Source organism: Cuculus canorus, chromosome 2, assembly GCF_017976375.1.
Source record: "Cuculus canorus isolate bCucCan1 chromosome 2, bCucCan1.pri, whole genome shotgun sequence".
In the NCBI taxonomy this organism is placed as follows: Eukaryota; Metazoa; Chordata; class Aves; order Cuculiformes; family Cuculidae; genus Cuculus; species Cuculus canorus.
Window position 1 is genome coordinate 48,257,848 of NC_071402.1, and position 255,861 is coordinate 48,513,708.

Here is a 255,861-nt window from a genome sequence, read left to right on the forward strand (position 1 = left end):
GAAACATTGCTGTTTTGAAGGAGTCTTGATAGTCCTGGATGTGTCCTAGTGCAAAATTTAAAAACTTCTGTTTTGCAAGGATTTAGATAAGTACTGCAAAAAAAGATCAAATCACTTTCCTCTTGAAATCAATGACAGTTTTGTCAAGAACTGAAAGGGAATCAGTGTTTTTTCCTTGTTCTCTTTCTTTTTATGCTAATTCTGTTTTAATAAAACCAGAGGAGGCAGTGTTAAATAAAATATTAAAATAAGAATAATTCTCTGCTTGTTTAGACAATCTGCAATGCAGGTGGAAATAGGAAGGTCATCTGCGTGCTCCCAAGCTTTCTGCAAAGTTTTTTCTGAACTTGCCCATATTCCAGCCATAAGTGATACATTTAAATTTGCTGTGAAGCAAGTTCTCGCTGCCAAAACAAATCAGGATCCAATCTGAGGCAGCAAAAGCTTTGCTAACATTCTTCTTGTAGCAAAATAATTATCTTAAATGAGTCCTATGGTTTACCTAGAATGCTATCCATCAGATTTTAAGGGTATAGTTTAACAAACATTTATTTTTATGATAGTCCTGGCTAAAGCAGCCCTCACAGCTTTGCAGTTGTGACCAATCCCCTTTCCTTCTTCTCCTACTTACTCCCCAAAGCACAAGTTTTGCTGTTTTACAAGACTGAATGGTTAACCTAATCAGAGATATAAGCATAGCGATTTTTGCCTTTTTTTCTTTTTAAATACACATCAGTTCTTGTCTCATCAATTTCTAGCAACTGCAAATTGCAGAAATTTCAGAAGATGTGCAGTCATCATATGAAAAACGTTTCCCTCAAAGATAACTGGAGTGGGACTAAAAGTAGCAATGCACCCAAATGCTATTCAATTCTTAGAGTTAGACTACTGTCCAACCCAGTAGCTTTGGTCTTCATTGTTATCTTTTCCCCTCATTAGAAAGATTTTTTTTTAACAGTAATGCTCAGTAGGAACCTCTGGTTTGCTTCATATGATTTTAGGGCAACATATGACTCCCAGAGAAGATAAAGATCACTTCTGACCTGTTTTAAACCACTCAGCAGTTGGTATAAATCAACAAGGCTTTTCCTCTGCCTCTGAGATGTGAGTGATAACTTTCTAACTCTGGCACTAGAACTTGTTTAGTGGTACGCTGTGCTGGCACCCAGAATAATACTGTGTAATAGAGATGTGTGGCATTTCTCAACTATTTCTGCTATACAAGGCAGAGGGAAGCACCAACATCATGAAACATCTGTGCTAGAGTTGATGATAGTATTAAATCATTCATTACATTTAACAATTTCATATTAAATCATTTAAATTCTAATTTTGGCATAGTGCATAGATTTCTTCCTCTAGAAATATGAGCTCAGTATGTAAATGTATTTGCCCTGTTTTTTAATAAATTCATGTCTGGGTTGAACATCCTTACATGTGAGAATGCAGCCCAACAGAGCAGGCCAACAGAGCAGGCTGGACAAACAAATGGTTAAATAGGGAAAGAAAATTATGAAGTCACAGAAAAATTATTTCACTGGAAATTTTCATTGACCACCTGCTTACACATCCGAGAATTGCCATGGAGACACTGGTGACCTCTATGTAACTAAGACTGTGTTATGATTTTCCTTTAAAACAGAACAAAAAATCTTTTTCCATGCAATTTAGTGATGATGTCCCAACATAATACAGTAAATCAACACAGGATAATCAAAATTTTCTTGTTTATTTTTAAAGGCTGCATAAACTTGCATATGAGACAGAAAAGCATATATGTGTCTAACTCCCTTACGGAAGTATAAAATATTCAACATGAGGGCATGATGTCTAGCTCACTAATGAAGAAAAATACCTCACTTTGCTGTCACAGACCATTTGCTAGAAGAAATTCTAACTGTAGCTGTTTTACATGATTGCACCTTTCATGAAAGAATTGTATACAACCTGCAAGTGCATAAACCCTTATTCTGTTTGGCTTCCATGCAGTCTCCTTCAGTCTGTAAATAACAAACACAACCATGAAGTGAAAGGGAATGGAGACTTTTCACTGCAGCTTTTATACCCACTTCCCTAAGCATATATGTGCTAAAAGACCAAGGGACTAAGATGCCCAAATTCCTTGGCATGTCCACGTTTGACAAATGTTAGGGCCCAGGGAAGCAATCCTCATCACCAGGAGTGTGGCTTTAAGTCATTCTTTGTGTATCTCTACCAGTATGAAGGGGTTTCTGCAGCATCAAAGGTCTATCTGTGGCTCCAACCTAAGTTGGTGAAGTAGATATAACACTACCAGTACAGTTCACAAGCACTGGATGTTTGTACTTGAAAGGACTGCAGCGCTCAGTGAAATTTTAAGAGAATAATGTCTTCCTCCTAAACTAGGTTACACTTCAAAGCTCGAGTGTACAGTGTCTTCTCCCTCTGCAGGGCCTCCTCAGAATCACAGGAATTAGTTGAGTGAATTAACCCTTTCAGAACTGGCTGAGAACATAGTGCAACACAAAAGGCATGACTGGTGACTGATCATGGTTAAGAATTGCTGCAGTTATTCCAGAAAGCTAAGGTAACTGTAAAAACAGAGGAAAAAAACCCATTTTATTCTTTAAGCTGAGGTTCTGGTAGCTTCCTTATGGACAGTAGGTCACAGACACCATAGGAGCAAATATTCAGACATACTTATCTCCAGCCAAGGGACATGTTTCAAACTAGTCCATCTTTGCACTTTTTACATACTTTATGGATTATCTCCCTACTTGTCAGAACCGTACGCATCCCACAGAGAGTCCAGTTTCAGGCTGAGCCCTGTTTTCTATGGAAGAGTAGGGGAAAGAGAGAAGGGATGTCAGAAAGGCAGGAGGACAAGGGGACCTTCGGTGAGATCTGACACAGTTAATTTGTGTGTGATTGCTCTTCAGGCCATGAGCTGAACAATGCTGGCTCATGGGGTTTGCCCTGACATCACCTCCTCAGTGAGAGGAGTGGCATAGTTCTGGATGTCTCTGCTTGCTGAGACAAATTCAGCTCTTACATGGGAGCATTTTTTTGCTTTTCTTCCAGCTAGGAAATCCTTATGAAGCTTCTGGGTTCCTTTTTGCTTTTAAATATCTCTGTCATGAGAGGCTCCTGTTGTGTGTGCTTGGAGATGCAGAAAAGCTACAGAGGGTTTTTTTTCACCTTCCATAAGGGAAAACATCTGTGAGCATACAATACAGCTGAGAAGATTGTTGTTTGAAAAGCATTGTTCTTTTGACGAATTTTCATCCCCATTTTCTGAAGCACAGAAAATTCTTCATTTTCACTTTGTCCACTATCATCAACAATGCCTCATGATGTTAATTAATACTGCAAGAGGCTAAACCTCAGGCTGACTGTCTCACATGTGGGAATTAGTTGTGTGGGTTTGCAGAGCAACATCTGCCTGTGAATAGATTTTAAAAAACAATAATTAAATTGTACAAAAGAGAACCTCTAAGCTTAATCTGTGGCTAAATGATTAATATTGCTTCATGTTTAAGATTTTTTTCCCAGCCTATTTTGTTTAATGATTTTCAGCTATGAATATTACATGTCCTTCTAAAGTTAATTATTTATGCTGATGAAACATGGCACTATCTGTACTCTTTTTGGATTCTAAATGGAAAGAAACACTTTTTCTAGACAGTTTCTTCTGAACAGCGATGGCTTATGAAAGCTTCCTTCATTAGAGGCAGGATATTCCTCAAGCTTAAGGAGGCTTGGAGTTCACTAAGAGAAACTGTGAGAGTAGAGTCTTCACCACTGGCCACCAGCTGTGCATGCCAGGCTGCCAGCTCTGGGCTTCAAAGAGCCTGGCCTCAGAAATCCTTTCCTTCCTGATTGGAAAAACCTTTCACATGAATGATTAATTAATCAGCAGGGTTTATATTTCAGAATTTTGGGTGCTTCAAGAGCCATTTGCATCTGCCCAAGAATTTAAACTGAGCTTGGAGTCTGGATTAAGCAGAACTTTGACATTTTGAGCTTTCATTTTAACAGCATGAAAGCAGTCATCAAATATTGAAATCCTCTCGGAGCTGGAATTATCTTTATCCACCCAGCTCTGATAATTACTGTTTATGGATCTTTTTGCGGCCAGATATCTCTCATTCCATGAGCTGATCTAGGCAAGAGCTTTGGCTAAAAAGTATCTGCAGATATTATCTCTGCTATTGTGTCACTTCAGCCGCAGAAATGTGTGGCTATCCTGTGCCATGAGTCTGTGAATTACCAAATCCCTAACACCACTTTTGGATGAGTCAGGTCTTCAGTATTTGACCTTCATAATAAATTGATAGCACTGGAATAGCTTGAATGGTGAGGAATCCAATGAAAAGTAAGCACCAGAGAAATTAAGCTTGTTTTACCCAGCATGACTACAAGGTATTGTGGTAAACCAATCCCACTTAAAAACTCAGTGTACCTTCACATTCTGGGAAGCAGAGCAAGGTATTACAAGCTTTACAAACTCCAGCTATTAGCTACACATGCAATGCGATTAATTTAAGGATGATTCTTCTCTGAGGACAACAAAGTACTATTAAAAGGAACAAAAGGAATGTAATTTTTCCTAAACTCAGCATGGGATGTAAAAATAACATTTGGTGTGATTTCTCTAAATCAGTATAGCTGGCGCATCAGCTGTGATTTCTGTCTCTTTAGTTAATTCTTTCTGGTGGTGAATTTTGGGGATACTCTTGACCAGCTGCAGAACCCAGGTGCTGCAAAACTTGCACTGCTGCTGCCGTTAGGCACAGGCAGCTGGAAGTAGACCTGGAATAGGAACCAGGGTCTCAAGCACTCCTTGCCCTCCAGACACAGATACACTGGAAATAGTTTAGCCATGGTGAGCCTCCATCCTAATGGCACCCCTAGAGACCTCTGCTCTTTCCCTGGCAGGGGCCTCGCTGCTGTGTTTGGCTCTCTGTCTCCTCGCTTTCCTCATCCCACCAACCTCTCATTGAGTGAAAAATAAGATTGGGCTGACGTCTGTTTCTGGGAAGTACTGAGTCTCAGCACTATGCCCATTGCTGCAGTGCAGGGGAGAGTTCAAACTGCCTGGGGAGGGTGAAGGTATTCACAGCCATATTTATGTGGCAACTGGATTTTCAGGTGTTTGCTCCTTAAACCACTCATTCAGCAATAGATGGTGAAAGTACAGCCTACTGGCAAGAGTATCTTGGATGTCCATTTAGGATATGGGCTGGTAAGACAGAAGAGAGAGAGAAAGAGGGAGACAGATTTCTTCGGTTGAGGGCCTGGCAGTCTACCTGTAGCCGTTTGCACACATACAGGCTTGGACTCCCTGAGAGTCAGCCAAAATTACTCCTGTAAAACAAACTCCAAAACCTATGCTATTCTACATGCATCAACTATCCATAAGGAAGTTTGCTGATGTTCTTGAAAATGCTGTGTGATTTTTATCCAGTACAAAAATTGTCATTATTAGATAATTAAAAGGAAAGTAACTACAACAACTCGTGACAGTGGATCATGCTCAAGTGAAATTTTCAAAAGCACCTAAAAGTATTTTTAAATAGAACTTTATAACCCCCTATATTTTAACAGGACTGCTCAGGCTGTGTGAAAGCCTGTGTCAACGCAAGCTGTACCATTGCCAGTACACCAAGCTAGGCCATCCTCAGCCAACCCTAGCAGCAGAAAGTGCCATGTAAACATATTGTCAGTTGGTTTTGTACATGTCCCCAAAATCCCTTTTGCTTTGAAATCTTCCTTTTCTCAGGATCGTCTAGGTTTAAAGAAAAAATACATTTTTTTATTCCAAACAATGACATCTCAAATAAAGTAACTTCCTGTAATTCTGATAGCAGCTACCATCCTTATTTCCATAGCTTTCATCATTCATCTCTTATCCGCTTTCTTTCTTCTTTGTCATTATTTGTCTTTGCCTTTATTCTTTCTGATCACTATTGTTATCCAATTTCCTTCCTTCTTTCATCTTTCCCTATCTCCCAATGCATTTGTGTCCTGTCATTTTATGATTTTGCTTTTACTCCCCATATAGCTTTCTATCAAATATAGAACTTTGTAACTGACTTTACCTTCATCCTCCTGCTTTTTTTTTACCTTTTCTTAGTCATGCTCTGGAGATCAGACAAAGGCCAGCGATGCAGGCAGTTACAGACTCTTCTCATACAAAATCCGCAGAGAACAATCAGGTCTGCTTCCCTGATGGATGGCAGAACAGCCTTTGGCTTCGTTTGCTATTCATATTAGGCTGAGGGCTCTGGGGGATAGCAAATATCTCTTGCTGTGTAGTGTGCAGTGCCTGGAAAATGGGGACTCTGATCCTAATTGGGGTAGATGCCTTTGGAGTAACAATAATAACATCAGGGATGGGGGTCTGGCTGCACCATCAGGCTTCAGCTCACTTGAGTGATACAGGAAGAGCTCAGAGGACTACCTCTGCTACATGGGCTAATTGAGCATTTATTTATTCATTTACTTAGACTGCTGAGGAAAAAAAAAGTGAAGGAAAAAAAAAAAGAAAAGGTGAGAAACTATCTATGACTCCAAAGAGTCTTTACCATACATTTAATTAGGTGTAAAGTAATGATCAGGAGTCAATGTTTCCACCCCCCCCCCCCCCACCCCCACCCCCCACCTAGTAAAAACAGAACCAAGGAAAAAGAAAATCTCTTCAGAAATCACTCTGTCCCAATCATCAGTTCGTCTAACTGCAGGGCTTCATGCTATGTAAGAAAGAAGGAGACAAAGGTGAACAACCAGATGTTTCATCAGTTTCCCCCCAAAAAATTCCATACCTGAGCTGTATCCGTCTTGCTCAATTGAACTTAATTTTTAGATCACTTGGCTACCTATGACATGCAGCCATTTCTGAGAGGAAGGATTGCTCCCATGCCTCCAATCCTACAAAACAAAATAAATCTTCTGAATATATGAGGGAATTCCCCTTTCTCCTTTTTCTCCTCCTCAAGAGGAGTGGTCTTCAAAGTTCAGAGATAAACTTTCAAACATACATAAAATTAATATTTAATATGCCTTATTTGGGATTTAATATAATTAAAAATGAGTCATCAGTTATAACTGCATGTCTAAAAATTTCTGTGATATTGAGTTCCTTGACTGATGTTCTTGAATACAGATGCATTTGTTTTAGTTGTCAAATACGGCCATACTGCATGATTTCTTATGTGGTTCCAAGAGAAAGAGATCATGTCCTTCTTTTGAGAAAAACTTGTCCTGACAGAGGTGTCAGGAACAATCTACTTCATTCAATTTAGGATTCAGTTCCTTGTCCCTGAAGCCATTTTCTCAGCAGAGACAGACAACTCCAAGATGTTTCTGGAGAAAATTGAGCTCACAGACCACGAGACTGGCAAGAGACCAGTCCTAGAGTACTCACGTTTGGGATGAAACCCCTTCACTTTATATGAACCATTCTTTGGGCTTAAATAGGTAATGTAATCAAGGCTTAGACCTAGAAGTTATCGCTGGAACGAAGGGTCCATGCTGGATTCCTCCAAACACATGGGACGAGAGGCTCCCACGAACTTGCAGTCACCAGTCATTCTTCTCTGTCATTTTCATTCTTGCTCTTGCTGCAACTTTATCTCTTTCCTCCATTGTCTCAAGGGAAGAGGGGTGTTTGATTTCAGACAGGTTGGGTTTCAGAGCTTCAGGTTGCTGAATTGTTCTGGATATTACACAGTCTGTAGAAATTCTCTCTTCCTGCCAGCAAACACTCTACGGTGTAATCTTCACTGATATATTTTCAAGAGTTATAGAAGAGTGGAAAGACCGTATAGATAACTATATATGCATATGTTTGTATGGGCATATAAATCCACCACCAAAATCCAGGTACTCATGTGAAGCCAGAGCTGAGCAGGCAAGCCCTCAAAACTTATAGTTTCATTCTGACCTAACATTTGTCTTGAAAAAATTTGTAAGAGTTTCAGGGTGCCAGTTTCAAGCACCCAAATTAACTGACTGAGTTAGCAAGGCAGTCTCCCTTCTGCAGTCAATGAAAATGCACTTCTTGAGAAGTCATCCCAACTTCTAACAGTGCTATTTGCAATAGCTCTGCAGATGAGAACTATCCTTATGTTACCTTCTCGGTGTTAAAAAGGACTTATGGAGATCAGCTGTACAGGCTTGTGCTGGAGTAGCACAGAGCAATTACCCCCAATAACAATGAGGAGCAGCCAAAGCAATACAAACAAGGGCTAAGCACAAGCATGCCGTGGCCCCAAGTGTCTCTGGGACAGAGCTGATGAGCTCTTGTCTTAGAAGAGGGCATGTTACAGGTACAGCACGTACAGTAAGGCTGTGAAGTGGAACAGATGCTTGCCTGTCATTTGACCTGGAGAACATGCTTCACTTTACAGTGCTTATTGTCAGTATTACAGTTTCCTCTACTAGCTTGGTAAATCTGCTTTTGCTCATACAGCACGCTTGCTAAAGTTGTTGTCCTGTAATGAATACCAATTTAAACTTCTTATGTAAACTTTTGTACTGCAAACATGTCCTACTGCATGGTTTTTTTGTGTGTCTGTGTGGAAAACATCTCTTTGCATTTGTGTTTGTGCAGCAGCAAGCGCCAAAATGTTCTCAGGCTGGAAGTAAGGTTCTTGGCCCCGCAATAATGGGAACAAAATTGACATTATTTGTTTTGTGGTAGTGCCTCTAGGCCTCAATCAAAAATGACACAAGACAACAGATGGATGCAAGTACACAGGGGAAACACGAGGCAAAACATTTATTCATTTAGTAAGCATCAGCCACAGTGCACCAGCTGCTTAGGTATTAAATATTTTGTAGGCAGCATTGTACAGATATAAAAATCATAATAACTGTTGTTATAACCCAGCATATACAAGAGAAAGATACATTTAATTTTTTTATACTGTTGTATCATGGGACTGGAAAGTGCGGTCATTAAAAACAAACACCTTTGTAAGTATGAGCATTCAGCCATTCTTCATTTGTAAGCATTGCATTATCCTAGACTGAGTCAAAGCTCATAGTTATGTTCTCATTTAAAAGCTGATACATGTCATATTAGAATTTTCTGACAAATGAATCCACAGTATGCAGCTAGTTATAGTGTGCGGTGTTGGCTAATTTTACATCTGTTCTGATAGTTAAACTGTTCTGAAAAGAAAACTCACCCCTCTCAAAAACACCCCAATGCATATTAAAGTGTCACTGGTATATGAAACACATAGAAGGGAAAAGTGGATGACAAGTTTCATTGCAGACATTAGAGCTATGTTTTAAAGATACACTCATGAAAATGTAGAGATCAGAACTATAGACTTCATGATTTCAAGAAATATTTTTATTAACTTTTGAAACCTGGCACAAATGGGAAGATATTACAGCACAAGCTTAAAGCTCAGTGGCTTGGCTGTTTTTCTGAATCCATGAAACCACTAGGAAATTTCCTATGAAATGTTGTTTTCAATTTGGAAAAATTTGCATTTTTTCAGGGCAGTGTTCCAAGATTGATTAAAGTTTGTTCAGGATGATTTTGTCAGACTTTTAATCTTATTTCTGCTACAGCTGAGGGGGGAGAATTAGGCTTGCCTAAGTTTCTTGTTTCCTTTGATATCACAGTTCTATGCTGCATGCTGTGGATGGCCCATCAGGTATGACTATCATGTATTATTCCCATTTACAGACATTGAGCAGAAAGATGTTTCTGTCTTTTTCACATTCCTTAGTATGGAAAGACAGGTAGATTTAATTTGGGGCAGATTAATTTAGGTCTAAAGTACATATGTTTTCCTAAGTGTTTTTGATGCCCAATTACTTCATTTGAAACTTAAAAGCTCCATTTACCTGCTCTCAAATTTTATAACTTTTTCATCTAAGGTAGTTTTTCTTGCCTTTTTTTGTTTGGTTTTATGAAACAAAGAATAATCATGGAAATTCTTTACTCTTACTTTTCAAGGACAATCTAATTTTTCAAGAAGCACATGAAACAACAAGGGAAAACATATGGAGAAAGCGGTTTGCTTATTTAGTACCCTGTATGCTTAGCCAACATACACAACATTTATTCCTAGTTCAAATTATTTATTTTGGTTTTTTTCTTAAGAAGGGGAAGAATGACAGCAATACGGTCTTGAGTCCATTGAATTGGTTCCATGTGTGTTAGATAGTCTGGGTCAGATTCCCAACTAATATAAGTAACTACCAGCTCTGGTGAAGGCATGCCAGATAAGGTAGCAGCCCTCTAATTTTTTCAAAGACTAGAGAAACATGGTGTGAGATTTGGAACACCTTATGTGCTTTTTTTTTTCCTGTCATCAATAAACAATAACTATCTTTCAGCTATTCATTATGTGTTTTGACAGCTGACAAAATCTATAAAGTACGGTACCCAGGTATATGGACTGTGTGATATATTGTTTTACCTTTTCTATGTAAAAATCAAATTGTATCTGTTGTTACATACACTTTAATATTCCCATTAGCTCTTTTTCCTTCTGCAAGTGGCTCTATTGCTAAGGCAAATGGAAGTAGTGAGAACGTTGGCTTGTTCCCAGTTGAAGGAATGTTTGTGTAGTGGGTATGCAGTTTAGAAACCATGTATAAGTACTTGAGTGTAAGCATGTACCATAATAAATCTTTTTTCTGGTAGATCTTTTTTAAACTTCTTGTTTTACAGCTGGATTTAATATGTATTTTAGAAAGGTTAAAATTTGGAATGTATGAAACCATCCCTTTTATAAGGGATATATCTTGTCTCCCTTCTGACTGAAATTAAACTAAATTACCTAACACACTAGAAGTGCCCTTCTTTGCAAAACTGTCCTCCTTAGCACTGGACATTGATATAGACATTGTATTTCCCACTAGTGCAAACAAAATTTCATCCTGTGTTTTTGGTGACCAGAGTAAATTACTTGAATTTTAGTCTAAAGGTTTAGGATGTCACAAAACTATGTCTTACAGAATTAGAAACTTGTACACCAAGAAGGGTGTACTGTTTCTCATAGTCTCATATCTTCTGCTCAAGGACTAAGAGCAACTTTGGAATACTGCAGATCTTCTGGGCTCTTGACAGCCTTAGGTGCCATGCTTTTAGGAGGTCATTGCGATGGTCAGATTTAGCTCTTAAAGACTTTTCCTGCCCATAGTGGACACTGTCCCTTCAATGAAGCCTACGTCTTCTTCAGTAACGTTATGCAGTTTAGTTTACCACAAGGGGTCAGTAAAAATCAGTGAGAAATATTCCCTGCTTCACCCCAGAAACCATGAAATGCTCACAGCCACAGTGCCATTCCCTATTAATTTCAGGAATTCAGTGAGGGAAAAACAGATGTGGTTGTTTTTCTTTATAACCAGACAGCTTTTACCACTAAAATATATGAGTGGTTTCCTAAAATTACATAAAAGTTTGCTCTTGATCAAAGTTAGTTTGGGTTCAAAGGCTTGTGTTCATTTATTTCTCCAGGATAAGTTCATCACATTTTGTCATTACATTTGTTAAAATGAGTGCTTCAAATGTGGCACAGATTTAAATTGAGGGGGAAGAATTTTTGTTCTTTCCAAAATAGTTTTCATAGAATAATGTTTCTTTTAAAACTAGTAGAATTTAATTAAAAGGAATTTTAAAATGAAACAAAATCATATATCCTACTAAGCTCTGTGCAACTAAGCAAGTAGTTGAGAACAGCTGCATATATTTTCTCTCCAAATGCTTATTCAACTCATTTCTATTTTACTCATGATTGCCCCATGAAGACTATTCATCACACTCACACTGTTCTCTCTGTATCACGTTCCTCTCATTCCAAAGGATACTGGGGAAAAGTGAAAAAAAAAAAAAAAGATCACTGGCTTGAAGTTTGATTCTTTATCACTTTTGTGACAAAGCAGTACGCCTAGGGAGCCTTCCAGGTATAAATTACAGCAAATTAAAGAACTGCATACACCGCTGCGGGACTTGGCATCTCATAACTTTACCAAATGCTATCTGACCACTTTCCTTTAAGCACGTAGTGAGTGGGTCAAGCTGATGTCCGTTAATCTTAGACTGCAGCATTACATTCGGTAGTGTTCATGAAGCCCTTGAAATTCCTCTTACTTTTTCTTGCCATAGCCATTCATCCTGAACAATTCAGATGTAATGCAAGGGAAATAATGCCAGGAAATAGAATGGGAAATATTCAGATTTTAATTTATTGAGATTGTTGCAGTGAAAGGGTCAAAATACTGTTAAAAACGTCCAGTGGTTGAAACTGTCAGGGAATTACAAATTTGCAGATCAAGTCATTTGCTGGAGGTATTATTGCACTTTGATTCATTTTTATGATTCAGACAGTGTTAAGTGGTAGAAAACAAAACTAGATGGATATTTTTGCCTCAAACAAATCAGAGTTTGGCCCATCCTGTTTATGTTTGAGAAAAAAGTTCCATTGGTATCACTGTACAATGCCCTCGCTGTGCTTTGTTCAGAGCTGGCATATAATTAATGTATGCTCAGTGGCATGCAGAAGGAGTATGCACAGTGAAAAAGGTTGATTTTTCATGTATATTGCAAAACCAAAGCAACATTACTCTTTTAGAACAGGCAGTGACATTCCCTAAGCCTCTCACAACTAATACGTACAGCTAGCAGAGGCTCTGAAACACCGTTTTTCTTTTGCAACACTCACAATTCATTATGACTATGAAATGCATACTCATCAAAAATTGTTAAAAGAACCTTGCTGCAGTTGTAAAGTTAAAAACCAGTAGATTGAGAGTTACTCAGACAACCTTAATTCTGCTTCCTTGCAAGTCTGCTCTGTGTATTCAATGTAGCAGGAAATCCTGCTGGAAAGGTAGCAGGAACTGGTCGCACTCTATGTTGGAGGTGGCACCCAGGGCATAGAGTGCAAGATCCTGCCACATACACTGCGAAATGTGTGTCACCTGATGGCAGATGAAAGTGGGATTATGGCACTGGGATGTTGGTGATATACTGCATTCAACTGAAAGCTCCAAGAAATTTCCTCCTTTCCTGTTCCCTAGAGAACCTGGAGAGTCTCTGCTACAGATGGTGAAAAAGCAAAAATGAAGCCAAGAGACGCAGAGTTACCTGAGTGAGACCAGTGCTCCTTGTCATCCAGGGAGAGGTACAAGCTGTGTCTTGGATTCTGGAGATGAGCAACTCAAGGTACAACTTCTCTAAGGCTCTTGGCATTCAGTGCATAGTGACAACTGCCACATCAGCACTAGTGTAAATCTGTAACTTTTATGTGTTTCTTTATTCTTCTGACATGCAGCCAAAACCTGAATAATAATAAAAAATGTTTAAAACTGTAATTTCTTTTTTTATTCTTTTTCTTTTTTAAGATGATATCCTGGCAAACCTAGAATTTTTTCAGGCACTATATCTCATTTCCTCCACCAGGCAGAGTGTCATTCTTACTTTGTCATGAAGGTCTGATGAAAGTCATAGGTTCAAAAAGGAGGAACATTTGTGACTGGAGGCTTAAAGGGAGATTGGACCCTGAATGCGCTACATGCTGTGAATAAACATTGCGAGTGATATTTCATCTGCTATGGACTAGTCAGCAAGGTGGAGATAAACTATTACTATCCCCATGCAGACTTGGAGAGCTGAGATACAGGTAATGACTAAATGACTTGCCTCAAGACACATCAGAGCTAGAAACTGAACTTCAATGTCCTGAATCTCCTTTCTGCCTCTTAAACGTCCTGTCTTTACGTACTTGCTCCTACAGTCATGATCCAAACTGACACATTGAGCCTGATAGATGAACCTTACTGAAGGTTGGACATCATGTCACTGTCCTCAGGAAGGAAGGTGGAAAGAGGCCCTCAGGAACAGGGCTCCAGCATGCCTGGGTGCTCAGAAAAGACCTCAGGTTGAAAGCTTCATAGGAGCTGTGAGGCGAGGAAAGAAGGGCAAGTTTATAGTCAGTAGGGAGAGAAAAGGAAACTCAGTTGATAAATACAAACTTAAGACATATTTAGAAGCTGGGTATGCAAGCTGAACTTTCCCTGGGGCTAATTGTTGTAATGGCATGTTAAATAAATCCTTTCCAAACTTGGCTGTACCACAGGAATGCTGTTTAAATAATGAAGTGCTTACGGACAAATTCTCAAAAGTATTAGGCAGAAACAAGCTTTTATTTAACTTGAATTGTAATATATGTATTTTTTTTTAATCTAGTTATTGTGACCATCACAAATCAGATCATTTTTTTTTCTGTTAATCTCAGGGCTGCCTACTCCTTTTCCTGTCCTGGGTAACTATGAATATAGTACATGCTTCTCTTCTTTGCTTTTTGTTCCACAACAGACAGTTCTTTGTCCTTTATTGAGAAGCTGGTAAGTTCTGGGCCTTCCCTTTTCCATTATGCAAGTGCTTGAGACAAGGCAAAGCTGCTGGAAAATGGAAGATATTTATGAACCAGTAGTTTCCATAGCCAAGTCTCTGGAAGAAGGGTACTTCTTCCTGATGAGTTAGAACAGCCTGTGCCCCAACTAAATCTGAATGATGGCAGTCCACACTGAGGAAAAGATAGGAATAAAAACAGAAGAGTAAAGGATATTTCTAAGATACAAAATGCTTAAATCTGAAAAGTTTCTCTCAGTCCGTGTATACAGAAATAGCTAGATACAGTCATCGTTTTCCTGATGTGCTTATCATAACAGACAAATGCCTCTGAAAAGGACTCCAAGGGCACAAAAGGCTGAATGTTTTCTACAGTTTTGACAGTTTCTCCACCCAGCAAGGCTCATACAACTATCATCCTTCTGTGGTATTTGGGGCTTTTCTTCTTCTTGTCCCATTAACTGGGATGAACAACTTCATAGGTGATCAACAGGCTTCTAATAAAATTCTAAAAACTTTGTAAAGGTTTCTCTTTTCAAGGAAATGAAAGGAATGATCAAGCTGATGAGTAACTGCCTAATCATCAGTTGCAAAACAATTCCAGAAAAAGGGGTTACTTTGTATCCGATTCATCGGTATTCCTTATCCCTTCTGTGATCATTTGGGCTTGTTTAAAGCAGTAGAATCACTATTTCAAACAGGTAGCACGAGTGCTTTGCAAGAGGTGAGGAAAAGGTCTTCTGAAATCCAACCTTACAACACTGAAGTTATCTCGCATTCCTTTTAGCATTCAGAGATGCCTTTTATTCAAGTAAATACAAGGTAAAGTTAGGAATGTACATGTCCACTATGTGAAAAGTTGCTTTATATGTTGGGTGGCTTTTCTCAGGAAACACACACAGCCTTTTATTTTATTCTTTTGATTAAATATTTCCTTTGAGTGTTTTCAGAAGACAGCAGAAATAAAGGTGTTGGTTGTTCTTTTTTCTATGCCTTAGAATAATGTGTTTACATATTAGGGAATCTATATTGTAGAAATCAATATCTTTTCATTTCATCTGGGGAAGAATAATATTAGACACTCATTGGTTCTTGGCATTCTTAACACTCTGTTTGCAAAGGGAAACAAAGAATTTTACAGCTGCTTCCAAGAGAGCATATTATTAGATCTTAATACTTAACTGCATTTCCTCACAAACATTGATTTGCTGTTGTTATTGTTGTCACTGCATCCAGGTGGTCATATAGTTTGAAAGAAATATGCAATTAGGTTGATATCACAAAATTGTACTCGGTATATTTGTGCCTGCCTACGTCTCGGACTCAAAAGGAAGTAATTTGATTTTTCTTCAGAAATGGAAAACTCAATTTCCTCTTATGAACTCCTCGACTGTTAACAACTACCAAGAGTGATAGGGAGAGAGGCTGCTTCTAACTGAGAGGCTTGCTGTGGGGTGGGAGGCTCTTCCAGTTCTTCAGCAGCTACTAACAGCATGGGAGGCATCCCTATTTATGGCAAGGACTTGAGCCTTTCTATGACTCCTCCACAGTGTGCAGGCTGTAGCCAGTGGATAATTGGTTGTAAAGGTACTCTGATCAGAATTCCTTTCCACACTGAAACTGTATATAAAGTATTGTTGAGAGCTTTCTTTCAAAACTGATTTTTCTGCCTTCATCTATTGCTCTAAACATACCCAGCCAGATCCATTGTGTATTTCATAAAGATATGAATACATGCACATTTTTGCTTCATTCCTATTCAGTTTTTCTTTCTGTTGGCCTTTATTCTGTGGCTGTTCTAATATCAGAATTACAAAGAACATGTTAAGTAAGAAAATATCCTACCTAGAACACATTAAGACAGCCTGATTTTCAGAACATCAGGCCCATAGTTTCCCAACATCAACCATATTTAGAAGTTTTGCTGTTTAAGCTCTTAAGCAACTAGTCACTCCATACATTTTTACACCTGTTGCAGCAAGGATGTGAATTTTAATTTTCCCTAGATATCACCGTGGATGTTAATTGCACAGTAGTAGGAATTCGATATCCTTTCTTCTGAAAGATTTGTTCTTACACATTAAAATTGATTGCAGTCAGCAGAAGCCTTGCCCAAGAAACAGTCATTTAACCAGGCTTTAGCTCTGTGTCTCTGAATGACAACAGTGTGCTCAGATGTATGGTTACTGCATCTTGTCTTTCATCTGCCAGTCCAGGGGATCTTCACTGACGTGGCAGCATGGTGGGAGCAGATTAGTGTTTGCAGAATTAAACTCTGAAAAAGCAGTTTATTTTGTTCTTACTGTGGGATTATGCCCCTGCTTACGGACACTTAACAGTCGATGAGCAGCGATGGGTTACACTGAACAGCTGTGTTGGTAATACCCTCAACAGCCCATCCTGGCCATGGTAAAGAGATAGTTCAGCTGCTCACAAGACATCTCCTGAATGGCTGCAGTTTGCCACCTGGTCTGCAAGAAAATGGGTTCCATTAAGACAGGCAGGCCACATGAGCTGACGTTATCGATGACCGGGCAGGCAGATGGGCAGGAAGCTCCATCACTCCTGCTTGTGGGTCTGGGCATGCACAACCATGCTTACAGCTAGCTGGAGTACGTCACGCTTCTTGGCAAGGCTTCAACTTACAGAGTTAACTTTACTCGAGAGAAAATTATGCCAGATTCTGGCCTTTGAAGATTTCGGTAAACTTCTTTTTCAGGGAAAAAAAGGTTGCCAACTGGGATTTTTTGTGAGTTGACTGCTTTTCAAAGATGTCTGTGCAAGGCACTTGGCTAAGGGCATTGCTGGGGGAAATCAATTATAATTTTCAAATACGTTAGACTTAAATAAACATTTAATTAAAATAAGACCAGCTCTTTCAGCCATTGCCTGTCTTCTCCTGTTTGCAGAGTTGGGGAGTTCTGGGGAATTCCTGATACTACACATTTTTTGACAGCATCAGCAAACTTTTCAAACTAACCTTCAGTGCTTCCTTTACTTTCTCTTCTCTTCTCTCCCTCCTAACTCCTCTTCTCAAACACATTAACCTACTTTTTAGGCTCTTAATTTTCTGGTTTTCTCCATTTCTTGCAATCTCCATTTTTTTTTCTTACCATTCCCTCCATGCTCATTACTCCCTGGTCCCTTTTCCTCGCTTTTTTTTCCCCTCTGCCTCTTTCCCCAGCCCAGATGAACCTCACCACAAACCAGGTTATTTCCACAACAGCCTCTGCCTAATGACTGAGAGGATTTTACTGAAACATCAGCTTTCGGCATCTGAGAATCAAGAGGGTATATGTGACATACCGTTTCATCCCCTCCCCAATTTGCATCATTCTTCTTCAAATGTCTGTCTGCCTTTTGTGGCACCAAAATGTGTAGCTGGTTGAGCAGCCCCAGACAGCTGCCAGGCAGCCCAAGAAGACCTACAGGGATGTGGGATCAGGGAGGTAGGGGAGGGTGTGACAGAACACCAGAGCCAAAGCTGTGGGAGAGGGATACCACCTGAGTGACATACAGCATACAAATATCCATTTCCACTAAGGTATCGTAACACTGTATTTATGGCATTATCAGCATTGTAACCACAACAGAACATGTAACATTGGATGCTGAGCATGAGTCTTTGCAGTTATCAAAAACAATAAATAGGTTTTTATCTTCAATAGAGTTTTCTTATCTTCAATAAAAGCAAAGGGAAAATATCGGCCACATAACGTTTTTCTTTCAGAAACATCCGATTGATACTAGTTTGCCCAGGGTTTAAAGTTCCTCCACCCTCCAATATAATTTGATTTCAAATTGTCCTGCTTTTTCTTTTCCTTTTTTTCCCCTCTCCCTCAAGGACTTCCAATGCTTGAGTGTGTTTGCTTAGTAGGACATGATTAAGGAGCATGATACTGCATTGAGATAAAGTAAATGTAAACAGTATTATCATCCTCATTCTGCAGAGGGGCAAAGAAGGTATTGTGCAGTATCTGGCAACACTGGCTGCTATTAGACATACATTAATGCAATAAATTGTGACTATTTTTTACATATCTTCAACAATACAAAAAACACAGCTTAGCAAACATAGGCAGCAAATAGACATGCTTACCAACTACAAATCACTAAACAAAGCATAGTATTAGCCATTTGTCTAGCTTTGTTAGAGTTATGGTATTATTTGCAAAATAAAAAATAACAATAATAATAAACCAGTAAAAAACTCCAATTCTATTTAAAAAGATGTGAGCAAATTCTTACATGCAAGTTTCTGTTCAGACTTACCTATCTTCTGCTCCATACTAAACATAAAACGTGATTTTTCTTTGCTATTTTAAAGCATGCAAAATATGCAAGATAACCCTGTAAGCTTTGCCTGTCAACCTTATCTTCAAGGGTTTTCTGACTTTTAAATGTCTGGTCTTATAAATCTAGTTTACCATTAATCTCAGCATTCTCTGTCCTTTTACTGTAATAAAGTTCTGGAGACCTTTTACTTTACATCTGCACATATGCTGTGAAGAGCGATCACTTTTTCAGTTGTCAATTCATTCTCAAAAGCGGAAGATGTTCTTAAATTTTTCTACTGTAGAGAAGTTACTCCAGGAAGATTAAGCAGACCGAGGATCCAGTGACAGTCTAAATGAATCTGGATCTGGTGAGGAGGTTTTTTTCAGTCACACCACGATAGTCAGCCAGCTTACAAATTCTGTTCCAGCTGTGAGCAGACTTTTCAGACTAGAGGCATTTCAAAAGTGAGGAAAATATTTAAATCCTACAGAAGATAAACAATTTCTAGACATCAAGAAAGAATGTAAAATCACATTCAAAGTAACAGATTCCTTTGCCAGTTAAAGTTCTTGAACAGAACTAGAAAGATGAGCCCAGGTGGAGATCACATTCAATGTCTTTTGTGTCATGGTTTTCATAACAGTGCAGTGCTCTGAATTTTTGAAAACAAATAATTTTTTGATTGGAGGTTTTGGCTGCAAGCACCTTTCTCTTGATTTTCTTACAGACACAAAGATTCTGTAAAAACTCCAATTGGATGATAAACTTTTAGCAGATATGCTTAGCTATGATAAAGAAAACCAAAACACAATAATGTTCATTAATCTTCTCCACATCATGAGACAACTACCAGTTTCTCCATAACTCTTGTCCCTCTGATTAGGATTGAATTCTGCTGTCTGTTAAAATAAGAAATGTAATGAAGTTTAAAACCTCATAAAGAAGAATGCATGGAATGTAACTCCTGTTTTTCAGTTTCAAAGGTAAATTGATCTGTAATCAGAGTGGGGATTTTAGTCACATTCACAGCTTTTCAATTGAATAAAAGCAATAATTTCAATTTTCTCTGCTTTCTAGACACCATTAAAATATAGAATCAGTGTTTTGTAAATGGAATAAAATTATTTATTATACCTATTGATGTACATATGCATTATCTTGAATTGCACTTACTGGTTATTTCATAGTAAAGACGAAAATAAATACTAGATGAATCAGTAAATACTTAATATACTGTATTACTTTTTCACTTATGTAAAATAATCCAATGGATGATATTTACCAAACTACACAAATCTGACACACTAAACAGGTCTGAAAGCATCTGTCCCGTCTCATCAAATCACTAAATAAATGATGCAATCATATAAAACTTCTCCTTCTAGTTAAAACTTTCATCTCTTAATAGCGATTTTATATGTCATGTCCATCATTTACGTGGGATAATTTCCATATAGGCCATGAAAAAAATCCCCCACATTTCTTCTGCATTTAGTAACAGAGGTCTTTATTTCACATTGTCTACTTCTTGCTACGAGGAACTCCTGTATGTGAGTAAAGAATAGCAACCTAACAGTATTTTTAAGACTCTAAATGTCTTCCCCAATTTAAGGCATTAATAGCCAGTGGGATTTGATGCATCTTAAAATATGAACAAAGACATGGAGCTCTGAGGAATTAGGCCTTGTAAGCCATGCATTTCTCTGACTTGTATATCTTCCAGTTTTGTTATTAAAGTTCAGAGAATATTATATCCATCTCTACGGACGTGTTTTGTTTAGCTTTTAAGTGTCTGCATTCATATTTCACATGCCGCACTTTTGAAAAATACTGCCTTCAGCAATCTGAGACCTGAAGCCTTCTTGCAGCCACAGCAGAGTAAGAGTTTACTTTGACTACTCCACAACTGCACTTCAGTCCTCGTCAGTCAGGAGATATCCCCCCCCCAGTATTTCTGTTGCGCCTTGCAAAGTTGTAAATGACACTACTACTTGTGAGATGAGGCTTTTAGATGGTGAACACTGTTCAAGAACTACAAAACTATCTTTATCTATTAATGGCTCCAATGGTTGCCAAGTTGCACTGACTTTGTACTAAATTCTGGCTGCTGGCAGCAAAGCATCTCAGCTGATGCTCATGTGACTCTAGGATTTTGTCCGTAAAAGAAAACGTAATATTTTTTAAGTTCTGTCTTAGGCATGTGCAGTGGCAGCAGATGTTCTTGGCAATTGTTAAATGAGCTCCAGATGGTAGCTTAGAAGTTTGACCTTAAACATTTTCTAACCTTCAGATGTAATTTTTAAATGAAGAGATGTGTAGATGCCTGGCTTGTTCAGTTTTTCTCCTGGATTTAGACTGAAGTTAAGATGATGAGGTTCATCAAGAAGATGGATGATGATATTATCTTGTCTTGAATTCATCGCAAGTGAAGTCTGAAGGAATCATCTGTTCACCATTATCTATAAAAAGATTTTAAGAGGAAAGAAATGGCCTGGTAATTTTGTTCTTTTTAGTCTTCATGCAAACTGAAAAAAAAACCACACAATTTTCTGTTTAAATCTTTTATTCATTGTCTGATAAAATTTCATCTATTTATGCAGATTGATTTCCACAATGCTGTTCAGAGCAAACCTTAACTTGATATGTTTATCCTAACAGAGAACTAAGCACTCAGCTTTCAGGTTTAAAGAACTCTTTTAATTTGCTTTCTCCTTCAAAAGGTAATGTACATATTTTTAGATTATTTACTACTCTTAGCAGAGTAATCACCAGAGAGTTTGCCAGAGACTGTAAGAAAGTTCCTCTCCACAGGAAGCTTTATCATTTAGAAAATAATATCAAAAGTCATTGAATTCTGCTGTCTTCTGGAATTGTTCTCTAGATGCAGAGTTAAAGAAGGTTAACTCATTGTTCATTTCCTCGTTAGAAAACAACCTGGTTTTGCAGCATAACTTCTGTATGCTACTGCCAGAATGGCTACTTGTAGTAAGTGGGTGATTTTGAAGGCAAGTTAGGTACGTGGTATGAAATCATTGCCTGATTTTAAATTAGTTGGATTTCCTCAGTTTCTTTCTTTTGCTCTAACACATCCACAATTCAACCATTTACACTGAAAATTATACTCTGAAGTCACACTCTTTCCAGCAGACAAGAGGCAGAAGTCCAACTCTTTCAGGGAGCAGGTGCAGGGCAGGAAGCCGGTTGCTTTGAGGCACAGGGCAAGGGCAGACTGGTGAACACACACCACAGCCGGGCTCTGCACACTCCACTTCCCTAATCATAGAAATTATGGTTATGGGAGCAGATGGCACCATGCCCATGTCTCACCTCAAGATGGTCTCAAAACACAGGGGAGGTGCATCCATGAAAGGGACTCCAGGTTATTTCTGTGTCCGGTAGTTTAGATTTAGTTGTGTTACTGAAAATATCAGGTAGAATCTAGACCTGTAGATATCCTACTGCTTCAACCACATTTAGTGCAGAACTGCTGCACACAAGAAAATGAACTTCAGAAGGAAGAAAATGAAGCCTAAAAAAGGTCTGCAAGTAGGGTTTGGGCCTTCATTTGTAAAACACTTCTAGGTTCTTTTTAATGAAAACATCTCTGGATATATTGACTTGGAAATATTTAAAGGCTGCCATTGATCATAGCTTTGATCTATAGATAATTCAAGAAAATAAGATCTAATAACATATCTTATTAAAGCTGATAAATGTAATCAGCAGCTTTCAGCCTGACTGAATATTGAATGTTCCTTTATATAGCAATAACTCAAAAGAGTAGGGAGCCATTGCCCAAGGTAAATAAAAATAAAACCGTGAAGCTGAAAAGGATTCCCTGAAGTTAATTGTAAAACAGTTGGGCTGTGGTATTGATTTATGCAAATATCTATGCCTGTACGTGCACCAGGCAGGCAGGAGAACTGATCGTTGAGGGGGTGACACTGGGAGCAAGCAGGAAGGTTCAGGGACAGCCCCAGGTGGCTGAACCAGGCATCTTGCTGCCCATCACCCGTGCACTATTGCTTTAGGGCAAAAAGGTGGCCCCACACAGCCCAGGTGGCACTTGAATGTGTAATCTGTGTCTTTCCCCCACACACTCATGCACATGGGCTGCAGCCAAATATTTCCAAAGTGCATAGATCAGAAAGCTACAATTAAAATTTTTGCTGTTATTATGCTTCATAAATTGCCTAGTTGTTAATGGGGAACTTTGTCCCATACATAAAGGAAAGGGTCCCTTATGCAAGTATATAACAAGCACCAGTACGACTTACAACTTTGAGGTTGTGGAGAGGAGGGAGCTGGCCTTTTCTCCCAAGTGACAGGGGACAGGACAAGGGGGAATGGCCTCAAGCTCCACCATTCAGGGGAGGTTCAGACTTGACATCAAGAAAAAATTTTTCACGGAAAGGGTCATTGGGCACTGGAACAGGCTGATCAGGGAGGTGGTTGAGTCACCTTCCCTGGAGGTGTTTAAGGGACGGGTGGACAAGGTGCTGAGTGCTATGGTTTAGGGAGTGTTAGGAATGGTTGGACTTGATGACCCAGTGGGTCCCTTCCAACCTAGTCATTCTGTGATTGTATGATTCTACCTATCCTTAACCTGTATTATTCATATTTCTGAGAGTGTAGATGGAAGATTTTCTTGACTTTGGTGCAATATATAGAAAGTGATTGAATTTTTGTTTGAAAATACTAACTTGTGTAATGAGTCTAATCACAGTTTATTGGAGACATACTTATTATTGGGTTTCAGCAAGCAAAACCAACAGCTCTTTTTTGCCTTTTCTCCTCCGAGACATCATAGGCCCATTCTAAGTAAGCACAATACAAGTTCAGGTCAAGTTCAGCCGGTGCAGAAGAGAGGAAAAGCAGTTTATTTCTTTTTCAAGTTGCTGTAGAATGGAATTTTTTTGTATCAATAGTCATGACAAATTCATTAAGTGTAATTTGAAACCAGGGTGGTACAAAATTGTCCAGAAGTCTGTTAAAATCAATGTAACTGTGGAGTGAGTAATTAGAATTCAATCAGCAGGGAAAGCTGCTGGTTCTTAAGACAGAGAAATCAATATATAGTCTGGCAGAAATCATAAATTGTAATGGCTACATTCAGAAGGTAACCTTTTTTATACTTCTAAGATTACCACTTAGTTACCTCTTTCACTTACACTCCCTCTATGGGTGTCCACCCAGTGCACAAGGAACTCTCTCTAGCTGCACTTGCAATTTTCCTTAATCATGGAGATTTGACTCATGTTAAGCTATTTTGATGTTCTGATCAACTTAGGAAAAAAGTCAATGTAAAACAAAGAGGGAGACAGAGACAACTTTCTTCATGCTAACAAAAACTTCACTCAGGCAGATCTCTTTAATACTTATACTAATCACTAAGCTCAATAAAAAGATTTAATCTGAAAAGGTCATCTCACAAAAATTTTTCATTTCTATTCAGGGATTTGGAGCCTGGTCTAGAATAAAGCTGCATAAGCTTCTATAATGGGCCTACAGGTGTGGAGATGGTAACTAAAATAGTTATCACCTCACAGTAGAAAGTTAGGTGTTTTAAGTAATTACATCTTAACTACGAAGTGTGCAACTTCCAAAGCTGTTAGTGTCCTTCTGAGATTTCAGGGAGAATGTGTTGAGAAGATGTTTGCATCAAAGCTTGATAGTGAAGCTTTGACACAAACTTTGACTCAAGCTTCTGCAATTTATTTTTATATTTTAATACATTCCCACTTACATTAAAAGCACAGAAAGACAATGTGAAATTATATGGAAATTTTACTACCTCTCTTAAGCTATCTCCATGAGTTCTCCGTGAGAACAGTTAAACATTGGAATAATCTCCCCAGGGAAGTCATAGATTCCTCTGCACTGGTCACTCTTAGACCTCAGCTTGACAGAGTTCTAGGCCATCTCGTTTAAACTATTATCACCTAAAAGGTGGGATCAGATGATCCCTGAGATTCCTACCAACCTGGCATTCTATGATTCTATGATCACATCAATGATGAGCATTAGTAAATTAAGGAGGCTTTCTGAGCAAGGCCCATGAGTTTCAGTTGCTGAAGTTCAGCTCTGGAGCACAAAAGAAAAGCAAGCAAACATACTTATGGAATAAAATAAGTAGGAAAGGGAAGAGAGAAGACAGTGACATGTAGTGTGTTGACCTAAAAAATGCTAAGTAATAGATTTTATTGCTGGGATCTGTAGGCGATCCTCAGTTCATCTGCACACAGTCTTGCTTACAAAAAGAAAATCCATTTCTCAATCCTGCAAGCTAAGCTTAGCAACTACTCCATCTGTTGAGTTATAGTAGCATGCAGAGGCTATACTCTGTCACTGGGTGTTATTTGTATCCAGGGCACAGTATAAGGTTGTAATTGCAAGCGATGACCTCCTTTTCTGCTGCCTGCATAGGGATTTGTATTAGAGATCTCCAGACTGAGACAACGTTTTGTAGCTGGGCACTGCCATCATTCATGTATTCCCTGGGGATAGGGAAAAAAAATCAGTGGGGGTTGCAAGTGGGTCCTTCATTTCAGTCCTGGGCTGGTCATGTCTTGCTTTCCTTTAGGCCAGAGTATAAAGCCTCACTTCTCTGCAACTCATCAGGCTCCTATCCAGGTCAACAGCGTGACTAGAGGTTGGTCTGTGCAATCACGGGAAGTTATTGCTGATCCTGGGATGCCCTGGTTTGGCATTAGGAGTAAACCATTTTAATAATCTAGTGTAAACCTCAGTTTTGTGCACATCTTCAGCTCCATCCTGCAGAGAAGCTCTTAAACTCTTTATGAGTCTCTGCCATTTAATATTATGCTAGATAGGCTTAGCTTGCAAAAAGGAAAGTACATTGGCACCAGGCTTTCTTTTTTATCACTGCTAAATATCAGGCTGACAAGACTGATAATCTTTCCTGATTACTTCCTTCACATTTTATTAGAACATGTTCCTGCATTCATTCTGATATTTAATTTCACTATTGATGGCTGCGTCCTAAAACATAAACAATTCTGTCTCGGTTTGAAAAAAAGGTTTACATGATATCCAATAACTGCCTTAAGTGACAGCAACCACCAGCACTAGCTCAATGTGTTCTCCAAGGTTACTGGACTCAAGAGCATTTTCAACTACTAATTGTTTTTCTGCATGCTTCTTTGTTTTTCCCTTGATCTGATAATTAATTTCATCATTCCTTCCTCAGGTTTTCATGTTCATACACTAATTTTCTTCCTCAAGCTCCTGAAATGTTTTTGTGTACCTTAACCTTCAGATAGAGTCACTGCCCTCCTGAGCACGCACCTGGTTTTTACGTTGGGCTAAAAAAGATAACTCTAGAGCTGCCTGACCAGCCTCAGAAGAGCCTCTGCAGATTTACCCAGGAATGGCTAAATATGGGGTTAGTTATTTACAGATAAAATACCTTTTCTGTTGCAGTTCCTCCAAGCCTGTAGCATTTGATTACTTTGTGTAGTGGAAAGCTCTAGGCTTTTTGCACCGGCTTCGGGGCTGGCCAGCACCTCATTGGAGAGAGCCCGAGGAGCTGCTCTTTTGCTTCTTCAGCAAGGGACTGATAACAGCTAAAGGGAATTTCTAAATAATCATAGCATCACTGGGTCTTACACTCCCCTGAGAAACAGTTTTGGAAGAAACAGATAAAGATCTAGACATGCTCATAGGGGAAGCAGCAAGGAATTGCAGTGGCTGTCAGACTCTCTGTAGAAATAATGTGACTCAGCCTCCACGAATATGGAGGAAGGCACTGTCTTGGGTGATGAGAGTGAGCCACAACCACCATTACCTTCGGGACTCTCAACCTAAAGTTTTTGGCAGCATTAGCATGAAAGTTACTCATGCTCATGCAGAAGAGCACAGACAAACCAGAACAGAATGCACTACCTGTGCCCGTTAGAAGCTGTAAGTTTGCAACAGGATCCCAGTCTCCCAGCACCATAAGCTGCGACTTCTTTGTGACCTGTGTTCCCCATACATTTTGCAATATCTGTGTGTAAATACTAGCAAATATCTACACTGAATTACGAGATAACTATATGCAGCAGAAATCAGAAATGTGCAATTTGTTGACATGCTCCGATCAAGAATTAATATAATCTCAAATGAAAAAGTAGGCATTCCTGGAATACAGGATATTTCATTATTTAGTTTAGAGGAAAATTTCATGTTACCAGTCTTTGTGGGCCTGTTGACTAGCAGAAAGCCACTCTGTTTGAATATTCAGCCTTCCCATACACCCAAAGCTACTATACATTCAAAGGATGGAGAACTCATTTTATCTGTACACTTCAAGATATTAAATTGCATGTAGTTGATCTTGCAGCTTTTCCTGTCAAATTATCTCATCTTTTGGGTGGTAATGGTGGCAGATCTGGCTTTCTAACACTAGGACAGGGGAAAAAAAGACCTTACTGAAGGAGAAAATGCGATCATATCATCGCAGAAATAATAAAGGTTGCTTAGAGGCAAGTGTAATACCTAAAAGGTCTTGTAACTCATTTATTGAATATGACCAGGTTTCATGCTGCCATCATCTTCTTAAAGAACTACACTCAGTCATCTTCGATGGCTTAGAAATAATGTAATCTTTGCAGGAAGCTGCTAGAGAATGCAGCATAATGGAGGCAGGTGCTGAATACAAGACATGTTTATGTCATAAGGTGAATTTCATACATTTTACTTGAAGTTGATCCACCAGCTGCAAGCCATGATCTGATGTAGCTAAATGAGAGGCCCCATTTTTGCTGGGAGGGTGGCAGAACAGAAATCATATATATAGCCTACAGCCACAGAATAGTATTACAGCACTATACATGTGCTTGTTGGGGACAAGGAGACCAGAGCAAACATTGCTAAATAATTCATTCTGACCTTCTATGGAGGATACCTTACCCTTATGTTAAAGAACATACTCTAAAAGCATGTTTGTAAACACTTGGAAAGAAAAGATAACCTGAAGACAAACTGTTGCCTATCTCATTTGCTACACATCATTTAATTGCTTTACCAAAACGCGTCTCCTCTCTCTTCCTCCTCCCTACAATGCAAATTGGCAGTTGGTGATATAAAACTGGTGATTCAGAGGGAATCTGAATTTTTCTATCTTGCTAGTCCCTGCCGGTGGTTTTGGTGCACTCCTCCATGAACTCTGTTGTTTCACAGCTGGCAGCTAGCAGCTGGTTAGTTACTCCACCTGGAAGAAAGGATGTGGCAGTAATTATCCGCAGGTCTTGGGGTAGGAGCCATCACAGGTGAAAACTCTGGTAGGAGCCATCACAGGTGAAAACTCAGGAATGCCTACTTTTTCATTTGAGATTATATTAATTCTTGATCGGAGCATGTCAACAAATTGCACATTTCTGATTTCACAGGTGAAAACTCTGGGATGGCCCAGGCTGCAGGCACAATAGGAGCAGAGTTTCATGTTGTGGAGTTCTAGACTTTTAAGTTAGCAATGAGAGAAAGTATTTGGTTCTGTGTGGTGTATGGAACTCTGACAGCAGGATTTCAATGGGAATTACTAATAGCTACCTAGCACGGGACTTTTTTTACAGCAAACAATCCTGAAAATCCTGACTATTTCAATTTATTTGCTTTTGAACACACAGCTTGACAGTTGGTGTTATTACACTGGCACAAGCAGCAGCTGGGTAGCTAACACCAATTTGATATCTGTGAAAGACAGTAAGGAAAATCAACAAAAAATTCTGCTCCTTTAATTCACTGCTGAAAGTTTCAATTAATTTCAGAAGCTCAGCTTTTTTTAGATGACCTGTGAATTTGAAAAAAAAAAGAACATATGGATATATTAATAATTAAAAAGCGTATACAACATCAGATATGTGCGATGTTAAACATGTGTTGACCTTAACATATCTGATCAAAAAATAGTTTTAAGACAGCTGTAGTTGGAAAATGTGGTCAATGACAATCCACAAATGTTAGGTTAATGATATGAACTGTGTACAGGGCCCACATTTCTTGCAGTTTCTTCTGTCTAACACTCAAATAAAAAAAAACTTCAATCTCTACTGACCAAGAACTTTGCAGTTTATGAACAACCCAACTGGTTTTTCTGTGCTTTAGTTCTACAAGTACTGTCAAACATTTGCCATGTCTGTAAAGCTTTCCTAAACAATATATTTTCTATGTAAGCATTTACCTTTAAAGAGGTAATTACGAAGTAGAGCATTTATTTGTAGAACAAACAAAAGAATAACATGCAGCTTTGTTTATCTTTAGCTGTTTTCCCATAGTAATAAGGATAATCCCAAAAATTACGAAACAAGAAAAACCTTCAAGCTTTTCCATTTCCAAAATGCTGTTAAATTCCCAAGCACACTTTTTAAAAAAAACAACAAAACACATTTAAATATAAGTATAAACAATCATCAATTTGTGAAGCCAAGATCAGGTGTGTACTAGGAAAGACACTTAAGGATATGCTACAGTTCCATCGGTTATTAGCAAGTCCTTAACTGAGCGCATATATGTTTTCTGATTAGCCATAAAATTATTTTAGATTCTCTCATGGATGGGGTGATAGGTCATATTCCCTTCACCAGATGTGGAATAACAGTCTCTAGCAACGAAAGCACTGCATGAGTAAATTTGAGGAAGTTCATAATTTCTCCTGAGTTACTTATCAAGTATTCTTAAATTTCTTTCCAAATATGGAGAGATAGAAAATTATGATGCCATCCTGAAAAAGTGAGTTCAGTAGTCACAAATCTAAAGAAAGTCCTTGCCATGAGAATGGGTCATTTAAAGCATCCTGAGAAAACCACCTTTGTTCAGCAGGTTACGGTGAGTCAGAGACAAAAAGAAGGTGGCATTTACTGAATTAATGAGTGAGCTAAATTCATTGCAGAATTCAAATTAGAAGAAAAGTATGTAAAGTATGATTACTTCCTACTAAGGAAACAATCTGCTCTGGGTCATGGTTTCCTTAGTATGAAGTAATGATTTACCATGTAACAAGCTATCACAAAGAAGATAGTGAGCTATTCTGTGTCCTTTAGGAAAAGAACAAGAAGAAAAGAGCATGAACTCAATGAGGGAAAGCGAGATTGGTTATGAGGAAAAGTTCCCTAAAAAGAAAGAAAATCCTGCCTGGGAAACCAAATTACAAGACAGAAAGTAAGCCAAATCCTGGTGAGCGTGGTTTATATACAGTTGAGCTGAGCTAAACTGAGCTAAGGGAAATCAGCAAGAAACCTGTGAGATGTGTTAGGATTTTCTGATCCTGGGGCTCCATCATGGCATTCACTTGTACTTGCTTCTACAGCATTTTGCAGCAGCAAAGCTTGAAGGCAGGAAAAACGTCTGTGGGTATGCAACAGGAGGGAAATCCTTTCAGCCAGAGAACTTTCTGACACCACTCCTGTTTCCAGAAAAGCTACAAGCCTAGTTTCCAGACTGATCTGAAACAGTTCTTCCAGATCTCCTCCTCTTTGAACAGTCCAACATTAAACATATATTTAGTCATCCAGGCTACTCTTTCTTTTAGTGTGTCAAGTTATGCACTTTAGTGTTTGGAAAGCTTGATTATGCTATTATGAAGACACAGAGTTTAATTTCCCATGCATGCTGCTGACTCTCAAATCCATCTCATCTCCAAGTCTTAATTAAGAGCTTTTAATATGTGAGGACGTACCCAGAACCAGGAGCAAACATAATTCCAAAGTGTGCCAGCTAAGAAGAAGGAAAAGAGAATGGGAAGCGCAGCTTTATCCACCCTGCTGTATCTTATGCAAAACAGCAGCACATGACAGTCAGCTCCATCAAATACTACCAACAGATCTAGCTATATTAGCATAGTAATTAGACTACAAGTTTATAGCTAAAAGAAGATGGCCCAACAGAGCAATCGCCACTGTCTCTGTGTAATATCTTCATCTAAAAATTCAGCAGTGAGAATATTTTCAGCAGAAAATAGGCAACAGTAGGTCCCTCTTGGTTATGGCCCTTCAAAGATTTTTTTATTTTATATGTAGTTGAATTTCTGGCTGAAGGGAAGTGTGTGATGAGCAATGAAATTGCTTCCAAATCTTAGGCTAGCCTAAGATGCATCCTACATCCAGTACAAAATATTTGACCTCATTTTCCTTAGACTGTTCCTGTAGTAACACCTTCCAAAAGTGGAAAAGCATAGGACAGTACTGACATTAGGTCACATGAGAATCACAGAATCCTTAGGTTGGAAAAGGCCTCTGAAATCATCAAGTCCAACCATACCTGTCTGCTACTAAATCATATCCCTAAGCACCTCATCTATCTGTCTTTTAAATATCTCCAGGAATGGTGACTCAACCACCTCCCTGGGCAGCCTGTTCCAGTGCCCAATAATCCTTTCAGTGAAGAACTTCTTCCTAATGCTCAATCTGAACCTCCCCTGGTGAAGCTTGAGGCCGTTCCCTCTCATCCTAACATCTATCACTTGGGCAAAGAGACCAACAACCACCTCTCTACAACCTCCTTTCAGGTAGTTGTAGACAATGACAAAGTCTTCCCTCAGCCTCCTCTTCTCCAGGCTAAACAACCCCCCGTTCCCTCAGCTGCTCCTCATAAGACTTGTTATCCAGCCCCTTCATTAGCTTCACCACCCTTCTCTGGACACACTCCAGGACCTCAATGTCTTTCTTTTAGTGAGACGCTCAAAACTGAACACAGTATTTGAGGTGCAGTCTCACCAATGCCAAGTACAGGGGCAGAATCACTTCCCTGCTCCTGATGGCCATGCTGTTTCTTGATAAAAGCCAAAATGCTACTGGCCTTCTTGGCCACCTGGTACACTGCTGGCTCACGTTCAGTCGTCTGTCAACCAACACCCTCAGGTCCTTCTCTAGGCAGCTTTCTAGCCACTCTTCCCCAGGCCTGTAGCGCTGCATGGGGTGGTTGTGTCCCAAGTGCAGGACTCTGCACTTGGCCTTGTTAAACCTCGTCCCATTGATCCAGCCTGTTCAGATCGCTTTTCAGACTCTCTACCTTCCAGCAGACTGACACTTCCTCCCAGCTTGGTGTCACCTGCAAACTTACTAAGAGTACATTCAATCCCCTCCTCCTGGTCATTGATAAAAGTATTGAACAGAATTGGACCCAGCACTGAGCCCTGTAGGACACCACTTGTGACTGGCCTCCAACTGGATGTAGGTCCATTTACCAGGATTCTTTAGGTCCAGCCATCCAGCCAGTTTTCTACACAGCAGAGGGTGCGCCTTCCCAGGCCAGTGGAAGTGTTTCTCAAGTAGAATACTGTGAGAAACAGTGTCAAAGGCTCTACTGAAGTCCAAGTTCACTACATCCACAGCCTCCTCATCATCCATTAAGCGGGTCACCTTGTCATAGAAGGTGATCAGGTTAGTTTGGCAGGACCTGCCTTCCATAAACCCATGGTGACTGGGCCTGATCAGCAGGTTATCTTGCATATGCTGCATGATAACACTCAAGATGTTCAAGACCTGTTCCATTATCTTCCCCAGCACCAAGTTCAGACTGACAATGAATTACTACACAACTACCTAACACTTTGGACTAATGCCCATACCAGATTTTTTTAAAAAATAACATATCTATTTCTCTGTCTCTTTTCTACTACATAGTGTCTGGTTGTCAGTCTCCCCAGTCTTTATTCTACTTTATACCCTCATTTGCCCTAGAATTTCTCACTCACAAACTTTTTTTTTTTTCCTGGCACATAAGAATATGATAATGTCATAATTCACTCAGTGTTTCGATCCAGGCTATCAGGATGAGTTCAAAATATGTCCATTGGTCCTAATAAGATATACAAACACTCAACATGCAGTACAATGTTGACAGTGGCTAGGAGAACACTATATTGTTTTATTTCATTCAATCCTCCTTTATCTGTGCTACAGGGCAGCTGCCAGACTGTCCTGTCACTGTATTTCTGCTTTTTATTCCAGGTATTTTAGGATGGAAGAGGAACCAGAACACTGGATTTATATATTTAAAGGTATGGTGTCTTGTTTCAACAGATTGTGAATCACTTTGGAGGCACACTCAGTTTCATGTATCAGTTCATTTCTCTGTTGATTTGTATAGACAGCTTGTCAACAGATGTTGAATCAGTGCAGAACTTTCTACTATCAAGATTGCTGTTAAGAGTACGAGAATTTAGTTAGTTTCACATTCAGGGGATGTGTAGAGACCAAAGCATAACATTCAGATTCCACTTCTCTGACTATTAGTAGTCATGTAAAAGACAGTAAAATTGCTCTAAGAGGGGTTTTGGTGAGTTTTTTTTTCATGCTGTGTAGTGTCTAGGAGCAGTCAGTCATAGATGAGAAATACAGAGTTCAAAATAAGGATAGAGATCACAGAATCACAGAATCACCAGGTTGGAAAGGACCCACTGGATCATCGAGTCCAACCATTCCTAACACTCCCTAAACCATGTCCCTCAGCACTTCATCCACCCGTCCCTTAAACACCTCCAGGGAAGGCGACTCGACCACCTCCCTGGGCAGCCTGTGCCAGTGCCCAATGACTCTTTCTGTGAAGAATTTTTTTCTGATATCCAACCTGAACCTCCCCTGGTGGAGCTTCAGGCCATTCCCTCTTGTCCTGTCCCCTGTCACTTGGGAGAAGAGGCCAGCTCCCTCCTCTCCACAACCTCCTTTTAGGTAGTTGTAGAGAGTAATAAGATCTGCTAATGTCCCTTCAGTCAAAACTGAAAGACAAGCATGAAGAGCATATCTTTCAAGATCTTCATTAATGCCTTTAAAGCATTTAAATCAAAGAGTTAAGAAATTAATGGTAAATTTTGTGTGAACACTGTAATATCAATAACTGAAACACCAAAGAAACTGTTTCCCAGTTAGGCACTGTAATACAATAGGCTGTTCTTTCCCAGGAGGTGCCATAATAAGTATTATTTTGCAGAAAAAAAGATAACATATTTCCTCTTCTCTAGAACTAGATGAGTTAGAAATTCTAAAGTTACATAGCTTCTACAAACACTAATCAAAAGGCCTGGAAAAACAGATCTCTTTTGGAATTTTCTTATGAAAGTGCTGAAGGCTTTCAGAGGAACTTTCTCCTTGCTCTATGAACCACATTTCAACAGAAAACCTTCTGATTCTAGTTAAGGACCTCATTCATTCATTTGTAGTCTGTGATTCTGTGGTAAGATATTCAAATCTCAATTGGAATGAGATGAGGCATTTTTGGTGAAAGTGTGACCTCCTGATTTTTAGATGAGCTACCCAGGAAAACAGCATAGGACAACTCGCATAGGGTGGGATCCTGTAGTTCATCCTCCAGCACATGACTGGGCCAGTCATGGGGCCAGGCTAGGTTGTTCAGAGCTTTATCCAGTCTTGCCTTGGAAACCTTCATGCACAGAACCTGCAAAACTGGATGTACTTCGATGTAAATGTGTCACACAACAGCATGAGAACATACATATACCCTGCTCACCTAGTGATAGGGCAGAGGGAGTAAAAGAAGGGGAGCTAATCTCAGCCTTCCTGTTCACACGTGTGACTGGAAGCCCTCCTCAGCCTTTTAAATACAGAATTGATTCATTTTTTCAGAAAATCAATGTTCAGGACATCCTGAGGCATTTTCCAGCCCTGCAGCACTTGACAGAGTAGTAGCTGCCATTTGAGGAACATTTTAGAATTAGAGTAAAACAACACACTAAACTTAAGGGAAAAAAAAAAATTGCAGTTTTCTTTTGGCTGTCTTTTGAGTCAGGAGCCCATTAGAATAAAATAGCTTCACAGTTAACTCCTTGAAGTGTTTAAGTGAAGGTGGGTTTGTTTATAGAGACTTCTTCGAAAGGAAACTTCGTAATAGCTGAAAAACAACAGACACTTAGAATTGCCTAGTATTTTTGAATGAGCATACAACTTGCTTAGAAAGGCTTTAATAATCACCCCAGCAAGCCAGTTACTGTGCAAATGAATGTTATACCAAGTTGTTAGCAGTTTTTTTAAAGAAAGAAGCAAATGCCCCATAGCAATACTTAGTAGAGGCAAATTTTAGCCTCCTAACTGAAAAAGGAGCATGTTGTAGATCTTGTATTTCTAGCTAATTAGCTGAAAATTAAAAATGCTCAAGAAAGCAACTACTTGCTGAATGGTTTATGCCCTACAGCAAAAGACACCTTCATAATGATAAAATGATTTTAATCACCAAAGGTTTGTCTAGTCGGTTCTATATTGATATACCACACACACCAATGAAATTGTGCCAGAGTGGCCACCCCAAAATTCACTTCAGTAAATAATAATAATGGCACTTGGAATTAATTTTCCTAATCTAAAAACCACTCTGAAGGTCTAATCCTTCCCCTTTAGAAGAGGATCAGGCCAAACAAGCACAGTTTTGCCACACCTGCTATTTGACTCGTGGTTTTTAAAGTTTAAAGGTAAGAATCCTAACTTTTGACTCCTTGCAATTTGTAGGTGTAGGTGGCCGAAAAATTGCTGAAAAATTTGAAAAATGTCGAGTAGAAGCCTGGGCTGCCTGGAAAGTTCAGTAAGAGCAAGGTGTTTCCCAACCACTCACAGCAATGGTGCACGTGGTTTCTGTCCCGCCTCTCACGGGGGAATATTCCAAGGACCCATGGGGGATTTAGGAGGCTTAAGCAGTGTGCACTGGCAATCCAAAGAGAAGCAGTTGTGAACGTGGGTAACTGTGACCTATCCTCCACACCAATCTTTCTTCTATGGCTGTTGCTACTAAACCAAGCTGAAAATCTACGCAGATTTTACAATAGTCTTATGGTTGTCTTACGGTAGAGTAAAGGTGTTTTTGTTTCAGTGAACTGCCCTGTGATTTTTGGCAGATTTCAGTTTCAATTCATGACCTGTTATCTTTCTTCTCCAACTGCACCGAATACTCTTGTTACTGCAAGGAGGCATCAGCACCCACCTGCTGCCTCATGGCTTTCAGAGGATGACTCTGCTACTTTAACCATTGTGCTGCTTGTCTACCAGAAGTCATAGGAAACTTGCAGAGACCTGCCAAGAATAAGGTTTCTGATGCAGGCATTGGCTCTGTACCAAGCCTGCTGACACAGACAGACTGCCGCCACCCTTTCCCAATTCATTTCTTTTTTGCTACATGTCAGGCTTTGGAAGGTGCTGATTACATTTACGTAGTTGATGAGCTTCCTAATCCAGTGTCTAATTTCACCTGCATGTTGAATTTTTAATTTTGTAAAGATTCTTAAATCCTAGCTGGAATATACCCTCTGCACTGGAAGAACCTGTGGTGGAACAAATATTATATAAGCTAAATGCATGTTTGTTTGGGTTTTTTTATATTAAGTTGTAAAACAAGACTTGGCTTTATCCCAAAGCAATTAATTTATTCATTTAACTGAAAAAAAAATCAAGACATCTGATCTTTTCAGCATTATATATAACTTTAATCAGTTGATGGGTACAGTCTGAGTAGATCAATCTGAAGAAATATGTTTGCAGTATGTACTTATTGAGTGAAATTAAATCTACAACACTCAGAAGGTTAATCTGTATATCCTTATTAGAAGCTTCACTGACCTTCAGTACAATCTTCTGAGTGTATTAACTCATGAAACTAAAATTCAGTAGGCATGCTGCTTTTCTATAAAATCTCAGTGGCCATCAAAGACTAAGAGATCTGTAATTTAAATATGAGGTTGCATTTCTTTTTATTAGAACATATGGTTTTGGTAGTATCACTTGCCTGCCAGGTTGTCTAAAAGGGGAAATGTAGTCAACTCTTGCAAAACTGCAAATGACTGTTAAACCTATTTCCCTCCCTCTTTCCTCCCCCTTTATTTCTACCAGGGAGCCAGACAAACTACAGGTGTGAGAGAGAGTCTTTACTTACCAGAACTTTAAAAGTGGGTGCATGGTTGGCTTTAAAGGAAAAATCTTTGTTCTCTGGGTCTGCTCTGAGCTGCTAGCCTCTATAATGAACTGTGACTAAGAAGATCCTTAAGTGAGATAAAAGAGAAAAAAATTATAGCACCACGGAGAGGCTATATGTACTCACACAATCCCAACTAAGCAGGAGCAGGATGGTTTAGCTCTTGGATTGAAAATCCGTATAGAACACCCCTGCATGCAGGTCTTGGCTTCCTATGGCTGCTAAAGATCCTGGAGCAGTTTTCAATGAACATGTGTGACTCCACAACATCTAAGCTCCAGTCAGGGTAATTGCGCTCTGCTAGGTTAGACTTCCCTGAAAATCAAAGCAGCACACAGCTCTCTACTATCTCCTCTGAAATGCTGTTTTGAGCTGTTTGGTGATGTTCAGCACTGGAGAAGTGATTCCTGCGTGTTGGCTTAACAGCGTGTGACATAATATTTGAGACCTCTCAGGGTAAAAGATGTAAAAAAGCAAAGTGTTACATTACTGCTGTTCTACGCGGGCTTACGCTGTGAGTGATGAGGCAGTGACTCAGGGAGCATTCCAAAAGCGAATGTTTGGGTAGAACACTTCTAGTGGGATATCTTCTAGTGGGATAGAAGTGGTTTGAGCACAGCATCTTAGCAAGAGCTAGAGCTAGTTCTTCGAGAACTTCCCTGAAGACATGTATAAGTGAAGCAAAGTGCCCACTAAAGAGAGAGAATGCCACTTATCTACGTGTGGCAGGCTTATTGTCATAATAAGCTTATAATCATAGAATAGTTTGGGTTGGAAGAGACCTTCAAGATCATCTCGTTGCAACCCCCCTGTGACGGGCAGGGACAGGTCCCACAATGCTTGCAAGGCACGCGTGCTAAGAAGCGTATTTTCCTCTGTCATCCCCTTTCCCGTGGAGGGCAATAAAGTTTTTTTTACGCTACCTGTTTCAGTAGCTAATTCCAGCTATGACTCGCCTCCACCTGGTAGCTTAGACCCGTCTGTTTGCTAGCAAAGGGAGAGCCCACCTCTGGTTATGGAAGAGCAAACAAAACCTGTTAGCAAAGCGCTTAATCTCCAGGGCGCTCCGCGGCAGGAACGGAGGCGATGACAGACACAGCGGCGGCGGGGCAGGCGGCGGGGAGAGCCTCCTATTTCTTGTATTTACCTGCCCCGGCGGGGGAACCCACCCTCCGGGCACCGAGGGAGGAGAAGGGGAGAGTCCCGTTGGCGGCGGCGGCCCCTCCCCAGCCCGCCCAGCTCCTAAAGTTTTGCGGTGAAAGTTTGTCTCTCGGCGGCGCCTCCCCGGAGCGGCGGGCAGGTGAGGGGCTGCCGCGGGGCTGGGTGGGTTTGCTGCGGGTTTTCCCCTCCGGTCCCGCAAGCAGCAGCTGTTAATGCCCGTCGCGACGCGGTGCCGCCCAGCCCCGGGGCGCGGGGAGCTTCCCGAGCGGCGGGAGGGAGTGCGGCCGCCCGCGGGAACCGCGCTGACCCGGGCGAGCGGCTGCGTTGCCCCCCTCTGGGTCTCCCCAGAGGGACCCTGACTGACCGCCGAGGGTCGCCTCCTGTCTGAGAAAGAGGGGGGATGCGGCTCGTTTTGGGATTCAGGGCTCCGGAGCGTCCCCCGAAAGCCGAAGGGGATGCTGAGCCCGCTCCGCCGAAGGACGAACTTTTCTGCTGACTCCTCACCCCTCGCATCCCTCCCTCGTCACACGACGGGAATCGAGCAGTCAGGGCACGTCTCCAAAATAAAAAAAAAAAAAAAAATGTCTAGCATTGCCTGTGCATTTTCAAGCAGTGGAGTGAATGATTGGGGCAGACTGCAAGTCTGTTTGGCATGCTGATAACACTTCGGTTCACTGCAGTCAATAAACAAGATCGTGTAATTTCACCCATTTAAGAAAGGGAAGATCTCGCTTTGACACTGCCCTTTTTCCTAATCTTCTCCGTCTTAAGAGGGGGAAGAAAGTCCACCTCCAGTTCTCCCAGGAGATTGAGAGCCGTCAAGTTGCTGTCTCGTGAGCTTTGTTGCAGTTTAACTTCCCCAAATCCAGGTGACTTCCATGGGGCTGCTCAGTGCTTCAGGCAGGTAAGAGCTAAGGATACCAAGCCTGTCTTTGCAGAAGTGCAGTAGGGTCCTCCAGTCCTGACTGGGAGCTATTATGAAGAATAATAATGCTTTTTCCTTTATTAAGTGAGACGTCCTGCTGCTGCAGAGTGAAACCCTTGGTATTGAATATTCTGGTAAACTGGTAAAGTTCCAAACCCATGATTTTCTGTGCAACTGGAGTATGTTCTCTGTTCTTTTTAAGCCAGCAAAACTTTTCATCAGACTGATGTGTTAACATGCATAATTATGGGTAAGACAACTCTGCTTTTATCTCTTGTTAACACAAGAATAGATTTTGTTTGTTTCTTTAGAAAGAATAATTATTAGAATTGCAGCTTTAAACTAACCTACAAGTGGCTGAGGGTTGCTGTGTGGATCAAACTAATACGCTCTGAAGTTCATTTTATGGATTTATGGATAAGGAGTAGGATAAGTACGTGGTTGTATTCGTGCACGTTCTTAGAAACAATGCAGGTGGTATGGACTGCTTTCAGTCACCTGGTACAATTCCTATGGAAGGATGTAATGACATCAGAAAGCAATATATACTTCATTAATAAAAATAAGTCTTGTCTTCTTTACATCAATTGCTTCACTAAAAGGAGATTTTTCTTTGAAAATATTGTGAAAGGATAATGAGGAAATAGTGACTGTAATAGATTAAAGTGACCAAATGAAATGCAAACGATGTTTTCTTTGACACGTTATTAGTTTTGTATAACATGTTGTATGCTATAAATTGCATTAATAACAAAACATTATAGCTTTAACAGTATTGTGGTCTGTTGTATTACAAGGGAGAGTGAAGAAGGAAAATGTTAAATGTGTGCAACTTGGCTGGGTGGGGAGTTACATTGTTTATGTTGATGCTTGGAATTGCCCCATTGCTCTTCACATTTTAAAATTTTAAGTTCTATTATTTTAAAGGGGCTTTATTGTTTCAGGATTTTCAGTGGGTGACGGAAGGAAGCTTTTTTTTGAAAAGAAATCCCTATGTATTTCATACAAAATATTTCATTATTTGTGTCTTACAGAACTCTGTAATAAAAATCTCTTGACTTGACTTGATTTGCAAAGTTGGTAGGTAGTAGTCTTCTGTTATTGCCAGTGATAAAAGTTGTTCAGGCGAGATGTTGTCTTCAGTTAACACTGCAACACAGTCTTCTTAGAAGCAGCTCTTCAGGTGAAGAAGTTGCTGAGGTGTCGGAGGGCCTGGGTGATGGGTATCGCCCCCTTTGGCACCAGGTGTTGAAACACTGCCTGTTACGGGGAAAGAGAAAATCTCATTGCTGTGCTGAGCATGTTACCCTGTACTCAGCCCCTCTAATGAGGCTTGCTGGATTGTTCACTATTCCTCACCCTGGTCCCCCTCAGCAGATTTCTGTGGCCAGGCAGGGCTGCATTATGGGAATTCAGTTTTAGATTTTGGGGTTTTTTTTCGTTTGTTTGAGGTTTAATTTGTTTTGTTTGTTTTTTTTTTTTAATTATTTTATTTTATTTCGACAAATTCAGTCAGCAGCATCTGGTTACATATTTAATCCAAATTTCTGTAAGGACTTTGATCTCACCAAACCACAATACTCAGTGTAGCTTGCTGAAGAGAGAAGATGGCAAATATTGTATATATGTTACTAGCAACCATTGGAATAAACTAGAACAAAGAGAAGTACTGCCTGATATGAGGAACTATGCAGGCATTGTTAAGGGTTGGAACTGTGCCTCATGCTAGTTTTTGTGAAGCCGGAAATTTGAGATGTGGACAGTGGAAATATGATCCTGGAGGATCAGCTACAGGTGAAGTAGGACACAGGGTAACAGATGAGAAGTAAGGGAAGAGGAGGAACGCTGGATTAAGGTATCTTTACCTCCTTCCACCAACTGAACTGAAAGTAGCCTGGGCCGGTGTCCAATAGGACATTCCTCAGTGCAAAACTTTCTTGCTGTCACACTCCAGTGGAGGCATCAGAAAATGTATTGCAGCTTGGGGTAAGGAAAGAAGGAGGGAAGTAAAAAAAAAATGTTTAGGGAGTTGCAGTAGCTTTCTGTGTCCTTTTTCTTATTTTGCTTTCATTAATTTAGTTGTGTTTAAGGAGATGCTGAGTGGGTTGGAATTTGTGGTAGCCCACAGTAATATGAATGCTTTGACCATTATAAAGAGCATCTGTTTTATTCATCAGTATTCTACTGGCTAACCACTCATCTTGATCATCAAGAGAAAAGGTGGAGGGGAATTAAAAAGAAAAGTTTCTAAGTAGTTTGAGGCAACATAATGTTTTTCTTTTATGTGTTTTTGACTTCGGAACTAAGTGGTGGTAAGGGTAATAGTGGTAAGGAAATCTTAAATCAGCTGAAATACTGTGAACGGATGCCATTGATTTTTGTGTGGTCTGGAATAGGAAGAAGCTGGGAATGGTACCTCAGTGCTGGAAGTGCCTCTCCTCAGCTGCAGGTGTATTTGCTTGCCAAGAAGAGAAAAGTGAATGATGTGCTGAAATGAGGAATTGTGCCAAAAGCAGGAGATGCACTTTTCTCTATTTTTGGGTGGCTATGCTATTTCAATTGCTTGTGTTTGCCCAGTACAGGAATGTGCCTCTTTGAACTGGACCCAAAATACGACAGGGAAAAATGCAAGGATTTTACATTTGTGGAATGTGGATTCCTGATACTTTTAAATTTGACAATGGAATTAAACAATTTGGCCTCAGAAATGACTGATTATAAACTTGTCAGGTTTCTAAATTTTTGCTGCAAAGAAGTCTGTGTTGTCATCTAAGGCGTGTAATGTTTTTGTCTGCCAGATTGTTTCTCCATGATGAATAAGAACAATATGTAGTAATCTCTCTCCAGTACTCAAAAAGACTTGAAATTTTTGAGCATGGGTCACTGTGTAATTTTTCTGTGAAGGTTTAAGTTGAAACAGATGGGACATTGAGGTCCATACTTCCAAAAGAGATGGTGGGGAGGTTGGGCTAAAGATGTAGTAGAGTTAAGCACAGTTGAGAGGGATGAAACAGTTTCTTAGGCTGCATTAGTTTTCCTGATAGCAAGCATCCTATCCAGCAGGATGGTCAAGCTATTGCTCAGTGGGACAATGCTGCCCAGGACTGGGAGCAAGGGAAGACTTACAGTTTAACTACAGATCCTGAACCTCTGGCTGGATACAGCTGATCTCCTTTGGAAAATACTTGGGTTTAAATTAATTGCTTGTTGGCTTTTCTTTCACAGCCAGAAGAGACCATTCATCTTGATTAAAGAATATTTGCAGGTATTTCCTCTTTGCTAGGACGCTGGAGTGTTATCTGCTACCTTTGCTTTTTAATACTGAAGGAGCAAATTTGTCAGTGTTGTATGGCCATTTTTCAAGTTCTACTAGAAGATTCATAGGCATAGACTTTTTTTAATGCTGCTATCATTTTTTTATATGTGGGTTACAAATCACTATGTTAAATAAATTAAACTACTTACTCAAGCTCAAAAGCCTTTAAAAGTCTTCTTAGGTAGCAGAATAGCTTCAGATTTTGTGTGGGTTCGATCTATTCAAAGTCTAACCTGTGCTAAAATAGGTAGTCTGATTTAAAACTGATGTTAGTCTTACTTAAAAACTAATCTTGAAACATAGCCAACACATAAACAAAGGGTACAGTTTCATATAAATTAAATCTAAATAAACTAATTGCAAGGAGCATGAAAACTCTTGATATAAAGATAACTTTGGTGACTTTGGAGTAAATCTGTAGGCTGTTTGTTAGATTAAAAAAATACCTCAACTTGAACTGCCGTTTCCTTTTAGGAGCTTCTGTCAACTCAAAACTGAAACTACCCTACTAGAGAAACATCTGTTTTCTTCTGCACAGATTAAATTACTTGGAAATGCTCCTCATTTGACTGTGGATCTGAAAGATGATGGTGCAGGCCTTGTTGATACTACTGTGTGCAACTGTGATGGTGTTTTGGCAAGGTCAGATGCATATCCTGTGCCACTGTGCATCATGGATGCATATGATGGCTGGTATTGCTAAAAGAAAAAAAAAAAAAACATTGGCACCGTTCCTTGGGTAAATCCTTTGTGGGCTGTAGTTTGATTAAACCAGTGTTTCCTCACTTCCTTTGGCAATAAGGTCCTCATTCCTTTTTTATGTCTCAGTTTTCAGTTGAATTAGGTGTGCAGGCATGTAAGACTATTCATGGTGGTGGCAGGGGCAGGGGATGGAGGGAGCAGCATTGCCAGCCTGCATGTCTCAGAAATGTTCCTGGAAATGTGATGCAAGATGCTGAAAGTAAAGTTTTGTCCACATGGCCCATGAAAGCATTTCTTGCCCACCTATGGATACTTCTTTTCAGAAAGAAGGCCTGAAAATACGAGGATTGTATGTGTAGTCAGAGATGGAAACAAGTGACAAAACCACAGAAGTGGTCTTATGTGGAAGCATGCAAGTCTTAACTCCATGTGTGTCTGGATTGCTTGCTTTTTGTTGTAAAAGAGAAAGTTATGAATCCTGAAGAGTTTTATCAAAAGAAAGATTTCTGCTTTCTAGTACCTGCAATTTAATTCCTTTCTTTGAAAGATACTCGTTCAGACCTTCATGCCTGTCTTATTTGACTTTTTTTTTTTTTTGTCTGATCCAGATGCAGTCGATGTCCTGTTACATGAACAACACAGCTTTTGTCTGGGAGAAAATAGAAGAGGTTTGTATTTGTTGGTCTTCAGAGTAATGGGTCTTGAAGCATTGCTTATGCTTGGAGTTGACCTGCAAACTGTATTTGCTGCATAACTGAAGTTAGGTGCAAAGACTGGGAGGAGACACCAGAGTAAACCTTTTAGGGTAGATAAGGAAGACTGCATGTCAGAGAATGCACAGGGCACTGTAGGAAAAAGTGCAAGTGGTAATACCTTATGAAGAGTTGGCTGGAAGGAGGTTCCACTACCCTTGCAAAGGCATTTCATACAACTTCCCAATTGTTTTCCTTGCTTTTGCCCAATTTTCACTGCTTCCTTCCGGTTCTGTGCATCATCACAATAGCTGCAAACAGGTACACCTACGTAACATATCGGAAATTCTGTCTCTGCAGAATGAAGGCAGAAAGAACTAGATGGAATAAAGCACCTACTCACCTTCATTTTGTGTTCCAGGTTCAAATGAGATACTTTCACCCTCACAAAAAGACTTCAGTCAGAACATTTACATTCTGTTAAAGTCTAGCTATCTGTCTTCTAAAGGACAATTACATATAAAACGATTAATATTTAAACTCTTGTTTACATTTTCTGCTTGCAAGTTTGTCTTTCACAGAGAACTTTATAATTTTAATGGCACAGAGTAGGAAAAGAATTCTGTAAAGACCTGAACACAGTTTTGTTGGTCTTGAAATCTGTCATCTCTTAGAAAATGTAGTTACTTTGTTCATTTAACAGCTATTTTTAATGGGAGTTCCTGCTAGTCTTATGTGTATGTATTTTTAGAAACTCAGCAATTATAGATGTAACAGTGCCTAGTTATTAGAAAATACAAACTTGTTGAACACAGAGTATTTGTACATTTCAGAATAACTGTTGAACATCTGCATTTTCTTTTGTTGTTTGGATGCTCGTGTACTTCTGCTCTCTTCTTTTAACAGATTTCTCTTTCAAATATTTTTCAGTAGGCTGTCTTCCTTTAAAAGCTTGAGTTATTCTTTGCATTCATTGTGGGAGTTTACCAAATGCTTCTATCAGATACTCATTTACAGAGTGTCTATTGTGTTGAATTTCAGCACTTTTCCCCTTCCTGTGCAGGCCAGTTTCAACAGCTGCTCTGCTTCTAGTAATATGCTTTCAAAGTGAATATATCTGATTCAGGTTAAGGAGTTGGGGTTTTTTTATGATCCTCAGTGTCTCCTTTGTTCTGTTGTTACAAACTCAATTTTATGGCCCTTTTGTGGCAGGTGTATCAGGAAAATTACTTCCTTCTTCTGGGCTCTCTGCTGCCCAAGAAGCTTTGGTAAAGCTTTACATTTTATCTCATTTCCATTTAAGTTAGTGGCAAGAACTGAGTTTTTGACTAGTCTTTCCCATGTTGTGAAATAGCTGGGTAGAAAGATGAACTGTTAATTCACTTTCTGCTGCATTATTGATATCATCTTATGATGACCTTCCCTAACCCTCCAAAACTCAGTTTGGATTCATGTTTGAGGGTGAACATCAGAATATGACTCCCAGAAGCATAGGTTGAACCAATGCTGAGGCACTGCAAGCAGAGTCATTGTGTTGCAGGGGTGACTGCAGACATTCTTCCTCGGGCACACAGGTTCTCGTGGCCCAGAAGCAGAGGCACTGGGCTGCAAATAGCAGGGGGCTGGTAGCACCAGGGCACAACCTGGCCAGTTGGGGTAGCCTTCAACTGCTGCTGTAGCTTCTCGGCTGTGATGGTTGGTGGGCAGTGGTATACTGGTATGACACCTCCCTCCATTACAGCAGAGCCACTGTGGAGGTGGAACGGTCTCTGCAGCCACATTGAGAAACAGTTGCACTTGAAACCCATGCAGGGGTAGAAAGGATATCAAGGTGGTGATCACAAATCTACACATTGAAAGTAATAGCTTTTAAGAGCTCCAGTTTGTATTTAGTATGCTGTTTACACAGTCTGTGGTGAAGAATAAAAAAGTGACACAAGAACTAGCTCTCTCTCTCTCTCTTTTTATTCCAGGTCACTGTTTCAGGGGAAGTTACTGAAGAAGATGCAGACACACTGAAAATTTCAGAAAAGTGAGCCATGTGCCCTTCTGAAAGCTGAAAAGTAGTCCTCTGATAGGGACATGAACCTCAGACAAGTCTTTGTGTCTGTACTGATGTTTGGAGTAGCTGGTCTACTCCTCTTCATGTATCTGCAAGCTTGGATTGAAGAACAACATACAGGTACAGTTAAGTTTTCTTTCTTTTTTTTTCTTAAGTCTAATTGCATCTATTACTTAAAAGATGATTGTGAAGTCCAAATACGTATGAATGGCTGGGGGGAGTTCCCCCATTTGGCAGTAAAATGGCATTGGAAACAGATTGTTTTGATTGCTACATTTCATATAAGCATTAAGAAATTTCTGGAGTCACATGAAAAGATGCCCCCAGCTACCTAATCATATTGTATCAGCTTCATTTGCAAAAGCAAGTGTTGCAAAAACATACTGTACATGTATGAAGCCAAGAAAGTCCAGCTGAGACATAATCCTGTATGCTGGTTTTCTGTGGGCTTTGTACATTTTATTTTGTCTAGTAAGGTCATTTTTAGAGAATTACTATGTCTTGTAGACAAAACTGGTTTTCTAAGCAACAGTGCTCATGTGGAATGATCCTACCCTTTTTGTTGTTGTTGTTTGAGACAGTTAGGTATCGGTCCTCAACATCTACTGGTTTGCTCTGCAGATCCACTTATGTTGTGCCATGTTACATGATGACATATCCTTAATTTTAGTTTTATACTGAGTTTGGTGTTTGGGCTTTCTGGGGTGGTTTGGTTGGTTGGTTTTTTAGGTTTCTTTTTCCCCATTAAGAATGCTGAATGTTCCCAACTTGCTAAGAAGTCCTCACTCATATATCCTCTTGTCTCTATTGCTCTGCTTGCATTTCCCCTGTAAGACTCTTACTTTATAGTATGCTGATACCATTGTGAAGAAATACGTCTGTAAGACCACATCAGTCTTCTGGCTTTATTGATTTGTACTTTTATTCCTTATGAGCTGCTAGACTCCAGTACGTTTTGAGAGCAGAGATGGTAGCGGTGAGGGGGGATCCAGTGCATTATTGCTGCATTTTTTTGACACTGACCTTGAGGTTTTCTTTCAACTGAGTGCAATGATCACGACATTAATTTCAGCTTGACAATGCTTCTGGGCTGCTCCAAGGTATTTACAAGCTTGTATTAACAAAACTGTTAAAAGAGGTAGTACAGTTTCCCTTTGGAAAGGTTCCTTTGTAATCAGCTGTTGACACAAGGGTGCTGGCAAAAACAGACCATGCTGCGAAGGGAGTCTTTGTTTAAAACTCCCACTGTTGTCAGTAATGTTAAGGGCAAATACTCTTGCTTTCAACGTAGTTCAGGAATGTAGATGATGACTGTAGATTATTGAATTATTTACTTGCTAGCATTCTCCACATTCCTTGCATCTTTTCTTGTGCTGTAATTAACCTTTCTTCCCTTGCAGTGTTCCTTGTTGCTATTTCTCATTGTGTTTCTTCCACTCTTTTCTTTTGTCTGTAAATATCTGCCACTAAAAAGAAACAGGAAAAACATAATAAAGGGAGAATTGGAACATACCATGTTCTTTCCAGCAACCAGATGCTTTCTTTGGGGTTTTCTCTTTGATGTATTGCCATGATTTTCTTCATTTTTTTTCAGGCAAGACTTCTGCTTGCACACATAAGTCATTTACATGTGAAAACATTTTCATATTAAAATGGAAACTATCAGAGAATAGTAGAATGGTTACTGAGCTTAAAGTGTGACTGCAGTTTTGACTGCCCTTTTGTCTCACTGGACTGCTGTTATGACAGCACTTCAGCAAGATTAAAAAAAAAAAAAAAGAATTTTGGCATTCTCTACAGTTGCTAGGTCATGCTCATCAGAAAGAGCATTACAAAAAATCATTCTTTGGTGTCTGCTCCTGCCACCTCTTGTTCTGATATAACATGTAGAGAGACATTCTCTTTTATCTCAAGCACCAGTATCTTCCCTCAATCTTCTGCAATTCAGTTCTCTAATGTTTCTGCTCCCCTGTATGCTGCTTAAGAGTCGATAGGAGATAAAGCATGTTTACATATTCCCGTTATGTGTTAGTTTAGTTATGGGTATTGTGCACTCTTCTGCTGTTTTTCATGTTGCTGTATGTTGTACACTGGCTTTTTTTGGAGATGCGCTGTACCTGGAGAATCTCAAATTGACAAGTATATTTACAAGAATTTTATGTGCTCCTTTGATCGTATCACTAGTCACACAGCTGTAACACAGCTAGTTTTAATCTGCAAGTAGCTAAGCATGTGATTTGATGTTCTATTAAGAAATGGAAAGTGCGCCTCATGCTTCTCAACTGCTGTGCTATGAGCCTGTAGAGACAAGTGTTTGTCCTAGGCAGAACTATTTTTATCTTCCACAGTACCCTGCTCAAGACCTACAATATTCATGTTTGCGTTTGGTTACTGAAGGGTGGAAAGTTGGCTGCATTTGAGTTTAGGAAAATATCTGTTTTGCACCAATGAGGTGCTCCTGCTTACCACCCCATTCCTCTGAATTTCTGACTTGGAGCCTTCATAAATCACAATCACTGGAAGAGATACTGTGTTTTAGTACTGTTGTTTGCAATGTTCATACTCCTAGCTTGGTGTGAACGATTCCAAATCAGATGTAGAATTAGTGAGGAACTGGAAAAGTATGGTAATATACAACTTCCTTATTAATGTTGTCCTACTGTATTAAAGTCAGACTGTTTGCTTTTACACTTGCCATCCTCATTGCCAGCTGTTCATAATTTTCCACACTAGAACTAATTCCACTTTTATTTCATAGTTTGACTTTTTTTTTTCGCTTTTTTCCACTTGCTCTTCACATCTCTGAGAGCTCAACTGTGACTTGATTCCCCCATTTGTCTTATTTTCCTCTAGACCTGATCTTCTCTAACCATGCTTTGTTCTGATTTACTTTTGCAAACTTCTCTCATCTCTCAAATTTCTGCAGCCCGGGTATACCTTCCCTAATCCTTCATCCTGTCCGTCTACTTCAGATGCACCAGCAGGCTCAGCAGCTGGATGCGTCTCTCAGCACAGCCATGTCTTCTGCTCCCTCCCACTGTGCTTGGACTCCAGGTTATTTTTCGTCATGTTCATTACCCCTATACCTTAAAAAAAAAAGAAAATCTTTCATTTAGAGATGTCTGAGAAACAGCTGCTAGCTACGTGGTAGTCCTCACTGATGGCTTTTCAGAGACATTGAGGGACTGCAAGAACAGGTGAGTTTCTTGCTTTGGCTCTGTGCATGGAGGTATAAAGACAGGATGATATATCCTCACCTAGATGCAGCAGAGCCCTTCTGTTGGATGGCTTCAGTTCACATCGGTGGAGTAATGAGGAACATGAGTGACTTGTCGAGAGCAGTCTGACGTGGCTGTCAACAAATACATACTTCATCTAGCTGAAAACTTCATTGACATCAACAGTGATAATGTAATATATATGGAGACTTTGAAGTGCTCCATATATAAATGTATTCACATATATATGAATTCATATATACATAAATGAAGCTTGATGTGAATTCAGCTAAATCCTACAGGTTTACGTGACAGATCTCCATACAGTCTTGTGTTCTTTAGTGAAAACAGCAAACATTTTCACACTGATTAAAAAGCAATTACTATTTATTACAAGCTTAGTAATTTTCAGCACTGTTAAATCTTACACAGGAAAAGCAAACTGATGGGTCTTCCGGAGTTTAAAATCATGAATCACCTGGATGAGGAGGATATGGGGTGCAAAGGACACTTGCATTTTAATCCTGCTATGTTGTGGATACGAATTCAAGTTTCAAATTAGAGATTCTAATTTTGGACTTTAAAGCTCTTTTGGGGGCAGGACAGACTGATAGGATTTAGTGTTTCTGATTACTGAAAAATAATGTGAGAATATCTTCGTGAATAGATCTGTATGCTGGGCTTGTTGTGTGAGCTTTTCGTTGTGTTTTGGGGTTGTTTTTTTTTCCCTCCTCCTAAAGCTTATGTAATACTTTTTTGGTGAGGCATTCTTAGTAAATTCATGATTATGATGGAGTACTGTAGGGTTTCATGGGGTGCATTAATACCACTAATTAACCTGCAGAAGACTGCACTGCCTCTGTCCTCGCACAGATTTCTGGTACAAAAGAAAGAGGATTTAATATGATCAGTTATTTTTCCTTGGTAATTCCTTCCCTATAACATAAGGTGAGTTTCCTTTCGTCCCCCCTTTTAAGTGTATGCAAACAGTAGGGAGATAACAATTGTCTTTGCACAAAAGAAATCCGTTCAGAAACAGGTAGAGGCTGATATTTTGTCAAACTATAATGATCTAAAAACACAAGTAAAAGCTAAATATGAGAAATGATACTTGTCAGAGTTAGGGTGAGATTCTGTAATCACTATCTTCAGCAGTTACAAAACCCAAAAACTTTAAGAAAAAGAAGTTAAAATTTCATATTGCAAAACATAACATTTAAGGCTCTATTTTTCTGTCTAGGTTCTTCCTAGGTCTGGATTTTTAGCAGTCCTCAATCTCACATCTCATTCACTTTGCTTTTATCATTCCATTAGCTATATTGTGTCTAATTTTAGATGTGATTATAATTTAGGTGGAATTAATAATCTTTTTTTTCTTAAAAGAAATCCCTGCCCATGTTGTTCTCTTGAAGGTATTGTGGAACATCATTTGTGAGTTGGTGGTGTCTCTTAGTCCTCCGGTATTTAGCTTCCATGTTCTGGTGGTGTGAAAGAAACTAAATGAGAGGAGTTTTTGAGGCTCCTCTCAGCTATATGTTGAATAACATGCTTGAGCAAAAGATGATGACATTGTGTTTATTATTGTGTATAAGCTTTTCACAGCCCTGTTAGAGAGAATATGTGATGTCACGTATACAAAATTCTAAGGGAAATCTTTGGTTTCTTATTAGAATTAAATTAGAGATTCTGGGATTTGTTTTTAGTGTCTATGTATATACATTCTTGTATGCATATATCTTTACTTCTAGTATCCTCTTTTTCCCTTCTTTGTGTGGAAACAGGGACTTCCAGTAGGAGAAATATTTTAGGCAGAAATGTATCTATCTTTTCATTGCAGTTGTATTTGTATATGTAGGTATCTGTTTATATGGGAGAATTCTTTTGATGTTCCATCTCAAGAGTCTTCGTTTCTGTTTCTATTTGCTTCTGTTTTACTAGTTTAGTGATACTGTAAACAGGTTGTTGCTATAAATTAGGGATAATTCTTGGTAATCTTGCAACTTCTGTGAAACATACATTTAAAGATCAGGAGGCTGAGGGCTTACAAGTAATGGGAGCCATTTCAGTGTACAAAGGATTAATGTCCAACAGATCAGGTATATGATTTAGCTGGAAGACACATGAGATATTATGTCTCAGAGCAAAAGGTTCAAGAATGTAAAAAAATGCCTTTAAGTTTTGTTTTTTTTTTTTTTAATATAGAAAAACTGGTTTTATTTTTGGTTGTTTTGTATTTTTAAAGGCAATTACTATGACAGAATGGAGACTGGCTAGATTTTCAAGTTTATCCCATACAGGAGTATTCAAAGAACTTTCTTTCCAGTCCCACTCATATCCACTGAAAGCATGTGTTTCCTTACCACATTGAGAGCCTCCAAACAACATCCAAGACTATCATTGACCTCTATTAAACCTCTGTGATACCTGCTAGCAAATAAAATTTGTCCCTCACAGCTTTGTTGTTTCAAGTGATTTTGTTTATATTGACCGTGCTGCTTTCTATCACACAGCCCTGGCAGAATTCCATGGTGTACAACTCTAGCAAAATGTGGCTGAGTAGGCACAGTTTTTGTCTCTTCACCTTCCAGATTCCTATGAACTACACTTAGTACCATCTGTCAGGACGATGACAGGAGTTATCAAAATATCTGAGAAATGATAAAATCTTCCTTTTGTTTTTGAGGCAACTAAGGATGCTAAGCAAAGAATATTCAAGACTTCACATCACCTATTTAATAATATTTCCCCTGTTTAAAGCTCTGTAATATTCTAAGCAAAAAAGTAGAGTGTGGTCAAAGCAAGCCCTTTCCAAACTAATATCACAGAAAGGGATACAGAGGCAGTTGACTTAAACTTACTTTTTCATTATTCAGGTTTTGGGTTTTTTTTGGCTTAGAAGCTCCTGAAATAGCAGGAGTGGAATATAGGGTAAGACTTTTTGAGGCAGCAGTTGTAAGTAGTTCAGTTCACGTGCACAAAACGTACTGTGAGCCAAGCAGGCAATAGGGAAAGGAGGAAACTGAAATAAAGTTGTAGGCTTTGCAAAATTGAGTTTCCTGGGAAATGGAGATAGTAAGGCAATGCTTGTCTCCTGGCAAAGATTTTCATTGCCCTGAAACATAATGGATGATGGCCTAATAGCCACAAAATTTGACATGCACCTCAGGGGATGGCTTTTGCGTGTCATGGACACTGGTTAATATCCAGAAAAGTAACTGAAGATCAGCAGCCTAAGGTTAAGAATAATCAGAATCAATATTAAATTTCACTGTGAGCAAATGCCAGGTGAAAGAAGAGAAGGTGTTAATTGATTTTATATTTCATGTGATTGGAATGGAGCAGGTCATTTCAGTACCAATTACAATCTAGCAGTGGAAGAACTTGCCCAGCTGTACGTACGTGTGTAAGGACATGCAAGAAGAACTTGTTAAAGATTTGTAATACTTTCTGCTACAGGTATATTATAATCTAGGCTTAATATAAGTATGCAGTTAGAAACAGCTGAAGTGAACTTGGGGTTCTTTAGAGTCATGCAGTTGTGCCCTAGGTATATGCATATGCCTCTTGCTAAGTTATTTGCAAGGGAACGGAGAGTTTGTGAATTTTTGGGTTTGATTATGATCACCTAGGGAGATGTGGTGCATGAGTTCTGTTAACTGGAAGTACTTGGTTGTGTCAGACAGAAACAGGAAAATATTGGTGCATGGTACTTCACCATTCATCCACAAAATATCTCTGTTAAGGAAAGAAAATACATCTAAATATAAGGAATGGAGTAAACATTGTGTAAACATTTCTCTCTGGCTTTTGATCATGCTTGATAATCTTGCTTAAACTTTTAAGAAGAGCAAAAAGACCCTGAGAAGAGAAAGAAAAACAACTGTTCTTGAATTATTCTTTTTGTAGCCAAAACCTCATATTTTTTTCTGTTGTTCAGAGATGCATGCCACAAGACGTTACTTTGATTTTGCATAACCCTACTGTGTTTTCAGAGAATGGTATAGCTAGGAGATAATATTATGTTTGAAAAGAAAAGTACATTCCTGCTCTGATGCGGCTGTTGATGGTTCCCAAACATGTGTCTGTGCAAGCCTTAATGCGAACAAGGGTTGTGCTTTCTTGTGTTAGGATGGGGGCCATGTATGTCCAGTGAAGAGACCCATTTGCTGTGATGTGCAAATGATGTTTTCCCTGTGTAGCAATGAGTCGTGGCACGATTTCCACCATTATCATTTGCACAGGAGGCCGTCTGCTGTGCTGCTCTTGGCAGTGTTTCAGTGGGGATGAAAACTGAGCGGTGTGTGTGCTATGCAAACTTCATGAGAGGGATGACTACGCCGCTGGAGGGAGCACAATATGGAGTCCATGCTCTTAAGTGACACAGTCAGTAGAGTGCCAAAAAGCTGTAATTGATGGGAATCGGTAGAGGAAAGGCCACCAGCTTTGTCCTTTATGAGACGGCTTTGGAGGTAGCAGCGGACTAAGAAAAGTTGTAGCGTTCTTGTTAAAAGGTGGCTGCTAGTCATGGAAGCTTTTGTTTTCTTCAAACATCATTGAGCCTTACTATTTTTCAAATTTATTCTTCCTGACTTTGGCCTCACAACAGTGGCAGTTGAAGGAGAGGCTTTAGTTATCAAAAGATTAGTAAAGCTGGGTAAATGGCATTTCACTTTTTGCTCCACTGATCTATGCAAAATTATTTCTTCATTCCTGGAAAAACATTTAGTGGCCAAATCATGCACTGGAATCAATGTTGCAATAGCATTGTGCTCAAAAAAAACATACTACCGTATATTCAAGTGTTACAATACACTTTAAAAGTGAAGCATGGCAAAATAAATGAAGATACACACATAGAGGAGTTTATTTTTGCTTTCCTTGGTTTCTTGCTCTTTCTTGCGATCATAAAAAGATTCATTACTGCACAGTATGCCTTGTCCACTACTGAGACCTAGTGGGTTACTATCTGTTGACACAGATGGTGACACTTGAATTGTGTATAAAATGCAGCCTGTTACTTTAAACGTTACATACATAATTCAATAAATGTTATTATTTTAAGATGATTCGGTAATTGCGATCAAGAATTATGGTACACTTTCCAGAAAGATCTGCAGCCCTATTCCTGATGTAGGGCCAAAGAATTGAGACTTTTCATGAACTTTGGCTTGATTTATAAGCTGTTTAGAAATACTCAAGCTGACTAGCTCCACGGAACAGTTATTAATAAAGGTGACAAATTTATTTTCCTTAGCAGTGGAAATTTCCATAGGCATATAAGATCCCCAAGGTGTCTAATCTTTTCTGCCTACTAGCAGTCCTCTAAGAGGTCATAGAATATGTAAAATCCTGGCACTTAGGAAGAAACAAATCTGTCATATTCTGTGATGGGAGGGAAGGAAACAGGGGAGGAAGGTTAGCAGAGGGATAAGAATTGGATCTGTTTTGCTCTTTTTTATTCTTTTGGTGTGGGAGTTGCTGAATTATTAATGCAATGATAAAGTCCATTTGATATGAATAGACTCCTAATCACTGAAGAAATTACTTGTAGGAGCAAAATCATTAGAGTGAGAGTTGGCTGACTGGCCCCTGATTAAATGATATCCAATGAAGCAACTAAATGTAAAACAAATGTATTTTTACAGGCACTATTTGATGATTTTTCTTCTTCCTCTGTTTGATCTTATATCATTACTGTTGCCGTCTTGGGACTGGTGACGGAAAGAAGGAAATGATAAACGTGTCTTCAAAAAAATTTGGGTTTGCCCCTGAATTTCAAATTAGTTTCATTGGACTTGGGGGGAGGGGACAACACAAAGTATATGTGAAATACAAAAGATGATATGGATATAATTATTGTACTGTTTGGATTTATTTTTTTTTAATTTACTTTATCCTCTTAGAGATGGCAAAATTAATTTCATCCTACTTGTTTTCTGTTACGATTTTTCACTTTAGTCTGTCTGTTTTGAAAATGAACAGGCAAATGAGACTGGGCCTATTACAGCTGAGGTAGTTGCAGTGAGGTATAAATATTTCATGATTTATTTAACCTTTGAGCAGAAATTCCTTTATAGCAGAATTAATTTGCAAATAGCTGAGGTGTGCTACCTCTTAAGTTATGATTGATGATGCAATGTAACAAAACTCTGTTGGCATCAGGTTTAGGATTGATGTATATATAAATATAACCTAGATAAAGCTTCCAGATGCTGTGACTGACAGGTGCATTCAAGGCATTTGAGGAAAGTGGAGTCAATCTTGCTGCTCCAGCTACCTATGTATATATGTGTGTGTATATATATATATATATATAGTGGGGCCGGCATTAATATGCTGTAAATAAAACACGACAGTTGGGAGTCAATATAAGCAAAGACTAGTTTGTAATGACCAATGCAACACTACAAATAAATAATCAACCTTCTTGAAAGCTAGAAATTAATCTTGATACTTTAAATGGGCTAATCCATGTGGACTAGTGTCCACTTAAGGCAGTTGTATTAATTACTCGGGGAATCATCTGTTCGTTTTGCAAATTTTTGCTGTCCTTTGATTTGTGCCTGAAGATCAGGTATTTCTTTGGGTCAGAGAACTACCGGAATGTCTAGTGCCAGAGCTGTTAGCACAGCACTTTTTTGGTTTCATCTCCCCTACAATGGCCAAAGATCCAAGAAAGGATCAAAAACATTGTTTAGCCTGCTCAAATATGTGTTTTTTAAAGTTAACAAATTCACTAACTAAAGTGCTTTGTTACTGCATACAACATGAGGTAAGACATGATAGAAAGAAAGATTAAAGAAATGGCAGAGAAAAATGAATGGTTTCTTGTTCCTTGATGACAGGAAAGGAGAGTAAACCAAATATTGCTTCTGACTTCTGTTACGAGAAACGTGTTAAACTTACTTTATACTATTACATATTTATTACACATGTTAATGTTTGTCATGATTGCGTATTAGTTTGGTCCAACTGTTTCTTGGCAGTTCCCATCACTAAAATACTTTTGACCTTTGTCTGTGCTGTTTCTCACAGTCATTAGTTAAATTCTTTATCATGAAATCAAATTCCAATGACACTGTTAAAAGAAGGCTATCGTCACACAGTTAGCCATCCTGAAGGGTAGGAAATGTAGAATTAATATTACAGGTGCATGTTGACTAACCTGGCCAAAGCTATGTTTTTGCCATGAGAAAACTGGAAAAACCTGAAATGTCAGAAGAACTCCGCTTCCCTCTGCTATTTCTTTTCCTGCCGTCCAATATCTGGAAGAAGTTAACGTGGCTGTAGTTTGTGAAGGCTTACAATGGTGAATGTGTAGGAGCATTACCAGTCTTTATGATGAGAAGTAAAAATATCTTCTTGTTAAGATCACCCTGTGCCACAGATATCTGTGCTTCAGAGAATGATGATGCTTCTACTGATCATACAAGTGATTAATAGAATTAACAAGGAAATTTTTTTGTGTGAGAAACACCGAAGTTTGACAAATCAAAAGTACTTGAGTGTCTGTTCCTGCAAAGTCCCTAGCCTTCTTTTTAAATATTCTTTCTAAATATTCTTTTTCTTTGGCATTTGTTTTTTAGCTCTGATGTGATGATACGCTTGTGCAACAAGTATTTGTGGCATAGAGGTAATGTTTCAGGTAGTTACATTGCTACAGACAGTTGCATTCTGTTCTTAAATAAACAGAAATAAAACCGAGTAAGTGAATGTTTGCATTTCATGTATTGCCAAATACTGTATCATCAAAAATCTTCACTTGAAACTACACCTGTCTAGGAATGTTTCCTGGCTGCTAATAAAACAAAATATTTGTTGTGAGGGAAGGAGCGTAATCTGATGTCTAAATATCTAATGGAAAGTAACAGTAAGCGTATGTATGTGGAGGCACTGCCTTTTAATGGTGCAGTGAGCTGGGAAAAGAGGAGTGGTGGAAGGGAGGGAAAGCAGAGCCTGAAAGGGGGGTAAAATAGGCTTGTCAGCGTGACATTCAGCCTTTGGGATAAAAAATGCCTGGAACTGACAAACTAGGTGGGTCCAAGAAAAGCAAAAAGCTCAAATCAGACTCCCAGGAGGTTTTTTTTTTCTGAGCAGGGCAGTTTAATCAAGTGGATCATAAATAGTATTTTAAATGAGAAATGCCTCTATAGGACATAATGACGTAGTCTTAAAATATTGGACTGCCATAAATACCAGTGAGGGTAGGCGTTCAGACTGCTATAAACCTGAAAGCTCTGAGTTTCAAACAGGAATGCTACTTGAGCTAAGCAGAGGGTAGTGTGGTAGTGAGGTGAACGCTGACACGTAAGACACATGAGGTCATATCTAGCTTCAAGTATCTCAAGCAAAGGCTTATGAAGCAAATTTTCTTTGGCAGAGAAGAAAAATTAAAGCAGGTCAGGTCCAAAGGTCTCTCAAGCTTAGGATATTGTCTCTACAACAGACCCTAGAGTAGACTATGTAAAAATAAAGCAGGTTTATAATAATTCAGAGAATTTTCTTTGACCTTTCTGGTTCATTGTTTAGAGGCTTCATGGACTGGAGATGTGTTCAGTAGACCTAGATTATCCCTTCTTCCATTAATTCAGCCAGTGTCATCTTGACTGATGCCTTTTCCCCAGGAATCATCTATTGAAGATTGTTCAGCTCAAGTGTGCTGGAGACCCCTATTAGCATTTTTTTACGTGATGGTGTTTAATTCTATGGGAATATTCACCAGAGTGATATAATTGAATCACTAAAACAGATTTTTCCACCTTCTGTCACAGTAAGAATGTGATTTACCAATCTTAAAACGAAAAAGTGACTAATGGGTGATTGGCTCAGTAGAACATCCAGGCTATTTTTTTACATTCTTGTACTTTTCTCTGTGTTTCTCTAGCAAGAACTGTAAGTCAAGAATGATTGATTATATCACTTCAGCTTTGTACCTGTTAAAGCACTGATAGTATCTTGGAGAATGTTGTTTTCCAATTATTTTTTAAAGGGGGGAGATATCTATTTGATTGTACTGAAGACTGTTCTGGGAGTGACTTCCCACGTGTAAATAAGCTGTCTTTCAAGGGGAGAAATTTTGATAAGAGCAGGTCAGAGATCTGATAGACATGAGAGGAGAGGGAGTTGAGTGTAAAGCACTTTTTTCCACAAGAGGAAGATTAGCATTTTTTAAAAATGAATAACAGGTAGAACTGTACTACTTTGCCAGTGAGGTTAGTAACATGATTGAAATAATGATTAGTTTTGATTAGATTGACATTTTTTTTCCATGCTGTGACAAAACGTGTGTCTCTTAGTGAGGAGAGAAATAAGTGAGGATTTCTGCGTTTTTTATGTAAAACATCGTGTTCTGAATGCCACATTGGCTTAATGTTGCTTGTATAGTGATCAGAAATGGAGCTGGCAGTCTGAGTTGGGCAAAACATTTGCTGGGTATGGATAGCAAATAGAGTAGTAGGATAGCTTGAGTTTTTTTATCACTATCCAGAATTAAATTTTAGTGTATCAATCAGCTGCAACACCTTTGGGACCAGAATAATGGTTAAACAGTGTTTGTGAAGCTATTGCCATCGCCCTTTTGTGTACTTGAAGGAATGGACCTGCTGCTATTTCATCTCAGAAGAGCTGTCTGTCATTAATGGGTGTAGGTATTCCAGTTCACTTCTTCAGCTGAGAGAAACCGAGCATCTGACAGCAGCTGTGGGTGTTCTAGCTATGAATCTGTTCTTTAAACTTTAGCAGACAAAAATTCAATTTTCTTGACTTGGCCAACACCTAATGAGGACGGTGACCGTAGTGTCAAATGGTCACTGTTGAATGAAATTTTCAGATATGAATGGAAAAAAAAGAAACTTTACAAAGTAATTTGAAGCAATTCAGCTAAAAACTAATAACCACAACTTTTTTGATGACCCCACCCTGCTGAAGCCTGGGTGGGTTAAAGAAAGCCTGTGAAAGAAATCATGCTTAACACTACGTAGACACAAGTAAGGACTTTAACTTTCATAAAACTTTCACTTATTTTCCTGACAAGAATTTACACTTTGAAAAAAATAACTTGGAAAATGAAATTGGAAAGATGTTTTTAGAATTTTCTAAGGACATGTTTTTTTGCATCCCAGAAGAACAGTTAAGTGACTTGGTTACAGTTATCTGAAAATCTTTTGAGAATTATTTCTGATGGAAAATGTCATTTTATCAAAGTAGAAACTAAACACAAATAAAAAACAGAGGCCTGCTCTTATTTATTTCAAAGGAACATGTAATAAAAAATAAAAATTACATTATTTAATCTCTGGGTGTGCTTTAAGGAACTGTTTTGTTCAAAGCAATATATGATGTGTAGCTTAAATTCAGTGTCCTATTAAAAATGGGAAAAAACAGAATGTCAGACTTTCCTTCAGAAGAGTAATTGAGGTTTTTACTAGCTGTAATGAAGGCCTCTTAAACTCATGCAGATATATTGGAGATTCATTATAGATTACTGTATTTGAATTTAAGAGTGAGAAGACAAATGATAATGTATCACTTAATTTATTTGACAAATGTACTTTGTTTAATTAGCTACAGTACTTCATAGACTATTAGCAAATGTTTTGCGGTCTGTCCTCTAAAGAATGATTTCTCATAAAGAGACCTTGCAACAGCAATCAATTAAGTTTTAATTTGAGATGAAGAGACCTCAGAATTCTGTGAGCAAAGTCTGTCTGTGCAACTTATTGAAGCATGAGTTGGAAAGTCTGGTATAGAGATCAGTTTTGTCCATCCTTCATTGAACTTAGAGGGGATTTATTTTAATTGTAGGTTACATTTCCTGATAGAAATAGTACTGTCTTTTGTTGGAACAGTTAGATAAAGGCTGCATGCCCCTTTAATTCAATTCCTGAAAGTAAGAAAAAAGCAACAGTCATAGATGAAATAATCTCCAAAGCAGAACTGATCAAACATTTTTAAGCTTTCAGAAAGTAATACAAGCCCTGTCACTCTAATTTTCAGTTATGCATTTGCTGTTTGGAGAAACTTTATGTTTGTAACAAAATATATCTTTCTTCAAGAGTAAATTTTCTTCAGTAAGAAGTCCTCAAGAAGTCTACTTTTAGTAACTGTCTAGTTGAGAGATGCAAGAATATATATTTTAAATCAGTGAATCTCTGCTGAAAAGTTCAAATGCTTTGTTTAGTTAAAAAAGTCTAGTTGCCACCTGAGCACATGACAGTTGTTCTGAGTACAACTTCCAACCTGAAAATTTCTGTTAAAACAGCCTGTCCTAGTTGGTACTATGCTGAAACAGTTGAATATTAAACATCATTTGACAAGATATAGAGCATTGTGCCTTCTATATGTGTAATGCAAATGGATAGGAGAAAGTGACATATGCACTTGCTTTTCATTGATATAGTGACAGGCAGTAGATGGGAGTGCAGGTTTATCTATGCTTCATACTTTTTTTGCCTGACAGTAGAAATGCCAGTATAAATTTGACTCCTCTCTTGCTTAAATTGTAAAGTGTCAGTCAGAAGTTGCAGTGGCTTATGGAAATGAGGGTAATGTCAGCTTACTTCAGTGTTATGCTTTTCATGCTTTAAGCAAATGAGACCACTTTCGTGGCTCACTTTTTGGTCTGAAAAGTTTGAGGTATTTTGGATTTGAGCAATAAAGCATTGTAACACATTTCCCACATGGTATTGAACACGACATGGCTGTTGCCACTGAGACACGTGAATGCTTTCAGCCCTTGATTGTAGAATCCCAAAATTAGCATCTTGGGATGCGCTTGACTTTAAATAGTCCTGCGGTGGGTGGCACTACACTCCCACCTTTGCTTGGGTATGTGCTGTTCCTATTACAGATCCTAAGCTAAAAAAAATTTAAATGGAGATTTTTTTTTTGTAATGTTTTAGCCTGGGGTGTTAGTAGATTATGGTTGTGGAGTCATTTGACCCCTAATTTACTTGCAGAAGATGAAGATTTTTCCATGCTCTGTTAAACCATGTGCATGTGAATAAGGGAGGAGTTTTGTATTCATCTCAGAGGACTCGCAGAAGTCTTTGTAAATTGTGTATGGAGATTCACCAATAAAGATGTAAAGAGATTTCAAATCATGATTTGCATCTTAAGCCTGGGCAAGTGAGTAACAAAATTTATAAGAGGGAGGCAAGATGTGTAGGAGGGTGTTCAGAAAAGAAATGTTGAGGGTCAGCAGGCAAATCTTCCTGATCGCTACAGTTGATGGAGAGAGGGATGCTTCCTTTTGCCCTCCAAGATAACTTCAGGCCTTAGTCTCTCCTGCAGTGTGGCATCAGTAAAGTTGGTGTCACATGCTGGTTTGGACTAAGATTGGGACAGAGAGTTGGTAGTATTTGTTGTTTGGAGCATGGGCAGAGTAAGAGGAACAGGAACATTTGTCTGGTTGAATCTGAAAATGAGTTGAAAGCAGGAAAGTACAGATGCAAGTGAGTTACTGATTTCAAGTTTCAAAATAACCATTTTTTGTGTGTGTGTGTGTGTGTGTTTTGTTAGTTGCACTTACAAGTCCAGTTTAATTATACTTTTCTGAACATCTCCTATGGAGCTGCTCTCTGGCCAAGGGCTTAAGAGAGAGTCTAGTAAGAGGCTGGTTTCCTCTGACTAAAATTCGCCTTGTGAATACCCTTTAGAGGTACTACAGTTTGTATTCTCTCTATATAAACATTGTAAAGAGGGTGTGCAAAGGAAATCTAGCCAAGAATAGAAAGGGGTTTCACGTTGCTAAGTTATATAAAGCTGTAAAGGTTTGCCAGGTTCTTCTGTGGTTATTCATCTTAGTTAACCCTTTGTATGTTGTATAGTTCAAGTTAATATTTTTAAGATCCTTTTGAAAGACTGGTTCAGGTGCTAATCCATGAAGTGCAGATGCTCTCCTGCGAATATAGGAGGGGAAAACTCATGATAAGTAGATCTGCAACATGAAATGCTGTGAGGAGGGTTATATAGTGTGCTGCATCTTCTTTCAGCCACTATACATTAAGGAAGGTTCTTTTTATGAAGGTTAGTGGCTTTCACTTGCCACGTGATACGCTTTCCTAGTAAAGAGCAAATTGAGAGATTTATGGCATCACACTGTTTTGCCTCTCTCTCCCATGGGAGGAAGGGTCATCTCTTAATGGAGGTCCTAGGTAGCATGGAAGATAAGGTATTCTGCCTGAACTTGACATAGTTTTCTTAAGAAACCTTCAACAATACAGAAAACTCTTATGCCCTGGTTCCCTCTCTACAAAGCAGAGTTGATGCCGAATCCTACTTTGCAAGTTTCCTCTGTTGTTTGGATCCCATACTAACAGGCAGATATCATCTTAGGTTCAAAGGAGGTTTTTATTTCACTTTCAATGTGCTTTGACACCAGACCCTTCCTTACAAAGGCAAGAGGACATTCCTCAAAGAAAGATCAAAATCTGTTTATTCAATTTCTTCTTTTTATTCCAAGTTTTATTCTGAAAATTTGTGTCGTTATGAATTAAATCCTGAGATAGGATTTTGCTGTTCCTCAAGATTTATGCTTTGCTTTCCTTGCTTACAAATTTCTTATAACCAATTCATTTATCTTATCAAAATGTATTATCTAGTCAAATAAAATGATTTCTTGTGAATAATAGTGGCCAATGTATACACGCTCAGTAGCTGGGGTTGCAAAGTCGACAGGTGCATAAAATGCTAATTGTGTAAATATTTCCTTATTTATCCTAGTTTAAGAACTGTCAGTAACTGGTATGTCACTATGAATATTTAGTTTACTGCATTTAGAAGCCAATTGTGTTCACAGTCTCAAATAATCTGGTTCTGTATGTTCTTGTATATTTGGCCAAAAAAAGCAAAATTTAAAACAAATGAACAAGCAAACAAACAAAGAAAAACACTTCAAAAAACAAAAGTGCATTGCTTGGTTAAAAATGTTAAATAATGTTAAATATTGATTTAAAATGTTAAATATTAAATAATACATATGAAATTAAAATGCAGTCTAGTAACTTCATTATTAGAATTCCAATAAGTATTATGTCAGTATCTGTATGGCAGTGGTGTCACTTGGTATTCATACAGTTAAAGACAAAAAGAAGGAGAAAACACAAATTACAGTTCACTAATCATTTAAACTAGAAACACATACGATGGTTACGGTCCTGTATTTCAGCATCTACTCCCTCCTTTCAAAGAAATGGTGATGGAATACGTTCCAGTGCTGCTTACATTAAAGGTATTGGTGTTGGTCATAGTGGTCTAGCCAAGAATTCTTTCATATGCCTGATCATATTCTTCTTTACGTGTCATAGATCTGTGTTGTACGTTTACATTTTTCTGGGGTAATGCTAATAGTTAACATTTTAGTGTAGATTAAGTCCTAACAGAGTCAAAATACTTCTGCATATAGTAACTAGTTCTAGTTCCCTTTTTGTTACCTCTCATTATCAAAAGCAAAATAGATATATTTTTATGCATTTTTTGAGCCTAATATAGAAAAATATATGTATTTGCTGTGATCTGGTAACTTGAATGAAGAGTTGCTCTAAAAGGGCAAAGAATAGAGCAAAGATGGTGGAAAATGCACCTTGCAGTGATAATGATGAATATTTATAGTGTTTAACACCTCGGCTGGACACGGTGCTTCTTGTTAACAAAGACAGACCTTTTCAAGACAAAGTTGTTAAATTTTCTGTGTAATATCCAAGCTATCACTCATAATTCTTGGAGTATTATTTTAATCTGAGTTTACAGATTCACTGCTTCTTTTTGTTTTCCAATTTTTCTTTCAATCCCACAGGCAGAATGTTCTTTTCTTATAATTTTAATTCTAAAAGCTATATGTAATAAGGTATATTAAAGTTGGTGAAGAAAAATATTCAGAACCAATTGGCACCAATAAATAGAGTAAGTTGCTTAAGTGCCTTAACTTCCTTTACTTTTCATATCTGCACTCAAGGGTTTTGAATTAGCTCCTCCTTTTACTTAAATGTTATAATATTTTATTGCTAGGGTGTTCTTTTGTACCTAAAACGCTTTAAATGATTACAATATAAGCTAAAGTGAAAAACAAGTCTAGTTATGCCATTAACCAGACTGGGGGAAAACCTATGATTTCTTACTGCTGGTAAAAAATATAAAGCATGGCTATTTGTATGTATTTGTATGGGGCTATTTGTACTGCTTTTCAAAGTACTGTCATCATGAAGACCTTGTGTGTTGCAACAGACAGTTTTGTTGAAGAGGACAACTAATTCTGTCCTTAAATTAAAAATAAATAGTATTTGATCTCTGAAGCTGGTTTCATTGCTTTGGATACTACTTCTGCATCCGGTTAGCTTGGTGATGTAAGGAGGAAGCCGTTGAAACTTTTGATTTCTTGCTAGCTGAAATTATGAATTTTAATACCCGCTATCCATGGGCACTGAAGTTCCAAGAAATCTGTACCTAGAGACCACTACCAGGTTACTCCTTAAGTTACAGAGGATGGAATGATACTAAGGAGTTATATATATATACAGATCTTAATTAGAAGTAGAATGGGTTTTTTCTTTGTGTGTTTTTCTACCTTTTTTGAATACCAGCCATTTGATGTCTGGCTTGAGGTCTCTGAGTGATGTTCAGCTGATTTGCTATTTTGAAGATCTCTATGGTCCTTGCAGGTGAACAGCAGTACAGAAGAGCATTAGGAGCTAGCAAATGTCTCTATCACATATGGACAAAGTGGAGATGTCATTCCTACAATGCCAGCTTTTGCATTTTAAGGGAAACCTCAGTAGTTCAGCATTTTCTGCAGGTTATCCCTGTACTTCCCATTTTGTAAAGAAATATGGTGAAACACAGACAAGGTCACTAAATTGAATAATATGTCAAAAGTATTGTTCATATTGAGTCCATAGTGGGAAATAGAAGGGAAAGTAACTGTCCTAATTCAGAAAATGGACAAATAGCTAGAGCATTTAATTCTCGGTGAGAGAAGAATTCTGTTAGCTGTTTGAAACATAAGAAAGTAAAAAAATAAAAAGAAAACCTCTGGGCTGTATTTTTCTCTTGCATTTGCTACCAGGATGTTTTTATATACATACATTGTTATTTTAGACACCACTTTTGTCCCTTTAACCTGTGCTTGCAGTAGGATCTTGGGGTACTGGTGGAAGGAAGGGTCTTTTTCAAAGGAGGTGAGATATGGTTAACTTTTTCTCCTTTTCCAATTTTTTTTTTACTTTCCTTTCCAGATCAGCATGGGTTTAGCATAAAATGTTTGTGTTTTGTTTTCTCTGCTCTGGTGCTTCCATAATTTAAAGCTCTTCAATGATTCATTTTATTTTTACTATTCTGTATACAAATGGGTATAGTTCATTATCTTGTCAAGCTTACTGAAAGAAAGTGTTTGCTATTTATCGGGAGTTAGATAGCTTCAGCCATGCTTTTAACTTTTTATAAAAAAAAAACAACTTATGAAGTACTGCAAGTGATAAAGTTAGAGTCTGGCAGACGGAAGTATGCTTTGTTGCTTTTGGCTCATAATTACAGGATCTATATGTGTGGAGCAGGAGGAATGAATGTAACTAGACACATTGAGTATTAAAAGACTGAACTGGTAGTTTGGTGGTTGGTTGGCTGACATAACAGAGTACACTTTGCTCATATAATGAAGTGTGAAGTATTTTTGTGACTCCTTATAAAACCAAAGAGCAAAAAAATGGGGACAGAATTATTCACAGATGCTTTGTCATATTATACTGCATTCTTCGTGGTTTACTGAGCTTCTCTCCAACTTCATAGGACCGCAAGTGTGAAGTTATATAGGAACAAAGCAATTAAAGTGCTATTCTTACTCATTTTATGTCTCCAAACATAAGTAGTCTATAAATTCAATATTTTGGCATCTTAAAAGTATATAATTTAGGTAAAACATATTAGTAGAGATTCAAGCTTTCCGTGACATTTGAGATCGAAATAATTTTTAAAAATGATCCCTTTTAAAAAAAGAAACCTGAGAGGTAAAATACCATAAAGTTCATGTTTTTCTATACATGGAATGTAAAGTTGTTAAATTGCCAAATTCCGCACTGGATGTTGAAACCTCAGAATACAAATGGGGATCTAGGTCTCCCCTTTCTTTCCATTAGAGGATGGTGGCACACTCATCTTTCTAGCTTTCTGGGGAACATCTAAACCATAGTACAGAAGGTGACTTCTATGATGTTCAGTTAGTTGTTTTTCTTGTTTAGTCCCCACACCCATCTTACTTATTGGCAAGGCTTTGATAGTGTATAGGGTACTACCTATGTCGAAAAGTTTGCTTCTAATTTGCATGTACCATTTTTCATTGTTGTCTTTTAGCAGTACTTGATTTTTCAGAGTTGCTTTTTCTTCTAGGTCCTTCGTTTATTTCTATAGCAGCAGTGAAAAATCTTGGCTTGGAAGAACCCCCAGGACACTGAGGAAATTTGATGGTAAAATCTACCTACAACTTCCAGTATTTTATTTTCAGCAGTTTCAAACGTTACCTTAAAACAGGCATAACAACACAGATGTTGATTCTTGAAATTTACTTAAAAAGGTGCTTTTAATCAGACTGAGTTCTATTTTGTTTTTCACTTAATAGGTGCACCGATGGTTGGATGTTGTTATAGCCCAGTGCTTCCCAGAAAAATTGAAACCCTTTGCTCTTATTGCATTGTCATTTCTCTTAATGAATTATATAATTGCTACAGAGGAATATTGAAAAAATGTGCTGTGAATCTGAAAAGCTGTGAAGAGAAGGAAGACAGTGGAAGAAAAATAGCACTGCAGATTTGACTAATGAAGTTAGCGATCAGTGCTGCTTTAATAAACATTTTGAAGATGTATAGTCCATATCATGACCTTCATGTTTCGCAATTAACAATAATTGAATTGAAAGTGTGTTTCAAAGCATGACCTTGTGTTCTTGTAGACTACTCCAGAGATAAATTTTTTTTTTGCATTTATTTTCCTCTGCGGAAGAGATCTATTACAATCCTCTGGCTCTTAATAAAAAATATTTGTGGCTTAAATTATAATCAGCAGCTCAGACTGTGGTTATCCTAGTATGAACAGTAGTGCATGGCTGTCAGAGCCCAAATGCAGTATCTCAAGGCCAGATCTCTGGAGCTAGTGGAACAGAGGAGGTGGCTGGACAGAAAGTACAGAGGAATGCTGTCAGGTGGAATCAGACCAGAATTCAAGTGGAATGCCTTTTCCAGATGAGGACACATAATTCATGAGGGATGAAGATGGTTGAGACAGACAAACAGTATTTGGAGGATCTCCTTTTCAATTAAGGTAGAAGAAAAGTACCACTTCTCACACTCTGAGCTTGCCAGGACATCTGGATGTTGCTGGATGGGCACAGACTGATGCTCTGGAAAAGACACTTGCGATATTAGCTGAAATCTTAACCCTGTTGCAGGAACCTGGAACTTTTTGAGATTTTGGGCTACATGCACAGAATTAGCAAGACAGGAGATGAGGCTCTTTTGCATACCTGAGGAAACAATGAAAGGAATAGACTAGAAGTGCACTATAGGAGAAATGAGAATCTTTTATACAAAGCCTACACACAAAGAGAGGACTTTACTGAATGTGTTGTCACAGGAAGCAAATTTTGTTTGATTGAGTAAATAAGGAGTATAAAGAGCAGTGAAGCCGGAACGGTGTCTTGATGTCTGTGAAACAAAAGCTGTTCTTCGCCCTTCGAAAAGGGCAATTCAGCATTTTTAACTGAACAGCAAAAAGTTGAATATAAGTTGTAAGACAAGAAGTCTGTTGTAAAAATAAGGCGTTGTTACTTATGTGGAGAGCCTCAGTGCAGTAGATGTTACCACAGAATTGAGTACTTGCAGGTAGGACATTAAACTGTAGTTAAACTGTAGTTTAACTGTAGAAGTGAGCACTAAACCTGCATGCTCAGCGTGGTGGTATAAAGAGGTTCATACTGCACAGCTAAGTATGTAGAAATTCAAGTCAAATCTGGTCATTCAAAAGTACCAGCAGTACGGGGATTAGTGAGTAACCTCATTAGGTGAAATAGCAGGTGTGGTGTGTTTAGGTTCTTGAAGAACTACCTGCTTATTGGGAGAGAAAGTAATTTCAGTTAGCTTTAAAACACTCTCACAGACACCTGATAGAGAGATGCTTTTTTGAGGAGCTGCTGGCCATAAATTGAGCAATTCTGAAGGGCTGTACAAGTTACTGCAATTTTCATGGGCTGCAGAACACTCCATGCAACACTGCCTACAGCAGCACTTCAGTGATGTGGTCACCATGTCAGAGAGTGCAGGGTGCAAGCATGTTATCTTCTGTTTGGGGAGGAAACTGTCCATTGCTTTCTCTCTATTGTATTTAGGGATGTTGAAGCTGCAGGAAATGTGTCCTTTAATGCATTCGCCCTGCATTCTTTAGGTAGTGATCCTTACAACAGTGTGCTACCTATTTAAAATACTGCCGAAGTTTCAAATGCTGTCATACAAATAATAGAAGGGATAGATGGCAGTTGGTATTTATTTTTTTTTAAGCACTTGAAGTAGAGCAGTTATTAAACAGATCAGGATCCAGGTCTCTTTATCTGCTCCAGTCCCTTGCCTTTTCGACAGTGCTGCCTATTGACAAACTGATGCTTCTTGGGAAAGCAGCCTGGGTATCACTGCACCTACTCTTTAAAGTGCTCATGTCATCTCTGTCTCTGCTACCCTGATGTCTTATTGCTAGAGACAGCTACCAACCTGCATATGGCAGCAGGAAACCTAAATTTAATGAGCAAGATAAAAATCTGCATGCAAACTCATAGGGTTCTTTTCTCCAAACCAGTGAATCCTTTCCAATAAAAGCTACGTTTGAAAGTCATGGTATTCCTACCCATTAAGCACAGTGCTACTGAAGTGTGGGAAAGCAGCCGCTAACTTAGCACTGTAAAATTTTACAAAGTTTTAGCCTGGATCCAACTTAGTTTCCCACTGTACTGTCAGGAAGACTGAGTTGTTCTTTGGCTTTTTAAAGCTCTGATGACCTATCTAGTACAACCTTTTGGGATCAGTGGATAGGGCAAGGAAAGGAAGGATGAGCCAAAAAAGAGATGTGAGCTCTTTAAAAAATGTGAAGTGTTTTTCTCTAAAGACAAAGTGGTAGTGGAAACCCAGAGAGTGTGTAATTAAACAGTTTATTTGTCATCTATACTGTAAGGGTTTCCCTGTGCTGTACAGTAGAGTGCAATACATGGTCCTGTTTCATGCTACCAGACCAGATATGGGATACTGTCTTAGCTCTTCTGTTTCTTTATCCTGTATGATAAAATTAGACAGTGTTAGTACATTGCTCAATCATTACTTTCTTGTCCTGCAGCCTTACTGCTGCTTTTGCCATGCTGTAGCATAATCTTTATTAATGCTCTCGATTGAGGCATCAGGACATGTGGGGAGGTGTGTGTCACATAATGATTGTGGCAGCTGTGGTTATCAGGCCACCAGGCACAGCAAAAATTTTTAAATCATTTATTTACTTATTTATTTCCTGCTGGTGAAATGTAATTACCGGAATGTATTTTTTGCCAATTTCAAAACTAAAAGTAGCTTATACACACATAGCTACTCTTTAAACTCTTGTAAGTGGGAAGTTTTAATGTGCTTTCCCTGTACCAAAATCTGACTAAGGTAAGTTAGAAGTGAAGACTTTTATCTAATTGTACCTCCTATCAGGAAGGGATGTTTTAGTGTGTTTTTTTTTCTTCTCCCTCACCCACCTGAAATCTGAAGTACAACGGAAAAATAACTTTGGTAACAATGTGGAATTAGTACTGCTACGAAGCATTGTTAAAGTAGAACTACCAAACCAGAAAGCATATTCCTGTACACTTAAAGCAGTGCACATCTGTTCTAGGTGGTTTTCTCCCTGAAGAAATGCTCGATCTTTTAAATGAAATTGAACATAATCTTCCTTGAATTAATTTTAAAAAATGCTGAGGTGTCAGAACAATTTATTTACAAGATTTTAAAACCAAATAGCGATGTCATCAATGAAGATCTATCTTGTAGGCTTTTACACTTGCCAGAAAAAAACAATGCCAGAGGTGCAGGTCTTCATCAATATGACTTTCAGTACAATGTCAATATGATGTATATAAAAGTGTTTGATCAGTAAAGCATTATGAAGTTGGCATGTTGCACTTCTAAAACCAGCTGTAACTTATCTCTTTTAAATCTAACTGATGATACCTTTACATAGTTGTATGTAAAATAGTTTTTATATGGGGGAGCTCACTTATATGATTTGTATACACTTGTATTACTTCAGGCTGCAAAACATATTTAGGTACATATGAAGTGTGCAAAGCAGTGCCCAGGTTGTTTGGAACTGGAGACACTTGGCAACTACTCTGTGCTCTAAATTGCATACACAGGTAGCAGCTTCACTGTGTTGGACACAACTTGGGGCTAGCTTCAAATTATGTAATTTGTGTGGCAGCAGCAGTCTTGCTGCAGCATGAAATAATTCGGGGCTCATTACTTACCCTACTTCCGTAACTAAAGGGCAGGCACGATTCAGCTTTAGTGTAATCTTTCAGTCTTTTGAAATTGCTACTCCATCTCGGTGTATACTAAGCAGAAGGATTTTTGAGCTGCCTTTTTTTTAAGGATTTTTTGAGCTGTTTTCTCCTGTGCAAGACAATCAGCACATCATAAGTTGCCAAACATGTATTGCATTCTCTTTATCCTTTCCTTAAAAACCTAACGGGACCTCATTTGGTCTCCTCTAAACTGACTTGGATTCTGTTCTTCTGGCCACTTCTGCAGTGTGAAAATGAAGCAGTTCCTCAGTGTGTCAGGCTGCCAGTCATGGCTTTGTGCAAATATCGCGTTTTCACTCAATATTTTTTAATGCCAGTGTCCAAAGTAGAACGCCATTGACACTGTTTCTCACAGTATTCGACTTGAGAAACTGACTTCCACTGGCCTGGACAGGCACACCCTCTCCGGCGTAGAAAACTGGCTGGATGGCCAGGCCCGAAGAGTCCTGGTAAATGAAGCTAAATCCAGCTGGGAGCCGGTAACAAGTGGTGGTCCCCATGGCTCAGTGCTGGGTCCAGTTCTGTTCAATATCTTTATCAATAACCTGGACAAGGGGCTTAAATGTACCCTTAGTAAGGTTGCAGGTGACAGCAAGCTGAGAGGAAGCGTCAATCTGCTAGAGGGTCGGGAGACTCTGCAAAGGGATCTTAACAGGCTGGATCGATGGGCTGAGGCCAGTGGGATGAGGTTTAACAAGGCCAGGTGCAGAGTCCTGCACTTGCTTGGAGAAGAGTGGCTGGAAAGCTGCTGAGCAGAGAAGGACCTGGGGGTATTGGTTGACAGATGACTGAACATGAGCCAACAGTGTTCCCAGGTGGCCAAGAAGGCCAATAGCATTTTGGCTTGTATCAGAAACAGCATGGTCATCAGGAGCAGGGAAATGATTCTCCTGTACTCAGCACTGGTGAGACTGCACCTCAAATACTGTGTTTTGTTTTGGACCTCTCACTACAAGACATTGAGGTCCTGGAGCGTGTCCATAGAAGAGTGACGAAGCTGGTGAAGGGGTTGGGGAACAAGTCTTATGACGAGCAGCTGAGGGAACTGGGGTTGTTTAGCCTGGAGAAGAGGAGGCTGAGGGAAGACCTTATCACTGTCTACAGCTACCTGGAAGGAGGTTGTAGAGAAGTGGTTTTTGATTTAGTAGTGGACAGGTACGGTTGGACTTGATGATCTCAAAAGTCTCTTCCAACCTAGGGATTTTATGATTCTATGATTTCTTTCTGTGTTTTTCATGCTCTTTGCGTCTGAGAATTTGATCATGGAATGATGTGAATACCTCTTGAACGTTAATTGCTAAACATAGCCTAAGACTCTAGATGAGGTGCTGGAAACAAGACACTTAGAGTCAAACTTTAAACGCTGAATTTGAGTGCTTGTGAACTGGCCAAGGTTTCTAAAGCTCTCTTCCTCTTAGACTAGAGGGCTTATGCTCTCATGTTCAGGACGCTTTCATCCTAGCTTTATTCACTGTGGGTCTGCTTATTCTGTAAGACTAGCTGTAGTCATATTTTGGACCTCTCCAAACACAGGTGGAAGAAAGCTTCTATTATGGGGAGTTCTCAGTTAACTTTTGCCCTCAGATTTCCTGCTCCTAAAAGCATGAAGTAATTTGTCCTTGATTAAGCAATTAAAAAAGTCTCCTGATGACATTACCAGCACTAGCTTAGTCTCCAGCATTGCCTGTTTGGCTTCATGGCAGACTTCTCAAAGGAAAACATGACTCTAATTAGGAATCTTTGTCTAGAATTGGTGCTGAAAACATGCCTGCAGTCTTTTAGTTTCATTTTGGACAGCAATGGTTTCTTGTCCCCTTCCATTAAGAAAAAATGGAATCGAATATTCGTAGAAACAAGCTGTACTTATGTTTTAACCTCACTGATGGACACTTCTGAACCCCAAAATGACACTCACTTTTTAAAAATCTTGGGCTTTTAAGTATCCAATGCTTAGTCCTGCCGAAAAAGCTGAATGCAGATTTCTCTGTGGCTACAGGGTTAGATTAGAATTGAAAGTTAATGGGTAATAATTACCTTTTTAAAAAGAAACTGGAAAAATCACTCTCTGATACTATAAACATTTTTGTGCCTTTTTTTGAAGAGACATGATTGCACTGCAGTAATGTCTTCTGTAAGTATTCTGTGTTCACTTTTTCACATGAAGAATCAAGAAGAGAAGAGTTATATGCAAGGCACCATAACATTATATAGCAGGAGTGGAAAACGAAAAGGGTCTAGTGTTGTTCTCTGAAGGTCATCTTTTGTTTCTTAATTATGTGAAGGGTGAAAACTGCTTTCGTTCTAGTGTTGATGGTACTGTTTGCACCAACGTGTGTGCCCCTTGATGAAATTAATACCAATATACAAGCCAGGAATCTGTACTGAAAACTGTAGCACTGCTTAATGTCACTTTCTGGAAGTGCTATGTTTGCTATCAGGGCAAAGATTCACAGGCAAATGCCTACTTTCCAGAGAAACAGAAAATATTTGTAGGTCTATGCAGAGATTCATAATTTTTGCTTTTCAGCAGAACACATGGATTAGGATGTTATGAGTGCCCACAGATCTGAGTATGTGCTGCTGCTTACATGTTTTTAAGGGCTACAACCCAAATTTCCAGATGACTATCTCAAATATTGATATTCTCAAAGCTGATTTTGTTTCTGTCTTCAGTGATGGAAAGGGCTCCTGCAGAGACAGGATTTATTCTCATCCGCTTTAATTACAGTGGGTGTCACTACTTCAAAATTCTTGGAAAGTCATTCAATAGTTCCTTTTTTCTAAGCCAATATGCTCAGTAAGAGTGGAGTATTTCAGCTATGTACAACATCTTCATGGTGTAGGTGAATTTGCCTTTATTTCTGTGTAGACAAGCTGGGGTTGAGTGGAAGCGAACCAATGTGATGTATCTTGCTTCAGTTTGCTAATGTGACCCAGGCTATGATATGGACAAGGCCTTTTGCAGATATTTTAAATGAGGGAGCAAGACCCCTCATCCTGCTATCTTGGAGTGAAAATATACATAGTCTTGTCTGTGCCAGGATTTTGTTTCATGTCTTCCATTTCAGCTGATACTAGGTAAAAAAAAAAGCTATTTAAGTCACATCCCACTCTTGTGCTGTTTGACTTCCTCTTACACAGAACTTTGTAAAATGTAACTTCAACCCATTTCAAGTCATTGGTAACTCTTCCTAGATGAAGTAGACCTGTAATTAGGGTGTCTGCAGGAATAAGGGGCTAGAGTATTTACACAGTACCACTCAGTGGGTAAATGTGGATCAGGCTATGCCTGGTGGGATGTTATCAAGCTGTTTTACTTAGTCATTTCACAAACACATTCTATCATCTTGTTTATAGTAGAGGCATAGAATGAGTATGTTTTTATGTGTAAGTCTTTGCATAAGCTTATACCAATAAACAGTATGCTAATTTATTTAAACATATATGGTATTTTTCTTCAAATTATATGTAGTAAATATTTTTCTGTTTCTTTCATTGAATATTTGATAATGCTTTCACTGCTGAACTATTTCTAGTAAAGACATTGTAATGTCTTTAATGCTCTTCCAGCAGCTCTGAGGCTGAATGTTGGACCTCAATTTTAATTCTTATTGTGCATCTCAGTTACTCAAAAGGTCCACATTACAAATGAAGGTACTATGCAAACCGTAGATTATGCTGGGTTTTTAAAAAATATTTTTCTTGTTATAGCATATTCTGTTACAAGAGTCTTAATTTATTTTTTTTTTTAAGCAGCTTCTGCAAAGTAGTTTTCCTGTCTCAAATCTATGTGTTCCTCATGGCACTTTTTAACAAAGAGAAACATTAAGCTTAAATGAACATCTCCAGGTAGCCTAGCAACAGGGTATGATTAATAATACCTTTCACCTAACTGTATGCAGATAAATGTCTGAAAGTGAAAGCAGATTCAGAATTGGTTGGCCAGAGCCTGGCAGTGCAGTGAGAGAGAAAAGATAATGTGATAATATCTTGTGATCTTTGTTAAAAAAAGGAGAGAAAATACAAGTTATTTTTAATGGATTGGATCTGCCTTATGGAGTAAAATACAGAGCATAATGGATTTTATAATAACAATTAAATGAGGTACTAAGAAAAAGTATAAATGCCCTTGCTTCCCATTATTGGTTATCATCGCTAATTTACCAGCCATGCTTTTTCGTATGTGAGAGATCAGAAACAATCAGTAGTAATTACTGGGCCATGACAGATAAAATGAAATGTAGTATCAATGAAACATAGTATAATTTAATATACAGTTAATGGCTTTATACTACAATATCAGTGTTTTTATGCCTGAAATGGTCTGAGTGCTGTACTTGAAGAATATACAAAATATTGGATATGACATAAAGTTTATAATTAAAGTTTTCTAGCAGAGAAAAGCAGGGGAAGTTGCTATGGTCATTCTGCTTTAAGGGACACTGTATTATTTTCCTTTTCCTTAAAACTTTTTGTGTATATGTAATTATATAAAAGGAATCAGAATTTTCTCTGTATATGTATTTTTGAATTTTACATATTTATACAAGATTGGAGATATTTACTTTTCAAGCATTCATAAGGTGTTAGAATGAGGTGGCCACACAGGCTTAATTCTTTCTTATTTTCTATTCATTCTGTATAAAGAAGAGGCACCGTGGGAGTAGGGTGAATATGGGATTCATTGTATGCTCATTTTGTAATAGTGGGAAATTGCTGTTTGTGTAGGAATAAAATGAAGTAATACATTTGTGTGCTGAATGTAGAAGATCTAGTTATCCTCAGACAATCCCATGGACTGGCATAAATGCCTTTAGAGAACAAATAACCTATTAAAATGCAGAAGCACAGATTTCTGTCCTGCGCTTCAAAACCTGCAGAACCTGCCTTTTTTTTTTTTTTTTCAATTTTCAAATTACCTAATTATACTGATTATTCACTATCTTTTGTGTGAAATCAGTAGAGATGGGTTTTTTCCCAGTTCATCGGATGGTATGTATTTGTATTTGCTGGTTGATGACAAAGTGAACCTTTCAGTATATTATGGAAGTTGTAGGAGAAATACTGTGCAAGGTTAACTGGTGATAGTGCTCCTTGTAACTGTCTTTATGCATTTTCATGGGCTAACATCCACCAGCAACAATTTCGGTCTTCACTTGTTTCTCCTTTACACAGTTTAACTCTTCAGTGCCTGGTGGTATTCCAGGTTTTATTGCTGAAACAGAGAGGGGGAGATTTCCTGCCTTTAGTAGGAAATTTCCTTTTTTGTTCATATTTTGTAGCCTACTGTCAAAATGTGATTGTTCTTCTGAATTAGCAGGTAGTTCTATTTAAGTCCTAACTCTTTTCAAAGTAAAGTTAACTGGGTTTTGCTGTAACAGCTGCCACCTCCAGTTATTGTGCAAAGGTATTGGGATAGGTGTGTTAGAGTGTTTCAGAGGTGTGGCAGGAGATCTCTGCCTCACACATCAGATTGTTGCCCCTCAGTAGCTGACATGCCCTCCTACAACATGTAAGGCCCCAGTATTTGGCTGCTATTAGACCTGGTGGTATCCTCTCCTGGAAAATGCTTTCTGTAAGATTTCTACCTCCACAACTGGCTATGGCCTTATCTTATGCTCCTTCCTCCGTTAACTGATGTTGCCTCTTTTACCTTTCAGTTTTCTCTTGAATCGATTTGGGACTTGTCTGAGACCAACAGCAGTACTGTCCCCTGTACCACTTAGTTGGTACCTCTCACCCCCTTGTGAACCTGTCACTTAGTGGCTCTGCAGCTCCTCAGCCATCACGGCTGGAGTGGGCAGCAGGAAGCTTGACAGGACCATCATGGAAGCGTAGCTCTGTTTGCCTTTGGTTCATCACCATCAAGCTTGTAGCTGATAACTGTCCATTTACATCAGAGCCCTAAATGATGGGACAAAATGCTGTTAAATTCTTCCTAGCATTACTTCTTGTGCCTTCTTGAATATGGAATTGGAAACCATTGATCCTTTTATCATCACTGATAGCTACCTGTTGCATGGCAGACATTAATTTTGTTGCCAAGTATTCAGTTTGTGTACCTGAGAATGTGGGCTGACCGTGTGGTCGTGACACAGACATACAGGCATGTCATTAGTTTTGGTTTCTTCATTTAAACAAACACCAAACCAGTCATTTTTTAAGGGTTTCCCTAACATGATCTCTAATGCTACTGCTAGTAAAGAGAGAAGAGTTCCTGATTATGAAACAGATACTATCCTTGTTCTTGAAGTCTGAGTCTCTTCTTTTTTGTATCACTGTAAATTGTGCCACTAAATTACCTAAGATGTTGCCTTTATTTCTCTGGTATTGCTGAATGAACTCTCTTTAGTCTCTGCCTGTAATCTATCCTAACTAAATGGTTATGCAAACAACTTTTCATGCTTTTACTTCTTTAAAAGAGCTTTTAGCAAAGACTGTTCACAGAACTAGTTTGACTTGTATCTCAGGTAATTATTTTCTAAGAATTACAACTTCTAATCAGTACAAGATATCTGTGCAGCTGTTTCCCAGCTTTACTGACCTAGTTTGAGTCAGCTGTGTTTGTTGGGGTCTTCTGCCCTTAAATAAATTTGTAGGTTTTTGGTTGAAAACCATCAAACAAGAGAAGAATGAAACTGAAGTCCCTATTTCTTTCTGGACTGCAGTTTCAAGGCAATATTCAGTTTGCTAATAAATCACAGTTTCAAGACTCTCAAAGAAGAGAGTCTTTCGTAGAGGGCTCTGTAAACATAAATGAGATCAGAAGTGATTATTTTCAGGGAAACTTCATTTTCCAAGTAGTCAACTTTAAGATAGAGTACAAGTAACAAAACAGCTGTGCACTACAATTTTGCAAATGTGTAATATTTTGTTGTATAATGGAGCTTTGAAATATAGTACACCTATGCAAGCAAAACAGTTCTGAAATTAAAAATGACTGATGTTTAAAAAACCTATATAAGGCTTCATGTTGACTAAAGCCAGATATGAAAATCTTTCTGGGCCATTCTCCGCAACCTGCTGTATTTGAATAGGTGGCTGCATTAATTGGCAATGAAAAAGACTTTGATGAAGTTTTATGCCCCCCAGAGTAATTACTAATGAAAGAGCAATCACATGTTTATTACACATTACCTATTCTAAATTTTCAGAAGCCATGTGTGACCTGGAATGTCTCCATCTCTTTTCTAACTCAACTGAGACGCCTCATAGGAGCCTCTTTTTGAAACTGCTCTGAATCTTAACTGAATTTTGCATCGCTGATGTGTGAAGCTGCATCCTTTCTGCCTTTTTGTGTGAATCATAGTTGTGGATCTTTTTTCTTGCAAAACTGAAAAGGGTGAGGAGTGGGATTTTTTTGCACTCTCAAGAGTGTGTTCATGTGTGCTTTGTATCTCTCTGCCCTCAACCTCAGCTGCCAAAACACATTAGCATGAATCTCTTTGACTAGCACGAAAGTGCTCTGCACTTCCATCACTGAAACAGGTGTCTCTGTGTTTCAATGGACAACCGCTGTGGTGCAAAATGCCCTTAAGGTCCCTCTGCTGTTGAGAAAGTATTGCACTAACCAGGTATTGACCTCACACTTCATGTGTCTTAAGTAGCAGGGGACAGAATTAGAGCTGCTCATTTCTTTATATCTGTTTGAGGGGCCACTGGATCTATTTGATGGTGTAACAATCATTAATCTTAACATTTTCGTGGTTGTGGAGGTCAATGACATTCACAGAAGTCTGAGCAAATCCATTTTGTTTACTGAATCCTGTTTAGCATATCCACAGTGTTCATGGATGACCTTGCAGAGTTTTCAGTTTCACAGATATCTGAAATGTTGAGTGTTTGTTTCTTTTTCCTTGGAGTAAGCAGAATTTTTTTATTTAATAAAAGGAAAAGAAGGGGGGGGGATAATAGAAGGTTAATACTGTGGTTCAAATTGCTTCTGCAGCCAATTCAGGCTGAACTCTGCTGTTTCTCTTCTCTCACTGCTTGCTAATCAGCATTTGCTTTATTATTCCTTGATTTCAACTGCTCCTGCACTGTATTCCCTTTTATATAAATGTATTATTTTCTAGATCAGTTACAATCGCAAGTATTTTTAATACCATGATTTTTGTATCATCTTGAGTCAGATCTCTTTTGTCTTCAGGTCTTCAGACTTCTTTCTCCTTTTTCCTCTCCACCTGTTTTCATTCATTTCTTTTGCTGAACACTTCCAATCATTTGCTCATGATCAGAGATTCTCTTAACTGGTCTATCACAACATCATTCTTCCACTACCAAGAAGTGAAGGTATTTTTTCATGGGAGACTCAATTGGCAGATATTGTTTCCTTTTCAGCTTACAACAATTTATTTTCTTTTTTTTCCCTTTGGCCATTTGAGAAGTGGCATCATATTACTGTAGCATGGCAGTGGTAGGTAGGTGTTGTCCTAGACTATTGGGCTGGGTTTGGGGAGTTTACTAGGGGTGTTTTGTTTGGATTTTTTTGAGGGGGGTGGGATCGAGTCTCAGCTTATTTTTTTTTGCTATGAAGATTTATTTTGACTCTACGAAAACATAATTAACAAAAAATACTCTGGCTGTACTTAGGAAGTCTTAAAATCTGGTGAGACCTGCAAAATTATGTAAAACCTACAGTTCTTAACTATTAGCCCTATTTAGTTGAGTAAATGTTCTGTGGAGAAAGTTGGCATGCATATTTAAAGTAGAGTGAGGTTCCCAATTCCTTTACTTTTGGCCTTTTTTGGTGACTTGATCTGCACTGTAGAGGATAACATCTCAAACCATTTCTACTATTTGCAGGTGCACAGGGGGATTTTGTGCATGTTAACTTAATAAGAAGGGGAAAATATAACAGGGAGCTCATAAAAAAGCCCTACCAGGGAACTGCAGAAACTAAGCTTAAGAACCTAACAACAAATAACAAAGAACAAGAAACGTGAATGAATGCTCATCAAGAGGCATAACAGAAAAAGGCATGAGAAGAACAGGCATGTGCAGAGCCAGACATGGACCTCAGAGCTCCTCAGTGGCAGAATCATGCATGCTTTGTATTCTTGCTTCCTCCATCTGCAGGAGATAGGTGCTCAGAGCTTGTGATGAGACTTGTGATTTACTGTAGTTGATTTTTTCCTTCTGTGGAGCTTGTGCTTATCTTGTGACACTTGAGTAGATCCTGAAATCGAGGGATTTTTCGTGTGGTTAAAGTTAAGGGAGTGCTGAAGCGCTCTGACTGGTTGATTTGTGTGTCTTCCTGCAGAACTGAGTTTTAGAACATGCAATTTATTAAGGTCAGAAGAGACAGATTTAGGAACAAAATTTGCTACAACTTGGCTTCTCTTTCTGGGCTTCTTTCCACAAACCTTATCCTCATTGTGCAGACATTTCTTTTCCCGTGGCAGGATCTATTTTTGAGAGTGTTTTGTGACTAACTGGAAGAGGTAGTGAAATTAGAACCATAAAAAGCAGGCAAATGATATATGCATAGAGAGGTGGAGTAAAGAAGATTATTTTCCTGAGCTTTAATAATGGAACAGTAAGCAATAAGACAAATAGGCTTAGAAAGGATAAATTCTAGCCAGATTGCTTTTTTACCTTTCTGATAAGATTACAAAATAAGCAGATGAAAGGCAAGTGATATAATACATGCATTTTAGTAAACCTTTTGATACCATCTCACCAAAGCATACACGAATAACTAATATGTGTTGGCTTGGGTGGACACATGGTCATACACACTGTAGAGGAGTTGAAGGACTGTAAATAATGAGTAGTAATGAATAATGATGAATTGAGACAGGGTGAATTATACTAATGAGGGTCTGCAGGAGTCAGGATTTAAGCCCGAGTTTTTATTCTTTAATGTCTTCATTACAGCATTTTTTCAGCATTCTGTTGATTTCCCCACCCCCCCCTTGTCAAAAATGCCAATGAGGCAGACAAGTAGAATATTATCACCTACTGGAATTAGCCCTGGGCAGAGGACTAAATCAAGTATTTATTAGAAATGTGGAGACCTTAGAAGTAAGGAAGCTAAAAAACACTTGTCTGTTTGTTTCAAGAGGAGGGACTGACCTTGCTACTAACGCTGTTAGCCATAGAAGGGTGTACTGAATAGTGGATTAAATGACCAGGTGACTGAGGAGTAGCAGCTGTGTTCAGCTGAGTTCCAGGAAGCCTTGTATTAAAGAGAGTTCAGTTTTCTGTCAGGGATGTGTCACAAGTTATTAAACAGCTTCCTAAAGAAATTACTTAAAGCTTTTCTGCTTGAGCGATCTCGTGCTACATTGGGGAAAAAAGCAATAAAATGTGCTGAGTGAGGCAAGATGGTATGAATAGCTTTTGTCTCTTTGTAGTCTTTGTCTACAGGTCTAACCTCCGTTTAGCTGGCCAACAGTGTTCTATATATCAAGAGCAACACCCACCCTGTCTCCCTGCCCCAAACAGTCCTGTTCTCCATATCAAGTCTGATGCCACTGGGTCTGACATCCTGTAGCAGAGCCAGATATTTGGTGGTCTTCCCCTGGTGTTGACACTTTATTTCTTGAAGACATGGAATGAAACTGAAAATGTCAGCACATAGTTAGTATTTCATACGTGTTCTCTGCAGCACAGCAAAATGTTCAGCTGTGTTATGAAGAATGACCAGGAAATAGTTTAGGCTGAATAACCAGTTCTCGGGTGCTGTTGCTCGAAGTGTTTAACACTATTATAGCAGAACGTCTACAAAGTGATCTCATACTAAATGCCATCAAAACAAACAGGAATGGATTAGGCCTGCTCTGAATTATTTTGCCAGGTTATTTTCAGTGAAACGTGCTTTTCTTGTTAAAATCAGCATTGATGGAAAATTGGGGTTTTTTTTTTGACAGATTGCCACCAATGTTGAAATAATTATTTCGATTTTTATGGAACTTGTTTGTGTCTCGTACATATTATTAGGCAATAGCTAATAATTCCCTTATAAATAACAATGCATAGCATAAGGTGAAAATGGGTTACACATGGTCTAGATAAAAGCCTGTGTGAATCTGTCAATGATTCAATAATCAATGCAGTACTGGCTTTTTCCACTAAGTCTGTCACTTCTGTGTTGTAATGAAAGGTTATCACATGCACTTATAAACATGTACAACTGCAACTGATGTGTCGTGAAATAATGGAAAACTGCAGTTAGCAATAAAAGTTTTCTTTAGATTGTCATTCAAGATACCATGGAAACATTTTTTATTTCTCCTCAGTTTCCATACCCAGAAACCACCTTGTTTAGAGTTTCCTCTGTAGATGAAATTATGTATTTCAACTTGTTCCAAAGTGACTGTCTTATTTAAGCTGGTATATAGAATATCTGATCTATGCAATGGGAATTAAACAAGAGTATCAAAGGACATGACAATAGCAATATTCTGTCCTGAATTTAACAAGAAAAACGGGGAAGCCACTTGCTGCAGAAATCTGAATTGGTAAATGCAGGCTTTCAATTCCCTAAGCATCTTGAGGAAGGTTTATTATTACAAAATTCATCAAACTAATTTTGCTATCTGTTTCATGTGGCAGTTCTGATATGTATATCAGCCTGAATAGCAAATATGAATCCTGTATGCAGGCAGTAAGCAATTAATAGCACTTCTGTACTAAAAGTTTAGGAAACATGGTTAATAACTTTTCTGTCGTGATGAAGCATTGCAGATTCTTTCTGTCACTTCTGGTAATTAAGCCTGTGTGAGATGTAATTAAGCCCTATTATATGTTTCACACTGCTGCTGCTGGTTGTCTTAAATCTAAATCTAAGCTAAAAGAAAAACAAAACTGTTTTCCTCCACACTTTTTAGATTGAGTTGGAGCAGACTTAACACAAACTATTATGAAATTAATCAGGTGAAAATATAGCTTTACTTTTGTGTGTAGCTTCAGTTTAGAAAGATGAAGAAAATACAATTGGAATATTAAAAGTTGTGAATTCCATATAGGTTATGCATGACTGTAATGCCACAAGGAAACTAAACTGGCAGACTGTGACAGCTGTTTTGTATTCAAAGTATATCTGGAAGTACTGTACACTCTTACAATTCCAATTGTGAAGCAAATTATTTGTTTTGTGATAGCCTACATTGGCACCGTTAGAAGCAGTTGTTCAATGACTTTGTAATGTAGACATCTTGGTGTCTAATCCAGTGAATTAGCATGAACATTTTGCTTTATTTTTCATGGATATTAAGCCAATTATCATCCACTGTCGTATCACTGGCAGAGATGTTGTCCTGCTCTACATCTAACCCTTGCACCACTTTGAATTCAGGAGGAAATGGCAACCATCTCTTAGAAATTTGGTACTGCAGTGTGTTGTCTATGATGCTGTTCATGCTGGTTTTTTAGAAAAAAAGCTGAAGTTTTTTTTTCTAAAGAAACTAAAGTATACATTAATGCAGAGGCTGGTTCTTTCTCTCTTTAGGGCTAGAGAAGTTTATGAATGAGATGCAATTTGAGATCAGCTGGAGTTGTGTCATATAAATGGTAGTGGTCCTTGTGAACTACCTGTTTTCTTGACAGTGCTTTGGAAAATGTCCTCTCAGTTCAGACTTAAGTAAAAGGAACTGGTTATTTCTTGAACTAAAACTATGAGAGCAAATAGAATATGTTTTTATGTTAGTGCAGAGCCAAGCCCAGTGTAGGGCCACAGCTCTGATGAGTGTCATGGCTCTGGTGTACACTTTTCACCTGATCTGCTTTTGGTCATTTGGAAGGTGCCTTCCCTGGACATCCTTGAATTATCTCCTTCCTTGAAGAGTATGCTGCAAAGCCCTGGCCAGAAATAGCTTCTCCCATTCAGCCCCACAAACTGTTCTCTCCCAACTAACTTGTATGTTTCAGTACATCAATCAAATGGACCCTTTTACCTGTCCTGCCCCATCTTCCTTTACATTAAAACCAGGTTTGGAAATGCTAGGTTTATGTGGTGACTAGCAGGTTTTCCCAAAGCAAAAAAAAGAGTTTATTCAGAGAAGGGAAGACATAAATAAGTGACATGTATGCTTAGTCAAGAGCAGGTCACTTGTCTTATACAGGGGGAGAATCAATTAATGCATATGAAGTAATGCATGTCTTTATTGTAGATGACTCTGTATATGGTATACAGTCTGCCTTTTCTAATATCAGTATCACCATCCTCTGCTGATCACTTATTTCTGCAGTAGCTCATTTCCTCTAACCACTTAGGTGGTACTGCAATTACTAACAAGCCCATGCAGATAGGTATAACACTTCTTATAGAATTAGTGCAGTAATCTTCATATGTTTGGTGATTCCATAGCATCTGTCACTTTATGCCCCTAGCCATACTGTATCGGGAGTGCTTAAAAATAATACTGGAAAATGTGTTTTATCGGGAAGCTACTAGATGTACAGATTTACCGTAATTTTTTCCAAGCTATGAAATGAGGATATAGGATAAATAATGCAGTAAAATGAGAATAATCAGGTAAAATTATACCCTTGATACATAGAAGCATGAAGCTAAAAAATTAAGTATAATACCAAAAGATTATTTGAGGGTAATACTAAATGCTGTTTTATACATTTAAATATAGTGAATATCTGCTTCAGCAGTGGGAAATGAGTTAAAATTATACAGCTGCACTAATACTTTAGATTATAATTGAGCTTTCACTGCAGTCAGTTTGGTTTTCTATTTTGTGTGTTTTCTTTTTAAATATTCATTAGTTGAGGAAATTAGAGAACAAAAAGAAGCAGGTAAGATGCTGTATTTTTCTTGTGTCCCTCTAAGTGCTTTATACCTTTAATGCCAGTGTTTTTATTTTGAATCCTGTAGCATCATCCATTCCCAGCTCAGTAACCGTACCTCTGTGATTTTGCCATTCTTATCTTGTTGGGCTCCAGCCTGCGTGCTTTCTCACATCCCTGCCTCACAGCTTTGTGGTTTCCTCAGAAATCTGAGTCAAAGTAGCAGAGTGGTGCTGTACCAGCCTTGAGCCTGAGGTCACAGGCAGATGGACCCTAAGGAGAAGAGTAGAAAAACATCTTTTCAGGCCTTGATTCTCATGTTGCTAAAATACAAGTAAGCACAGAGCCCTAGAGCAAGTCAGGGATCTTTCTAACAGAATAGTCTCCTTCAGAAAGAAATGCTGATCCCGTGCATTTGTGAAACTGTGTGAGAAAGAACATTTCAAATGAATTTTCTGTTTAAATTTGTTTCTTTGGAGAACTTTATTGACCTTATTATTTTGTCATCTTCTGAATAAAAAGACCATTTCTTTTGTTCAGAGTCCACAACCTAAGAAAAAGGACAAAATGTTTTGAAATTATTTGGACATTTCAGCTAAGCAAAGTGCTAATTTTTTTTGGTAGTTATAAGATCAATCTTAGGTTTTTCTTTCTAATTCAGAGCAGAGAAGTTTTTGAAAAAAACGCAGAAATTTTCCCAGGATAGGAAGAGCGCATTTTAGCTCTCAAGGCAACTGATAATTAGGAAAATTCTTGAAAATAATACAATTTTTTTAAAAATAAATGAACATGCAGAATCTGGATTTTTGTCTAGCAGGTGAGAGGTAGATTAAAGACAAATTTTTATGCTACCTTAAAGAGAAAGGAAGAAGATAGGGCAAGTGTATGCAAACTCCAGAGCTATGAGGCTCAGAAAGAGAGGGTTCTTTCTTATGATGATGATGGAAAGACAAAAAGCCAGCTGCGTCTGTGCCCATTTTCATATTAGAGCTTCATCCCACAGCATTTCTGTCCAGTGTCTTGTCTTTTTTATGGGTTTGAGTATTTGTTCTCTTTTTGCGAATTGAATTATGCTTTCAGGCTTACTTACATAAGGAAGAAGAAGAATAACACAGGGAAAACTGGGTCACCATGAGCCTGTTTGTGGTACAGAGACAGAAAATTGGGAAGATAGAAATGGGCAAAAAGGAGGATTAACAGATTGGATCTGGAGTCATGCCCAGCATTTCCCATCCAGGGGTGTGGAATTGCTTGAGCTTGTCTGTGCTGAGCTGACCCAGCAAGGCCCATGGCCGGAGGGGGACAAATTGGTATTTTCAAAAGGAAGTGTCTGTGATGGGGCTGCTGATGTGCAGATAAAATCATGTAGCACAATGCCTAAAGCAGCCTTCCTTTCAGGGGAAAAGTGAACCATTTGTGATTACATAAATATTATGGGATCTATTTCAAATCATGAACAAAGTCTATAAAGACTGCAGGTGAGATTTTAGGTGGGGTTGTGCTGTGTATCATTCCTGCATAGACAACTTTGCATTTACACATACTTGTTTCATGAAAAGATATCCTGTTATTACCTTTTTCAAATAAAGCAAAATGGGTTATTTCTCAGAGGTCTTCAGAATCAACTATTTATGTTTTGAGTCTCCAAAATCAGGAAAGTTGTACACTGTCAGTGGAAAAATACACCCATTATACTACTTTCAGGAGTGTTACCAGCCCAGATGTAATCTAGGCAGGTTTGGAAACTAGTCTTCAAAGCCATCCTCATATTTTTGCAATCTATGTGCATTGAAAGCTACCTGTCAATGAGTCTGCTTCTTAAAATGAGGATGCTAATACTAATGCAATTTACTTGTCTTATTTAAAATAAATCTAAAGATATTTTAATTTCTTTAATAATAATATTTTTTGAAAGGTACCCATTAAAGATCAAGTGCTAGTGTCTGCTTGGAAGAAACTAGGACCATTTGCATTAGAATCATAGAATTATTTGGGTTGGAAGGGATCTTAAGGAGTATGTAGTTCCAAAGCCCCTGCCACAGTCAGGGACACCTCCCACTAGACCACTGGGCTCTTCCCCATTCCAGCCTGGCACTGAACACTTGCACAGAGGGGGCATCCGCAACTTCCCTGAGCAATTTGTTTCAGTGTCTCACCATTGTCATCGTGAAGAAATTTCTTCCTGATGCCTAATCTAAATCTTCCCACTTCCAATTTAAAGCCAGTCCCCCCTGCCCTGTTACTACATGCCTTTGTAAACAGTCCCTCCCCAGCTTTCTTGTAGGCCCCCTTCAGATACTGTAAAGCTGTTATAAGGTCTCCTCAGAGCCTTCTCTTCTCCAGACTGAACAACCCCAAATCTCTCAGCCTGTCCTCATAGAGGTAACCCAGCCCTCTGATCATCTTTGTAGCCTTCCTCTGGACCCATTCCAGCAGTTCTGTATCCTTCCTATGTATTCCAGAACAGGACACAACACTCCAAGTTTGGGGTCTCACAGGAGCAAAGTAGAAGGGGAGAATCACCTTCCTTGACCCACTGGCCATGCTTCTTTTCATGCAGCCCAGAATGCGGTTGGCCTTTTGGGCTGCGAGTACACATTGCCAGCTCGTGTCAAGCTCCTCACCAACCAGCACCCCCAAGTCCTTCTCCATAAGGCATCAAGATTAGCATCAAGACAGTTTCTTAAATTAGATTCTGGGCTCTCTGCACCCTTTTCAAGCTTGGAAAAGGCACTTATTCCTGATATTAGGACATCAATTTTCTCATATTCCTCCTACATTTGGCCCACAAGCTGTGCCCCAAAGAGTGATATTCTCAGGATAGTGTCAGAGAATTAGGATGCTTGGACTCATGCAGTGGGAAAAGCTCTTCTTGGTGGAGGGGACTTCATGCTGAGCTTTCCTCCTCTGTCATGTAGGTCCTGAGGCTGGAGGCCAGGTTGTTTTTCTCTGCTGGGTTCCTGCTAGGTAAAGGGATTAGATGTAGTTGTGTTTTATGTTGGTGCTAATGAAGGGAAAGGTACAAAAGCAGGGGAAAGTCTACATTTGAGTGCTATGTGAGGAGGCCCCTGACTCTTTTCCATGGCTGATACCCAGTTAACAGAGTCCAGGTGAACACAGACTGACCTGACAGGAGTGCATCAGTCCCCACATCCCTTCATCTGGTCTTGGCAATTCACACACAGTCTTGCTTATCTGAACAGTTTCCCAGCCAAGGGAGACTCTCTGTCTAGGTAGCTGAAAATACTGTGCAGGAAAAATCTGTTTAGGTCATGTAGCCTCGCATCACTCAGGTGCAGTGTGTCAAGGATGCGTGCCACTCTGTGCTACCAATCTTTGCCCTTCGAGAAAAGCAGGAGACTGCCCAAGCCAGACCTGTAGTTGAACTCATAAACATCAACTTACAAACTCAAAATTAGGAAATATAGCTAGAGCATTATTCAGAAACATTGGGAAATTATTAGGAAATTGCTGACACATTGGGGTGTATTTATTTAATATTGCCATTCCTTCTTATCAGAAGGAAGGAAAACTTTTTACTGCTTTATTTTAACAGCTGTATTCTGAGATTACATGGTACAGGTCTCTGTCTGCCTCTAATGGCTGAAACACACAGCAGTTTGTAAGTATATCTCAAGGTAACATAGATGAATTTATTTTGTTTAAAACGTGGCTCTGGAAAACCAGTTATTTTATTAGATGCCCCCTTCTTAATAGCTTGTGCCCCTGGGATCACATTGGAGAAGCAGCATCCTAAAATTCTTATGTTGGGTGAAGAATTTCTCCATCAGACTAGTAAAAGTGACAGCATGTTTTCCTCCTCATCACATTGACCTCTTTCTTCTGTATCCAAATATAACTGTTCATACTTTTTTGAGTTAAATTATGCACAAGTACAGCAAAACACTATTCTGAGTTTTTTCATGCATAGTTATTTTTTGATTAGTACTTAGGATGTCTTCCCGCTTGGGTATTTACAAGTTGATTAAATGCCTTGGTTACCTGCTTGGGTAGCAGTTATTATAAAGTTGCAGCATTTTGGAGGGAAAGGGGTTCTTGTTTCTTTCTAAAACTCTCACAATGCTGTAGAAATGTGGGAACCTTGGCTGCAGTGATAAGGCAGGTGCTGACATCAGCTTTTCTTTTCAGCACTTTCCTGCTTGGGACCTGAACTCCACCACCCCGCATTGGCTGGGCTGTAGTTGTGTTGGGCAATGCCACTACTCGGAAGTATCTATACCTTATAGGTATAGTAGTATAGGATTGAAAGGAAAGAGTGGGCATGAGGCAGTGAAGAGGCATTTAAAAGACCAACCTGCTGGCAGTTGTTACAAAATATACTCTACTCTCGAAGTGCCAGTTCAGTCACCTGCCCCTAACTAAGAAATCCATAAACGAAAACGTGCATTAGAAATTTCACCTTCTGCTTTCCAGGCTCGAGAAAGCCTCAGCCCTCCTACCTACCAGCACCAGCAGTTCCACACTTTTATTTTCTAAGGAAGCTAGAAATTGTCTCTCCTTGCAATATATATAGAAATATATAGTCATTGCTGTTTAAAAGGAGCAAATATATTAGAAATAAGTCTCAGATTTGAGAAGGTTTTATCTTGCTGCCCTGGATTTCTTGTTGGGTGCCACATTGGGCTATCTGAGACTGTCTCTGTGTACTTCAGCTTTGCAAGACTCTGATTTTTATTTTTGCTTTTTAATTTCTCACTATTCTGTAGAATAGATGTCCCTTCCACTGTCTATACAGCCTGGTATCAATATTCCATACATTATTAGTATATGTATATTGTTGAAGACAGAAGTTCGAGAAGTGCTACTACTCCCCTTGCTGGTATGTTGTAGTCATGGCACTTAGATATTTATCAGGCTTTCCAGTGGTAAACTGCTTGCTGTTTGAATTCACAAGGATGATTTTACAGAGAGACAGAATAAAAGTAAAGAATATAGGTTTTTTGTCTCTGTTCTTGACTGTGTGAATATTAAATGACTAGAATGACTTCCACCTTTTTTTTTTTATTTATTTATGCAGGCATAGGCCTTGGGCATATGTAGGCTTGTCAGCATATTTTTATTGGTAGTTGGAGCTATTTAAGCATGGCATTGTAACTATTTTAGCTGTTTTGTTTTTCAGAACTATTTATTCTCGTGAACGAAAAGTCGAAAGATATTTTGGTAAAGATTTACTGATATTTCTGTATTAAGGAATAATAATTAATTTTCCAAAACTTAAAAGATGGAATTGTTTAACGTGGTAACTGTGGTGTTTTTTCTGGTCCCATATGGCTGATGAGAGCAAGTGTTGGCACAGCCTCACTTTCAGGTAGAATCAATTCTTCAACATGTAAATAGAAAAGCGTGTACAGCTCTTTTGCCTCACTGTACAAATTATGAAAATATTAATTTACAGAGAATAAATGATAAAGGAGTTAGACCAGATTTTTAGGAAAATTGATATCTTTACAAGGACTTTGCTGGGTTTTTTCTTTCAATTTTAGACCTTGAAAAAAGGTAACAGAAACAACGTAGAGTTGTGTTTCAGGAATTCATCAGCTGCAGACCAGAATAATGGTCTCCGCCTGCATGTGATGTTGCACTGGAATAACTTTCACATGATTTTATGTAAGCAGAACATAATTTGGTTGCTTGTTTGCCCAGCCGTAATGGGCTGCACAGAGCCAGACAGAAAATTTGCTGAGTACAGTTATCTGGTCTCCAGCAGGTGGCTAAAAGTAGATTGTGAAGGAAGAATGCAGGAATAAAGCAAAAAAATGTGATCCCTTTGGCCAAGGCTCTCCCAGTTTCACTTAAGTAATGTTCTAATGAGATTTCAGAATAACTTGAAAAAAATACATATTTTTATGCTTGTTCTTTGGAGGGCAAAGCATGGAGGAAATCTGGTGGTATCTCTGGGGATGGCACTGCAACATGGCAGGGTTTTAGGAAAGGCGGAGGCAGCTGCACCTTCAAAGCGCCCGTGCCCTGGGCAGTGCTGTAATGTATACAGTGAGACAATACGTATGGGCGTTACAACATAAAACCTAGTCTCGCACGGTGTTTCCCATGGGAATTTCTATAGATTGGTGTGATTTTTTTCATTTCTCAGAGTACAGCAGTGTGGAGCCCCAGTGGGCCACTAAAATGCACCAAGAACAGGGAAACGTACTTTGTCCACACTCAGCTCTGTGAATAAAATCAAATCAGATGCAATGTAGAGTAATGGTAGACCAGAGTCAGAGCTTGTGATGTGTGCACCTCTGACTTCTGAATATTGACTCTGAGATGTAAAATCTAAATCTCAGCCAGTAATTTTCATTGTAATAAACCAATCCCTTTCATTTAGGGTGCTTTGTCTCCTTTCATATAGGCTTCCCAGATGAGGTGTCCTGACCATGTAGGGGCTGTGGAGCTGCTTGGCAAGGAACTTGTGGTGAAACTGGGTAAACAAGGAGGGAAAGACTGTCACCCCCATCCTGTCATCTGTAACCTCACTAAAAAGTCCTGCAGGATACATGGCTTTTACTGCACTTTTTGCTATCAGCAGTGGATTTATCTCTGTGAGGACCTGACCTAAAGCCCATTTGCAAGAGAGTCTGCTCTTTATGCCAGTTTAAGAGCAGGAACTACATTTTCAAAGTATATGGCTAAAATATGAGTTGAGATATTTTTTGTTTTTCTTCCTGGCTTTGTATGGCATACTGGAAAAAAAACATTTGAGAGATCTGTGTCTGCAGAGGTTCCTGTTTGAGTGGGCTACATTGCTTTTTTTAAAAAAAACTTTTTTTAATTAAAGCCCCTGAGGCTCAGTGTGGCTAGTTGAAGGCACTATGGGATTGTAATCTAGAAACACAGAACTAATTTCCTTGTTTTACTTTTAAATTAGGGGCTTTTTCTGTTAACTAAAATTGAAATGTTTCAATTATGAATAATGCCAGGAAGAACTAGCACACTTGAGTGGGTTTAATGAATTGCGTGTGTTCTTGCTGCTTTGTGAACGTGTGCATGGCAGTGAAGTTTCTGAGATCTGTCACTTAATATATACTGAAATGCATGTTTTATTTATGATGTATTAATTTTAACTATCCTAGCTTTTTTGTTTTATGAGCAGGGTTTCTGTAGAGCCCTAAGATCATTTTAATATGTTCAGAAGAAATTTCCAAAGACACTGAACTGCAGAGCTTTATGTCTCATGAAAGTGTAAGAGTAGCATGTTTCTTGTCTACATTTATTAGCCTTAAGAAGGCACTGGATTTTTCTGTCATGACTGAGAAAATACTAAAGGGTGGTTTGTTCCTTCGCCTGGATAGATAGTCTGCATTTACAGTCTTTGGTATTATTGTAGCAATTCCTACCAATAGTAGCCAATTTTGAATATAAGCAAATAGACATCAATGTAAGTGCTCTGCTAAAACCTGAGAATAGGTACTAATGATAAAACCGTATGCTTTTTCAGCAGTAATCTGAAAGATCGAATTGCAGTTTAGAGGATCTTAGTACTTAGTAAGCAAAATTTCCTTAGGAGGTTTGAACTTACTTCAGTGCTTGTTTATGTTGACTACATTTGAGCAATTTGTCTCATTTGCGGTGTCTTTTTTGTTTTATGAGCTGTTCTTTATCTTCTGTAAGAAATTGCTTACTGAAAAGATGTATTTTAAGCCTTCAATTTAATGTTCCAGAAGAATATAGAAGTACTTTTGAATAAAACCCCAGTTTTACAGCAACTTGTGAGCACACACGTGAACTGTTTTTCTAGCTAACATCATTGACTATAATCTGCAAAGACAGTGAGGGCATCAAACAAAATTAATGCAGTGAGGTTATTACTTCTTTAGAAAAACTGGAAAATATAATTAATGTTCTATAAGTATGGAGACAAAAAGTATGTTTTCACTGAAGTAGCTTTAAAAAGCTACGTTAAAAAAATGCATAGTAGACAATGGTATTACTTAAATTAGTCACTGTTGGTCTTTTATAAAACGACACAGAGCTGTTTTACAAACTGAAGTACAGTTGTCACTGTGAGATTTTCCACATTAAAAAAGCCAAAGACAACATTTGAAAAAAAATGGGAGAACTCCTATTTACAGAAGAGCAATGATTAGTTTTGAAATAGCAAACAAATCTAGTCACAGTCTGCCGGGGGAGGGGAGAGGGTTTGTGTACATGTATAAATACATCTATATGTTATTTTCTTCTATATTAAGAATAGTCTGTGACTCTTTCATTTTCACCTTAATGAGTAGCAGTACAAAGTAAAGACGATGGTGTCTTTTCTGGGATATCTCTAATTTCATAAATTAAAAAAGTTTAAGGGATGAAAAAAAATTGAATTTTCGCCTTTGGAGGTGCTTTTTATTTCCGAAGAGGTCATTCGTAAGCCAGGCTTTCCTAAGTGCATGTTTTCCACTTACATGTTTGGAGAAGATAACTGAGCAGTTGAAGCTATGCAGGCACCCTTTAAAGCTGACTATGCAACTCTTACGTTCTAGGAATATCCACACTGACTTTGATAGAACCTGTCAAGGAAAAGACTGAAGCATTTGGAGTCATGTTTCAAAGAAGTAAGGCTGATTTTAGGCTAACGCTGTGATTTATTTATTTTTTTTCCTTGACATAGTTTGGTTGGCTGTTCTGCTTCATTTCCCATAAAATTAAAAAAAAAAAAAAAAAGGCAAACCACAAAACCAAACGTTTCAGATATTGAGAGCCAAAACTTTGTAAAGCTTGGAAGTGGCTATGAAAGTTATTTGGAGTTGGACTTCGTCACTAGAGGGCACTTAGTCACACAAAATTAGCTGCGTTTGGGTTGGGGCTTTTTGTAAAAGCTTCCTGCTTTAAAATATCTTCTAAAAATATCTGTTCATTTTAATTGGTTCAAGAGTATACACGTAGAGCCATAAATATCTGCAAAAACAGAAGAGTTTCAGGGTAGTGATCTGCAGTGAAATATTTCCTCTGGGACAGGAGGATAAGGGCTGAGGAGGAGGCTGCAGTGTACAAGACACTTAGTGCAAAAAACCACTTAGGCTACAAATATACTGAAAGAATGCTCAATTATTATTAATTTAATTAATAAAACATGAAGTGGAACAAATGATCATATTTAGCAGTGGAGAGGAGGGAATAATCACAAACACAGATACACTTCTTGAGTATCGAAATCTGCCTGGTATGATTTTATAAATGCAAAAACTCCATTAAAAACAAACAAAACCTGAGCATTTGTTTAACACATACCAGTCATGAAGTACCTAAGATACCAAAGGAGTGCACTTTCATAAAAGAGTTTAAAATACTTGACATTGTTGCATACCATGTAGATATATTATGCTCCGCTGGTTTGTTTTGTTGGACCCCACTTTACCCCAGTGATCTTTTGACTAGATGCTTAATGTTCGCTGGTAGCCTGGCTACACACAGGCACATTGGAAGCTCCCAGTATACCAGTAAAGCTGTCTTTGTAGAAATAACACATTTTACTTACTGGCTGCATGGTTATGAGAATTTGCTGTAAGACCTCTTTTCTCTGTACCCCTCTGATGGATGAACAATCACAGTGGGCTGGAGGGTGAACCAAGGGATGTTCCGTGCAAGTGGGGTTTGCTGTATTTTTCCTGGCTGTTACTGCCAATCACAACGAGTAGAGAAGGCACTCAGGGACCGTGTCTGCCAGGCCAGCTTAATGCTGAGGCATGCAGAATGCAAGCGTTAGTTTACACATACTTTCAGCAAGCATGGCATGCAGTCAAAGTGTATCTGTTTGTCAGCGTTGTTCTCAGCTTCTGACCAAAGCTTGCCATAGACGGCCTCAGTCTGGTTTTATTTGATCTTATTTTAGCTACTATGGGCAGCCTGGCAGGTTAGTTAGCAAATTAATCAGCCCTAGTGAGAGAGTGGAGCCAGGGCTGAATATTCCAAGGGTGAACCTGAATGAGTCTAGAAATGGGAAGGGTTGGTCACTGCCAGACCACTGGTGACAGAGCTTGGTAAGAAGAAGCAGCAGCAGAGACAAGGACCTAACATGCTGGAAGGATATGTTTGATTTGTTCTTTTAAACTGATTTGCCTCAGATTAAGTCCTTGTTGGAAGCATATTGAAGCTTGGGAATTCAGGCAGTTTTGAAAACACAGGTTCAAGTAGCTATGTGTCTTAAGTGAGCATTTATATTTCCCTATATCTCCTGCCTCACATGGAGGGAATGCTACTGTGGTGCAATTTGAAAGACCTGCAGGTGCGATTGTAACAGCTTTGCCATGATTTCTTGTATCTTTTCTGTTTTAAAGCTGTTGCTCATGATTAATGGACAGGTGTACCCACAACTACAGCACGGTCTTTTCATTCATAGACGTGAAGCCAGGTCTGCCTTTCTAGTGCACTCTGCATGGCTTTTGTCCCTCTACAAATGAACAAGACAGTATTTTCTGTTCTGCACATCATAGAGAAGCAGCATTAAAGTCCAGAGGTCAATATGGATGTGTACCCTCTTAACAAAACCAAGAGAATAGATTTCCTGTCGGTTCTCTGTAGCAAAGGAATTTCAAACAATTCTCTTAGGCAGAACTGAGAACTGAAAATGCAAGTGAGACATGACAACTGTGGGTTGTAGTAGCATTGCTTATGCTGGTTGTCAGGTCAAGACTGCTGAGATTAACTTTTTCTGGGTCCCCATTCATGGTGCTGGCTATCTACTACAGCTTATAGGAACTTTGTCCTTTATGGTGCAGTCCTCTCTGCGCAGGCATTAGGGTCTGCCCTTCTGTAGTAAACGCCAAGTGCTCAGATGTCCTGTAGAAGTGTTTCACTGCATGGATCATATTGCAGGACACAGATTTACAAGCCAAAATTCTTTTTTTCTCTTGTCTGTCATGATGAACTTCACTGTGGTGTAGTTCCCATCACATTTCCTGGAAAAAAAGATGACATCTGAGTTCATAGTCCCACTGAATGTTACGGGAAATTTAAAATTAGGTTTCAGGTAAACAGGATGAAATTATGCACGAAATAAATATCTACATTTTGTAGTATCATTCACTCATGTAGCTTGCAACTAGAGAGGAATAACGGTTCTTGCTCTTGTGATTGAAAAGAGATTAGAAATCAGAGTGTTTTTGATCACTTTAATTATAAGGATGACAATTTAAAAAATTGGAAAGTGAAGTTTTCATGGTTTTTTTGTTGCTTAGGTTTTTTAAGTGAAGCAGGTAGAGGGCAGTAGGTGCTAACGTTCAAGATATTTTTTCCATTGACCGGTGCTGGACAAATCACTTGCCTTGTCTTCAGTCATGATTATACGTTATATCGTATATGTTATAGGTTATATTCTATATATTATAACCTGATTTTACGTTGAGGAGCACTCACACAATCCATTAGTACAACTCAGCAGTTGGAGTTAGCATCTTAGGCTGCTAAAAGTGGGCCTTCTGGTAGGACTTTAGAACTGCCAGTGAAAGTATTGCAAATATTGGCTTGGGGTTCTTCATGCAGGTGAACTTTAAAGCAAACAGCTGATTTTGACAAATACAACTGAGATATTAAATGTTTTGTGCAGATTTTGTTTTTCACTTTTAAAATAAATGAAATTGTAAGCATTATTTGCTGTGAAAACAAATCTCTAGAAGAATAGAGATTCATTTCTTCCTCTAGAAGAAAAACCATAGGACGACTACTATATGAACAAAGCTTAATTAAAATAAAATTGTATTTAATCAATGAGGTATAATAAGAAATACTGCTTAAGACTTCATTTTAATGGTTGTTGGGCTATTTGTATTCTTTAAATTAATATCTGCTTTATGATGAAAATCCAGCACAGCTCAGTTTTGAAAAAGACTTATTTGTTTTTCTCTAGTGATTTTTGTTTAGTTCCAAGGGAGCAAAACCAGAAAACCAGCAAATTGGCAGGTGGTTAAAAAATTCCTGTAATACTGCTTAAACAGTTACTGTTTCCAGTCTGTGACATGGAAGAATGATCTGGTGTTAGCGCATGTCTCAGGATACTGCAGGTCAATCCCCTGCTCTTGGTGTGCTTTCTAAGTAACTTCAAAAGTCACTGAGATTGTTGTGTTTATTTTTTGTTGCACACAGAGTGTAACACTTTTAATATTCAGTATACGCTTTCTTGTCCTTGGAAATTTATCTAAGCACTGGTAAGTCTTCCATGGTTGAATGTGTATGTACCAGCTCAACAGGAGAGGTCAAAATCATCCTATGTGAGGACATCATGGTAGGTAGAGCATCCTCCCAGAGCAGGACACTGTCCCCCTTTCAGCAGAGGAGGGAAACATGCCCTCCCATGTTTCAGGTCTCCCATGTGTGTTCTAATAACAAAGCTGTAGCATCAAAAAAGAGCATTGCTCCGAGACCTCCCTCAAGCATGGTCCCCAAAAGCATAAGAAGCAAAGGAGAAACATCTGATTTGTGACACCTGGAGGAACTTGTATGTCAACAGGCTGTTCCACTGCTTAGCTGTGCCAGGGTTTAGGGGTCCTTGGCATGACCAGAAGACAACTTCTGCATGTGCAGAGGATCTGAGTGGTGTGAAAAATAAAAAAAAACCAAAACATAAGAAGCAATTCATGTGCTCAGTGGTCAAGAACCAGGAATGGTTTCACTAGGTGTTTGTTGTACCGCCACTGTTCGGAGCAGTGCAAAATAAGGAGTGCAGCTTTACTCTGCTCTTGGCTGCCTGCCACCAGCGTGCCATGTCAGTGAGCTGCGATGCACCTACCTGTTGGGGGTGTCTAGACTCTGAAGCATTTGAAACTCAGGCCTCCTGGTTTTTTTGAAGTGTTGTGTTACGTGTAGCAGCAGCAATACTGGATCAGGCCAGAGACCTGTCGCACTCAATATCCTAGCAGCAAAGTGAAACTTCCTCACCTGACTTTCCCAAATTCCAACAGTTTGTGTTATGGGGCTTCCTGCACCAGAGGCAGTTTCTGTTTTCTTATCAACAACCAAAGGATTTGCTGTCTCTCAGCTAGTTCAGTTGTCCTCTGAATCCATGTAAAGTTTTAGCAGCCATAACACCCCCAGGCTAAGAGTTCCCTGGGTTCTTTTACCAGTTCTGTGGAGGGCTAATTCCTGATGTTTGTTTTGAACCTGCCATCTGCCTGCTTCATCTGAAGCCCCTGGCCTTGTGTTAGAAGAGGCAGTGAACAGTCAGTTCTGATTCACCCCTTCCATGTCGCTTACGATTTTACAGTTCCCTATCATATCTCCTCTGGATCATTACTTTGTGAGGTTTCATAGCTGTTGTTCCTTGTAAGCCAATCTATACTTCCAGTTCACCACCTTACCCTCTTCTGTTCTCCAGTCCCACACATGAGTGAAGGGGTCAGGACTGCATGTAATATTTAAGATGCAGAGGGTTGTACATACAGAAACACAATGGTTTGCTTTTGTTTTTCCTGCAGTCTTAAATTCACTTTCTCTTAACTTGTGAGCATGGAGATGATATTTATGCAGAAGTTTTACCACCCCAAGATCCCATTCCTGAGTAACAATGAGCTCAGAACTCAGTCCAGAGTCCACCACCTTAGAGTTTAATTTAAAAATTATCCCCTAAAAGTTTCCTAGCGTCACGTTACATAAAATACGCTTCACATGTCATTTTATTAACAACTTGCTCTTGTAAAAAATTGTTTAGCCTCCATCATTTCTACTGCAAATAATATCATCAGCAAACATTGTCATCTCCCTGTTTGGTCCTTTTCTTGAGTGTTTTTTAGAACATATTAAAGAGCATGGGTCCTCAACATGAGGGAGCAGGACTCCACTGGAGACTTTCTTCTATGGTGAGAATTGTTCTCTCTCGTATTCCTATGCTCTGTTTCCTACCTTTTAAACATTTTCTTTTATAATTCCATGCAAAGATGTTGCCTCTAATTCTGTACTTGTGTTTCCTTAAGAAATTTTGTGAGAGAGATGTTATCAAATATCTTTTGGAAAGCCAAATAGAAAACATAGATCTAAGTATTAAAAAAAAGGAAGTCCCATACAATGTCAGCCCTGAAAGAAAATCACAGTCAGTCAAGAAATTTGTTATTGTTACTTATATGAACTATTCAGTCATTTGTGACAAATCTTGGTATTCCAGTGCCAGTGGTTCAGTAGCAGCTTCACAGATGAGGGATCTGAGGATGTGAATTTAAAGGAGGTTTATGCAGATCCGGGTGTGAGCTTCCATGGATTGGGACTTCTCCTTACCCCTGCTGTTGTTCCTAACCACATGTCTGTCTCTATTTGCACAGCTGATGTGGCTGATCTGAGATAATATGGTTGAAAACCAACCTATTCAGCAAGATGAGAATTTTTAGCTGAATTAGGACTGTGATGTGTCTTGACCATGCGATGCAGATGTGGTAGTACTGGCACAGGGGAAGATGATGAAGAGCTTGTCGCTATACTGTGGCAAGAGCTAGGCTGTTGATGTTTGCTGGGCATTGAGCAGCTTAAGCCAATCATGAAACCAAAACCTACGAAATGTTGTGTGTCTGTAGTTTGTATAAAGTGGTATTTTTAGCTAGGATTATTTGGGTGTTGAGTATGCATAGGTGGTTGCACAATGCCATTTATTTTCCGGCAAAGAATTAGAAGTCCATATTGCATTAATAGAAGTGGTCTGTTCTCTTCTCAGAAATGAGAATTAAAATTAAGGGATTTCATTATAACTTGTCTGTGTAGGCTTTCTCCTGTGATCTGTAAGCCTAGTTTCCATTATTCCATTGGGTTTGTTACTACTTCAGTTTGATGCTATTTCCGTTTCTTTTTGCTGTGATCCTGGGATCTGTAACCCAAAGTGACAAAAAGTATTGTTGAAAATAAGGATATTACTGATATGTTTGCGTGAATGGAAGAAATTTGAAACTGAGCTGTTTACAGCTCTGCTATTCAGGAGTCTCTGGCTGTACAGCTAATCAACTATTCATTTAAAAATGCTGGTAACTCCTTTCACTCCCTGCGAGCAACATCAAGATGTAAAATTAATTTTTCTGAAGATTTGCTTCTCATATACTTGCAATAATTTGATCTAGCTTTTATTTTGTAAACAATCCAAAGTACACAAATCACTTTAATAATAGCAGTAGGTCAATATGGTAGTGATGCCCAAAAGTTTAGGGGGGGAGTGGGTGTTCAATTATCACATATTCTTTTTTAGATCCCTCGGAAGGCAGGAAATTCAGTCCTGTCAAATTGGTTTTTTTACTCTTCAGTAATTATTGAAGTAATAGCAATTGGTATGGCTTTAGTCCAAAATACTTTCTAATATGAAGACAATTTTTCCACATCCTTTTTGTCTTTTTCAAAGTCTTTAATTAGATTTCATATACAGAATCGTGTCATTTATAAATAAGGACTAATAATACACTAAATGGAAATGTGCGTTTTCACCTTAATCTGTGGAAATATGTGAAGACTTTTCCTCTGTAGTTAGCAAGAAGCCAGTAACATGTTAAGTTTTGCTGATAATCAGGTACAATATTGGCTGTGTTCTCCTGTCAGAAGGAAGGAGAAATGTCTTATCCCGAGTGCTAAATTGAGTAGGAATTAGTAATTTACAGGTGAATAAAGGCACTATGTTATGACTGTCACTTAGTTCATGCTAAAGCTAACTTGGTCACTAATTCACATGCTGATTCATGTTAGGCACACAAGATTATTTTTTAATGCCTGAAAAAGAAAACAGTTCACTGGAGTATACCAGGTGTTTTTTTTCAGTCAATTTTGATTGTGCAGCTTTAATCACTTGGTGCTAAGGACTCACCCAGAATTCCCTTTTCACCTTTGCAGAAGACACATTAATCTTATTGTCAGTTTGGGGTATTATCATCAGTACCAGTAGTGGTACACATCCATGGTTTTCAAACCAGGACTGGGTAGATTTTCTACTAAATCAGTCTGCCAGTCATGAACGCAGCTGCAATTTCAGCTGTAAATTCTACCTCCCTTTGCTAAGGCTTGGCACGTCCTATGGGAAGACTACTTAGTTGTCTGAAGGCTGCTATGTAAATAATATGTGTGTGCTATATGATCACATTCTTCTTGAAGGTTGTCATAAAACTGCACCTGCATATTTTATGGATGTAAATTGTACCTATGTACCAGGGTTTTGTACATGCATATATTTTTTTTGCAAGCAGCAGCAGTATATTTTGTGGGCAGAAAATGCTTGCGTGTACAAAACCTGCAGGTGTGGTTTTAAAACCCATTGGATAATTTACCCTACTGTGCATGAAAAAGGTGCAGTCTACCTAAGAACATCTACTGAGACTTTGCCTGAGAGGTCCAGTTGATACAGTGCATCATTTATGCTTTAGGCATTGGGGTACTTTGCAGTTTCTGGGTATTGAGTACCACCTTGCTGCTATTATTTTCAGTCTCTGTTTAATTAAAAGGAAGCATTTTACCATGGTTTCAATGACCTATGTGAGTTCAGGCTTGGAGCATCAGGGTGTTTCAGCTGTGGGAAAGAAGACAATTGCAGTAAGCTACAGTATGTGCAGTATATACTCAGTTGCTGCTCAGCTAGCCTGAGTTAATGGTAGGGCAGATTAGAAGCTTGAGCTGCAGATTTAAAACAGACATTAAGTTCAGAAGAATACTTTTTTGCAAAAGCTTAAATGCACTCTCATATAGTGGTGGTGAATCCTTTACAGACTGGCCTTCTGAATTGGGTTTGGATTTTGGGGAAGTGGTTTCATAAGATGTTGATTAAATAACTACTCTCTGTTCTCTTCAGTTCTCTCTTATATGAACTTTCTTTTCATTCAACCTATAAATTATTGTATCCTTTTTTTTTCCTAGTCAACTGCCTTGTAGATATAGAGACTACAGTTTGAATTTTCTGATGTTCAGGAAATTTTTCAAAGAATGTGACTAAAATGTTTTTATGTGTCTATTGAACTTCTCTTGTTGAGGGCTGCTTGTGCGTCATTATAGGCCCTCCTTGTAAGGAGCTTCTTAAAATATCAGCCACGTAGTACTGTTTTGAATAAAATATAAAACAAAACAAAATAAAATAAAATAAAATAAAATAACCAAACGATACTATAGTTGTGGATGCAGAAACTCAGGTATAGATGTTTAATAGTGCTATAACCTATCTTTACCCAAGAACCTTATTTCTTTAAAACTATTACAGCTGAACATCCATAATCTTTTCTTAGAATGGAGAAATAGTGGGAAGGAGAGGTTATATGGGTCTTTAAACATCAAAAATTGACACAAACTACAATAAGTTGACTACAATAAAATTGAGACCTTATTACTCTCTACAACTACCTGAAAGGAGGTTGTGGAGAGGAGGGAGCTGGCCTCTTCTCCCAAGTGACAGGGGACAGGACAAGAGGGAATGGCCTGAAGCTCCGTCAGGGGAGGTTCAGGTTGGATATCAGAAAAAAATTCTTCACAGTAAGAGTCATTGGGTACTGGAACAGACTGCCCAGGGAGGTAGTAGAGTCGCCTTCCCTGGAGGTGTTTAAGGAACGGGTGGATGAAGCGCTGAGGGACATGTTTTAGGGAGTGTTAGGAATGGTTGGACTCGATGATCCAATGGGTCCTTTCCAACCTTGTGATTCTGTGATTCTGTGATAAGCAAATAAATAGCCTTATTTGGTAAGGTAACTTCCTTTGGTGACATTTCAGTGATGTAATCATAAATGACAAATATAAAAAATGTGTATTCTCTAATAATTAATATTCCTATATCAGAAATTGGCTGCTTAGATTAAATAATCTTGCAAAACTATCCAAATGCATTTGAGAACTGAGTCTGTAGCAGTGCTTGAGCTTCCCACTCTCCTTCTCCCCAATTTCTTTTGAGTAGCACAAACCTGAACTCTTGTGCATCTTGGATTCATATTATATTCTCAGTCATGGATGACCTTTTACAAATGACTTCAAATAACTACAGCTGAATTGAAGCACAAGAGTTGGTCGTGAAAGGTCATACCCTAGTTATACCAAACATAGATAAATTTGTACTCCCTGCAGCAACTGATTGCTGTAGGTTTTTGATTTGTGTCTGACCAATCTTAATTCAGAGCCATGCATTAGGAAAGGTTATATCCGAGCTTTGTTTCTCTTTGCCTTTCTTCTCCTAGTTTTCTTTCACTATAAAATTATCCTGTTCAGAGAATTTTTTGAATTTTCCAGGTGTTAAGGTTCTGTTTCAAAGGGCTCCCATTTCACCTTCTCCCTCTGTTCTTTACTAGTAGATTAATTTCAGATTTTTCTGCATGTAAAAACATCTTCCTTGTAAACGTGAGTAGTGTCTTTCTCTAAGTATCACGTTCTCATTGGCGAATATTTTACTTCCAAATGGAATAATTTCAGAGAAGTTATTTGAGGCCAGTGTGCTAAGACCATGCCTTAGAGTGGCACATTTAGATCTTAAACAAAGGAACATGGCAGATTGAAACTAGTAGAGGTTATTTATGTAGGCACAATTCAGAATGAGTAGTAAATTGAAAGAATATTTGCTCTCATCACCACTGGTTGCTTCCTGGCATTATGTTGTATAGACAATTCATCTCCTTTTTATTTCTGAAATACAGAAACTGTAGACTAAGACTTCCCATGGAGACTTTGCTGTAGGACTCTACTTTGTAATTAGTGCCAAGAAGCTGGATTTTTCAACTCCGTCTGGGCTTGCTGCATGCTCATATTGCGCACATCACTGCTTCTGATTCACATCAGAGAAACTTTGTAGCTCAGCTGTTTGTGGTGCAGTTGTCCTAGCAGGTGAGTCAAATATAAGCTTCTGTGGGCATAACCCTGTAGGGGTTTGTGTGCTGCTTCGCATTGGAATTGGCAGTGTCCTGCAGACCTGGATATCAACTCATCTTCACCGCAACTGAAAAACCAACAGCTGACCTTTTTTAGGATATGTCAGATTGGATGTTCATGACTCCATGTGGCTTCATGGCTTCATTGACTACAATAAAATTGAGACCTTATTACTCTCTACAACTACCTGAAAGGAGGTTGTGGAGAGGAGGGAGCTGGCCTCTTCTCCCAAGTGACAGGGGACAGGACAAGAGGGAATGGCCTGAAGCTCCGTCAGGGGAGGTTCAGGTTGGATATCAGAAAAAAATTCTTCACAGTAAGAGTCATTGGGTACTGGAACAGACTGCCCAGGCAGTGTGGCTTCATAACTCCACATGGTTAATCTGGCTGCAAATTTCAACTTCAGTCACATTCCTTGCCTGGGTGGGGACAACCATATGTTCTTAATATGGACAGAAACCAAGCAGAAACCAAAACCAAAGCTAAGCTACTGCTATGCTTCAGCTCTACTGGGAGTGCAATACAAAGCTTCGGCTGCCTAAGACCATAACAGGGTATATTAAAGAGATAGCTGGATGTCCACGGCTTTATTTCTGCAGTGTATGAGTATGTAGATTCAAGCTATAGTTGATCTCCACGGTCATTTCCATCATGACAGCTCTTACCATGCTGTTCTTAGGGTAAACACCAGATAGTTTTACTTCAGCAGAAAGAAATCAGGGTCAACTGTCCCTCATATAACACATACCCAAAACCTTGATATAGGAAACTGCAATGGACCAGCAGACAGGTGGAAAGAAGCTTCTTTTGTGTCAAAGCCCAGAAACCTATGTTGTGGAATATAACTTCATAAGCAATTAAACTTGGCACTGGAGCATAGCCAAAAAGGCATTTTAACAGGTTATTTGACCTATCCTCTAGACAATCATAATATAAAGCACTGTACATAACTAGCAAAATGAAAATGGAGCCTGGTGGTCCATATGATTTCAGATGGAAAAGCAATTACCCTTGCAGTATGATAACTGAGGCAGTTTCTACCTTAGGATTTGGATCACATTGAGATAGAGTTTGAGGAAATGCATCTGCTAAGCCATAATTCACTGGTCTTTGCATGCCTGATTGTCGATGACTAGGGATCCATGATTTGTTCCATTCAGTTCCTTAAGAGCAAGAACCTGAAAAAGTCATGAAGCAGTGGGATAAAATGAAAAAATATTTCAAAGCAGTTCCAAAGTGAGCTGTAAAACAAAAATTGAAACAAACTCTTCTTGTTGCTAGATACAGGATGAATGCCAAATGGGCGTTGGAAACATATACACGTATTTACATGATGTTCAGCTGGAAAGCATCCAAACCATGATATCAATATTGCGTTGATATTAAAATCAAATATGCTGTCTGGCATGTTTCCATTATCTCAAATCTTCCATCCTTAAAAGAAAAAGGTGACAAATTTTTGCTTTCCCTTTTCACAGATATAGAAAACACAGACTTCTAGAAGAAAACTTGCAAATAAGCCTGCCGACTAATTTTGTTAGTGGGCATCTTGCCAATTCTGTCTCATTTGGAAATATTTATCAATGCTGATGAGGCAGAGGACAGGTAAAACTTCAAATTTTCAGTTAACTTATATTCTAACATCTCCTTGTCATAAGTACAGTTAGTGTTAGTCAATGAAATATTTGTTTCAGGAATGGATTTGAGTAACACCCTCATCTCCTTCTTATACACAACAGAATTAATGAATGAGGGCCCTCAGTCCTATTAAGACTAATGTTTCTTTGTCAGTCCAGTTTGTTTTTTTCCTTTGGGATTTCTTCTTGTTATGACTTTGTTAGGTGAAAACTGAATGGTGTATGTTAATCAACACAAGACATTTGGCTACTTGAGCTGTCGTAAATGTTTAGTTTCCCAGGGTCCTTTGAACTTTCCAGGGAACTGTTCTGCATCCTTATTAGAGGCTGACAATTAGAGGTCTGTTTTCATATCAAAAGTAATCACCAAAAATTAGCTAGGGAGACCTTGGAATGCTGTGAGAGTTTTCAGTGTTTTGAGATGGCCAACTTTCCTTCATTTGCTTCAATCAGTATCAACTTGGGTTTCTTTTTATGTTTCCTACTGCCAAGGCAACTTAGGAGTTGGCATTGTGACAGCTGAGAAGGATTATGCAATACCATGAAGATGTGATTAATACATTTTAGGCCACTGTATTCATATTCAGTTGCATAGTTATCACAGAGGTACAAAAGTAAGCTAAACTAGGTTTTGCAGGCGGTGCTTCAAATGAGCAGTTTCAGTTTTGTGAATTCCTTATTAGAAGAAGGAAGAAATGGTATGCACAGCTGCAGGAGCTGTGTTGCATGCAGATCTCAGATATTCTCCAGATAATTTAGAGGATATGTGTGGTTTTGTCCTAAATATTTAATCCTTGTGTGTCAAGTTACCAGCTTTCACAGAAGATAGTCTGTTAATGTCACACCTTCTCTGTTATAAGTCTGAAAAACACATCTGAGTGTTTCTTCCTCAAGCACTGGTGCCATGGGAAATTGCTGCAGAAGTTTGTTATGAATGAGTGCTTTGGTTTCCTTTCACGTCTCAGAATTTGCTCTGGTAGATTAAGAAACCAGTAATGGAAGTGGGATGGATCATAACCAAAAAGATTGCATATGTGCTTGTTTAAGTCTGTAAAAAGAAAGTCCAGAGCTGTTAGTGTTTCTATCATAGAATCATAGAATCACTAGGTTGGAAGGCACCCACTGGGTCATCAAGTCCAACCGTTCCTAACATTCCCTAAACCATGCCCCTCAGCACCTTGTCCACCCATCCCTTAAACACCTCCAGCGAAGGTGACTCAACCACCTCCCTGGGCAGCCTGTGCCAGTGCCCAGTGACCCTTTCCGTGAAAAATTTTTTCCTGATGTCAAGCCTGAACCTCCCCTGGTGGACCTTGAGGCCATTCCCCCTTGTCCTGTCCTCTGTCACTTGGGAGAAAAGGCCAGCTCCCTCCTCTCCACAACCTCCTTTCAGATAGTTGTAGAGAGCAATAAGGTCTCCCCTCAGCCTTCTCTTCTCCAGGCTAAACCCCAGCTCTCTCAGCCGTTCCTTGTAAGACTTGTTCTCCAGCCCCCTCACCAGCTTTGCTGTTCTTCTCTGGACACACTCCAGAGCCTTAACATCCTTCTTGTGGTGAGGGGCCCAGAACTGAACACAGTACTCAAGGTGCGGTCTCACCAGTGCCGAGTACAGAGGGAGAATAACCTCCCTGGACCTGCTGGCCACGCCATTTCTGATACAAGCCAAGATGCTATTGGCCTTCTTGGCCCCCTGGGCACACTGCTGGCTCATGTTCAGTCGGCTGTCAACCAACACCCCCAGGTCCTTCTCCTCCAGGCAGCTTTCTAGGCAGACTTCTCCTAGTCTGTAGCACCGCATGGGGTTGTTGTGCCCCAAGTGCAGGACCCGGCATTTGGCCTTGTTAAACCCCATGCCGTTGGTCTCGGCCCAGTGGTCCAGCCTGTTCAGATCCCTTTGCAGAGCCTTCCTGCCCTCCAGCAGATCCACGCTTCCACCCAGCTTAGTGTCATCTGCAAACTTGCTAAGGGTGCACTCAATGCCTTCATCCAGGTCATTGATAAAGACATTGAGGAGGGCTGGACCCAGTACCGAGCCCTGGGGAACCCCACTTGTGACTGGTCTCCAGCTGGAGTTAACTCCATTTACCACCACTCTCTGGGCCCATCCATCCAACTAGTTTTCAACCCAGGAGAGTGTGCGCCTGTCATGAACTGGAAAAAAAAAAAACACCACCAAAATTAAACTGATAATAGAATATCTAATTCGCTTTTTGAAACTGATTTCCTAGTAGTGTCGTTCCCACTTGCAGTTAAGTGAATAGCGCTGTTTCTGAGCAAGGTTGAGGATCTTCTTTGCCCCCTGAGATCTCCTCCATTTTTTCTCAGTCTGCTTGGAAACACTGTTGGAAACCACTTGGAAACAGAGAGACAGACACAGAATTTCTGTTTGTCCCATGCCTTACTGCCATGCCACAAATATTAGTAGGATTATCTGAAGTCTTAAGGAAACAAACTTTTTATTCCAAAGCCTTCATTTTATTGAAGATTGTTGCTTAAAGTATAAATTAGGATTTTATTTTTGGGAGGAAAAAAAGAAATCCTTTCTTGCTAGGACTTGTAGCAGTCACGTCACATAAATTGGCAGCTCTGTGTATTTAAGGGATTTTACACTCTAATTAAATACAGTAGTAGTTTTTTGCCTTTTGAAATTAAATCTTTTTTTTTTCTTCTGCTGCATACATAGGGAACAAACATGCTGTCAAAATCCTTAATGTATCCAACTATTTGAACACAGGAAACGGCATCAAGCTGTTATTTGTTCTGTTGGAGTGTACTCATATTTCCAATCTGAATCTTTTGTACCTGGTGATCTTAATTATATTTGAGCTGGAAGTAGTTTAACATTAAAAGGAATTACAGCAGATTAATCTGTAAACCTGCACAAATATCACATTCCTTTGTATAGAGGTAAGCAGTGCATAGTGTGCATAATTGCGTGGTGTTCTTTGTGTAAATTTGTGTGCATAAGGCTGAGGAGTCGGTGTTGCAGTCCCCCATGACAGCATCAGTTATGGCACACTTTTGTGGTTTTTAGTGGTCAGTTACATTGAAAAGCATACATTATTCCTCTCAGTACGGTAAACTTCCTTATAATAAGAACAAGCAAGCAAAAAAAAAAAAATTGAAAAACCCAACTTGCCCTGGAAACAGGAATTAGTATACTAATTAGTCTATGAAAATACAGAGAAGTCTTTTAAAGAATGCTTGCTGTAATTCTTTTTTCTAAAGTGATATAGCTTGAGGTCAACCCAAGAAGGCCATTTATCTCAACCATCAAAAAAACTCATAAAAGTATTGTTCTATGCTTTTTGCATCAAAGGAAACAAAATCACTAAACATGAACTGAGGGAGAACTGTTTCTCCAGTCCCCATCATTGGAATCCAGTTGCACCAGTTTAGCCTTACTTAGAGTGGCAGGAGAGCAGAGCCTCAGCAAATAAGAATCATAGTTTATACTGGCAAATACATCTTTTGACTCAGTCAGGTAAGTGTAGTTGTCTGTGATTAAGGCCTTTTCTGTGGAGGAAAGAGATACAAAATGTCAGATTGCAGAGAGTGAAAAAAACACCACCTGCTGAATTAGCAGGAGAAGAGAATGGAGCTATTGAAAAACATGTTTTGCTCTCTGGTACAACTCTGACAATATATGGCTGTGCAAGCATTGCTGCACTCTGTGCTTTGACCTTGCGCTTGTTACATTTAACACTGTAGCCCTGTATTTTAGTTCTAGTGGGAAATTACAAGAGAATGTAACGTGTGGGCTTAAGAGTATAAATAGCATTTCTTTGTTTTAATAAACATCTCTGGTTACAGCAATGACCTGAGTCCATGCTTCATATACCATGCTTTTGATTTGCTTGTGTTTTCAAGGCTTGTCAGATGGCACTACTGAACCCATTTAGGAACAGATTGCTAGATGACAGGTAGAAGAAAAGGATATTTCAGGAAAGATATAGAAGATCAAGCCATTCACGTGTAATCTGAGTTGCAGAAGATGTCTCTTGGACTATACTAGCTACCTGCTGGGCAGCTTCCATATAAAGTTCCAGATGACAAGTTAAATTACCCACTTAGTTTGATGTTCATGTATCCATTCATCTTGCATAAGCTGCTACCTCATTGCAGTGACTCTGGAAAAACTGTCGTAAATTTTGTATTTAGCATGTGCAGTTCTGTCGGTATTGAAATTTCTGGTAAGTCTCAAGAATTACCTGCATTTTGTAAGATTGATGCGGTGTTACCTATGGGAGTGGTTGATGTGTTATGACAGTTCTGGTTTTATCACTATCCCATTACCTCATGCCTTTTGAATTTGGAACATTCTCTTGAGTGGTGCTTCTTGAATCCTTCTAGTGAATGTTGATGGTCACCACAAGTGATCACAAGGCACCTAAACAGAAACATCCTTCTTGAAATTGAGGGTTCCATAAGCAAAACAGAGATTGTGATTAGTCACTGAATGAGAATTAAGGAGATTATTTTTAAAAAAAAAAAAAAAAAAAAAAAGCAGAACAAACAAAATTCTGGTTATTTTCAATGGCAAAGCCTTCTACTGCCCTACTGTGAGCCATCAGCTGGAAACTGAACTCCCTTCCAGTGCTATAGGTAATGTCACAGCATAACATTCTTGTGTATTTTAAAATCCTTTCTCTTTTTAAGCTGATTTCTAGAGGGACATTTTTGTATGGTAGTTACTGGCTTTGAAATAATTTCTCTTTTTAACTTAATAATGAACTATTGCCACTGAGAAAGAGGGAAATAAGAAACTATTTTATTCAGATGAGAAAGAAGGTGTTGTTTCATATGTTCATTTTTTTGTAGCTATTCTGCTTAAAACAAAAGTACAGTACACACCAGGACTTTGCAGGGTTCCCCATATAATGGTGCCAATGTATTTCCACCCTAATTTGCAGCGTCCCTCTTATTACAGACCTTGGCCTCTTCTGAGCACAACTGCTGACTGTGCTAAATTCACATAGTTGTTCTGTGACGAGGATAAGGATCATCTAGCAAATAAATGGAGAACACAGTGTTCAATTTGCTGGTGACCTTGAATTTGATCTCTTCTATCCTTAACAGCCTAGTCTATCTCTGTCCTGTTTAACCTGTGTCATCATTACTGGTATATCATACAGACACTTCTGCAACTGCCTTCTCCTTGATACTGTGGTATTTATATCACCAAAAGAAAGAACTAAGAGTGAGCAAGGAAAGAAGTACCATAAATTCTTCACCTTTTTCTTAGTAACATCAGGAATGGCCACAAAGGTCTTTCCCAGTCTTTCAGTTCATTTTTATATTTATCTGGAGCAGAATCCAGAAGTTTGATTGATAATGCTATTTGCATCTCGAGGCATCACTGGAAATACAATGGCATGAAAGGCTACTCTGGCGGAGCGCACTTTTCCCCCTGGGCTGACTTTAGAAACTCATTGATGTCACTTCCTTCCTCAGTCAGTAAGTGAATTTTCACTAATTCTCAGGACCAGCTGTCCATGCTGTCAACAGAAAGTTATTAAAATTCCTTTAAAGTGAATCAAAATAGCCTAAAAACAAATGTACTGGGAAACAGGAAAGCATCAGTATTCAAAGTCCACAAACCTTTGAGCAAAATAGTGTTGATCTAACCAGAGATTTCAAACACTCTGCTTTCATAGCAACTTGTATATCATTAGAGAATGCTAAAAACACATACTCCTTTAATCTTCTATTACCAACAATCTATTTGGTTAAAATATTAGTTACAAGAATAAATTATATTTCTCCCAAAGATGAACTCAGTGAACGGGGAATACATTTTGAGAAGTCTCCCCTAAATGATATTTGGGGGGGTGGTTATGTTTAATGAAAAAAGCAAAATTTTTATATTTAGCAAATAAAAACACAACATAAGCATGCAGGAAATAATTATCATAACAGACAATCTCATAATATAGCCTAAGGTGATTATCTGAATTATCTATAATGCTTTCCTTTAGAAGAGGAGCATTCTCAGGGATGAGTAGATAAGAACTTTTTCCTTTAGCTAATAGAATCTTTATACTGTGTTTAAAACTTAGGAATTTTTAAAATATTTTATCTGCCACGTATATCAGTAGAAAAAAAAATTCTGTGGAAATGGAGTATCATTTCCAGTGCTGGAACTAGGTATACCAGGCAGAAACAGGTTTCTCTGACAGTTAATAGTGATGCTGACAGATTGTAAACAGTGTTCTATCATTATTACTAAAAAACCACCCTCTGAGTACATATAGCCTAGCTGGATAGGTAAGTGTGAAATTCCTGACTGTCCCCAATATATGTGGATGGTCTCCAATAGCAAAGGGAGAGTAATTGATACCAGCTGGCCCTTTTGACAGTTAGTGCATGGGAACAGTAAATGAGGCAAAACTACTATCCCTTTTGATCTAAAAGGAAAGAATAGGTTTGAGATGTCATTGATTAGCGCTAGAGTCCCAGATGGCTGTAGAAAAGCAGTGTTCTGTGTAGGCTTTGATCATGTCTCCTGCAGCGCACTGAAGGACACTGCAGCAGGCCAGAATGCTAGGAAGCAAGACCATAATTCAACTCCCCACTTTATGGATGTTATCAGGATAGAATTTCTCCCTGGAGCCAGCTGATGCCTAACCTCAGTTTTGGCACAGGCCTGTACTTTTATTTTAGGGTAATGGCAGAAGCTGCTTTTCTCCTCCAATGGTCAAATCCTGAGCTCGATGTTACCAGTTTCTCATGCATGTATATGTGCAGCAGTACGTCTCACAAATTAAGATGCTTCATAGCACATATTTGAAATCTGTTGATTTGTTGTCTTCATTTTGAATGTTGTAATTCCTTGTGGCGTACCACGTTAGCAAGATTGGCTACCTGTCTTAATCTTCTTTTTATCACTTCTTGATTTACAAGAGGCTTGTGTTTCTTTTATCTTAGGTGGACTTCTGTATTGGAGTTTTGAGTCATTGGTGCATGCTAAATTCCATTTCTTAATTTTAAGATTTGAATTTTTTTTTCAGAATTCACTGCATTTTGTCATGTATGTACATGATTATATTAATTAAAATATGCACAAAAGAATTATTTTCTTTTTCTTTCAGAGTCTGGAGACAAATTGCAACAACAGATAATTAATCAGGTATTTTGACGCTTTTATACTTTTTATTACTTAATTTTTCATGTAGAAGAATTATAGCAGTTATGAAGAGGAGAACTTCACAGGGCAGGCTAATGTTAACTACATTGGTATGCTAACCACCATGTGTCAAACAACTGCCCGGCTCTGCAGATGTGTCAAATTCACAAGAGTAACCATCATTTTTATTTAAGCCTAGGAATAGACATTTAAGCAATTTAGTGCATCTAGTTCTCAATGTGTTGATGGCAAGGACAAAGTCTAGAGTTAATGTGTTCATTGGTATCAAATTTTGTAGCTCAGAATTATGCTTCTTTAAAAAAAAAAATCAATATTTTTCCTATTTGCTAGCATTCCTTTTAAAAAAACAGAAAGCTGTTGATATGACATATGTATGCAGCACATGTGAGTGATGCCCTTTGACATCACTTAAGATTTCATTTTTTCTGTGAATTTTCATTGAGGCTTCACTAAACTGTGATGTTGCTTGTGGAAAGGTGTTCTGTCTTTATTACTATATCAGTTAGAAGTATTTACTAAATAAGCAAACCCTTGTGTATTGCAGTTAAATATTTCAGCATCAGGAAAAAGGACAAAGGAACTATATTGACAAAACAATTTCCCCTAACTAGAAAGGGGGGTTGCTTTCCTGAATTACATGCTCTTCCAGATTGGAAGGACCTGACTTGTACACAAGCATTGTGCTGTTTTTCATTCTTGACTTCTTGTCCTTGCTAAATGCTGTTATCCAGATGGCCTATAAATGGATATATGAATTGTTCATGAGATCTATTTTGAAAAGTCACTTAAAAAACAATCATTAAAATATTTGTATTCCAGTAATTACTCTTCCTTAAGTAGTCTTCCTTGCAAGCTATAAATTGAGGCATTGATGTCCTTACGTCACTGCTGTTTGTGAACTGATCATCTAGTTGGAGGACTAACCTGCCAGGTGACTGACCATTAAGGCACCTATGCGCAACCTGGTTGGATCTAATAGCATTTCCCTGGCCATGGCAGAGCACAGCACGGATGGCACTGTGTCACTTCCAGTGGCCAGAGCAGGTGCCGCTCCTGACTGAGTAAGCCCTTGCATGTTTGGAAACTTATGGCAAGCTTGGTTCTGTGACACAAAATAATATCTACAGTTGTTACAGTCTTCCCATTATCTTGAGAAATTGATGGGTGAACATATTTAGCCCAGAATATGGCATTACATAAGCAAAGGAAAAACTTCACTTTTTCTAGGTAAGAGTACAAATGTTTTGAAACTTAAAGGAAGTTCTGTGCTTTGACTGAGAGTTTATAGCCTAAACCAAATATAATTAGCATTTACAAACTAAACTTTAAAAATAAGCCTGAAATGGCTTGCGTTGGGAGTCCGTATTGGCCAGAAGGGGGGGCAGTTGTATTTTTAAAACACAACTTGAGGCTACATTGTCAGAGCTGTGAATGGCTGATTGGAGACCTAATTCTGCATATTTTCTGTGACAAAATCAGTGGATGACATTGTCCTTTTCTGATGAAGAGTGCATTGTGATAAAAAGAACATTCTCACAATAGCAGTAGGTGGATTAGCTGCTGTAGTTTTGTGTATCCAGCCTTGGTCTTTTCCTGGATGCCACTACTTTGCCATTCTCTCCCTGGATGCCTCTATCTTGCCATTCTAGCTGTCTGCAGTTAACTTTGGAACGTCTAACTTTGCAGGAAAATTGCTGTCTTGATAATATGAAGGGTGTGTCTAAATAAAGTAAATGTTGATTTGGGGATACACGGTAGACATTCATTTTTAAATGGGTCCTAGTGAACCTAGTGATGTGTCATTCCACACAAACTTCCAAGAAGTGGAAGAATGTTTCAGCTTAGAAATAAGTTTTGTTTTCAAGTCTAAGATTGCACTGCATGTTTGGTTTGTAGTAATATTACTTAAAATAAAGTATTTAATCTAGGGTTGATCCTAATAGAGTATCTCCCATAGAAGGATTCTGGTTTTTTTCAATAACAACTTGAAATTTTATGTGTAGGATAAAATTGTTATCTGACTTGAGATCCTGTAGTCCCCTGTAAGTCAGTGCAGCAACACTTGAGTTAAACTGGCTCCCAGAAATTTAAGTGAGAGAAGTGGCTCTGCAGAAGATGAATGATGTTACAACTTGACAGGAGCAGGAGTGCAAAGGGGCAAATAGCAGGAAATGTCTTGTTAAGAGGTGAGTGAAACAGAGAAGGGATGGGGGAAGCCTGGTTGACTGCAGCACATTAACTACTGCTAAGGGAAATACAAGGAAACAAGAATAAACCTTGTGCTTCTAACTGTGTAACAGTCTTGACTGAAAAACACATTACAGACCACCAATCAAAATGTATCTGAAGGCAGTCCCTTATGTTTCATCCTTACGACTCAGATTTGTCTGCATTGTGGTCTGAATGGATACTCCTATGTGTGGTTTTGCCCAGTGCCTCTCAGAAGCTCTGAAGGACTGGCAAGAATGTGTGTGCTTGATTCAGAAACTGAAGTTTTTTTCCCAGGAATACTTTCAAGTTAAATTTCATTTTGAGCCAGACTTGAGCCTGTCCTTTCTGCAGTGAAGCTGCAGGGTGAGTCAGGAGGCTGGTGAGAGTGCTCTACAATACCTGTCTCACTGTTCTGTCCCTGAGGAGATCTTTCTTCAAGACAGACTCTCTTGCAGTGGCATATCATTCTCTTAGTCTTTTAACATCTCAGTCAGGAAGCATTTCCCTTTCTGTGTATGGGGTTGGAGAAACAGTAGCACAGAAAGGAATGTGATGAAGCAGTGTACTTTCTAGAGGTAGGCTTGAATCGGAGATAACTGTAGCTCTGATGTAATGTCAGTATGTATACACCTTCTGCTAAAGTGAAGAGGTGAAAGAAAATTACATCTTATATATGACAATGTAAGTTTTTTACAAAGACTGTTGGGGATTGACAGGCACAGACCTGAAGGATGCTGCATGTACGCAAATGGTGTAAGAAACCTATATTAATGTGAGCAAGTTCAGTCCAAACTACGTGGTTTTTCTTGTGCACTGCTGTAGTTTACTTCATTGCTCTCCTCTATCCCCTTCATCCTCTCATGTGACCTAGCTAGGAAAAGTTCGGTCCATGTATGCCAGCTTCCTAGTGCTGCTAATTTGAGGTTATCTATTAGGTATGTCTCTTTCTCCTACTTTCCCAGTTTGGGACGTTCCTCAGTGTTACATACTTTGTTCTTCCAAACTTAGGAGTTTTAAAATCTTCAAGGCAGCTAATGCCTACTAAACAAACTGAACTATTATTTCACTTATATATGCTTCGTAGAGTCACATAATGGTTGAGGTTGGAAGGCATCTTTGGAGGTCATCTAGTCTAACTCATAACGGGGTCAACTAGACCATGTTGCCCAGGATCACATCCAGCTGGATTTTGAGTACCTTCAAGAATGGAGACACCGCACCCTCTGGGCAGCCTGTGCCAATGCTTGATATTCAAACAGTAGAAAAGTATTTTCTTATATTTAGATGGAATTCCTTGTGTTTTAGTTAGTGCCCACAGTCTCTTGTCCTGTCACTGGACACCACAGAGAGGAGTCTGGCTCCATCTTCTTCACTCCCCCCACCTTCTTCATCATGCATTTATACACATTGATAAGATCCCCCTGAACCTTCTCTTCTCCAGACTGAGCAGTACCGGCTCTCTTGGACACTGCTGGTATGTCACATGCTTCTACCCGTTAAATATCTTTGACTGAACTCACTCCAATATATCTATGCCCATACCCATTTATGCACTGGACTCATTCCAGTATCTCCATGTCTCCTGTACTGGGAAGCCCAGAACTGGACACAGCATTCCGGATATGTCTCAACAAGTCTTAGCAAAGGATCACCTCTCCTGCTCTGCTGGAAATGCTCTGCCTAATGCAGTCCAGGTGGCTGTTGGCCTGCTTTGCCATGAGGCTCACAGTCAGCTTGTTCTCTAGGACCTACAGGTCCTTTCCTACAAATTTGCTTTCCAGCAGTCCAGCCCCAAGCCTGAACTGGTGTCTGGGGTTGTTCTTCCAAAGGTGCAGGACTTTCCATTTGTCAAATTTCAGGAGGTTCCAGTTTACCCATTTCTCAATTTTGTTGAGGACTCTCTGAATGGCCACATAATCTTCTGATGTATCACTCCTCCCAGTTTTGTATTGTTTGCAAACTTGGTGAGGGTACACTCTATCCCAGCATCCAGGTCAGTTACAAGGATGTGAAACAGTTTTGGACCCACCATCAGCCCTGGGGCACTAGTGACTGCCCTCCAGCTGCATTTTTGTTAACAACCGTTTGAGCCTAAGCAGTTCAACTAGGTTTTAGTCCAACTCACTGAACACTTGTGTAGCCTGTGCCTCGTGAGGATGTTACAGGAGACAGTGTCAAAAGTGTTACTAAATTTGAGATAAACATGTAGTACTCATCCCTCACCAATTGCGTCAGTCGTCTCATCAAACAGGGCTATCAGACTGGTCAGGCATGATTTCCTCTTCATAAATCTATGCAGCGCAAAGTCCAGCTGGAGGCCAGTCACCAGTAGAGTACCCCAGGGGTCACACCTGGATAAAATACTGTTTAACTTCTCCATTACAAACCAGAATTATGGGACAAAATGTACCCTCAGCAAGTTGTCGGAGGATACAAAACTGGAAGGAGTAGTTGAGATATCGGGTGGGTATGCCACCATTCAGAAGGACCTCAGCAGTGTGGATAAATAGACAAACAGGAACCTCATGAAGGTCAGCAAAGTGAAATGCACTTGTGAAGGAATAATCCCCTGCTTCATTACATTCCCAGGAATTGAGGTGAAGCTGAACAGCCTGTAGTTTCCTTGATCCTCCTACTAGCCCTCCTTGAAAATAGGAGTGACAGTTGCTTTCTTCCAGTCCTCAGGAACCTTCCCCCATCACCATGACCTTTCACAGATAATGAAGAATAGGCTCACAGTGAAATCCTCCAACTCCTCAGCACTCATGAGTGCATCCCGTCAGTTCCTATGGACTTATTTAAACAAGCTGGACATAAACTTTCCCTATCCTTCTCCTCCTTCAACAGAGGAAGTCCTCCTTGCTCCAGACTTTCCCAGAGGACTCGAGGGCATGGAATTACTGAAGGGTGGTCTTACTAGTAGGGATCAAGGCAATGAAGGCATCAAGTATCCCAGCTCTTTCGATGTCATCTGTCACCAAGACCCTACTCCATTCAGCAGTGGGCCCACAGTTTCCCTAGTCTTCCTTTTACTGTGGATAGACCTGTGAAAGTCTTTTTTTGTTGCCTTTCACATCTCTCCCAGGTGGGTTTTGGCCTTCATAACCCCATTCCAGTATAATCAGACAATGTCTCTCTATTCCCCCTTCACCTGTTCCAGCTTCCACCTCTGGTATGCTTCCTTTTTATGTTTAATTGTTTTCACACATGCAGACCCCTGCTACCTTTGCTTGAATTCCTACTTGTGGGGATGATCCATTGAGTTTGGAGGAGCTGATTCTTGAACTTCACCCAAATGTCCTGGACCCCTGTCCTCTCCAGGGCCATATACCATCTATTACTTCTTCCTTATCAGGGGCTCTGTTACAGACGCACCCCCACAGTGTTATTCGTGTTGGTCTGCCCTCTAGTCATGACACACAAGCTCTCTGCTGACTCTCATCTGTCCAAAGGCAGAGCTCCATGTGTCTCCACTGCTGTCTGGCTGAAAGGGTGACTCCTGCCTTGCCATCCCAGCCTGCCCTTCCTGAAGAGCCTGTATCCACCCATGGCATCTCTCGTGTCCTGTGAGTTGTCCCATCACATCTCTCTGACCCCACTGAAATTGCACACCGACCTTTAATTCCTCCTGTTTTCTTCCTGTCCAGTGTGCAATAGTGTACAGGCACTTGGGAGAGGCACCCAGCCATGCTGGTTTCCCAGGGAAGGTATGAAAGCTTTGTCCATCATGATGACCTTTAGGCACTCCCTTGTTTATATGCATATGCTTGAGGTAGGTGCTTTTGAGCCCTTTCCTATTGATTTTGAGATCCCTCCTGTTCCCCCTGCACACGTCACCAGTAAGCAGAAGTTGCTCTTTTTTTCAAATTAATTTTGCATTCGGATATTTGATCAGATATGAAAACTGCATAGGAAAAATTGTTCAGGTTTGCCCTGCACATTTTATTTTCTTTCTTCTGAGCTGATCGGGTCTGCTCCTCCTACTATCCTCTGCCCCTTCAAGTTCAGATAACGTAATAGTTCTTCACTGTTTAAATAATGCATAGTACTGAGATAGTAAATATCAGAAAAACGCAAAAGGAAGTATTATCCAAATAAGAACAGCAGACACTTTTATTTGAGAACCTTTTCAGTATCATTTTGGAGGGAACCATTTCTCAGGCTGTATAGACAGGAGTGTATATACAGTGTGTGAAGATAAAAAAAATAATCTTCAATTTTATGCAGAATGATTCTTGTGAAAAAAACAAGCATTGGAATATGCAACAGGCTAAGAAGACTGGATGTTCAGCAGAACTATTGAAATAAATGGTGTGCAGCTTGGGCAATGAAGGGCAGTACAGGCTGGGAAGCTGAGTTGCAATCCTGATTCTCAGATTTCTGAGTGTCTTTAAAAATGGCAAAGTGTTAGCAGTGTTAATCAGAAATTAGGAATCACAGTATTCACATGGGGTAGACAATTATTATCTTTCCTTGTTTTGCAGACATGGAAAAATGAAGTGTGAAGGTCAAGGGACTTGATCAAAGTTGTAAAACCAAACACTGGTTCTGGCTGGTTCACCTACCCACAGCACATTTCAGTCCTGTTACTCCTCTGCTTCAAAGAGGGAAGGTGCTTGAACTAATTAGTGTTTGGATTACACATTGGTTATCTTTGGCAATCCTTGCAGATTAATGCATACCAAGTGGATAGCTATACAAAAAACCTGCTACAGAATAGAATCATAGATCCATAGAATGATTTGGGTTGGAAGGGACCTTAAAGACTATCTAGTTCCAACTCCTCTGCCATGGGCAGGGACATCTGCCACTAGTTCAGGTTGCTCAAAGCACTGTCCAACCTGACCTTGAACACCTCCAAGGATGGGTCATTCACAACTTCCTGGGCAACCTGTTTCACTGACTCACCAGCTAGGGTAAAGACTAAGGTATTTTCTCTTACCTGTGATCAACATGAGTTAGCTCCCTTCGGTGAAAACAAGGTATGCTACCTTTCAGTCAGTGTGAGGAAGGCATGTGCAGTGAATAATCCTCTTTGTAAATTCACAGCCTATTTTGTCCCATAGTAATTTATTAATGCAATAAATTCTCAAATATTAATATATTTTTTGTAAAACTGAACACATGGACTTGTTTAAAAGTGTGTGAATATAGGCAAACACAGCTTTGAGATATTTGCCAACTTGGAGTGCATTATACATTTCTATTAATTTTTTATTTACCAATAAAGTCATGTAAGTTTAATTAAATGCTAATTGTGATTGAGAGGAAAAGGTTTTGAGCCTCTAGAGATCTTATTGTCTCTTCCAAAGTAATTTAGGGGAAATAGAATTCTTCATGCCTAAATATAGATTAATATTCTTCATCTGAGCATAGTTTGATTTAAAACTTTTCTTACTGTTTCTAAAAGAGCAAAATGTCTCACTTATGCCAGAAGATACGTGTATTTACCTGCAGACAAGATAGAAACGGATTCTGTTTACTAGCAAAAGATCCCCGTGGATCTTATCACAGCCACTAATGTGAGAAATACTGCTATGTAAGCAGAAGTACAGCATTACATTACAGGCCTGTCATCTCAGAGGGGATAGTGTTTTATTAGGGGAAGGAGTACAGTTGTTTATTGTCTTAATTTTTACATTTCTCTGGTCTTAAATACCCTGGGTGCCCTAGGGAGGCCTGTCCAGTCATGCTGCCGGGCCATCTCCATCTCAGTCCTCCTGCAGTAATGTTTGAAGCCAGGGAAAATTTTAGGCCGCTTGCACACAGTAATAAGAAAAGAGCTCTGTGATGCAAAGGGTGGTGGCTGATCAAAGAAGAAATTTTGTCCTCATTGAGTCAGTGGTATTTCAGTTCCATATCCGTTCCAAGAGAGGGCAGAGGGCCGGCTCATGAGCACAGATCCAGAGGGTGACATGTCACATTGCCCACTGCTGACACTTGGGTACATGAAGGAACTGGGAGTGCTGGACAAGGAGAGATGGGATGGGAAAATGTGATTGAAACTCCTCCAAAACTAGGCCACTACTTGTCTCGCCACTTGTAAGAACATCTTGTTGAACATCTTGTTTGCAGCTTGACATTTGCAGCTGAAATAATTCCTTTAAAGTAATTGTGGAAAGGATTTGGTACCCTACTTTGGACCGCATGAAGTACAAGTATGCCAGGCAGTCTTCGTAATATGATGCTAGGATATCTGTGAAAAACTAAGAAGTCAGTGATTCCCTGAGACAGGGAAATCCAGGCTCATTTTTTTAATGCATTCAAGGCAAATCAGGCCTATGGCTTCTGCTGACTGCAAGACTCGTGATATGTCTCTCCTGTATATAAAAGTGAACTAGGAAGAGAGGCTTATCCTGTGTCTGGTGGTTGCATCACTCCCTGTAAGAGGAGAGCCACGGTTTCAGTCCCAGCTTGCAGGGTTAGTTAACCTCCAGGGTTTATAACCGGCAGTTAGATCACCCTCCCAGGAAATGCAGATGGAGAATGGGGACCAAGCCTCCCCTGTGCAGAGTGGGTATCAGCACCAAGAGTGGGGACCAAGCCTCCCCTGTGCCAGGATGTGGTCTCTGATACCTCTGAATAAAAAGATGTTGTCGTCTTGCCTCAGGCATCAGCCCTTGTCTTTAGGGAGGAAAACAGATGTTGTTTGAAATATGAAATGTGCTCAAAAATGCCTGCCTGGCTTGAGTTGTGAAAAAGCAAGAGGCATTATTTATTTTCTTCTTCATAAAGTAACTGTGTATATGAATTACCATGTACTTGGAAGTAATGAATTTGAGAATTGCATTTGTCAACAGGAGAAACTGTTTGGGTTATTTGACTTGCTGCTGTGCTTTAAGTTATGAAAAAAAAAAGGCACATTAACATTATTTAGTGAACTCAAATAAGAGACCGATATGTAATATAAAGAGATCACCTGAAAGTGCCAACTTCAGATTTAATCTCCCTGTACACAAATAGTAAACCTACCAGTGAGTGGAACCCAAGAGTCTTTTTCTGATATTATTCTTCATAAAATGAGTATTGCATGCTTAGTTTGAGGCCATTTTGAATTTCAGGTTATTTAAGCTGCTTTGCTATGTCATTTTTCTGTACAGAAGTGAGTACTAATGAAGATTTCCATCCACTGATGTAGGTTTAATAAGAGTATACACAGAGGAGGAGGATTGAGCTCAGAATTAAATGCTGTTTGAACATACTGATTTACCTCTACCCAAAACAAATGCCACTGCATAGGAAGGAGATTGAGCAAAATATGGCCTAATGTTAAGTGGTCCATGGTCTGAAAGTTGTCTTTTATTTGCAGTGCACCTTAGCTGCGCATCTAGAGACAAGCGCTCCCTGCAAACTGGATGCAAGTTCTATCCAAACCCAACCTGTCAGGGCTGCAATGGCTCTGTGCTTATTTACAAGTCTGTGAGTTATACTGCAAAGAACCAGCCCCATGAAACAGTTGTGAAAAGACTGGAGAAGCAAGATTAGCACTGCACTATCCAGAAGCCAATTTATCATTACTGTCAATTACCTTGACAAATACTTCTTTATTAGTAATAAGGGGATGTGATGCTTGTTTTAATTTTCAAGACTTGGTTGTAGTTGTCTTGGTGAATCTTAATCCGTCATGCAAACTTGTGTGTTACTTAGTTTCTGATAACAATAGCATCTTTATGGGTACTTTTTCTTTTAACCATGCCTTGATCTTTCTTATTCTCATTCTGAGCATTTTTTGGAGAAACCAAATGTTTTGACTGTGAAGGCAGAAACAGAAGGGAGTTAATTCCAGATTTGAACAAGAATTGGCAAGTAAAATTAGAGATTAATTTCCTTTATCCAAGTTGCTGACCACATGAATCATCTTGTGGAAGTGGCTCATGCAGGCTGTCTTGCCTCATTAGTTTGGGTGACTGTGCTTTCGGTAGATGAAGACAGTGGGTAGGGAGAGGAGCCCTGGGCAAAGCCAGCAGTGATCTGTGAGAGTCTCAGGCCAAGACAAATGGGTTCCTCCTGTCCCTTCATTAAATGGGACAGAACTACTACTATAATCCATTATCAGGTGTTCAGAAATGTGTAGACGTGGCAGGCATTTCATGACATGGTTTAGCAGGCATGGTGATGTTGGGCTGATTATTAGACTTAATGATAGTAGAGGTCTTTTCCAACTTTAATGTTTCTATGATACTACGATCAGTTATTGTTCATCTTAAGCCATTGGGGCTCTCTAGTTTCCCCACTGCCTGTGGGCCTGGTTGTTCTGCAAAACTGCTCTAGTTTAGTAGTCTTCTTTCAGATTTTTCCACAACACCTCATTTCCTGACACTTGACCACACTGCATTAGAAAAAAAAATAAATCTTTTCCCCTATCCTTTTCTTCTTCACTTACTTTATCTATGCCCTTGCACAGACTCTAAAGTCATCATGCAGTGAAATGCCAGTTTTTCTGCTAACAGATTCAAGGGGCAATAGTCACTTGTTCATAAAGCAGCATTTAAAATAACTGGTATCTACTAATTAAAATTTATGTGCAGTATTGTTTTTTCTTACTATGATTTTCTCATTTGTGTCTGGCTTCATGCTTACAGGTACCTCCCTTGAACCTAATTGTGTTTCAGCCAAAAATGATAAAGTTTGATGTTTAGTATCTGCAGGAAGCCCTGAGAACCTCGTATACTCATTTCTTTCTTCTCTTTTTTTCCCCCAGCTCATTTAGTCATCTTGGAGGTGTTTGGTACAAGTACATGTGTTTTAGGGATACACATCCCATACGAAAATGTGGTGTCTGTTATAGTATGATTTTGCCTTTCAGGACAACATATGGGCCACAATACAAAATACTCCAAGATTTTAGTTCAGAGGAAGGATAAGCTTGCTGCTATTTTGTGTTCTGTTGAGTGCTTCAGTGGCAGTAAGAACTATGAAAGTTCAAAACACAATTGTTTTGTTCTTTCTCTTCCATAATGGAATTGTCTATGAACCAAAATGTATCTCTGACAGAAGCACAATGTTAAACTTACATTGTTCACAAGGAATACCTGTGTCAACTCTGGCTTGTGAGGATTGTAGCATTATTCCATTGGGAGGTGGGGAGTTAATGGTGCCTGTCTCCAGAGTAGCTATTTTAAGCACAGGTGATGAATCAAGAGGTTTATCTCCACTGCACAGAAAGTGAAGCACCTCATTATCAAATACTTCCTGTCACTTGTGGCCAGCCCAGATAGTCTGTCCATTGGGAGTTCCTGTAGGCATTTGTTCAGCTCACCAACATTACACAGCTGCTATGATATGAGAAAGTTGTGAGCATATTTACGTGTTAGCACAGGTAGTATCACTGTAGAGGAGCTTGACGATTCTGCATTATACTTTGCAGATAGTCTTCTAGCACAAAAAAAAAAGGTAAAGATAATCTTTACTTTTGGCAGGCTTAAGAAAACTTCCACATATATGTGTTCTATATGTTTTTATAGTTAATGTGAGGTAGTAATAGCTCCAGACTTCACTCGCTTGCTGAAGATAGGAGTCACACAAACGTTTGCTCATATTTCAACTACGTATCAGTTCTTAACCATCTGCCACAATCATGAACCTCTACTGAAGAAATCTTTCTAACTGTGCCCAGTTATGTGGAAAACTTGTTATTTTAAGCAAATGAGGTTTAGACTGAAACTATATATTAGCTTTCTGAAGACTCACGTGTACCTACAATCCAAGAAAGAGGTTGTTTCTTTTATAGCCCTCCAGTATTCAAGCTGCCTTCATCTAAATACTTAAATTAAGAAACTGATTTTCGTGTGTTCCCTGATAAATGGGGAAAGAGAGAGTGACTCAGAAAATAAGTCTTATCTCAGAAGAGCCTTTTTCTGTCTGTTTTCTGCAGATTGATCCTAGGGAAAAAGTAAGGTCCTGAAATTATGTGGTCATTATAATACAATCTCTACATAAGAAGCAACATGAAGAAATAAATTTATATAGTGAAATAAAGTATCTCAGTTCACGCTGAACTTTGGCACTGCATGAGCAGACCAAGTGCCAAAGGTCTGCGATGTAAGCAAAGATACAGTATACTCCAGGTATGTATGCCAAACTCCTGTCGTCTCATCACTGGGGGGGCTTTGCCTCTTCTCATGGATAAGGTTCTGTGAATATGCACTGCAGAAACCGTGCCTGAGTTGATCAGAAAACATAAATGCTCTATCTTTCTAAATAATTGTCTCTTTTAAGTTTCATCTGGAAAAAAAATATTCCTACCTGCTCTTAAGGAATGAAGTTTTTGTCATCTTTGAATACCCATGTATTTGCAGAGCAGTATATTTGCTATTTAGTGTAACAGTGCGGAGAGGGTCCTCAGGGCATTTAAACCTGCAACAGTCAACCACAAGCCACAGTGAAAAGCAGAGCACAGTAGGTTCCCAGACAATTCATGTGTTTGCTCCTAAGAAGCATCTTAAAGGACTGTTTCAGGAAGGATGTTCTCAAACAGAAGCTATATGAGCTAGATGCTGAGATCCAAACCATACATTACTGTTGCTTACAATTTAGTTATTTAGCAGCACAGAAAAGCACAATAAAACAAGATATTTCTTTTCTCCACTATTATTTATCCCATGTTTTCTGTTAGGCTCACTTAATTTTATTATTCTTGTTAGTAAAAACGAAGACCCAGCACTAAAGCGTTTAGGAAACACAGCACTGTCTGCACTGCAGGCCATTAAATCTTTGTAAATCAGTGCTGGAACATCATCCTTTCCAATACATCATTATCTTTTTACATGACACGTTGCTGTAATTGCAAACTGTCTAGATGAGGTCCCACCCGTGCACTGTAAAACCACCACAAAGTGTAACTAGATGAGTCTTAACATTCCTGGCTGTAGTCAATCTCTTCTACCCCAGTGCCTTGTGAAAGTATTATAGGAAAGGACAGCTTCAGTGGGTGTAAAAGAACGTATTGGTTACTTATTTTTACAGAGAGGAGAAATCTTTTTGTGGATGGGGGAGAAAGAAATCTCTAGCAATAAAAATGTCAAAAAAAATCCATTGACCCAAATGGGGTCAATGCCTTTTATTTCAGCAGCTTCATGCAGTTGCCTGCCAGTAGCCAAACAGCACACTAACACTCCATTAAATTCCTTTTTTTCCTTCTATTTAAACTAATTTTTAAATCTGTCTTCAGCCCTTGCCTAGCTAAAGGGAGAGAGAGGCTCTGTATGTATTCTTCTAAATTAGACTCATGACCATTTATTAATTTGCTTTCAAATCTGTTAATGCAAACAGAGAACAAGGGGCTGCACAGTTACTGGCAAGGATGCAACACTTCACTGGATTTTAATTCTTGGATGAAATGTACTTAACCTGCTCTGTAGGCTGTCAGCATGTCTCAAGGTCAGCCTTGCACCTATCCAAGGTGACCGCAGAGTTCATCTTCCACGCCAGCAGTTCCCAAACTTAGGAGTTCTTTAGAAAGCCTACTCTTGGACATTTGGCTCAAAGAATTCGGTAACAACTGTTTGCATGGGAAAATCTGGACCCAGAGTTAGTGTCTGGTATGGAATTACGTGTGTGCTGCCTGTTGTTGATGTATGTTCAGGCATTTTCCAGACTAATGGTGCTCAGCAGCTTGTGGGGTGGATTGTTAGGAATGTAGATATAATGGAAAAGGGTTTTTTTAAAAAAAAAAAGTTTATTGCTTTTGCAAGTTTCTTCTTTTCCTGTTCTCACTGTGAAAAAGAAAAAATCAACAGAACATGTAGCTGCTTAGATCTTTAAAGTGTCATAAAATGGGCATGGAAAAGTCACTGTCACCAAGAGGAAGCCAGAAAAGGCACCTCACTTTGTGTAAGCCTAGCATCATAAAACATTAAAATCCTTTCAGAATGTGTGGCTTTCAGCTTTCTTATACACATAAGAATGGTTGAAGATAAATGTGCCAGACTGTCAGGTAGTTTTGCTTAAGAAATACGGCACTATCTATTCATAAATTTCTGTTAGTTTTCCAAGAAAAGTTTCTAGTTAAACAGTCCTCATCAAATAAAGCTTCATTCATCTCTCGATTCATCTAATCTTTCCCAGCTACTAATCTAGTCAGGAAAAGTATATAGGAAGTTTTGAACTGGGTTTTTTTGAGTTACAAAACTTCTATGGCAATGTAACAGCCATTTATGTTTTTGAACTTAATCAGTATTCATTCCCATTCTTAGATATAGGAAGTTACAGAAAGCATTTACTGCAAGCGTACTGTCCCTCATGGAGCTTATAATAACATTTATTAGCCAGTACTGTTATAGTCACTACAGGATATGTGTATCAATAAGGAGAAGTGGAGAGGGGAAGCAACTAATAGTATTTTACATATTTAGATAATTTTTTTGTCCTCAGAACTTCCCATGTCATTGTTTTTCCCCTAGGTCTTCCTTTTTTTCCTCCCTTCTGTTTCAGCCTTTTTCTTCCCTGATAGATTCTTTCTTCTTTTGTCTCATCTCGCTTGGAGGGAGTTCCTTTCAAGTGACTCCCACTGTGCATATGTTGTTCCTTTAGGGTGTTACCTGAGATTGCTCTGAATAGTCTGCCCATCCTTCTCTGAAGTCTTTAATCCCATGAAGAATCTTTCAGTAGTGATTCCTACAGCTGCATTCACAATTTTTGAGACTGAAATGCACTCTTCTTCTGGTATCACCTTGATTGTCCCCTGAGGTTGATCCTGGATCCCAGGCAGATTGTTTGAAATTAAACAAAATCGAGATCACACACCTTTCAGTCTGTCCTTTTCTATCCTGGCCAGGCTGAATTCAGAAGGCTGAACTTCCCTCTGATGTGTACGTCTGATTCCAGAGGCTTTAGTTTGAAATTCAGATTACATAAGTGTCTTTGAACTGAAATATCACCTGAAATAGACTGGTCAATTCAGATTACACACCACAAGAAGTCACAAGGTACTGCTTCTCTGTCTTAAATTTTCTCTCCATTTGGGGAACATCAGTATAGTCTCATATAATTGGAGGCTGACTTCTGAATTATAAAATTCACCAGAGCCTCACCAATGAGCTTACAGTCTTTGGTTACTTTAACATTCCTGGGGAGCCTGGTATGGTGTGGTTGATATCTATGTATCTCATGTTTTCCATTTTCACCTTTTTAAGTTCCAGGTTTTTCTTTTAAGATCAAAGCATTTAACTTATTTGTAAGTCTGTGGTACTGCAGTAGCATTTGTAAGTTGCCATTCACTGTGATCCTAAAATTCCCATTAGGCTCATAGTCATCCCTTGCTTTACTACTTCTAAAACGTTCTGTTATCACACAGTAACTATGTTTCTGAATTCTTTCCATCCTATGGCAGAAAGGATAAATCTCTAGGCATATATGTTTTCTTTGTTTTAAAGAATGAAATATTAGAGAACAGAATTTAAAAAAAAAAAAAAAGTTAGAAAAACTGACCACGCCAAAGTGAAAGAATTCAAGTATCCTTTTGCATTTCTATATGCCTTGACATGCCCTCTCTCACAGATGCACAAGTTCTACATGGCTCTGTTCTTTCACTTGCTTTCACTAATACAAAAAACATTTTACTCAATTCAGTGAAATCAAAGACCTGGTCATCAGTGGTTTGCAGCAATACAGAATAGCCTAATTCCCTAGTTTTGATTTTGTCTTTGGAAATCATTACACTGCAAGAACAGGCTAGCTTTTCTTGGAGCTGCTTGTTTTTCTGTATGCTTTATTTCAAACTGGAATTCAAATTGTGTTCCATGCATTACTGTTTCTTACATTATTCCTCTGAATTTTTAACAGCCTTCTTTGAGTCGGCCTATGAACTTTCCCATCCCCACAAATCTTATGGTCCACACATCAACTTTCCAGTAAATGTTTAATCAGTTTATGGCAGAAGAGTCTCTTTATGTAGGTTTCCTAAAAAGTTAGACTTAGGAAATCAAGTAGTCTGTGCATGTGTGTCCATCTAAATGTTTCCCTATCTGGTATTTGAAACAACTTGTTTAAAGACCGGTTGGACAGCATCTGCCCCTTTCCAGAAATGTAATGGAAATAGCAGCTGCATAGGTGTTCCGATGAAACAGGATTGGTTACTGAGAAAAAATCTATAAGCCTTTGGAGATACACAAGAATCCACTCAGGAATGAGAGAGTATAAATACCCAAACTGCAAGAAACTTTTCAGTCAACTTGCATGATACCTGGAGAATTTGATGGCAAAATATGCATCCGAGCTTTGTCATTTCTGCAGTTTGTGGATTGCACAGTGGCTGAAGACATTAGATGTTTGGGAGGAAAGTCTCATCTTTTCACATTCTTTGCAGGGTCACTAGTTGATGTTTAGTTAGTTGCTGTCATTAATGTTGATGTTTAAATAAGTCAGATGGAATAGGCTCTAAACACAGTTATTTTGCCTTACTGGCTGTGAAAGTAGATAGCTCAGGTCCAGGCATCTGTGTTGCAAACACCTATATGTGCATGCAGTCCAATGTATCACACTTCCATGATCTATCTGTAAGGGAACAGGAAGAGAGCATTTTTGGAGTAGGGATTTCAGCTGTCACTACACCCCATCCAAACCCACTGATATCAGTTGTTTAGGAGCCCTACGTTGGTCCCCTACCACCAATACTGACAGTACTGACATTGCAGGACAAGGCCTGCTCAATGTCACAGCTGTGGAAGTAGATGATAGAACTTTAGAATCATTTATGTTGGAAAATACTTTTAAGATCATTGAGTCCAACCCTTAGCCTAACACTGCCAAGCGACTACTAAACCATGCTCCGAAGCATCACATTAACATATCTTTTAAATACCTCCAGGAATGGTGACTCCACCACTTCATTGGGCAGCCTCTTCCAATGTTTTATAGCCTTTTCTGGGTATAAATTTTTCATAACATCCAGTCTAAATTTCCCTCAACAAAACCTGAGGCCATTTCCTCTTGACCTATTGCTTGTTACTTAGGAGAAGAGACCAACACTCTTCTTAGCACAACTTCCTTCCAGGTAGTTGTAGAGAGCAATAAGGTCTCACCTTAGCCTCCTTTTCTCCAGACTAAACAGCCCGGTTCCCTCAGCTGCTCCTCTTAAGACTTGCTCGCTAGACCTTTCACCAGTTTCATTGCCCTCCTCTGGATGTGCTTCAGCACCTCAATGTCTGTAAGGGGCCCAAAACTGAACACAGCATTGGAGGTGCGGCCTCACCAGTACCGGGTACAGGGGTGTGATCGCTTGCCTAGTCCTGCTGCCCACAATATTTCTGGTGCAGCCGCTGTTAGCATGACTGTGCCTGTATGCTGCAGAGAGCTGTCAGTGGCCGTGCAACTCAACCAGTGCTGTCACTGGGGGAGATGTGTTGGGTAGAGAAAAGCACCTGGTCACTCCTACCAGGACTGTCAGCCTCCCTGTGTCAACCTCTTCTGATTTCTTAGAAAGTGTGTCTTGAACTACTTATTTTCGTAGGAAGACCTACTGTGCAGTAACTGGTAAGCTTCAGAAGCATGTATTCCAGTAATTAGCCCAACTTTTTGCTAAATTACATGTATTGATCAAGTGGTTTGAAAAAGACTTTGTAGCACTAAATGTGGATTGCCTGCACATGCGTGTGCCTGCAAGTGCGCACCACCATCCTTGCTGCTGTCGTAAAGTGAATGGGCTGGGCTGGGCTGTCACTGCATTGTAAGCTCTGCTCCTTTCCATGTTTGCAGGATTTCATGCTCCCATCTCTGGGAATGCCAAGGAGAGCAGCGTGGAGTGGGAGTGCTCCTCCTGGCCTCAGCAAGCACAATGTGACAGTCTCAGGCAGCAGGAACTGGCAGGGCAAGGCTGACCCTTTCAGTGTGGTGGCTGCATCCTTAGTGAGCAAACTGTCTGAACATCAGAAGATGAGGGAGTCACCTCTCAGCCAGTTCAGAGGAATGTATTTACCACCTGTGCTGCACCCTTTAAACAAGACGTTAGTCAAGGATGGCAAGTGGAAGGATGGAGACAGCACCCAGGAAAAGCGCAGGTCCTTCTTGCATGACTTCTGTAAGAAATACAACAGCAGAAAGAAGCTGCAAACTCACCTCATGCACCTGGTGTCAAGAATTTATGTGGAGGACAGGCATAAGGTCCTATACTGCGAAGTTCCGAAAGCAGGCTGCTCCAATTGGAAAAGAGTCCTCATGGTGCTCAATGGACTTGCCACTTCAGCACACAACATTTCCCATGATGATGTGCACTATGGAAAGCATCTAAGGAAACTGGACAGTTATGACTTAAAAGGGATATACACACGTTTGAACACGTACACCAAGACTATATTTGTACGTGATCCTATGGAAAGACTGGTATCTGCCTTCAGAGATAAGTTTGAACATCCAAATAGCTATTACCATCCAGTATTTGGAAAGGCAATAATTAAGAAGTATAGACATAATGCAAGTGAAGAGGCATTGAGAACAGGATCGGGAGTTAAGTTCAAGGAGTTCATCCATTATTTGTTAGATTCCCATCGCCCAGTAGGAATGGACATTCATTGGGAGCAAGTCAGTAAGCTCTGTTATCCCTGCCTCATCAACTATGATTTTATAGGAAAGTTTGAAACTTTGGAAGAAGATGCCAATTACTTTTTGCAGCTGGTAGGTGCTCCAGCCGAGCTGAAGTTTCCTAATTTCAAAGACAGACATTCCTCTGATGAGAGAACAAATGCAGAAGTAGTGAAGCAGTACTTCAAGGAATTGTCTAAGGAGGAGAGACAGCTGACCTACGACTTCTATTATTTGGATTACTTAATGTTCAATTATACATCACCGATTGTATAGCATCAGAATAGCTTCAGGCTTCTATTAGATATTTATCATTTTGGGACTCAAAACAGCTACTTTGGTGTTAGATCTGAAAGGAAACAATGTTACTGCTAAGTGGAGTGGACTTAGTGGAAATCTCTTAGTGGAAATCTCTTAGTGGATTTTACAAGCTAGAGTGACATCAATTGACATTAAATTATAGGAGAATGCACCAAAAAAAAAAAGAGACCAGTAAACAGCATAAATTGCACTAAAATGTCTGAAAAAGCTGCTTTTACCATTATGGATTATGTTGTGGAAGTGGTGGTGCAGCCAGCTATTGCATTAGCTTACCTAATGTTCTTTTAATGGCTTAAGAAAAAGGCATTCAGAGTAGCATGATTCTTTTTTCACTGTGTCTGCTTTAGAAATTGTTTTGGAAAATATTTTTGAATGTATTTTTTACTTTCTGTCATTTATTAATAAAGAAGTATTGGCTAATTTTCAAAAACGTTTGCAGCATTTTCAATTGCAACCAAGGTTTGGTTGGTTGATTACCATTAGACTGTAGCTATTGTTAAACGTGATTGGGTTTTATTGAAGGATGATCTTGAATACAAATGTATAAAATTACAAAAAACACAGCAGCTCCACTATTGAGCAGAGTAAGTTTGGGTAAGTCTGTGATCTGAAGTCATGGTGCACTACCCTGTTTTGATAGATGCAATAGACAAATGAGAGCCTCCTTTCAGAGAACTGCCACATACATTAACATTTTAAGTTACAGTCACGTAAATGCATAATATGCATACTATGGTCCCAATATTCAGGATAGTCTTCCTCTTTAGTGATAGGGCAAAGCCTTAGAATGGTAGCTACAGGACATCATAAAGTCTGAGAAGGAACTTCATTGCAACCACTGTGACCATTTTTGGTCTGCTAGTGTCCAATCATAAGTCTACCTCCAATTTCTCGCACAGAAGGTGTGTATGCCCATTGCCTCCCAGGCTCATGGACTGGTTTTATCCCCAGAGCTTTCTGCAGTCACCTGTGTTCAGCTGTCATAGAGTCATAGAATGGTTTGGGTTGGAGGGGCTTTAAAGATCATCTAATTTCAACCCCACTGCGACTGGCAGGGACATCTCTCACTAGATCAGGCCACCCAAGGACCCATCCAACCTGGCCTTGAACACTTCCAGGGAGGGGGCATCCACCACTTCCTTGGGCAACCTGTGCCAGTGCCTCACCACCCTCATTGTGAACATATTCCTCCTTATGTCTAGTCTAAATCTGCCCCTTTCCAATTTATACCCATTGCACTTAGTGCTATCACTACACACCTTTGTAAACAGTTCCTCACCATCTTTCTCGTAGGCTCCCTTCAGGTACTGGAAGGTCGCTATAAGATCTTCTCAGACCCTTCTCTTCTCCAGGCTGAATAAGCCCAACTCTCTCAACCTGTCCTCGTATGGAAGATGCTCCGGCCCTCTGATCATCTTTGTAGCCCTCCTCTAGACCCATTCCAGCAGTTCCATATCCTTCTTATGTTGAGGATTCCAGAACTGGACACAATACTTCAGATGAGGTCTCACAAGAGAGGAATAGAAGGGCAGAATCACTTCCCTCGACCTGCTGACCAATTCTTTTGATGCAGCCCAGGATGCTGTTGGCCTTCTGGGGTGCAAGTGCACATTGCCGGCTCATGTCGAGCTTCTCATCGACCAGCACCCCCAAGTCCTTCTCTGCAGGGCAGCTCTCAATCACATCCTGTGTTGAAACTGCAATTGCCTCAACCCAGGTGTAGGACCTTGTACTTGGCCTTGTTGAACCTCATGAGGGTCACACAGGCCTACTTCTCCTGCCTGTCCAGGTCCCTCTGGATGTCATCCCATTCTTCCGGCGTGACAACTACACCACTCAGCTTGGTGTCATTTGCAAACCTGCTGAGGGTGCACTCAATCTCGCTGTCTATATCATTGATGAAGACATTAAACAGCACATACCGTTGGTTTTCCCGTGCCCACTGCTGTGGCTACTCCACAATAGAAAGCCTCTAGGTTGGTCATACACGATTTGCCCTTGGTGAAGCTGTCCTTCCTACCTTGTTGGTAGCAAGCAACCCCCTGGAGTAGGGTGAATGCTGCAGTATTATGTGATTGGATGAGTATTGGTGATTTGTCCTAGAGGTAGTTGTGTCCATAGTCCCACAGTCCTGGTCATAAAAGAAAAGGTACCTTTTCTTCTCTTCCTCCCTCCTCCCTTGAGTCCTGTCTGACCAATGCATGCGCTCATTCCCACCACCCACAGTCACCCATGGTGTTGTAGAATGGCTGGCCACAGTGTCCCAGGAGGAGAAATCTCTGTAAAATAGATAGGGATAAATCCCTATGCCCTTCCAAAATAAAGATGACACCAAGTCTTAGCTTCCTGGGGTAGTTTGTGGCATTTTGCTCCAGTGTTTGATATAGTAAATTTTAGAATAAGGAAACAGCCTGGCAGAAAACTGATGCAACTAAAATGTCCTATTCCTTGTTTCCCAACCACTGCTCATGACTAGTCCTATTGTTGTCTTTTCCCTCATCTCAGGCGAATGTACAGCTTCAGTTCTTCCGCAGGAGTAATTGTGGATCCCTGCTGAAAGGAGACACCATTTCCTATGTATCCTCGCTGCTTCCTTCTCCCTCAGTTTTCTCCTCAGAAGAGGAAAGGAACCTCCTCCAGCCTCTGCAGTGCCATTGTGCAACCGAGCAGGCTCCACACGTCTCTCCTTGTAGCAGGATGAGTCGCTCCAAGGTGGAAAGATAAAAGCATACTGGGCAGCCCATGTTGGAGCTGGTGCTGTATGTAAATAGCAGGACCTGTAGTGGCAGCCAGCCTGTTCCTTGGGGCTGTGGAGCAACAAGGAGGAGAAGGAAAAAGCCCACAAGCCATCATCACCATGAGGTGTGGAGAGATGCAGGTATTCAGCACCAACAAGGAGGTACAGAGATGCCTTAGACAGGTAAATGCTCACACTGTTAATTATGTGAGCTGTCGCTGTGCCTAGACAGACCCCTTAGGTGTTATGACCAGAAATGTTTGGGATGCAATATCTGACCATTGAACTGCCCCAATACATGCCTTTCCTCAGGTGAACAACATGTCCCTAAATCTCCCTCTTGATTCTCAAGATGGTGTCTGACTCCCTGCTTTCCTGGGAGCTTGTTTTCCTGTGGGCTCTGTCCCTGAGCAGGAAGCCCTGGAGCTGTGCCACTCTGCCCGGATCATCCTGAGGAGCGCAGCTGCCCCACAGCTGAGGGCTCAACTCCCAGGACACCATGCTGGAGAAGTGGTTCCCTGCAGCTGCTGTCATGGGGGATATCAGTACGCTACCAGTACAGTGCTGTGCACCATGCCACAGCTGTTATTTGGTCTTTAGGCAGCACAATTTATTTTTTTTAATTTGGCCATGCACTTCCATGATGGTTTTTCTCAAGTGGGGCTATGCATTAATACTTTACAGAGCATCTCCAGACAGAGTTTTGATTTTGCGTCATCCAGCCTCCTAACTGATGTGAAAACTGCCTTAGATTTCACTTAGATTTGACCTTGGTGTAAAAAAACCCATCTTTTCCACTGACGTGGCAGAGCTCTCTAGATCCTCTGCTCTTGTATTGATTCCTACCTCGAATCCTGAATAAATCTCTCTTGCCTTGTAGGAAGGCCATTAAAGATGTTAAATAAAATATAAATATAGACCAACATTTTGATGTCTGTATTTTCTTTGTCTTGTCTGTTGTGGATGTATGTTAATTGTTAGTTTACAGGCAAAATATGGCTTATGTACCAATATATTGCAAAAAAAAAAAAAAATGAGGAAAAAAATTATTTAGCGTAGTAGCAAAGAATGGAAGTCTATAGGTTTGTCTGTATTCTTTAATTCTGAGAAATAAATAGTAGTAAATTACAAAGCCTCTGAAGAACTTAAGCTTAACCTTGAGCTTCCTTTAGTGACAAACTTTCAGCATTTAACCAGGGAAGGAAAGAGATTTTTTTGAAGGAGGATGCAGTTGTACTGAAAAAGCTGTAGAGTCTCATAAGATTTCGTCTACTAACTGCTCTTAGATAAAGCTATTGTTTGAGTCAAGGCAGGGGTGAAAGAAGTTATTAGCAAATGTTTGGCTTCTGCAAATTAGAGGGGAAAATTACATTGATTTGCATGCATCTGTGGACATAGACATGAGGTCCCTGGATTGTCATCTTGAAACGACAATGTCATCTGGTACAGTTTGCATTTGTGATTTAAAAGGGGAGGACACTGCTTAAAATCTTTAAAGCATGTATGTGCACAGAAGCATAATTGGTTTAGACGCACTGCTGTTCTATGACTCTGGTGAAAGTAATTTGACTTCTTTGTATGCTCAACTTCAAATTTCATAGCCCTTAACTGCACTTAAAAATTCATTTTTTGGAAATCTAAGCCAGACTTTTTTAAAGAAGATCCTCTCCATAGTCATCTCCCGTGACCTAAGGGATTCAGATGATCTCAGTAGCAAAATCTAGATTGTATTTTGCCTCATTAACCACATTTTTAAAATCACCAGCTTGCTTTGCCAGGAATTAAGTTCCATGATTTAAAATTAACATAAGAGTTTAGCATAATTGAAGTGGGACTGTGATTTCTGGCTTATGGGATTATAAGAGATAAAGGCATAATTTGCAGCATGAACGGTAACCTCAATTTTTAAAAGTAAATTTTAAAAGGTCAAAGTGTGAGGTTGCGGTGTAGCTTGTATTTTGTAGGACTGCTAGGCAAAACCAAAAACGAAGGTCATCTGCTATAGCTAGTGTAAAATTCCCCCTCCACAACTGTGCACAGATGTTTGTTTTACTCAGAAAATGATACTGATTGTATGCAGAAGAGGAATGGAAATACACTCCACAACATACGGTGCAATTACACTGAAGATCAGCTGCAGCAAGCAGAGCCACATTTGAGGGGCTTCATTAGAGTAAATGCTTTTTAGTTATGAACATTTCTTCATTTGAGGACCTCTAAACACTTCTCTAAGGCAGGTCGGTTGTCAGGGCAAGTCAAATGTCCTGTAAGGGCATTACAGCTAGTCTATGGGAGGGCTGGAGCAGAAAAAGAGAGTGCTCCCTTGGCTCATTTGTCTCTTTCAAAGGCAGACAGTCATGCTTCCCTCCTGAAACAATAACTTGATTTTTGGAAAATAATGATTCATATTTGCCTTTCTTCAAAAGTAAATCAGTATTAAATAAAAATAAGTATTTTATTTAATAATAAATCAATGATAATTTAATTAAGACATAGATAAAAATAAAATAAAAAATAAACTGCATAAGTGTGCATTCTCAAATTCTGATGTATTTGCCCACATACAGCAGTTCTTATGTAGGATTTGGCTTGCAAAGCTCAGGCACAATCGTTACACCTATCTCTTCTAAAACTGCTGGTAAACTGTTGATTGCTGGAAGTCAGAGGTGTGCAGCCACAGTGCAGTCAAACAGGGCACATCCTCTTGAACTGTCCTCTGGTGTAACTCCCCCAAAAGGCCAAATTTATTGGAGCTGCTCCTGCCTCCGGCTGTTCTATCTTGGTGATGTGTCATTGGAGATCACCACTTTAATTTTAAATGTAGTTTGAATTTAAATGAAAATTACAGCATGACACTTTGCAAAAGTTTGAGAGGAAAATATTTTAGTAGAGTTTTGTATTGTATATGTAGGTTATATAGAAAAGTGGTGTGTGCCCCTTCAGGCTAACAAAGCTTGGGATAAATATTTTTAACTAATGTTAATACCATTTTTTATCAGCTATGTAACCTGCTATGATGCTTTCAAAACTAAATGCATCTGGCCTTGGAACCTAGTGTCTGAACTGAAAACATAAATTATTACACTTCATAAAAAATACAGATGTGCTTGTCTTGTATCATTTACAGTTCAGAGGGCAGAACAGGAACATAGAGTACCAGGGAGTGTAAGTGACTCACTCAGCCAAGGGAGTATGTGCATAACCCCAGAGAGCTGAAACTCATTTGCCTTCTGAAATATGTGTTTGTGGGTGGGCGGGGGAAACAGTCATATTATTTAGCTTAATGACAACGTCTTAGATTAAATTTGGTATTCATAAAAATATCAGAGGTGGGGGGAGAACTGCTGAGCTATAGGTGATGTAGCTAATTGCAGTGAGTCTCACAGATTTCTTAGACAGCTCTGCCTGTGGCTGGAGTAAGAGACTTGGACATCAGAGACCTGGATAATCCTCTAAGTTCTCTTAACTTTGTGGACTTGTTGGACAAATTTGAACTGCTGTCTTCCTCAGTTTCCCTGCTGGTAAAGAGGTCCTGTAAGTGGAAGGTAATTATACCATGTGGCTTCTGCTAAAATAATTGAATTCTGGGGATAAATAGCCACAGAAATTAGGTGTTGGTATGGAATTTAACTTATAGGATGATTATGCCCTTTCTTTACGTTTTATTTCCAATGGCTTGGAGGAAGCTGAGGATTTCCCAGCTTTGTTCCATCCAAGAAGTGCATCATTCAGCTCTGTTCTGGGCAGTTGGCAGCCTTAAGAATGCACGCTCTGTTTGAAAACACTGTGCATCTGTCAAGCCTGCCCAGGCACTGTCTTAGTGCCAGGTTGTCTGACCAGGGGAAAGTGCCCCTCCGGTTCCTTTTGTATGGAGGAGAGCAGACAGAGATGGGTGAGCATATTGCTGTTCCATTTTGTTCTGAGCCTAAATACAGAGACACTATTTTATTTTGGTGCTGTAGCCCCAAAATAAAGTGATGGCTAAATGAAGGGGTCTGCAGAAGCAGTGCATCCCATCTAGGTATGCTTACTCCTGCCTTCTCCCAAACACCAGGGTTGCATAACCCAGTACCCAGGACCGTGTTCCCTCAGTCATTTCTGAGATCCTGCCAACCCTTATGGCAGTCTCCAATTTACCTGGCTAGTAAAGACCCTCAGAATTTATCTTCTACTGCCATAGCCACCTTTTCTATGGCTCTGTGAAGGCTACTAATAATGTGGAGACTGTATTAATACAGACTATGTTATTTTCATCTATTTGTCTTTGTAAAGTGATATGATTAACAACCCCTCAAGAGAAGCAAAAGAGTCCTTACAAGAAAAAAGGGAAAAATCTCAAGAGCACAATCATAACTTTTCTTCAGTATATATAATTGTTGCTTTCTTTTGTCTATCTTCTCACATACAATTTCCTGCCCTCTTTAAGTATGTCAGCACAACCAAGTGCAACCAATTGCCGATTCACTTTCAGCTGTCAAGTGTAAGCCAGCTCTAGCCCAGCACAGCTATGTTATCATGGCACTGAGGCTGCACTAATAAGCCTGCCTGAGAGTATGGTATCATCAGTCACCATCTGTGCACACATATCTGTCTTGTCCTTTTCATGCAGAAATTCCTCCACTGTCAATTTTTCTCCCCCTTTGATTCCTTCCAGAAAGCACAGTTTCCACAGAACCTCCCAGTACTGCTCATTTCCCAAGATCTGCAAATTTGAAGAGTCCCATGTAATTTGCATCCAAGAAACGGCATTCTGAGACATAAGGTGTGGGAGCAGACCAAGTCTATCTGGGCATTTCATTACACAGAGATGTAAATCAACACTCAGTGGATTGTAAATACATGCCAGTAGGATGTTAAATGCTAAAGGTTTAATTTTCCCAAACTAGTTAGTTGGGTGTAAAAATTGGGTGTAGGCAGACTAGCACCTATCGAATTTACAGTTGGAGTTGATGATCTCGAAGGTCTTTTCCAATCTAATGATTCTAAGATTCTATGAATTATCTTACTGATAAAAGCAGACACACCCAAAGACAGATTTCTAAGCTTTACTAACGGTAATAAGTTGCAATTGATCTGAGAAACAATGTGTGTTCAGAGAGCTGAGTACATAGCAGTTCTTTCCCTACAAACTTACACAAATGCATGTATAAAAGCATGCTCATGTTTTAGAAATGCACATGCACACGCACAGTATGTATGTGACCCTCATAACATTCCGCCAAATGTTTCTCAACAATGGTAGTGGGACCTACTTAGTATAAGTCCAGCATTTGACTTAAAAATCTTAAATGTGTATGAAGATATATATAATCTTTGGTAAAACACAGTTCATACTACTCAGTGTGTACAGACAGAACTTGGATTAACTTTGTTTTCATCTCTGGCTCTAGCAGAGAATGAAAATGGTAGCATTGTATATACAAAGGTATTACATGCTGTATAGGCACACAAGCAATTTGTCAGCGTGTTGCAGAGCCACGATGTTATTTCAAATGAACCTAAGCTACTTGCAGGGACTGAAAGTTTACCTCTTACGTGGGTTTTATAAAAATAGGAAAATAAAAAAGCAAAACAGAAAAGGGACAGAGGGGAAATCTCTAATGAGAAGTGGAAATGTTAATTGTGGCTGGAGGTGACAGCGCACAATAAGAAATTCTGCTTGGCTATTGTATCTCTGATGAAAGTACCCTAAGACAGCAGCACAGCAAAAGCTCAGCTCAAAGAGAGGATGATGTTTCTCAAGGATCCTTGCAGGTCCTCCTGAACAGCAAGGAAAAATATAAACACAGCAACACAGAAATAAAGTTAGGCAAAATTGTTCTGTGTCTCAGCCATGCTGCCACCAAATTCCTTTCTCTCATCTCCCTGAATCTTTTGGACTCTCTCCAGCCAAGTGGCTGCAGTGGGTCCAGGACACTGCACTGTCTCTCCACATAGAAACTCATCTAATGGAAGTACTGCTCCCAGGCAGAATCTGGCTCACATTTTATTTTCTGCCTCGCTTTACGTAAAAGTGATGCTAAACTGAAATTCCCATCTTAAGCTGATATACATTAGGCTACTCAGTCTGCGAGTCAGCAGTTGGAGATAGCAGGCAAAACTTTTCAGGTGGGCTGAGCAACGGCTGCTGCCAGGCACATCAATAGGACCTGCAAGGGCCACCTCGGAAAAGCAGGTACCCCTAAGGGAAATTCCTAAGTGTGGTTGAAGACCCTAATTGTTAGGAAACTGTGCCTCACAGGTTTTTAGTGTAAATAGTCATCCCTAAACATACTTTAACTGGAGGAAGCAGAGGCAACTTTGCCAAACTCATACCTTTCTGAGCAAGCCATGGAGAAGGAGAGGGAATATTTCAGGACATTTTGAGGGATTTTCAGTTTGGCTTTCCACCCCCTCCCCTGCAAGCACTGAAGCATTTCTTTAATTTATTGCAATTTACCAAAGGAAAACAAGTTCTCCCACTGACACCTTTATAGCTCTCTTTGCTGTCTTGGTTGCAGAAGCAGGCACAGGCTGAATGAGAAAAGCTGGGAACTGGTTATGTAAAATCTACAGCAAGTGAGCTTTTCTAGTGCTATTATGCTCTGACCTGTTATTTTGGCACAGTAACAAAACCACTGAGACTGGACAGTTATAGGGTTTCCCAGGCTCTTTTATTTTTTTCTTTTTCTTTTTTTCTTTTTTTTTTGGCCTGATCACAAAACCCAAGTGAATCAATGGTGTGCCCAAACTTCTGAAATGGTCTAAGACTTTCAATATCTCCTGCAAACAAAGAAACAGTGGGGAAAGATTTGTATTTTATTTACTCATTATTTAATCAGGACAGCCTCCTGTCTAAAAATTCCTTGCTCTGGATCATGTTTGAAATCTCTGACACATTTTTCTAATTGTTCGATGTTTGGGCTACACTATGATCCCTATTGCTTTACATTCACTTTGTTTCCCGTATGTGGCTTCAGTTCTCCATTTTTCCAGTAAATTACATTTGCCTATAACTCAGGTGATTATATTCCCTCCAAGAATTGTTCTTTGTTCCCCTTCAGCATCCTCACTTGAGTAAAAAGTATGAGTAAAAGATAAAAAAAAAAATACACAAGTGAACAAAATTAAAATAGGGTAAAAGGAATGAAATAGAAGGAAGGGAAGGGAAGGGAAGGGAAGGGAAGGGAAGGGAAGGGAAGGGAAGGGAAGGGAAGGGAAGGGAAGGGAAGGGAAGGGAAGGGAAGGGAAGGGAAGGGAAGGGAAGGGAAGGGAAGGGAAGGGAAGGGAAGGGAAGGGAAGGGAAGGGAAGGGAAGGGAAGGGAAGGGAAGGGAAGGGAAGGGAAGGGAAGGGAAGGGAAGGGAAGGGAAGGGAAGGGAAGGGAAGGGAAGGGAAGGGAAGGGAAGGGAAAGGAAGATGCTCTTTTTGGTTATGGGCTAGCAGGACACCATATGCATTTTATACCTCTTCATGGTTTTGGAAACTTGGAAATATCTACAATTTCTCAAGTACATTGTCAGCTCTTTGAGATGATGCAGTTGGGATCAGGATAAACTTCTAAGGATGAATTACAAGTTTCTGAAACTGGACAGCAAAAATTGCACTAGGGAAATGCGTGGCAGTGTCCTTCTGTGCCTTTTGTACCAAACAGGTTCAGTTCACAAGTCAAAAATAATTTTTGAAAAGCCCATTCTGGAAACACCACTCTGCAACACTGAGGACCAGGCTGGGTGGTTTTCTGCCTCCTCTCGTATCCTGAGGACCAGCCACACCATAGCAGGAGCCTCACCGATAATGGTGCTAGTGAGGCGTGTAGCTGAAAAGAATCCCTTTCACTGGTGTGTTGGTTTTGCTGCACTGTTGGTAAGAAAAATGTTGTCATATCAGTCAAATATGCAGGATGAAACTGAAAATCAGATGGGTATTGTAGCTGTTTTGCTTATACAAAAAGGGATACGTGGAACCATAAACCTTTTAGGATTTCCCTTTTTCTAAATGCATTCTTAAAAATGTAGATCTGTTTATAACAGGGATCAGAATTTTTGGCGTGTATCCTTGAAGAAGTATGATTAACCATATCTGTCTCCTTTTTAGACACTGATTTAATACAATACTTGTCTTCACAAAAATAGTTCTCTCCACAAAACTCATTAAATCCACTACAATCAGCAATTTATAGCAGAGCTATCTACCATCTATCCCAAGCATGGGTGAAGTAAAAGAGAAGATTGATGAGTCTAAAGAGTAAGCTATGAAGAATAGTCTCAGACTAGTTGCTCTGTATTAACAAGTCTGCAAACAAATAAAAATATTTACTATCCCCAAAGTCTTCTGTAATAAATGCTTTTTGGTGTTGTTTTTAATTATTCATGCAGCTCACAACTTCTCTTTTATCAGCTGCCTTTGCAAAAGAGCAGCTTGCCAATCTGCAAGTGCCATAGATGGCAGACATGGATGTTAGATTAGAAAATATTGCTTAGAAAAAGCCACAGGATGTGAAAACAGCATAATGCAGGAGATCCCTCTTGCCCTGTGTTTGATTTCATCCAGTCTTTGTGGAGCACATCCACCACTCACGCTCCATCTCTGTGGGATGCCAATACACGCAAATACTGGACTAGAGCGGTGGGCCTCAAAAGATTGTTTCCCATGGCTGCATGCGCTCACAGCACATACTCACTGGAGTGATAAAACATTGTTAACTGAGCGGTTCTCATATCTCCACCAACCGTCCATGCATCCATGCAGTGGCTGTAAGCTGGCGTAGGTAAAGCTAAAGATGCCAGCAAGAAGTGTTTGTTTCTTTGCATTAATCTCTTTGTTGACAATTCATAGAATCATAGAATGCTTTGGGTTGAAAAGGAACCAAGCCAACACAAGAATCTCCAGTATAGCTTCTGCCATAAAAGTGATTGAATGTCTACAATTGCCATTTCCAAGTATAAAACCTTTCTCTGTGTCCAGTAAAAATGTGACACCTGTGTCGCAAGATATTAGGTTTCATCTAATCTTTTTTTCAAACTCTGAACATGCAAAACTGTCAGAAATGAAGCTAATGTTCTACAAAGGATTTCAAGAGAAATACACTGTCATATTTTCCTTAGAAGCTTTATAGAAAAAAGAGCTTGAACTTGTAAATATTCATAGTCAGACCCTGCTTTTCAGTTAGTTTAATGAAAGATGAACCTTTGCATAGAAAAAAGATCAACATCTTCAGTTCTATGGCCTGAGGTTTTAGCTTTTAGAAGATATTAATGTTGAAAAGGGAGAAAACCCTTGTAAAATACATAGTTTCAAGAAGGCAGTTACTATTGTAATGTACAAAGATAGCCTGAATGATCTGAAGCAAAGTTGCCTTTCTCAGAACATGCTGCATAAACCATTCATGCCATACATTCCTACTAGGTGTAAAAATTCTTCGAACATGAAGCCATATATATTTTATATATATAGTATATGTGTACATATATCCCCATATGAGGGGAGGTTGAGAGTGCTGGGATTGTTCAGCCTGGAGAGAAGAAGGCTCTGAAGAGATCTTACAGTGACCTTCCAGTATCTGAAGGGCCTACAAGAAAGCTGGAGAGGGACTGTTTACAAAGGCTTGTAGGGATAGCACTAGAGGCAATGGATATAAATTGGAGAGGGGCAGATTTAGACTACACATTAGGAGGAATTTCTTCATCATGAGAGGGTGAGGCACTGGCACTGCCAAGGGAAGTTGTGGATGCCCCATCCCTGGAGGTGTTCAAGGCCAGGTTGGATGGGGCCTTGGGCAGCCTGATCTAGTGGGAAGTATCCCTGCCCATGGCAGGGGGGTTGGAACTAGAGTATCTTTAAGGTCCCTTCCAACCCTAACTATTCTATGATTCTATATATATTATTGTTATATTGCATACAGCAGTTGGCTTGGACAGAGAACAAATTCCTAGCATATACACCAACACTGAAGCTCAGCCTTGACAAAAGCAAAACAGAAAACCAACAGCAACACTGGACAGATTTAATTTTTTAAATTACATATCAGTGGACAGAGGCAGTTGTGTGTGTGTTTGAGTGTTTCTGGAGCCTTTACCACAATATCAAGTGACAACTTTTTAAAAGCATTACCACCATGTATTAGCCATGGAGCAGTAAGTGGATTCAGACCTGGCTGACAGATCTCTGAAAGTACTCAATAGACTAATCATCGCAACAGTTGGCAGGGATCTGATGGGATCACTGTGAGGTGTCATGTGCTTCAGGATTTTCCTCAGTGAGTAAATCTGGAAACAAATACAGAATCACTGCCAGTATAGTTTGAATATGACTTAGATTGGGAAAAGAATGGCCAAACACAGCAGACAGATTTGTTTGCTAGTGTGATCCCTGTCAGACGGAATGCCTGCAAAATTTCATGTATTGAAGTGAAACGAGACTTATCTCAGAATGATGAGTATATCCTGAGAAGGTCTGAGGAGTTATTGTGGAGAAGCAAGGAAGAATGCTTCCTCAATGCAATCCTACGGTAAGAACAGCTAATTCAATTCCTACATGTGCTACAAGAAACACTTTTCCTTCAGAAAAAAGCCTGCTGGGAGTCTGGTATTAAAAATGCATTTTAAAAAGCATGTTGAAAAAGTGGTAAAGGCACAAACGAGCTAAAAAATACTTTAGAGAAATTTCTTTAGAGAGACTTTGAGAGCTCAGTCTGCTTAGCTTATCAAAAGGATGATGAAGAGATGACTTGCTCACATTATATAAGAAACCTCATGGGGAGACAGTAGAAGTACAAGAGGCTTTTTAATCTGGGAGAGAACAGTGTAAAAAGAACCACTATATGGCACATGAATTCATACAAACTCTGTTTAGAGACAAAGACCATTTTTGGTGATAAAAATGACTAGCCTCAGGAATAAGTTACCAAGGGAATGGATGGATTTTCTGTCCCATGAGTTTTCAAAACAAGAAAGGATGCTTTTTGTAAAATATATTTAAATAAATATAAGCTATTGAACTCATGAGGTAAAGTGTAATGAGTTAACTAGAAAATGTTGTGTTACCATCTAGTCTTAAAGTCCGTGATTCTTTGACTGAGATTCATTTCTGTAGGAAGCTGAAGTGCTGGTGATGGAAGAAGCTGAGCATTTAACGCTGAGGAACTCAGAAAGAGCAGCAGAACTATAAGGGAGAGCACCTCAGATTGGTCAGGAAAGAATGGCTGGATGCTAAAGAGCATACAACAGTAGTAGATAAGATGCGGAGTACAACATTTTCTACATCTGATAAGATCTGTGAGTGCTTAACCGAATTTCAGTGTCTCACCTTGCAAAGTTAGACAAATCTCTCTGGCTCCACTGTTGGAGCTCTTTTTCCCTCCTGGCACATGCAAAGTCTCCTGCACCCTACCCTGTGTTGCTGTATGTCATTGCCGCCCCTCCACCACAAGGCAGCTACTTTTCTCCCCCATTTCCAGTTGACCTGGGATTCTTCCCCTGACTCTCCTGTACCCTCTGTGAGTACCCAGGGCTGCTTTCCTGCTCCTCCCCTCCAGTTCATCAAGCTCTGGTTGTCTCTGCCACTGAGACAGCTTTTTGCAATGGGAGTTGTAGCAGTTTGTGGTAGGAGGAGAGAAAAAGGGACTATTTTTTCCCATATTCCTAGCGAAGGACCTGTCCATGCCATGTTGAACTCTTTCTAAAGATGAAACGCCTCCAGGTGTTTCCTTTACTACCCAGATGTTAATTTTCCTTTGCAAACAGTAATTGCTGCCTATTGAGATGGAGGAAGAGAGCAAAGAAAAAGCAGTCAATCCAAACTGTCTCATAAGGGAGGTAATACAGCAGGGCTAAGGAAGCTCAGCAGTCATCTAAGTCCACAGCTTCCTGTAAAACCTTTCTCAAAAGCCTGAATGAAACCCCCAAATGAATGGCCATTTTGTCCCTTTCAGTTCTTCTTCTCTAGCATGGAACTCAATGTGCAGCTTGCGGACAGACAGATTCCACAATAAATACAGAAGGAGGGTAAAACTAAACCTGCTGGAGCTTGGCCAGCAGCAATGTCAAATCTCTTGACTGATTTCCCAGGGAATTCTTGCTTTAAATGTCAGGAAAACATAGCCCTGCAGCCAAACCTGGACCAGGCTGATACCAAGGCGTGACAGAATGAATGACCTAAGTAACAAGATTACACCACAGGAAAATTAAAACTTCAGAAATGTGCAAAGATCACATTTCAATAAGCGGTGCTTTATGTAAGAACCTTTTAGTAGACAAAGCTTAGTCCAAACTCATAAGACATAAATTGGTAAGGGGAGGGGGATTTATTAGTGGCAATAGAATGAAACTTTCAGTCAGTCAGAAAAGAAAGTCTGAGAGTTCCTGCAAGCATCAATGGTCCCCGAAAGGCTTACAGCCTGCTCTCAAACACTCTTGTCGACAGGAGCCAAGGAAAGTCACAGGACTTTAGTCTCCTAGCAGTGTGCACCACTTTTAAAACAGCAGCTGAGTCCCTTTATCACTCAGGCACTTCTGAAAATCCTCCTGGAGCTCACACACACGGGGCTGGCAGGAGCCTAAACATCTTTGGGATTTCTTGAACCCACTGGCTGTAGCTGAAATTCACCAGTGGGTTCAAGATTTGTTGGAAAGGGCAGGAACACCCACAGAAAGAGAGGGGAAGAAACAGGGCACATGCATGTAAGCCTCATTGCTTTTGGAAACTGAAAGCCTGAGGTGGTGCTGAAGGATGAGCTGAGTGAGCTCGGGAGCTTAACAGCAGCAACAGCAAGGGAAAAGTCCAGATCTGCTGGGTACAAGTGGAAAAGGACTAAGAAAACTGAGGCACTGAGAAAATGCACAATGTTTCTACATTATGTCTTTTTTTAATTATCATTTGGTCTTTCTTTTCTCTGCTGCAGTCTTGTCTAACACACCAAATGGTCTGACAAAGTTGGCCAGGACTGGCCATAGGAGCAAAGAGACTCTTCCCACACTGCTATTCAGTGAGGTGGCAGAATCTAGCCTCTCTCCTTCACATTGTTTTAGCTGGAATTAGCTGTCTGCACATTCCTCTCCGACTTTGGCAGTGCACCCTCTCCTACATAACAGACCAAACCAAAATCCCAGATCCAGCATGCTTCGACTTTTTGGGAAGTCCTTGTTTCGAATAAGGATGTGTCTTACGTGTTGCAGAATCCTCTCACCATGGCTTATGTTCCTACGGAGATCTTTAATTCATGATGACCTAAAAATGACAGTAGAAACTCAGATTTTATGTTCAGTGAAGGAGAAGCAGAGGCACAGTGAGATTCTACTGCACTTTTCTCCCCCTCCTCACCCCTGGCCCCAGACATGGATTGAGCTTTAACACCATTTTTAAATTTTTCATATATATTCTTTTGTAAGTTATTGCTTTAACTGTGTTGAGCACAGCAGCAGGAGGAATATTTTGTCTTTGGGTAGAAATCTAAAATGAGTTTACTCGGATTTTATAAAAATGAAAATACATAAGCAAAATATAAAAAAGGACCCTATGTGTTACCAATTCCCAATGTTGACAAATTTATCCCTGGACAAACTGGGGCAGCTTTCCTCTGTTTTTCAGTGCCATCCCAAGGGATGTCTTCCTTGCCTTCTGTGCTTTCAACAGAACATAGTCTGTTTATTTGATCAGAGCTGGCACAGTGCAGTTTGCTCCAGGTTTGTGCCTGAAGCATTGCCTTTCTCTGTTCATGTGGCCACAACCTTTATCTAATCCTCCAGAAGATCTTTCACAGTAAGAATGGTAGCAGTGACAGAAGCTATTAGAGTTCTGGCTTCTCCATGTGGCAGTGATCTGCTCTGCAGATCAAAAAGGGCAGATATGTGCTATCTGCAAGTAAAGGAAAAACAATTGTTGGCTTTGCTAAGTAAATTTTGTTTGTGAACAAACAATCGGGCAGCAGGAGCACAGGCTGCAAGGTGCCAAAGAATAAGTGTGTTGTCAGGGCAAAGCTATGAAAGAAAACTCAGCCCTGATTTGAAACAACCAGCTCCAAAACTGGAAAGAAATACGAGGTTTGTACGGGTGCCTTTTGTAGTTTTGGGGATAAAAGGGAAAAGATTTGTATGACAGAAATAGCCATGGTGTAAAAGGCTGGACTGATCAGATAATGACTTCGCCAAACGCAGGTGGGAAAAAATGTGACATGGCCAAGCTATATCAAGAGAAGGTGTTTGAAACAGAGCACTATAGAGGAGCTTCTGGTACAGTAATTCCTGGCAGTGGGGGGAAAAGGGAACAGGGGTAAAAAAACACCTTATGCAGAGGAGCATCCTAATTGAAACCCTTTCACTGTGAGGAACTCCTCCTGTAGCCTTGACAGAAAAAGTTGGTCTCTGAGTATATGAAGTATACGATGGGCTTATGTGCCAACTAAGACAGTGTTAGGACATGAAGTTTCTGGAACCACTGTAGCAGGTTGTAAAGGGACTGAAAAATCAAATATACTAAATGGAAGAGCCAAGCTGTGTAATGATGACTGCACCCTCTTTTGACTAAGCTCAAGACATAAGCAAATCAAGTAAAGCTTGAAAACAAGAAAGACAAACATCCAGATAGCTGGGGATTTTTTGCCATCAAATTGTGAATGTCCCTTGGTATCCTTTATGACATGGCTTTAGGGGAAGAGCAGGAAAACATGAGAAAAACACCTACAATTGCATTTTATGATCATCTACATTTACCATAAACTGTGATCGGTAAGTATTTAACACACAGGCATGACTTTTTTTATTACGGTGTGTACAAATTTTTCTAGGGCATCCCGAATTGATAGTGTTATACATTATACTTGCTTCGCACTGGTGTAAATTATTACCTACAATCTCCTTGCAGAAGCTAAGAGAGGACTCTATGTCCATGTTTTCCATGCCTGAAGTAGTTCTTCAGACCTTGCACTGTTTTCTAATGGCCTGAAGGATTATCTGGTACAGTGTGTCCCATAAAGGCTCACTGATCATCACGTCAAACTTTGATTCTTTCTCTGTTGCTACATGGATGCATGGCAGTAGATATACTTTCTTTGTGTATACTGTTTTAACTTCATGTAACGCAGGAACATATCCCTTAAAATGTTTTGTATGTAACTGATGCAGATTCTTTTTCTGTATCCAAAGGTTTAAACTACTGGGAGAGGGGAAAGAATATTCTAGATATTTTTGTTCCATTTGCACTCCTGTCTTCTTCAAGTGAGGGTTTCTATGCATTTTCTATGAACTACTAGGGGAAAAAAAAGAATTTTCTAGATATTTTTGTTCTATTTGCACTCCTGTCTTCTCCAAGTGAGGGTGTCTGTGCATTTTCTAAAGAATTATGCCTGGAAACTTAGGCAACTTTGGGATTTTTTTATTACCCAAAGGGCTATTTTTCCATGGGATTGTTTTCATGCTATAGAATCACCTAGTTCTTCTCGAGGTGGGGACAATCCCAGTTTCCTCAACAGCATCACGGTCTAATTTCAGGAGTTCTTTTCAGTGGCCTCTGCTGACTTCCCACATTAGGCAAAAACTGTAGAATTTAGCAGCTACCGACACATAAAACCACTTTGCCCTTTTTTTTTTTCTTTTGCTGCCGGTAGCATTTTAGTAAGGGGCAAACAGACATTTCAGACGGATAAAGCCTCCCCGGCTGCAGAGGTGCTTAGACGTTTTTCCCTTCAAGAGAAAGGAAACCGAACCCTTTGAGCCCTCCCAAATGCACCCCCCGCCGCAAAAGCGCAGCGGGCTCTCTCCGTCCCCTTCTCCTTCTTCTTTTCCCGAGCCAGCCGCGAGCCCCCTGGATTCATCTGCATATTCACATGATCTCCGACGACCCGGGGCGGCCGTTTTCCCCGGTGCCCCGGTCCCGGCAGCAGGTAGGGGAGCGGGGCAGCCGCAGGGTTGGGAGCCGCGCCGCTCGCCCCCGCGCCCGCCGGGGAGGCATGAGCGACCGAGCGGCCGCGCCGCGCCGCGGGTGAGTGCGCTGCGGGGCGAGGGGGGGAGGAAGGAGGGGGCAGGACGCCCGGCACCGCCGTGATTTTATGGGAAAACGCGCGGATGAGGGGGTACCCGCACGCACGGACACCGGTGTGCGGTCCCTGAGTCGCGCTCGCCGCAGCGGGGCGGGTTCGGGGTGCTGCGAGCTGCGCTTCCCCGGGGATTTGCACCGAGGGAGAGCAAATTTTCTAGATATTTTTGTTCCGAGCAAGGGTTTCGATGGATTTTCTGAAGAAGTAATTGTTCCTGGAAACTTAGGCAACTTTGTTTTTTTTCTTATTACCAAAAGGGCTGTTTCTCCAGTTCTTGTGCTATAGAGTCATTGAGTTCTGAAGGTGGGGACAATCCTTGGGTGATAAGGTCGTCCTTGGGTGTTAACACTGGAGGTGCAAAGGGCTTCTGCACCCTAAAACTTTTCGGGTTTATTTTCCGATGGTGGTCCTGTGACTGAGAGGTGCATGTACAAGGGGACAGGACAAGGGGGAATGCCCTTAAGCTCTGCCAGAGGAGGTTCAGGCTTGACACCAGGAAAAAATTTTTCATGGAAGGGGTCATTGGGCACTGGCAGAGGCTGCCCAGGGAGGTGGTTGAGTCACCTTCCCTGGTGGTGTTTAAGGGACGGGTGGAGTAGGTGCTGAGAGGCATGGTTTAGGGGGTGTTAGGAATGGTTGGACTCGATGACCCAGTGGGTCCCTTCCAACCTAGTGATTCTATGATTCTATGTGCAGAAAGCCCAGCTCCCCGCACCGCCAGAAAGCTGCAGCTCTGGGCTCCCAAGCCTCCCTTTCCCACCTCTTGTAGATATCTGTGTCAGTCGCTCATTCAACATCGCATTGGAAAGTGAGTCAAAACTATAATAAGCAAGCCCTGCAATAGTCCTTTTGCTTTGCCTGTCCCCGTCCTCCCCCTAGGTTGGCAAGCGGGTGCCTGATGTCCATTTGAGCTACAGCTGGCTGTGCCAGCACAGGTCGGGGAGTATCTGAGTTTGCTGTGGAGATGCCCCTGTAAATAGCTGCCGCACGCACTAAACTTCTGTGCGACGGTGGTGTCGTGTGGAGTGGCTGGCTGCAAGCCCACTCCCAGGCTGTTTGAACTGCTCCTAGAAATTACATTAGAAAAGGAAGACTTGCTAAAATACCTGCTTAACTTTTGTACTGAAGCCTTTGTTATTATTTATGCTATTATTTATGTTGTTACAGCTTTGTAATCGTAGTCGTGCCTGCAGCCCTGATGGCAACATGACCTGTAATAGCCCACCTTACATCCTATCAGACGCAGTCCACTGTATAATCTTGTAGTCCAGAGCAGAGGATTTCAAGTGTGTCAACATGTTAAATTAATGTGTGACTGTGACATGAAAGTTTCTTTCTTTTTTTTTTCTGTTGCATTTTGTATTTATCTAAGGGAACCATGCACCACAAACACATCAAAAAATTGTTTTGCAACTTCGATGGTGAATCTTAGCTGCTGAAAGTCCCATTTTGGTACCAGATTGGGCACAGCCATCACTCTCTGCCTCATCTCAAGCCTTTAACTGCATGCTGAAGAAATAGTGGATTTTTGAGATGGTGTTGATTTCTAAGTTGCTGATAGCCTTTGGATTTCAGTGGAAACCTGAACAGAGCACAAACACAGTATTAAGCTTTTATTAACATTTGGAAGGGGTTTTGATGTGGGGAAGAAAAGTGTGCAGTTTGAAATAAAAATTTGGCCATGATGTGGGCATTTTCCTGAGTTTTGAAATCATAAAAACAGGCTGCTTCAGAAAAACACGTGTGCATTAAAATGGAAGTCTAGATCATTAACTATCAAAGTACAGCTGACAGCATAGATCTGCCACTTTGATTTTTCTCCAGGTAGCATGCTGTTTTAGAAGAACAGAAACTTACTTTAAGTGGATGAGGAAGCTTCTGTGTTTGAGTTACACTTTCGGATTGCATGCAGCATTTTTGCATTTTCAGGGCTGTAAATAATATTGACTGAAATCTTTGGATATGGTTTCAAGCTGGTAATTAATTTGCAGATCTTGCTATTCTCTGTGTGCAGAAAGAGATGGTCAGGCACACTCAAAGAACTCAGGAGTCACTATACTCCTCTCCCATGCTCCAAAAACCTACATTCCTCCCCCACAGTGCACTCAGTGATTGGGAATTTTGCAGAAGTCTGGAATATAACAACAGGTCTGCATTTTGCTTAGCGAGTTAAATCTCAGGGGAATCCAGGTTGCAGCATAGATGAGCTGGGGATGAAAGAATGGATGAGTGCCACTTGCCTTCTCTGTGCATCCAGTTTTCTTTTCCGTGGGCTTCAGGATATGCTGTATCCCTATGTGAAATATTCACCTGGGACATGCAGTGGCAAAATGAGATTTTCACCTGTGTCTTGAGTCAGGCCACTAAAATAAATTACTCGTGAGGAAGTAGTAAGGGTGTCAGAGATAAGCCTTTGCATTTCGTTGAGAATCTGGGCATAGGGTTCAAAGATACCCATGAGCTTCAGCATTGAGGGAAGCAAGGATTTTGGAGCCATTTTGAACAAAAATTCTAGTCTACATGGTCGGTCATTAACTGATTGTTAATATGGGATCTTACAAAAACATCTTTCCATTTGTCTTGTCTGTGACCCAAAATCAGGAGATTTTGGGGATGACTTTATTCTCTTTTGAGGTTCTAATTTTAATTCTTCTCTAGCGGAGTAAGTACTGCTCAAGTCTTTCGGATCACTTCATGAGAACTTTACACTAGCCACTTGCAGGAGATAATGTATTTCTTGTTCTCATCTGAGAGTCTAGAGAATTGGGATAGAGTTCAAATGACCTGTCCAAAATACACAGTAAATTAGCATAAGATAGGAGACAGGGAAACAAATTATTTGCTCCAGTCATAGGATTAAATTGCCTTTCTCTAACTCACTGCAACTGTTAAGAAATTCATGGGCTGTTCCTCTTGCAATAACTTGAAAAGGGCAGACATGCCTTTTATGCTTCCTTCTGATATAAGTGGCATTAAATATGCGTTGTAGCTCAGTTGCCTCAGATAACTGAACATAAACTCATCCATCTTCCACTTGAAATTCTGTTCCCAAATGTAGCAGCTGAATATTCTTTCTCTTGTTTTCTGCTTTTTGGAGGAGTTGGAGGATTTTTGCTTTTGTTTTTAGAGAAGAATCTTGTTAGCATTCCTTAGAAACTCATTAAAATGCTTCCCTTTTGGCTTATTCTCCTAATTTATTAATACCACAAATATCTTTCCTTTGGTGACCCACTTTCATAGGTATCTGAACATCTAGCAAAATTGTAACTCCTCAGGAAAACAGTGTAGACTAATAAATAGCATCTCCAGACAGAGCGGAAAATCAAGACACTTCTTTCTTTGCCACACAGAGTCCTACACGCCACACATACAGAATGGCTCTATTCCACAGCTTACTTAGAACCCTTAGCCTAAAAGAAAGCACTTTATCGATTGCACGATTGATTTAAAGGTTGGAATTTAGGTTTGCATCTATTCTTCTGGCTGGGTTCAATTTTACCCTACATCCACAGTGAAGAAACTGCTCTTTGCGTAAATATAAATTGAAATATCGGTCTGTGTGACTGTTCAAACAAATGGACTTTCTCTTATAGCTCCCAGGGCAACCTTCCAACACTACACTGTTATCAAAACCATCAGGGTTTGACTAAGATACTGCTTTTTATTGAATTATCCTGCCTGCTTTGTGAAAAGTACAGATTTGCTTAGAAAAAGAGGATAACCACTGATATAATGAGCACCGTGGTCAAGAGGCCACTATAAGTGGCTGTGCAGACTCTTTAAGTCAAGCAGAGGTCAGCTAGTGTAGGAGAATATGCTTATTTTCCTACTCACTTATTTAAAAAGATACAGAGGTTGCTTTTTTGGAAACTGAAGCTATACAGACAGAGTCATCACAAGGGATTATTAATTACCCTGTGTCCTGCAGTTGCTCAAACATTGGTCATATTTTAAGGATGGTCTGCTCTGAGAGCACAGTCTGTGGTTGTTCCAGCCCAAGGATACCCAGCACTGCCATCTTCTCTCCCAAATCTGCTGGATGGCAAACCCCTAGAAGGAACACATAAAGCTTATTTAGTTGATTTCTGATGAAGCTTTGTTTTCCTTTTCAGTAAGTGTGGACGCCTGTGTAAGTGTGAGAGCATCATGGTGGCATTTAAAGGAGTCTGGACTCAACCCTTCTGGAAAGCTGTTTCAGCAGAATTTTTGGCCATGCTCATTTTTGTCCTCCTCAGCCTTGGCTCCACAATCAACTGGGGTGGAGCAGAGAAGCCTCTGCCCGTAGACATGGTTCTAATCTCCCTTTGCTTTGGACTCAGCATTGCCACCATGGTGCAGTGCTTTGGACACATCAGCGGAGGCCACATTAACCCTGCTGTGACCGTGGCAATGGTCTGCACGAGGAAGATCAGCCTCGCAAAGTCAGTCTTCTACATTCTTGCCCAGTGCCTGGGAGCCATCGTGGGTGCAGGCATCCTTTACCTCGTCACACCACCAAGTGTGGTGGGAGGCCTGGGAGTCACTGCGGTAATTACTTGTCCTCTGGCTCTTGAACTAGACTAGCTGAGAGCCTAAGAAAATAGTGTCATGCAGAATGAAGAGACTTCAAGTTGAGATTTTAAGAGCTTGCTTGTTTATTTATAACATCCAGGCAGGGCTTCAAGCCCTCCTTAGGATGGGTTTATGCAGTGTAATATCTTTAGCTGTGCTATTCTTATAGAAGTTCTCTTTCCTAGAACTTCCCCAAATCTGATGACAGCAGGTAATGTTAATTTACATGTAAAATTTAAGTAATATATGCATGAAATACCATTTTTATGTGGGCTGGAGAGGGGGAAATTAATTCTATGCCATTATGGTGGGGACTGAAAAAACATCAATTTAAAATGACATACTTTTGAAATAGATTGTGGCTTAGATTTCAGCTTTGTTCTAAACTAATAAGGAATGCCATCAGTTAGCCCTGACTTATTAAAAATGCACTTGAGCTGCACACTGCTTAATTTTTAATTGAAATTTAAATTAATTAAGTCAGGGCTAATTAATGAATTTATAATTGAATAGTAAATTACAGTGCTCCCAAGGAAAAAAATGGTGAAGGGGAAGTGCAGCATTTGCAAATCCCTGTGTAAAAGTAAACTATACTTCTGCAGTCTAGCTTTGAAGTTCTTGTTGGAAGTTACTGTTAAGCCTTCTGCTCTCAGTCCAGCAATAACTTCCGATGGCTCTCAAAATATTAAAAAAAAAAAAAAAAAGGGAGATGTGGGGCAAAAAGTAGGGAGGAACTTGCACCTCCAAATTTCATTGCTGTCTTTCATTGTGTACCATTTAAAAATTGAGTACCATTAAAAATACATATAATTGAAATGCAATTAATATGTGGTGGCTTTCTGATTTGCAAAATCACCTTTATTTCATCTCCGGTGTTTCTTTCCCTTCTTCCAGGTACACGGGGATCTTTCCGCTGGCCATGGACTCCTGGTGGAGCTGATAATTACATTCCAGCTGGTTTTTACTATTTTTGCCAGCTGTGATTCAAAACGAAGTGATGTCACTGGTTCAGTAGCTTTAGCAATTGGATTTTCTGTTGCAATTGGACATTTATTTGCTGTAAGTTAATGGCTTCTCTTTAAAAAATAGACCACTTGTCCCTTTGTGACTACTTTAGAAGTAAATAGAAACTTCTGTGGCCTTTATAGCTGCTATATCTATATAGCTGCTTTATTCTTTATGGATCCATTCCAAAACCCTTTGGAGTAGCAGGAGGGTCCCTTGTGTAGGGTGTTGCATAAGAGGTTTTCTGCCTGTTCCTGTGAAGACTTTGTTAACTTTTTGATAAGACCGAGGAGAGTGACAATATTTGCTGACAAGATTAGAAGCCACGCGAAACCAGGGAGCCTCCACAGTAAAAAACCTAGCAGAAATCAAATAACTGTCTTCAAGACTTTAATATTAGGTAACATTTTGTCTCTGCTTTAGATCAATTACACCGGTGCCAGTATGAACCCTGCTCGATCATTTGGACCTGCTGTTATTATGGGAAGATGGGAAAACCAATGGGTAACTTTGCTTTCTTGGTTCCTTTAGCAACAAATAGCTGTCAGGATTTTTCATACATTACATGCTTTTGGTTATCTATCCCAGTATGTCCCATAGAGATTGTCATTGAGGGAGACCTGCCACAAGCTTTGGTATAATTTTGCTCCTTGCCTAGGACTGCAGCACATTGGAATAACATCTTGCTATCCAAGGGGCGTTTTGTGGAGGTAGTAGCTGGAGTAGAAAGGAAATCATACAAAAAGTTCAAAATAAAAAGAACAATCCAGTGAGACTGAAAGAATTGAACTGCTAGGAAGAAAAGTCCTCCAAGGTAGATTACAAACCCTCTGGTCATGCTGGTGAGGAGCTGTGGAAGTAATTCTGTCAGCTTCACATTTCACCTGGTTCCGCAGCAAACTGGGGCAGACATACAAAATGAGAGCAGGGACCCTCTGTGATCTGGTTCCCAGGGGATAACCTGCCTCAGCAAATGCCCGCAGTAAGAGATGAAGGGGTTGCAGTCTGGTCGTTGCAGACCAGACCAGATGTTACCTGCTTCAGTTTGAAACCATCAGCTAAGCTAGGAGTGTTTGCACAGGAAACAATTTGGTAAACAGATTGCAAATGATGCAGTCATTTTCTATAGTATCTCGCTGTTAAACTTATTAAAAAACAATCCGCATTTTATAAGGGGGAGATGGATTGCAGCTCAGCTTCACCTAATTAAAGACAGGGAAAGCACTTCTAGGTACACTTTCAATGCCAACTGTAGGAGCTGCATATTACAGTGCATATAAGGATTTTCTTGATTTTTAGAGTATGAAGCCCACTGTAGCTAAAAACAGAAACAGCATTGTCTTCAGGCCATAAGGCTCCAATTCTGAAAACACAATGCCATGTGTACCTTTGTTCCCAAGAGTTATCCTATTGAGGCAGGTTTACCCAGTTATAAGTGAATGGCATGTTCATATGAAGAAACGTTGTATTTTTTCACAAGAAAAAATATCCATACTCTGAGGGAGCTTGTTATCTATAACTAAAGCTATAAACAATAAATAAATGTCCTATGGAGAAACTTGTAGGAAAAGTTTAGCTACTGCCCTGGTCACTTGAAAAGATGGCCTTTCCTCCTCCTCCAGAGCAGTGACATTGGCCTGCCATTGACAGAAGCCCATGGGTTTCTGCACCTACTTATGTTACAGAACTGCTGCATTTCATGCTGAAATAGATAGGTAGCCTACCAAGTTGTGTCTGTCAGTTTTATTTGCTTATTGAAATTAAATGAATACTGACTGCCTGTTGAATTGTGCTTAATCAGAAGCCAAATTTGGATTATTTTGGAAATTTGAGTCTGAAATACTGAAGCAGAATTGCACTAGGAAAAGTTTTGTTTCCTTAAAAGTCCATTGTCATCTTGGGTGAAAATATAGAAAGAAAATCAGTTTTCTGCATTGGTGCTTATTTTATGAGTCATCTTGCCAACAGTCCATATATATTATCCACAGCTGCAATAAACCATCAAAATGTAGAGAAGGCCTCTCGGAAAAACAAAAAAGTATGTTTGGACTGAGACCATAAGCTAGGCAAGAAACTGCCTTTTGACCAATTTCATGTGTGATTTTAGAGCAGTCACTGCTGAGCTTCTGGTCACCATCTGTGAGACTTGTGGTAGTTAACACTTCTCTGCCACGTAAACCGATATGATGACAGATTTCATCCCTATTTATTAAAGTCAGAGAACTATGCGACCGTGCATTTCTGGAAAGCAGAGCTGGTTTGAACAATTGGGCCAGGGTATTTTGGAGAAAGTGTTCTGAGTAAAATCTGTAGTAGCTTGCTTTTCTCTGAGATCCTGCCTTCTTTATTTGCTCTAGAGCTTAACGGCTGTCTCTTTTCCACCTCTTTTCTCAGGTATATTGGGTGGGACCAATAATAGGAGCAGTCCTTGCTGGTGCTCTTTATGAATATGTCTATTGCCCAGACGTTGAACTCAAGCGCCGTTTTAAAGATGTCTTCAGTAAGGCTACCCAGCCATCCAAAGGGAAGTACATTGAGGTGGATGATAACAGGAGCCATGTAGAGACCGATGACCTGATCCTGAAGCCTGGCATAGTTCATGTGATTGATATTGATAGGGGTGAGGACAAGAAGGGAAGAGATCCATCCAGCGAGGTGTTGTCTTCAGTATGACTAGCAAGAAGCACTGAAAGCAGAGAGCAGCCTGCTAGCACATCCACAGATATCCTTCCACCTATCAAAGAAACAGATCTTCTCTAGACTGAGTGTCTACCATTTCTTAAAAGGTATGGTGTGGGCAACTGCATGATAGTGGTGTCACAAAACCATACGCCTGCTCAGTCGGAAGATTAGGACTTTGCTATAATTAGTATTCCCCAACTATTATTGCAAATTAAGAGTTGTTCCTTGTATTTTCCCTTTCTTCTTTCTGGAGCAATCCCAAAGTTAAAAAAAAAAAGAAAGATGAAAGCACTCTCCTTTAATAAATCAGTCAATAATGAGATAAAGATAGAGATGTTTAACATTCAGATTGACAGTTAAGACATATCAGGAAATGCCTATAGACATGAAGACCTACTTATCAGATTGTTCTTCTGACACTTAATTGTCTGTTGTCAGCTCCAATTAGGACATCTTATCCATTAAGTGTTCTCTTAGGTTAAGATTCGGGAACAGCACCAACAGTATTTAAGAGTTTTATCCAGGTTGAAGCAAAGGAGTAATGTCTCCATTCACGTACATCACTATTGCCTTGCAAACTACCTCTGAAAAAATTATTTAAAAAATATTCTATCCACCCATCAATTTTTCAATTTTTCAATTTTTCACTCATATGATTTGCAGTATATTACCTTCATCCCTTCCTGGGAGAAAGTACACTGAAACCGAATGTTGAAGTCTACTGAAATAAGGCTACAAAACATTTGACTGTACTTCATGCTCCCTCTTGTCATTGTCTGGTGAAACATTCTCCTGGGGTTTGACTATTGACCATTTGGTGTAAGCAGACTCTCAAGGTCATTGAAAGAATATAAAGGCTTTCCTGTTACTTAATAACTTGAATAAAAGATATCAGAAGAAAAGAAGGCGTATCTGTTTTCAGTGCACTTGTTCAAATACATTTCTGTGCTAATTTATGTAAACTAAAGGTTTAAATTACTTACGTACTTTCTTACAAGATGGTTGGAGATAGGGGTTTCTTAATTTATTAGTAATGTAGAGGATTTTTAACTTTTAACTGTATTGAAACACTGATCAGGAAATATTTTTTTATAACTGATTATAAAAATACGACTGCTTCTGGCTTTTTGTTGTAACTGATGCCTAACTATTTGAACAGCACCCATGTTTGTTCCACTGTTCATATAGTTTTAATTACACCTCTAGCAAAGGTTTCTTTATCTGTTGTTAGGAAAAGATGCAAGCACTTGCAGGTTTTTTTAGGGCAAAAGGGACATGAAGTGTGTTCAGTAATAAGTCTTTCCCTTATGGAAGTATTTTGACAGACATAATCAGCACAGCAGAACATGTCTGTAAAGCTGTTACTGACTTACTGCTTTTGTTTCTCATTGATGGCTTTGAGTTTTACAATATGCAGCTGCAGACCAGTCAGGAGCATGGTGTAATTACTCTAATTGTATAGTTTTATTTTAAAGTTGAAAAGCTACTCGTGCCTATTTAGCAATAAGAGGAGGGAAAAACATGAGCCCTGACTGTGGGCTGTAATAGCTTTGTCTGTTCTCTGACATACTCTATGTGCAGTGTTTATTACAAGGAATTAGATGTTTCTAATGAGGTAATAAACCACTGCTACACTCAAATCTGTGCACCGTGATCCAAAGGCAATTCTACTGTCCCAACTCACAGCACTGTGTAGTCCCAGCATGTCCTGCCATTCTCATTTTCCTAGTTTCACACTGTTCTTGTCCTAAACCCTGTTAGAGTGGGGTGCAAGCTCCCTACATTGAGCTTGAGATTCATGACTGCATTTGCAGTTGGACCACAATATCTCACCTGCAGCCCCCAGGCACAGCACATGTTACGTGCAGGCACAGGATAGGACTTCCTTGGGAGACCCAACAATAGCCCCGCTCCCCATACATGGGCCCTCCCACCAGACAAGCTCCCCATCGCATGCCTATTCCAGCCTATGCCATCACAATAGCAGCTGCCTCTTGAGTCCAGTAAAATAGCTGATATTTGTCCTTAGCTGTGCCCAAATGCAGTGGCAGCATCATAGTTCAAGGGCATGAGTATGGTTAGGGACCTGCAAGGGACAAGGTCAAATCACAGGTAAGACCTTGTTCCTACAGTAAGGACTCAGTCTCTGAGGGAAGGACAATGCAGGTGTGGTGTGCATACCTCTGCTCAGATGAGTAAACACTACACTAAACAAATTCAGCGAGAAAGATCAAAACTTGTGGGTGTTTTTTTGTCTAGGCATTTATTCCAGATATTTTTTTTCCCCCCTTCAAATACTGTATTTGTCAAAGGGACACTTTGTATGGCCTAAACAAGTAAAATAAAGAGTAATACACATAGCCCTGATGTATTTTTAAGCAAAGGTTTGCATTTTTTTATTTAAAGACACTCCTTCAAAGCTCTTAATTTGTGATTTTTGCATGGTACTGTGTTATTTAAATAAGAAGCTGTAATTTGTTTTATGCTTGAGGGTCCTTAACACAAAGGGCTTGGTATGTATTTTTCTCACCCAGCCTGATTTTGCTGCCAAGGTGAGCAACATGAGCCTAGCACCAGCCACCTCAGACAGGAGGATTATTTTTCCTTGAAACACTGTATTAATGAAGTGTGGCAAATACTCAGAACCAGTCCCAGGAGAACTCCTTATGCACATGGTATCAAGATAAGATACTGGGGCTTCTGAATAGATTTGGGGAAAGAAGAGAAGCTAAGATAGAGACCACTAGACAGTAAAGGATCTTGCCATGCCACTGGACAATAGTAGGAAAGCAAGATATGGTGGGTCTGCTCCTGTTTCCACAGAGCAGGATTCATGGAAGAGTTTGTCCTTGGCTACAGTGGAAATGAGCTTTTTGGGGGCCTGATGGCTTCTCTCATGCACTTCACTGTGTTTTTTCTAAAATCGGAGGTGTTCAGCATGATACTTAATTCTGGAAGGAGATGCGTTCAACTTGAGGTTTATGACCCACTCTTAAGTAAATCCTTAGAAGTGGCCATCATCACAAATGGTTCGGCTCCACCACAAGAGATTACCTTTCATGTAAGGGAATGTCGCTCTTCATCATCTGTTAAGACTTGATTTAGCTTTGACCTGCAGGGATATGTGCTTCTTCAAGTTGTTTTGCTGTGGTATCATCACTGTACTATAGTCACATTTGGTTAAATAATAGACTAACGTGACCTTTCTATGGATTGAAAATGAAAATGCTTTTGCTTTAATATGATTTTAAAATATGTATTTTAAAAACTGTCTGAGAGACATTTATGTTCTAAAGACCTTCAGCTCTAAATGCACCTCATAACACAACTTGGTGTCCTCTTAAAGTATTTCTTGGTTGGGGTGGGAAATGTAAATGTCTTTTGTTTATGATGGTGGATGGATATCACAGGAAGTCTGCCACGCATGTTGTCATTCTGGGGTCCTAAAAAAGCAAAACATGGATAAGTCTCTCACACCTCCACAATGGCATAGTTGTTTTCAACGCTATATTTACACTTTAACAAACGCATTTCAAATATTTAATCACTGGATTTCAGAAAAGAAAGGATGGATGCTAAGAGTGGTTACACTGAACCACACAAATGCCTTTTAGGTTCCTTGAACTCTGAGGAGTCTTTCAGTCAAATTCTAGCTATTCACAGAAAAAAAAAATTAAAAAGGAAAAAGAAACCCTGCAGCATTTGAGTTGTCATTACAACTCTTCTCCTGTTGGAGTATTTGAGAGCTGTATCTTTCATTCATTCAGTGGAAGCAGGAGCAAGACTCATCTCATGCAGTGTTTAGGCTTGTCGTGTGTATTTGCATATGAGCTTTTTCAATTGTGTTTCATTTCTGATTATTAATAAATTCCACAGTATCTGTTTAGAAAGCTAGATGGCCTTCAAATGTCCACTTTTCTAGTGCTCGGTGGCCAAACAGTTGCTGCAGTGCTCTGCAACATTTATCTGCAGTCTGTGTGACACATTCAGGATATTATACACCATCCAATATTTTTAATCTAAATAAAATACATGAGAATTTATATTGTGAACCTTTCTTTCCAAGATGAGAAATGACAATACTATATACATTTTTTTGTTTCTCAAATCAACCTGTGTGTATTTCAGTTTCTTAAGGACTTACTAAATAGACAAGATGCAAATATGGACTGAAGTATTTGTTACCCACTTATATGATCTAAATCATATTGTTGCAGTCTGTAATTTAGGACAGATGAGGTAAAGCAAACTATGTACCTGGATTTTTCCACAAGACTGCTTATTTTTGAAATGCTTAGTCACCGTGATATCAGAACTAATGTTATAGAACTTTAAGTTTCCATATGTAACATTTGGAATAATCTACTGAAAAATACACTATAAAATAATACAAGACTATCTGGTTCTCACTTGTATTCTACTGTATCTCACAGTACTGTTGCAAATAAATTATCTGTTAAAAAAAAAAAAAAGGCATCATGTGGTCATTAAAACATTTAATGATCTAAAGCTTAGACTGAAATATAAGGGAAGAATCAATCCAGTCAGTAAAACATGTCTAAGAGGAATCTGGAAGTGTTTGCAAATGAGAATGAATGATTTACTGTAGAAAATTATTCATCAGCAAGGAGAGGTGACTGTGAAAGAGATTTAATTCTTTATGGAAACAAGCTAAACCAATTACAGCAAAAATTACACTGGTATATGCACATCACCAGTTTTGCCAGATTGTTTTAAAACTCATAAGTCTAGTGGAGGGATAAGATTTTAAAAAGTGGTAGAAATTACACTGACACATCAGAGTCTTTACGGAAGCTTGTGAGACCAAGCTCCCGTGAGGAGCTTCAGCAGTGGAAATCAGGTCCTGTAGCAATTACACTTCTGTTTGTCCACGCTTGGAGTGTGAAGTTTAGCTCCTAAGATACATATGATATTCATGCATGTTAGGATCCTGAGAATGTCTAATATGAAACCCCATCACCAGGGATAGTATCTAATCAGCAGGAAGGGCTGAGAGCAAACTTGGACCTGAAACTCACTCCTTGCAGTGGTTCAGCTCTTGCCTTCAACTTCATATCCAAGCTCCAGAGGCACCTCTCAAGTGGCTTGGAGTGGGGGTGTCTCTGTTTGTGGCATGTAACTTGCTACACGTATGATCTGCACCTTACTGAAACAGGTTTCAAATGGAATTTAGGCAGAACTAGTAAAATTATTTTGGGGTCACAATCACATAAGCTAAGAGCCACTTCATTTTGAGATATAAATTAGGAATCTGGATGACTAGAGATTTGGAAAGGCAAACAAGTAGTGATGTGGCTGCCTGCAGGATTAAGATGAAGAGTCCTGGGGAGAACAGGAAAGCAACAGGGTAGGCAAGGAAAATCTTTGCAATATAACTCTTACGCAGTGTTTATTATCATTGTGGTATCTCTTACGGGATTAAAACATGGTCCTTGTATGAGGACATGCATGTATGCTTGTGGCTCACATCTGAGCTATCGAATGGGAGTGACTGAGCTATGCTGGGTGAGTGCTATCCTTACTCTAAGCTTCAGTGTCGACACTGGCTTTAGCAGCAACAACTACAAACCAATTGTGGCCCAGTCACCTGCTTAAAAAGAGAACTTGAAAGTGTAGATATTCCAAATATCAGCTTTCTTTTAAACCTTTCTTTGGCTTTATATTCCTTTATCTATTGCAGATTGTGGTGTATTGCAAATGTTATAAACTGCTTTACTTATATCAGACTGCTAACTGTTATCTTAGCTATTAATTTCTTTTGACCTTTCTTGCCTCATTAGAAAAGCAATCCTTACAAGTACAAAGACGATATCATAATCTAGCTAAAAAAGCTATCAGAAGGTTAAAAGAAAGGTGATGGGGAAAGGCAGAGGCATTCTGCCCATGGCCTAGCACTTCCAAATTGCTCTCTCCTCCACTCAAGCACAGCATTAATCTTCTTATGATATTTCATCCCTACTTCCTTTTTTGATAAAAATCCTTCATAAAAATCTCTGGAACTCACAATATGTCTAAAAGTTCATATTAGTAGGCTCTATTTGCACATGAAAGATGCAGAGAGATACACAAATTTGCACAGCCATTGGATTTTCTTCTTCCCAGCAGTAGACAAGATCAGTGGGTAAAACTGTGTGAGACAGCTGCCATTTGATATTGTTGCATGCCCCAGTGGGATCCTAATGACTTGGTCATTTATTTCCACTTACTTCTGAGCCGTATGGCTTTCAGCTTGAAGAGGTGTCATGGCTGTCTCCTACTGCCATGGACCCGATTGGGTTCTGCTGCTCTTCCTCCCAAGGTTCATTTGCCATAAAGGTTTTATTCCACACTCAAATAATTTAAAAATTAGTGACCTTACACATTTTGGAATCTTTTAGCATCAGGAATATTTTACCGTTATCCCACTCCGCCTTGGGGTTAGCCACATCTATTCTGTGCGGATCGTTGCTTTGCTTTGGAACAGCAAATCTCAGGGCATTGAGATTCATTCATTTTTCCTCAAAAATTTTCTTTGATAATTCCAATGATGCCTTCACTGTTCTGTTCCAGAGTCTAGTTATTTCCATTTATGTGTTATCTCAGTGACTAGCAGCCTAGTAGTCCCATCATCTGACTAGAATGCTTGCTTATTTTGGGGTTTTTGCTATATTTCCTGCCTTTCCAGCTGAATGAGCTCATCAGAGCTGGAATGAGATGGTTTAGTGTCTAGAGCCTCCTTCTCTGAGCTTCTCCAAGCTGCTACTGCCACTTTGGACTCAGGGCCACTTCTTCTAGGCAGCGGAGAGCTGCCCCAGAGGAAGGCATCTCATCTGCCTTGACTTGCCAGAGATGTACAGCACACAGGCTAAATCCTGCCTCTGCTTCACAGAAGAGATGAAGTCGGTTTGTACCAGCCAAACCTAGTCTTTGACAATTGCAGTAAACAGTGTCCTAGAAAAGAAGTAATCGATTTTGAAAAGATAGGATTTGGGCTTGTGGCAACTCCCTGAGGTCAGATTTGAAAGCAAAACATCAACAGGAAAACTGGAACAATGGTCAATTGGCCCTGTAAGTTCTGAACATATGCACATAAAGATTCTGTAAGAAAAAGCCTAATGTTTCATAATTAAAGATGACAGAGTGGGGACAAAATGAACTCTGGAGATCAGGAAGATGTACATAGATGTTGAACTCTGTTGTGTTTGCCCACAGGTATTCCTCCAGGGAAACAGCTGCACAGCATCTTCTCAGAGCTGAGTCAGAGCAGCTGTACAGGGTAGGATGCACACAAACAAAAATGTTTTGTACACAAGGGTTTTTTTCCTCCCTCCTTCCACAGCTTCCCAGCATACTTCAGATTTACTGGAGGCAAACATTGCTAGGCCATAAATGCAGAAGCTTTTCTAGCCTCAAGACTAAAACATGAGAAAAAACTGTGTCCTCCAAGCTTTTAGCTTTGAAAAAGCCCAGCAAATACCATGAAGGGAGCTTAAACAAAGAAGGAGGTCAAAAAGTCCATCTGGATCCCTCTGCATCCTATTCATTCCTAGAGCTACCCTTAGAGAGGTGATCCACAGGTTAATTTATCACTGTGTAAATAAAATATCCCCCAACTTCTTTTACTGCTAACCTTCCTGAGCAAAAATAAATATCCTTTGGTTGTGCACAGCTGAGGAGCATCTAGGGTTTATATATAGCAGCTATTGCTCTTGTATCTGAGTGGTGAGGAAAAGGTCAAAGCAAAATTATCTTATCCTCTCCCAGGTTAGAAAAATTTATTTCTGTATTTAGGAGGAGCTGAGGTGGGGTGGTGGACATTTTGTCTTTATTCCTCTAGCAGAGCTCTATTTATTTCAGGATGTCCACACTGCATTTTATCTTTTCTAGAGGCTGAACCCTCAACCATTTTATGAAATGAAGTAGAACAATTCGTTTTCTCATCTTGCAAAGACTTCTGCTATCATTTTTATTCTTTTTTTTCCCTTTGTCAAAGAATGTCACTTGAGGATCCTTTAACTTTTCTGACTGTTTGATGTCTTTGCTCTTCATGATCTGCTGGCACCTTCCATCACATGGCCCATCACATTGGTCTATATTACTTGCAAAGGGATCTGTCCTTTCAATGAGTTTCAGGCTCTATGGGGATTGTTGAGTGTTTTACTGTGAAGATCCAAGCATCTCATTTTCTGATTCAAAATAGTCATTTTCAAATAAAGATGGTATTTTTCATAATAAAACACACAGTTTCCATGAAGTTTAATTCATGATAGACCTAATTTTTCTTCCAAGCCCAGACCATTTTATTGATTTCCCCAACATTTTTGCTAATTATTTAGAATTTAACAGTAAAACTTCCATATTTGAGACAATTGTTTAAAGATTGTCTAAACATTCCATATATTATCTTCCATTTGTTTCTCATTTTCAGTGTCTGAAGGGCCAGCATTTTTTTTTTGCCAACATGTAAACTTTGTGTAAAGGGAGAAAACTCACATTCTGGCAGCTATTTATGGTATAGATGGAGTCTCAGGTGCTGAAGGATCCTGAGATGTTGTCATTTTATACCCCTGCAAACATAACTTCAATCAATGGTGAAACATCTCATAGGTTTCAAGTTAACTGGGAAATGTATAATCCTATTAACATGAGGTGAAAACCTGGATACTAAATTCCATCTTTGCAGCTATAGAATGGGAAATGCACACCTCATCCCTCAGCCTTGGAAATGGCTCCCAAGTGATTAACCATGTGCAAAAAAATTGCCTGTGCAGTTTGGAGCTGAATCAGATCAGAGGATATATCTACCCAAATATTTGAAAGTTCCTTTGTCATCACCAATGTTAGAGGTACTTTCCCTTTAGAATGTCTCCATGTACAGAAGACTGAGAGTAAGCAGGACAGGTGTCTGAACTCAGTTGTGGGTTTATGCAACAGTGGAAAGATAGATACAGGAACACACATGACCAGAGTTGACGAAGAGGCATGCTGAGGGCAGGCAGAGGAGGAGAGCATAGAATCATAGAATCATAGAATAGTTTGGGTTGAAAGGGACCTTAAAGGTCATCTAGTTCCAACCCCCCTGCCATGGGCAGGGACACCTCCCACTAGACCAGGCTGCCCAAGGCCCCATTCAACCTGGCCTTGAATACCTCCAGGGATGGGGCATCCAGAACTTCCCTGGGCAACCTGTGTTAGGGCTTCACCACTTTCATAGTGAAAAAATTCTTCCTTATGTATCTAAGCCTGCCCCACTCCAGTTTATACCCATTGCCCTTAGTCCTATCACTACAAGCTTTTTTAAACAGTCCCTCCCCAGCTTTCATGTAGGCCCCCTTCAGGTACTGGAAGGTCGCTATGAGATCTTCTCGGACCCTTCTCTTCTCCAAGCTGAACAAGCCCAACTCTCTCAACCTGTCCTCGTATGGAAGATGCTCCAGCCCTCTGATCATCTTTGTAGCCCTCCTGTGGATCCATTCCAGCAATTCCATATCCTTCTTATGTTGAGGATTCCAGAACTGGACACAATACTTTAGATGAGGTCTCACAAGAGAGGAATAGAGGGGCAGAATCACCTCCCCCGACCTGCTGGCCACAAGTCTTTTGATGCAGCTCAGGATACTGTTGGGTTTCTGGGCTGCGAGCACACATTGCTGGCTCATGTTGAGCTTCTCATCGACCAGCACCGCCAAGTCCTTCTCTGCAGGGCTGCTCTCAAGCACATCATCCCCCATCGTGTACTGAAAATGGGGATTGCCCTCACCCAGGTGCAGGACCATACACTTGGCCTTGTTGAACCTCATGAGGGTCACACAGGCCCAGTTCTCCAGCCTGTCCAGGTCCCTCTGGATGACATCTCATCCTTCTGGTGTGGCAACTGCACCACTCAGCTTGGTGTCTGCAAGCTTGCTGAGGGTGCACTCAATCTCGCTGTGAATATATTAAACAGCACTGGTCCCAGTACAGATTCCTGAGGGACACCAGTCATCATGGATCTCCATTTGGACTTTGAGCCATTGACCACTCTGAATACGACCATCCAACCAGTTTCTTATCTGCCAAACAGTCCACCCATCAAATCTTTATCTCTCCAATTTAGACAGAAGGGTGTTGTAGAGGACTGTGTCAAAGGCTTTGCGGAAGTCCAGACAGATGACACTCCTTGGTTTTCCTGTGTCCACTGCTGCGGTTACCCCATGATAGAAAGCCACTAAGTTAGTCAGACAGGACTTGCCTCTGATGAAGCCATGCTGGCTGCCATTAATCACTTCCATGTTCTTCATGTGCTTTAGCATATATTCTAGGAGGATCTGTCCGATGATCTCCCCAGGCACAGAGGTGAGGCTGACAGGTCAGTACGAGCATTTGACAAATAAAGAAATGAGCTGTGTTGCTCTGGGCTGCTTCCCAGACAGCTCCTGCAGAACCATGCAAACAGAGCGCTTACCTCCACCTCTAAGAAAGGATGTTGCAGAAGGACTTAAGTAACAACCAACTTTCCAGTTCCCAGAAGGAAATCTTATAGCTAAAGCACCTTTCATATACTTTGTCTTGAATGTCTAGGAAATAGTTAAAATTATTTTAAAATTACATTTCTATATGCCTACATATATAAAATATTTACATATATATATTTATACATAATGTCAGCATTAGATATATGTTTATATTTATACACACATGGGTGTGTGTGGTTTTCTGCCTTCTTAGTTGTTACAAGGACAGCATTTTCCTTGTGGTTTGATTTAACATAAAGCTATGAATGCTTTCTGTGCAAAATTGTTACACCTACACTAAGTAAATGTAATACAAATTGTTTTTGCTGAAACATGATAGTTTTCTCTTTTCTGATTTCTGCTTTCTTAAAGACACATCTTGTCAGGAAGTCCTGAAGATCAGCCAGTTCTTTTCCAACCATAGGTCTAGGTCTTATCAGATCCTTTTCTTCAGAACATCAACTGAACTATGTAAGAAAGACTTTTTTTTTTCTTTGGCTTTTTGTGTGTGAATTCTTCCATCTGCTTGGAGCACCTCTGGTAGTGATAATCCATTGACAAAAATAACAACAGGGATATTTTAAACTCTTTTTTTTTACAGACCAAACTTTTCTCTTGAGATTGATGCCTAAAAGACATCTGTATAACCCAGGCATGTGATTTCTGTAGGTCAACTGTTTTTCTTCTGCAGACATACATATGAACCTAAAGGAAAGGTAGTGCCAAAAGTACTGTTATCTTGGTCATATAAATTTACATTGTAGCTGTGCCTTCCCTGTCTCTCCTTAATGGCTGTAGCAAGGCTGTAAAAAAAAGCTGCTCAGACAGATGTGTCGTAGCTCTTTGGTTGATGAGACAGAGCTCCCTTTCCCTTGCTCACTACAGTCAGCTCTCCCACCTAAGAAAGTTGCAGTGGGTGGTCTTATATTCTTCAGCTGCCCCAGACCCACAAATTTGAGTTTGGGGTTGAAGGAGATCATTCATGAATACTTGCGGGCATACAACAGTTATTAAATAGGGGGAAGGTTAGGTTTGGTTGCATTTGGTTTGGTTTGGTTTAGTTTGGTTTGTGCTGTCTGTTGAAAACAAGACAAGACTATCGGATTTGCAGTAACATTGAGAAAGCTTTACAGTAACTGGTGTGCCAATTCCAAAATATTACCATTTGTGCAGTAGACTCAGAATCACAACATTCTCTTTTTAAAGTCAGATAAGTTTTAAATTAAAAACATTTTGTTTATCTAGTTTGTGTAAACCTCATGTGATCATCTATTACAGCTGTGAGAGCTGGAAATGGTCATGATCTGAGACTCTGGAGTTTAAAGAATACACCCAGGCTGATATTGAAACAACTTAGCAGTAGCAAGTTATTATATAATTGCATTAGCCCTTTTTTTCAATGATGCTGCAGTTCTATAACAAATGAAGCATGTGAAGTATCTCCACTGGGAATGACTCATGGATTAAATGCTGCTGAAGAATTAGGATAGTTAAATCACTCACAGCTCAAAGAGAAACTCAAAAAGCCTGTGAGGCTAGATCTGTTGATACCGGAAGTCTCGGTCTGCGTTTTAGAAGGTGGCCTTGGGTGGCTTGGATGCTGTCTCAGAAAATGGTTAACATAAATTGCCTGAGATGCTGCAGAAGTGGTGGTGATTTAAAAATAGATGAGGAAGAGCATGAAAGTAGGCACTTCAAAAGACATTTCATAGCAAGCTCACATTAAGTGTTTCATGTAAGGAGCTGCACTGTATTTTAGGGTTTAGGGGTTTTTTTCAATTTATCATCCCAAGTAGTCCCTCAGAACATTCCTTAGGTGATCCTCAGAGCTTCTGTCAAAATCCGGTTGAAAATCAATCTCATAAGGAAAGTAGGAGTTTATGTTGCTAATCAGTAAGGCCAACTTGAAGATGAGCTCACATTCCCAGAGGCAGAGAAAAGTTGTTCTAATCTCTGTTAAGAAACAAGATCTCCTTTTTCTGCTGCTTCTGCTTGGTCAAACTAAAGTATGGAAAGAAAGCTCTAATGTTACTCTGCGAGGACAAGTCAGTATCCCATCCAGTGACAGCAAAACTAAATTATTCAACTGACAAGATGATGTGCACTAAGTCCTTATTCCTAGAACTGAAGGTCACCAATTGAAGCTTGCTCCATAAAGCAGTTGAGCTCCTTGGAAGAAGCAAACCTCTTGAATCTAGATTTCAGGACTGTGGACGTAAAGGTCTTCAAGTCCTTTCCTCTATCATTGACACAGGCAGAGGCTGTGGAATCTTGAGAAGAGACGGTCAACATGCATGTTTTGAATGACTGACCTTCTCACAAGCATAGGGACAGCCTTTTTTCACCTGCATAGGTTTCTGGCAACTGGTTTTTAAGTCATTTATCCTTGTGTCAAATATTGAAATCGTTCCAGTGTTCATAGGAGTGGCAATTGGTACTAAGGGACTTCAGATGATTGCTGGACATATTTGCAGAGATCTAGTGGGAGTAGATCTAGGTATCACCATCCTGTTCTTTCACTTTGCTCTGAATTTCCCACAGAACCTAGAAAAGAGCAAGAAAGTGCTACTTAGTGGAAAGCAACCTTGGTTAAGCGGTTTATGACAAGTATTGATACCAAGCTGATGGACTTTGCTCTGACCCATTTAAAGACTATTTGTGTGATTTGTCCTGAGAGCTTTGCTCCAGAGATAACAAAAGGGACAACATGCCATTGATGTGCAATAACTCTCAGATTCATCTTCAAGAGGATGTCTGACCATTCCCATAGTCAGCTGGACAGAAAAGCAACATGCAGTGTGTGCTAATAGCATGCAATCTCTACCAGCACCGGGAGACCTCTGGTATAGAACATTAGTTCCATAGTATTTGAAAGTAGATAGCTTCATCATGACAACGATCAAGGTGACAACAATATGCAGAAGTTGTGGTATATATAGCTATCAGAGGTGTGGTATTAATAATAGCCTTATCAACTTACTTAGGAAGGCTGTGAGTTTGGCTCCTTGACATAGATGTTTGTCACTTTTTATTACATGCAATTCTGTACCAGAAGGTCAGGTTATCATTATTAGGAGTCAACCATGGTATGATAACCTGGAGGTCAGGGATTCACTGTGCTAGAAAGTGTAGATGATCTCTGCACCAGAAGCCTGGTACTCAAACTGGAGGGCTATTGGCTAGAATAGTGATAAAATAAACAGCCCTAAGGAGTGGAGGGAACATGAAACAGTGCAGAGGCAGCCAGGAAAACAAGGATCACATCAAAACAGGTGTGAGCTGCAGGAGATTCTCTTCAAGTTTCTGAAATGTCTCACTGATACAGGAAATCTTCCAACAGATTGAACTTTCACTGTAAATTCATTGTGCATTGTGTATGTTACGAACACACACAAGAATCTGGTACATTTCCAGACTTTTTTTAAAAAGGAAAGGGAATAACACAGAATACGTTTTAGCTTATGGCTGTGAAAAAAAAGGTTATCCTTATCATTAAGCTAAGTTCCATTCGAATACAAAGGTAATTCATTCTTGTATACTGTATACTTGTCAAAGTCACACCAGTAGGGAAAAAAATGCCAAGTACATCCAAGGTACCCCTCTGTCAGGGATAAATTTTTTTTCCAAAGTTCATATATTAATACTTTTCCACCCTACCAGCAAAAGGACTTTGCTGTTCTTGCTCTGAAAGTCAGGAGGAGATTTGTAGTAGGCCCTGCTTATTTCTGTTTCCCTGTACTCTGTTGCTATTGAGCTACTTAGTTTCTCTATATTCAGTAAGTTCGTTGTTAATATGATCAAAGAAAACCTGTGATTTTTGATTTACACATGGATCCCTTCAGCTCATTGATCATTTTTCTTTATTTTTGTTCACAATCCTGGTACTGATATTGTCAGAATCACTCTAGCAATATAAGGCCTGGCAATCATTGCAAAAATGCTGCTGATGTGAATCCCGTGATATACTCTGGGAGAGCGACGTCTTTTCACCCCAAGATAGGATCTTTTTGCGTGTACCTACTCTCTTCTGATCACTTACTATTCCACTCTCCAAAGCAGTGTTTTATGCCCCCTGGATGTAATTCACTAAGCAAGAGAAATTATAGATTCATTATAACTGTGGCCAGAAATATTAGCTTTAAGTGCAACAGTTCTGCAAGCTTTCAAACTTTCACTTAAAAGCAATCCAACGAAAGACTGCAAGGGTGATAGGCAGGGTGGGGAGGGAGCACAGTACAGTCCCAGAGGAGAAGCAGCTGCCACTTCTCTTTCCTGGGAGGTATTTACTGGACAGTGTGGAAGCTGCAGCTACAGTATGCCCTCTTATGGCAACACCAGTTGCTTTCTCTCGGTTTCGTACAATGGTGTGAAGGCAGGCAGGGTTGCTATGATTTTTTTTTTTTTTTTTTTGCTTCTTCTCTTTTTCTTTCCTCTGCAAAAGGGAAGTGGGAATAAAATACTAACTCCATATGCTGTGATATGTTTAGAAAATAGACTTTAAAATTCATGTCCAGAGCATCAAGCAGTGCCCCATCTGCCAAAGATGAAATTGTGAACAAAGATAAATGAAAGGCTAAATGTCCTTAGGTTTCATGTTTGCTGATGACATGTAAGGCTGTTATGACAAGGCATACGTAAAGTGAAAGAGGATTATTGGTTAAAGGCATTGCAGGCTGCATTTAACAGATAATATCAAGTTAGTTGACTGAATGTTTCTGCGCTAGCTCTATTGCAAGCCAGGCCCTTCACATGTTCCTCTGTATTATTATAGTATTTTGAGTAAGAAAATGACTAAAATATTGTCATTATTTTGTAACTATTCTATCACTGGAGCTGTTTTTAAGTTGTATTCCCTTGGCTTTCTTTCTCTTTGCTTCTGGTACATTGTTCTCCTCAGATGTTTGGCCCTTGTCACTACTTAAACGTTCTCCCTCCACCACCCTGTAGCCGCCTGTTCCAGTGCAGTACTACCACAGGAATCCTGCATTCCCAGCAGGGCTCTCCTCTGCTCATTGAGGATGCTCCCAGTCTCATGGCATTTTCCAACCCACAAAATCATAGTTGGAGTACTCTGGGACTCATACAGCTCATCCTTTCACGTCTTCCATACCAGAATAACCACATTGTCTTTGCTTATTTGATATTGTCCCTCTGCTCATTGAATGCTTAGAAGCATGCAGAAATCCCTAAGAGCTCAGGACAAGAGTTTCAATTTTGGCATTAATGCCTTTTATTGTAGTGGTTTGGCACTGTCGAATAAAAGTGACATGATGCAAACTCTACCTTGTCTGTGTTTCCTGGTCAGCTTTGGAGATACATTGTATTCTGACTACTTCAGGTGTCCAGTTCTAAAACTAATCTAGTCTCATGTGTGTGAGGAAAACAAATACGTTCCTCTGCTCCATTCCCCTGGTTGCTCCATCAGAATGAAATGTAGCACCACATGGCAGCATGTGCAAGTCTATGCCAAAGACTCTGCAAGCTCTGCGCACAGACTGTTCCTGGGATGACCCGTCATCCTGGGGTGCAAGTTCATAATGATGCCTAAGAAGCCACATGCGCACACCCTGGTATTTCTGACTATCATGTATTTGTGTTTTTATTTTCCCTCTGGCTCATTGCCTTTTATATTTACTTCAATGTCTTCATTCACCTTGACACAAAAAAAAAAAAAAAAGAAAACAAATAACCAACCTAAATGATTCAGTGATTCTATAATAAAAAAACAGTTTGGACACACTTTTTCTTTCAATCAGGAAGCTTCTGCTGCAGCTCATTTTGCTGCAGTTCATCTTCATAAAATCTGTCCACTATTATGGTAATATAATAACCAGGCTGTTCCAATATCTCTGATTATTGATGTTAAGACTGATGCTTTACTACCAAAAGACAAGTGGCCTTTAGAAACTATAAACCAACCTGTAGGATCATTTTGGATTTCAGCTGTACCAAAAGCCACTGGAATAGGGCTAAATACCTGTGATAAAGCTATCTGAAATGTCACAAGTGTCTTGGCTTTTCTTGCTTTAGATATGAGTGTAAGATGATGCTGTTTAGAGTTACATCACTTCTGCCCAACCTGTGGGAATACAGTTCAATTACTCTTAAATGTCTCTTTTGTACTTTATATTTGATGACTTGACAGGAATTTTGTAATTAAGTCAGCTTCCATCACCAAGTCACAATTTCCTATATCACAAAGAATGCTTTTTCTGATAGAGAGGAAGCGAGGATGTCAGAATCCAGCCCTTCTTATTAACCTGCATAGAAGCTGTTAAGAGTTTCACTGTTTAGCATCGTTCCCTTGGTACATGCTTGCTTGTTCTTCAAGTCTTGCATTTATTTTACTGTTTACAGTAAGGTTTGTGTTGCGGAGGAGACTGCTTGTGGGGAAGCTCTAGGAGAAACGAAAGGCTTCTGTGCCTTCGAGATGTTCATTCACATACTCCCAGCTTGATACACCACAAACAAATGCTTCAATTAATTAGGAACATAGACCAGGAAAGGATCACATGAGCTACAGGGCCCAGCCTTTTACTGTCTTCAGTAACCATGAAAAATAATGTTTTCTACTCAAAACATCCCCTTTCTTAATGTTATCATAAGTGGCTTTTCTACAGCTCCTCTAACCAGAAATTTGTTCCCAAGCTTAAAATTCTCAAAGTGAGAAAACTTCTCTTAAATTCCTCTAATACCTCTTCTCCCTTCTGTTTTGTCATACTGTCCCCATCCTTCTCAATGAAACTCCTTCTTCATCCTGGGGCCCTCCTCCCATTGCCGTCCCCTGCACTCTGCCTGTACATCTACTGCTTCTGGATGCCATCCTTCAGACACAAAGCACAGCCCTTCTCCTCTCTGCTTCCCTGGGATCAGACCTGTGTGAGAAGCACTGGTGACTCAATCCAGTGACAAAAAGAAAGGCTATGCCTTGACCAGGAGTCTCATCACCCTGCTCCACTCTGCTGTCTGTGGCTTTCAATGAGCATTTCTTAGTTTCCCAGGCTGTATTTGCCTTCCTTCAGTCTTCCCTTCTTGTTTTAACACACGTAGAAAATGAAGGTGTGAACGCTCTTACTTGAGTCATTACCTTAAGGCTTCTGGTTTTCTTCCTTAGCTTCCCCTCCAGCAGTCCCCAAAATAAAAGAATGAATTCTGAAAGGATAAAAAATAATATAGACCTGTGCAAGGAATAGGAAAAACTGTCACCCAAATGAGTGCCAATAGCTGCCAATTCTAGTCTCTTGATTTTTGCTTTCAAGGCTGGGAAGCTCTCCATATATCTGCAGGGATATAAACGAGCTGATACTGGATAACACTCAAACGAATATGTTCTATGAGAGTTGAAGTATATTTTGCAGAATATGCATACATAGCCTGCTGAAGGACTATATCCAGAATTAAAACCAAGCACTTATCTCCTCTTAATAAAATCATGGAGAAAAACATCCTTTGTAATCCTCCTCAATTTAAGCAGAAGAAAGCAAAGGAAATCTGGGGTGAAGCAACATTTGAAAACATACCAAGGTGGCAGAGTACACAGTGCAGATACTTGTGGTTGTGCTGAAGCACTTTGTTGGCTCCACGTCCTCAACCATTCACACCGCTCAAAAAATTCCCAGGGAACTCCTTGTTTGTATCAATACTCACAGAGCATCTTTCTTTCTATAAAACACAGTTCTTTCAAGTCTTGGTCCAAAGAGATGATGTCTCTTGTAATGAAAGACCATCAAATTTTACAGATTAATTATTATTTATTTTTTATTAGGAAAAGTCTCTGTGTTTTCAAAACCAATGAAAGCTGGAATGTGCCTCTCTGTGTGTGTTCCACTTACATGTGCTCATTTCAAGCACGGATCTGCTTTCCCCCAAAGACATTTTGCTGTGAAAATCATATTATAATGGATCTGCGTACATTCATGATGCTGACTGTGATAATTTATCTGAGGTTACCTACAAATTTCCTTTCTTTTAGTCATGAATTCTATGGATTTGGGTATAACTAGAAAGAAAAATGTCATCTGCAACCATGTGTCAATAGAAATAGAAATCTAAAGGTTTATTTAAACAGAGGAAAGTATTTCTTGGTTTAGTAGAGGGACAGAATGAATGAAGGAAGGAGAGAAAGATACTATCTTTCAAAGGTATTTTAAACTATATTTGAAAATCTCTAGGTTTCTAAGCTGGTTAAATATGAACATTTCTCAGATAAGAGGGAATACCTTGCTGTAATGGACAGATAAATATGATTATGCCCACAATGCAAGCTGTGGAATGTATTGTAAAGGATTTTATTAAAGTTAGGAGGTTTTCGGGGAGAAGTGTTTCATTATATTTAAGTCCTGACGTTATCACTCTAAGCAAGTTCTTTGATTTCTACCACCAACCAGAGCCTGGGCTGATATCAAAACTTGGTTCTTTACAGTGAGGGTGGTGAGGCACTGGCACAGATTGCCCAGGGAAGCTCTGGATGCCCCATCCCTGGAGGTGTTCAAGGCAGGGTTGGATGGGGCCTTGGGCAGCCTGATCTAGTGGGAGGTGTCCCTGCCCATGGCAGGGGGGTTGGAACTCGATGACCTTTAATGTCCCTCCCAACGCAAACCATTCTATGATTCTATGATTCTTCCATCTCTGTCCTGGCTAAAGGTGTCCATGGTGGTGGGACAACATAAATAAGTTTTAAACAAGCTAACTTGCTGGGCTCATGGCAGATTAATTTATCCCAATACAAACAGTTGACCTTGATCCCTCAACAAAGTTACTTAAAACTTGTTCATGTAACTACATAATGCTTCTGAGTGCAGTATAGACATACCATTTCCTTCAGGTATGAAAAGGGATAGATTAAGCATGTGGTACACTATGATGATGACTGACAGCATACCCCCACAACTCATCAGAGTATATGATCATGCCATGCATTTACCCTCCTTTGAATGCAGTACTAGGCAAGACAAGTCATCCTCCTATCTGTTTTCAGATGTGACCTGCTGCCTGCCTGCCACCAAACATGCCTTTCTCAGTAGCTCTCAGCAGTAAATGTCCACAGTAGTGTGCTGGTGGGCACTCCAGGTTTGCTCCTTTGCTTCACACACTGGAGCAGGCATTGCATCTGTGTAATTTTTTATGGAGCGCAAAAGCAGTGGAGTTTACTACTTTTCAGTGGTAGGAATGAACTGGAAAGGTAACTGTCTTATGGGTACAACAGTATCAGTTACTCCACAGAGGACAGGATAGAACGTGAGGGATTTCAGCGTTTCAATAGCCATGCTTCTAATGGCTTTGAATCTCCACTGTAGTTGTTCCTGACACCATGAAGCAGCTGTTGAAAATAAATGGTATTAATTGAATAGTGTTAGTGTTAAAAAGGGCTATCCAAAGTGAGACTGGAAGCTTAGGCTTGGCAGAACTCTGTGCGTATGCCAATGCTCTTCCCATCACCTTGAGATCACAAGAAAACTTTGTCTGACTTCAGCCGGTTGTATAGTAAGGTTAACTTGAGGTGCAGAGGGAGATAGAGTTTAGTAGCGTGTGAGCCTCATGGTGGCCTGCATGGAATAATTCTACACCCACTCCACTGCTGGCAGAGTGGCTTCTCTCTTGACCTTCTCCCTGTATTCTGGCTAAGCAGCAGTCAGTGCGTTTCTCTAGTAACTGTGTGGAAAACCCCAAGAGCTTATGTGGAGATTTCAAGGGAACTAGGGTGGTCCCTGAGCCCCTGCCAGGCTGAACAACTGGGGAAAATGGAAACCCGTTTCTCCCCTCTCCTGCCATTCCGAATAATTGCCTGTGCCATCCTTTCACTTTCGCACAGAGGATAAAGACCACCAGGAAACACATTTAAAAATCATCTGTGGCACACAGAAGGAGAAGAGAGAAAGTTGTTGGTACATTTCAGCAAGCCTCGTTAAAAACATCTCTAGGCACTACAAAGTGCATGTTATCAATATGCATATGTGATGTCTCTGAGGCAGAGTTGCCTTTAAGGTACATATTCAGCAGGACAACATTTTCCCATGTGAGGCAAGGAACAACAGTGAATCATATGTGTGGGAGGGAAAGGCCTTCTGGCTATGTACAGTATTTATTCCCTTTTGTGCCTTGCTTCCCCCCCTCCCCTCTTTTATTAATGGCTTTTGCAATTACTGGTAACAGGGTATTGCTAGCTGGCAGAGAGTGGCAGTCAATTGTTTGAGGGAAGCTGGATGTATAGGGGAAGTAAATGATGCTCATGTAGTGGCTTTGCTCACCCCTCCAACCCTCAAGCGAGAGCTAGCACTTGCCTCCCCAGCTGAACAACACACTACTTGACCTCATATAAATACACTTACAGATGCAGAAATACAGGTGAGACCTGCAGTACACACATTAAAAATTCCTGCTGAAGTTGTCAGCAGGGGGCCTAGAGAAGCTGATGTACAGTTAGAGGGAATCTGAAGGAAAAGTTTGGTACCGTACTTCACCTGCAACCACTGAGTATGCATGTAGGACTTGGGTTTTTAATTGTCACCCTGTTAAAGATGGATTCCACTCCATGAGGGTTTGCACTGGAAAGCATTGCAAAAAAAACAGACAGATGCACTGACGCAGGTGATGAATGCTACACTGTCGCGGGGTGTTAACTGAGTTCCTGGGAAGCTGATGGGATGACATTGGTGTTCAGCATCTCCCTAAGTTCCAATCAATAAGTGTCAATGGATGTGAACAGTGACAAGCTTTCACGTAGACAGCAGGTTGCCCAAGGTTTTGGCAATAAATTGCAGTCAAGGAAGACTGAGTACCCAGGAGGGTGTAACTCTGATAGAAGAACATCCACCCATGAGCAAGTTTGGGTATTGGGGAGGTTATCCAGGAGCGATACCTCTAGCAGGTCTGGGTACTAACAACGTGCTGCACATGGAATGTGGCAGAGGTAAAGGGTAAGCCATTTCAGAAAAATGGCTGTTAGGTTGCTTTTACTGGAATTATGTAGTCTAGGAGCAACAAAATCCAGTAGCAATATGCATTGATGGAGAGCATGTGCAACTGTGACTGTATCAGCCACAGATTTATGGTTGATATTGCCATTTTGCTATATTGCTGGGACTGAAGTTGTGGTAAACAACAGCTTTCTTATGGTTTCCTGTTCTCCTTGCCTTGCCTCCTCAGTTTTCCTTTGTTCAACTGAACGTGGATTTAGAGACTCCATCTGAAGCCAAAATGTCAAAATGCAAGACATATGAATATGGGAGTATAAATGACCTTACAATTTTTAACTCTGAATGGAAAAAAAGAATTAAGAAAGAGACATGAGAGGTGGCATCACTGAGCTGGCAGTGCTGTCATTTGCAAAGACTAATATCAAGATATCTCTGACTGGTAATTTCTGCTGTTTGCTCCCTTTTTTCTCTGCTGGAAAAGTAGAAGAGCACTGGAGAGAAGGGAAAGGGCAACAGGGAAAATGGGCAGGTAGCATGAGCAGAGTGAGGCTCATAGGAGAGGCTGTGAGCAGGGTTGCAAAAGGGAATCAGAGCCAACAGTTCATCAATGAGCAACGAGCATCTGGAAAAGAACTGAAAGGTTTTGAGGCAACAGTGAGTAGAAACGGTTGGCAGTTTCCTGTCAGCATGGAAAAGATATCATTCTTTTCTGTGGAAAATGACCTCTTAATAACTGTCCATCAGATAATATTTCTTCAAAAATTTCCGATTTTACCTGACTCTTATTTTAATTTTTGTTGGGGAGGAATTGTCACGCAGCTGGGAGCTGACATTTCTGGCAGGCTCTTATCATTCACGTTTTCTACCTAGAGGCAAAGAGCATGAGATCCTTCCAATCTGGGAGCTACAGCTGGGCTGACTGGGAGGTGCTGAGCCTGGTGCTTGCTTCCAGCCATCTGCCTGGAAGCCTCACACCATAGCAATTCTCTGCCCCTAGGCAAAAGTCAGGCTGACAAGAGCCTTTCAAGACAGCAACCAGCAAATCAAATAAAGTCTTTGTTCTTTCAGATTGGAATGTTTCCCTTTCCTGCCCAAATGAGACATGGATGTACAAACAAGTTTGTGAGAAAAGTCTGACTCTACAGATGACCTTAGAGAGTACAAAGGTCCTTTGGTAGCTCCTTGCCTGTGCTTCCATTGGCTAAATTTTTTGACACACCAGTTATTTTTTGTCCCTGAATTTCACATGTGTGCAGGATCAGCTGCCCTGAGGAAAAGGCACTCCTGTACACAGTTCTGTCCCTGGGAGCGCTCAGAAACAAGGCATAGGCTTGGTTTCACCTCTCCTCTGCTTACTCACTGTGCCCACCACAGCTATTTGCTCTACTCTTACTCTTACTCTTACTAGGTAACACAAGTAAGCTGGGCACTGTAAAATAAGTATAACCTGTGCTGATACATATGATGGACTGCAAATTTCGCCAGCTAAATTAGGGACCCTTAGCCAGTCTACCTGACTCCTGCAGGATCAGTTATTTTCTGCAGAGGGCCCCACAGACCAAGCTCTATGAGCACATTGATCCTGCATGCTCCCATTGGTGTCTAGCTAGAGCACCCTCAAGAAAAAGATTATTTTGAGTGACGAGGAGACAGCTCCTTCACAATGCCCCTGAAAAATAAAACTTGATGGAGATTTCTTTCTCCTTTCTGCTCAGAGTAGCATGAAGTTTGGGCACTGAACTTCAAGAAGAAGGCAGGTCCAGTGGAGATAATCCACATGAAAGCAACAAGAAAAAACAGAGGGGTAGAAAAGTGAAGGCTGGAATGACTGACCCGATAGCTGACTGACCTAAATAATTCTTAGTCTCCAAAAGAGAGACCTGGAGGATGGTACTGACAGGTATGTATAAAAGAGTGCTCTCTGATGGAAGGGTTAGGAAATAATGGATTTCACTGAAATTTAAAAAAAAAATCACATGAATTGCCAGGAAAAGTTTGGAAATTACAAGGATTAAGAATGTATTGATTGGAGAGTTCTCCAAGTAGATATCCTTGGACATCTCCAGGACCAAGCTAGCGAAAGATCTGTCAAAAATGGCAGTTGATCCTGTCTTTGATAAGGAAATAATCAGATGGCTTTTTTATGTCCTTCCCATTATGATGCTTTTCTGTTCTATGTTCTTTAATAAAACATCATGGATTGGGCTTGCTTGCTTTTTCTAGGTGCTCACGTTGCTCTGGAAGCAGATATGTAGAGGCAATCTGAATGTGTAGGAGAAATAAAGAGGGGCAGAGGAAGTCTGAGCAGCTTTAGAGACAAATTAAACAGATGGAATCCTTAACTGGTGAGACTTGTTGGTCATGATAAGACCTGGATGTGTGCTTGAGAGTTGTATGAAAAATGTTCTACAGGTGGGATTGAGGTATCTGCTGTTTTGGCTTTGCCTGCACTACATTTACCTGTGTTAAATAAACAAAGAAAGTGCTCTAAGTATTGCTCCCAGATTGAATAATAAGTGGAACATTTCTTATTTTGTTAGCAGCTTATGTCCTTCCTTATTACGTTCCAGGCTGAGCCACCAAAGGGAGCATTTGAGGCACAAATGCTGAAGGGGATTCCCACTGCTGAACGCAACCAGCAAGCAGCTTGAAATGTGTTACTTCTATTCCTGGAAGACCATGATGATCAGAAAGACAAGCTCTGTGTCCTTTACTCCCTGCCCTCTCTTCTCTGCCCCCCAAACCTCCTTCATCCCCTTGAACAGTGTTCAGAAATTTCAAAACACATCTTTAATTGCAAACCAGTGACCAATAAAGCAAAATTTTTCTTCTACCTTTTGCTAACAAAATTAGCAGAGATCAGTTTTGGATAAACTCATTTTAGTTAGTGGTAAGATGAATACTATGATTTCTTGTACTTCTCTGTCTCTTTGTATTTAGATTCACTTTTAAAATCACCTCACCAAAGCTTCTAATCTTCGGAAAAATCTACCAAATGAGAATGTAAGAGAAGTAACATGTCTATCAAGATTCATTTACCCTTACAAAGCCCAACCTATGTTTCATAAAAAAGAAAGAACGTGCTTGTTCAGCACCCTGAAACTAACAACTGCTCACCACAGGCCACCGTGTGTCTTTTAAGTCATTCCCCATGAAAGCTTCCTCTGCCTTACCAGAGTGAAATCCCCTAGACAAAGCCAAGCTTTGTTAGTCCTAGCAAAAAGACATGAGTTCCTGTGCTAAGGACAATCGAATGTCCAGAAAATTTCAGTCAGGATCTTTTCCAGGCAGTGTGTGTCTCTCTCAAAGCAGCTATTTTTTTCCAGGGATACAAACACAAAGAACTCATTAGTGGGACAATTTTATACCCTCATACAGTAAGTCCACAGTGAGGCTTTTGCACATGTTGTCCTGAAAATCTCAGTCAAGAGAGGAAAAGGGTGATTGCTTAAGAGCAATAGTGTTGACGTGCCATTTGGAAAAAGAAATTTTTTAAAATTTTTTCAAAAGGAAGAAAAGAGCCATGAAACCAGAATCAGTCTTGTTGACACAATGGTATAAATACAAACAAATGCTACTAGAAAGTATGTTTGCTTTTATCTTCCATAAGGCTGATTCCGACTTCCAGGAAAAGTTTCTCTAACATCTAAGGTGCATTACCTGAATAAGCGGTTTCCTTTGTGGAAAATAGTGGAACAACATCTACAGCAACATCAGCAAGAAACTTAAATGCACATTCGAAGAACAAGCGAAATATTTAATTGTGAAATTCTTGAAGTGGCACTTTTGAGATGCAGATCAAACGCAGGATTGATATATGGGTAGATGTAGATCCCTCCATCTATTCATTCAATGAACAATGTGTGTATATCGCTTTTTGCTGCAATTGTTTCCTACCACCTTTTTATATGTCTATTAAGATTTTTAGCCCTAGCACAGCTGCTAATCACAACTGCCAGACAGAGTCTTTCAATCTACACCTGACACTTCCCAAGAAACTAATTGGAGCCACTGCAGAGATTGTAAAGTGCTCTCTTTGCAAAGCAACTGCATGACAGAGAGGTGATCTAATGCGGAATGAGCAGTGCTGTGCTTTGTTTCATAACAACTCACTCCTGCAATTATTGCCAGATGTTTGCAAATGTTCTCTAAGTCTCACATCTAGCGTTAACTGCCTCTTCCAGATTTTCTACAGCGTTCAAAGACTGAGGGTACTGTTTAGCTAGTGCTGGCAAGCAAGAAAAGGGGAAGTAAACAGCACTTTTCCTTTTGTTCTTTCTGCTAATAGTAACAGGGATTAAACCATTTGAGTGATAGGGAAGTCCATGCTGCTGCTGACACACATGGTAAGAATTTGATTTTCAGGTCTTTTATCTAAATGCTATACCTGAGCCTCGGTGATGTAAGCTGCACTTCTGCCTAGTCATGTAACTGAGAAGATTGACATTTTATAGTTGGTCTTATGTGATAATTTTCCAAAGAAAGAGCACGTACCTATTCAGATAATATTTATTAATACACAGATTAAGTGGCTCAGATAAAAGTCTGTTGACACTATTTGCTAATATACTCCTCTTTGCAGGCAGCAGAATGAAATGTGTTGACCACTTCATCCTGCTTTGGAACAGCTGCTGGAGGATTTACCTGCAATTACCTGCTGGAAATGAATTAAAAGATTAGTAGAAATAAGATGTCACTTTGGACTTACAGCTCCTGTTGCCAGGGAAACCTTAGAGTTAGCATCCTTATTAGGGCAAGAATTGCGGAACCTTTGTCAGCATCCGTGTTCAGCAGAGTGCAGACAGCTTATTTGTCAAGCCAGGGACAGTGGTTGCCCAGTGTGGTCTCCTGGTTGAATGAATAGCCCTTTCTGATGGTGCCTCATCCAGACACCAGCTTACAAAGATACGTAGCAGGGACTGTGTAACTGAATTACACAAATACACCACCAGTGTGATTAGATAGTTAAAAGGAAAAAGCAGATGGAGGAAGAGAGATTAATTATGTTCAGTGTGCGCTACCTCTAGTATCAAACAGAGCTATCGAGGCACCCAGTGCCTGCCAGCTACTCTTATAAGAACCCATTTCATACAAGAACAGTCATACATAGATGGCAGCCAAGTGAGACCTTGGCAATAAAACCTACAAAAGGACTTGAAGCAGTAGATCAAGGCCAAAGAAAATGATTAGTATTCTTACATGCTTTTGACTGGACCTCCAGAGAGGAAAAACAGGTGGTTATGCAGAAAGCAATGGAGCTGTAAAGGGAAAAAAATTGTAACATCCTGCTTACATGAAGAGGTGTCATGTTCTTATACCTCTTGTATCCTGAGGAAGTGACTCCTTTGCATTTCTGGAGTGTTGAGGGAACTAATTTCAGGAAACTTGACTCTCCCACTTTCCTCCCTATTGGGGAACCTCCACACTGGGGAACCCTCTTTGAAGATCTCAGTACCTGCAGCTTCTCTTAGGGTATAATGTTGGATCCAGCACTGCACTCCGGACACTGTAAGACATTGAGGAGGTCTCTTATTTGGATTATGGCAAAAGGACAGATTTCAGACAAGTTCAGAGGCTTCAGAAAACAAGTTAATGCTTTTTATTTGTGGAGGAGTTTGAAAGCTATCAGGAATCAGTCAGTGTAACTGAATTAATCGCAATCAGCATTTGGCTGGATTCAGTGAAATAGATGCTGTTGTGGCTTTGTATTTAGAGACAACTTCTGCCTCAACTCTGTTAGAGGTATGACTTAAAAATGCACCACTTAAAAATGCTGTCAATGAGCTACTATACCAGGCGCAAAAGATAATGGGCCATTTTAGTTTTCAGAGCTTCTGCTGATATAGTGCATTACTCATCATTTAAGCCAATACAAATACTGAATTTCAGATACATGTAAATGAGAGTGTAAGTCTATAAAATTATCTCATCTTTAAGTGATTGGATTACGTTGTCTCTGCCCTTTGAAAAGGAACCACCATCCTTAAGAGAAGAAATGCAGACACTGCATGATTAGTTCATGACCAGGAAAAAACACAAACCACTTCATTAGTTCTTTCTTCTTTAATGTTAGCTAAGTGCAGACTTTTTAAAGTAATCTGGGTTTAATATCTTAAATATGCACAGACATTCTTGCATTCTTCTATCCACAACTTCAGTACAAAAGAAACATTATAAATGCCAGGACTGTAGGAGTGTTGAAAGGAAAATTACTTTCAGAGCTCAGGAAATACTGCTTGTCTGTGTGCTTATGACATTTCTTAGAGATTTGCAAACTTTAGCACTGAAATTTAATGGGTGTTAATAGTTGATCTCAGGCTTTTTAGCTATAGTGACTTAAGTACTGCTTCTAGCAGCCTACCACAACTTTCTGCAGTAGACTACACCATGTTGCCTAAGGTGTGGCAAAAAGCAGGGTCAGTCCATTCCTTAGCCATCACAGGTCACAGCTACATGAGTCAATACTGAAAATTCTCCCACAATGTCCCCAGCTGTAATCAGTGTTCAGCACTTGCAGTTATGGGAGTGCTGTGTTTCTAAAGAGAAGTTAAATATTCAGCCTTTTGCTCAGGTGAAAAACTCCTTTCTGGTCTCATTAATTCTAAGCAAATTGTCATCTAATTGTTAAATATGATGAAAGCTCTTTCCTTTCTTGTCTTACAACTCTGCTTACTTCATGAAAATTTTCTTCTCACATCTTCACCCTCCACTCCCATCAGTTGGAGAGAAGAGACCATTCATTGGAAAATTGTGTGTGTGCACATATATATAATTATTTCTATAATTATTTCAGTCTCCAGTAGTGATCTGGCCAGTTTATAGCAGTTTAACAGCAGAAACTTTACTACATTTGATCACACCAGAATATTTCATGAAAGTAAGGAATCTAAATATTATGGTTTGTAATATATTACCCTATATTGTACTTATAGCTGTGTATCTCTTCTGTCTTAAGAATTAAAGGTTCGGCAGTAAAAAAATAAGCAAATCTTATTATGTATGGAAACACAGATGAAGGGTTGCTGTTCCAGATATAATAAGAGGATTCCCTTGTTCTTTTTTCCATCAGTTTTTATAATTCATTATAAATTCAGTCAGAAGACAGTCCGAGGCATAAAAGCTTCTCCTTAATGCAAATGAGTGAAAATACGAAGTTGTGTTCATACCTACTCATCATGCAACTCGAGTGCTACTCACATGCCAACAACCAAACGCTCCCACAGCTGTTCTCTCAGTCCACTTTCTGTTTATATCTCTTCCCTGATATTATGTTCTGAGAGATTTGCAATCACTTTTGCTCTGAGTGGTCTTCCTGCTGAGTTCCTGCCTATCACTCCACTCAGACTGATCAGCAAAGGGCCTCTCAGAACTGGAGAGTATATACAGCAGTCAAGCTCTGCTGCATACCTACTGCCTTGTGTAAGGACCCAAAGAGAACCTGCTCACTCGCCTTTCTCACAGGACAGGGCGAAAACAAAAGGAATCCAAGAAGAATCACGAGAGAAGATCCTTTGCTCCTCTGATGGTGCTGGAAATGCTGTCCAGAGGAGAAGAGGAAGGTAGGCCACTGCTTTTGAGGACATCATAGGCTGAGGCAGAGACCTGACTCCTGACTCCAGTGATCATTCCAGTAAGCAGAAGCAATACTAAAAGCAGGGGTCAACAGGGCCATACCAGCACTCCTGATTAAAAGAGAAAGGGAGGATCTGCGGCTGCATTTTTCTTTTCTGGAGAAGCCAAGTGCCCTTTTCATGGCAAATATTCACCACCAAAAAGCTAGGAAATAGCACAAATCTTAGTAGCGTGTGTAATGTGTGGATGGTGAGCATGAAAGCCATCAGCAGAAGACAAACACATACCATTTTTAACTCCAGACATCAAGAAAGTTCAGTACTACTTGCGTATCTATCTGCAGTGCCTCATGCTATTCAGAGCCACAATCCAAACTGGGACAGGGGCTTAAAGAAAAGGCCACCATGTTAGCCATGGTTTTCATGGTAGTTCCTGTAGTCTACAATAGGAACAAATTCTGCAATTTCTTCTCCTGTGGTAGCTTTAAACTCCAGGCTGCTGATATTAGCTGCTGATATTAGGGGAGTTTTCACTGTAAGAACAGTAGGAAAATGTGAAAGACATCTGCAAAACTAGGAAGAGGGAGAAGGGAGACTGCAGGAAGGCACAGAAGAGACTGGTGTGTCTAGTGAAGAAAATGCTTCAGTGTGTGCACCTTAGTGAAGAGTAATCAAAACAGGACTGTGATTCCACTGGAGTATTTTAGGAACAGGACATTTTATTTTCTAGATTAAGTTTATGGATTACCAGAACTCCTTAAAAAATAATGATCAGAGACAGGTGCTGTTTGAATTAAATCAACAACCATTGCAGACAGAAGAAGCAACCTTGAGGAAAAACACATTTGAAAATATTCCTTGCAAGCATTCATCAAGCTAGAATTCTGCAGTACTTTTCATGTTCCTTCTGTCCAAAGGATAGCTCCTGGTAATGTCTGTCCTGGTGATGAAGGTAGAAGTAAAATTTATGCTGTGCAACAGAAAGAAAAAAAGACATCTTCAGATTACTTTGAGATTTTGTAGCCTTGCACCAAAGGCAAAACAAAAACTAGAAGTGAAATACTAATTCCATTTAAGTCAATGGCAAAATTCCATTTAATTCAGTTGTTTTAGGATTTTTTACCAGAAGAGCATCAAGAGACTGAAGATACAGAATACAGGTATCAGTAGGCATCTCACCACAGCAGTCCTAAGTTTAATATATGGTCTGTAATATAGGTAGGTGATCCTGCTATGGTTGATCTAATTAGTTCAGGGCTAGTACACTGAATGCAAGTGTAAGCATAACCTGAGACACATACAGCAACAATTAATATGAATTAAATAAACTTTTCCGGGAAATGACATTTTGTTTGGTCAAAGACTACTCCAAAAAGAAAGCAAAGAGCTTTGGTGAAAAGTTCCACGTGTCCATGGAAAGACTCTTTCCTTAAAATCTGCTCTTTTTCTAATAGAGTCTGTCTTCCAAACAGTGGAATTTGAAGCTGAACATCTGTGAAATGAATATTTGCAGTACATGCTAATTCAGAATGTGCTGCAGGCAAAAAAGGTGCAGCAGCTGTGAGCACCACAGGTTCTGGTTGGGTGCCAGTACAAGGCAGTAAGTATGCAGCAGACCTTGACTGCTGTACACACTCTCCAGATCTGAGAGGCTCTCTGTAGAACAATCCTTACTGGAGTGATAGGCAGGAACACAGCAAGAGGGCTACTCAGAGCAAGAGTCATTGCAAGTTTCAGGGAATATATCAGGGGAGATATCCAATTAAAGAACTAGAACTAGAAAGCCTAAGAAAGTTTGTGATGATTAACCCAATGACTTGAAAGAGATACAGGAGAAGAATAAGACTGAGAAACAAACACAGAAGCCAAGAATAAGCTTTAACCACTATCAGGACTGATTTTCTACTCAGCAAAGAGGCTGCACCTGGAAAAGAAATTTGGCCTCAGGTACCCTGTGTGTGTGTGTGTGTGTGTGTGTGTGTGTGTGTATATGTTTGTGTGTGTATATATATAAATACAAAGGATAGGAAAAAATGCTGATAATATAGTTCCAGTGTTAGAAGTTCTCAATAATTATTAAACACTTGCTTATATTAAACCAGTAGCAACAGATCACATCGTATTTTGAAGATCCGTTGTGTTAGAAATCCTGTATAGGTTAGATGTAAGAGTATGTGTGACATACAATACTCATTAGCCTTCTCTGAAAAGATTACATGAGTTGAAAAGTAGACAAATGTCAGAGAAAAGGAAACGCTGTCTTCATTTCTGTATACATACAGCTAACTATACTTTGGAGTACAGTTGTAGAAGAACTGGGGAAAGGGAGGGCTGGGAAGAAAATAAAAGGAGAAGGGGACAGTGAGGAGGTACCTGCTGAAGAAGAATAGAGCCAGTCAGGGTCAACAATAAAGAAGGAGCAACCAAGAAGAGCGAGCAGGGAAGTAAGAACGGGTCTGACTTCATTAAATATAACTGAGACGGGAGTTGTTCTCACCACTGCAGCAGGAAGCAAGGTGGCACAGGTCACCCCTAGCCTGAAGATCTGGAAAGACTGCTGATCACATCCAGTGCAGCCATGAGCAGGGTGTCCTGCACAGCCATCTCAGCATACAATAAAAAGGGGCAAATATATCTCAGTCATGGCTATTAGTGCAGTCTGGGTCCTGGAATAAGCCCAGGGCAGACGGAGAAGGAAAGAGTGAAACAAGATACCACAGATTACAAATATTAATGAATTAAAACCATCCAAAAAAGGTGAGAATGAAGAGTAGGGCCCACGGCCTCTTTCTTGAGTCCAGTGAAACAACAACCACCTCCATCTTCGTCTGCTTTAAGTCTAGATAGGACTCTTTAACGTGTGACCTTAAGAAGTACACTCCAGTAGTTTTAAGTTCTCTTGGCCTTGTTCCTGATTCCTTGGAGATGGAGGTAGAATCCCGTGTGTTTCCAACCCCCTATGCTTCTGATGGCTCATCATCACATCTCTATTTGAGCATAAGGTAGTTGTGGAGAGATGTAAAAAATTACCTGAGAGCCTACCACATGATCATGAGGTTTGATCTCTTCCATTCTTGCTCCCAAAGCTGTGGCCTCATGTCCCATCTCAGTGTTACGTGTGGTAACCACCCACTCCTGCAGGAAGCAGATGTGCAGGAGCTCTCCTTTCTGCCATGATCCTGGAAAGATCCAGGCACCTCTGTACTGCAGTTCTACTGCTAATCGCCTTATATTTCAGTCTCCCCACTGACAGGGGCCACCCATCACCACTGTCTTTGAGAGGACTTAACTGCGGGGCTTAATGTGAGAATAAAGAGATACTGTAGTGGAATTGCTCAAAACAGTACTCTTTTCCAGGGCTAAAAAGCACCAAGTACAAACTAGGCATGCTGAGGATCTGACCCTTCAAGATGTAGGTACATATGCGTATTGTCCCTTTTTTTTATATTCTTTAGACCACATCCACCAAGTATTTCAGAGTGCTACTTTCTTACAATAAGTAGTGGTGGCACTAGACTACAGGGGTAGGGACAGGTGATTCTCTCCCTCTACTCCAGTCTTGTGAGACTTCATCTAGAGTACTGCATTCAGTCCCTAGCAGAGGAAGGATATGGATCTGTTAGAGTGAGTCCAGAGGAGGACTGGAGCACCTCCCATATGAGAACAGGCAGAGAGGCATGGGCTTGTCTAGCCTAGAGAAGAGAAGGCTCCAGGGAGCGTCATAGCAGCCTTCCAGTACTTAAAGGGGGTCTATAGGAAAGATGGGGAGGGACTTTTTATCAGAGAGTGCAGCGATAGAAGGGTAAGAGTTTTAAGATGTAAGAGGGGACATTTAGATTAGATATTAGGAAGAAATTTTTTACAGTGAGGGTAGTGAGGCACGGGAACATGTTGCTCAGAGAAGTTGTAGAAGCCCCATCCCTGGAGTTGTTCAAGGCCAGGCTGGATGAGGCTTTGAGCAACCCGATCTAGTGAAAGGTGCCTCTGCCTATGGCAGGGGGGTTGGAACTTGATGATCCTTAGGGTCCCTTCCAACCCAAACAATTCTATAAGACTGACAGAGAGAAGAAGGGAGAACACTTTTTCTTGACCAAGTTAAAAGCAGTCCTATGCAAACCTGAGTAAAACAGATGAATATTCATATGCTAGTTTGAATATGTGGTTTGTCAGCTATTTGCCTACATGTATTTATCACCCACAGAAGGCCTAAGGCAGCAGCAATAGACTTTCTTCCACCTGTTTTTGTAGAGATCTTACAGAAACTCTAAAGAAGTTAAATTACTGCCATTATGATGCTATGAATGACTGATAGAAGTATATTACTCTCCAAAGTGCTGATTGGCTTAATGTAAGCAAAAGTACAACTAGTGCATAACAGCTTGGGACTCATTCTGCTGGATCCTCAGTTACAGCCTTTAGGAGCAGAGGAAAGTTGTCTTGTGCTTGTTATGCAGTAATTGTCTTCTCTTTTCTTCTCTATTATGTGCCTCAAAGAGTGATATAAGCTGGGTCTTGGGGCTAACTGTTTTTCAAGATTCTTAATGGCATGTTACAAACTGAAGCAAAGCCTCTTGTTTACCTGAATTCCTAAGCATTGCATGTTTCCAATGGAACAGTTGGCTAAGAAACTACTGTTATAAATAAATGACTTTTAAAAATATCACTTTAAAGTTATAAATTATATCACTTTATAAATTAAATAACTTCAAAAAACATCAGTTCAAAGGTTTTGAATACTGCACTATTATATTAGACTTCATCAGCTAAGATGATGATTTGAATGGTGACTTTTTTTCCTTTCACCCTCTCAATCAAATGTTAATGTATGCTCATAATCAGTTTAAGTATTTAGAGTAAATCATTAGGTACTGTACACTTTAATGCATTTTTGGCCTGTTTTTCAATCTTGTAGTAAAATGAAACGGGGTTCACGTGCTGTTAGGGTTGGTTTGTTTTCTTTAATTGAAATAAAATCTTTTCGACTCCTGCCATTCCAATGTGCCAACTTTTAATCCAGGAGGATGGTGAAACATCTGCAAAAACCCAAATATTAGCCAGACTGATCCCCTCTGTACAAGACAAATAAGCATCCTGTAAACATAAACTCTCTTTGTTGATTTCCAGCTTCAGACTTTGCTCTTCTTTGCACTGGAAATAACTTTAAGAAAATTTCACTTATCTGTGCATAATCACAAGCTGTGCCCTGGGACCTGCAGGAGCAGAACTGTAAAGCACGGGAAAGAGAAAGTCCTATAGGTGAGGACAGACGATGAAGTGCCTTGCAGAGTTGAGGAGCAGTCTCTTCCAAGATCCTTGTTGACATCTTGTAGTTTGTGTCCCTTTCCTCCTCCCATTGGTCTCATGCAGAGCATCACAAGTGAAAATCATGCCCAGAAATCCTCTGTTATGCACCTGCTTTTCATTCTTATTTTTTCCTAAAGGTCAGCTGGAGATGAGGGTATTTTTCACTCATTCTTCCCTTCATTAAACTGCTCTCAATGCTTGTTTACACTTTTAAACCCACATTCTTGCCTATTCTCAGGCATTTCTCAGGTCATCTTTAAACTTTCTATAAATATTAATTTGTATAAACTCAGTTATGACTGTGCCTTCCTTTATGCGTAGAGAGAAGGCAGTTTCTACATCTAAGATGTGCCAAAAGATGCAAAGACTTGGATATAATTGCAGTATTGTCACTCTTAGTTCACATGACATTTAGAGTAATTAAGAAGCAGTAAAGTGTGGTGATGAAGGAGATGCAGACCTGGCAGTTTTCTCTAAGTGTATTCTTTTAATCAGCATGGCATACAGAAGTCAATTTAAGAAAGTACACTGGCTTCTCTCCTTCAAATAGATTTATACAGCTCTTCATTTCCTGAACTAAGAAGACAAACAGGATATTTTATTTTGTCTATTCCACACTCTTGTGACTGTTTTCAGTCACATCTCCAGTCCACTTATTCCGAGGCAGGCTTTTCCAGCCTGGCTTCCTCACACATTCAAGATTCATTATCTTGTGCGGCTTGTTTGGAATACCTGGTCTTTTAATCATGTTTATTCTGATATGCTTAGTACCAGCTTCATGCTTTATCTTAGTCCTAATTAATCTTCCATAAACTTGGCATCGCTCCCACAGTAAAGAAACACATTGGCTTTATTATGTAAAACTATTACACTTGTACCTTGTCTTAATTTTTGTTGACTTCTGTATTTGGGAGCATAACAGAAAATTGTCTGGGCTACTGCTTGTAAAATCTTGGTGAGTGGGTGTTATTATCTTTATTATCAATATCTTCTCTATCTTCTATATCTTCTGCATCATCTATATCTGTAATATGAGTATTATTATAACCCAGTTAGGCATGAAACGTAGCACTGTGCTGCAAAGCAGCATGTCATTTTCACAGAAGTCTTTTTTTTCCAATAAAGGTCCTTAGGGAGTAATTCTAGTGTTCATTTTGCAAGACACACTCCCCCAAGGTCTGTTATTCAGCGTATAGAACCCATGGAACTCTGCCCACCATGAAATGCTGCAGCTTCAGAAACAGCCGCTGAGCTCTGCAACACGTTTCCGGGTCATCCTGCCCAGCATTTCCCCAGTCTCTCCCATTTTGGTTGAGAAGTATCAAATGGAGCATGCAGAATAGAGAAACTCTCTTTGCTGTGTGTCTGATCTCCAGATGGGATCTTCCAGCTTCCTGGAAGCACTTTCAGGAAGCAAGAGGTTGAAAGAAGTGGGAAAACATCAGTATCAAGGCTTGGGGACAGGGTAGGATAGGATAGGATAGGATAGGATAGGATAGGATAGGATAGGATAGGATAGGATATTTCACTTTGAACGAACCTATAATAATCATGCAGTGCAATTGCATGACCACTTCAGGGCTCACCAAAAGATAAAACAAATTATTAAGAGCATTGTCCAGGTGCTTCTTACACATTGATAGCCTTGGGGCATTGATCACCTCTCTAGGAAGCCTGTTGCAGTGTTTGACCATCCTTTTGGTAAAGAAATTCTTCCCAATATCTGATCTTAATCTCCCCTGATGCAGCACTGAACATATCTCGCATGTCCTGTCACTGAATGCAAGGGAGAAGAGGTGAGAACTTCCCTCTCCACTTTGCCACCCCAAGAAGCTGTGAAGACCAATGAAGCCACCCCTCACCCTCCTTTTCTCTAAACTGGATGAACCCAAAGTCCTCAGCTGCTCCTCCTAGGACATTCCTTCCAGCCTTTTCACAAACTTTGTTCCTCTCCTCTGGATGCACTTGGATGAGGCACAGAGATAAAATGATTTTAGCAGCAGTGTTGTTTCTCCAATCTCCGACATTGTCCTTTGATCAGTGGTAGAAGAAAGCAGGTGTCCATATGCTTATTTGATGCTGGCTTCTTCCTGAAGCTTTGCTGCATACTTTGAAAAAAAATCTCATCTTGGCAACAAAGGCAGTGATGAAGATGTTGCAGCCTGCAGCAATCACATTTCCTGAGTCAACTTCTCTTTGGCTGCCACTAGATTTCCATGTAATGGAGTCTTCAGTCTCCATTTAACAGGTTTTGCTCTGAGATATTCACACAAAGTCTTACCTGTGCTTCTGTCCTACTGTACTGCTCCATGCAGGAGAAAGGAAACTGGAATACAGATATCATTTACCTCACCAAAAAAAAGTGTGCTTTTTTTTTTTTTTCCTCCTCCAGAGGATTTAGACATTGATTACCTGTGAGTAAGCAGCTAGGAAGCTAAGAGATCTGCTAATGGAATATCAATACTGCAAAGCTTGCAGGTTGAAAACTCAGGATATCCACTCAAAGGATCCTGTGGGAATATTCTACTTTCTTTTGAAACCTCATTATATTCTGGTTATCTGGAATTACTACTATTTTTAACTCCTGCACTATCCTTTACCGAGTGGCGGGCATTTCCTGTAAAATCTACCAGAAACAATGGAGACATTCTCTGATTGCCGATGGAGGTCTAGGGTGTTTTCCCTGTTTGGAAACTGCCCCTTAACACTGTTGGAATCAAGCTGTTTCGTGTTACTTCTGTTTCTACTCCTACAAAGCCATCTTGCCTACTAGCTTTGTGCTAGCACACAGGCTGGCAGAAGAAAGTGCAATAGGCTACAAATTGTGATAAGGCATGAGTCACATATTCCTTTTCTTTGTTACCTCTGCTGGCCTCCAGAAGATAAAGGGGAATGGGTAGGGCCTTCCACTTTGACATCACATCTAGCAACCTTCTGCCCTCTATAATACTAAGAGAGTTGGTGGTAGTTTGGGAAGCACTCTCTCAACTGGATGTGACCAACAGCAGCATCTAGTGGCTCAAGCATTCTTTCAAAGAAGGTCTTGGTCAAAGATTTTCAGACATGAGGAATTTGTTTGCACATTGAAATTAAGTATAATTTCTCCAAAGTCACAAACCTTGTGAAAGTACGCCATTTGGCAAATTTGGTGCACAGAGATTTTACAGCTGGGTGAGTAGATTGAATGCATCACTTCCCATGTGCAGACCTGATGTCCTCCATGGAATGACTGAACATGAAATTGGAAGAGAAAATCTGAATACTGAGAGAAGTGAAGAAGAAAAGAAGAAAGAAACTGAACAATATAGCAAAGAAACAGAGCACGTGGCAGCCATGCCTGAGGAACCAGAATGATGAGTAGCCTCTTTCAGTGCTGTCTGCCCATCAGCTGCAGGCCCTCCTGGGAACAGAGAAGCTACACAGAGGTCATTGGGTGTGTTTGCAGTTAATGAGCATCTCTATTTGGTGTGCAAACTCAGTAGATGTGCCCACAAACCAGTTACTTGCTTGAGCAGAAAATTTAATACCAAAACTAAATGCTGATTCCACAAAAGCCACTCAGCAAATTTCATCTGGTATTTTGGGAAGCAGCCTGAATAGCAGACTCTAATACCTTTTACCAAAGTAGACTTCCTGCTCCTGTCTCTCAACTGCTGCTAAATGAAGCAGTTGCAGATATTTACAGAGGATTTGCCCATTTCCCTGGACCTAAGAAATACTCTGGAGATACGTGTTAATTCTGTACCTAAAAATGGAAAAAGGGAGGGCCATATTTCTTCCTTCCTTATACTCCTTCCAGCTCCCTAGACAATATGTATGTTATGCACCTGTTTCTGGAGAACACTGCCGTTTTGGAGAGAAGGCAGTTTCTGCCTGATGTTTACATGTATCCCTGTTCAGGAGATAGCAAAATTAAGAAACAATGGGGGAAAAAAAGGCCAGCAGCTTGGGAGGTCTTGGTGCCTGCCACCGTTAGGTCTTCTACACCTTGGCCTTCCTGACCCCATCCCTACACAACCAGACAGCATCCCCATACTCTTCCCAGGTTCCCCGTCCTTGCTTGTACTGCCTGTGCAGTTCCTTCTTGCTCTTCAGTTTGACCAGCAGGTCTCAACTCGTCCGCACCTGATAAACCTATTTACCTGCGGCACACTCCCCTACCCTACTATCTAATTTCTGGCTCTACCCTATTAAGTCCTCACATATATTTAAAACATCCATGCTTATTTTCTATGCATAGCTGTTTCCAGTCAGCTATTGGTCGTAATCTCTGCTTCTTACTTGCTCATACTAGGCTTGCATACATGAATGTCTGTCTTGCTTGGATTTAATCTGCATTTTTTTACCCCAGTACAGAGCAGTTCAACCAGTTTGGCCCTCTGCATTGGAAGGGCAAAGCATTTGCTACTAGTGCCTTGCCTTACATTAAGTATCTGGGTGTAAGTGTAATTACTCTACATGGGATTTCTCACCTGGGAGTGAGTTACTGTGATAACAGAGTCTACGTAATTACCAGCGTGATACAGAACTTCATCTAAGCACCTGTCTTCAAACAGATTCGAGTCTCCTTTTATACTGTCAGTAAGCTGCCTGATGTTTGGGTTTGTTTAGTTTTTAAATTTGCCAAGTATCTGCCATGCCAAAATACTCTAGAGGTGCCTGACCCTGAACTGGTTCTGCCCTCCTCTGAACACCCAGTTTTCCCACCTGCCAGGTTGCCCCAGGGCAAGGAGCAAGGCTCCTTTCAACTGCTTCCCAGAACAGAGTGGCTCAAAATGACAAGGAACTCTGCAAAGGGAAGATTAGAACAATTTAAACTAATTCTATGTTTTAGACATAGCCACAGGACAAAACCAGAATTCAAACTGGTCACAGAAATTGCCTGTGTGGAGAGGAAAGAGTCTAAACGTAACTTTTGCAAAATTTTCCAGTTCAAAAAAACAAGAGAGCACAGCAGATGGGTTTTGCACAGAAGTCATCCCTCACAAAGTGCAGCAGTTCATGAACACTGGATTAAGAGGTACAAACCTGTATTGCATCAAGTTATCAGATTTGTCTCTCAGCGCTCGGCTCCTTGCCTTGGCCACAGCTTTTGAAGGCATTAGTCCCTTTGTCTGTTCTGTCTGTAACAACATTAAGGCTGAAATTACTTTCTTATAGGTTTAAAAATAATATCCCAGTGCCTGCTTCAAATCTGGCTGAAGTTAATAGGAACTGGCTTAAGTGAGTTTCTGTCAAGGTCTGCAGATTTCAAGAAGTTGTTCATAACTACCTGTGTTTATTACATGGTTGTCTGAGCTATAGCAGGTGAGTATCCCTTGACCAAGGTGGTTTTCTGAAACAGCAGCTGCCACCACCACTGCTCCCCAGGCAGGGAAGTGGTGCACAGAAACCACTGCTGCAGTAACAGCTGAAGTTTTGACGTGTCCACGCAGCTCATCTCCTCCAGCACGAGGGTTGAACTCCACAATCACAGGACGTTACAGGGCAGACCTTGGCCCTATCCCCCTTTTTCCTGTCAACCATTAGAGAGTGTTGGTGAGTGGCTGGGTGGCATCAGCCTGCCCTGAGATGTAGGTTAACCTGGGAGGTTTCTTGCTCCACTCCAGCTGGTGATTGGATCTGTGCACTCCCACAGTCTCATTGTCAGCACTGCAACAGGTGTCTCAAACAGTATCCCACACACCTTCAGCCTTCTCCTCAGCCAATGGGATTGAGATGAACACTTTCTAGGAGCAGAAGTGCTATGATCTGGTGCCTTCTGAGAAGTTATTGCTTTGCTAGAGGATCCCAGCGGAGAATCAGCTCTTTTTTGGGCTGATTGCCAGACGTACATGTAGCACTGATAATGTTTCTGCCCTTGGGAAATTCACTGTCAAGAATTTAAGCCAGGGCTACTTATTATGTTTTCATTATTTTCTACTGGGTAATATTATGATTACGATTTTATGATTAGGAGGGGAGCACGGTGTTTTCTGCTTTGCCAAGCTAGTCCTTCTCCTCCCACTACCTTCAGAGGGGGGAAATACAGCCTATAATTGGAACATGAGGAAAATAACCAAGAAGGCAAATCATTTGAGGTAGTATGGAGAGATCTGGAAATTAACTATGCTCTGAATAGTGTACATTAGTAAAAAAAATCTAGAAGGTAGCAGAGCCAAAGCTCATAATATTTTATCGCAGTTCTCTGACAAAACTCCATGCTTTCTGGAGCTTGTCCAGTTTGCAAAGAGATGAAGGAGCGTGTGAGAACTGTGACAAGTGCTTTTGCATAGCTTAGTGTTCGTATTGGTCTCTGTTCGTCTCTACTCACTGTTAGTCTAGGAAGCACCTTAATATGTGAAGTCCTGCCCACAAATTTCTAACTTGGAAACTCCACACATACGCTTTCTAACATTGCACTTGTAATGTTTTTCAGCCAGCCCTTCTCCCAAGCCTGGAGGTTACTGACAACAACTTTGCTTCAAAACTTCTTAATACCTACACCTCTCTCCAGTTCTTAAGTTTCTGATGTGCTGAAGTGATTTTTGTGCTGTTCCTTTTGGAAATGTGAGGTAAGGGAAAAATACCTTGTACATTAAAGCTACAGTTGACCCTTTGAGGTTCACTCTGCCATATTCTTCTTCAAAGAGGTGCTCTGTTAGTGTAAGCATGCTCAGGAGAAGGAAGGGAGCAGCAGGTTAAACCATGAAGCCTCATGTTTGGTAGGAGAGAATTGTTCCTGTCAGAATGTGAAACAATTCTTGTATCCCTGCCAAACAATTGCTTGATGTGTGCTCCTTAATAGCTCATTATGAACCACAAACAAGCTTTTAAAGTAAGGATAAAGACACACATGCCTATAATGTTCATAGACCGAACATCCAGAGAACCGAACAAGGAGCCAAAGAATAGCTGAGCTAATGGGGGATGCAGTGAGCTCTTCAGCACTTTGCTCATTAAAACAATGAGTGTCTGAATTACAGCAGCTCTACTTTTTGGGATATTTAAACACTCAAATTCTTCCTAAGAGGCATTCCTTCAATCAATACATCAAAAGGAAAATAGAACTCTGATCCTGAAAAGAGATGCACATATGTATTTACCTCTCTCCATGAATTCCGTGAAGATTTCTCCAGGAAAAGGACTCAGCCAGGCAATTTGTTTGGGACCACGAAAGTCACGCATAACGTGGACTACAGATTTTGTGATACAGAGTGTTTGGCTTACAGCAGTATCTATTTTATACACTCAGCACTGATATCCTGCTCTAAAGCTGCTGAAATCTTGGTGTACCTCCTATTGACTTGGGTAGCCTTCAGCTTCTGTCTTCACTATTTTTTCTTAAATCTCTTTTTAAATATTTTTAAAATAAGACTGGTTATTCCTGTAACAAAGCAGCTTTTAAAAATAAATTAGTGGATACCTGAAGCACTTGCGTAATGCTTTCCATCCACATATGTCATATGACAACTTGAATACACATGGGTTTTATATCCACTTTTGACCACCAGGTCAATAGAAGAACACGATGTCCAGATGACTTGTCCAAGGTCAGAGCAAGTCAATAGCTTGGAAAGGAATTAAAGTCTCCTTAATTTCCCAGGTCTTATCCACAAGAGAATGTTTTCTGTTACTTGAAAGGAGCAACAAAAAAAGGTTTTATACATTTACGGTAAGGGAAAATACAAGTATCCCTGAGGATGTCAATAAATTATTAGTCCAAACTTCACAGAAGGTTTTTATGCTATTTGATTTGCAACACCTAGCAAAATTCAACAGTTACAGCATTAAATAATAGAGGAAAAATTAAAGCTGTAAGCAAAAGAGGAAAAAAAGTAGTTTTAAAACAAAATGTGGAAAGGAAGTGAGAGTCAGTGAGGCAGGAAGCTGCAGGCAGAAGTATTGCAAGGGACTGGAAGTATGAAGTCTCTTGCACCATGATAGTGAGTTTATATTAATCTAGTTATAGCAACAACAGTTACTCAAGTTAAAAGTATACAGTGCATACAGATACATTCAGAGGGAGAAAAATGTTAAAATAGAGCTTTAAGTTGAGCTTCAGATAGCCCTCTATTGCCTTTATTCACACAAATATTTGCAGTGCAGTTGTTGGTACTAACTGTGTGATTGAGAAGAGGAAGGTCTCTGGGGCCCAACTTGGCTAAATGCTAGAGAGCTGAAACATATTTTAAAATGTAATTTTTTCTAACAAGTATTTTCAAGGGCATTCGGTTTTGTTTCTTCTCTTATTTTAAAAAGTTCAGGCCTCAGCGAAAGCAGGAGTTTGATCAAGGAGAATAGGAACTGCTGGAAGAAAGAAACCTGTGGTGGTTGATACATGATCTGAGACCCAGAGTACTTTACCCTTCCTGAAACCAAGAACCCTGTTGTCCTACTCTTGCTTTTCCTCGTATACTGCATACAGGTCCATGTTCTTGTTCTCTATATTTTCCTATAGCATAAAATGCAGCATAATTGCAAGTGCTAATTACTTGTACAGCCACCAATACGGTATTCACATACAGGTGCAGCTGTTTAGAATACATCCCAGTATATATCCCATATATATATGTTTAGAATACATCCCAGAATACATCAGCTAAGTTTTATCAGGCACAGGACTCCAGCAAGAAACCTGTATGGAAAGAATTTGTTATGTGAACTCAAATTCAAAGGACAAAAAGTTCTTAGTGAAGCAATGAAAACCTGCCACTAAGGCAGGGCATTGAACTCAAGGGAGTTAGGTTTGGTTTTCCAGAGTTCAGTGCCAGATTTGTTTGATTCCAAGCTGGTTAGATAGATACATCAAAACACAGGTATAGACAAAACAAAGCCTATGAAAATTACCTCCCTTCTTCCTGTACAAGTTACCTTCAACACCAGCATTTCTCAGAAACCAGTAGCTGCTTCAGGCAAACACTGAAACTCCAGACAAGCTCCTCTCTTCAGCTGATTGCTTGGTGATGAGAGAGCTATAAGCTGGAGTAAGGGCATTGGGAATTTTTCCCAAGAGCCACATGTTTCTTTATTACTAATACTAGATAGTATTTAATTCACTTTGGTATTAGGAATTACTCTGAGGCTTGAGCTGCTTGTCCCTGTATTAACAGAAGGTCTTACATTCCCTTCACTGGATGTACAGCTTGGCCGAGGGCACAAATAGCCACAGCAGGTCGTTTGCTACTGGGACTATTATTCATCCTCTATGCTTATGTTGCTTTCACAACAAAATTCAGGATGTGGTTATGTAGAATATCATTTGGGCATGTCTCAGGAGGTGTATGGGGAAAAAAACAGTAGTGGAGTCATATCCTGGCACCACCAACTGCTTTCCTCTTAAAAAAAACAAACTAATAGCATTTTAAGTACATTTCCAACCACTTTTGACCCTGCTGATCTCAGAGGGAAAAAAAAGCCATGGAAAACTATGTCATTTTGAGGAAGAATTGTTTCTGAGCTGTACCAGTACACTCGGAGGAAAAGTTACCAGGTCGGAACATGCAGTTGCATTTTATCTAGAAGGGAGATTTCCTTGCTAATGTGTGCAGGCAATTTCAATTAATTGAAATTATTTGAGATTTCTAACCTAATCTCAGATGATTGTTAGACATTCGTGTGAAGACATGTAGTATGTTTTTGTGCTCTGATTGTGCAGTAGATGTTTACTTGTTCCAGTCCTTCATAGAATCATAGAATAGTTTGGGTTGGAAGGGACCTTAAGAATCATCTAGTTCCAACCCCCCTGCCATGGGCAGGGACACCTCCCACTAGACCAGGCTGCCCAAGGACCCATCCAACCTGACCTTGAACGCCTCCAGGAATAGGGCATCCAGAGCTTCCCTGGGCAACCTGTGCCAGTGCCTCACCACTCTCCTCATAACGAAATTCTTCCTAATGTCTAGTCTAAATCTGCCCCTCTCCAGTTTATACCCATTCCCCCTCGTCCTATCACCACAAACTTTTATGAATAGTCTCTCTCCAGCTTTCCTGTAGGCTCCCTTCAGGTACTGGAGTGTTGCTATAAGATCTCCTCTGAGCCTTCTCTTTTCCAGGCTGAACAGGCCCAACTCTCTCAGCCTGTCCTGGTATGGAAGGTGCTCCAGCCCTGTGATCATCTTTGTAGCCCTTCTCTGGACCCGTTCCAACAGCTCCATCTCCTTCTTATGTTGAGGATTCCAGAACCGGACACAGTATTCCAGATGATGTCTCAAAAGAGAGTAATAGAGGGCAGAATCACCTCCCTCAACCTGCTGGCCATGCTTCTTTTGATGCAGCCCAGAATACGGTTGTCCTTCTGGGGTGCGAGTGCATATTGACGGCTCATGTCAAGCTTCTCATTGACCAGCACCCTAAGTCCTCTCTGCAGGGCTGCTCTCAAGCACATCATCCCCCATCGTGTACTGAAAACAGGGATTGCTCTGACCCAGGTGCAGGACCTTACACTTGGCCTTGTTGAACCTCATGAGGGTCACACAGGCCCACTTCTCCAGTCTGTCCAGGTCCCTCTGGATGACATCTCATCCTTCCAGTGCGTCAACTGCACCACTCAGCTTGGTGTCATCCACAAATTTGCTGAGGGTGCACTCAATCTTGCTGTCAAAATCACTGACAAAGATATTGAACAGTACTGGTCCCAGTACGGACCCTTGAGGGACACCACTCCTCATGGATATCCATCTGGACTTTGAGCCATTGACCACTACTCTTTGAATACGACCATCCAACCAGTTTCTTATCCACCGTACTGTCCATCCATCAAATCCATATCTCTCCAATTTAGAGAGAAGGATGTTGTGGAGAACCGTGTCAAAAGCTTTACAGAAGTTCAGATAGATCACATCCATCGGTTTTCCCATCATTTTTTACCCCATCATAGAAAGCCACTAAGTTGGTTGTACAGGTTTTGCCCCTCATGAAGCCATGCTGGCTGCCATTAGTCACCTCCCTGCCCTCCATGTGCTTTAGTATAGCTTCTAAGAGGATCTGTTCCATGACCTTCCAAGACACAGAGGTGAGGCTGACAGGTCGGCAGTTCTCAGGGTTGTCTTTTCTACCCTTTTTAAAAATGGGCACAACGTTACCCTTCTTCCAGTCACCAGGGACTTCTCCTGACTGCCATGACTTTTCAAATATCGTGGAGAGTGACCTGGCAACCACATCTGCCAATTCCCTCAGGACTCTGGGATGCCTCTCACCAGGTCCCGTGGACTTATATATGTTCAGGTTCCTCAGGTGTTTGTGAACGTGATCCTCCTCTACTGTGGGAGGTGGTCTACCCCCCTGGTCACCACCTTGCTGTCCCATGACCCGGGAGGGGTGAGGAAAGCAGTTATCAGTGAAGACTGAGGCAAAAATGTTGTTGAGTACCTCAGCCTTCTCCTCATCTGTTGATACATGATCCCCATATCCAACGATCAGTGGGGGTACGTTCTCTTTGACCTTCCTCTTTTGATTGATGTGCCTGTAAAAGCCCTTCCTGTTAGTTTTTACTTCCCTTGCCAAGTTCAGCTCCAGCTGTGTTTTGGCCTTCTTGACTTCATCCCTACACAACCTGGCAGCATCTCTATACACATTCATCTAGGACCTCACTTAAAACTTTGCTCATATTAGAAAAGCGCAGTAAGAATAACTCCACCAGGTAAAGATGTTTCATATATAAAAAGGTTGGCAGCTTAAAAAGGCAATTTAAGCAAAACATAACCATTGTTTTTCTTCTGTCTTGCAGTCCCATACTTGGGTTTATATGCCCTAGAAAATGGTCAAGTGTCCTCTATTGTCCTGTTTCACTTAAACATTTAAACATGTTTATACTTATGGATCCTTACATGGATGACAAACTGAGGCTGGGTGGGAGACTGTTTGGGGTAGGGTTTTTTTAACATGCCAAATCTTGGATTAATTACTTTTTTGATTCATAAAAGGGACAATAACTTATTAATTGTACTGAGAGAGGAAAGCTAATAGGCATTAAAATGCTAGATTAATCCTACTAGGATTTAAAACTTGTCTTTTCCACAGTATGAGGCAGATTGGCAAAGAGGTCCAAAGCAGCTGGAATGTGTAATTCACATTGCCTTGCAATTGCTCTCAACACATGAAATACACAATTGCTCAAATCACATATAAATCTTCCTCCTAGACCGTGTTCCAAAACATGACACTCATCCTCGTTAAACTTCATGGGGCTGGCAATTGCCCAGCTCTCCAATTCATCTAGATCCCTCTGCAGGGCCCCTTTGCCCTCAATAGAGTCAACAACTCCCCCAGGTTTTGTGTCATCAGTGAACTTGCTTAATAAACCTTCAAGACCTACATCCAGGTCATTTATGAAGATACAGGTCCTAAGATGGATTCCTGTGGAACCCCGCTAGCAACTGGAGTGTAACCCCACTCACTATGACCCCTTGAGTCCAACCCATCAGCCAGTTGTTCACCCACTGCATTATGTGTTTATCCAGCTGTATGCTGGACATTTTGTTCAGGAGGATACTGTGAGAGACAGTATCAAAGGCCTTGCTGAAATCCAGAAAGATTACATCAACTGGTTTTCCTTGGTCAACCAGGTGGGTAACTTTGTCATAGAAAAAATTAAGTTTGCCAGGCAGGACCTTGCCTTAATAAACCCATGCTGGCTGGGACCAATGACTGTGTTGTCTTTCGGGTGTTTTGCAGTAGCTCCCAGAATAATCTTCTCTATAATCTTAGCAGGCACTGAAGTGAAACTAACAGGCCCGTTGTTACTGAGGTCATCCCTGCTGCCCTTCTTGAAGATTGGGACATTTGCCGAGCTTCCAGTCAACTGGTACTTCTCCAGATTCCCAAGAGCAATGAAAAATCACTGAGAGAGGTCTTGTTGTGACATCAGCTAGCTCTTTAAGTACCCTTGGACGAATCTCATCAGGCCACATCAACTTATAGGGATCCCGCTGGGGCAGCAAATCCTGCACAAGTTCGGGGTTGATTGGGAGTTAACGATTTGCACAGTCTTGGTCCTCTAGCCCAGTGGCTTGGGAGGGGGAAGGAGGGGGGGGGGAGTTGGGAGTGGCCCAACTCCATCATCAGTATTGAAGACAGAGGCAAAAAAAAGCATTAAATGTCTCTGCTTTTTCTATTTCCCTGTTTATGAAGTGTCCATGCTCGTCAAGTTATGGGCCAATATTATTTCTGTCCTACCTTTTGTTCTTAACATCTTTTAAAAAGCCCTTTTTATTATCCTTCACAGTGCTAGCCAGATTCAACTCTGAGCTTTGGCCACATGAATTTCTGCCCTACAGTGGCAAACAGCATCCCTGTACTCCTGCCCTGTCACCTGTCCTTGTTTCCACTGGCCATACAGCATCCTTTTATGTCTCAGTTCAAGTAGAAGATCCCTGCACAGTGAGGCTGGCCTTCTGCTTTGCTTGTTTGACTTCTGGCATTTCAGAACTGCTTGGTATGATGCCTGGGCATCACTGTGTAAATTAATCCAGGGCACCTATTCTTATAAAGGCCTGACAACTGTGATAATTCAATGAAAAAGACAATGCTAAAGTAACTAATCTAAACTTAGTTCAACTTCTTTATCTTTACTAACCAGGCTTGGCCATATGTGTTGCATACTTGTGTTCATGGAGACTTTCTTTTTCTCTTGGTCTTTAATCTGTCAAACAATTAACAAGTGCAGGCCAGGAAAATATATTAGAAAAAATATCTTTTAAATATATGCCTGTATATGTTTGTCTGAGTGACAGTAGCAGTCAGAATCACCCCCTTGGAAATATATTCCAAATTTTGGAAAAAGCCTTGCCTTTTCATAGAGAATAACGGCATGACTGCTTCTATTGCAGTAGCAAAAATCACCATTGTGACTCAATCAGCCCATTCAGATAAGGAAAGGGAGAGAATCTTCTTCCTTGGTGGTAAGGAACTCATGTGTTCACAATAGAATTCTTCTTGAAAAAGCACATGGTATCTACACATTTGCCACTGCAATTTCCTAGGGACACAAGCTTGATTTATTTCTGCAATGTACCTATGACTTGTTTCTTCTTGAAATTCTTAAAAATAGACTGGCAAGCTATTACAGGGTAAAAGAGAAATAGAAAATACAGATAATGCCAAGATATATTCTTACTCAATCAACATAACTATCATGTTAATCCACAGTTAATCCACCTGTGCATTCACTATTTCTTGGACAAAATTTTCTTGAGTCGCACAAAGCCTTTCCTTTTCTCTCTGTCTCCCCCTCCCTTTTCTCATAATAATGTGGTTATAAAGTAGGAAGCATATTACAATATAAGAGTGTCAGATCGAAGTTCTGCCCCAAAGACCAATTACAGCAATACTCCAGGAAAGCAAACTGCCAATAACTGAGTAGGAGGACTTGGTGATTGGCCATATTACTCAAAACGTGACATGAGAGAGAAAGAGCCAAAACATAGCTCCTCTGCTGTCGGAGGGTGCAGTTCAGCAAACACCCTGTGAATGGAAAGCTGCTCTGGTTGCCTTCTGCCAGGCAACAGTAGGAAAGCTGCTGGAAACGCTAACACTGTTCTTGATTTTTCCTTGCAGGAAGATTTTCTGCGAAAGTGGGGTGGTTTGCATCTGCTTTAACATAAGTTGTTAGAACATGAATGATAAAGAATGGATTTTTTTGTGTTGGATGTTTCAAAGACAAGGGAGAAAAATCCACATTTTTCAACTGCACTATTTTTCGTGAACCATCGAAAAGTATATACTCATTGGTTTATCCAATAATCTGAATCTCATTTAAACAAATGTTTCTTCCACCTGCAAAAAAAAGCCACACGTAAATCTAGTGAATACATGCCATTTATGAAGGCCTTTCTTCCCATAAAAATCAGATGGACTATATAAAGTTACTGCAGTTTTACTCCTAAAAGCAATGGGACCCACTAAGGTTATTAAGATAGTTAGGAGAGAGTACTTGGCTCTGGAATGTGCCCAGGAGAGGGGAAGATAATTGCTCTCCATCCTGGATTTCCTGAATGTTTCCTGGCTATCACTGCTTCTCAGTTCTTCCCCCACAAAGGATAATACTCTCCTACCTTCCAGGATGCTGGTAAGGATAAATATATTAAAAATATTTAGGTGTTATGGCACAAAGAGGGAATTCACAAAAGTGTCTAAGATGAATAGCCTATCTCCATTGCAACACACACAACTCACGTCTCCCACAAGGACTTCCATGGAGGAGCAGTAATTCCTATTTGGCAGATGAGAGCAGGGTGATCAGGCTGAACACCCTCCAGAACAAGATCTATAATACATTGCAAAGTATTAATCAATGCAATGCTATTCTGCCCACCTTAGACTCCATATGTAATCTAAACAAAAGTATAGTGCCAATCAATATGTCTCAAAGATGACAGGGCAATGCATTAGATATTTCACTAGAACAGACCATAACAGCCTTAGTGAAAGTATACCGAATTATAACACTTAAATATCTAGTCTAAAGTTTAATTGCCTGTACGTATACTTCCTACCTAAACAGTTAAGAGAAAGGTACTCTCTCTAACTGTATGAAATTATAGGAAAGTGAAATATATTTCTCCTTAAGGAGAACCCAAGAGTAAGCTCTGGATGGTTTTAAATCCTTGAAATAACATATATTTCCCCAATTTTGGTACAGGTACATTAAGATAATTAACTTGAACATATTTTACCCAGAATGATAAAAGAGAGAAAGGAAGAAAAACAGAGGAAATACAATTATATTATTTGCTTTACTTAACTGATTTTTCTGAAGCTGATATTCTGGTTTAGATCAGCAACTTTTGCAGTGTTATCAATCCAAAGCAGGAACTAGGCTTATTCATAAACATGTACGTCTTTGTAAAGTACTTTCTCTAACTGATTCATATTTTCTCTTTGGGGGCTGAACACTAACAAAATACCCAAAAAAATAACTGTTTGTATTTACCAAAATGGTTTTGTGAGAAGGTGACCAAATGAAGACTCTTCCCCTCAATGCCAACCCATCCCTCAGGGGGTCTGATGTTGAGGTCTCCTTGGCCAGGGTTTGCTGCTCTAGTTGGAGATGCAATATTGCAAGCCAATTCCACTGGTTGTATTTCTCAGTTTCCTTGGAAAACTCCAGGTAGAACAAGTAGTCTTCCTGACACGTGTTGCCATGTTATAACAATTTTAGCTAGCCATATGAGATATTTATTACATAACTGCATGCCCCAGAGTTCAGAAGCAGATGCATATATCAAACTTGTGGCTGGTTTCACTTCTCTTCCACAACCGCTGACAAAGCAACAGAGATGGAAGGGCTAAGGATGGCACAATGGTCTATACTACCCACTGTATACCAAAATAAACCCTCCATGCGAGCAGACAAGAAGAAAGCAAGTGCAGAACTGTTGTGGACCACAACTTTGCCTTGGAGAGATTATGCTTTCCCAGCTATTTACACATCATCCTGCAGACTCATACACATCAAATATATAGGTCTAAAAGTGGATTACTCACTTCTCCATAAAAGTAGAGTTTTTCTCTTCTCTTGGCCCAAAGGAAGAGAACTGCCATTTTCACTTGTAAAGGAAACATTCTTCCAGAGCTAACTAGGGCATCATCAAAAAAAGTGTCAGCAATGTCAGACTCTGAAAGGAGTGTATTTCCTCTCAAGAGTGAAACCAGGACCCCTACCCAAAAAAACAAATGGGTCCCATGAAATCATCTGATTCCAGTAAGGCTGAAGACATTGAGCAGAATTTACAGATATGCTGTATCCTCTGAAAAGCTGCAATAGATAGTAGTTCTTGTCTCCTAGATGAAACACTGAGCATTACAGTTGCTCTGCTGAGGCAGCTGAGCATCAGAAATTTTTTTTATGCCAGAGGCCTGGGCTTCTGAGGTGGATGATGCTGCTGGTGTTTGCCTTGGAGGTATGAGCTGTCCTTTACAAAACAGGTGTGCAGGCTTTCCTTTCCATGGCCAACTCTAACTTCCGTTACTGTCCTGGAATACATAAGTAGTCATGGCACCCAAAAGGTTGTCAGCGTATATTCTGCTGTGCCAGGGGCACTCTCATGTTATCCAGTTACTAAAGACTTCATGTAGCCAATTCTTGAAAACAATAATCTCAGGATTTTGTTGTCTTGGCTAACTTAGTGGCTTACAGGAGCCCAGATATTCCCCAAGAACACCTGAAGTCACAGCCAGAGTCATTATTTGACTTCAATAAACACAAAGCTTTACAGGGAACTATGTCCTATTATCTATTTTGTTGACTATTAAAAATCAATTGTAAATAGAAGGAAGTGGGAACACCTACATTCAGCTCACTCAGTTTATTAAACAGAAAAGAGCACCACTAATTAGCACAACAAAGTTGTCATATTATCATGTCTCAGTTTCAATACAAGTGCCACACCAGCTGACAAAGGGACAGATTCACTTGACAGAACGATTATCTACCAAAATGTATACCCTACTAACTGGCTACAAATATCAAAAAATGCTCCCATATTTGCATCTCCTTATTCTATAAGCAGAAGGAGAAAAAAAACAGAATAGCACCCGTGACAACAAATAGAAGAAGAATCTTTGATTTTCCTTAAATTAACAAATAAATATATGAACTAGGAAAATATATACCAAGTACAGTTTATTCATGTCATAGAACAAGGAAGACTTTTGTCAGTAACATGGGAAATACGAAAGGAGTTAACCAGGCTTCAAGTCATGGGGAGTTCAGCTGACATAAACAGCAGAGCACTAGAAGTTTGCCTCAGAGTTTAGAGCAGCAAGAGTAAACTTTAATAATAGTGAAGTGTTTAATACAAATACTGCCTTAACTAGACCTACAGTTACAGGCCTCAGCTATTGATCTCATAGTATTATATTGATGCATTATAGCTGCAGGGGACAGGAACAGCTTATTCCAGGGAACAGGCAGCATACTGCCATGTTGATTTAGCATATTCCTAACTACTATGCTTTCAATACATGTAGTCCAAAATGCAGACAGGACATATATTCTTCATCTATTTCTTCTCCAAGCTATCATACCATACCTGACTGAGGTTGTAGTGTCAGCAACAATGCAGTTATACGACTTTTGATAATAATTTTTGGACTGTGACTCTCCTGTCCTGTTTTTCAAGTATTTTTCACGGAGTCCACTTCTAGCAAAAAAAAAAAAAAAAAAGGCATCATACAGATTAATTTTAAAAAAAAAATCGAAAGGAAAGCACTTCTATGTAGCAATAGCTACAGAAATGTAGAAACACGGAGATAATTTTTGTGTCTCACATCTTCACTTGTTCCCTCAGCTTTGAGCTACTGTGAAATGACCTGACTGTTCCATAAGAATATTTCTCCGCTTTCTTCCATTCCTGTTTTGAAGGACATTAAATAATTTCTCAACCACCGAACCTGCTCTTCTGGGTTACTGCATCTTACTGTACCTGTTGTGTTTATGCAGAAATTCTGTAGAGTGTTTAAGGCAAAGGTGCTCAAATAACCCAGCTTTCTGCAGCACCTCCAACACCTGAGGCTCTGAGATCATAGGCATTATCCTCCCCGGGCTCCCTGTCTGGTGGTTCAGCTGCCTCTCCCACCATTGTGTGAGCCACCCCTGGAATGCACAGGCAAATTCCTTGGACGTGTCATCTCTTGAGCTCCCTTTCATCCAGTTGAGGACGGAGACAGATGTTAAATCAGTGCTAGCACCTACTGTACCACAGATGCTAGAGGGAAAAAAGGTAAGAATAAGTCAGTGTCCTTTTTGTCCAGACTGTAATTTCTATGTTAAGACAGAACATGTGTTTCTTCTTTGCATTCAGCCAAGTTCTTTCCCACAACTCCATGCACTCCATCCCTTGTTTTGGATGTCTCCAGAGAATAGGATGAACTTTCATTGCCACAGCAATCAGGAATAGGTTATTTGCTAGAACTGTAAAAAATAATAAACCCATACAATTTTGAGTATGATTGAGATGGATTTTACTCCCTGTACCAGAAGAGACACGTCCTTCTTCCATTATCCCCAAACCTTAAGAAATAGAGGACATTCCTGAGCATGTTGCACAGAAATAATTTTAAACTTGTGTTTGCTCCTCTTTACTGTGTAACTTAAAACAAAACCAGTCATGTTTAAATCTTTAGTATAAAATGATAGAGTTTTCAACTTTGCCTTGTTATTACTTTCTCACATTTACTACTGCTCACAAAGTTTAGTCTCATTTATAGCTAAAACACCTTTGAAAACATCTTTACAATTATGGACCTACATCTTAAGCAGGTCATTAAAACACCAGCCTTTAGTGTAATAAAATCCCTGACAAAGTAAAGAAAGATCCATACACAAACTGTACTATGTGCACTGTTAAACTTACATATAAAGAGCACACATAACAGATTTAGGATTAATGCCAAAACCAAAGGAACGTGCACAGTTTTCTCTTGTGATCATCAGTTGTAACACAGCAGCAAAATGTATCCCCAGCTATATGTTCTGAGCAGTGGTGGCATTTTAGGGAAGCCTCCTTTCTAGTCGCTGAGCACCTCCTCTAGCTTCCCTTCTCAGATGCACAGAAAGTCTTGCTCCTAGGCTAACTAAAGATCTGCAAAGCAAAACAAGCCATTGCAATGAAATGCATCTACCTATTGCCACCCATCCACTTCATTATTGGACTTAATGTGTCCTTCTGTCTGCCAGGTACCAGTGGGTATGGCAAAAATCTTGCTTCTATCCAAGGACGCTGTGAGAGGTCTTTACACGGGTAGTAAGTGAGTCCTCTCTGAAAAACTCTGCTTTGGGTGGTACAACAATTCTCTGAGCAAGCACAGCCATATGAATTTGGCATATGATGCAAAGCCTGTTGCAGCTGTTCAATCGTCGTGAGCATAAGGGTCAGCTACGGCATCCTGCCCCAAGAGATTAGTATCTTTGCTTGGCTCATTTCTGAAGATGGGGCTTCCCACAAAAAAAAAATCGCAGAGGAACACCTACTTGATTACAGACATTGCCAGAGATGTCCTGAGCTATGAAGTCACAGTCACAGGGTAGTTATGCTAACCCACGTCTGCCTACATTCACCAGTTTGAGGACTGCAGTGTTCAACAGCATCTCCACCACGCTGCCAGTTGGAAAATGGGGTTGGCAGTAGGTGATCAGTGGGATGAAACTGGAAGAACGCTGGCAGAAATATAGCTCAATGTCTAGGTTGCATTATCTCCCTGCAGGCCATCACGGAGTAGCAGAACAATGCACAGTTGGGGCACTTGACTGGATTTACTCGGCACATAAGTCAAACATGGTGTTGTGGCATGGCAGCATCTTAGTCAGCAGTTGACAATACTTGTGTGCACACTACTCTTGCAATAAGGCCTGCGGATCAATCAATGCAGCCTACACAGAAGCCATAATAAGTGTCAGATATGAACATGCCTTCAGCTGCATTGGTCAAGCCCTTCACTTTCTCCAAGCCCTTGCGTAGATATGGAAGGATGATTTCAAACCCTTCCTTCCCAGCAGCTTCTTCTGAACCAAGCTCTGGCTTTGCACAGGGAAGCACAAAATCTTTTCTTCAAAGATGGAATCCGAGACCTGAATTTGCAGGGGATCAGCAACCTTAATGTACACCTCAATCAAATTTTTCAGTGTATGGACTGAACCAAAAATAATGGATTGAACTAGAACCTGCTCTGAATAGTCTCAAAAGTTAAAGTTCAAATCCTGAGCAACTCCAATGTTATTGCTAAGCTAACCCTGCAGGCTGAGGTCTCAGGGATCCAGCTTACCTAACTTTTGGAGTGACATTTCTGAGACTCGGCCTTTTGCCCTGCCCTGTTCTGTCTTGTAAAGACTATTTTTCATTCCTTCCCTTTCCTCTCCTTCTTGTCCTTTTAACTTCCCATGTTTTAAATGTTTTATACATTTTAAATTTTACACGTTTTAAATCTTTATACATAAAAGTTTTAAAAAAAAAGATTTCTAGGCTGACAGTCTCTCATTGTATCTGTCATCTCTTATTACTCTCTGTGACATGACAGACCCTTATATGAATATGATGCATTATGACATGACACATGACACCAGTTACCCAATGTTGTACCTCATTAGAGGAAACTGTAAAGGCATAAACCAAGGGTGAGCCCTTTCTATCAATGTCTTGCTCCTTTTACTACCATCATTAGGAGTTTGTGTGGTCGTTTCAGATTTTTTGCCCCATAGCCTTTCTCTTCATTGTTTTTGAGTAGAGACAAGAAATAAAAAAGATAAAGAAAAACTTGGAAGGTTAAAACCCATCACGCTCTTTTCTCTGTGAGGAAAGAAAGAAAACTTTGGAGATAGGCCTAGTTTACCCCTTTTTAATATCTGAAAGGAAAATAAGAATTTTTATGTCCCTGACAGTAGATCCTGGATTTAATTGTTTCCTGGGTTGATCAGAATTACTACTGGCCAGGCAGGAAAGAATCAACATGAAAGGTGCAATATTTTGGGGGAAAAAGAAGAAAAAAAAAAGACAACTCTCAGATGACAGTAACATGTTTTCTGTCAAAAAGCAAATATTGATGTAGGTAAGAAAGTTTATTTTTGCTGTTGCTTTTAGTTTCTCCCTTATACTTGATAAATGAAATCTGATTTTTTTCTTTCTAATTTTTACCTAGAAGATATCAGCTCCTAATATGGCAGAACGAGTCTGCATGGTGGTTGTGCAAAACTGTGTGTGGAAAGAAATTGAGGGCAGTTTCTCATTTCACAGAATCACAGAATCACAGAATCACAAGGTTGGAAAGGACCCATTGGATCATCGAGTCCAACCATTCCTAACACTCCCTAAACCATGTCCCTAAGTATTTCATCCACCCGTTCCTTAAACACCTCCAGGGAAGGCGACTCGACCACCTCCCTGGGCAGCCTGTTCCAGTACCCAATGACTCTTACTGTGAAGAATTTTTTTCTGATATCCAACCTGAACCTCCCCTGACGGAGCTTCAGGCCATTCCCTCTAGTCCTGTCCCCTGTCACTTGGGAGAAGAGGCCAGCTCCCTCCTCTCCACAACCTCCTTTCAGGTAGTTGTAGAGAGTAATAAGGTCTCCCCTCAGCCTCCTCTTCTCAAAGCTAAACAACCCCAGCTCTCTCAGCCGCTCCTCATAAGACTTGCTCTCCAGCCCCCTCACCAGCTTTGTTGCTCTTCTCTGGACATGCTCCAGAGCCTCAACATCCTTCTTGTGGTGAGGGGCCCAGAACTGAACACAGTACTCGAGATGCGGTCTCACCAGTGCTGAGTACAGAGGGAGAATAACCTCCCTGGACCTGCTGGTCACACCATTTCTGATACAAGCCAAGATGCCATTGGCCTTCTTGGCCACCTGGGCACACTGCTGGCTCATGTTCAGTCGGCTGTCAACCAGCACCCCCAGGTCCTTCTCTTCTGTGCAGCTCTCCAGCCATTCTTCCCCCAGTCTGTAGCGCTGCATAGGGTTGTTGTGCCCCAAGGGCAGGACCCGGCATTTGGCCTTGTTAAACCTCATCCCATTGGTCTCGGCCCAGCAGTCCAGCCTGTTCAGATCCCTTTGCAGAGCCTCCCTACCCTCCAGCAGGTCGACACTTCCTCCCAGCTTAGTGTCATCTGCAAACTTGCTAAGGGTGCACTCGATGCCTTCATCCAGGTCATTGATAAGGACATTGAACAGAGCTGGACCCAGTACTGAGCCCTGAGGAACTCCACTTGTGACTGGCCACCAGCTGGAGTTAACTCCATTGACCACCACTCTCTGGGCCTGGCCATCCAACCAGTTTTCAACCCAGGAGAGTGTGTGCCCGTCCAGGCCAGAGGCTGACAGTTTCTGAAGCAGAATGCTGTGAGAAACTGTGTCAAAGGCTTTTTTTTGTTTCTGTGGAGCTCAGAAGTTCCAAGAATGAAAAGAAGCTGTTATGAAAGTGGATAAAGTAGCTAAGCCTCAGTCTGATTGCCAGTTATCCCAGATAACACTGCCACTTTATGTTCCCTGGGTTACAGTAACATCTCAGGCCTGGCAAACTGATTCCTGCTTGGTTGACAGCAGCTCATGAAATACCAATGATGTCTTTCCAGGTTTTATAAAATTTTAGTAGCAGAGAGGGTGAATGAGAAATGAGTATTTATAAAACTATAGGAAGCAGTAGGACACAAACCAATCAATATTAAAAGCATATTAGACATCTGGAGACAAGGTGCTAGCTCCCGTATTTACGTCGAAGTCGGGGGATACAGCTGGAAACTGTTTTGTGGCCAGTATCTCCCACTGCATATAAGAGTGTATGCATATAGCTCAGGTGACTGAAGATCTTTCAGAAGGGTGTTATTTGGGCTCCTTGATGACATTTGGTGTTACAAAGAGATTTTGTGTGTTGAGGAGAATAAAACACACCCCTAAAGTTCACTGAATTGAACCAGTTACGGCGGAAAGTCACCAACCATATGACAAAGGCAGATTCGCATCCCCAAAACACACATTTGGCTCAGCTGGCAACTTTAATGTCCATCTTACTGACAAGATAAAGATTAATCATGAAAGAAGTGATACTAAGCTGGTCCATTCAGGCTGGAAGGATCCTCTTCTGGCTATGCAAATGTTGGATTATGCTGTTTTGCTGTCACACCTGAAGGTAAATAAATGTTCTTGCTCTTTTACATTGTCGTTCCCTAACTTTTCACAATATTTAAATTCTATTTAAGGGAAGGGAAGAGTGTTTTTAGGGCTGGATTTACAGTTGGGCTTTGTGGTCCTGTTACTGATCTTGCTTTCTTTAGACAAATACGCTCTACAAAGCAGAAAGCTAATTTTCCGTTTGTTAGTAAATGTTAAATGTCGTACCACAGCTCAGAGGAAGAAATCTGGGGGAGTAACCTTGACTAATTGGTACAATCAGTTTTGGGATGTTAACACATCGAAAGGATAAGCAATATTCTCAAAATCCTCAGTCAAAATTATTTCTGAACATTTGGTTGAATATTTCTGACTTCTGCTGGTGGAAAAAAACCCAAAGCCCTGTAGAAAAGCTACTAATCTTTTTCAATTTGCTGAGCTTTTTCTCTTTATTGGCTATGTTTGACACAGAGCTTCTGACAACTTTGACAGTCCATTAAAAGGAATGAAGTCTTTCCAAATGTGGCAATTTTCATATTTAAGTGCCACCAATAAGTAACAAGTTATCTGCATAAAAAGCCTTTTCACTGCAGAATGCATATTATCCATTTATAATGTTTTCCTTTTAATATTGCCCATGTTAAGAGCTAGCACAGCAGACACTTTCCTAGTGTGGGGCTAGTAAGTTCTAGGTTGTAAGAGGCCTCATTCTACAAAAAGATGTGTGCGCAGGCAGTCACTGACTGCCGAATAATCCATCTGCAAGATTAGCTTCCAACACTACAGCCTTCAGTCATGCAGGGGATCTATTTTGACCGAGGGAATGATTCTGGATAGCTACTCTATCTAACAGAGCTATAATCTCTTGTGACACATAACTTAATATGGTTTTGGATCTGTGGCTTTGGGCTATGTTTGAAAAAGTAGGTGGTTTTGCCTCCCCACTGAAGGAATGGTTCCTGTTAAGAAGCACAAGCTCAGCTAACTGAGTAGCAAACACCAAAGAGACAAAAGTGGGGCTTAAGGATCAGAGATGAACCTGGCTAATTCCAGGTTAGAAGAAGACATTTCTTTTCATCATGATTTATGGTCCCAAACTACTTCTGAAAGCAGGCTAGGTCAGAAGAGTTTCTGAGGGGAAAATAATGGCAATGTTAATGCATATACTGTCAATCAGTAGATTAACACCTGAGCAGCTGGACATCTAGAAATCAGGAGACTACTTTGGTGGGACCATGAAAAAATGACTGAAAAGCAAGTTTTTCTCAACAGATTTACATTCACTACAGAGCCAATGAAAAAATTGTAGGGTTCTGAAAACCGAAAAAGGATGAAAACACTTAACTACAGACATGTATTTTTTTCAAAACTGGAAAGACCAGACATGGGTATTCTTAAGCAGTCAATCCCACATATACATCCCAGCTCCAAGACAGAGCTCATGTTTTATGATCAAAGCAAAAAAAATCTACATACTGCCCAGAAGAGGAACCAATTTCTTTCAAGTCCAGTCCTTACCTACTTTGTCTGCATTTTGCCTCCACCTACTATAGGTTGGTTTAGAGTGGTAAACATGCTGCTAGGCTGGTTTCTGCTGATTTATACCCTAAATTATCAGCTACCCCTCCACATAACATTTAGGTCACCCACTAGGATGATTGTTCTGTTTGCTAGAAGGCCACACAAGGATTAGTTGTTGCAGCAGTGCCTGAAGCATGATGGTTTTGATTTGTGAAGTACTATAACAAGAGCCTAATCCATGGCATACTGAAGTCATTGGAAATATCTCCACTAATACAAAAAGATTGAATTAGGACTTGCAAATCTTTGAGGCAGCTATTGTTCTTCAAGCATAATTCCTTTGTTAATGATAATGACACATATCCGTTTAAAATCAAAACAAAAAAACTACCTTTGAAAGCTAAGTCCTCATGTTTTAAATTGGTTAACATCCTATGTTTTTCCCCATAGGATAATGTACAAGTAGAATATAGAGTATAAGAGGCCAAGCTATTTTTTGTGGTTTAGGTCTATACATTTTTCTCAAAATTAACACTAGGTAGTTTTATTTTATCACCTTATGGCTATATATGCACCCTTTCTGAACCCTCAGAAGTCTGATAACCTGACTACCAATCCATGGTTTACATGTCACATTCAGATCTTTCTTACTGAAAGAAACAATGTGTTGATTTCAGTAATACTCACTCAAAATTAGTAGCTCCCTCTGAAAAATATTATTGTTAATGACACTTCTGCAAAAATAAGCACTGCTTAGCACTGCTTGAGTCACATAAAAAATGAAGAATGCTGGAGCACCACTACCTTTAACAACAGATTTCAATATCCATGCTCAAAAACAGTAGTGTTTCTTATGCCGAGTACTCACAGTGATGGACTTGTAAGAAAGGAAATGGAGGGGAAGAGAGAACAAGAGGACTGTGAGCATTGATCAGCACAGCAAGCGCTCTTGATCACGTAAGGACAGGCTACCGGGCCTCCAGCTGTCTCATGGTAGCTCTGGCTGTGAGTAATACTGGTGTAAGGAGACTTTATGTGGGGAAGAAGGGGTGTTACAGCAGCATCCATCCATTCAGTGGTGCTGGAGAACACGAAGGGTAGCTGAGTTTCTGTCCAAAGAGCAATTTAAGATTGTTACCTCTATCCCAGCATCAGCTACCCACCCGCACCCTCCCCAAAGCCTTTTCCTCACCCCCTTCTTGATCACTGTCCCTCTACTTCCATCTACTTGATGGTGGGAGGGAAGAGGGTGAGATGCGGCTGGGCAGGTAGGAGGGAAGTGTGCCTGTAAGATCTGCCTCCTGACAGCTGAAACCACTTATTTTACTTTAAAACCTCATTTGAAGGAAAGATGATCTTTTTCTCTTTGTTCTCAATAAGGGCTGAGCTGTGACACAGGTGCAATGCAGCTCTAGCACCGGCTAAGCTTGAAACCCCTAAAAGCAGTTTCAGAGTGAGGGAGCCCTGGGTAGGCAGCCGAAATCCTAGAGGCAGAAGGGTGTGCTCCAGGCCCTAAGTTATCTTCAATTTTAAAGGGCCTTTTCCACAGCAAAAGACCATCACAGGGTCTTCACAGCTGTTCCAGCCCTTACCTTAGCACCTACAACACATGGATGAGCCTGCACAGGATCAGCCATGTTACCAGAAAAAATGAAAAATTTATTGCTTATTGAGATGGTCTCCCTTCCAGCTTTCTTTATGAGGACATCAAGGGTGCTGAAAACAGCCTGAAGGGTGAAAATGAAACTGAGTTTTAAAAGCATATGACAATTCCAGCAGATAACCCACTATTCTTACATACCCTCCATTTCTGTTCCTGTAATTCCCTGTATGTCAGCCAGATACCATATTGTGGGCAAAGGAAAACTTGGGAAAAATTAGCACAAGCACAAAGCTGATGTATCAGACTGGACGTGAGGATGTGCAGCACAAAGGTTCTTTGAGTGAGGGATCTGATATCATCTCCCAGGGACACTTCCCTGGAGTTACCCCTCCGTGTGTGTGGAGGCATGTTGCTAGAAAACTGTGATATTGTCAGGCCTGGATTCCTCTGTGTCATGACCTGAGGGTGGAAGGGAGGGAAGCTGCACAGCCGGATGTCTGTCATCACCTCTCCTGTGGCTGTTGTGTGCTGACAGGAGGAAGGAAGGTCCCATTAACCTCATCTTCTGTAAACCTATGCTGGCAGGTGTTGACCAGGACGGTGAGTCTTCACTACCACTATGCAAAGCACAGTCCATGTTTTTTAGAAGGCTGTTACTGTGCAGCGTTGCTAGAAAATACTTGCCTTTTTTTCCCTGGGAGGGGACAGACAGCTGGGAACAGGCTGGAGCCACAGTACACATCACAATGCGCCCCAGCTGGGTCTCCAGGCCAGGCAATGAGATAAGCAAAACTGCAGGGGACTGCAGCGAGACAGGAACAGGCTAAAATCTGAAATGCCATCTTGCATCCGTGTTCTGACTTCAGGTCAGCTTTGGAACAGAAAAGCCTTTGCTATAGGATGGTGCCTACCTAGAATGGAAGAAATCCTAGATAAGAATTCTCTTGTTGATCTTGTCCTGAGTGACTCCCACAATGCTTTCTTGAAACTTCTTTGAACACATAATTCAATTGTTTCCTTCTGTGAGCAAGACAGGGAAGACTCAAATAAATGGATTTCTTTTCTCTTCACAGTCTTTAACTGGTCCTAGTCTTATTGTAGCAAGGTCTCAAATACTACCAAAGAAAGTACATTGATGTAAAAATATGTGTCACCCTTGCCTCTTAGTGAATATCTTTGGAACATAGTTTCAGGGGTAGTTTTTATAGAAGCTTGTGTTTACTGTACCTAGGCTTTGGACCAAGCAAAGCCAATAAAATCTTTTCAATAGCAGCAGAGAGGCAGCTGGATACAATGCAGAAAAAGGAAGAAAAAAAAGGATGCGCTAAACTTATTGTAGTGCTGTAGTACATGCAGCGTAATCTGTTCCCGCTGACATCAATAGTGTTTAAGCATGTTTAGTGCAGCAGGCTCCTTCTAAAGCTTTTGTACATGTCAAGGCAGAATTTACATTGGTTTCAGCAGCTGAGATTTACTAAGATTAAGTTTAAAGTTTTTAAAAGCCTAAGTGGAAACATTAAAGTTTTTATAGTACTGGGGAAAGAGTCTAACTGTAATCATGTCCAGGAGCATTTGAACTGAAGGATAAATTAAAAAAACTGTGGAAAACAATAGCCCACTACAACAGCAAAATCCATCAGCTGAAGAAAGCAGGACAGACATGGTCAAGGCATTGTGCTTAAAGGATATCCATAAGATATACATATACAGTAACAGAGAGTGACATTCTTCATGTTGTATCAGTTTAAAAATCCAGATAGATCTAGATATAGATGTCAGCTACTAGGACAACCAGGCTTCATCGCCCATGGACATCAGCACAGCCAGCACCTGTCTGCTCAGCAGGTTGTGTGCCTCGTGGTGAAGGGATAAACATGATCCGCTCCTCTGAGCCCCCGCCACCCCCGTACACAGGCTGTGGCATCAGCAGCCTGCAGCCCACGGTCCACCTCCCACCAGGCTGTGCCAGCACATGGAGTGCAGTCAGGGAAGGCAACTTATAATTATTTGATGAGGATTGCAGATGGTCACTTCATTAGCACCGATGCAGAGCAACCCCTCACAAGGTGTGAGGTTGCCTTTGTCCCTTTGCAGAGAGGGATGGCTCTCTTGTTCTCATCTTTTAATGCCTCTCCCAAGTCTGGACCTGTGGAAGGGGGCTGAGCAAGGTCTCTTACATTAAAGAAGTAGAAAACATCTAATTAACAACCCTTTCAGACAGAGGCTTGAAAAGGAAATTAGAGAATATGATTTCTGCATTGTAAAATATTAGGGACAGACTGTATTAAATGGTTCCTAAACGGTGACAAAGGAAATCTTTTTCACTGTCTATTTTATTAATTGTTTTAACTAAAGGAGGTACCTCTCTTGTGGGATATAGACTGCTAATTCCAAAAGTACAAATATTGCTGATGCATTACAACTAGGCTACTATGCAAATTTTCAATGAAATTATAATCAAGTTATGTATGTTGTGCTTCTAATATTTATTTACTTGTTAAAACCAGGCCTTTTATTGGAAGTGGTTTCATGCATTCTTTCACCAGTCAAGTCAACATTACTGTCTTTTTAAAACAGCTGTAAATCTCTTTGATTGGGACTTGAGGCTGGAATCATTCGTGCTGTGTTAAACTAAACTGTCTTATCTCCTTGAGTGCTACACAGCCTCTAGCATGTCCAGAGCTGCATCTGCCTATGGCCTAAGGAGGCCAGTATTTGAAAGCTATTAATAAAGACATTTGGGGAGGAGACGGAGACACGCCTTTAACCCTCACTGCAATGTGTTAGAAGAGATGACAGAGTAGGAAAGGCATACTTTTTCATTTTCAAGGGTAGAGATTATTTTTTAAAAATGAGGACAGTAAGTGCCCTGCAAATAACCCATTATTTTAAAAAGAATGCAGCCTGCTGAATATCTGCAGCACAGGACCAAAGGATAACACAGACAGAGTTTTCAAACGGAATATTGTACGAAAAATAAAATTGCCATGAAGCTGCCCCCCATTAGCTCCACAGCAGAGAAACCCACACCTCTAACGGCTTCTCCTGCTCTTACTTCCCCAACTGCTGAACTCAAAAGAGATGGGAGCCACTCCCATGGGCCTGGAGATCCCTAGAAGTTTCCACAGGACTGAGTCGAGTAAGGAAACCATGAAGTACTTTTATGTGGGGCCACGACTCCCTTCACATGAGGGACTCCTGTCCCCTCACTCAGACAGAATCTGCTCTTTTAAAACCAAGCTGGCCTGAAGACAGTTTCAAACCGATCCCATAATATCTTAATATTAGCCAGCAACTAAAGTACTACTGCAATGTGGAACTTAAGTTTCCCCTAGAAACATCAAATTACAAAAGATGGGTCAAAAGTCCAGCTTATTTTTCCCTTTGCTCCACCTCAAAGTGAGTGATGAGGAACAAGCCCCAAGGGAAGCAGTAAAAAATATCTCCAGGCTGCTGTGGACAGGTGGCAGTAATTTCTTCAGCTATCCAAAAGTCAGGCATCTAAGTCTCTGTATTGCCAATGTCAACAACTGGGGCACATACAGAGTAGAGTTATTGCATCCATTGTGGACACCCATCTGGAAGGTGGCTTAGTTCCTTCCAGTGTGACAAGTGGACAGGGCACTGGAGACACGGATCCCTCTGATTTCATCTTCCACAAAGATGAGTTTCACCCAGAGCAGCATCTGAGGCTTTGCTATGGCAAAGCTGCTGACACCACTCTCAAATGTACCTCATAAAACTGGGGCAGAGGTGGGGACAGGAGGTGGGGAGATCACTCTAAAAAGCACTCTGGCTCCTGCTTTACCTCTGAATCAGCTCTGCTGCAGATACGAACTTTCTGGTGCCGAATATGCTGGTGACATGTACTGAATAAGTTGTACTCTCCTGCCCTCACTCTCCCTACCCACATGCCTCTGCTCTAAGGAGCTGTCTGTTTCTCACAACTCACCAGGCTGACCCCCATGATTCTTTTAGGAGTTATGCCTAGTGCTGTCTGCTGTGCTTCCTTCCAGGCTGGGCTACCCATACTTAACATCATGCAGTCAGTAAGGATGGTGCTCGTGGCTAGGGGAATGGCAAACAAGTTATCACATGGCAAGGCAGGACATGCCTTTGCAACTGCCATTGTTTGTTACAGTAGAAGAGGAAAATGTCTCTCTTTCTTTGAAACCAAGATTTGGTCTCAGCTTTTCTTCCCATTCTGGCCTCGTCTGCAGCAGTGAAAACTCAGAAATCTCAGTTCTCTGCCACCACAACTGTCTTCTGGATCTCCATAATACTCAACAAAGTAAAAAGAAAATCCAAGTACTACCTCATACAAAAGTCCTCAGGAAGCACAGCACTGATGAGATACAGAAGGCCAGCCTTGCGCCTGAGAACAGCACATATCTAGAAAGAAAGGTTCAAGAATGGACTATAAGTTTTTTCAGAGCCAAATATTATGCTTTTCTCACTTCAGAGACAAACTTACTTAGACAAACACTACTTTACATCCAGTATTTGATTTCTTTAAATTAGGAATTTCTCTGAGTTCCTGAGTCATTTACCTGTGTGCTAAGATAAAACACATGACAAACTGAAGTCACACAAAATCCACAGTATCTACTTCAACATGTCAAATTGTTGCCCTGCAGACAGCTCAAAGTGATGGGACCTACTTCATCAATGCCAAGTCTGGAAAGTCCCAATAAAATCACAGCTCCATGGATAGCACATAAATGGGCTGACTCAGCAGGCTTTCAACCTCTGCCATTACCCAAAATCGCAGATGAGTTTCACCATAGTTCGTTTTCTTGGCCTCCAAAACTGCCTTTGGCTTCTTCTCCCAGAACAGCCTTCTTTGTTCAAATTTTTTGCCACCACAAAAATCTCATCACAAATGAAAAGGAAAACTTCGTGAATCAATACTGCAATTGTAACAATCCACTCAAAAAAAAAAATGCGTGATGCTTTTTTTATAATTAAAATTGTTGTTTCTTTAATACAGAATTCTAAAGTTTTTGTCCAAAACCAAATGGTTCTATTTAAACTGAAAAACTGTTAAGAGAAGAAATTGTAGCTTGGAGGAGGAGAGGGCTGTGGAGAGTCCTCCCACAACATATAAGCTATTTTCTGACTACCACTTTCTCTTTTTTCTAAAATTTCCATCATTGCAGTAACTGAGCAGCCTGAAGTCCAGATCACATTTAGTTTCATTTCAGAAGTGCTAAAGAGATTAAATAGCTTGCAGATTGGATGATATTGCGTGATATGCTCTATACATAATCATACAGAAACTGGAGCTCAGCTTCCCATTAATTGTGCATTGATTCACTTTAAGCAGACTCTGGATAGAGGCTGAGATGTATTAATAATATTTTATTGTATTTTAACTCACTTCTGCACTTATTAACTTGTTAATTTGTTTTAATGAATTATTTAGTTTTTCTCATAAGATTTATTAATGTGTCAGACCACACTTTCACATGTAGTTTTATATTATATCTATGGCTGAGAGGAAATACCAAGGGAAAAAATCAGAAAGAATTTTTGTAGAGTATCTTTATTCCGGTTGTACTATATTTTGTAATTTATTATTACTATTTTGTTGCCTTAGTCCACACAAGTAAATTAACCAATGAATGCCTAAGGACATGTAACACATGTTCAGGATTTGTGGCATAGGAGTAGATAAACAAAGATGGTAATATTGGCTAATAGAATATCATATCCCACAAGTGGTTTTCATTTCTTTTCTTTCTAAAGTTCCAGTAAGCAATGATAACCCCTTAAATGAAGAAAGGCCTGTGTCTATGTCAGGCTTAGGCTAATAGGACAAAGGCTGTCCAGTTGCAACTATTTTCTTCCCAATTAGCTTGCAACTGGGTGCAAAGTCATGCTATTTTGCAGTTCTCCTATCTTCATCTGACCTTCAAGATCACCTGCAGTGTTATCTCTTCAGCATCAAAAGTCAAAACAGACTTGGGCAGAAGTGGCACAAGAAGCCTGTGTTAGCAATGAAAACCTCCTCAAAAGGGTGTAAGGAAAGTGTGGAAGCAGTGATTATTTCTCTACAGCTGAAGTAGATCTTTCCTCAAACAGAAAGCTTTCAGTGCCTCACATTTGGCAGAACTGAAATCAGCAAATGTGAAAGGTTTCAGCAGCATTACCTTCATAATGAAGAATCTGCTGTTACCATGACACAGAGATCAAAGTATTTTAATCAGGCCTATTCTGTGACACTTGGGCTATGATCACCCTGTATCCTTTAACTGTCTTTTTCCCATTACAAAATTAAAATGTCTGCGTGCGTCAACCTGGAACAACACTGACCTTGAAAGCTAGAAACACCGTCTTTCCAAATAAGCACAAAACACCATGTTCCTTATGCTTACTAGTTGTAAAGACTCATCTATGACCAAAGCTTCATGCTTTTAAGACAAGAAAAAATACATTTATTCAAGTAATTTATTCCCCAATTTATCTTGATTTAAAGATACGAAGAAATACAAACCACACCCATTCCCTGGCTACCTTACTTCACATCTATCACCCTCCATATTGAGAATGTGCAATTAACTTCCTGTGTGAATTTGTGTTGTTTCAGCTTCCAGCCTCCAGCACTAACCCAGGAGCCCTTTAGTAGATAATAGCTTAGTAGCTTTTCTCTCTCAAAGTCTCCATACTTGTATATCATAGTTCAACTATTTCTGTGACTTTCTTCACTGCTTTCTTCAGGTTTTCCCACCTCCAGTTTACCGTGTGAACACCAGGACTGTGAGCAGCACATCACTATTGGTCTCATCAAGGCTTCGCAAATAAACAGTTCTTTCCCTGCAGGATCCTACACATGTAGACCTACACACAGTCCCATGGGGAGTTCATTTTCAGATCCTTTTCTGAATGCTCTCTGCCTCCACTGCCTTGCTTCCTGGACCACCTCACGTGCCCCTCAAGTACAGCTTGTGTTCAGAGTAAGGAAATGCTTTCTGTTTAAATAGCCCACCCGTCCAAGGAATTGTTATCACTATGTAGTTGTTCCTACTGCTGTATATCACTTAGAGTTGTCTTCAGATTTTGCCAGCAACGATGTTGCAATTCCAGACCATTGAATAAAATGTTAAAGAACATCATCTTTCAAGTCTTATTGTTGTCTTTTCCTTGTTAGTCACAAACCTTTAATTTGCTGTGTTTATTCTCTTGTCTTTCGTAATGTCTGTGGTATGTCTTTTGGGGGGTGAGATGGCAAGCAATTTGTATTTCTAGTTTTGCACCTTCTCCAAGAGACTTCGGGCTGTGCTCCAGAAACCTTTTCTGTCCTTTGGCAAACATAACACATCTACAGTAGGTTGAGAAGCTATTTCTTCTGTTACATGCCAATTGCTTCCACCTAGGTGGAAAGAATCAGCCCTTCCATTCACCCACTCAGAGTCAATGATGAAGGCTCCTTACATAGCTGTACCACTCAGAGACGATTGACCTGCTGGTACCACATCTTGGGTTTGATCAAGGGTTCAAGCTCTGAGTTCTTCATGGGAAGTTGCATAGCTGGAGGCAACTGAGATATGCAGCAAGGTAACACTTGTGCGTGGCTTTTGGTTGATCTCAGAGAACAGGCAAAGCAAGCCCATGTCTGCCTGCTGGAGGTCAGGTAGACATACCCCTAGGGCACCACCAGCAGAGCTGTTTCATGTGGCTTCCCCTTCAGCACACACCGAGACAGTTAAAGAAATCCAGAATTTATGCATTTAAGCGGATGGGAAGAAAATTAAGCAGAGAGATGTGCCTGGCAGCTCTTGAACTGTAGCAAAGGTCTATATGGAAGCATTTTTCTGTGGGGAGTGAAGAGGGCAGGAACAGAATGGAGGAATGTCCTGACTTCAGTTCCAGCGTGGGAGCTGCAGCATTCCAGGCAGCGTAGGCAGTTCAGGAGATGTGTCTGAGATATCACTTAATCCCAGGAACACTATCACCACTGCTGTGCCTACTGCACCTACACTTCACAGCAGTGGGTGGCTGCCAGCTGCTTGGCTGAGGTAGCTGGAAGGCTGCTTCCTCCTTTCTCTGCCCCATTCTCTCCCTGTTTTTTAAGCAGACTGAAAGAAAAAACATAGTTGGATGACATTTGTCTACACTCAGCCAAATTTCAGAAAGAAGTTTATGCATTCAAAGAAATATAGATAGCAATCTTGACTTTTTTGTTTGCTGTTTGGATTGCAGAAGTACCAGGAAGCAGAGGTGCCCTGGAACTAGTTTCTATTATATTCTCCAGACAGCTTACTCAGTAGCATAAATCCTATTAATAGATGACCTCAGATGTTGCCTTTTGAGCAGTGGTGAGTTTTTTAAGAGAGTGAGCAATGTTTGTCTGTGGTTCTACTACTTCACTACTGAATAAACAATCCTCTTTCCTCCCCTTCCCACAAGTGTGACTGCTTAATCAGCACTTGATGGTTGTTCAAGAAACATGGGCATACTAAATAATAAGCCCTCTGTTTTCCACAGCTATACTTTTGCCAGTAAAAGTCTTTGTACCACCCGTAGACTAAAAACTGTGCCCCTTTCCCCATTCTCCTTACATGCACACCATAGATTATCAGAGAAAAAACAAGCTTGTTCAGCTACAGAAAGCCTTAATTCATTAGTCCTTTTACTGATGAGAAGAAAGTCACTGGAATATGTGCCATAGCTGCCATCCTGGACAGTGTTGCCAAGCCCAGCTACAAAAAAGGAAGCAGGTAGCTGGGGCTGGAAATAGTATGTGATATTCTTGACGTCATCTGCTGAGCACTCAAAAGTGATCATATGACCCGCTGAGAAAAAGTTCCTTGCAGCCTCATTATTTGTTGCCAGTCCAGTGGAAACTCTTGCATATGTCTCTCTTGAAAGACTCTCATCAAGAGAAAAAAAAATTCTGTGCTTATTTTTTCTCCCTATTCTTCTCTTCCTCCCTCTTGTTATCCTTTTCATGTTCGTGGATTTCAGACTTGCTGGTCGCATGTGATCTGCTTAGAATGAAGATGCTGTAAAAGAGGAGAGCTGAAACCAGGAATCTCTTACAATAGATTTTAACACAAACATATGCAACATTTAATGCTAAAGCCATTTTTCATTTTCCTTTGTTTACCTACCTTAAGCGGGCTTTTACCAAAACCCCTTTTGTGCAGTTAGCCCAAAGTATGACAAAACTAGAACCCACATCTGGGAAGAAGAGCCAGAAAGGAAGGAAAAATTACCACTAAACTTTCCCAAGCAAACCTTCACTCAGTTGAAAGGTGCTGTGACTTTGATTTTTAAGATCTATCATGAAAAACCCACCCACTCTGTCATCTTCCAACTCTTCAGACCTTTCACCTTGAAAAGCCACAGGGCTAAGCCGGCTCTGTTGGATTGCGAGCTGCGTGTGAATTTAACACCTCGTGTTAGTGCTCTGCATCCGTCACTATGTGTAACTGTACTTCCCTACTGCTATTTTGCACAGTGTGGGACCACCATGCAGAGCTATAGCTCTCCCCTTATTAGAGTACTTGTATTTACTCAAGGTTACAGTAGTTTGGGGATGATGCAGGCTGCCCACAGAACAAACAGCATCCCAAACTAGATTAACTAACTGAATAAATAGATAAAGAGGAGAGAAAGGAAGCAGTGCTTTGTTCCTTTCACTTTGCAGTTCTGTATTCCAACTGCCAGGGCCAAGGGCCAGCACTTGCTTTTGCAGGCAGCCAAAACTGCAGGCTGTGTGTGTGCTTTCTTTCATGTCAGAGCTGCTGAGCTCTGCTGCTGGACAGACCACGCTAGATGCCAGCATGGGGTAGGACATCCCTTGGGTAATGCTTCCAGCTGACCCTGCCACTGAGGAAGGATAAAAGACAGAAGTGGGGAGAGGCTGAAGGAGGGAGATGTGAGCCAGGAATTCTGCAACCCTGTGGCTGCCACAGTACCATGTGCCATAGCCTTCTATTGCCTAGAAGCCTGGCTAGTTTTTTTCCCCATCTCTAAATATTATGTTTGCCACTGTCTAGCTAATTTTCTTGTGACACTTGAAGTTTTCATACTAGGTCGTGGATTCTACAAACAGATGTGCCTGTCAAAGACTATAATTCCTAACTGAGGGTTACCCTGCCCTTACCAGAAAGCATTGTCACCTCAGTTCTGCCAAGAAAAGGGCATGCAAGCCCTTCCTCATTTGCTTCAAGCCAGACAGCAAAACCGCCTTCCTCAGCTGTGTAACCTCACCCAGCTGCCTTGCCCAGGAGCTCTCACTGGATCATGTCTTGTGGCAGAAAAAGTAACTTCCAGCAACTAGGACAGGAACAATTTCAGCCTGTGCTGTTCAACACAGAAAGAACATGCACCTATAGTTTCACCCTGCAGCACCAGCAGCAGATACAAGACCACCCTTGCACACACATTTTTCGTAATCGCATCTACCACCTGAGCTTCTGACACAGACCTCTGTCCCTGCATCCTGTGGACATCTCGCAAACTCTGTAGCTATGAAAAAAAGTGGAGATGTCTAGATTTGGCACTCACTTCTGATGTTTCTACTTTTATTGCAGTGGACAAGCATGGAAGCCATGAAATCATTTTTCTCATAGAATCATAGAATTGTTTAGGTTTGAAAAGATCTTTAAAATCATCAAGTCAAACCCTTAACCTAATACTGCCAAGTTCACCACTAAACCATGCTCCTAAGCACCACATCTATATAGTCACAATGTTTTGGATTTGGATTTTTGTCGTTTTTCCCAGGTAGGCAAAGTCAAGCCTAATTACCTGGGCTAGACTCTGCACTGAAATGACAAAAAGTCATTGGTGGGCACAGACGTGGCTCCCTAGTGCAAGTCAACTTGCCTGAAAGCTGTGTTTGTGTTACTGCAGCACCATGCTGAGCTTTTTAGCTTTGCAATACCAGCATATCCAGTAACACACTTCTCTGTCAGCGCTGAACGAATTTCTTAACACGTGCCTGTGGGCTGGTTCAAGCTTGACAGCTAGAGGCACAAAAGATGTCTTGAATTTCTTCTGGCAGCATGATGCTATTTTGCTACTGGCTAACTTCTGAGTGTCCAGTGGCTGCAAATGTTAGCGCCAAAACACACTATACAGTGCTTGACAAAAGCTAGGCACCTCATAACAGAAGCCAAAACAGTTGATACACTTTGCAGTGTAATTGAAGCGTCCTCAGGCTTAGTACAACATGGCAGGAAACTCTGAGCAAACAGGTGTATCTTCAGTTTTATCTCTTCAGGGGCTGAAGTATTAAACCTGTTTTAAGATACAAGTAACATCTGTTTAGGACTTACTGTCTGGAACCCTGTCCCAAATGGATCATTGCACTCCTGGCCAGCTGGGCCTGCTCTTGGATGGAGGACTCGGCAAGAGGGAGAGCCAATTCAATGACCTCTATCCTTCAGTCTCTCTTCAGCTGGGACTGAAAGAGGAGGCTGAATCCCCTTGAACAGAGGAGGGAAAAGAACTGGAGACTTGACAGCACATGTCCCATGGCACTGCTGCTTGGTCTTCTCCGTCTTGGGCAGGCAAGGTTTATGTTTGTGAGCCAGCTAGAGCAAAAGCCAGTCCTTGCTTTAGGGGTGGCTGTGTGTAATTGCATATCACTGAAGCAATCACTGCAGATAACATTTGTAAGTAAAGTTCTCTCAATGATCCCTGCATAATTGTAAGCTATATAAACAATTTTTTTTCTTTTTTTAATGTGAAAGTCCAAGTTATTTGTGCCTATCCTCACTTAGCCAGACTTTATGGGGACATAAAGCCTGAGGAATTTCAAGTGCTGCTGCAAAGTACTGTTCCTCATTAAATTCTGTCTTTCCATACCCATGTCCCCTCACCTTACAGTATTAGGTGCCACTGCTACCTCGCAGCACAAAGCCATAAGCCCCAAGAAGTGATGATAGCCTATTTCAGGACTACAGCACTGCTGTGAACAAGGTGCTCAAGTGTGATACATTATCCCTCCAAGGCTGAAAATATCACCTCTGCGATGCTCCTAAACTCTGATCTAGGTGAAGTTAACACCACAGCTCAGGTTTCTCATGTAATAGAACATTACGCTCCTAACCAAAAAATCAGAACTGCTTATACATACAGGACACTGGAGCTTTTTACCCTTTGCACTGCTCTGTGCATGATTTATCTGATATCCGATGAGGGCAGAACAGCTTGGAGCTCAGAATACCATTCCAGTAATCTTTTACACATATGACAGAATTTGGTTAATTAGCACTAGCGAGTGGAAACCCCACTATGAGTTACTGTATTCTGCAAATTAACAACTATGAGACTAAACAATACCAAATAAATCAGCAAAGAACATTTCATCAGACATAGATTTATTTCCTTGACAAATGTAGTATAGTTTCAATATATGTACTACAATGATTCTCAGTGTAAACTCAGAGCAATATATTTTTAATGACAAAAATATTGTGTGACAGAAACCCAAACTGGTTCACCTAAATGGAATTCTGCTACCACAGTCTCCTATGCAGCCAAATTACAAAATAAAGGGATGTCTACCACTGCCTGGGCAATAAAGGGCAGATTTATTTTAAACAGTTTTTTTCTGCCCAGTCACTTTAATGATCTGTACCATAGCTCATGCCGTTCAAATGTTGTTTAAATAAAGGTGTAAGTAGATACTTCCATGACAGTGATCACTTTTCTCTGACTCTATGTTTATAAAACTGTAGGTACCTGAAATATGATTCTTCTAAGGCTTCATTTGAACTCAAAATTCACACACACACAGAGCCAAGATGAATCTTCCTCAAAGCACAATGCACTTGCTAGTCCTATCATAGAGCAACACCGCACAAAACTGCTGGGAACAAACTGAAGAGTGCTTTATCCAATTGCAGCTGCCTGGGGTCAATGAGGAAGATATTAGTTTTATTTTTAGCTTGCTTTTATAGCCTGATTGCATTTTTCCATAAGATAATCCAGTAGAGGTTCTCCTCTCTGTTGTTTCTAGTTTCTTTTTAATAATCAGTTTGGCCACACTATTAATTAACAAGTTCTTGATAAATCATTAACTATTCAACGTGAATAAGAAGAAGCAAACACTGGCACATTTTGACTAATTTTTTTTCATAGTTTGCTAATAGCAACTCTAGGATTTTCATCACTGAAGTATCCTAGCACCTCTCAATAAAGAATTTGGTCTCATGATACTGACAAGTGGAAGAGTAACATAAAAAGAGACTAACAAGTAGGAAACAGAGCAAAGACCAATTGAAAAACTTGCTTGCAGTCTCAAAAGAAATGAGTAGCATCAATGCCAAGGCATACTAGGCAGTTTATCAGTTGGTCTTACCTGATGACCATTTTGCAGCCCCTCAACAGTCCTGGGTTTAGTTTTTAGTTCAGGTTGGAAGACTATAGAAGAACAGGTTGTAAATTAAAATTAAGACTTAAACTTGCTTGCAGTTTGGCTTTCGATTCAGATACTGAACTTGTATTTGCTTTTATGTAAAGCTGGAGTCCCTGCTTGGAAAATTCTATGCCATGATATTTTTAGTAATGTAAGTAAAAAGGGTTCAGAAATCAGGAATCAGATTTCGAGAAATCAAGAGATTAGCGTAAAAATTACAGGAATGTTTTTGAAGAAATACTCTTTTCTGTTTTATTTTTTTCTTTATTCACACTTCTCTAAAAAAAAGTCTCGAAATTTGTATGCAGTGATACCTTCAGGAGTTTTTAAGACAGATGCTCAATGTGTAAAACTCATGGAAAAAAATGCTAGAGTTGATACTGTATTTATTCAATAGCATTGACTATGCAGGGGGATTAATCCAGCAACTAAAGAGGTTATGTCTTATTGAGCGCCGTGGCAGGCGAATGTGAAGATTTTAGACAGTTTCAATAACACTGAACTGTCTGCTTTTGAGTCAAGACAGAGGGTTGAATTCCAAAGAGGTTTTATTGGCCTTGTCAGAACTTCTCTAGCTACAAAACCCGATGCTCAGCATAAGAGGAGACCAGGATTTAGTGATGCTGTTGGAGAGCACGCAGATGTTAATGTTTCTGTGTTTTTCTCACTGTAGTTGGGTAAGACAGCAGTTGCTGAGGCAGTGGTGTGATGCAGTTGCCTGCACAGAGTGGGCTGACACCCCAAGACATCAGTGGGTTACATGAGGCTGCCACAACCAGTTCATATGGCCAGTAGGAGTCTGGAGTGGAAGCCACGGACCCATGCAATGCCCTCCACATTTCTCGTGTCACAAGCTCCCAATGTTCAGACAAATACCTTGAGCCCGGCATTATCTGCCTGCACTAGGACACACAATTCTCATTTGTTCTGACATACCTGAGAGAGTTGAATATGCACAGAACAGAACAATATCTAACCAAGTAGAAACACATTCAGAGATATTTTTTCCTGAACAAAACGTTTCATACCTTTTGTTACAACAGATGACCTTTCTGCCTTTCTCTACCAACATCCACCTTGCACTGCCTCCATCTCCAGTGAGACTCACTTGGCGAGTCACTCACCTAACATGCATTTTGTTTCCCTAACGGCAGTGAGTTATTGCCCTTTGTGTGACCAATGGTCAAAGTACTGTTGGAAAGAGAGTAAAAGAAGGAGAAAACTCCCACGGGGAAATTCTGTATGTTTATGTAAAAATATTTTGTCCATGCACTTACCTGTCTTGACATCTAGTCTCAGTCTTAAAATTGTAGTCTAGTCTCTGTTTGTTTCCTCTTACATAGGACTTTGTGGTTGGAAACTTTTAATTCCTCTCTTCAGCCACTTTTTCACTCTCATGGCAAGTATTTTGATCAGAAGCTAGAACACTTGAGCCAGCTGAGAGCATATGCAAATTCAGTCAAAGCCTTTTGCACATTGATTCAATCTTCTCTTTAATCCCCACAATCATCCATAGTAATGGATAAAAATTCTGAGTAGGAGAAAAAAGGAAAAAGAACCCTCAGGAAGCAATTTTGATTGCTGTGAGGAAGTACTGGAGGCTCTTCGCCCCAGGGAACTCTCCCCAGTTCATTGGAGGCTTTCAGATACCATGGTGATGGGGGACTTTATGAATAACTAGATAGATAAATGGTAAGTGCTTTTGATCTCTGCTAGCCTGTATTTCATTTTGTCAGCTGGAGAAGAGGCTATTCAAATCTGTCGGCTGTAGGAGGTCAGCCAGGAGAAAGAAAACGTCTTCATTACAGCCTTCTGTTCAGCTGGGCCTCCCAGCTGACCTCAGTGCCCAGGCTTGTCAGCCAGACAAGGCAAATTTTCCAACTGAGGGAAGACATCACTGTGCCAGATTTATCCCTGTTGTAAGAGCTTGAAGGCAGCAGCATGAGACCAAGGAAAACTTAGCTTGCATTGGGACATCTCCCCCCAAAACAGCCATGGGATTCGCAGGCACCTTCCCCAGTGGGGTGCACACAGGGAACCTAAACCTGTTTTCCTTACTGCTGTTTTCAGCCACTGAGGTGGGAGGCTCCAAGGGCAAGCCGGAGCTGAGTGATTATAGAAGACAGCCTTACTCTTTAGCTAGAAAATAAATACTAATTACGGTTTCTGCACTGAGTCTTTTCAATCAGTCCCCTATTACGGATCTGATAGACATTTCAGGTGATGGAACTGGAGCTCATTTTAGTTTATGTTTCAGGCTGAAAGTGAATTTGTGTGTTCAAAGGACATGCTCTGGGTTTGTGGGCACAGCCCCACTGAGGTTTGTGGCAACACTCAGGAAGAAAACCAGGACAAGTTATCATGACACCGGGCCACATCTAATAAAGAAGGAAGATCTCAGCTATTCAGGAGGGAGAATGAGGGCACGTTTTTGCAAGAGGATGCATTAAAATTGAAATAGGAATTCCAATCCCATTATTTGGTAATGGGATTTGTAAACCTCATGTTCACAGGCTGAGATAGACAATATATGCTTCCCGAATTCCTCTTGGAAGAAGAGCTCCTCGCAGCATAGCTAAATTACACAGTAAGTTATCATTTACAAAGAGTGAAAATACAAAAAGGAGCCAGTGAAATTAATTTACGTCTAAAGGATTTCTCAGTTTTTGGAATGAAGGGCAGGGAAGCAGTCTCCTCCAAAACCATACCCTTAATGGAGATGTTTTTAGTGTATTAGATCATTTCAAGCAAGCACTATAAAAATACTCCCTTTTCTCAAGCCAGCCAGGTTTTAAGAGTATCAAAGAAAAATATAGTGTGCTATTAGCATGAAATAACATTAGCATAAATGGAAAAGAGTCAGGACGCTTGAAAAAAATTCCACATAAGTGGCCTGCTCATTTCACTAGACATCACTGTAGCTGAGAAACTGTGAAATTTCCATAATAATTGAGTGCAGGGAAAAACAAACAACAATTTTATTGATAGGGAAATTACATCCTGTTGCTGAATATAAAACTACAGCTTGGTTCAATGGCCCTTCAACGGCATTGAAAATATATATTAATTTGCAAGTGTAAACGAAATGTAAATAAATTTTTCAGTTCAGTCTAGCCACAGAAGCCTCCTGATAGTATTTCAGTAAAGGAACCCAGGAGACACATATTTGGATTCCATAACCTAGACCCTGAGCTAGAGGCATCGGATACCTTTGTGGAAAAGATTTAGTCAGCCGCTACATGGTGATATACTTGTGACTAAAAGCATGGTACCAGCTGGTCTGTGAGATGGTAGTGGCTTTGAGGGAGAAGGGCTCCTTGGGGTTTTCTTGCTTGCTTACTTGCTTTCGAAAATAACATCCTTCAATACTTTGTAGCAGCAATCCCAGATATTGCAGTTTGAAGTTATACTGCTGCAGTGCTTAGAACTGTTACAGTGGTGCTTTTCTTTGCAATAGGAGTGTATTTCCAAGGGGAAATTTTTATCAGCTGGGGAGCAGTAAGGAAAGCAGCTATGGCAAATGAGGCCAACTGGGAGAGATCGTGCCAGTTATTACTACACAGACCCAGAGCAGGCACTGGGGACGGGGCTCTGACCACAGCACTGCTGCCTGGCCCATGGGCTGCCCCATCAGTCCCAGGCTATTTCAGGGCTGGGAACTGTGTGGTGACAGTGACGAAGCTGCTTGGATTTCTTAATGAGCATCTTCCCAGCTGAAATTCAACAGCGCGTGCACACACACACACACAGAGAGTCTTGCTGGAGCCCCTGGGTTGCTGTGGTTCCAGCAGCAGCAGCAAGCTGTGCTCTAGCAGAGGAGACCTCTGCACCCTTCACAACAGTCCTGGCAGAGGATTTCTCCCTCCTTCCTGTAAACATGAAGTCTGCTCACCCCATCACCTCCTGCAAAGCAGGTCTGAAGTGCTACCCAGCCAGCATGAAGGTGCATCCCCTGTGTGCTCTGCATGGCAGTAAAGTACTTTCCTCAGGGCAGCATAATGGAGGAAAAAGCTCTGAAATTATGCCTTTAGCTGTGCTCCTGCCAACCAGCACTCACACAGCCCTCCCTGGATGGCTTGTCCTCAAAATGGTATTTGGGGGAGAAAGGTTAGGGGGGGGTGGGAGCAATTGTGTGGCTGCACAAAGCCAGTTGAACAGTTAATGCTTTAACCTTGCGTATAATTTATACAATAAACAAAGTCACATGTTTCTCTAATAATTTAGATGTAAGCAAATGTTGATTTATTCAGGAAGGCTACTGCCAGCAGCAAAGCCTGCAGCACTGAAATTTGAATTAAACTAGGACAGAAGCAGGCTAGTCTATAATAACATTTGTATAATTTTATTTTTGCCCTTGGCTCAGTTCATTTCCTTCTACAGTAGATGCATGAAATTGGTTCTTCAGCCACCTTTAGCTGATGTTCATTGATATCAGGGGTAGGCAGAGAAGCAAGAGAATGTAACCTTTTTAGACTTTGTGTTTGCAATCGTAAGACCATGAATTCTTAGGTCATTTATGACAATAATTTTCTTCTCTGCCTTTCCTTCCCTGAGTACTCTCTGAACAGCTCCATTTAACCTGGAGTGACAGGGCTTTTCCCCCCACATTTTTTTCCTGCATGGAGACTTCTAGAAGACAGCCTGTTAAACAGATGCAAATGTTGTGTTGTTTTTATTCTTTTATTCAGGCCTGAGGGCATGAAATTGGAGTTCTCTTAGTTTGCTTTCAACATGAAGGAAAGGGACTGTATGATACTTCAAAAATGATGGTAAAAAAAAATATAAGCATTAGTACAAATATCTTGAATGGATCCCTTGGCTTGGCTTCTCTTCCAACTTTGCCTTGGAGGAGGAGAAAATATGTTGGATACCAGGGAAGATACAGAGCAGCTCGGGGCAGCAGTTCTGTCAGGGGGTTGTGGTGGCAGGGAAAGCCCTGTTCCCAAGCCTTTGAGCATTCACAATGCCAGAACACAAACATAAACTGCTCTGCTTTTCTCTAGGGAACCTGCAATAGGTCTCCAAGCAAAGTCAGAGGATCTCGCTTTGAGAATGAGATTTTCAGTCCCCAGGCTGGCAGTTACTGAGCACCGAGCAGGACCACATGCAGTCCCACAGTGGAGGGAAAGTCTCCTCTCACCTGTCTGTGGCTCCACAGGTCCTTCCAGCACTGCGCTGATATGCCCTGGAGAGCTTGCTGGAAATGCTCCCAAGCGCACGGTGTCTGCTCTTGCTGAGCCAAAAGGGACTCTTAGGCTGAGGTGATTTTATGGTCAAGGAAGTGAAAGCAAAGTGGAGGCTGGAGAGCAAGGGAGGTGAGGGAAGGGAGAGGGTAGCTAAGAGCAGCACTGGCAGAAGAGTAATAATGTCTCTGGCAGTGTGACAAGGATCATCTTTTAACTGCAGCCAGGATGAGCAAGATTGTTGCACGGGAATGACTCGAGTTGTTTATTTCCAGAGGTAAACCTGGCCAGGTGCAAAAACTCAAGTGCCTATTGCAAACTGAGGTAGTGGTGCTCTTGCACATAATATCCATGTATGCGGCAATTTCATAGCTGTGGTATTTGCTAAAGAGTAACTTCATTTCTGCGGTCTTCTAGTTTGCAAACAGAAGTTTCTCAACATGGGTCAAAATTAAGCCTTTGGGGACTCACAAGCTGTCCCTAAGTCATGCACATGTCCATGTCCCCAACACATACAGATCCTTAATATTGTCAGCGACACTTTCAAAGACCAGGATGATAAATATTTGAGCAGAAACTGCCACCTAATGTGTTTCAGTAGAGGGTTGTGGCTGGCTGCTAGGGTGGGAAATGCCAGCTTCAAGCTCCTCCCTTGAAAAAGTAATACACTCCCTCCCCTTATCACAAAATGACAACAAATGCAGCACTAGCCCATATCCATGGAAAGGCTCTATTGCCTTAGGAGTATAAAAACTGAAACAGGACAGTATTCTAGTCCTAAATCCTAATTCTGGTATGTGACCTATTGATGCCTTGAATTTTATGGCCCCACTTGACCCACCTTGCACTGTCTCACTTGGAAACTAAGAGCTATGGCATACTCCCCTTCAAACAGCTTTCCTTGGCCATGGACCACAGTGAAGGGAGGAGAGCCACCTCTTTAGCTCTGTCCATGAAAATACTTGCAGACCTTTATTCCAGTCCCTGGTCCTCCTCCTCTCTCCAAGTGCTGGTTATTGCAAGCAAGGAAAGGGCAAATCAGGGATATTTCCTTTGCCAAAGCATCTGGGAAGCAGGAGCAGGCTGCAACACCAGCAGCCACAGCCTTCCAGGCTGCTCCTTGAGTAGAGCAGCCATGTACTGCCCCTGACCTGGGGCAAAGTCATGACTGAGCCCTTAGTTTCCTTATTTTGAATTAAAGCGTTGGAGGAGATCCTCGGTTGGAGTAAATATTCATTGCTGCTGGCCCTTGCCCACTGGTTTCTGAAAGCACACAGAAGTAGCCACATTTACACTATTAACACTGAACTTGGCTCACACTTCTGCAGTCAAATAAATAAATATCACTGCATCCCATTTAGCCCAGTTAATGCCACATTAAGAACGGCATGTGTTTTGACATAACCACCCTTTCTCCTTTTTTCTTAAATGCCATAAATGAAGCATTAAAAGACCCAATCCATCACAGTGACATCAGATCAGTGGACTGTGACTTTTATGACATCAGAGCAATTGATTATATGACTCTTTTATGTGTAGCTTGCTATGCAATTATTGCTCTTCTCTCCATATATTACATCCCAACATCCTGGAATAATCTCAGGAGATAAAAAAGAATCACTGTGAAACAGTGAAGTACAGTAGTTACAGAATTGCTGTAAAACTGTCATAAAAATTGTAGAAACAAAAATGCCTTTAAAGATGGCAGTGTTCCATTATGGGTCCCTAGCTAATGGTCTGTAGTAGCCCTGTGCATGCCTTACTATATTTACTGCTTCTGGATATTTCTGTACCTTTCTCCCAGAAATGTATATGATAACCAAGACATGCGGGGCTGTTACACTGCATATTCTAAGTCCCTTTGTCGCATTATATCACCTCTAACAAGTCAAGTGCTCTTTATACCAGGCTAAATTCAGAGCTTCTTTTCAAATAACCCAAGAAAAAAAAAAAAAGAAAAAGGAAAAAAAAAGAATGCTGACAAGTAAAGAGAGATATAAGCTGTGTTTTGCCATAAAATTGCTGAAAGAAAACAGATACTCCATAGTGCTTATAAAGAAAGGTGCTATTAAAATCAGATTCAAGGCACGGAATAAGTATCTCTTTCCTGCTGAGAAACGACATGGAAAGCTCTGCCCAGAAGACAGAGCTCTAGCTGGATTTTTTTACTATAAAACCACATGCGTCTGAGCCCAGTTAAGGCGCAAGGTGCTGCTCAGGTAGCTATGTGTCTTCTTGTGCTCTCCAGGTTATCCACACAAAGTTACTCCTACGAGCAAAGAGCAAGCCCGTGTTTCTCAGATACAAATGTGGCCTTTGTTGCTCTGTGGGAGGATAAGCCCCAACAGGCAAAGTTAAATGCTTTTTCTGGGTTTTTTTCTTTTTTTAATCTCAAAGCAATTTAATGTAAGCAAAAAGGTGCTACAGTCACAAGCAAGGTGTAAGTTATCACAGAAGTTTATGCCTTGGGGCCCTGAAAGATGAGCTCTGGCGAATCTCATCCCTGCCCCTGCAGATGTTCCCGTCCCCAGCTCTCCACACAAGCTCTGTGTCCGTGCCTCCAAGCAGGGGCACAGAAACCATCATGTGCCAGCGCCCTCCCTGCTCCATTTCCCTGTGCTTCCCTGCGGCATGAGGATAGATGTGCACCATTTCACCAGTCCTCACAGGAAACACAGAGACATGGACAGGCATCTGTCTCACTACCTCTGCTCCTGCAGGGGGTGACTTCTGGCAGAGGGGCTGGTGACCAGAGCAAGGGCTGTTATCCCTCGACTGACTGCAGTTGTTGCTACTGTAGATGTGAGTGAACACCTCCAGTTCTTCCCACAGGCAGTTTGTATCACAAGAGGAATACAGCAGCTTCATGAAAAACCTTACTCTCTTTAAAATACTTTGGGATCCAAACACAAGATGCACTAGAAAAAAAAAAAAGTATATTTCTAATAAATATTCCACGGGTAGCTGTGTGCCAAAACCCTCTAGTCACTCTCAGAAATGATGCTGTGGAAGAAAAGCAATACCTCTCCGGACAGCTTTCTCCAGCCCCTCTAGCCTGTGCACACACCCCCATGTGCACGCCCAGGAGCTCCAAAGTGCAGTGGGCCATATGGGGGGGAGAAAACACAGACTGTTGCCCCCCTAGCCAAAATTGCCAAGTGTGGGAAGCTGCAGTGAGTTCAGCGGCCTAAAAGCCAACCTCCATGCGTGGTGGTATCCGTGGAAAAACCCTGGTGCTGGCATGGGAGGTGAGATTCTCCAGATACTCCCAGCCTGGCTTGGTACTCACACAGAGTGGGGACCTGGAGGTGAAATATCCCATGCCCTCTTTCTTCTTCCTCTGTCCCTTCCAGACTGGTATATTTTGCCAGGCTGAGAGACCATCTAAGCTAAGATGATGAATGATTAGAACTTACCACTCTTTCAAGGACCTGTTCTCTGTTTTATTGGGGCAAGGGGAGAAGAGAGGTGTGACTGAGACATTTACAAGTGCCCTTTGCAGGTTCCAGGGTGACTTCAACAGCAGCTTATGGCATAGAATATTGACAACAACAGAGCTCAGCTTGAACACCCACCCTTGGCTCACTCTAATTTATATGCAGACCAAGCAGCAACATTATTGTTCAGCTGGGGGCACATTTAATTGCTGAATGTTCTGCAGATGTCTTGCAGGCTGTATAGATAAAGGCATTTAAGTTGCTGACTTACAACAGCACATCTTTCTTCTTTTCACATAAAAATTCCTACCTTCTTTGATGGATGCAGAATTTTTAAGACTGAAATCCCGTGCTAGTACTTTAGAATATTTTGGCGAATGTTAAACTCTCTGGCACTATGAAGGAGCAGCTAAACCCTGACACCTTTCCATGGGGGGGAAAAATAGCTTCACTACTGTAAAAGTAGTGTTTTCCCATGTTATAAAATTGAGGAAGGCCTTTTATTGTTTCTTTAAACCCAGCAGTATGACTTGTCAGGTTCTAGCCAGACACCAGAAATGATTGCAGTGTATTTAAGTGCAAGAGGTCTACTGAGTGCTGAATAACAAGGACAGGGACTCAGGAGTCTTGCCCCAAGGAGACTGCAACCCAAAGACAGTCATGCAAAGGGTTGCTGGTGCCAAGGGTCCAACACAGCTCCCTTTCACAGCAAAACTGGGAGGTGGCAAGCAGTACAGGATCAGGCCCATGAATTTAAAGCTCTTGTCCACTGCTAGTTCATATCTTAAGGAGTAAACACTCCATATTGTATCTTTTTTCATATTTGGGTGGGGTTTTTCTTTAAATTTCTCCCAACTTTCACGAATAATCAGATTTATAAATGGATGTCCTGCATATTTTTTTTAATGACACCTACAATGAATGCCCTTTCTGGCTTGCACCACACCAGAATACCCTCATCCTTGTGACATAGGTGTCCGAAAATTTGTCAGGGGGATAGCCATAAGTTAGGCAGAAAACCGGACTCTATTAAAAAAACATAAAAGCTGGGAGGAGGCAACTTGATGTGGCATGGCTCCTGGCGATGAGGAAGCATGAGTGCATACTGAAGCTTAGAAATAGAAAGTGATGTCCTCATAAAAATATGGCTTTAGGCTGGTGTGCCACTAGAAATTCTTCTGTCAGTTTAGAATATTTAGCTCTAAGGGATCTCTACTTTCAAATGGATCTTTTGATGCAAAATAGGCTGCACAGACGGAGATAGTGTTGAAGAAGGGAGAGTCGCATTTGCTCTCAGTTATGCTTAGTAAACTGAAGATTTTTAGATAGGCTTTTTGATCCCAGTATTGGCAGGTGAGTTACCTTACTGGTGCATAAGGTCTCCGGGCCCTTCTAACTGAAAACGATTACTGATGCCTGGGCAGCTAAATAATACTGAAAGCTTCAACACTGCCGGTTATCAGGGGAACCTCTTTAGCCTAATTTGAAAGCTCAAAGCTCCAGGCAACTGAATTTTTTCGTTACAGGCTCTTTTGTGTGATGTTCCAATGCAGTATATCCAATCAATGATGCGATATCACGCACGGTACCGTCATGTGGATGTTTATTCCCCTCGTGTTTTGTATTTGACTTGTTAAACTGCAAGAAGAGTTTGGGGAACAAATGAAAAAAAAAAAGTAAAAAGCAAACTCCTCAGCTCCCCTGCCACAGAATTCTAAAACTAGCAAATATACAAGCCTCAGTGCTCCAAGAGAAATGAAAAAGAGCAGAAAGTGAAAACATATACATATGTATACACATGAACAAAACATGAGCCACAGTCATGGCAATCTGGGCTCCAACGTGCCAAACAAAAGGGGTTATTCCTCCAAGCAATCTTTGTGCTGTTAAATTTAGGACACAACAAGGCTGGTTTATGATCACATTGTAGATTCCACTACAAAACTATACAGTCACAGTACAGTAAATTCCACTGGATGATTAGGGCAGGCTGGTTTGGGAGATTTTTAATATTGCATTTCTAAAAGCAGTAATGTCAAGCATAGTCTGGATGGGGAGAGGAAGACAAGACTAATTATCAGAATACTCGTTCTTCCTTTCTTCTATAATACCTTTTATACAGACCCTTCATAATTTAAGTTCAATTGGGGAAACAACAAGAACTGTGAGGATTCTTTTCACATTGATTTTTTTCATACAAATAATAGTGGGCCAGATCTTCAAATCAAATAATTCAGTCCAGACTATTTCATTTACAATGTGTCTGTGTAAATAAAGTAAAATTGATTTTATTTATTAGGATGCCAAAAATAAAAGTAAAAGCAAGCTCCATGATGAATGATTCATTCACAGAGGGTGTCTGATGTCCCCTGAGGTTTTGGCCCGGAAGAGCAGGAGCAGCTTATGGAAACTCCATCATTTTATAACATTTATGTTTTCATTTATTGTGAGCTACTTCATCTGATCCATCACTAAAAACATAAAAGACAGTTTAGGACTAAGAATCCTAGCACAACTAGATTAAAAGATTTTAAACCTTTGGAATGAAGATTTCATCTCAATTCAACCCAATGCCTACAGTAACTGCATTTTTCTGAGTTTGCAAGTTTTTTCTTCCAGTCTTGTTTCTCTTGCTTCTCTGTTCTCCAATGAGCAATAAACCTGCATTTCTGATGCTGTATTCCCTGGTCAGTGAGATGACTGTGACACTGGAAGCTTCTCCTTGTCATTTCGCAGGGTCACTTTCAAATGAGAACTTATATTTGCACCTTAATATATTGAGACAATGAGGCAAATGGGCGATGAAACATGGTGGACATCTGACAGGGGCAGCCTTCCACGATGCACACTGAGCTGTTTTGCTATACCAGGAGAAGAATCCCTTCTTTTTTTTTTGGCTTGACTGTGCCAGTACTGAGTGACAGCTGATGGCGCTGATAACCTTGTGCTGTCATTGTGACATAAGCCAGGCATGAGGCTGTTCCACCCTCCAGGACTATAAGCTGTATCTGCCATTACCCTGGAGCATTTACCAGGTAGCTAGATCTTAATTTCATTTTTGGCATCCCAAAAAATAAAATCATCTTTCCATTATTTATACATTTCCATGGAAGCAAAGCATCTGTGGACATACACTGGCCTTGAGTTCAGCTAGCGACGCTGTCTCATTCACTGCATTAGCTCTCTGCCATGTGAACCTTCACAGTGATTTCATGATGATTTTATTGATTCCTGGAAGACATCATCAGTACAACTGTGACAGGGAAGGAGTGAGGAATGAAGCAACAGTTACACATACACACTTGGTGTATTTATCCCGTTCAGAAGGGAAATGTTATCCAAAATTAAAAGTATTGTCAACTTAGTAAACAAAATGTTGCTGAAGTTAACAGAGTGTAATCAGATGAAACCTCTTTTCTCTCCTAAAGGCTTTGACATCGGAGTAACAAATCAAAAGACACACCACGAGGTACTGATCCAATTCATCCAAGACAGTCAAGATTTTCTTTCTTTTCTGTCTTACTCTCTGTATCCACATGGTTCAGATCTTTTTGTCCACCTTTTAGCCATTTTCAGCTCATGTCCTTTGTAGGCAGGGCAGAAGGTAAATATAAGGAGGCGATGACTGCTACTCAGGATACTCGGTTAAATAATGAAAAATAGCACTCTCCAAATAAAAAGCACAGCAGAAAGGCAAAGAATTACATGGTTAGGAAGGAAGATGAGCCAGATAACATCCCATCCCAAGGAGGTGGAAAGGATTGAAAGGCCTGTCTGGGTGCAGGGAATCTGAGGGCCCTTAGTCTTGGAAATTGTGCCAACACCTGCCAAAATGAGTTTGGGGCAGCACAGCAACATCTACCTTTTGGATTTTTCTCAAATCATAACTGAAGCTCAGCAGCACCAAAACTAAATTAAACCGAGGATTTAGGCATTTGCCCTTTGAGTGCACAGGGTATAACCAGGCACTAAGAAACGGGGAAAAACATCGAACACCAAAATACTAACAAGTAGGGAGTACGTTTATTTAAACATCATAGCTAAGGGATTTATGAAGTCAGGTGTGTAACAAACTCTGTGCCCAAATTATGTAGCAAGTGACATTAGGAGGAATGCTTTCTACACAGCCAAAGGTAATCTGGTATAGAATTACCTACAAAATTCAACACAGTGACAAAATAGTTGCCGTGACAGCAACTATTTTACCTACCACCAGCTTGTTTTGCACATTCATACATGACCGGTTGGGAGAGTAATTTTTCCAAAACCTTGTGATCCAGACATTCTGGAAACACCAGAATGCCTATGAGCAAGAGTTTTTGCTGCTGTTTATTTTCACTTTGTGCTGGGGGGACATAACGTGCATTTCTGTCAAGTCATATGGTAGTAAGTATGCTCAAATGAATGCTCATCCTAACAATAATGTCAGAAATAACTCATTTTTCCAAATGGCAAATTTTAATTGCTAGCTTAATCTACTGTAATAACAATATGGAGGCTTTAGGTCTCAGCTCGTCAAAGCATTTAAACGTGCTTAAGTATCATTGCACTTAATGAGACTTAAGTCTCTGCCTAAGTGTTTATCTAGTTCAGTGACTTGATGCAGGAATTGAGGAGTAAATGTTCCCTGATTGAGTCAGAACACTGATAACATGGCTTCAGAAAATAGTGTCTGAATAAAAACTCCTGAGTGTAAAGTTTAAGACTGCATAGGAATTAGCGGGCTGAAGGGCAAGATAAGGACCAGCAGGACCAGGGAAGCGATTCTGCCCCTGTACTTGGCACTGGTGAGGCTGCACCTCAAATACTGTGTCTGTTTTGGGCCCCTCACTACGAGAAAGACACTGAGGCTCTGGAGCGTGTCCAGAGAAGGGCAACAAAGCTGGTGAAGGGGCTGGAAAACAAGTCTTATAAGGAGCAGCTGAGGGAACTGGAGTTACTTAGCCTGGAGAAGAGGAGGCTGAGGGGAGACCTCGTCACTGTCTACAGCTACCTGAAAAGAGGTGGTAGAGAGGTGGGTGTTGGTCTCTTTGCTCAAGTGATAGGTGACAGGATGGGAGGGAACAGCCTCAAGCTGCACCAAGGGAGTTTCAGACTGGACATTAGGAAAAACTTCTTTACCGAAAGAGTTATCAAGCACTGGCAGAGGCTGCCCAGGGAAGCAATTGAGTCACCATCCCTGGAGGTATTTAAAAGGCAGGTAGATGAAGTGCTTAGGGGTGTGATTTAGTAGTGGACGGATATGGTTGGACTTGATGATCTCAAAGTTCTTTTCCAACCTAGCAATTCTATGATTCTATGGTAAACCTCTTAAAACTGATGAATGAACATGTCACTATTATGAGCAGTTTCTCAGAGGAGCCGATTGGCATACTTCCATGCAAAACAAGAACAGTAAGAAGTAATCAAATACCATCACGCAGCAGAATCCAGCAAGGCAAATGAAGAAAATATTCATTGAGAAGATGAGTTTATCTTCAAATGGTAGTCAGGAAACAGGTCACCTCCCGTCACTGGAGATCCCATTGCATACAGGGATGGCTGCCACCCGCAGTCACCCAGAAATCACCTCATGGCTGAGCAGGCTGACAGGCACCTGGACCTTTAAAGAGCCTTCAGGCAGTCTGTGATCCAACCCTGCCATTTCAGAGTACAGCATTTAGATATCTTCCCGCAATTCTCTCCACAGTCAGCCCAACAATCTTCTCTTTTCCCATTTCTCTATAAAAATAAATTACTTTAGGAAACTCAGTAGGAGAAAGCCATTCTGAATAGAGCCCTGATTGTATAGCTCATCATTCTAAAATTAGGAAATGCAGAAGAGGTTTGTTCCTAGCCTTGACTCTGTCTGTTGCTCGCATACAGATACAGATACTTCCATCTATTTACACACATACAGATAGTACTCAGTACTACTACTACTCCTATAAAGGAGGTCCCATAAAAACAGGTAGTGTTTAAAACCTGAAGAAAATGTAACAGAACTGAAATATACTGAAAGTAAAATGCAATTGTTGTCTGTTTTTTTCCACAAGCTTACACTTTGGTTCTATTATATGATCCCACAGTAAAATGATTTTACAGATCAAAATAGAAATGAGAAGTACAAACATGGGATATTTAAATTTATAGCAACTGTACTATCGACTTCAATTTGACATGGAGTACTGTTGGCATGAAAATGGGGTTTTTTGGGGACATAAAAATCACTGAAGTGCTCTGAGTAGCTCTGAAAATGCAGAAGGGTGGTGTGTGGTACACATCTATTTGCAAGTGCCTCGTTCCCTGAAGTGCTGTGATTAAGGAAAAAGTCAAATATTCATTCCAAGGAAGTCTGCAACTTAAATATTCCAGTTAGTAAAGATTTGCAACTAAATTAATTAAGAATGGAAGATTTAAAACAGACATTAAAAAAAATCCTTCAGCTGTATGGCTAAGGCCATAGAGGGAAGTTGCTGTATTAACTTTACTTTAGAAAGAGATTGTGCCTTTGTGATCTTGCATCATTTCTCACTGAAAGCTGGCAAGCATGCAAGTTCCCTTCATAAATGCAAAACTTCTCCACCAATGTAGGATAGTTAAGATAATTTGTTTGGATTTCCTTCAAGCTTTTGACAAGATCCCTTACTAAAATAATCCTATAAAAGCTATAGAGTAGAGAAGGACTGTTGTTCTTTGTTATAAAAAGCAGACAGGAACTCCTGAGTTCTCATTCTATTTCCTTTGATCCATGCCCTGTTCATAATAAGCCTGACACTTATTCCTTCTGTGGCTTTGGGCAAGTCATAAAATCTCTCTGCCTCATTTTCTTGTCTTGGGGGTTATTGCACAAATTAGTTAGTCAATGTTTGTAAAGCAGCAGAAAGAGTATTGACCTGATTCTCCCAGGGAAGCAGAGACACTTGGCTTCTTGGGAAGTCATGACCAATGAACTCTAAGGTGTGCTACAGAAAACAAATACCAGCTGAAAAATGAACCCAGCATTAACACAGACTACACCTGGTTTAGTTCAACTTGTTCCTGAAAATGGCAACACGCACCAGGTCCTCAACCTCAGCTATCAAAGGACCTCTTTGGGGTGTTCAGCATCCTTCAGGTTTGGGGCTGTAGTTGCTAGTGAGAAAGGAAGAAGAATGAAGTGTTTCAGAAGGGGACACCAAATCTCTCTGAACAAGTGCTTGCTCTCCTTAGGTGGCAGAGGAAAATAAACAATGTGTGGGTGACATTTGCTGATGGTACTTATTGTCCCATGCAGTGCAAGGGAATTGTTAGAAGCCTGAGATGAAATAAAAAGCATCGGTGCATCCTGAACTTGGGGATGACTGATGATCAAAAGAAATTTATCTTAGGCAATCAAAAGAAATTTATCTTAGGCAAGCATAAAGTAATAAATACTGGCCGGGTTCTCTCTGTAACCTTATTGATTTTACTTTGATTTAAGAGTGTCTTGAACTTGCTCCACAGACACAACCAGTATGTGTCCATGTCTATCTCTATGATAGCACAGAGAAATAACAGAGGATTGTTCCTGTGCTAGGCACTGTGTAGGGGCTTTAGATTGCCAGTAAGTTAAAAAGGAAAACTGAGAACATCTTGCTGTAAAACTTAGAGAAACTTAAAGAGAGACAATATCATGGCCAAGCCATTGATAAGCGGCAGCAAATTCCAGGTGAAAGGGAAGGAATATTTTCTCAGTATTTGTCACTTTTCCTGACCATTTTGAATACCGCTTTTCGCTGTTGGCTGATGTCGGAAGAAGAAAGAGGGTGGCTGCTGCTGTATTAGCAAAACTCTGTTTTCTGTTAGGAAAGAAAAGTGCAGGACACACTTTTGCCTGTGAGTGTATCTGCAGTAGTCATTTTTCACTTTGGAGTAGCTATTTGCGTGCACAGGTAGTGCCTTGACACACAGCCCTATTCCTTCCTTTGCACCAGCAACTATGCCAGTTACATAAAGCCACTGACTCTTTGCCAACACTGTTTGCTATTTTATCTGTAGGGGAGTGTTCCTAGCATAGACATGGCCTTGGCAGCAACATTTGCTTGCCTATGTATGCTTCCGAGATGATTCTTTTGTGCCACCTTTTTGTGCCACCTTTTTGTGCCACCTTCCTTGAACTGTCTTTGGATTTATATTTGGCGATCATCGTGTCCTTTCTTTTCCAGGGACTCCCCTTTAGCACGTACATACACTCCTGTGGTTCAGTCACTCACAAGAAGACTGAACACAGGAAGAAAGGCAACAATACCCAAAACAGGCTACCAGGGGGTTGGCTGACAAGGTAGGACTTCTCTCAACATCTGTCTTATGCTGGTCGTGATGGAGAAAGGCTGCCTGGAGTGATTATGGGAATATTGCCTTTGCATGAGCCAGCACAGCAATTTTCAGTGACTGTGGGATGAGAGGAAGTTTTGCCAGATGGGCGTTTTTCCCTGGCAGACATTTGCAGCCTCTGCCTTAGGAGATGACTGTGTCTATTTTCACAGGCAGTCAACTAAAATCCTCTTTAAACTTGCGGGTCTCTTTATGTCCCTCTAGCAGCTGTGACAGGACCAGCAGGGCATGGATTCAAATATCGATGAGCTTCTGGCAAGCCACTATTTTTGACCAGGAAATGAACAAATAAGGTTTATGATGAGGCCACAAGGTTCACAACCCTGACTGCTATCACTACCAATAAAACTACTGTTGTCTATCACTGCTCAGTCTCTACAAGTTTCTTTTACGAAACAAGGTATCAACACATTACTAAAACATGAAAATTACCTTATAACTGCAGCTGTGATATATACGCTACCTATGGGACCAAGAAAGAAGCACGTAGTAACTTAACATTTATGCATCTTTCTTACTTTGCCTAAACCCATCTATCAAGTATGGCCACAGAAGCCCAGCTCCTATGGTTCCTTGCAAACCTGGAAAATGACAATGAAGTCTGGACATCAGGAAAAAATTTTTCACGGACAGGGTCATTGGGCACTGGCAGAGGCTGCCCAGGGAGGGGGTTGAGAAACCTTCCCTGGAGGTGTTTAAGGGACGGGTGGGTGAGGTGCTGAGAGGCATGGTTTAGGGATTGATAGTAATGGTTGGACTCGATGATCCAGTGGGTCCTTTCCAACCTAGTGATTCTATGATTCTAAGTAAAAATCGATATGATGATAAAAACTACTGGTTTTCATGAAGTAGCTAGGAGAAAAACATCACTGACTTAAAAGTGGATTTCTCCAAATTATTCCAGAAAACGGCTGTTTTCCACAGATTCCTGGTTCCACAAAAAGAGAGCAATGACATGCTGGCAACATCAGTTTCTCTCATGCATAGCATTGACTACATAGGGTAATTTCTGTCACGCAGAAATATAACACAAACTACAATACACTTTTGTTTTGTTGCTGCTTCTTTAGCAGAAGGGTAGTGAGTTTCTCTTTCAAATATCCTCTTTAAAAGATACACTTGCTCTACAATGAGTCTAGAAAATGTCTGGTTCCAAAATCTGTGAATGACTCATGACAATAATTTTTTTTTAAGTCTAAAATCTTGGAATGGACTATTTCTGAAGGGTGGATGTAATAACAGCTCTATTCAAATTCTACAGTCTGCTCCTTTCTTTATCCAGGTCAGCTGCTCGCAGTCCTAGAGTAATACACGCACTCTCAAACTCTGGGCGATCAAAACACAGACACAAATCCAGATTCCATAACTTAAGTTTCTCTTTGAATGTATTTTGAATCCCTCTGAAACATTTCCTCAGTCAAGTAAGATGGTTTATTGGGTAGAAGTTCGTACTTGAAATAACTATCTCAATATATTTCTATATTATGTTAGTATCTCACATTTTCTGGAAGAGTGTTTTTGGAAATATAACTATATTGAAAGAAAGTACTGTACCATCAATGTCAGTTTTTTCTGACCAGTCTCCTCTCTCTGAAAACTCATGGTATAGTTGAGTAATGCTTCTGAGAATGGTGGTTTTAACTTTAAAAATCTGAGAGGGGAAGTTGTTGGTGTGTTTTGTTATTTAACAACACCAAATGTCTCTGCTTATTGTCTCTATGTATATAGGTGTGCTCAGGGAATAATTTTTATAGGTAAGAAAGCTGAGCAATTCTTACACCCAAAGGATGCACAAAGAGATACACTAACATAAATTTCTATGGTGCCCTGAAGGTACTTCCATTGTAACACAGAGCTTCTCGTGAGCAATTTTGGCTCAGGTAATAAGACCGTAAAGCAAAGTTGAGTGGTTCTGGACTAGATGAACTGAGAATGAGGCATATCATACAACCTCCAGAAACCATGGCATTTTTCTTATACTAGAATATAAAATTGCAAAAAAAATGGTTAATCGAATACTTTTTTTTCTCCTTAACAATTCCACCATCCCCAACTTACACATACATAGGCACATATGCATGCTTCACCCTCTTTTCCTCAGTGTAGTCTTTAATTAGAGTGAGTTGGGCAGTTAAATTGGAACAATCTTAGAGCAATTTGTAAAATCTCATGAGAAACAACATCAGTCCCAATCTGAACTCTGCATGCTTTATCTGGACGGTTAGATCAACTGATGTTTCTCCCATGATCAGTCCTGTGGTTTTTCACATAATCCAGCCCAGAAAACCTTACAGTGACCATAAGGGTGCGTTAATCTTCCTGTAAAGTGTACTGGCTAATCCAAATAAAACATCTGGCTTGCAATGAGAAGAGAGTTTTCAAATGTACATAGGGGAAATCTAGTCAAAGTAGTGGGTAGAAGGAGCAAAGGTAAACTCTGATTTGTTCTCTGCCTTCAAAGGTTGTACAGAATTGGTCCTTTCCCACCTGTTTGCAGCGAACAAGATACACGGACTTTTCTGTGCAACGAATGTCTGAAAGCAGGAAAAAGCCAGTGTGATACTATCCTCTTGCACACCTCAGAAAACCTCTGCAAACATTGAGCAAGCAGAGGGACTGCTGCTGAGGGAAAGGAATAACGGGAGGGGGAACAGATACAGGAGGCAATGAAACCAGGATTCACGTTTTCAAACCTGCAGGCTCAAAGACAATCTTCTAAACCCTCCTTATTTTCACCTTTCCACAAGTGTCGTGATTCGCTGGAGGTCTTAGCATCTTGAGCTCCCATTGCTGGCAGAGGGATTTAGGCACACCAAGGGCTTATGAAAGACACTCATGGAAAAGCCAAAACAACCTGAAGAGAGGATTTCTGTGAGCTTGATATACCACCTCAGGGGCGCTGTTTCTCCTTAAAACAGCTGCCCATTGAATCTTGTCTTATTCTCTGAAACAGATAATTGAGTGGGCTTGGAGTTCAAGAGATTTTCATGGTGTGATGCAGAGACACCATCTCCCCTTACAATGACTGGCAGTTGAGGGCAGAGCTAAGGTGTACACATGGAAATTCATTACTACTTCTCTTCTGTATGCACTTGCATTGCCTAACATAGAGACAACCTCACAACCGGGAACAGTAGCGGGATATGGAAACACTTTTATTCAGCTTCTGTTTTTTAAGTATTCTTCTTAAGGGCATGTGTGCCATAAGTGTGAGTGGTACCTACATAGAAACTGGGTAGAAAAACTTGTTGCTGCATTAGTTCAGCCACCTTCCTACAGCAGACCTGTGGCTTGAGTCCCTGTCATTCTCACAATTGTAGAAGGGATACTGTTGCCTACTCTTCTTCACTGTTTGGTATGGTTCACACTGTTCAAGCCATTTCACAGCTAAATAACGAAATCTATTTCTTCAAATACAGCATCAAAGCATTACTGGTAGTAAAGAAAAAATAGATTATTTTTAACACTCCTTGGGGAATACAAATCTGGAGAAACTGTGTCCAAAAATCTCCCCTTTCAAATGAAATGTAAAATCCTTTCCATTTTTCTGAAAAGAAAAAAAAGCCACTGACAGACTATCTAACGCAGGCAACTGTTGCTAGTCTTTATTTCCACACTGGGTTGCTCTTCTTAGTATTTTTGAAACAAGATTGCAGCACATGTGAAGCCTATGGAACTGCAGGAGAGAACTTACAGAAGAAGGTCAAGCTGACATGAGGGCCTTCCTGAAAAGAGCCCTTGTACTTGTTTCCAGACAGGATTAGAGCTAAATTAGAAATAATGCCCTTTAGCAAATGGACACATATGATCTGCAGCCATTGGAAAACCTGACTCTTCAAAAGCTGCAATTTTCCAAACTGTTAACATTGAAAATAATACAGAAAAAATACTATAGTTTTCCAGAGGCTAATTATGAACAGGTGATGATTTGAAGGAAAAAAATCAGAAATCAAATATTGAGCTCAGTTTGAGCTCATTAAGGTTGCTATTCAGCATCAGTAAAATATTCATAATCCACAAACACAATGTAGTTTTATGTAAACCTGTTTAAAAAAAGATAACTCTGAGTAAAACACAACAGAAAATGTGTTCTCCATTGTATTCAAATTACCTCCAAGCAGTTAATAAAGGTAAACCTTGTTAACTTGTTTAGATATAGGGGACAGCCCTTATGGCTTATACTGACCTCTTGGGAACTCACACGATGTCAAAAATACATCCCTAGATCAGAGTGTGGCCACATCAGCAGTAAATTCAGGCCTGAGCAAAGAAGGCTGAGAATGCTGAAAGCTTTGAGAAGGGAGGATAAGTAAAATAAGGGTCTTTCCTCTCCTGGGAAAGTACTATGGAAATAAACGTTTAATTTGCATGTAAAAAGAGGTGTAAATAGTACTTCAGTGCAGCAGTCAACATCGACTTCTTTGAGGACACCTCCATTTTATTCACGCTCGTTTCCATTTTTTAGCACCAAGCAGAGGGAAGGACCAGGCTACAGTCCCGGCATGATGTGAGAGCGGACTGATGGAGGCAACAATACCCACTCAAAATGGTTTGCAGCTACCCCAGAGGGCGTTTTCCCTATGCCCTACGTGATGTATTTCCCCGTTATCCCTACGTGACGTGAGACTTGAAGCCCATGACTATCTGACTCGCGGATGAAAGTTTTAGCAAATGAACCTTCTTGAGGTAATAAATACATTTTCTCACTTCTTAAGAAGATACACCTTTCCCTATCTAGTGCTGACATCATTTGATAAACTCTTTGCTGCAGGTAAAATAATAGCACAAGGGTATTTTTCACATTTTTAAAGGATGCTATATTGCTATTTTTCCTCACCTTTCTGCAAAATAGTCACTTGCAAGCTGAAATTGAAAATTTGTTCTTCTACTGATTTTTTTTCTCTGTATTATGCAGGTCGCTAATGAGTGCCAGACTGCTGCCACTGTTTTATTTATTTGTTAGAAAGAGAAGTGAAGCAGTGAAGCATTTAAAACAGTCACATACAAAGAGCCATAAAATTTTTTATGGTGACACACTGTAAGACAGAAATAAAGTTAGAACAAGACCCAGGTCTACTGAACTTGTAAACTGCACATTTCATCTGGATGGAAAACTTCAAAACTTTACTGGGTTTTAATTAACAAGCCATGAGAATCTTTATGCCATCAAACCACATTTAAGCACTTAAAAATTACTCTGTTGCTAAAGCTACATGACATTAGTAAGGGTTGCAATGACTGTGTTCCACACAAACTCAGGCTAGAAAAGGTCGAGGGGAGCTTTTCCTCTTGTGCGCTACTAGTTATTGGAAGCACATGAAAAGTAAAATTTGAAGATGAAGCCACGTTGAGTGCTCCTTGAGGCATGTACGTGTGTGGTTACTTAAGGTTTTTTTTCTTTTAATTTCTGTCACCCATTCCTGATTAATTAACCCACCGTATTTGTGCTCGTTATATCGCAATGACAAGGCATTCGCAAATGGTGTGATTCCTAGTGAGATGTTCTACCGTATTATTACGTTTACCATTTAAAGAGAAGAGAAAGGACAAAAAAAAAAAGGGTGTATTGGGTTGGCTGTGTTTTTAAGCAAGAGAATTAGAATCCCTTAGGCTGTAACAACTGCCTTAGGAGAAAAAAAAAAAAAAAAAAACACAAAAAAACCCAAACCAATTGATTGTTATATTTTGCATTACTTTCTTTAAAATTCCAAAACATGTAATAAAACCCTAATTGTAGGTATTTGCTGGACAGCCTGGTTCTATTCAGGGGCTTTATTGGGCAGTTTTGGCCTCACAGCCTGGTCTTTTTCATCAGAAATGTCAGCAAAGTCTCTGAATTAATGGACTGTGAAGTGCTTAGAAACATACCGTTTCACAAAAGTATACTGCGAGGATGTGACACTAATGGGAGGTGACCCATGGGTTTATGACAAAATAGCCTGCTCTAACAACAACAAAACGTGAATACAGCTTCCATACACAGCAGCTTTGAACGAAGCAATATACAGCGGAGTGGAAGGTGAAGAATGGTAGAATAAGGGAACCCTGATGAAGAATAAGAATAGTAAAATATTCGGTTATCCCCGGTTTTGTTTTCTTCAGGAGAAGGAAACTGCAAACTCCCTGCTGAAGAAAAGGAAAAAAGCAAGGCTTCATTTCAATGGGATAATTGGAGAAGAAAAGTTAGTAGCATTTGCCAGCAATGTCACATGAACCTAAGTGGTAAATTCCTGGATTTGCTTACATGAATTTGTTTTCTTTTAATTTTCCTGCTTAAAAAAAAAAAATAATAATAAAAAATGCAGTGCAACTCCTTCAATCTTTTTGCAATTCTGCATGGTTGAACATTTGAAATGAGTTTGTGTCTCACCCCCAGGCATTGATTCAGACTTGATTGGGGCAAAGCAGGCTCCATGTGCTTATTTTTATACACGTCATTTGGGAAGTTATATAGCCAAGGGAACAGAAAATGTGTTGCTTCACTGCCAAATTATCACATATCCCTCGATTAAAACGGGAGGTGATCCTAATCAACAAGTTGTGCGACCTTAGTGCAATGGCAATGTCAGGTCAACCGGGGAAAGTGAAGAGACAGATCTAAACACAAATAAAAAGAAAGAGAGTCAGAAAGCAAGAAAGAAACAACCAACAATCCTTATAATTATCATCATCTGCTGCTTTTCCCTCTTCTGGCAAAGAAACACTCCATCCATTTGCAGAAATCGCCCGCGGAAACGTTACATCAAAACTAATCACAACGATTAAAATCAGCTTTTCTGTGCAAGAGGAGAGTAAAAAGCAAGTTGGAGACTGGAATGAGACTGTTTTTTCCACCAAAAAAAATCCGAAAAAAAAAAATACATACACGCGATATATATATCTATATGCACGTTTCGAAGGAGATCAATTTTATGCCCGTGTGATCGGTTAATTTAATTTAACTTTTATTTCGGAGATTGATTCAGACTGGAGGTAGAGACATGAGCTAA

The 255,861-nt window shown here is 40.2% G+C and overlaps 2 protein-coding genes and 2 long non-coding RNA genes across 17 annotated transcripts; 3 read left to right on the forward strand and 1 right to left on the reverse strand.

Moving 5' to 3' along the window:
* Positions 1-37,723: 37,723 nt before the first annotated feature.
* Positions 37,724-130,739, forward strand: CHST9 (carbohydrate sulfotransferase 9). Of its 10 annotated transcripts, XM_054058145.1 has the most exons (9): positions 37,724-37,850; positions 38,483-38,615; positions 38,839-38,886; positions 41,862-41,901; positions 42,427-42,594; positions 43,263-43,322; positions 45,320-45,528; positions 111,473-111,510; positions 129,433-130,739. In XM_054058145.1, exons 7-9 carry the CDS (start codon positions 45,429-45,431, stop codon positions 130,528-130,530), a joined length of 1,236 nt encoding a protein of 411 aa, XP_053914120.1. In that variant the 5' UTR covers positions 37,724-37,850; positions 38,483-38,615; positions 38,839-38,886; positions 41,862-41,901; positions 42,427-42,594; positions 43,263-43,322; positions 45,320-45,428; the 3' UTR covers positions 130,531-130,739. The 10 variants fall into 10 exon arrangements, with proteins under 10 accessions (XP_053914120.1, XP_053914117.1, XP_053914121.1 ...); XM_054058142.1 differs by lacking the exon at positions 38,839-38,886; XM_054058146.1 differs by lacking the exon at positions 38,839-38,886 and having other exon boundaries at positions 42,491-42,594.
* AQP4 (aquaporin 4) lies at positions 45,445-158,179 on the forward strand. Of its 3 annotated transcripts, XM_054058155.1 has the most exons (6): positions 45,445-45,528; positions 111,473-111,510; positions 153,432-153,846; positions 154,765-154,929; positions 155,299-155,379; positions 157,270-158,179. In XM_054058155.1, exons 3-6 carry the CDS (start codon positions 153,466-153,468, stop codon positions 157,546-157,548), a joined length of 906 nt encoding a protein of 301 aa, XP_053914130.1. In that variant the 5' UTR covers positions 45,445-45,528; positions 111,473-111,510; positions 153,432-153,465; the 3' UTR covers positions 157,549-158,179. The 3 variants fall into 3 exon arrangements, with proteins under 3 accessions (XP_053914130.1, XP_009561553.2, XP_053914128.1); XM_009563258.2 differs by lacking the exons at positions 45,445-45,528; positions 111,473-111,510 and adding an exon at positions 148,729-149,264; XM_054058153.1 differs by lacking the exons at positions 45,445-45,528; positions 111,473-111,510 and adding an exon at positions 148,734-149,166.
* On the reverse strand, positions 78,142-93,586 carry LOC128851180 (uncharacterized). Of its 2 annotated transcripts, none has more exons than XR_008448457.1 (3): positions 93,440-93,586; positions 84,068-84,222; positions 78,142-79,384 (listed from the first exon to the last, which is right to left on the reverse strand). It is a non-coding gene; the product is annotated as an uncharacterized LOC128851180 (long non-coding RNA). The 2 variants fall into 2 exon arrangements; XR_008448458.1 differs by having other exon boundaries at positions 84,003-84,222.
* A 30,050-nt stretch (positions 158,180-188,229) lies between the features above and the next one.
* LOC128851367 (uncharacterized) lies at positions 188,230-200,184 on the forward strand. Of its 2 annotated transcripts, XR_008448728.1 has the most exons (4): positions 188,230-188,484; positions 197,002-197,148; positions 198,260-198,395; positions 200,083-200,184. It is a non-coding gene; the product is annotated as an uncharacterized LOC128851367 (long non-coding RNA). The 2 variants fall into 2 exon arrangements; XR_008448729.1 differs by lacking the exon at positions 197,002-197,148.
* Positions 200,185-255,861: the final 55,677 nt, after the last annotated feature.

What these genes read in the sequence shown, in the direction of transcription:
- CHST9 (XM_054058145.1), top strand. Translation starts at nt 45,429, where the DNA reads ATGAACCTCAGACAAGTCTTTGTGTCTGTACTGATGTTTGGAGTAGCT. An exon ending in GATTGAAGAACAACATACAG is followed by an intron (nt 45,529 to 111,472) that starts GTACAGTTAAGT and finishes TTTTTCTTTCAG; the next exon opens with AGTCTGGAGACAAATTGCAA. An exon ending in AACAACAGATAATTAATCAG is followed by an intron (nt 111,511 to 129,432) that starts GTATTTTGACGC and finishes CCATGTTTGCAG; the next exon opens with GATTTCATGCTCCCATCTCT.
- AQP4 (XM_009563258.2), top strand. Translation starts at nt 149,110, where the DNA reads ATGATCTCCGACGACCCGGGGCGGCCGTTTTCCCCGGTGCCCCGGTCC. An exon ending in GAGGCCTGGGAGTCACTGCG is followed by an intron (nt 153,847 to 154,764) that starts GTAATTACTTGT and finishes CCCTTCTTCCAG; the next exon opens with GTACACGGGGATCTTTCCGC. An exon ending in GAAGATGGGAAAACCAATGG is followed by an intron (nt 155,380 to 157,269) that starts GTAACTTTGCTT and finishes CTCTTTTCTCAG; the next exon opens with GTATATTGGGTGGGACCAAT.